At 39.6% G+C, this 288,358-nt stretch overlaps 6 protein-coding genes across 9 annotated transcripts in view; 1 reads left to right on the top strand and 5 right to left on the bottom strand.

Annotated features, from left to right (window-relative positions):
• Positions 1-4,575, bottom strand: part of LOC124286242 (zinc metalloproteinase nas-36-like) — a 13,298-nt gene extending 8,723 nt beyond the window's left edge. Inside the window, exons 1-3 of the mRNA XM_046722586.1 lie at positions 4,565-4,575; positions 3,999-4,086; positions 3,351-3,425 (exon numbers count right to left, since the gene is read on the bottom strand). Coding sequence (XP_046578542.1) covers positions 3,351-3,425; positions 3,999-4,086; positions 4,565-4,575 — 174 coding nt within the window. The remainder of the gene's footprint in view (positions 1-3,350; positions 3,426-3,998; positions 4,087-4,564) is intronic.
• A 15,010-nt stretch (positions 4,576-19,585) lies between these two features.
• On the bottom strand, positions 19,586-45,332 carry LOC124286313 (uncharacterized sodium-dependent transporter YocR-like). 2 transcript variants are annotated; one of them, XM_046722674.1, is made up of 12 exons: positions 45,276-45,332; positions 36,294-36,414; positions 34,349-34,532; positions 32,409-32,523; positions 30,991-31,192; positions 29,500-29,662; positions 28,307-28,441; positions 25,518-25,657; positions 24,558-24,649; positions 23,682-23,833; positions 23,141-23,270; positions 19,586-20,391 (listed from the first exon to the last, which is right to left on the bottom strand). In XM_046722674.1, exons 1-12 carry the CDS (start codon positions 45,303-45,305, stop codon positions 20,188-20,190), a joined length of 1,668 nt encoding a protein of 555 aa, XP_046578630.1. In that variant the 5' UTR covers positions 45,306-45,332; the 3' UTR covers positions 19,586-20,187. The 2 variants fall into 2 exon arrangements, with proteins under 2 accessions (XP_046578630.1, XP_046578631.1); XM_046722675.1 differs by lacking the exon at positions 19,586-20,391 and adding an exon at positions 21,054-21,520.
• Positions 45,333-50,115: 4,783 nt separating this feature from the next.
• Positions 50,116-89,086, bottom strand: LOC124286269 (bone morphogenetic protein 7-like). 2 transcript variants are annotated; one of them, XM_046722616.1, is made up of 7 exons: positions 88,212-89,086; positions 65,185-65,268; positions 59,907-60,096; positions 58,982-59,130; positions 57,779-57,958; positions 56,977-57,050; positions 50,116-51,326 (listed from the first exon to the last, which is right to left on the bottom strand). In XM_046722616.1, exons 1-7 carry the CDS (start codon positions 88,615-88,617, stop codon positions 51,066-51,068), a joined length of 1,344 nt encoding a protein of 447 aa, XP_046578572.1. In that variant the 5' UTR covers positions 88,618-89,086; the 3' UTR covers positions 50,116-51,065. The 2 variants fall into 2 exon arrangements, with proteins under 2 accessions (XP_046578572.1, XP_046578573.1); XM_046722617.1 differs by lacking the exon at positions 65,185-65,268.
• Positions 89,087-112,173: 23,087 nt separating this feature from the next.
• Positions 112,174-134,949, top strand: LOC124286292. Of its 2 annotated transcripts, none has more exons than XM_046722645.1 (8): positions 112,174-112,378; positions 122,774-122,924; positions 123,908-123,999; positions 126,123-126,209; positions 127,023-127,167; positions 128,286-128,377; positions 129,602-129,688; positions 130,856-134,949. In XM_046722645.1, exons 1-8 carry the CDS (start codon positions 112,327-112,329, stop codon positions 130,942-130,944), a joined length of 795 nt encoding a protein of 264 aa, XP_046578601.1. In that variant the 5' UTR covers positions 112,174-112,326; the 3' UTR covers positions 130,945-134,949. The 2 variants fall into 2 exon arrangements, with proteins under 2 accessions (XP_046578601.1, XP_046578600.1); XM_046722644.1 differs by having other exon boundaries at positions 112,177-112,378; positions 130,853-134,949.
• Positions 134,950-139,119: 4,170 nt separating this feature from the next.
• LOC124286241 (chymotrypsin-like serine proteinase) lies at positions 139,120-148,556 on the bottom strand. Its single transcript, XM_046722585.1, has 6 exons — positions 148,517-148,556; positions 147,400-147,577; positions 146,182-146,275; positions 144,331-144,502; positions 141,984-142,120; positions 139,120-139,403 (listed from the first exon to the last, which is right to left on the bottom strand). The coding sequence occupies exons 1-6, from the start codon at positions 148,554-148,556 to the stop codon at positions 139,266-139,268; spliced, it is 759 nt and encodes a 252-aa protein (XP_046578541.1). The 3' UTR covers positions 139,120-139,265.
• A 12,161-nt stretch (positions 148,557-160,717) lies between these two features.
• LOC124286311 (potassium voltage-gated channel subfamily KQT member 1-like) lies at positions 160,718-241,887 on the bottom strand. The gene is made up of 12 exons (XM_046722670.1): positions 241,577-241,887; positions 218,790-218,916; positions 217,273-217,448; positions 208,846-209,001; positions 183,674-183,784; positions 182,980-183,164; positions 181,558-181,758; positions 171,106-171,123; positions 166,855-166,958; positions 164,284-164,485; positions 163,848-163,944; positions 160,718-162,666 (listed from the first exon to the last, which is right to left on the bottom strand). The coding sequence occupies exons 1-12, from the start codon at positions 241,577-241,579 to the stop codon at positions 161,854-161,856; spliced, it is 2,193 nt and encodes a 730-aa protein (XP_046578626.1). The 5' UTR covers positions 241,580-241,887; the 3' UTR covers positions 160,718-161,853.
• Positions 241,888-288,358: the final 46,471 nt, after the last annotated feature.

The following is a 288,358-nucleotide window of genomic DNA, read 5'->3' as shown; positions in this document are numbered from 1 at the left end:
GACCGACTCTCGTATAATTGACCTGTAAGCACTTCTTCTATATTTTCATTCCGCATTTTTATATTCTGTGTATGAAATGATTAAATAAAGATTCACATTTCAGCAGCTGCAGATATCATGCAACATCATTCCTTCAAGCTAGTGATGAAAATCAGTTACTGTATTAAAGTATTCTTATCGCAATTTCGATTTAAGAGCCCAGTCGTCGTTGGAGGTCTCACTGAGTACCCCCCACCCATGCTTGTCTCCACCTGGTGGTGACTTCCAGGTGTGACTAGAATAGGAAGGCTTCAGATTCACTACATATGATTACTGAACATTAGTGAAGAAAATCCCATAAAATTGTTGTTCTTGTGAAAGGTACTTACCCTTCACATGAACAACAGTTTAATGGGATTTTAATGGGATTTCGTTCGGTTGTTGTTTTTTTTTGTGTTTTTTTATCCAACTTATTTAATTAATGTTTAGGTGTTGGGGTAAGTTATAATGTATATTTTTAAAGAAGTACATTAACAATCCATTAACGATAGTCCAGTCCACTGGAATGAACTTCCAGATCTCATACAGAACAGTACTGACTTTCAAATATCCCAGCAAAAAGTGAAAACCCTGCTGTTTCAAAGAGCCTTTGACCTGCGCCTTCGAGCAACATTTTGACTTTAGGCGCCATATGAATTTGAACTTGAATTTGAACTTTATGATTACAGTTAGAAAGTTAAACGGTGTCCTTGATAGTTCTATTTGTAGGTGATGTGAGGTGAGGTGAAATGAAACGGCGTTTTACCGCGACAACGAAACCGCTCTATCCGCAACACCATGATGGCGCCCCATGTGTATAGGGTATCGCTAACACACTTCTATGGAAAACCGTTGGGGAATCCAACAGAAGCTCAGACATGTTCAGAAATTCAGACGTTCATACATATATGTATGAGTGCCTGACATGCATTCGCAGTATACCGGATCACATATAGGAAGCTACAGATCAGTTAAATCCTATGCCGTCATTTGAATAATATAGCATGATAATTCCTTAAGCATGATTCGATTTGCGTTAATGAAGAAGATATTTTACAATAACTGACAGGTTTTAGATGTAATCTGTACGTACTCTTGATATGTACGTATATGTCTCGCGGCCACGCCTAGCACGTGCGGAGCAGGTGAAGGGATCTTGCGTGGCCTGGAGGCAGAAGGCAAGATGGCGGACATACTGGCGGGAGTTTCTGATGGCAGACGATAACAGATCAGCAATTAAAACCGATGTAGGGGCCCGGGGACAATGGATCAAATTATGACATCTTCGTTATTGTCCCATTTCGCAATCATAGTGAGGTCTATATCACGATTGTTTCTGTTTCAAAGCGAGACTACTATGCTGATTCTGGTCATATCGTCCGTATTTGGTAATTGAAGAGGTATATCTCAGATAGACAATAACCTTCTGAGATAAGGTATATCGCAGACTGAAAACACACTACTGCGATCAGGTATATCTCAGACAGACAATAATCTTCTGACAACAGGTTTGTCATAGACAGACAATAAGCTTTGAGATCAGGTTTGTCATACACAGACAATAGGCTTTGAGATCAGGTTTGTCGTAGGCTGACATTAAGCTTTTGAGATCATGTTTGTCATAGACTGACAGTACGCTTTTGAGATCAGGTATGTCATAGACTGACAATAAGTTTTTGAGATCAGGTATGTCATAGACTGACAATAAGCTTTTGAGATCAGGTATGTCATAGACTGACAATAAGCTTTTGAGATCAGGTATGTCATAGACAGACAATAAGCTTTTGAGATCAGGTATGTCATAGACTGACAATAGGCTTTTGAGATCAGGTATGTCATAGACTGACAATAAGCTTTTGAGATCAGGTTTGTCATAGACTGACAATAAGCTTTTGAGATCAGGTATGTCATAGACTGACAATAAGCTTTTGAGATCAGGTATGTCATAGACTGACAATAAGCTTTTGAGATCAGGTATGTCATAGACTGACAATAAGCTTTTGAGATCAGGTACGTCATAGACTGACAATAAGCTTTTGAGGTCAGGTTTGTCATAGACTGACAATAAGCTTTTCAGATCAGGTTTGTCATAGACTGACAATAAGCTTTTGAGATCAGGTATGTCATAGACTGACAATAAGCTTTTGAGATCAGGTATGTCATAGACTGACTATAAGCTTTTGAGATCAGGTATTTCATACACTGACAATAAAGCTTTTGAGATCAGGTTTGCCATAGAGTGTCATAGATTAAACCGATTAGCAACTGAAACTATACCATCTATATAAACTATACAGGAAATCTCAGTTGATATCATCATGAATGATTTGAAACTCGACATATTTTTCCTGACGTTAAGTCTGCCCTATTTTGATAAATACAATTGATACAAAACCTTTGTATGTGTACAGTTTAACCCATGCATTCACATAATACAAAACTGCTGATAGGTAGCTTTGACATCTTACCTTACCAAATGATTATCAATCACGTATCACATGTTATACATTGTTGGAGGGGTTAGAAGTGCTACTGCTACTACTACTACTACTACTACTACTACTACTACTACTACTACTACTACTTCTGTAATTATGTGACTACGTCACTGCATAAGCAAAACTTCAATTCGATTCCTCTGAAAATTACAATTGGATGCGATTAAAATGTACATATAATTTATGCGGTGCTTAACCCTGTTAGGTGTTGATATTAACACTGACAGCTATAAAGTGAAAGATGTTTAAAAAGCCTTTAACCTAAATCCAATTACCCATATAACTGCGATAGTCAACTGCCTCTGGCTGACATTGACATGAGAATAAACCCATGTACGCTCCATCTTGAGGCTAATTGAAACGTATTCCCAGCATGCTTTGCGCTGACACTTCTATCGTGCTGTCAATCAGATATTGACCATACCGAAGTTCTGATAATATCAACGTACTTCCGGTTTAAGAACATAGGGCCGCCCAAGGCTAACACACCTAGCGGTATGTCGGCAGAACATTGGCTGGACTACTTGTTTGTTTGCTGGTGTCACCTGTTTACCTGAGAGCGCATTCCCTCACGTACACGTTGAGAAGGAAATATACGGGCAGGTAGCCTTGTGGAAGAAGCAGTCGGTTGTCGTAACAAAGATCCGGGTTTTATTCCACGCAAGGACCGAGTGAAGCCGGATGTCCCGACGGGATTAATGTAGTGACTGTATAAATTCTATTGTCTTATGAAATGGGCAAGTTATGCCCCTATAATTACAATAGATCACCATACACCAATATTCTTCACGTGTCAGTTTGTCAGATTTGCTAACAGGAAACACTGGTACTCACAGTCGCGTTGTAAGTGTCCTGCTTCAGAAAGCCTGTTCGGAAAGTATTCAGTGTTCGGTTGACTGGACGACCGGCCTGAAAAAACAAAACAAATATTTGAAAATTTACTTCTTTTCAAAGTCAAACCCAATTCATGAATGTTGATAATAAATTAAACTCATAGACTTAGTTAAAAATATAAGGTACCTGACATTCGAAATGTTATCTGTGATGTCATTTGAAGAGAGCTGTACATTTTGTATTTGCAGCAATAGAGCTTTTTGTATCCATATATTGGACTCTTTCATTCTCATCGGATTATATTCAAGGGGATGGGGGCATCGGTGTACGAATTCCTGAACACCCGGTGTCCTCATTGTTGCAATGTTTTATATGCGTTGTTACGTTTCAATTTTCACAGCTATGTTGGGTCGCGACATTGACGTCTGTTTCTAAAGGCATCAGGTAATTTAACGACCGGAATGTACTGCAAGAAGTTCGTGTGTTGGTTAGCAAATGGCCAGATACAACTGTTAGTCAGTCTCAAAATGCGTCTGTGATAAATTGTTTCAAAGGTAAGTATAAAGGTTTGTGCACGTTGGTTATATCATAACAGTTTTTTCAAAGACCGGAATGAAGTACTGGAAGTGGGCGTATCGGTTAACAAACGGCCACATACACCGTTGTGTCCGTCAGTCGTACGGATCCGCTGATGGCGTGTTTTAAGTTCAGAATCGCCTCGATAATGATCCTTGATCTGGCAGCACCAAATCTCTACTTGATCATGACTTATCGTTACAACTGTCTACCACTTGAAGCACATCAGGGGGTTCCTTGGTTTGCCTTGATATATTGTTAACCGCGGCGTCAAGTAACCTATATGATGGAGTCGAAATTAATCTACATTTGAATACAATTTAAACAATAAGATTTTTTAAAAACCCATACCTAAAAATAACAAAACAATGCTAAATGCAGAGACAATTGCACGATTCCGATTCTATCAATAAGTACTAAATTCAAAAGTAGGAACCATTGAGGTTGAAAAGTTGTTTTGTACTTCACGATTGTGGTAAAATCTTTCGAAGGTTAGAAACAAGTGTTTTGATGTTCAGATTTCTGACATCACAATAGATGTTTTTAAAAGACATCGTTTTTGCGCATGTGATATTTGTGGAATCTAGCTATCTACTTCACATCTCATTACCCATCGAATGAGTAACACTGTAGCTCACCTGTCTGACATCCGGATTGTTCACATTGAAGTTGATCTATTCACGATAACACGACTGAGATGGGTACAAATATGTAGACTATGTAGACATATCCTAACAATATACACTTTTGTGACGTCATATGCTTTGTCTTTATAAATGAATGAAGCATTTAGGATGTAGCCTAAAGCAAAACGGGAAAATGACTTGAACTGTAAATTGTGAAAATCCAAATCACTTAAGAAACGTTACTTTCACAGAACACAGGAAAAGTCAACCCGATGACAAGATACTGAGATGGGGATATGTTTCTGGACACTCGACTCCGGTTATCTCGAATATTTCTCGATTTGAAGCATGATCCGTGTATGTTAACATGTATTCTACTTTAATCGAATCACGTGGTCTTCAATAACTGCTTTATCCGTTCGTGAATTTCGGGATAGAGAAGTGAACCTCCTTAACATCATAATAACCTAAGTTACTCTTTAATTTCTGTTTTGTCTGTGCGAGACGAAACCCTTTCGTCAGTAGGTGATGCTGTAAGGAATGTTTAGTGTTGGATGGACGAAACACCGTGTCTGTAGTCTGTAATACAAACCTTGAAACAAATATATATAAAAAAACCAATGCAAGTCTAGATTTTGTGGCAAGTCTAGATTACCACAGTTTCACGCTCTGAAAATGAAGAAAGTCTCAGGGTTCCTTTTCATTATATCTTATTTTTTAAATTATGAACTTTTTTTATGCAAAATATGTTCATTTCAGAGACTCGTTGTTAGTCAAAGGCATCTGAGGCTATTAACAGCATCAGTCATTGTTGAACTTGAACAGACATTCGTCCGTCACACATTACATATATTCTATGTGCACACTCGTCAAGTAAAGCTTTGTTGTTCAACGTTGCATATTGCACAATCCAGAAATATGACGTCTGTCAATAATCGAATAAGGTAATCACGTGATCGATATTGTGAGCACAGATACACGTCATCCGCATACGATGACAGAATTGTATCCAGGTCCTTTTAGACTCGCCCAGTCTTATAGATAGTATAGTTTAAAAGCCAACTGTAAGCAAACTCCATAACTTGGAGAAGCGAGACAGCAGAAAGGAAAACACACGGACAGCGTTAAAACAGTGGTAACATTTGTAAATTTAATAACTTGGTTTCTGAAAAAGGTGTAGAGTTGTACGACAGTTTTCAAATTACCTTTAATAATAGGTCACACACATATTATATCGATTTAATTTCAGTTGTGGACTTGTGGTGATTGACATTCATTCATGCATGTTGGAGAGACGTAGACAAATCGAGTAGTGTGGCCCAAGTCTATGGCTGTCGTGTAAAACATATACACATGCTGGGATTTCGTAGAAGTATTACCCGATAGATGAACGACGGATTGTAATATTGTGGGCAAGTAGGGACATTGTACTCAACATCTGTGTAAACACAGACATGTTGTAGATACTTTGATCTCTGTCCCTTCTTACATGTCGTTGTCGTCTTTCCAGAATATCTTCTGAGCTGGCTTGCAATACGAAATGATTGGTATTTCTTATATGGTGCTCTTTGCACAAATATGAGACCTATACAGTAAATGGAAGTGGGTAACTTTTTTGAGAATATAGAAAATGTTAGAGTGGGTGAGAGTTTAGTTTTACGCCGCTTTTAGCAATAATCCAGCAATATCACGGCGAGGGACATCACAAATGGGCTTCACATTTTACCCATGTAGGGAATCGAATCCGGGTCTTCGGCGTGACGGGCGAACGCTTTAACCACTAGGCTACCCAACCGCCCATATCATGTTAGAGGTATTAATGGTGTACAAACATTTTGATTTGATATACCCATTGGTCAATAGCCACGTACAATAAGTAAAGAATCAGCCACGTACTATAAGTTAAGAATCAGAGGACTTCAAAAATGTTTGAGCATTTAATATTCAACACTTAATTTGTTAAACATCAACACAGTATCCTTCGAAATAACAGAGAATTACATATTGCACATGAAACATGTCATACACAAGAATGTTTGAGACATTCCAACACTACCCAGTGTCTCCCCAAGGCAGTCATTACATGCTAATGGCGACATGCACCTACTCAATAGAGGATATTTCATAATCGCTATAAATAATTAAGCCAAGCCTGTTAGCGGGAAAACGGCGAAGATATCCATTGAAAATATGGTACTTGTGCATGGACTACTTTCCTTACGGCTATCCGTTATTATCCGGACAAAGTGCATCCTGTGATGACACGACGATAATAAGTTGTGATGAAGATAGTTTGAGAGATTGTCTTGAGGGTGTTAAATATCTGATGGAGTGAGTCTTGTCACTGAGACGCTGTGTTAGGTAACCCTACACTGGTATGAACTATCGTCCATTTCTTTACGTAGCCTTATACAATGACAGTACTCCAGTGGCCAGTCCCAGTCGTGCGTCTAATGGAGGTACGCCCAAAGTGCTGTTGTCTAACATTATACAGACCCTTTAAAATATTTCAGAGGTAAAGGCAAAGATGCCAACACAGACTAGGGTAGCATTATGCCATTTTAATACAGATTGTGGTCAGAGAACTATCTTTCCGGTTAAAACGCCTGCTCCTCTCGTAGGTAAAGAAAGGAACCAGACACCATTTTGCATTAAAACCCAACAAATGTTTCGTGAAATTTAAAATGTGCTTAAATGTCAATTAAAGAAACATAATCAATTTTAAGATTCAATTTTAGAACACGTTACCATTATTTCATTTAGCATATTTAAAAATATAGACAGTGACTGGTTCTCTGCTACTAAAATTCAAACTATGGATCGGAACATTGTCCATTTCCCCCTTGTTTGTCTTTTTAAGGCGAAGTATATTTGGCGAATGACAACAGATCAAATGAGCTGGGTGGAGGTTGGGGTGGGGGTGAGGGGTGGGATGGTATCGTTGGCAGGCGTCGACATGAGGAGGTGGGACATGATGGTAATGATGGATGGAACTCATCGCAAGAATTGTTTTTATTCGAAAATGGACAACGTTTCACCATGATCGAACGAACTGTCGAGATAGTAGCAGGTTCAACTCTCGAGACAATACTTTCATGTAATGTTTTCTTCCTCAAATTGCATATCACTGATGTCTGCAACTCTACACAACGACGACAGCAGAAGAACTATCTCTGGACATAATCTGGCAAATGTCAAGAAATTGATAATATAAATATCATGACTCACGTAAACGGCCCTACTATCACCACAAGCGATATGCTAATCTATATGTTTGCCTACAGTCCCTGTAGATGTGTTTATATCAGGGCTGTGCTTCCTTAAATGGATTGTACATGATGTCTTGAAGGGGGGTGCCAGCGGGTGTCCATAAAACACTCTCATGACAGTGTTCAGCGGTATATGACCGTAACATTATGTCCTATTGAAAACACATCTACATTTCGATTATAGCAAATGAGTCTTGTGGCAATATAGAATTTAAAAAGACTATATAATGGTGTTAAAATATGACATAAAGAACGCATTAGAATGAGGTAATTACATTATGTTTAACAAAGTCATTCGAAAACAATGTAATGATGGTAAAGGATTTTAGAAACTAAATCTCCGCGATGAAGAAACAACAGAGATATCTGAATCACTAAAGGAATGCGCCTTTCTTAATACATCAATGCAACTCATTTACTGTTAATAATATCTAATCAAAATTCCATGCATATTCATGGGACATGCACACGTGACAGCATCACTTTTACATGTGAAACTAGTACTGTAGGAGGGGGGAGAGAGAGAGTGGCGCCACAGATAATTTTTACGGCAACATGGAGATGGAAAGACTATGTCTAAATGACAGTCTTAAATAGATTTGACATATGGGTTTTAGGGAGTGTAGCAAAATATACCTCACAGGTAATCTTTTGTACAATTGTATATAATGCTACAGAATGTTACTTACAGTTATTTCATCACGATGAATAAGTTAAGGTACACGAGTATAAATATAAGTTACGACAAAACCATTGCAATAATCATGTGAAATGTCTGCCAAAAATCTGCCAGAGTGGATAGGTCAACTGCGATTATATCACGAGCGTGTGTTTAGTAATTACTAACAAATAGTGATGATAGCAGGTGGTCCCAAAAATGACAGCAGATCCTGCCCCGCCGATGGCACCTGTCACAAACACATGTTAAGGAAAGTCAGTTGTCGATTTGAACAAACACGGGAACGATTGGAACTAGTTAAAATAGTGAAGCGAATCTGACATCATTTGAAACAATCCTATTTGGCGCTCTTTGAATTCTTGGTAGAAAGAGCGTGCTCGATTGTACCTCAAAAGTCGTAGTGTAAACAACGATGCCAGGAGCTGCAGGAATTCTGCTCGATATATAGGGGAAGTTGCCTATTGGAAAGTTGCAGTTTTCTACAGAGTGTTTGTGACATGAGTGTTTGTAATATGAAATGGTACCATTCAAACTGCATTTGAGAGCAATGAGGTCACATTGATTACTGATGCCAACCCAGGTGCTGACCCTCGTGGAACTGTGCAAAAATATATTTCCTATTTCTGTTTCTTTACTTGTAAGCAGCGGAATCTCTGCACTTCTAGGTTCCAGTCTGTATTCAAAATTAACGGCTTGACTTGTTGGTCTATCGATCACGTGATTGTCTGATTTGTTTGAGGCCGCCGTGTCATGGCAGGAATAATGGCTGTTTGAATGGCGGGTGCGGGTGCTGCGGCTATATCTCCTTTCTGCCATTACCCCCAAACTTGTACTCTTAGATGTTATCGATGAGGAAGTCAAGAACTTCACTTATCGTTTTCTCAGTAAACTAGAGATGGTATTTTCTTCACATTATTGACAAAGTGCCCTGAACGCATTCATTGAACTAACCTAGATAATTGAGATAATTATATAAGTTTAATGAAACATATCACATCTCGATCATTAAGGTGAGGACACTCCTTCGTAATTCCTTTTGCAACTAATTGAACCATACGGATTGTTTTATTGAATCCCAATGCTCATCGTGTATATTCGTGGGACGTGACTCACGTGACAGCATCCACTGTTACGTATCAGAAGGCGTGGGCGGATTGTGTGTGGGAAAGTTGCTGACAACCTCCCAGTGAGATCACAGTGGCGCCACAGATAGCGTTTACAGCCATATGAAGATCGAGGGATAATGTGCATTCAAATCCAAAGGACCCTCATAAAAGTGGGTTAAGATCAGCTTCTGAATAAAACTTGCATGTAGACTTGTACACAATAAAATCTTGTTTTCAGGTTTGATTTTCTAACTGTATATTCATGTTCAAATTATGACGGGGCGGCGGGGTAGCCATGTGGTTAAAGCTTTCGTTTGTCACGTTGAAGACCCGGGTTCGATTCCTCACATGGGTACAATGTGTGAAGTCCATTTCTTGTGTCCCCCGACGTGATATTGCTGGAATATTGCTAAAAGCGGCGTAAAACTAAACTCACTCACTCACGCAAATAATAACTCACTCAAATGTGAATTAAAGAGACAAAACTGCTTCCATGATAATAGGACATCTCTTGTAACAATCATTCATTGAGCCATTACGACTGTATCAGAAACATGTGGTATGAACCAGTGATGTAATAGTGATGATACCAGGTGTTTGCGAAAACGTTTGTGTTACCTGCCCGATTGATGGCATCTGACTCAAACACATGCACAGGCAAGTCAAATGTTCTCGTAAGTACAAATTGTAATGCTGATGTCACGAATTTTAGGACTTTTCAATGTTGCACCTTGTTTGCATTCATTCTTATTCACAAGTAAATATTATGCAAATGAATAATACCCATTCACATCTGATCCTGACATAAACAAATGCTTGAATTACAAATATACCTCATCACGTGTTTGTAAAATCAGCTTGGCACACATATATATGTAACAACTATTTAAATCAGCTGGAGGGGTGAGCGGTTGTGGAAATATCTACTGTGTCGAGGAACTACCAGGAACAGCATGGCACCAGACTTCGGCTCTGACGTCATGCCACTTTACCTTTATAATGTATTTCGTGTTACAATAAGCAAAGTGCAGTAGCAAAAGCGTCATTGTTGAACCTAAAAGTGCTTCGTACAAACTGATAGTTATTCGCTTGTCGTGAGCTACATACATATAGATACTGAACATTTCGACAACCTCAGAACGTGTCGTTTCCATTGGAATCAGAGAGAAAACTTCTATGAATTCCAGAAAAGGTCATCTTTACGATTGGAATGTAACACGTAAAAGGACATTGTGGCATCTCCTATGATTGTGACTAATTTGTGTGCAGAGATTGTCCATGTTGTCTTTGGCACAAAACAAACATACTTAATGAACTTATATATTCATGGAAGAAATAATAATTCAAACCATTTTGAAACAGTGAGAATTAGTAATAATAGTAATAAATTTAGTAACATTATATTTAACTTTGAATAACATAAAATATACATATATACTCATGCCAATAATGGTTGTCACCCCAATCAATTTTTTTAATTGGAGAGGGGGTGTGGGGTGTGTGTGTGAGGTGTGTGTGGGGTTGGGTTGGGGAGGGGGGTGACAACCATTATTGGCATGAGTATATATTGCAAAATGTTTCCTTTCAGTTTTGCTAACCATTTGTTTCCTTTTCCCTACTTGAAACGTGTTGGAATCCATTCTTGTAGCACCCAAACCTGATGTGACCAAAACCGTATTAATTACTCCCTATTGTAAGCCTGTACGATTAACTGTTACAACCGAACCCTGACACACAGTACATTGAACTCGATCTATCTTAGGTTGGCAAACTATGACACGAGCGTCAGGTTGAGTGTGTGCATTTTGACATGAGGCGTTTCCGGATATTGCGACTACAAGCCCAGAGTTGTAGAGGACATGAAGGACATAGAAGCCAATGTCCTCCGGCGGTCCTAACACGTGCTGTGTAACATGACATGGCTAAAACTCTTCCTTCTTCATTGGAATTTACATCTCCAGAGAAGTAAGAGAGTTCACTTGTGTGACAGCACATCCTCTTCGGTGATATGTTTTTTCGCATTTGCAATTGAAACTTAAAGAATATAATTATTGTTTGTGAAATTTAATGCAAAAACTTAAATAATTATTAAGGGCCATGACTGTGTCAGTTTGACAAAGTGTTATAGATGATGTTTTGTCCTTATACAAAGAACTTTTCCTTTTGAAGTTCTGTAAAATTTTAACAACCTTTTGGATTAAGTAAGCCATTTTGCATCATCCTTAGATAAATTCCAAGGCGCTGTAACATTAGCGCAAGTACTGTTTGCAGTTAGCAGCGTCGAAGTATTTATCGAAGATCACAGAATGCCTACAGGTATAACGCTATTGAGAAGTGTGTCCATGTGGTAGTGACAAGAGCTCGTGTTCCTGGGTTCGAATCCTTCAGTATATTCTTCTCCTCGGATTCACCAAAGTCTAACATTTGTACAGTCTACCTCACTTTGGAATATTTGACAACTTACATCGCAATAAACTTCAAACTTCTGTTAAATTCTTAACCCACTAACGTACTTATTATTTGAAAATCAGTAGGTTTCAAAAAGAAGTGAAATTAAACGTTACTCGGTTCTGAATTAATTCCTACACGATGAGAGGAATTCGGAGTAATTGCAGCATCTTTTCCTGCTCAATGTTTAAAAGTATCAAAATCTACCACCGTGAGTTGAATAATGGTTTTAACTTCATAAGTCAAAAAACGCCATTGGCAAAAAACAACAGCAGAGAAGAAATATAAACCCAGATCCAACTCCAACGACTGCAACACACGTCATGGTATACTACTGCCATTCCTTGTGTTGCGGAAATCATAATACCTGGATTCGTTTACTAATTGCACAACACTTACTGTATTATCTTATGCTTAGTGAGTGAAACGCATCGGACATAGTCTTGTATTCACTGTTAGTATAGCTGGTAGGTCAGTAGAAATCGACGTCAAAATAAAATAACCTAGACATTTGTGATAACAGGCCAATTATTGCAGAATACTGTTCACTGGTGTCTATTTATCATGGGGGATCGTAGAATTTTCAATATCTGTATAGTGAAATACAAACAAATCCAATTTAATCTATGGCACTATTAAACCGACATTCGTTCTGTTTAGTTCAAGCACACAGATGTCATCTGACTATGCGCTCCAGTACACAATCCTGGTGAATACGGGGGGTTGGTAGGTACGACCTGGAATACTTTTACGGTAACTAGATACTTTCACTAAAATTGGCAAAATCAGATATTTCATTCAGTGAAACTGTGAGCCTCGGTATTCTTTTTGTGACAGTCGGATGCATCATGTTTTTTCAAGATTTCCTTTGGCATACATTTTCACATGATGTACTCCCGAGCACCCGCCATTCAAACAGCCAATATTCCTGCCATGCCACGGCGGCCTCAAACAAATCAGACAATCACGTGATCGATAGACCAACAAGTCAAGCCGTTAATTTTGAATACAGACTGGAACCTAGAAGTGCAGAGATTCAACTGCTTACAAGTAAAGAAACAGAAATAGGAAATAGATTTTTGCACAGTTCCACGAGGGTCAGCACCGTGGTCGGCATCAGTAATCAATGTGACCTCATTGGTCTCTCTCTCTGTCTCTGTCTCTGTCTCTCTCTCTCTCTCTCTCTCTCTCTCTCTCTCACTCTCTCACACACACACACACACACACACACACACACACACACAAGTCTCATACTCAACTTCATTGGTATTAACAGAATACATACAAAATACAATCGTAAGGACCAATTACATGCATTAAAATCATTTGTTTTTGTGTCCATCAATCGCCAATGGTGAAAACGACGGAGACATCATTACTTTCGAGTATACGTTTTAATGAACCCCTAAAATACACAAACCATTTTCACTAGGAGACATGCTTCAATCATGCACCAATATTGAACTATGCTTAGATCGATTATGTCAACTACAACACAGTGATAGCATCGATTTAGCAACCTAAACTGGTCGAACTAAAGACGGATTCACATTTCCGGAAGACTTCGCTGAACTTGGACTTGTGTAAGTCGCGGGCGCCACCGCTAGTACAGGACATGTTAACCTTATACCCCAACATCTGTTTCTCACCGAACCAGGTTTACAAGTCCCAAAACGATTTTCCTTTTTATGCTGAATGAAAACCGTTTCGGCATATTACTGCGACTAGTTATTATCTGGCGTTGACATTATATATATTTCGATTCAGCAATTACATTGGCCTTAGCTTCATTTAAAGCGCCTGAAATATTATTGCATAATAGTTTCAACACATAAACATTTCAACGGACTTTAAAGCAAGTTTAAACAGTTTTCGTAACACCCAGTGGTATCGAAAATATCAAGTATATACATTTTAACGTGAATATGCTGACGGGTGGTTTGGTATTGCGTTTATGGACCATTTCATGAATAATGTGAAATACCCGGAGACTGCTACCCGTGTTGCTCTCGCTTTCATCTACATAACTTGCTATTGTTCCGGAATGAAGATTTTGGAATTAGAATGAGTGCAAATGCCCCAAGTGCTCGATCACTCTAGTTATTTGCTGGAGGTAGTTCTTCTGTATATATTTACCCGTTATAGACACTTAAAGAGAAAAGCAATATACACAGAAATAGATATAAATGAAATTTGCATTTTCGATACGTGTGTTATGTAGCAATAACCTATTAAACATAGTTCAAGGACCTTATGTCATGAAATACATAAACTGAGGGGCAAAAGCTGGAATACAACCATGTTTATCAGTTTATTTTATTAATAAAATATACAAAAAAGTCGATGGTGATTGAGCATTTGCTATCATTATTGCTTTTAGGGGCTTAGATGTGCAGGGTGATATTGATAACGTTTCTAATTGTTAGGTGTAATAAAATGTTCAAAACTTCCTTTGCTCCGCATTTTACTTAGCTTGGTGGTGATCAAGAATTCTACGGATTCATTCACTGAAATTTATGCTGGAATAAACAGGTACTTTATTAACGTCCAAAGATAATTCCAACCAAATGTGTCAGTACAGCAAAACGTAATGTACTGTAATGCTTCATGTCATTATAATATGGAAACAAGATTAGACCATCCTTGGAGAAAACTGACTTGAAATGATGGCACTGTCACATGAATGACAGAGATCGCAGTGGAACTTGTGTCAAGGCGTTTTTCATTCTTCGAAGGAATTTAAATTCTTCCAAATGAAGAAGATACAGGTGACAAAGCCACTTTCACTACAAGCTCCTTTGAAAACAAATCTTTCCTTATAGAATTACGTTCCAAGTGGTATCATCCCGTACATATTCTGTTAGATACAAATATGAATTAATTACGCCCATGACATATTTGCTGACGTTACAATAATATTAATATTTAGTGGTTTTGTTTGTATTTATAAATAATGAATGTGCTTAATATCTTGAAGGGGTTAGTTTAAGAATTGCAAATGGTTTCGGAAAATCGTCACAACATACATGTAAACCTGCTTTTAGTCGTGTGTATTGTGATCGTTTCCCAAGTTAGTAAAATGCGGCCGTAGACACTATTATCGGATGTCACGGACACTATTTAAACGATATTTATGTTTGTTGTATTCCTACTTTCAATGTTATGTCCAAACTTAATATCTATTTTGACACGCCCAAACGAAATTATTTAAGGGTAAAATGTTATCAACATGTTCCAATCCGACAAAAGTTATAACGCGCCACCCGTATTACGCCAGATAATAGTGATAATTCAATTATCAACGTTGTCACCTTAAACTACAGTAAAACAAGAAACTTGGCAAAGACAAATCCTTATAAATGTCAGTTACAGAAATACCATTGTCTGCCAAAGCTCTAACACTATCTGGAATAAACTTATAGGAAAATACTCGATATCTGAAGGTTGATTTCTGACCTGGGTACGGGTCTCCGTTGAAGTCCATCCAAACATGAAATCAGGCAGCGCTGCTTGTGTCCGTGTCATCAACATCACCAACATCATCAACATCCACGACGACCATGTACATCCCTGAAAATTCATGTCTGTGTCTCTCAAGAAGCGCTTCTACTAACCAACTTGTCGTATAATGACTTTCACCAGGTTTATGCTTCTATTAAACCAAAGACACTCGGCAGCCCTCGGGCAGAGTCGGCATATTTCGTGTGCGCATCTCTGTTCGATCAGAGAAGTCGTCTCTGCCTCGGGACAAACTTTTCCCGTGAGTGACTCAGGAGGTAACCTGAAATATTTCAGTCAAGTAGGTCACAGGTGTCTTTATGTCGTATGTTCGAAAGGGACACAACTGCTACAGAAAGGAATCGTGGGTCTATACGTGTATGTAAATGGGTATGTTTACGAGCCTCGGGTTTGGTGACTGGCAATCTGGGTGGGGAAAGAATGCCAGGGTTTGTGACGTCATTTCCGGGAAACATGCCTTCCACTTGCAGTCTACTGCAGCAGCCGAATAACATATTTCTCTGTGCATTATCTACACGTGCAAAATGTAAACTGGCTGCCATTATCACGTGACTGTGCTACCGTTTCCTTAAACATGAACTAAGGGGTGCACCCTTTTCGCAAACACCTGGTGTCACCACTGATTTTCAGCGGTCCATTCATATGATTGTAGTAGCTGGGTTGCCCGTGACATCAAATGGAATCTGTTTCAGATAGTCAAGATTGGGTATCTTTTGCACTGAAGTTTAATATTTCCGTACAGCACGTTTGTTAAATGTTCGGTATACACTGAAGGATGAAACACCTTTAAAGTTCAAACCGTGAAAATCTGGGTTAGAATTGGTCCTCAGCAACCCATGCTCGTCGTAAGAGGCGACTAACGGGATCGGGTGGTCAGGCTCGCTGACTTCGTTGACTTTGATGTCATCGTATCCCAATTGCATCGATCGATGCTCATGTATTGATCACTGGATTGTCTGGTCCAGACTCGATTATTTAAAGACCGCCGCCATATAGCTGGAATATTGCTGAGTGCGGCGTTAAACAACAAACCAACCAACCTTTAAATTTCAAAGATGGTTCAAGTTAAAGAGGTTAGTTGATTCAAGGTATATTCTAAACATCTCATGACACACCGTATTCTAAAATCGGCATAAAGCCATGTTCTGTCAGTAATCGTCTTCTTGTCGGGAATTGGTTTGGGTTCAAAGCAGAAAACGTCCCTTCACCTGAACCGACTACATACCCACATCGGGTGCTTATACGGTGTAACCTGGCAGATTGTTGTCATGTCTTACCACGTCGGCGTTGAATGCTCAGGCTATCGACCACTTATTGCTGACGCTATCAACAACTTTGTCTGCTTTAACCACCTTATAGGCTGCCTCGACAGGGCTGGAAATTACTGACTTGGGCGCACAACAATATTCACACACTCACTCATAACGGTGGAACAATGGTGTACACTTGTCTCACCTAAGCACAACAGGTTTAGACAAATTAGAGATGTTTTACCGCCTGGCCCTTGTTACACGTTCTGTCACCATTGTCGCTTAATTCCTTAAGTTCGAATCTGGCACAGACATACCATGGTTCACATATATAGGCGTAACCAGTGCTGTGCTGTTCGTTAAGGCAGTTTATAGAATGCAGGGGCGTAGGAACGGTTATCAAAGGGGGTTGGGGGTGGGTTTTTTTGTTAATTTTGTTGAAAAGTATTGAAAATCAAAATGAAATTGTAGTTATGGTAATGTAGATATGGTTGCTCCCCCCCACCCCACTACCCCATCCCGTGTTCCTACGCCCCTGGGTGAGAGTGAGTTTATATTAGACAAATTTTGTCAATGAGAATAATGACGAAAATGTTTCTTCAACATTATGTCACTTTTACCAATATTCCAACAATATCATGGCGGGGGACACCAGAAATAGTCTTAACACATTGTACCCATGTGGGAACCGAACCCGGGTCCTCAGCGTTACTAGCGAAAGCATTAACCACAGGTCTACCCCACCGCCCCTTATGTCAAAGAACGTATTCAGGTTCTTAAGGCTCTTCTGAATTGACCTTACCAAAAACATCGATGTTCCTGATGTCAACGACGAGAAAAGCAAAGATGGTAGCGTGTTTGTCTTAGAGTCACGTGATGTTGGTTGACCGGAACGTGACACATGCAACTACCGTTAATCAATAGACCACATCAAGTTGCCCCAGAGGATTTAGTTCTGGACCATGCGCTATTTAAAATCTCACATGTATCTTGTGAATTTGAAAGATTTTACCGTATTCTTGTATCACGGTTGTTTGTAATACATGTTCTTGATAGCTCGTAAAAGTTCTGAAATGGTGGTGTTAGTTTCCTAACAAATAGTTCTGGTATTCCTATTTATCATACGGTCTATATACGTATGTAACCCATTGGTCTATCATTGTGACCACCCAACATACATTAGCGGTGGGTAATTATTGTTTTGCACTAGTTCAGATATCCAAATAACCGAGTCTTGGTCAACCATTGGTTGAATGCATGAGTCACTCGCTATCAGACAAGTCACTCATTGTGACCACTCGATACACGTTAGTTGACCTTTACATTAAGCAATGGATACTGTGATACTGAAGAATCGAATACGGCTTCGTCAAATCTGTTTTCGCTTTATATGAGTGAGTGAGTGAGTGAGTGAGTGAGGTAACACGCCGCTTTAGCAATATTCCAGCAATATCACGGCGGGGACACCAGAAATGGGTTTCATTGCTTTTATATGAATATTTACCAAAAATCAACTTTATGTTTTTTGGTTTTAACCTTTTATCAGTTTACGTACGTCATGCAAGGATCCAGTTTCTCAAACCACATTTATAATTGTCTATATGCTAATCTTGCTTGGTACTTCTACGTAAATGCGAGCAACAGATTTTTTTTCTGAAACTATATGTCCCATATATGTTTGCGGGTATACCATGCTGATGAATCACTGTCAAATGACGGGTCAGGTGTCAGCGAAACAACCATAGAATTAATATATTGATCGGATGATGTGACTAAGAATACAATAATTCGACGACCATTTTTCTAATAAGTGTTCAGGTCAATTTTCAGTCGTCACTTTAATTCCGATAGTAGACTGTTTATTGACATTACAGTGAAACCTGCCAACACCGGCATCTGTCTAATCCGGCATACTGTCAAAACCGGCATACAATTTTGCAACGCCATTTTACAACGATATAATGATAATTAAAACATTGTCTAATCCGGCACCTGTTTATTCAATATTCCGGCACGACTTTCCGGTCCCAACAAGCAATTATAACTATAATTAACACTGTCTTAACCGGCATGGGTATGAGCAGTCCAATCAAGGACCCGTAATACAATACACTAATTAATCCTCTTGGCACGCTAGATAATCCGGGAGTAGTGATTGTGCGGTGAATCAAACGCATATCCTTACGATATTGACGGTGTTTACTTAGCACTTGCAGTTCATACACGCCCTTAAGTGCAGGTATGACAAGGAGTGACGAGGATTGTTGATTCCGGCATATATCTCATACATTCCACGTCACAACCAGATCATTCCAGAGGGTGGGGGTGTTTTCAAAACAATGTTGATCATTACAATACACCCAATGGTCACTGTCCGGATATCTGTGTTGACAACTCAGTATTTCGTTACGCCAGTCATCAGTATCCGGGTAACCGAGTCTAGACTGACTGACTGAGTTTGGTTTTACGCCGCTTTTAGCAATATTCCAGCAACATCACGGCTGGGGACACCAGAAATTGTACCCATGTAGGGATTCGAACCCGGGTTTTCGGCGTGACGAGCCAACGCTTTAACCACTAGGCTACCCCACCGCCCCACTGAGTCTAGATCTACCAGTGGTTGAAAGCATGAGCGTCCACGGGCAAGATGACCATCAGTAAGGCCATTCAATGTGACCAACCGATACACGTTAGTCGACTGTTACATCAAGCATTGCCTGCTGAGGGCATATATGATGCAGGTGAATACTATCGCAAACAGCTTCACGAAATATGTTTATTGATAATCAGTATATACACAAAAGTAAAAACAGAGTACTTCTCCTTGAGCCAGCGTTCTTTTGCCAAGGAACGCAGGTGATTAAATACATTCACATTTCAACATGGAATGGTAAACTTGAAATAGGTTTGATGCTTGGCAAAAATTTGATGGAATTGTCAAGGGAGCTTGAGTGCATATTCGGGAGAAAATGTCACCCCCGCATAACTTTCTAGGAATGACAGTTTGTTCGAATGCTCCATAACAGGAGTTTACTACAGTGCACGTCGTTTCTTGTGGATATACCGTTATATAACGGTTTCAATAACAAAAACAATGTTCCACATATGTATCAACACGTGCAACACCCGCAACACCTGTTTATGTCCATGGGTTGTATTGCACTGCCCTGTCAAATCTATTGCACAAAGATGGGCGGGCCCCGCTCCACAAAGCGATCTTAGCTCCAAGATAACCCAAACCCGACTGTCAGACTTTCACATTAATTTACAACAATCGTAGCGTTAGGGTCTCTGTATAGACCGGGGTCCAGCACACACAATGCATGGATGCAAGTTAATTATAAAAGATTATGAAGGGCCTTCGTCACATCTTGATTTCCCGGTGAGTGGGCTGTGAGAATTGCATATCTTTCTTCCCCACGGAACCATAGTCTGGCTCAGCGGCTGTCAGCGGTTGTAGATGACTCTGCTCCTCGATGACCATGAAGGTGGAGCTTTTCGACCATCTCGATACACACACTATGGCCAACACATTGCACACAATTGTCAAAGCCATGAGGCCAAGCCACTGAAAATGAATGGAAATATTATGGTTCGTGTTAAGGATATATCGAGTATGAATTTGTGTTCATTGGGATTGTGTTATCCATACGATAAACCAATTCCATACACATTTCTATCACGATCCCATAAACTCACAAAATAAGTTTACATTTAAGGTGAAATGTCTACTACATATTATTCATTATAGATTCATACAAAACCGTAAAGGCGGTGAGTGATTTAGGAAGTTTACATACATAAAAGTGAAAAGGCCTCACAGCGGGAGATAACAGAAATGGACTTCACACATTGTACCCACGGGGAATCAAACCGGGTATTCGGCGACAAGCGAACGCTTTAACCACTAGGATACCCCACCACCCCTAAAAACAGAGTACTTCTCCTTGAGCCAGCGTTCTTTTTGCCAAGGAACGCAGGTGATTAAATACATTCACATTTCAACATGGAATGGTAAACTTGAAATAGGTTTGATGCTTGGCAAAAATTTGATGGAATTGTCAAGGGAGCTTGAGGGCATATTCGGGAGAAAATGTCACCCCCGCATAACTTTCTAGGAATGACAGTTTGTTCGAATGCTCCATAACAGGAGTTTACTACAGTGCACGTCGTTTCTTGTGGATATACCGTTATATAACGGTTTCAATAACAAAAAACAATGTACCACATATGTATCAACACGTGCAACACCCGCAACACCTGTTTATGTCCATGGGTTGTATTGCACTGCCCTGTCAAATCTATTGCACAAAGATGGGCGGGCCCCGCTCCACAAAGCGATCTTAGCTCCAAGATAACCCAAACCCGACTGTCAGACTTTCACATTAATTTACAACAATCGTAGCGTTAGGGTCTCTGTATAGACCGGGGTCCAGCACACACAATGCATGGATGCAAGTTAATTATAAAAGATTATGAAGGGCCTTCGTCACATCTTGATTTCCCGGTGAGTGGGCTGTGAGAATTGCATATCTTTCTTCCCCACGGAACCATAGTCTGGCTCAGCGGCTGTCAGCGGTTGTAGATGACTCTGCTCCTCGATGACCATGAAGGTGGAGCTTTTCGACCATCTCGATACACACACACACTATGGCCAACACATTGCACACAATTGTCAAAGCCATGAGGCCAAGCCACTGAAAATGAATGGAAATATTATGGTTCGTGTTAAGGATATATCGAGTATGAATTTGTGTTCATTGGGATTGTGTTATCCATACGATAAACCAATTCCATACACATTTCTATCACGATCCCATAAACTCACAAAATAAGTTTACATTTAAGGTGAAATGTCTACTACATATTATTCATTATAGATTCATACAAAACCGTAAAGGCGGTGAGTGATTTAGGAAGTTTACATACATATAAGTGAAAAGGCCTCACAGCGGGGGACAACAGAAACGGACTTCACACATTGTACCCACGTGGGGAATCAAACCCGGGTATTCGGCGTGACAAGCGAACGCTTTAACCACTAGGCTACCCAACCACCCCTAAAACGCCTCAGAAAAACAGTAAATTACTCAAGACCAGACTCCTTAACTTTCTGCATAATTCATCATTTGATATGGAAGTTATCCGCTCATTCAGGCGGATTATCTTTCCCCAAATCTATAAGTACTATATACCTCTTGCTAAGGTATCCAACCCAGGCATCCCTGCTAGTGGGAGCAATAGGGAGGCTAGCTACCCCCTACTTGCTTACAGCCTTCTATACAACAACTATAGTCATGTAACACTCTAATTACATGTACTCCACTTATATTACAAGAAGCCTGTCGAGCAACCCTCAAACAGGCTCTAATGCCTTGTTGGGCTCGACAGGGTTCCCTCTACGTATATGAATGTCATACTCTAAGTACATGCTATATATCCAGCAAGAGAATCCCCCACTCCAAATATATATTGTGTAACTTATGTAAATAAACTTTGTAATGCATATCTCCTCTTGTGTTGTGTGTCATTGTAAACGTAAAGGCGATGAGTGATTTAGAAAGTTTACATACATAAAAGTGAAAAGGCGTCACAGCGAGGGACACCAGAAATGGACTTCACACATTGTACCCACGTGGGGAATCAAACCCGGGTATTCGGCGTGACAAGCGAACGCTTTAACCACTAGGCTACCCAACCACCCCTAAAACGCCTCAGAAAAACAATAAATTACTCAAGACCAGGCTCCTAAACTGCTGTTTATGTGGTAGGTCTTTGTGAATAGCACACGGCACTGCCAGGGAATAACCAGGATCGATCATTTGACAAAACATTTTAAACTGGGTGTTATCGGGAAAATAGTGGTGACAGTAATATGGTCGCATAAAATCAGCGAAAAATGTACTGAAACCATCCCATAGCCTGTAGATGACTGCACATACAAGCTGCCCCATGACAGTAAGTTATCTGGTATGTTTACTTGTGGTCGACAGGCAGACCATCCCCAGTGTGCTGAAGATACCTGTTCTAACTACTGTTTGTACGCCGGACGTTCCAGAGAGTGAGGGTACGTTGTTTATAACCACATATAGCACTGTCATCAAGGCTGTCGGTACTTAACTGAACATCGACCAGAACACCAAGTCACTGATGGCATGCTATCCTCAGCTGCACGTGTTATCTCAAGTAACGCTCCAATGTTATCTTTACCAACGGCCAGTTGTTATGTCTAGAGCGATGACTACCACGATTTAATTTGAGTTTGCCTGCAACTCGCATACTCCAACAAAACCCACGTGCATTGTCCAGTTACATACCTGTACTATTGTGACCATGAAAGTCTCTCTCCCGAACTCGTACCACTTCTCGCCATCTCCACTGGTGTTGGAGATGAGGTCTATTGCCCACCACACGATCAACACAGATCCCTCCAGCGGGGCAACAACCCTGCAGACAGAATTAAAACTCTTTAGCCCTGTTTGAGAGAGTAAACATATGTTGCTTTTCTGTGATGAGCCAGTGCGCTAACCAGTCTAAACAATCTTCCAAAACAAACAAATTAAGAACAAACACACAAACAAATCTGCAGCTGAACTGATGATTATCCAGCACCAAAGACAAGGAAGTACCCTACTTCTCTAAGTTCACACAATACTATCTACTATCTACTGCTCGCTTCGCTATCCAGTCAGCGGTGAGATACAACTGAAGGTACAGGGTTGTCTCCCACTACTCCAAGTACAAACAATACTATCTACTATCTACCGCTCACTTCACTATCCAGTCCCAGAGACTACTGAATGAACAAGATAGTACCCAACTAAGTACAAACAATACTATCTACTATCTACCGCTCACTTCACTATCCAGTCCCAGAGACAAGGTAGTTTCCAGTCCCCCACGCCGAAGTTGTTGACGACCTCTTGTCGGAACCTCTTCACGCCATACACGATGACCATGACTTGAAGCATCAGGCCGTTGATGACAAGAGCAAAGCCCCACACAAAATCCTGCAAGGAAAAGACAATTTGAGAATGTGAGAACCACGGGAATGGATCCATGGGTTAGGGCAGGTTTACCAAACAGTAGTCCTGGATATATAAAGGATGGCCCCCTTCATGCTGAGCAATATTCCAGTAGATCCACACTTCACTGTTAAGGTTCCAGTTGAACTACCCTTTTCTTCGAAAACGTCAAAAAACAACAACAAAACAACACATCATTGGATTCACGCTAAAATGTTCAGAGCTTTCAGTTACAACATCTAAGGTCTCAGTAATGATACCCGAAAGCTCTAAAGTGGTAGACATGTGGAGTGCATTTAAATCTGACGCATCGTGATGTTTGATTTGATTTGACATGTGTTCGTGAACACCTGGTGTCATCACTGATAGTGCTTCAGAAACACATGTTTGGGATAAAGTCGGAATCATAAATCGAAATGGTTAGCATATATTTCCTCGGATTAAGGAAATATTCTTTGTCACCGTTATTTATTACATCTATAGCAAATTGAGGGCATGAGTGTGTGAATTTGGTTTTACGCCGCTTTTAGCAATATTCCAGCAATATAATGGTGGGGGACACCAGAAATGGGCTTCACAAATTGTACCCATGTGGGGAATCGAACCCGCGTCTTAGGCGTGACGAGCGAACACTTTAACCACTAGCCTACCCCACCGCCCCAGTTGTGGACATGAAGCTGTTGACAGTTACGAAACTCCTCGTAGTTACCTGGTTTGTTAGAATGTCCAAGTTCAGCGCAGACATCAGACCAATAAGGAACGTCACAGCCACGGTCAACGGGGTTCCGTACCGTCTTGGTACTGGAAACACACATCCAGATCAGCTAACGGTAAGATGTCGAGAGAATAACACTGCCCAAAGAACGAGCATATTTCTTGGTTGTTTTTCTTTGCTTTAAAACAGCAGAATCTCTGCACTTGTGGTTAAATGCTGGCAGGTCTACCGTTTCAGCAGGAACAGTTGAAACGCTGTTGAATTCCTACATTGTCTGGTCCACTATCACTTGACTGTCTAGTGTAGACTCGGCCGTTGTACGACAGGAACTTTCTATGTGCCGTTTGTAGTGAGTGAGTGAGTTTTAGTTTTAGTTTGAGGCCGCTTTTAGCAATATTCCAGCAAGATAACGGTTGGGGACACCAGAAATGGGCTTCACACATTTTACCCATGTGGGGAATCAAAGCCGGGCTTTCGGCGTGTCGAGCGAACGCTTTAACCACTAGGCTACCCCACCGCCCCTTGTGGCGTTTGTAACTGGCACGTCAGTGTGTACTACCGGTATGGCGGCACATACTTACTCTTGTCTAGAGCACCTAGCGTCATCATTGCTTTTCAGTGATCTATTGATACGCCTCTATTTTACATTTTATGCAGGTGAATCTGTCTCAGCAGATACTTGAAACTGTTTCTTCTCTGGCGTCGACGTAGGTGACGCCAAAGGTGTTACCAAACAACGTAAACAGTCCTGACAATTGTTCGATTGAAATGTCATTTTTGTCAAATAAATAACGCTTCTGTCGAATACGATGAAAGAAAAGTAAACATATCCAGTAAACTGCACATGATTTTGAAATGTTAGTTCCTCGTGAGATGCATTATTTCCTCCTTGTGTGTAAAAGATTATTCCAAGTATGATATACCACTCTCAATATAACTGATACTTGAACTTACATCCGAAGTCTTGCAGAGTGTGTGTAAACAGCTCGATGTTCGATATAAGCGAGGTAACTCCGGCGAAGGAGAGAGTCAGGAAGAAGAGGACGGAGAGTACCCGGCCGAACACCCCCACCGAGGAGAAGAGAACTGGGATCCTACAGATATAGGGGGTGAGAATACAACAATTCAGTATATACACAACAAGAAATAAAAACGTAACAATCATTAGGTTTACAAATACCAATTAGTGATATATTACTAGCAGTGAGTGAGTATGGTTTTACGCCGCTTGTAGCAATACACCAGAAATGGGCTTCACACATTGTACCCATGTGGGAAATCGAACCCGGGTCTTAGGCTACCCCACCGTCCCTATTACTACCAATCAGTATATCTAGTTTGATTGCCGTGGTATGGGCAGTTCAGAAAACTGAATGGGAAGCAGACGGTATATTTTAACAAACACCATTTGCCATAGTAGAGTGAGATTTTGAAACATACAAAAGAGATTAAAGTACTGTCGGAAATGCTAGAAAACTGCTTTTGACTGTTATTTAAAATTCAGAGGTATTACAGTTACTTCAATAACAAATATCACTTCAAGAAACATCTACCTAATGTAGACCGAGGGAATAAATTTTGAGACATGCTCTAAAATGTGATTTTACTGATGAAAATACCAAAACTTATAAGGGGTAGAGGGACGTTATTTGATACAAACATTAACTGCCTGTGTTACGTCATCAGCATGCGCGGTGTCGACAGGTGAAATTGACATCTGAGCACACGCTCGGGGGAGGGTCATCTCAATATATGTTTTCTGCAAAATGTTGAATATGTGTACGTATAGTATACGTATTAGTTATGTAAGGGATCATTTGTGTATGTGTATTTGTTTTGAAATAAACATACGAATTACTGTACACTGGAAAGAATCCCATCACTTGTGTTATCTTATCGATTGATTGTAGAAATGTGCAACGTTTTAATAAATGTTTTGCATGTCAACAGTATATTTCATTGAAAAAATATGGATATAATTCGGTCAGTTTCATCTAGTTGTGAACATTGGCCAAAGATTTAACGAAGTCACTGGTGTAGCTTCTTTAGAATATATATATTTTTCTTCTCATAAAGTTTGTAGACCGCCCGTCTAAGCACTCCCTTGTCAAAGTTGTCAAGGATGGTTTTACGTCCCGGTTTTGCATTTGAGACGGTCCCTCTCTTGTCTGATTTGTTTACAATATTGTAAACTTGTTGGTAAGACATGCCAACAGCTCTACAAGTTCTGTAATAAACCCTTTCTAAACTAATGAAAGGTTTACCTCTGTCTTTTTTAAGCAGAAAAAAACTATAAACCTTTACAACAATTGACTGCAAATCGTTGGCCATAGTGGACGCTGTGATAAAGATGTGCATGCATGACGGGAAACTTATTTATCAAGACTTAACATTTATATTAATATTTCTTCAATAAAGAAACGATAATTAAGTAAAGTAACACAAACATTCAACATTTATTTGTTTAGGAAAAACGTTAATTCATATTTTTACACCACCTGTATTATTAGCATAAATGTAAAGACTATTTCAGATTTCTGTTGTTGAACTCTGAAAAAATCTTAAGTTGCTGTTTTGGTACCAAATTCTCTCCTGTAAACTGCCCTTTAAATGCATGGGAATGTTAAATCGGTTGAAATAAAAATTAGGTAGACAATAGACGAGTTGATATATTGACAACATAGTAAATGTATCACCTTTATAAAGATATTAAGGCTAAAAAGCATTTTTCTAGCATTTCCGACAGTACTTTAGTCATCCCATCAAATCAGTGTTTCGTGTGAGTCGGGGCGGTGGGGTAGCCCAGTGGTTAAAGCGTTCGCTCGTCACGCCGAAGACCCGGGTTCGATTACCCACATGGGTACAATGTGTGAAGCCCAATTCTGGTGTCCCACGCCGTGATATTTCTGAAAGCTGCGCAAAACCCAACTCACTCACTCACTCACTCATGTGCGAGTCCTTGGGAACTGCAGGATGCATGGTAAGGGTGACGTCACTACAGAAACGCAAGCTATGGCAACAAATGGATCTGGTAGAGTGAGCTCGAATTTTTCTTCGCATCGTGAACATGTTAGTATGTAAAGATGACAACAAATTCATTATTATATAATACAAAGGGCAGTGAATAGTAAAACATAGGATAGTAAAACTATCACATGTTTGGGAGAAAACAAACCATGGCAAACTTACATGGGAATATCATTCTCTATATCGAGACTTATGATTGGAAACAAGTTACTGATCCGATGTAAGCAAATTTTATTGTTGGTTTTATTGTTGATCGAATAGGTCCAGGGTGTTTTCCATAACAGAAAGGTGATCTCACACACCGGATAATCGAAACTGGTAGTATGTCATACCACGTGACCTAAAATAATTTTGACAACATATTAGCAGGGTATGAACCTCCCAAAAATTTCAGCCAGACCACAGGGCTGGTTAGATGTTAAACTTGCCAGCCCTGACCAAACCTTACCTGCCAGCAAATGATTTAGGTTTGACAAGCGACGTAGTTCATCATCCAATTGGAATTCATCATTTACTTTTACGAGTGAATTAATAATGATTTATTATCCTGAAATATTATGAATATCTTATATACATGTCTAAATTTTAACCCGACCGTCGGGCAGGTGAATTTGAGAATCTGGCAGTCCGTGTTGAAAATAACCCGTCCCGGGCGGTCGGGCAGGCAGGTATTTCGTAACGCTGATATTAGCGACACAAGAAAACTGTTCACTGACCAGATAAAGGTAAGTCCAGTACTTCCAGGTCCACTGTCCTTGATGATGGCCACTATTTGGGGCTGTGTCAGGGACGGCTTAGTGACGACGATGGTGGCGAACACGGTGGAGAACACAGTGATCCCAGAGATCAGGCTGAATAAAACAGAATGAGTTTGGTTCAGCTTTGATTTGAAATGTCAGTTTCTTACACTGACATAGTACTAATTACATACCAGAGTGAGTGAGTTTAGTTTTACGTAACACTCAGCAATATTCCAGCGGTCTGTACCAGACAATCCAGTGATTGGGATTGGGATACGACACGTGTCAACCCAGTCAGCGAGCCTGACCACCCGATCCCGTTAGTCGCCTCTTACGACAAGCGTGGGTTACTGAAGATCAATTCTAATCCGGATCTTCATGGGTAACATACCAGAAAAACTGTGCAGCTTATGTTTATTATTTGCTTCCATTGGTGAGTACATGGGAGGCTCAGTGGTTTAAGGCGTTGGAAAACATCATCAAAGGACCATATGCTTTGGTCTTTAAGGTTAGGACCTGTAAAGGTCCGGGTTAGAATATTGATCTTCAATAACCCATGCTTGTCGTAAGAGGCGACTAACGGGATCGGGTGGTCAGGCTCGCTGACTTGGTTGACACACGTCATCGGTTCCCAATTGCGCACATCGATGCTCATGCTGTTGATCACTGGATTGTCTGGTCCAGACTCGATTATTTACAGACCGCCGCCATATAGCTGGAATATTGCTGAGTGCGGCGTAAAACTAAACTCACTCACTCACTTAAGGTTAGGCGCCGTGAGATATGTGAATACTGATTAAAGCAGTGTATGATTTCATTCCGACTACTTAAGTAACAATGAGACAGAACCAAGAGATAACACAAGATTTTTGTGTTTACAATCATACAAAGTACTATTTAAGAAAAACACGGGGATGCAAGAATATCGCCAAATCTCCCATTTTCGTACTTTTGCTCTTGTTTCAAAGGTCAATTGATTAATGCGAGAACGCCCCTTACATTATTCCATACATTGTATAATACGAAAATCTATCGCCCATATTTTATTCGGCCACGCCTACTGACGTGTTACACGCCGGATAACTGACTCCTGTAGATTCAGATATTGTTGACAGCGCTGAAGAGGTCAAAGGAAGTCTAACGACCAAACTCTACCATTCCTTTCATACCTGACGAGGTTGTTGCAGGAGGGGATGAGAGAGCCGTATCGGACGATGCCGTTCTCCCTGGTCATGTACGAGGAGTATGGGATCATCAGCCCCGACCCCGCTCCGGTGTCGAAGGCGTTCTGGCTAAGGGCGTCCACCCACACCCGGGGATCGCCAAAGGATTCTGACGTATGGAGAACATATACCAAGTTAATACAGTATATAGAAATATTTACCTGTGTTTGGCCTCTGGATCTGGCTGTTGGAGTGAGTGAGTGAGTTAGTATTTAACGTCACATCGGCAATATTGCAGCCATATCGTGACGATCTGGCTGTTGGAATGCTGGTCAATTTGCAATTATTCTAATATAGCTCTTCTCGGTGGATGGACAGATGCCAAAAACTCTCATAAGTTTGTATTGCTGAGGAGGCAAAACTTTTTTCAAGATTCAGTTAGGGGTAGATACTAGTGTTGGGAATTGGTTGAAATCTCACAATTGATGATTGCTTCGTCACCAACGAGCAATCATCGAAAATATTTGGTTAACGTCATTTTTTCAGATTTTCTTATTCAGGTTGTTATAGCAGATAAGTTTAACATGATGCAATTTGCTACTTGAAAGTGATGACTAATATACCATGAACATAAACTTTCAGGAGTCTTCAAGAAATATTCAGTCATGACTTTTCAGTCAGTGAAGTGAGATTTCTAAGAATTAAACACGTTTTCTGGGCCTGACAACTTCGAAGATATGTTCCATCAAGTGTTTCAAAGACTGCAACGGTAGTTCCAAAATCGTTTGTGTTCGATTATGAGAAAATGTGATCGATTGCTTGGTCGTTTGACCAATGCGACCAATCTTCGATTATTTCAATTAATCGGAACACCACTTCATCCGGCAGATGAAACAATGACTAGTTAGATAAAAAATAAAGGAGTAGTTTCTTTAAGGCAACAAACCGTTTTCTGGTTCGACCAACAAAATGGCCAGATGTACAAACGGTTCCTTCTCATGAAGGATGCAACAACTACTCCAAGGAATACACAGAAGACCGTGTTTGGCAAAAGTGACTTCACGCAAGCATAAGGATTTCCGCCAATATCTGAATATATACTACCCATCAAAAGTTTAGACTCACTTAAAGCACTCACTATATGTTAGGCATATATGTGTGGTTCTCCACTAACTTTGGGGAACCAACTGCAAACTTTATGCAGATGAATTGCACGAGGATCATGAATTAAATTGCTAAAAAGCATGTGCAAAATATCGTGCATGTGTATAGATGTGTAAAACTCGTCACTTTTAACTCAGTTTCGTCATTTTTTTAACCCATGACAATAATCTTTTCAACGTGACGAATTTGTTTTACAATACATCAGTTCATGTGTAAAGAGGGCCTTTAAACAGTATGGACAATTTTGCAAAATCTAGTTTAGTTGATTGAAGTAAGTGGCTACATTTACACTAGTGAGTCTAAACTTATGATGGGGAGTATATATGATCTTACCCCAGTTTGGTGTGAAGAGGTATTTGATACCGAGATCCGCGTACTCCCGTGTCAGTGACCACACGAACGTGAACAGCAGGATGAGCAACAACACGGGGACGAGGAACATGTTGACCTTCTCTATAGTCTTGACCCCTTTCACCACGGACAGACCAGCAATGATGATGGCCATGGCGTGTGTTAGTACCGGCCAGGCGCTGTTCTGTGTGTAGAAAGGAGTGAGTGAGTGAGTTATTGAATGAAAGAGTGACTTGGGTTCAACTCCGCTTTGAGGCATTCCAGTTACATCATGGTGTTTAGAGCAAATGTTGACAATCATAAAAGAAAAGTGGCAGTGGTGTAGCCTAGTGGTTAAAGCGTTCGCTCGTCACGCCGAAGGTCCGGGTTCGATTTCCCATATGGGTACAATGTGTGAAGCCAATTAATGGTGTTCCCAGCAGTGATACTCCTCGAATATTGCTACAAGATGCGTAAAACCATACTCAGTCATTCACAGAAAGATAATCGGACCGAACCGTGTGGGTCAAGGAAAGAATATTCCAGCTGTATGTGGGCGTTGGGGTAGCCTAATGGTTAAAGCGTTCGCTCGTCAAGACCCGGGTTCAAATCCCCACATGGGTACAATGTGTGAAGCCCATTTCTGGTGTCCCCCGCCGTGATATAGCTGGAATATTGTTAAAAGCGGCGTAAAACTGAACTCACTCACTCACTCCAGCTGTATGATGGCAACCTGTAGGTAATCGAGTCTGGACCAGACAAACCAGTGTGTGATTGATATGGTGATCAATGCTCCCTTCCGTCGAGGTACAATGTCGTGCAAAAGGCCAAGGAACTAGACTATACCTAGCCTGACAATTAGTCGTCCTTTACGTCAACAATAGTTGAGACCTATTTTCACAAACAGATTCCGGTAAAGAAATACTAGTTTCTTTAATCACAGGATGACAACAATATCCGTCCTTCAACTCATACATGCCATATGCAGAAAAGTGGAACATTTGTCATTGCAAACGGTACCGTTAAACAAACACGTCATTGTTCCTTTCACTATCGATGTAAACATTGTACATGGGTGATCACATGTAATATAAGGGCGGTGGGGTAGCCTAGTGGTTAAAGCGTTCGCTCATCACGCTGAAGACCTGGGTTTCGATTCCCCGAATGGGTACAATGTGTGAAGCCCATTTCTGGTGTCCCCCGACGTGATATTGCTGGAATATTGCTAACATCGGCGTAAAACTAAACTCACTCACATGAAATATAAACGTCTGTGCAGCAGTGAGTGTATGGGGTCTATGCTGCATTTAGCAGTACTTCTGCCATAATACATCGTTCGACACGCACAATAAAGCTTCTCGAATCTCAGGAAATGTTTTAAGAAGGAATACGGTAATAGAAGGTCGGTCGAACGCCATTACCTCCGCAAAGTCGGTGAAGATTTCCTTGGACTCGTCCTCATTGGCTGGCAGGTCGTAGGCGATGCAGTAGATGAAGTAGTAGAAGCACCACCCCAGAATCACGGAGTAGTAGCATCTGGGAATACAATTTATCATCCTCGAGGATGCAGGGTATTGTATATTATGATAACTACCTAGGAGCCGTTCGCCATCAGTGGTTTCATGCGGATGTGACGTCATCATTATAATATCTCTTATCGCTAACTAAGAATATATCGCGTTTATGAGTGTAAAATCACAACCATTTATAGCGTCTGGTAATTTAGATTGGGCCCAAAAGAAATTCTCTGGCAATGCGACAGGATCCTAGGTAATTGATTAACAGAATGGAAATATAGTGACATTGATACTCGAGAATGCCAGCAAGTCGGATGTAATTCATTTCATAAAGCACATATTATTGATTAAGGGTATTTTGCAATTCATTAAGCCATAAGAATTCGGAAGAACATTTCTGTCTTCGAGTTGCACGAATTCCTTTATGGCATGGTCAGGAAGGTTTGGTCTTAGGTCTGTGAATACCAAATGTGTTTTCAGTAAGAGATATGCCGACACCAAGCGTTAGTGCCCAATTTACAATAAACACAAAAAAATCAGTGTTTTCGTAAGATGTTCTATCTAATATATGTTATATTTGGGATTACATTTTCTTAGTAAAGTACCAATTCTAGTATTTTTTTAGTGGAACTCCCTCTGGGATTCGAACCCTAACCCTCAGAGTCAGGCACCTAATCGCCAGCACACAATCGCTTTCGGCCGTGGGAGCCGTGCCAATTAACACTTATCAGAGGGGTACACAAAGTCCGCAGTCTTGACTACCAGTTGTCCGACTTCCTTTTTTGTGGAAGTCGCGGTGGCTGAGCGTGTTAGGCGGCTGACTTTGTGTGCTGGCGATTAGGTGCCTGACTCTGAGGGTGTGGGTTCGAATACCGGATGGGGCTCAACTGGATACATGAATGTTAATCAGCATTATTTGATACATCTAAGCACTCGTATATTGCAACACTACGCTCCTTCTAATCCTTGCAAGCACGCCGTGCAACGTGACTGCTGTACAGTGTGCTCTGACAAACGGAAATATGGAAATCGTGGAAACCTCAAAACGAGGCTCCGCCGCTAGAAAGGTTTGGCGGTCTGGTACGGACTTGATATTATATCAATCACATTGTGCGTTACAAAAAATACAGTTAACAAATGCAAAAAACACATAACAGGTGTAACCAGTGAGCCAGATGAATTACGAATAATTTTACGACCTCATCAAACAGGGGCAGTCTGTGACGTCTTAGTTAAGGTCATGCTGCCTACACCTCGCCATAAAATATAGAAATACGATTTTATTAAAGTTTAAAATTGAAATTCATTTGTAAATACCATTTTCTTATGAAAAAAAGGAATTGGAATTCAGTGTCACCATAGTTGTTTGTAGTGTCTCTTTTCATTTTCACACGAGAAAATTCGGATCAGCTGAAAAGTAGGTCATTGTCTGAATTGGTTAATGAGACTCATGTTTCGGTTAAACTTTGTAATCAAACTATAGATTCTATCAAAGCATCATATCTACTTGTTGTTACTACTCAATGGCTTCATCACTAGTGTTGTTTGTTGTTCTTAGTCCCCAGCCTCTACCCATTATGTACCACTTGCTATTCACCTGCTTTTGTTGATGTTAATCTGCTGCTTGTCATAACACACCATGTTTATGCTTCTCACCATTTGGTTGCCGTCATGTTTAGGTTGATAACGATGTTAGAATCCACGTCGAAACGTCGCTTAATGCAATAAACAAGAAGTTGTTCATCCATAAAGTTGTATGTTTCATTTTTGACCCACCAACCCCTAGATCAAACAATTCTATGTTCTATCAGATAAAAAACAGGAAAAAGGATTTGTTATCTTACGAGATCATGAATGAAACCAAGGTAATCCAGGCTCCACACCAGGCCGCCTTGTCCCCAACGAACTGGCGGAACGAGCCAACGACCGCCTTCTGGGTGTATCGGCCCGAACCGTATTCGATCAGAAGCATCGGTATTGACCAGAACAAGAGGAAGAAGAACCAGACAATGAGGAACACAAGACCTCCTGGAAGACAAGACACAGCGGTTATTACAGGTTGACGCAATGACTGGCGCCATGCAGTGCTATTTCTCGGTTGAACGAAATGATCTTAGGGGTTGTCAGTTAGTTTGGTATTACACGGTTCATCAGCATGAAGGGCCGGGAAGGTTAATATGTATATAGATCTCAGACGTTTAATCCATAATGCTAGGGTTTCACTATGTCCCCGACGGCCACGGCAGCCCCGTATCCCCGAAACGTAGTCCGCCGTGGGATTTTGGCCATTTTCCCTCCAAAGTCAAGTTTTGTTAGGTCCTGCTAAGTTTTCTCACGGTATCCGTGATGGGCCGTTGGGAAAAAACGGGCTGCTGTGTCCCGGAAGCTCAAAAGCGCACTACGGTTCGGCCCGCAGTCCACTACGGATGCCATTACGTTTCCTCCCGGCCTGTCGCGTTCTGATGGGTTACATCACGTTTCTCACGTTTTGATCAAAGTTTTGACACGTTCTGCACGTTCTGTTAAGACTTTCTACGGATGAAACGTGGACGCCGGCCAGCTTTGGACCACGTTTGTGCCCACGGTGTAAAATAAGGCCTCAAGCAATAGCAGCCATTGTATCCTGAGACACTAGAGCAGTATAAAATCCCAAAGATGAAGAAGATTTTGTGTTTGTATGTTTGCTGGGGGCATACATCGAGTCCTTGCGTCAGCAAGAAGGCGATCATCAGCTGAAGAGAGGGAATGCCAGAGAACGCAGCGTGCCGTATCTCGCCTGCCCTGGATGCGTCGTGATAGAACGGGACAAATCGGCTATCATGGAACCAAGCTTGCCGTGAAAACCGGGACAAAACAGACAGCAAGGGTGAAACAACCGCGACAAAACGTCAAACAAACGTGTCCGAACGTGACAAAACTTGAAGGACCGTGAGATACCGGGAAATACACATGCACACTCCCCCACTACGGACCCAATACGGAGTTTTGTTACGGCCTATTACGTGCTGTGACGTTTTGTTGCGTTTTACAACGGCCCCAGGTTTCTCATTCGTACCGTGGCTGCCGTGGCAAATTTTTGAACAGTTTAAAAATCTGGCACTGCATCTACGGCAATCACGGACTGTCACGTTTGCTCATTCAGTCCCCCAACGTTGTTTCACGTCCATCCCGTTTTGTCCTCGTTTCGGGCTGCCGTGGCCGCCGGGAACACGTGTTAACCCTAGCATTAAGTGAGTCCGTGAGTCTGGTTTTGCGCTACCTTTAGCAATATTCCAGACATATAACACCGGCGGAGAGCAGGCCCCGTTTCACGAAGCTATCGTAGCGCTACCACTGTCGTAGCAATATTCCTATCAGTGACCAGAAACAAAGACTTACGGCAGTCGTGACGAGCGCTACGATAGCTTTGTGAAACGGGCCCTGTGAAACGGTGCGGGTGGGCGAAGTGAAGGGCAAACTTTTCACCACTTGGCTACTCCACTGCCCAGCTTCCATGAAGCAGACGATAGGGCATGGAGCTGACAAACCAGGTATCATTGATAGAAGGATTCGAAACCACGACAACTGAGTCCTATATGTCTACCGGAAGCGGAACGGAACTTTGCACAGAAAAATGCGTTGCCTAAGACCACTTGACCATCCTTTCCCTGAGATAATTTCTGTGGTATGTATTTTCACATAGTTGCCGTTGATACGTGTAAAGATGTCACTCCGGTACAAAGTTGTATTCAAGTCGTGGTTGTATGATGTAGTGTATGTATGCTGACGTACACGACATCGCCTACTCACCCTCATCTCGGCTGTTGGTGGCTACTATCCGGGGGAACCTCCAGATGTTGCCCGTACCCACCATGCACCCCAGGCATGAGCACACGAGGCCCAGCTTCGAGGAGAAGTGGGGCCGGTCACCCTGAAAATGACAACAGCGGACATAACGACAAGGGGTTGCTTGGGGTAAGCTTTGAACACATGTATCTGTGACAGGTCTTCATCATCATGCGAAATGTCTTGTCAGTAGAGGTATATTCAGGCCTACCAACAAACAAATGAAAAAAAATCCAATACCACGTTGTTCTTATTATACTAACATTTGTATAGCACCAATATTCAGCTCAGCTGCTCTAGGGCGCTTTGATTTTCTCTCGTTCATTGCATGTCAAACTCAAACGACACATCGTATCATCAATCTCAACTCCCTGGGGATCATACAACTCTTGCATGCAGCCACTAGGCGCACCACGTGTCCCAAACGGACGAGTCGGACAAACGGAAGGGATGCCAACTTATTTCATTTTCCGTGTGCCTGGTAGTGTTTTGACCGAGCGTCGAGCACCTTATTTCCAAACCGTATGAACACCATTTAACCCCAGACGTTAAGCGTCATTTCCCCCTGAGTGTTTATCGTCCTTTTTTTCGAGCGATATGTCAACACGATTTATTCACAACATCAACTATATAACTGACAACACTTAACCATGACACCGCTGACAACTGATTAATGCGTGTACCATAAAAATCTGAAGTTAAATTATCGTAAAGGAAAGAAATGCACTGACGACCATGACAGCAGATAGAAATGTGCACATTAATAGTGCACCAAATCCACTCATATTGATTCATCATTATCCCGGACCAGTGGATCACTGTAAACACGCTGTTCAGCTGCCCTTGGAACGTACACCTACAGTTGTTTGTTGAAGTCATCCTACCGGGTACCCATTCACTGCTGGGGGAACATATCCACTCATATTGATTCATCATTATCCCGGACCAGTGGATCACTGTAAACACGCTGTTCAGCTGCCCTTGGAACGTACACCTACAGTTGCTTGTTGAAGTCATCCTACCGGGTACCCATTCACTGCTGGGGGAACATATCCACTCATATTTGATTCATCATTATCCCGGACCCAGTGGATCACTGTAAACACGCTGTTCAGCTGCCCTTGGAACGTACACCTACAGTTGTTTGTTGAAGTCATCCTACCGGGTACCCATTCACTGCTGGGGGAACATATCCACTCATATTGATTCATCATTATCCCGGACCAGTGGATCACTGTAAACACGCTGTTCAGCTGCCCTTGGAACGTACACCTACAGTTGTTTGTTGAAGTCATCCTACCGGGTACCCATTCACTGCTGGGGGAACATATCCACTCATATTGATTCATCATTATCCCGGACCAGTGGATCACTGTAAACACGCTGTTCAGCTGCCCTTGGAACGTACACCTACAGTTGTTTGTTGAAGTCATCCTACCGGGTACCCATTCACTGCTGGGGGAACATATCCACTCATATTGATTCATCATTATCCCGGACCAGTGGATCACTGTAAACACGCTGTTCAGCTGCCCTTGGAACGTACACCTACAGTTGTTTATTGAAGTCATCCTACCGGGTACCCATTCACTGCTGGGGGAACATATCCACTCATATTGATTCATCATTTTCCCGGACCAGTGGATCACTGTAAACACGCTTTTCAGCTGCCCTTGGAACGTACACCTACAGTTGTTTGTTGAAGTCATCCTACCGGGTACCCATTCACTGCTGGGGGAACATATCAAACTTTCATATGGGAAACATATCAAACAAACAAGCCTAAGGAGGCACTGCGTTCTTTCGGGGCAGGACGCTCGCACTAGAAACTCAAGGAGTCAGGTTCCCACCTGAAGACGGACCTGGGGGCTATATAAAGGACCACGTGCCATGGATACATTATACATTTCATTCAACTGACAACCGATCAGCATCTGATCGCGTTCTGACGTCCAGACGTCACCTCACTCATGTGACAAGTCCTGTCAAGGACAAGCGTCATTGTTGGAACATCATGACCGATGGACCCGTGAAGATCCGGATTAGAATATTGGCATTCAGTAACCCATGTTTGTTGTAAGAGGCGACTTGCGGGATCGAGTGGTCAGGCTCACTGGCTTGGTTGACACATGTCATCGGTTCGCAATTGCGCAGATCGATGCTCATGTTGTTGATCACTGGATTATCTGGTCCAGACTCGATTATTTGCAGACCGCCGCCATAGAGCTGGAATATTGCTGAGTGCGGCGTAAAACTAAACTCACTCACTCATAACCGATGGACCGGTTTATAGAGAGCTGTCTACAGATTGTCATGAAGGATTTTATGCCCGCATCCCGGTCGACTGCCGTATGGAAGAAACATTCGACACCAAAACATAATTTCATCTGTCTAATCAAGCGAATACGTTTAATATGATGAAATAACGTGTGGTATTTGAGGTGATACAGTACGGCTGGTCGGCCATAATTCACGACCTTATGTACCACTGTGAGAATACAATGTCAGATTCAACAAATAAATCACGCGTTATAATGAATGTCATCGTGGGACAGCTGGTCGTATTGTTCAGCATGGCAGGCTTCAGTAGCGTCACATTCGCTCTATGTGTAGACATATCTCATCTATATTTGCACACAGGTACTGTCTGTACCAATTTCCGCTGATCAATGAGCTTTTTAATGTAATGGAAATAATGAAATATGATAATTGTATGATTTTATTTAAACTGATGGGCAAAAGATTCTGCATTTATTACTTGCATCTGAACAAGAACATAGTCGTAGAAACTCTGCAAATGTAAAGTGTAAACAACAGCATAAGATATCCAATACATTACTACTGAGTAACCATTTTGTTTGTTTCACTTTTAACCAGCATTAAACATGGGTGTAAAGTTTCTTTTGACCGTCAGTATATGTTTAATTACCTCGTGAAGATTGCAGGGTAGAACAGATCCCCATCAACCCATGAGGCAACTGTATGGACTGACTATAAGAACTACACGGGCCCTCTATATGTACTATATGCTATGACAGACTCGCCAAAATCGTAAAGGGTGAAATATAATTTCGGTACAGTGAAAATAATAAAACTTCTGTGGATGGAGTCCTATACTACACGCTTTTGGAGAGCATGGTGCCTGTTTGATACATCTGTGGATATGACAGTGCCTGTTTGATTGTCTCTGGAATGCATGGTGCATGTTTGACACGTTTCTGGATAACATGGTGCATGTTTGACACGTCTGTGGATGGCATGGTGCCCGTTCAACACATTGTGGACAGCATGGTGCATGTTTGACATGTCTGTGGATAGCATGGTGCCTGTTTGACACGTCTGTGGATAGCATGGTGCCTGTTTGACACGTCTGTGGATAGCACGGTGCCTGTTTGACACGTCTGTGGATAGCACGGTGCCTGTTTGACACGTTTATGGATAGCACGGTGCCTGTTTGACACGTCTGTGGATAGCACGGTGCCTGTTTGACACGTCTGTGGATAGCACGGTGCCTGTTTGACACGTCTGTGGATAGCATGGTGCCTGTTTGACACGTCTGTGGATAGCTGTTTGACATATGGATAGCACGGTGCCTGTTTGTCACGTCTGTGGATAGCACGGTGCCTGTTTGACACGTCTGTGGATAGCACGGTGCCTGTTTGACGTCCTGTGTGGATCCCATGGTGCCTGTCTGTGGATAGCACGGTGCCTGTTTGACACGTCTGTGGATAGCACGGTGCCTGTTTGACACGTCTGTGGATATGGATAGCCTGTTTGGCACGTCTGTGGATAGCACGATGCATGTTTGTCATGTCTGTGGATAGCACGGTGCCTGTTGGACACGTCTATGGATAGCACGGTGCCTGTTTGACACGTCCATGGATAGCACGGTGCCTGTGTGATAACAAAGTGTCCGTTTGGCTCGTCTGTGAATAGCATGATGCCTGCTTGACACGTCTGTGGATAGAACGGTGCCTGTTCAACACATTGTGGACAGCATAGCGCCTTTTGACATACTTTTGGATAGCACGGTACATGTTTGACACGTCTCTGGATAGCATGGTGCATGTTTGACACGTCTCTGGATAGCATGGTGCCTGTTTGACACGTTTTTGGATAGCATGGTGCTTTTTGACACGTTTTTGGATAGCATGGTGCTTTTTGACACGTTTTTGGATAGCATGTTGCCTGTTTGAAACGTCCGTTGATAGTATGGTGCCTGTTTGATTGTCTCTGGAGAGCACGGTGCCTGTTTGACACGTCTGTGGATAGTATGGTGCCTGTTTGATTGTCTCTGGAGAGCACGGTGCCTGTTTGACACGTCTGTGGATAGTATGGTGCCTGTTTGATTGTCTCTGGAGAGCATGGTGCCTGTTTGATAGTATGGCGTCTGTATGTCCTACCTTCGGTGAACAGATCCGTTATCACACTCAATGAATGATATCAGCGTAGGTAAAGTGTGACATCGTTTTAAATACCAAAATAGAAACGCGTCAGCTCCTCCGATACGAGATAATGGTGTCTGTGACGTCACGACCTTCACCTTTACTGGACAGTCGTGGACCGATTAAAAGACAACAGGTAAAACTTTCATGTTTCCACATGATATCAACGTCATTGAAGTCTCACTATGAACCATGAAGGGTAATAACATTCTGACCTAACTGTCTGCACACATTCCAACACAGATCTGATCCACCAAGTACATTCCTCTCGGACTGCTGGATTGACTGGCATCTCACACTGACAGGTAACACCATTACTAGAAGTTACTGCGGGCCCTCATACTGCCAGGTCAAGGTCCCAGTAGTCATATAACTAACGTATATAGCTGTAGATGGTCAATGACGAAATAGGCAATAGTTACCACCTGCAATATGGTCTTTTTAGCAATGAAAATTCATTAAGGTTGAAATGAAAATGAGGTACACTGAAAAAGACGGCTTCAATGGTATTCCATCTTCATCACGATTGCCAGCGCCAAGAAAGGGCTTCGTAAACCGTGTACTACGGAAACAAACCTTGGTTTTCTTCGGCGTGACAAGCGAACGCTTAAACCTTTAGGCTACCCAGTGCCTAATTTAGCAAGGCTGATCTGGATGGGGTAGGGTGTTAGTAGAGAGTTAAGTATGCAAAATCTAAAACAAAATACATTTATCAACTGTCTCAGTGCTTTGGTTTCCAGGGAGGTGTGTCTCTGGTAACTCAGTGGATTTGCAGAAAAGGGGCCACGTATTACGTATTGAACAGATCAGCGTTCCGTATTCCGTCAATCCATAGGTATGACGGCAGGATGGCCACACGGGATATGCAATATGTCACAGTTACAATACTGACTGAGTTTGGTTTTACGCCGCTTTGAGCAATATTCCAGCAACATCACGGCGGGGGACACCAGAAATGGGCTTCACACACTGTACCCATGTGGGATTCGAACCCGGGTCTTCGGCGTGACGAGCCAACGCTTTAACCATTAGGCTACCCCACCGCCCCCACAGTTACAATAGGTCACAATAGGGGTTACTGCGCTGCTACAACCTATCGAATATCTGCCTCTCCGATATATACATATTGTTACATATGGGTTATTATTTGCATTATCTACTTTATTTCCTTATTATCTACTTTATTTCAATATTCCGTCGCAGTGATGATATCACTGCTACTAGCTAATTTGCATACCACGTGATCTTACTTTTCTCTTGTTTGTAAACTAACGGGCTTAATCTGAAATCAAAAGAGACTAACCTAACACAGAGACGTGTAGGTGCTCTTCATATTGTTTTCTGGGGCGGTGGGGTAGCCTAGTTGGTAAAGCGTTCGCTCGTCACGCCGAAGACCCGGGTTCGATTCCCGACATGTGTGAAGGGTACAATGTGTGAAGCCCATTTCTGGCGTCCCACGCCGTGATATTGCTTGAATATTGCTAAAAGCGGCGTAAAGCCATACGCACTCACTCACTCATATTGTTTTCTATAGTAATATACAATACATATGCATCAAATTGACTATCTCCAGCTCTCCGCAGGGCTTTGAGGACGACTCGTGGAACCGTACAATCAAAGTAAACAAAGAAAAAAGGGAACACGTTTTAGGACAATTTTTAAGTAAAGGTAAACCTTTCTATTACTGATGTTAATTGCAAGTGATGTTAAGATCAAGTGCATGCACACGGAGTAGAACTACGAAGTGGTTTGATGTAGAGCCTGCCTTCACATCCCGTTTGTCACTTGCCGCATCTGGCCGCTGTGTAATTACCACAAGCATCCAATGTTGAAACCAATAACGTATTTTCGATCGAAAACTGACGAATACGGGGAATGATTTATTGTCCGTCTATTGTCCGATTTATCTTTGACAATAAACCAACGGCAATATTGACAATCATGAATCATTCAAACACGTACAGCATAATTCATGTTCTTACATACTGGGGGCGCTGGGGTAGCCTAATGGTTAAAGCTTTGGCTCGTCACGCCGAAGACCCGGGTTCGAATCCCCACATGGGTACAATGTGTGAAGCCCATTTCTTGTGTCCCCCGCCGTGATGTTGCTGGAATATTGCTAAAAGCGGCGTAAAACCAAACTCAGTCAGTCAGTCTTACATACTTATAGATCTGAGTGAGGTTGATATTCAATTTGTTTATGATACAAATAACCATAAACACAGAATGCCAGCAGTTTAAAAAAATACATGTACCATGAGATAAAATCTAGAACCCCATTCCCTACAACACTTCCTCGCCACCCCCCGGCACCCTACTTGACATGATATTGGAATGATGTATTAATAACGCACGCTAAATTAAATGCTGCTCTCACCAACGATCAGTTAAATAGCTAATCCATAATTAGCTGGGGTTAATCCATTCTATCAGATAGGGGAGTAAGGTGTGTTTTCTTTGCTAATTACCTACTCCACTGTCTCACAACTGGGAATCTCACAACTGGGAGTTCTCACAAATGGGAGTAGACCATCTACACGTGTCCTGCTCCTAATCTCACAGGGATTGTACGACAATCCTACAGCGGTTATCAATATGTTTAACGATGACAATGATAACATAATCAACCTCAAAAGCAAAGCATTATTTAAACGTAAGACAGAGAACTGGTACATGGATTTCTTTGCATATTTAAAATTATTCTATGTCCAGTGATAAATGTATCAATGATGGTATATACTGTCGTACAAAAGAAAGTACACATCTGATGCTTTGGTAAAATGATTTCCTGAAAACAGCGTACTATTTAGAAAAGTGTTTTGATTGCGACTCACAAGTCACAAACATTGTGTACGTGTTGCAGTAACACCATAGATATAGTACCCAATTGGAACATTGCTAGCAAACTATTTACGTTGTTTTAATAGTCTTAAAACACCAGGTGTGTACTTTCTTTTGTACATCAGTATAGATGTATTAGTAACTGTAAATGATTATTCTTACACTGATGATGTAGATTTATTGTCCAATAGATAAATCAATGTTCAGTTTACAGAACACACCAGAGTTTCGTGATGCCGTATCTTCATGTATTTTGGTAAAATGTTACATGTTGTAACTTTCAGTAGCTATTTCATTATTTTACAGTTTGGATGTAAAATCAAAATTACAATGACTTGTAACACAAAAAACCCTGTCATGAAGGTATCTATTGTCACTGCACTACACTAAAAAAATGGACCGTTTCGTTTGAGGACGAATTCAACAATGCTCACTGTGTACACATACACAACTTCAAAACAATCATTTCAAGCGAATATATTTACCTACAAAACGAGACATAGATCACAAACATCGAAGAAGTACTTAAGGAACTAGTGCCAAAATCAGAATGTGTACCGCTAACTTGCCGAATTTCTTGTTTATGTCATAGCATACACACGACATGCTTAAACACACGCTGAATCGGTGGCAACTCTCTGCACGCTAATCGTCTTTCTTTCTCAGCCACTTACATCTTACTGCCAAAATGAGTTAACGAAAATATATTCAACGCAGACAGACTTGTGTTTTGCCCGATTTTTCGAGCTTCCGAAAACCATAGCTCCTAAAGCGCTGCATCGATATATTGTTTCCCTAAATCTCACCCACTCCACGCATTCACTCACGCCTTCAAGATCCCATACACATTAAATGACAGTAAGTAAATTTATTCAGTAAATTTATTTGATCAACATAATGGTAAACGAAGGAAGACGTTTTAATATTGAACGATGCAAGAGAATGTGCCCATTGTGTAATATAGATGTGGAAAATGAAATCCATTTTTTGCTTGTATGTCCTTTGTATAAAGATTTGCGTACGAAATATATAGCTGAATATTATCTACGTAAGCCACCTACATTAGCGTTTAAACTACTTCTTTCATCAACTGACCAGCATGTAATAATAAAGCTGTCGTACTATATCAATTATGCTCTTATTAAACGTAACAATCTGATAAAATGTGTTGTAAGTCCATCGTATTTCACTACTTGTACATAATTAACTGCCTGTATCATGATTTGCTGTCTGGATCACTAATTACTACTTATTGCACCATATGTATAATGTATATGTATAACACCAATGTATATGGGCCGGAGGCCTTTTGTACAATAAACATCTTTGACTTGACAGTACCTGTTTGTGTCACATTTACTAAGATATTACACAGCACAATTGTTGTATCTTATCTCCATACGGTAAACATTCGTTTGCAACATAAGAACGAATAACAACGCATCAGTATTTGAAGATACCGCATGAAGATATTCTATACACGCATTCCACTCAGCCATTGTAATGTGGTCGGGCTGTACAGAACAGATTTCATAAACATTACGTTTTTTCGGTCAATCCAGGCGTGAAACAGTGAATGTACAGAAAGAGTAGGAGGTCACTTTCGGTAGTTGTCAAACACAGTGAACGACGATCATTGACATGATACATATTTACGTACCTGTTCCTTGTCTTTCTCACCGCCCGCCATCAGAAATGAGGTTTGTGGTCATGTGATCATCAAATTCAGTCACATGATCAGAAATGTGACCTGAACACGACACTGAACAAGATAGACAGATAACAGTGTACTGCAGCATGTTGATATTTATAAATCTAAGTCAAGTTAAGATTCATACGTGTTGACACATATTATCTGATTTTCGCTGGAAACGGTTCGGGAAAGACTGTTTCTAATTTCGTAACATGGGAGGTAACTCGTGCAGGCCTATTTACCGCATGGCGTGTTAGTAACACAAAGTGTGTAAGTTTTTATTTATCGCCTTTGAACAAAACACGTTGGTCTGAACTCACTGGGAGAGAAACCCGGAGTGGCGCAGGTCTCGGACGCCCAACACTACTGTTTAGGAGATGCATAAAACAGTACTAACTTTATAAGTGATCGATCAAATAACTAAATTCGTAGGCCCATACTGGTCGCAAGTCCGTGCTTGGGTTTATACTGTTCGCAAGATCGTGCAAGGTGTAAGTCTATGGTGGTCGCAAGTCCGTGCTAGGCGTGGGTCTGTGTCAGTCGCAACTCCGTGCTGGGCGCATTATCATGCTGGGTCTGTAGATCTGTGCTTGTCGAACGTATCAGGAATTAAAGCCTTAATGGCTGTGTATGAAATAAGGCCCGTCCGACCGCCCGAGACGGGCTAGATTTCTGACGGACGGTCTAAACAAGGGAGCTCATTGGCTATAAATAAAATATGTCCCTTCAGATCGCTGACTCTTTTCAGTGCGGGACAGTCGTCAATGGCGAACGGGCACGACAAAATTCTGTTTGCGATGAATATAGATGTACGTAAACCCATTATGACAATGAGGTGTAAGTGTCTCCGAAAGAATGGCGACTAGCGCGCTGACAGGTGCCATCAGTCCAACATGTTTTGGTGCATGTCGTTTGTGTATACTGTGAAATAAACAAGAAAATGGGCGAGTTACCGCTACAAATTCTGAGCAAGGATTTTGGCTCGGAATCGAGAAATCACGATTTTTCGAGCTTCCGAAGACCCAAGCTCCCAAAGTACTGCTTCGATTTTTTTGCTCTATGTCTTATTTTGAAGGTAAATCTATTGGCTTGAAATGTGTGCATACTTTAAATGGGATAGATACAGTGAGCATTGTCATATTCGCCCTGAAACGAACTTGGTGTGTTGACCTCGTTATATCTCTTTCCTTTTATATAGTGCCAAGACCCCGTTAGTGACAGTACATACCTTGATGGCAGTTTTTAGCGTTACAAGCCCCTGTGGTAGCAAGAAGCACCACATTAAACATCCTTTGATGTGACGCAGCCTGGGGATCGAACCACAGACGTCCCGCTCTCAGGACAGACGCTCTTTTCCAAAGATAGTGTGAAATAGAGTTTTAAAAAGGCTGACATACATTTTGGTTTGGTCCAAAATATTTTGATGGTATCCAGTTGCACTTCACAGTTCTTATGGTACTATATGTTGATGTCCTTTCATGAGATATCGCGGACCAATGAATGCCTTGTTTTGAATCGACCAATCACAGCCCAAATGATCTGCCACCGCAATTCTACTTTTTCAGGTGGGAACATAGGCGGATCCAGAGGGGGGCGGCAGGGGTGCGCACCCCCCCTTTTGTCCTGAAATTTTATTAAATGACCATTGAAACTCGGGTGAAAATGAAGCGTGCACCCTCCCTTTTCTCAATAGTGTACACCCCCCCTTTCTCAAAAAGCTGTATCCGCCCCTGGGGAAGGAGCCCAGTTTGACGTCTGATTAAAATGACGACACACAGCAAGTTTTGATTGATTTTATTCAGAATCTAGTTCAAACAGGAACGTTAAATAACACAACCATACATAAATGCTCATATGTCATAAAAAGATATGTATACATCATTTCCAAACAAATACACTACATAATTTGATCCCTTTGCTCAAGATAATACTTTTAAATTATGTTATTTAATCCTGGAAGCGTGCTTGACACGGAGAGGTAACATGTCCTGGGACAGCTTAGTCTCCCATGTGTAGGGGGTGTTGACAGAGCTGTCGGTGCCCAACCCTGAATATACCGAGTGTACAGTCAGCCAGTGTACATTGGTCCATTTGAAGTCTACACACGGACCGACCAGTGACCTGTTACTGAGAAAATCGGAAGCAGATTTAATTTTGATTTGTCAGCCATTACTCAACAATTTGCTTCTTAAGCTGTTCAGTATTCCAGTGTGTGAGTGTGTGAGTGAGTGAGTTTGGTTTAACGCCGCTTTTAGCAATATTCCAGCAATATCACGGCGGGGGACACCAGAAATTGGCTTCACACATTGTACCCATGTGGGGAATCGAACCCGGATCTTTGGCGTGATGAGCGAACGCTTTAACCACAAGGCTATCCCACCGCCCGTATCTTTGTCTCCTTATAATAATTACATCCCATAATTAATAAGTAAGCGAGAGTGGTTTAACCAATATTCCAGAGCACGTTATGGGCCTCAATCATGGTATGCACGTCGGGAATAGGACCAGGGATTTGGACGTGGCGAGCGAACCTTTAGCCACCAGTCTACCCAACTGTAGCAAAAAGAAGGGGAGGAAATGTTTCCAAATTGACTTTGAACGGCATCATCAAAGTTAAACAGTCAAAATCAAAATACCTTCGGATTCAACAAGGTAATAAACTGATCGGTCCGTTTCAATTAATAGTAAGTTGTTTTACGCCGTATTTAGCAACAATATCACAACTATCGCGATCAGGGCGGGCTATCCAGAAATGCCTTCATACAATGAGCCCGAGGGGGGATCCAACCTGATGCATTGGCGCGACGAACGAACCCTTTGACCACATGGCCACCCAAACCCTGCAGCCTGGTCATCGATCAATATTAATTCTTTCCAGAGCTGCAGTATCAGCATCATGGTGCGTCAAAGCGAGGCAGTGGCTGAGAACGACCTATGTTTCACCAAACTATCAATATTTTATATCAGCTGTAAGGAAATCCATAACATTCTCGCGAATTGTGACTCATACCGTTATGTCTTTCCAATTGAGGTCGCATGACATTTCACCAGTAAGACAGTAAAAGTATTTCAGTTAATAAATTGATTTTTTTGTGTGTTTCAGTTTGGATAAAAACCACGTTGACTGACGGTAAGCACGATTCCAACACAAACGATACCTGCAAATATTGAACAATTCACAGTTTAAACCGTACTTCATCATGCAAATGTCTTCTTTATCCACCACTTAAGCCAAGATTTCTGCAGGATAATAAATATATACAATTAGAAAAGAAATTGCACTTACTTATAATGAAACATAAAGATGCATATTCCAGAAGAATGGTTCAGCCATATAATGATCATAACACTATTTCAAGCAATATATTTACAAAAAACTGAAGTGTTCTAATTGATCGCTGAAATGATGCTGGGGGTCTGTCCATCACAATACACATATTTCCCACAGAAGACCTTGACCAAGTAAGCTGTCAGTGTCACCTGTCTATACATTCTTCCGATTCAGTTTCCATAAAATACTTGTTGAACTGAAACTAAAAGTAGACCAAAGCGCCATCAACTTTTGTTTGATGTATGGGTAATTCCAGCATTCAATAATTATGAAAATTGTATATCCGTATTAACATCTTATAGAATGACTTATTTCATGTATTACTCTTATGTGGAAATTCTCAAAGTTCCCATGTGCCTGGAAAAATAATGTCGATTAAGTTTCGGGAAATCCATTACACTATACCTCTTCTAGATTTGACATATAGATAGATATTTCCCTTCATCCAAGGAAATATGTTACTTTTATCTTTTCTTCTGTAAAACATAATTCAAAGTAGATTTACAGTTATCCTAAGATGTGTAAATTTTGTTAGAAGAGATTCAAGTAAAAAGTCACCCGTCAAACCATATAATCGAATGTACATCTCAAAGCCTTTGAGGAAATGGAAACTGAACGAATGTGTTTTTCAATAAACTAAGGTATATGCTGCTCGCTCTGTGGCAAGAATACATAAAGCATTCAGGTTGGACTGAATGGGACTAACTGCTGGGGATAGTCCCACTGGTCATATCCAAAATTGTATTTTGTTTTACGACTAATATACGTTATATTGCAATGGAACGGATACATGTTCAGATTCATCTTAAATACTCGTGGCGGTGAGCGTCCTTCATTCGTGGCATTATGTACTATAATTATGTATTCTTACCAAACGTTGAGTAGAACCGTACTAAGCAGGCGTCTAAGTATTGGACGTCTCAGTTTATTTTATCCGAGTCTGTATGCGGTGTCCATCATTCAGACGCGACAAGCGGCACGTGACATATAGTTCTACCTTTATCATATACCAACATATGAACACCTATAACGACTGTACATACATCGTGGCGTTAACGATACATTTTGTCATGATGGGATACGATACATGAACGCCCACCCTTGTTTTGGAGTTCTACAGTCACACACCATTGTGTCGAAGTTACATAAATTCTTCGAGTTATCCGAAGTTCGGTAAAACGCCAAATGGCCATCGAAGCTGGCGATTAGGTGCCTGACTCGCCGCACGCAGCAATATTCCAGCTATATGGCGGCGGTCTGTAAATAATCGAGTCTGGACCAGACAATCCTGTGATCAACAACATGAGCATCGATCCTGACTCTGAGAGTGTGGGTTAAAATCCCGGATGGGACTCAACAAAAAGTACTAAAATCTGTACTTTACTGAGAAAGAGTAATCCCAAATATAACATACGTTACATTTGACCACTTTCTAAATGGTATTGTGTATTCATAGATCACCGAAGCAGAAATACGCTGGGACCACACCTTTACTTCGATACAACCGTGACTTCGACACATCGTTGTTTGACTGTATTACATTACAAAACACTCCATACACATTATCTTCAAACTGAATCAACTAAATATACAATGCCTTGAGAGACTGAGAAAATATCATTTTACACTTATTTTCATACCTGTTAATACGCCATTCAAATCTACCCACGTGTCCATACAAAATGTCAACAATCTGTATCTTTCAATAGAAAATAGCCCCTTTTGTCGGTATGTCTCTGTTCTGCGCAACGTACAGAACATCAATGTCGAAGCAGGGTAAATGTAAGTACCATGAACGGTTGTCTCGTTGGAATATGCCATGTTCTATATTCCGAGGAATCACCGTGTTCTAGTCGACACTACACCAGCCATCATAGAACAGACGGGATCTACAGAGGATGTAGTAGCCCTCTTTGCAACGAGTCTTCAGCATGTTCTTTGGAATTCCACGACAACGGCCATTTTGTTGGACGTTTGCTTAACATGTCCAACATGTCGTTCTTTGGCTATAAAAGCAAGCCATGTTCCTCAATTGCTAGGATCAAACAAGACTGACGTTCTTATGTCATACGCCCGGTCGCAGTCTGGGCAAAGCGCTGATTGTGTTCTGTGAAACTTGGAACATGATGGTTTCCATCTACGTTCAACGGTCTCTGAAGCCGATTGTTTTTATCTTGAAACTGAAAATCTGTTACATATTGGCGTGTTTTAATAATCGGCCGTCAGCCATGGATTTGAATTATCAAATTGGCGGCAGTTTTGCTGGTGGAATTGGCTTTCTCGTATCTTCATCCACGGATCGATAGATGCTATCAAAAGGTCACGTTGTCCTCTTGAACGGCATCCGCAGACATCGAGTTTTATGCACACAGAGAAAGCTTTGAACACCATGGGGCCCATGTGAGTGTACACCAGCGTCTCGTATCTCAGTGACACCCACATGCCTTCACTATCATCCCCTTGTATTTTTTAAGCACTACGTTTGAGTTATGGTCGAAGTATAAGACGGATATTGCCGTCAGCTTGGTGGGAGCACAGCAAGGTTTCGGTGCCATGAACGGGTCCATGAGATGTACTAGAGTCTGAACAATGGCGTGGTTAGTTGCGTTCATGTGAGCTCCGAGGGGGAAGGCACATTCTCCGTCGCAGTAGAACGCGGAGTAGCCATCAGGGGCGATAATCCAGTCCTGAAAAATATCATTTAGAATCAACAACAGTGCCATGCTGCAGCTTAATAATGCGCAATACAGTGCCAATATATATATTTATCACTTACTCACTCATCCACCTTTTCTAACATTATACCGCCGTGATGTTGCTGGAATATTGCTAAAAGCGGCGTAAAACCAAACTCAGTCAGTCAGTCTGTTCTAACATTATATACTACCCATCAAAAGTTTAAACTCACTTAAAGCACTTACTATATGTTACATACATACATACATACATACATACATACATATGATTACATTGAAGATGAATTTATCCACTAGCTTGGGGAACAAACTGCAAACCTTTTGCAGATGAATAGCACGAGGATCATGCATCAAATTATTTAAAAGTATGTGCAAATATCGTGCATGTGAACAGCTGCGTTTTGGTGTAAAGTTTTGTTAAGAATTCGCCAATTTTCACTGAGTTTCATTATTTACTGAACTCATGACAATAATCTTTTCAACGTTACGAATTTGTTTTTCAATACACCAGTTCATGTATAAACAGTCCCTTTAAACAGCATGGAATACTTTGCAAAATCTAGTTTAGAACAGTTGACTGAAGAAAGTGGCTACATTTACAAAAGTGTCTAAACTTTTGATGGGGAGTATACATAACTCAATAACATGGACTATGTTCGTACGGAGAGGCTGTTGAAAATGTGTCTGTGCTAAGTATCGTGCGGTATACATACTTGTGTGAGTGAGACAGACTTGAGAATATTGGTGTGTGTGCCTGTGTGCGTGCGTTATTGCGTAGGGTGAAACACATTATGCCAATCTGGTTCGACTGTGTTGAAGCGCAAAATGAGAATTAATTTCTCACAGACCTACCTTAAACATATCACAAGTGTCCTTGCAACAGCTTGGCAAGTCTAAATTCCGTCACTATCTATTACAAGATAATTTCTAAAACTATTTACATTTCAAAAGATAGTCTAGATAATGATGCATATAGTAAACAATTCCTAATTCCTTGTCTTCTGAAGACCGAACTTCAAAGCCAAACGGTCCAAAAATATAGGTAAAGGGGTGCTATCTCAGTCAACACATCCGATCTCAATCTTTGAACTAATACATTAGCAGCAAATGATTCGTTTATCGGTTGGTATGGAGTTGCACTGAAATGACACATGCACCTGCTCGGAACACTGCGCGCGAATACACCTATTTCATGATAGCGGCGCCAGGTGCTGGGCGAATAAAGATGCCAACAGTCCTACTGGAGAGGATGTAGGAACGTTTTGCCGTAATTCAAACAAAAAGAACAAAGGGTAATATGTATATATCTTGCAGTTTCTTCTCTCACACAACTTCAACAATTTCTTGTCACCATTCTATTTCTACGACTCCATTACTTAAATATTACAATACCAATAATAATGATTAATATTATGATGCCCACAATATTGTTATTATTGCACTACTTAAATAAGACATTACTCTAATTGCTATTTTCATAATTACACATTACACATGACTATCACTACTAATCACACGTGTTATCACTACTATAATCTCAGGTTTTATCACTACTATAACGTTTTATCATAATAATCACGGTTTTATCACTACTATAATCGCGTTTTATCACTACTATAATCTCAGGTTTTATCACTACTATAATCGCAGGTTTTATCACTACTATAATCACGCATGTTTTATCACTTCTATTATCACACGTTTCATCACTACTATAATCACACGTTTTATCACTACTATAATCTCGGGTTTTATCACTACTATAATCACACGTTTATCACTACTATAATCTCAGGTTTTATCACCACTATAATCACACGTTTTATCACTACTATAATCTCAGGTTTTATCACTACTATAATCTCTGGTTCTATCACTAATCTCAGGTTTTATCACTACTATAATCTCAGGTTTTATCACTACTATAATCTCAGGTTTTATCACTACTATAATCTCAGGTTTTATCACTACTATAATCTCAGGTTTTATCACTACTATAATCACACTTTTTATCACTACTATCATCTCACGTTTTATCGGGGCGGTGGGGTAGCCTAATGGTTAAAGCGTTGGCTCGTCACGCGGAAGACCCAGGTTCGAATCCCCACATGGGTACAATGTGTGAAGCCCATTTCTGGTGTCCCCCGCCGTGATGTTGCTGGGATATTGCTAAAAGCGGCGTAAAACCAAACTCAGTCAGTCAGTCACGTTTTAGCACTACTATAATCACACGTTTTATCACTACTATCATCTCAGGTTTAATCACTACCATAATCTCAGGTTTCATCACAACTATAATCTCGGGTTTTATCACTACTATAATCTCACGTTTCATCAGTACCATCATCTCAGGTTTTATCACTACTATAATCACGCATGTTTTATCAGTACTATTATCACACGTTTCATCACTACCATAATCTCAGGTTTCATCACTACTATAATCACGCACGTTTTATAACTACTATTATCACACGTTTCATCACTACCATAATCTCAGGTTTTATCACTACTATAATCACAGGTTTCATCACTACTATAATCTCACGTTTCATCACTACTATCATCTCAGGTTTTATCACTACTATAATCTCACGTTTTATCACTACTATAATCTCAGGTTTCATCACTACTATAATCACGCATGTTTCATCACTACTATAATCACACGTTTTATCACTACTATAATCTCAGGTTTCATCACTACTATAATCTCAGGTTTTATCACTACTATAATCTCAGGTTTTATCACTACTATAATCTCACGTTTTATCACTACTATAATCTCAGGTTTTATCACTATTATAATCTCAGGTTTTATCACTACTATAATCTCTGGTTTTATCACTACTATAATCTCAGGTTTTATCACTACTATAATCTCAGGTTTTATCATCTCTGGTTTTATAACCACTATAATCTAAGGTTTTATCACTACTATAATCTCACGTTTTATCAGTACTATAATCACACGTTTTATCACTACTATCATCTCACGTTTTATCAAGGCGGTGGGGTAGCCTAATGGTTAAAGTGTTGGCTCGTCACGCAAAAGACCTGGGTTTGAATCCCCACATGGGTACAATGTGTGAAGCCCATTTCTGGTGTCCCCCGCCGTGATGTTGCTGGGATATTGATAAAAGCGGTGTAAAACCAAACTCAGTCAGTCAGTCAGTCAGTCAGTCAGTCACGTTTTATCACTACTATAATCACGCATGTTTTATCACTACTATTATCACACGTTTCATCACTACCATAATCTCAGGTTTCATCACTACTATAATCTCAGTTTTCATCACTACTATAATCACGTTTACCATAATCTCAGGTTTCATCACTACTTTCATCACTACTATAATCTCATGTTTTATCACAACTATAATCTCAGGTTTTATCACTACTATAATCTCAGGTTTTATCATCATCACTACTATCATCTCAGGTTTTATCACTACTATAATCACACGTTTCATCACTACCATAATCTCAGGTTTTATCACAACTATAATCTCAGGTTTCATCACTACTATCATCTCAGGTTTTATCACTACTATAATCTCAGGTTTCATCACTACTATAATCACACGTTTCATCTCTACTATAATCACACGTTTCATCACTACCATAATCTCAGGTTTTATCACAACTATAATCAGCCAAGTTATATCACCAGATAATCATTTTCACTGCATATGTGTAAGCATGTGTCCACATCCAATTTGCAACAAACCCACTGCGTCCACATATGTCCACGCCCTGTGGTACGACCTTGTTGCCCCAAACATTCCAGTTTTCACAATTCACATACTTCACGTCCTGTAAATGGATACCACCGGGCATGCTGTTTTCAAAGGAACCCCACTACTTCAACAAACGAAACAGCCTCACGTTAAAATCTAAACAGCGACTTTTCAAACATTCAGAGAATATTAGTTTTCTTTGAGATTAGCTCATGCTTAAAAGCACGAGACGCAGAGAGCGGCGAGGAATGACAAATTGAGCACGTTCTGACAACTGACTAAGTCTCTCCGCCATAACTCATTTCATAAGCACTTGGCGCACCCAGGTTGGAAGTTACTGGCGCTGCATAGTATTGATCCAACATGATAGATGGCCCATTAGGTTACGTCAGACTCGGTCGAAACTGCCCCAGCCAAGTCAGGAATGAAATTATTTCTTGGCGTTTCTAATATTATTTGCAAAACAGTAAAACGGCGGCAGTTTAAGTAAACACCCCGGAAGGTTGTACAGCCGAGGAATCGATAGGGGCGGCAGGCCATGGTAGATGTTAGCATAACACCTCACGACACAGCATGACATCAGCCATGTTAAATTGATAGAAGTGATTAACTGCTGTCACTCACGCTGCTGTTAAATAGCGATTCATACTAAATGCTGACTGTCTTGTTAAACCTCAGCTATTAATTGTCCCTTTTCTATCATTTTGGGATTACACAGTCACGTTGTAACATTCTAACTCAACTGGGGCAAGAGTGACACAGGGTTGCCTCCCTTGGTCACAGAAGAACGATTGGGTCGAGTCCCGAGTACGACAATTACGTTTCGAGGTTTGTCAGCATCATCTGTGTTTCATCAAAGTGGTTAACGTGACGGTCCTGTCCTACATCAAAATCGACCTGAATGCTACAATGTATGTCTGACTGGAATGCCCTTGAAACAGCCTTAAACCCAACTCACTCACTCACCCAACTTACACTCCGACATGGTCTGTGTATCGGGTGGGGATGTAGTATTGAGAATGGGACTGCATAGAGTATTACGTAAACGTTGTTGTACACAGGTTAGTAATACCGGCAGCAGGTGAAGAGAATCAGCAACAGCAAGGAACAAGTTGGTTGATGGGCAATCAGCTAAGTCCCAGAGCCTGAGCGCTTGATCAGTTGTCATGAGTGAGTGAGTGAGTTTGTTTTTACGCCGCTTTTAGCAATATTCCAGCAATATCACGGCGGGGGACACCAGAAATGAGCTTCACACATTGTATCCATGTGTGGAATCGAACCCGGGTCTTCGGCGTGACGAGCGAACGCTTTAACCATTAGGCTACCCCACTGCCCCTCAGTTGTCATGAAAATCATAAGTTACTGGTAGCCTATACTGACCAGTAATCCCTACAGGAGTGTTACTGCGATCCATGACAAACAGTTGTCCTGTTCAAACAATAACCATTCTAGCTAAAGTTTCATCGGCTCCTACACAATTGAGCGAGTGAGCGAGTTTAGTTTTACGCCGCACTCAGCAATATGGTGGCGGTCTGTAAATAATCGAGTCTGGACCAGACAATCCAGTGATGAACGGCATGAGCATCGATCTGCGCAATTGGGAACCGATGACGTGTCAACCAAGTCAGCGAGTCTGACCAGCTCCTACAAAAATGACCATCAGGTGCACAAGAATCACTACCAACGTAACAACAAGTAAAATACTCTCGATGACCTCCTAATCTGTAAAAACTCATTGAATGTCCATGGTATTCCAGGGCAATACATGAACAACGGGAGAAACAAGGCTTCGGTAATAACATTTAAAGTATCATTCTGAAATCATTACTTTTACAATCATCTTCTTTTCATCACTTTGGACTAACAAATCGGAAGAAACAAACCAAGGCCAACTAACGCACCTGCCATCCAAGGTCCCTGAAGCTCACATACAGAGTCCTGCGTTGACAGGCCTTTCGCTGGAACCTTGGGAAGTCTGAAATGTAACAATACATACCCTTTCACTTCACACTTCATCTAGAGTCAGTAAATGCAGGTTGGAATTGATAGAACTTAAATGCATTGTCAAAACATCGCGCTCTACGGAACACATAAGCTGCGACTGACTACGAACTGCACCTTGAAAACAAAATGGCTGAATTTATGTTGGTCTATGTGGCTCTCGTAACGGCCATATTGACAATTCAGCCTGTGTCAAATTCACCACGAGGTCAGGTGATCTAAAAGGCTCATGCAAACTTTATAGACGTATCTACACTCTATAAGGTAACAAGAAGTCTCGGGAGGTGATAAAATAACAACCACACAAATTCCGTCCATTTCCGTCTGTCTGACGGAACTGTTTTGAAGTGTGAACTCACCTTGCTTTGAGGCCAGTTGTGGAACAATAACTCGGGAAATATCTATTTCTATCTGTCGCTTACACATTCTGCATAGTTAATGCACTGATGCGATGCGATGTGATGCGGTGCGATGCGATGCGATGCGATACAGAGTCTGCAGGCATCAACCTCAGTAGACAGGTTTGACATTTCAATATTTTGGTCCAAATACTAGTAATTTGTCGTTAGTTCTGGTCCTACTGATAACAAGACATTGTTATTAACATTTTACGGGGCCGTGGTCTTAAACATTTATGACATCTGTTCATCTTAGAAGTCGAGTACTGAAACGGAAAAACACATAACACTTGTTACAACTTACTGCCGGGATAGGAAGGTTGATCGGCGTATGTGACGTCTTGGCGACTTCGCCGACGAGCGGATCGTCGACGTCGTTCGTGCAGTTCGGTATCCATCCGGAAATACCCGACCAGAAACGGCTGTTTGGCCGTGGAGCCCCGTCGGCCGACTATTCCAATAGGTCTTGGGTCCACATCCTGACCTGAAATATTAACATAACTCAGAACTGAATTATATATCCGTGTACAAACTTTATAAATTAGCGAAACAAATTTACACAACGTATGCACACCGATTTTACGTTTATGACTATATAAGGGCAATATTTTTATTTCTGTCTTTCTCATCACCCGACCGACTGTAATTTGGCCGCCGACTCCAAAATAGGGAAAGGTTTCTTTGTTTTTGCCGACTCAACTCAGGAACTACCAACTGCCCATTCAACTGCTTCCTTTAAGTGCTAGTGCTGAGATGAAGGGTGAAGGCAGGGGACGAGTGAAAATTCACAAGAAAACAAAGTGCTAGGTATTAACATTCTTTTTTTTTTCATATAATTTATTAATATACAACTTTGTGAGAGTAACATCTGATTCAATCTATTAGGTGTTCTCTCCTGCGTTTCGTTGTTGTTCTCTGCTGCTTTTGCTTGCAGTACAATGTGTGCTATGGATTCAAAATCTGCAAATTTGACAAAACATGTTTTGGTTGTAGAAAACAGAATATATTAGCTTTTTTTAAAACAGGTCTTTTTCTCCTTTTCAGATAGCCACACCTAAATAGCCAAAATACAGCCGAATCAAAGTTGCAGATGTTATTTTTGTCTTTTCTGATGTACATATGAAAAAAATAAAGATTTTGTAATTTACATTAAAACAATGCTGCCCTAAACGCAAACAAATAGGTACTGAAGTGAATTATAAATACGTCAATAATATTATCTTTACAGACTGATTAACGCTGACAATAACACGTAGACAAACACCACGGAATCAGGGACGTCGTTCTGCAGTTTAATGCAACACAAACTCTGCCCTTTCTATTATCAGATATTCAGGATGCAAAACTCCGCCAGAGGGCGTAGCCTGTTTGTTTACGGTTCAACTTGGTTAGCCAATCAAATGCCGCGTATCCACACCCTGGTTTTGAGATTGCTACACTGGAACAAAATGCTTCATGTATCGGATTAGTGTAGCACGAACTTGCTGTCCACATACATACAACTTACCTCTAGCTCCGGTAATCTTCATGTACAGGCCGAGGTTTGAACCAGGGTTCCGTGTCCACTTCTCAGCCGCCCCGGTCACGTTCAAACGAAGCCATCCTCGGTAATCTCCCTTTATGGTAGTATTTAGTTCTGATTCCAAAACTTTATCTCTGCAATAATAACGTTCAGAGAATGTACTTTTGGCTTAAACAAACCGACAATAAGTTCACTAGGATAGGTGCTTTTGTTTTGTTTATCCCATCTCCAATATCGGCATTTCTTATGTGATTGACCCCCAAACAGCGCAATTTGAAGAAAATTACATCTGCTTGTTTACTGGGTATCGCTGCATTTCCTTTATTCCAGGTATATGACGTCGATCTGTAAATAATCGAGTCTGCATCAGACATCCCCTTAACTGACATCGTGACCATAGATTTACACAACTGGTGAGGTGAGGTGAATTTGGGTTTAACGTCGTGCATGAGAATATTTCGCTCATATGACGACGTGCATGCGTGTGTATGTGTATGTGCGGCTGCTTGTACTAGCCCAGACTGAAGCTGGTTTTAGAGTGCTAGCCCACTGAGATACCATGCCGCAGTGAAGCATGAATACCCTACTCAGACACATTATACTGACTCCGAGCCGACCAGTCCTTGTTGTACCCATTAATGCCTAGCGCCAGGCAGGGACCACAAGTACCATATTTTAACGTCTTTTGTGACAAGAACGAATTGCTTAACACCCATTCTAGCCCGACCTTCACGGGTCCGAAACATACAAGGCAACAACAGATCTCAAAATGTGATAACAAATATTTACATTTCAAGGTATTAATTAGGGAGTGTGGCCATATATCGCATTTTATCATGGTAAACCAGGGGGTGGGGTGGTGGTGTCGAATCTCGGTGAGTCAGGTCACTAATCTGTAAGATCTACTTACTCGGGGTCACGACCCTGCTTCATTCGGAACAACTCGATGTGGAAGTCTTGGTGCCGGAAGTGCGACCTGTGTGCACGTTCTTTATAAAGCCGGAGTTCAGATCCAGACACGTGTTCGCCGACAGCCACCTCGCTGAAGTCAAAGTAGAACGTTCTGTCACGTTCATGGCGCAGGTGGGAAAATTTGTTAGCTGTGAACAGAAAATACATCAAATAATTCCATTATAAAGTGCAGTAAGGTAATTAGCCGTTTCATTTTGGGGCATGTAATAATTGTTATAAGATTGTAACTAAATCTTGCTATGATACACAAGAATGTTCTGTCAAAAATAACGTCATGAAAATGTTCTGTGAGTTCATAAATGGAAAGCTTTCTTTGAGGCAGATGAGGATTAGCGACAGAACGACTTCAAAATAAAATTTTAACTGGATAAAACAGTCTTAATAGCCTTCCCAAGCGGCACAAACGTCTATAATTGATGGTATTTGGAGTACCCTTTCATGCGAACATAACACGTTAAGCTTCCTGGCTTGTGATGTACAAGAGCGAGGATTAAAAGCCTTTAGATGTCCCACCCTGTAATAGATGTGTTACGTTGTGTTACGCCAGTTGTTAAAGTAAGAGAGCTGCATCTCTGACATTACAATAGTTAAGTGAGTGACTTAGGTTCAACGTTTCCAACAGTTTTACAGTTACACCACGACCTGCAAGCTTTGGGAGAAACGGTCATAGACCTTAAAACACATTGGTGTTTTAGTGTTATCGATGATCTGTAAATAATTGCGTCTGGAACGGACAATGCAGGGACTGACGTCACGAACATCGGTCTACGTTATCGTGATATGATGACTTGCATCAACGCAGCCTGACGCCCGATACCGTAATTTGCCTTTTACAACTAAGGGTTGCGGAAGACATTGACGGATGTTCGAAGCACATTGGTGAGGACATACCCGGAAGTGCTGACATACCCGGAAGTGCTGACAGACCCAGGGCCAACATTAATTGAAATGTTTTGCATCTTTTCTATATTTACTGTATTTTCAAAAGTGACTGAAAATATTTTCAAACTGTAAAACTATCAACATTAAAACTGAAAATGAGTGAAGAATACTTACTTCATTTAATGTTTAGATAGTACTTAAAAACACATATTACGTTTGAAATTAAAATATTCGTCATTAATCAAGCCAAAAGGTTACATCTAACGAGTCGATAATTCGACAGTTGATAATACCTTCCCCTGAGTAATACGTAAATACTCATACGTACGTAAATGTACGTATCATCTACGTACACAGGGGTTGAATTGTTTTTCAAGAGTACACTGGACACTTGACCACAATTAACAATTTGGTTTCTTTTGCAAATAATCTTTATCAATTGGTAGCAATTGCATTTTTATTTCATCATCAAAATACATAGATCAAAACATTTCACTGCTGTACCACGGTGAAGTTTAATGTGGACCGACCTGAGAATTCCACTCGACCCGGGAGTCGGGCAATGGTACTGTTCAACCCCTGGTACAAAATACTTCCATCTACGTAGTAGGGTATACTCTGGGCAGAAGTAAAGTACCACCAAGGTCGATGATAGTATCTTCTGCGGATCTTAACATATCATCTCCATGATCTCCGTAGATAATGGTTTCAGACAGTGGCACCATCCCGCCTCCAAAGGCAGGAAACATTTAGGAAACCTATGGTCCGAACATCAATTTTGAGGTAGTTAAAAACCAGTTTTACATCTTATTTTATATTGTTTATTTAACTAGCAAATCTAAATTAATTAAAGTCAGTTTTGTTGTTTTCAAGCGGATTTTATTCAGCCTTGATGCATCACAACGACAGCTTGAGACGGGACTATTCGCGAACATGGTTAGTAAGCGGCCTCTTTCGCTAACTCTGGCGCAGCGCCATCGTACATGATCAATGGTTCAAGCTCCTGGCAGCGACGTTTAACCAGCACATAGGTTTTCAGTTAGAGTCGGTAGCAGACATTTACTAGCAGACACCTGTCCCAGTCATTAGGGAGGGTGTACATGGAATTCTCAATTTGTATTCGCAGAGATCTGTAGTCCTCCTGTCATCATCTGTATTGCCCGTCGCCTATTTCTGTTGTCAGCCATAATCTGTATACTCAAGCACCCATCTCTTGTCTCAGTCGTCAATTTGGATTCTTTGTCACCCATTTCTTTTATCAATGAACCTGCTCAGACACGCATCCAATGTCACAGTCGCCTAACTGTGGTGTCAGTCACGAATCCAATGTCTCAGCCATCTGTGTTCCCAGTCACGAATCCAATGTCCCAGTCATCTAACAGTGTTCCAGGCCACCCAGCTCATTTCTCAGTCATCTAAACGTGTTCCAAGTCACCCATCTCATTTCTCAGTCATCTAACCGTGTTCTCAGTCACCAATCTCATTTCCCAGTCATCTAACCGTGTCCTCAGTCACCCATCTCATTTCTGAGTCATCTAACCGTGTTCCAAGTCACCATCTCATTTCTGAGTCATCTAACCGTGTTCCAAATCACCCATCTCATTTCTGAGTCATCTGACCGTGTTCCAAGTCACCCATCTCATTTCTGAGTCATCTAACCGTGTTCCAAGTCACCATCTCATTTCTGAGTCATCTAACCGTGTTCCAAATCACCCATCTCATTTCTGAGTCATCTAACCGTGTTCCAAGTCACCCATCTCATTTCTGAGTCATCTGACCGTGTTCCAAGTCACCCATCTCATTTCTGAGTCATCTAAACGTGTTCCAAGTCACCCAATCTCATTTCTGAGTCATCTGACCGTGTTCCAAGTCACCCATCTCATTTCTGAGTCATATAACTTTGTTCTTAGTCACCCATCTTATTTCTCAATTATCTAACTGTCGTCAGTCACCCATCTCATTTTTCAGTCATCTTTGTTCTGTCACGAATCCAATGTCTCAGTCATCGGTGTTCTGTCAACCTGTAGTGAGTGCATAACGTAATAGGTGGCAGCCTTATTAGTATATACCGGATCTTATTATTCAGCTTAGAGTTCTTCACATTCTGTTACTGCCCTTAAATATAGTACTGTTATGCATACACGGGTCACAAATTCCACCTTAGCCTTTCTCACAGTCCCTGAACCATATTATTCTCCCTACTGCCTTGAACACTCTGCAAAGCTAAAGCCCCAAATGAAGCAAGTCTAGATTTCCTCAGGTTCTGAATCTCTGGTCTCCCCGGGGCTCCTTTTCAGTTTAAATGGGTTTGTTTGTTACTGTCAAAATTATGTATACTATCCCAAAAAAGAAACGCATAGGCCAGAAATCTGTTGCGAAAATGTTGTATTTTCAAACCTGTATAACTCGTCCACAAATAGACTTTAGTGCATGAATTTTTACACCAGTTTAGAAGAAGGTAATGTCTATACAACCAAGTGGATACTTGTAGATAACAGAGACGCTGAGCGCGATGGTGACGACGTAGCACGGTCCCGACGTCGGGTCTCCTGGCTCTCAGTCCAATCTCTCTCAACCTGTTCCCTACAGTTTGACCGGATATCCTCCGAAGTCCAGGCACACTGGCTGCTGTGCTCTCACCCGTGGCAGTACGATCACGCAAATGTAGTACCCGGATGTACCGATCTTGGGCTGCAGTGGTGACTCGAGGTCTGTCAGTACGGGGACGGTCATTTGTTATACCTGTTTGGTTGTAACGAGCTGCAAGCCGTGATATCGTGCTCAGACTAACATTCAGACGCCTGGCAACAGAAGATTGGTAATCTCCAGCGTGCATTCTTTCAATGGCGATGTTCCGTGTCGCAGCGTCAAGACGTGGCGTAGTGCTTTGACCTTGAAACTCCTTCAAAACGAATGCCGATTTCCGTAAGTAATCTAGATTTTTATAGCCAGGCAGAGCATGATCTTTGCTGCACAATTTCAACTGGAAGGTGAATTTTGTTGCGTTGTTGCGATGCGTTTTTAATCCTTGTAAGAAATCTCAAATTCAACATTTTCAGGTAAAGTCGATTTCTCACTTGTGCAATTGTATAAAATCATGTAATCGACACTTTTGTTACATATTTTGACGAATGTTTGAACACAATAGGTAATTCATAGATTTTTAAAAATACAAAACGCCTATGCGTTTCTTTTTTGGGGATGGTATATATTCAGAGACTAAGCGTTAGTCTAATTCCACCTCAGTTATGTCACTGTGTTGCGCCACTCGATTTAAAATAGTGAGTGGGTGATATGCAAACATGTTTATATTTCTTTTTTGAAAGAATAAAAAACAGCAACTGTAAACTATTTATACTTTAAGCTAAATCCACCCTGGTTGTCACACATACACCAGTATGTGGAACCAAACCAGGGCGTTCTAGGTTAAGCGTCAATGCCTCAACCACTTTACTGCCCCCTTCTAGGATACATTCGACGATACCTATTGTACTCAGAAGTTCTACAGCCAGTGTTTGCCCATTCCCTGAAAAGATGTAGGCCTTAAGGACCCAGAACCATAAAAAAAAGTTCTGATCAGAATGTGTAGGCCCTATATTTTAATATGGAAATAATACTCATAATTATTAGGGATGAAAAAGCTGTCGGCCTTAAGGACCTGCAGAAAACAAAAGCTGCGGGTCCGAGTGGTTTTTAGTCGGCTTCGGACCTAAGGACCGACGTTAATTTCTAACGCTGTCTACAGCTGGATATTAATTAAAACAAACAATATAGCAATATGTAAACCCTTGGGTGTGTTTGGTTTAACACCGGTGTGTACATGATTTCATGGTGCTGACAAACCAATAATCACAATCGTGGCGAATCTGGGAAGAGAACCATCAGTTACAGGGCTCCCAGGGGACGCAACTCCGCCGAGCCACCTTTGGACGTCCGGACACCTGTTTCTACTGGACATGTTGGTGTTGGAAACATTTTAGAAGTTGCGAGGTGAAAGGTTAGAAAATAATTGCAAGCGTGTGTCAGTTTCATATCCATGCAGCAGCGTCACATATAACGTATTGGGACGTACTCCCGTACAATCATACGTCACAGTGTTAACTTAACAGTGTTAGCAGATGCAAGTGAATATACATGCGGACAGAAACGCAAATGTGGTTAGGCTAATGAAACATTTCAACAGGGACATCGCAGCAGCAAATCTAATTCCAACTTTCTAATGACGTCAAGACCTGCTGAAACAACTGACAATACATCACACGCCCTCGACTCACGAGGATGATATCTACACCAGCTAGCGTGTTGATAGGCGCACTTCACTACATGCAGAATACCTGATCTCCGACAAAGTGATGCGTATCCGTGCTCGGACCGGTTACGTTGGCGCGGGCATCTCGCAAGTTTACGAACTCTTCCTTCTGAATAAGAACAGGCACAATTTCAACTGTCACTGCCATACACTACATACATCTAACTGAGTAAGTGAGTGAGTTTAGTTTTACGCCGCTTTTAGCAATATTCCAGCAATATCACGGCGGGGGACACCAGAAATAGGCTTCACACATTGAACCCATGTGGGGAATCGAACCCGGGTCTTCGGCGTGACGAGCGAACGCTTTAACCCGTTGAAGCCGTTGCATAGCGGTACTGCATTAATCCAACGCTTTCTGTATGTGAATTGTCCTAAGAACAAGGAACTGTTTTACCTGATTGTGGTGTTCCGATTTAGCCTAGCGCATATAAAGGATATGAGCGCACCAACTATCAAATAAGAGCACGGCTAGGCAACACTTGAGCCGCAATGATAATATATGTTAAGCTGAAATGAAACATGCTGAATGAAATGTATCGATCACTTAAGCAAAAGACATGAAACAAAATATGCAAAACAGTATCTGGATCTTTCATACACATAAACAGCGCACGCGCCAGAGGAGTGGGTGAGTGAGTGAGTTTGGTTTTACGCCGCTTTTAGCAATATTCCAGCAATATCACGGCGGGGGACACCAGAAATGAGCTTCACACGTTGTACCCATGTGGGGAATCGAACCCGGGTCTTCGGCGTGACGAGCGAACGCTTTAACCACCAGGCTACCCCACCGCCCCACGCGCCAGAGGAAACGCCTTTGCAAGTAATTTCATCAAAATCATTACAAGGTAACCTGTTTAAAGGTACAACTATTTTGATGGGTCTGGGGTTTTGTGTATTTTAACCCCTATACTAACTGTCACTCCAGATTATGGTAACTGTTCCCTGTGTGGTAATGTTTACAAACATTACAGTGTTCTTCAAGGTTTCAAATATAGAGACACACCTGCTTGAGACACGACAATTGTACATGGATATCTTCTGTATAGCTTTTTTATGGGCGGTGGGGTAGCCTAATGGTTAAAGCGTCGGCTCGTCACGCTGACGACCCGGGTTCGAATCCCCACATGAGCACAATGTGTGAAGCCCATTTATGGTGTCCCCCGCCGTGATATTGCTGGAATATTGCTAAAAGAGGCGTAAAACCCAACTCACTCACTCTGTAGCTTTTAGGGGTGGTGGGGTAGCCTAGTGGTTAAAGCGATCGCTCTTCACGCCTAAGTCCCGGGTTTGATTCCCCGAATGGGTACAATGTGAGAAGCCCATTTCTTGTGTCCCCACCGTGATATTGCTGGAATAAGCGTCGAAATACTAAACTCACTCACTCATACTGTAGCTTTTCACGACAGAGCTCCAGTAACAGACAGTAGGGTGCGACGCTTTCTACTGTTTCTGGAGTATATTCTGGAGTGTACGCAAAGACCGAAAAATGCAATAAGACAAAGTGCATCAAAACACATCTCCAAAATCCAAAACGTTTCTTGGAGTTTACCGTCTAATCTGAAACCCACTTTCTCGGAGGGCCACTTTCAATTAACGAATTACGAACTGACTTTCTGCAACCCATGCTAGTTTTCAGATGGGACTTACGGAAATGATGGGTCAACTACTTAAGCATCAAGCCTCAACTCTGTAGATCGATGATCATAACGTCAATCACTAAATTGTTTTGTCCACTCGATTATTTACAGATCGACGTTAAAAAGCGTGAATAGTGTTGAGTGCGACATAAAACAATAAAGGTAACACTCCATAATGCGGAATTTCCGTACAAACGAGGTTTCACTATGTGTAGCGACATCGCGTTACATGCTCTCGCTCATCACCATTCCGCCCACGTGTTTCAGCAGTCAACACGTGCAAGCATGTATCCAACTGGCAATATACATTAGCTTCACGTGTTCGTACTTCGCTTCAACGTTATTGCGTTACCAACAGGCGGAACACAACCTTTCCGCGGGGTCGCAGTTCCCTCTCTGTAAGTCCCAGCATGCATGTGTTATTACCCTGGTGGTCCATATCGTAACTATCGCATAACAAGCGGGGTAACTCTTTCAGAGTGTAAACAGTTTAGACAAGTGCCGACATAGCGGGCTGCCTTGATGGGGTATTGATGATGGAGTCAAGTCAAGAGAATGCAACTCAGCTGTAACGAACTTGAAGGCACCACACCGTCTTCGGAAACCAGGCACGATGTGGTATAGTCTGTCTCACAGTCCCTGAACAACATTATTTTCCCTACTGCCTAACCCCCTCTGCAGTGCTAAAGCCCTAAATAAAGCAAGTCTAGATTTCCTCAGGTTCAGGAATCTCTGGTCTCCCTAGGGCTCCTTTTCAATATAAATGGGCTTGTTTGTTACTATCCAAATTATATATATTCAGAGACTAAGCCTTAGTCTAGATGTGGTACAGCGCCAACACAGAAGGCGCGTGGAATTTCACGCCAAGACTACCTCAACGTTTGTGTATCTATGTGAAATTAGTTACCTGGTCCTGTTATTGGAGCAAATATTTTGTTAGGTACAATATTCTTCATGTAGATTCTCTCAACATGATCACCACAAGAATGAAATAGTCAATTCTTTGTACGCATGCAACCATTTTAAGAAGCCCTATGTGTGCGCGTTATGAATTCGTTGCGCATAGAGTAACAACAAAAATCAAGTCCCTGGTTGTTGCTGGAATGAGGAGTGAAACATTTTCCGGAATACGTACTTGAAATTCACAGAAATAATACGGACTGACTTGTATTGAAAAACATATGTCTACAAAACCAAACCAACTAAAACCCCAATGGGTCCTGGAACAATGTTTCATTTCAAGGGCTGATCCAATCATGGTGCCGTTGTACAAAGCGATCTACGCCCTAAGGTTATCGTAACTCCCATACCTTTACGTATACTTAAGACATCGTAACCCGTGAAGATCCGGGGTAGAATGGGTCTTCAGCAACCCATGCCTGCCACAAAAGGCGACTATGCTTGTCGTAAGAGGCGACTAACGGGATCGGGTGGTCAGGCTCGCTGACTTGGTTGATTGGTCATCGGTTCCCAATTGTGCAGATCGATGCTCATGCTGTTGATCACTGGATTGTCTGGTCCAGACTCGATTATTTACAGACCGCCGCCATATAGCTGGAATATTGCTGTGTGCGGCGTAAAACTAAACTCACACACTTAAGACTTCGTAGGGCTAAGATTGTTTTGTACAACTGCATCCTGGACTTAATACACGTTCTAAACAAGAATGGGGACTGATTTTGTATTGATTCTGTAGGGTATGGTAGACAGACTTGTACATGCTCATTAAGACGTAAACGTGTGGTCGAAAGTACCATTACAGCTTCATACATGGGGGATCAACCGAAAGTCAAAACCACAAACGAATCGCATTGACTGGATAAGACACATTCAAATACATTTTCATCCCTTGATCAGGGTATTTTTCTGCAAAGTCCTGTCTCGGGGCATACGCTGTTGACTCTACGCAAACAAGCAGCAGACGGAACTGATGTTATCTGTAGATGGTATGGGCCGGCCCACACACGGGTGATGAGGCTTGCTATTACGACACAGGGACCGTATCAAAATACACATGGACCATTAACGTGTTGTGTCTCAGTGAGTGAGAGAGTGAATTTCATTTTACGCAAATAACAATATTTTAGCCGTATCATGGCGTGGGGCACCCAAACCTAACTTCGCATGCTGTAACTACTATCAATGTATGCCAACTGACAGAGTGAGTGAGTATGGTTTTACGCCAGGGTTTTCCAGCAATACCACAACGGAGGACACCAGAAATGGGCTTTACACATTATAGCCATGTGGGGAATCGAACCCAGACTTCGGCGTTACGGACGATACCGCAAATGCAAATCTTGAGGACAACTGTACTTAACATTCCCTGCACACGCATCCTTTCGTCAAAACCCGACGTCATGTTTTGGAAATATTACACCCTGCTCTTTGAGGATAAAATAATATGTCGCCTTCTACAACACTTGACACCTGGTGTCTGGGAAAAAAAGTGACCGATAGTCAGGGTCCCTTAACAGATGGCCGAGAAATATTGGTCTCATTTTGACGACGGAAGTGAGCCTGATACTGCCGGACGCATTATTCTGAATTAAAAGTGTGTTAACCAAAGTATTTCGATTGATCCAACACAGCGTTAAACGTTCCAATTTTACATCAGTACAGACAGCCTGGTCTAAGATCGATCTGGGAAACCACAAAACATGTCTTTCTTTTAGTCAAATGTGAATAACAACAAATGAAAAATGGTTTGACCTACCTACATGTATCTTCAGTAACCCATGCTTGTCGTGAGAGGCGACTAACGGGATCGGGTGGTCAGGCTCGCTGACTTGGTTGACACATGTCATCGGTTCCCATTTGCGCAGATCGATGCTCATGCTGTTGATCACTGGATTGTCTGGTCCAGAATCGATTATTATGGCGCCGCCATATAGCTGGAATATTGCTGAGTGCGGCGTAAAACTAAACTCTTTTGATTTTTGAAACCACCCCTTGATGTAACGTACACATCGGTAACAAAGAATTCCCAGGCCATTTAGCCTGCGAGAGTTTAGGGTTCTCCACTGGCCGCTGGATACGATGTTATCTTGCCAGCGAAACCCCTCAGTAGTTCATGCACAGTCCATTAAATCATTCCTGATGAGGGCCGTAGGTATTCTATGAAGGGAGGAGGGTGAGGATATGCAAGGTTTAGTAACAGAGGGGGTGGGGAGCAGGAGGGAAGGGCGTTGTGTAATAACGATGTCGACTACAGAATGGAGGTGACTGTGTGTCCCCCGTTGCGGGATGTCCACAGAGACAATTGCCGAAAACCGTCAAATGAAAATGCTGACAAGCCTCTCTCCAGATCTTACGGTCTAATATGCTGTTACATCAATAGTGTTTAGCACCTGGGGTGGAGGACAATAGGTTTCAGCCACGGAGGCTCAGCTACGACGAAATCGAGAAGACATGAAACGAGAAGGCCGAAAACGTTCATTACGGGATTTACTTTGAAGTAGGGCAGAGTAAGAAAACTGTTGGCACCGACACCGTTGAATGAATTGAATGTGCGCGTTCTGTGACTGACTGAGGGAAACCTGTGGTGTTATATTTTTTTATGGCACACGTTTCAAAACTGCAGACTTTGTGTGCATGTTACACGACATGCTTTAAGCGACGCACAAGAAACCACGTAAAGTTATTATATGGTCTCAGTCGACACGGAGTTCAAAATCAACTCTCGCGTTTGTAAATTCGTGACACGATCTGTCGTATATTCCGACAATAAAACGGCAACAATTCACCTAAATTCCTTCTTAAATGTCAGAAGAGACCAACACCTGATAGTTTAGACTACATAATTCCCCGTGTTGTATTCCGGGTTGACCCAAGTGTTTCGCGATGCTGGCCCAGAACGGCTTCGCACAAAGATATCCAGCATATAGAGCTGATTCATTACTCGTCTACTTAGTGCTTGAACGTTCTCACTCCCCGCGATCCAGGCGGATAGGGGCACACGGTGAAACCCTAGCCCATCACAGGTGTACAGAGGGCCAGGTGACACGGGGGTAAATCCCCAACACAGGGGAGGGATTATAAAAGGTGGTAGCCTAGTTCATCAACCTCACCGTATCAGCATATCAGAGAGTCGGCTGCTCACATGGCCTGTCCAGCCATTTTCCCGCCATTGCTTCATTTCCGCGAACAAACCTTCCAAACACCCATGACTCACTGTAAATGAGGTTATGAAGCCAAAAGTTCAATCCTTAGGTTTATCGAGTCGTTCTGCAATGTCTTATTGGTCCCAGCCGACCAGTCGTGCATAGTGACAGGTCCAAACTTTCATAACCTCGACACGCCTTACGCCATTTTGAAACGTCAACAGCTAAATCTGTAATGTTGCGATTGAAAGAAACAGTGTTTTTGTCCCAGCCTCTTGCTTGTGTGTATAGTTTAGTCGAAATGCGTATAACGAACTGATTTGGTTGGTAGCGTTGTTGTTTAACACCGAACCCAGCAATATTCCAAATATATGGCGGTGGTTTGTAAGACCAGGCAATCCAGTGAAAAACAGCATGTGCATCGATCTACGAAATTGGGATACGATATTATGTCCCAACCAAGTCAGCGAACCTGGCCAATTCTAACTGGGATCTTCACGGACCTATTAGCGAAGTGAATATTAGATGTTCCTGTCCTTTCAGATCAGGGGATCCCAGTACAGCACCAGAAGGGCATGGACTCGATCGCCGGAAACTACCCGCGTGCCGGAAAGTGGCAAGGTTGAACCTGTTCCACAGAAACATGACGAGATTTTTAGGTGACATTCTGTATATACACAGTACAACCAGAAATTACTGAGAATTTAAGATTGTAATTTTATATATTTTGTTCACTCATTACTCACGTATTAAATGTGAATATTAGCAGAACATAACTGCAGATTCAAAGACAGGTGAACAGTTAGTATTTTGTCAAGTCATCACGGGCAGCAATGCAGGCTTCAATGCGGCGGGGCATACTACTGATCAAAGAAGTTAGAAAGTCGTGGTCCATGCTGTCCCAATATCGGACCACCTCTTCTTTCATTTCAGCAATATTTGCCAGATTTTTCTTATTGACACTTTCCTTCATAAGTCCCCAAACATTTTCTATTGGATTTAGGTCAGGGCTATAGCTTGGCCAATCTAATAATGTCATATTTTGGGTCCGAAACCAGGCCTGTGAATGCTTTGAACGATGTTTTGGGTCGTTGTCCTGCTGGAAAATCCAAAATTTCCATATAACACGTGAGCAGATGGAAGTAAATGTCCCTCGAGAATATCTGTGTACCGCTCACTGTTCATATTCCCTTCAAATACACAGAGGGGCGTTGCCCCTAACACAGATATGCCACCCCACACGTTAAACTTCGGACTGTACTTTGGACGCTGATACAAAGGTTTTTCAGTTTGTTTGGTCAAGAATCTCAATGTATTAGGAAACAGCCACACATAACTTTCATCTGAGAAAATCACATTGTCCCAGTTAAAATTTCTATGCTGTAAGCACCAGTTCAACCTTCGCTCCTTTTGTTCAGGTTTCATGATCGGTGATGGAATTCCTCGACTTTTCTGCCAACCCATTGCATTCAGCTCAGTTCTAATTGTCTCCTTACAGAGAGCCACAGTTCCTCTATCAATCATATCCAGCCTTAAGTTTTCGTAAGTCCTTCGTTTGTTTTTAGAAACAAGAATACCATGCCGCCTCCTGTCACCGACAGTCAATTTCTCTGGGCCTACCTGTGCCTCCCTGGTGCTCAATGCCATATCCATTTGCAATATTTTCAAAACACGATAAACAGTGGACAAAGGGATGCCTGTTCTACTTGAAATCACTTAAGCTGATTTGATGTCCTTGTTATAAAACTCTAAAATCAACTTCCACTTCTCTAAATCATCCATACTGACGATCACTGAAAATGTCGTCTGCTAGCAAGTAAACAAAGGGGGATAACTCTTCACAAACTAATGAAAAAGGATTAACGGAGTTGTCTCTCTTGAATGAAACCAAGCACTTGATAGCTGGTCAAGGTTGTTTATACTAGAAATCCAATTAAACATATTCCTAAAATTCTCAATAATTTCTGGTCATACTATACTATACCGTGAAGGTCCGGGTTAGAATATTGGTCTTCTGTAACCCATGCTTTTCCTAAGAGGCGACTAACGGGATCGGGTGGTCAGGCTCGCTGACTTGGTTGCCACATGTCATCGGTTCCCAATTGCGCAGATCGATGCTCATGCTGTTGATCACTGGATTGTCCGGTCCAGACTCGATTATTTACAGACCGCCGCCATATAGCTGGAATAATGCTGAGTGCGGCGTAAAACTAGACTCACTCACTCATTCTGTATATACTAACAATAGTGTTCCCGTTTCCTAGTCTTAGCAGTGAGGCTCTTGGGTTAGAATTGCGTGCAAACATTATTCACCCAGTTGCACCTTGAAATAATCATTTAACCAAACATTCGTAATGTTTGTTTCATTAACCAACCAAACAACTCCGAGCATCACTGACATAGTCAGCTTACAAGTAAACAAACCGCCTTTGATCATTTTTGCCTGCAGACATGATTCATGGATTTCAATCAAGTCAAAACTTTCTGTCACACTTTTTGACGGATTTCTTCCAAACAGATAGATTTGTATAGGTTGAAATTTAAAGGTTTCATGTCGTACAAATATATTTTATGTAAAGTTGTTTGGTGAGTCGGTTCTTACAATAACGAATAAACCCTAACCCGATGTTTACTATTTCACCAGCCAATATTTACTTATGTAGGAGAAAAATAAATAATACGTTCTATTCATTAAATGTTTGTTGTGACAGGGGGCTCAAAATAAAGTTTATTTTAACAAATTCAAATTCAGGTTCTTTTATTTGTATATTTAACCTTTTCAAATCAATCACAGAAATACCCTTTATATGTTCTGTCAAGATTGGTGCTGACTGAATACAACTAAAACCGCCTGATGACAGACACCCTTTTATTCCTTTATGTATATCCGGGAAATCAACTGTGTGCTGAGGAATATGCAAGGGAGGATGAAACAAACTGCATATAGTACACAGTTATGAATACACAATCTCATTTATAAAGTGGTTAAATGTGACATGTTATATTTGGGATTACACTTTCTTAGTACAGTACAGATTCTAGTTCGTTTGTTAGGTTGAGTCCCATCCGGGATTCCAACCCTCACTCTCAGTCAGGCACCTAATCACCAGCACGCAAAGTCAGCGATCTAACCCACTGAGCCATCACTTATTACATATGTTACTGAAGTACACATTTACTACTTCTTGTCACGTTTTCCTTTCCATAACAAAATCTTAGCAAAACTCCCTGCAATATGTTGAAGTACTTCAACGTTGTGATGGCTTATCAAACACATATTCAAGAATTTATCTCAGGAAATATTTCATTATTTCACGAATTAAATCATTGCTCCCGAACGCGTTCGCTCTGAGGCCGAGTTAGCTGTGTGTGGAAGTGTACGGCAGCCTGGTCGTGTTATCCCGCCCAGATGCTTTGTGTGAGAGGTCAGCCCGGTCGCCCAGCTAGACAATATCAGTCATAGACATCTTCCATTACGCTGAGGATATAGCCTTTTCGTCATTCCACAAGTGCATCGCTTCACTGCCTACAACAACAGTTACCTCCCTTCCTTATTTAAATCCGAACCAAATCGTCAAACCAGTTTAGATGGTGGCAGGGTCGCCGTGCCATTAGGTGTTGTGACTCCCCATTATACCCCACGCTCTTCAACTTCGAACTCCTGATACTGAGTTGTGTGAATATATGGAATCTACTCTCATTCCGTGTAGTCACTCTACAGTATGTACACATTATACAGGCTTATTTGCAGCAATAAAAACACGCCTACTTACTGTAATCATAACACCACTGTCTTCATAGGTTTAGGGAAAGTTTGCAGTTCTTTTGTACTCATTTGTAAGTACTTGCGAACGCATATTATCACCTTAATCCTTGTAATTACTGAGTCCAATGCATTGAAGACATACAATAGGAATGAACGATCTCATATTAACGTTAAAATAATGTTATTAAAATATTCATACATATCTAGAAAAGAGTGACCTGGTACGTCTGATAACATTCACATGCATGGACAGTAAGTTTGACTGCAGCAACATTTCCTTTTTGTGAGATAATACCAATTCTGTGAATGTAAAATGTGACTAGCTTTCGAATTGCTTCCTCCGTTCCCACTGGCGAATCCAGAAAGAGTTTGAGATACCCATCACACCTGTCCTGCACCTCTTATCCCTATCCACCACCACAAACACCTTTCTCAAACACCTGTGTCGGTCTCGTGTTCTTCATAACCATTAAAACAAGTAATATCTGTGATATAACTGCATGTAGCTCCTTCTATCGGCACTGATTTTAACTTAAGCATTGTTGACTTATAGATTAGAGATGTGACCTAACCCCGACAAGTCTCGATAAAACAGGTCTCGAACAGCACAATACCCCCACCCCCACGACTCTTGATTAAACCATCAAGTACACATGTCTGCCGCTAGGGGCGCCACTGTAGTTCTGAGTTGGAGGAGGTCCAAACCATCAGTTATCTGTGTCTGTTTCGCTGCTCGATGTCGGCGCAAGCATTAGTGGGATCACTACATAGACCAGACATAATAGCTAAAGAGCGTAAGTAACGGATCCTAGTCTGGTACGCTGTTGTTTTCCACGGGTTATTGCTGCGATGGGCTCTGCAAGGTGGCGCCATCTGGGCAGCCTTGTAACGGAAATGACCCATATGCTGCTTGTTAAAATACGGGCTGAAATGAACAAGGCTTTAAAAACACATATGACGAACATGTGCCATTCAAGCGTTGATTTCTTTGAAGAAACTACATTTTCAGTCAAAAATAGTTCAACATCTTCATAACTGGCCTTGGACTGACGTATTCTGTGACAGCCTGCGTAAAAAGTTTCGTCATAACCGTTTCATTAATGCCATTGATATCACACGGGGAATAATGTCAGAATATGCATTTACATCGCAATAAACATGGACGACGGAATTATTTCATCGAAGGAAACTACAAAATCTGAATAACAGTGATCCCTCGATCAAACAAGCTAAGATCTAAGGTTGACTATAAGATGGTTGGTTCTTTTACTCTGAACTCTTAGAATCTAATCACGTCCGCAAGGCCATGGTAAACATTTCCCATGAACGTTTTACTCCGATTTTTACATTGTCTCGTGGGTGCAGCAGTGTTTGAGATAACGCACATGTGTAGACATAGCGACGAAATGGTCCACTCCGTAGAAACATATAGGTGTTTTTGTCTGTCTGGCGAAGGTCAGAGCACACCGGTCGGAATCTTATTGAGTGCATGCTCATAAAAACCAGATTCCGTGGGTTTTCGATTAAATCTGCCTTGGCTGACAAAATGTTAGTCTGTTGCCAATACCCACGAAGCCAAGTCTTGCAGGATCTCGGCGTTAATCTGTGTGCTCGTCAGGAGGCATGTACACGAGTAGACGGAACACAATGAAACATTACTTCCCTTGTCTGGTTTGTTTGTCGCATCCAAATATAATTTCGTAAGAGATGACAAACAGATTCAACACGATGTTACATGAAACGACGTCATGCTTGGTCGGTGCACCGGATTCTCGTCTTGAAATTCGCGCCATTCTACAGTAAAACTGACGCATATGTCATTATGCAAAAAACCCAGAGAGCATGCACCCGCCATAACGTGGTTTAAGTCAGACAAATCACACGAATCTGTTGATTCCAGAAAGTGAATATGCTAACCCTATCGGCTGTGGTTGACTCTAGTTCCGGAATCAAGAGATTCTCCTGATTTCATGCAATTACTCAACGTAATAATGTAACATTGTGTTTTACTCACAACGTGGAGATGATTTCGTCGAATTTAAGAACGAGTGCGATTTTGGTCTGGAGTGAAATCACGGCGTGTTAGATTAAAGTTAGAAAACAACCCAAACAGGCCCAGACGGTGACAATTGTAATGAAACCTACTTGATAATGATAATTCGTAATTAAGGTGAATCTGCAACTAGTAATAGATTAGCAGATCCTGGGACGGCTTGTGGAAGTAAATGTGACACTTGTAGTGCTTTAGATCACTAAAACCAAAACCATCGGTTCGAAAACAAAACAACCTACAGTATTATGCTGAAGAAAGAGTGAGTGAGTTTGGTTTTACGCCGCTTTTTAGCAATATCCCAGCAATATCACGGCGGGGGACACCAGAAAGGGGCTCCACATGTTGTACCCATATGGTGAATCGAAACCGGGTCTTCAGCGTGACAACCGAACGCCTAAACCACTAGGCTACCCCATCGCCCCCTAGAAAGGAAAGACTGACTGAGTTTGGTTTTACGCCGCTTTTAGCAATATTCCAGCAACATCACGGCGGGGGACACCAGAAATGGGATTCACCCATTGTACCCATGTGTGGATTCGAACCCGGGTCTTCGGCGTGACGAGTCAACGCTTTAACCACTAGGCTACCCCACCACCCCAGAAAGAAAAGAAAAGTGTTCATATGACAAATAGTTTCATTCAGATGGGAAACAGTTCGGTGGAACTGAACCATTGTGATGTCTAATCCTTTACATTCACTTCAGACAGATCCGACAAATCAAGCAATAAAAACGTATAGCTCAAGGGCTTTTATGTTACAAAACTAACACATATTTACATGTCCGTCGGCGTTTCCACACGTTATTTTGACACATTATATGGTAACTTCCCCGAATAATTTATGTTCTGCATGTTAACGACCCGGTACAAGTTCTTGCTGGCTTCTTAACACAACCATGAACTGCTCGAACTGCTTCACGTTTAGAATTGGGTCGTATGGTTTTGAGTTGAGGATGATAAACTCAGATCAGCACTGGATGTTTGACAACCGATTCGCGGACTGTGCCAATGGTGCACAATTTCAGTAGACTTGTTTTGTTTTTGTTCTGATACCTTTTCACAACGCCTACATCGATGTGAAGTTTGTCAATTCCGGGAAATATCCAATCTGAATAGATGGTACACAGTCAGTTCACAAAACAGCATGCTGCTTCAGAACACATCTATATACAAACTGTTGACCTCCGAATATATGCTACTTTTGATAAAAACAAACTATTTAAAGTGACCTGGAGCCCAATGAAATGGGGCATTCATAATTCATTCCTTCAAATCCTTCGTGTAACCCGTGAATATCCAGGTCATGAAGATCCAGGTTAGAACTGATCGTCAGTAACCCATGCTTGTCATAGAAGACGACTAACGGGATCGGGTGGTCAGGCCCGCTGATTTGTTTGACACATGTCATCGTATCCCAATTACGTAGATCGATGCTCATGCCGTTGATCACTGGATTGTCTGGTCCACACTCGATTATTTACAGACAGCAGCCATGTAGCTGGAATATTGCTGAGTGCGGCGTCAAACAAAACTCAATCACTCCTTCGTGTAGAGTCATAACATTACAGTAAGGCTAAACATCAGGAATAAATATATCAGTACGTTTTGATACTTTGCTCGTCTTTTGTGTTTCTCTTTGTCTATGGATTATTGTCTTACGTGATTTACCATCAATATAAAACGTGTGAAACAATAGGACAATCAACGTCACTCTGTACCTCGAGGCACTGATCGTCTTTCACAGGGAGGGGCGGCGGGGTAGTCTAGGGGTTAATGCGTTCGGTAGTCACACGCCGAAGTTCGATTCACAACAATGCGTACAGTGTGTGAAGTCATTTCTGGTGTCCCTCGCCGTGATATTGCTGGAATACAGCTAAATGCGGCGCAAAACTAAACTCACTCATACACTGTCACAAGGAATTCCGGGTGGCCACGAGTGCCTTGACACCCGGTACGCCAGTGAGAAGTTAGGTGTGGGGGCGGTGGGGTAGCCTAATGGTTAAAGCGTTGGCCCGTCACGCCGAAGACCCGGGTTCGAATCCCCACATGGGTACAATGTGTGAAGCCCATTTCTGGTGTCCCCCGCTGTGATGTTGCTGGAATATTGCTGAAAGCGGCGTAAAACCAAACTCAGTCAGTCAGTCAGTCTAGTGGAGTCATCCCAGCATGAGGTGCTGGTGGATCATTTCTGCCCAGGAGCCATAGTCATGGAGATCAGTTGCGCAAATGACGATCGTTGATTTTGTCCGATTCCACTGTATGCGTAAGTGTGCATGGCTTGTGAATGTGTGCATGGCTTGTGAATGTGTGCATGTTCAAGAAAGCCATTTTTTAATAGAATATAAAGTTTATTGGCATCAGCCTTATTAAAATGGATGTTCTCCAACTCATGCAATCGCTTTGGTACAGATCAACATCAAACAAAATGGGAATATGTGTGGGTAGGATGTTGTAACTTACGTGATAGAATAGAATTGAATCTCAGCCGGGAGAGCGAACAGTATCATCCACGATTATAAATGAACCAAATACACAACGATATCGTCCAAAACCTAACATCAAACGTTGTTCTTTTCATTTTGAACATATATTTCGAAAGCAAACATTTGGCATGAGTGGACACCCTTTCAGTCAAATAAGTTTATTGCATCGTGTCAGCAAATGTAAGACCAATTAATGCAGGTCTACTCGTATATTTCTCTCGTAAAACCAAATGTATTGCCGGCAAACCCAAAATCATAATCAGTATGTCCTAAGATTGAATTTCAATATTTAACTAAGGGGTGCAACTCCATCCAATGTTGATTGACTGCCCTCACTAAACCTTTAACAGGATCGCAAACTGAAATGAGATAGCTTTAAAAAACCCAAAATATACACAATGTTGAGTGCATGTCTTCTGACTTCAAAGTGGCGCCAAACAGAAGCATTGCTCCTTAACAGGCACATGCAGAGACGGTCTACGAAGCAGTCAGAGTGATAGGTGAATCTTTTTGACAATCAGATGGAGTCAAACTACTTCAGTTGAGCTTTTCCTCAATTACCGCTGATGATTTCTAAATTTTTGACATTATGACCGCAAGCTGGAGCAACACAAGTAGATTATCATAATGGGTTGATAAAGAGACAATCAGTTGTGGACTTCTCATCAAAACATGCCTTTTGCAGTTGTACACTCGTTTGAAAAGAATATTTACAAGACGTACATGGAGAGATGATATTGAAAGGAGATGCCTACAAAGATGAAACACGGTTTTTATCAGAGGAATATTTCTATAATGATGATGACAGCAGAGTAAGTTAGGAATTCACTTCCTTGAAAAAAGACCACTCCTCGACGATCCGTTTACAACTGGTCTTCAGCAAAGTAAGCTTGTCGTAAGTAAGCGACTTAAAGACCGAACCTGTGAAGATCCGGTTTAGAATTGGTCTTCAGCAACCCATGCCTGTCGCAAGAGGCGACTAATGGGATTGGGTGGTCAGGCTTGCTGACTTGGCTGACTCATCGTATCCCAATACCAATCACTGGATTGTCTGGTCCAGACTCGGATTACTTACAGACCACCGCTTAAAGCTGGAACATTGCCCAGTGCGGCGTTAAAAATGTGTCGTAAGATTAATGTTTCCAAGTAATCATAATATGCTGCAAAATGTTTTAATTGTTCCGTCCATTGTTTCAGTGTTAGTGATTGGCAGTAACTGTTTTCCTTACCTAACATGAGAGAGGATGCAAACCCCACACAGACCAAAGTACTCACTCCTAACCGACAAACCCTTGTTGTTAGCCGTTCGTATCGTCTCATCTTGTGACACACATCTGGGGATGAGCCCTCTTCCGCTCTCCGGGCAGACGCTCAATGTACTACACCACTGGCTATAAAAGTTGGAATCATGACCAGACAAACTCGTATGGCAGCATCGCCATAACGTTAACATGTAGCCAAGTAACGTTAACCCGCCGTTAAGTGACGTTAACAAGCAGCCAAGTAACATTAACACCCCGCCAAAGTAACGTTAACACGCCGTCAGGTGTCGCTAACAAGCAGCCAAGTAACGTTAACACGCCGTCAAGTGTCGTTAACAAGCAGCCAAGTAACGTTAACACGCCGTCAAGTGACGTTAACACGCCGTCAAGTAACGTTAACAAGCCGTCAAGTAACGTTAACACGCCGTCAAGGTGTCGCTAACAAGCAGCCAAGTAACGTTAACACGCCGCCAAGTATCGCTAACAAGCAGCCAAGTAACGTTAACAAGCCGTCAAGTGACGTTAACACGCCGTCAAGTAACGTTAACACGCCGTCAAGTAACGTTAACACGCCGTCAAGTGACGTTAACAAGCCGTCAAGTAACGTTAACAAGCAGCCAAGTAACGTTAACACGCCGTCAGGTGTCGCTAACAAGCAGCCAAGTAACGTTAACAAGCCGTCAAGTGACGTTAACACGCCGTCAAGTAACGTTAACACGCCGTCAAGTAACGTTAACACGCCGTCAAGTGACGTTAACAAGCCGTCAAGTAACGTTAACACGCCGTCAAGTAACGTTAACACGCCGCCAAGTGACGTTAACAAGCAGCCAAGTAACGTTAACACGCCGTCAAGTGACGTTAACAAGCCGTCAAGTAACGTTAACAAGCAGCCAAGTAACGTTAACACGCCGTGTCGCTAACAAGCAGCCAAATAACGTTAACACGCCGCCAAGTATCGCTAACAAGCAGCCAAGTAACGTTAACAAGCCGTCAAGTGACGTTAACACGCCGTCAAGTAACGTTAACAAGCCGTCAAGTAACGTTAACAAGCAGCCAAGTAACGTTTACACGCCGTCAGGTGTCGCTAACAAGCAGCCAAGTAACGTTAACAAGCCGTCAAGTGACGTTAACACGCCGTCAAGTAACGTTAACACGCCGTCAAGTGACGTTAACAAGCCGTCAAGTGACGTTAACAAGCCGTCAAGTAACGGGAACACACCACCAAGTAACGTTAACACGCCGTCAAGTGACGCTAACACCCTGTCAAGTCAGGTTCACACTCCGTCGTCTCCACCACAAACCCTGACCACCACAAAACTCTTTAGTCGCCTCTTACGTCAAGCAAGAAATAATTGTGATAACATCGGACGAACTATTTAACACGGCAATGGATATGAACGAAACATGGGAATATGTAAAAGTGAGTAACATGTCCGAACTTAGACGCACAAGAGAAATTGATACTTCCTAATCAAACTGATCATATTACACTGACTGACCTTTGTTTGTATTAACACAATACTCAGATGTGACCGACATTGAGAATATATTAGTGTGAATAACTTAATATAAGTTTGCATTTAGTATGATAAAGGTCACTGGGTTAGTATGTTCAATGTATCAGTTTGTCTTGATTTCAAGGATATATATGCCTTTACGTTTCCAAGAGACCGAGCAGGCGCGCTGGTTCAAAGGCAGGTCCTAGCTGGGACTGATGAAGCAATACTTCGGAATTTATATGAAAAAATCCCTGTAATGAACCATAAACAGCACCTGGCCCTTTAGATAGAAATATACGGACACCTTCGATAGCACCTGACACAACAATGACAATTTAAATGGAAATCTGACACTAAATTTAAAATACAAATGACACATGACACTGTAACAAAATTGTAAAGGACACCTGGCAGTATAACCAATTTTAAATAGGCTTTAATGACAAAATAGATTGCACCTGACAGTATAATCACAACTTGGCACGTGGTACTCCAATGACAACGTTGGAGACAGCAATCGCTTTAATGACAACTTGGAAGGCACATGGGTTCTATCGGTTATACATGCAACGTCTGTCATTCCTGGCAGCATTCCCAGACAGCACTATTCCTGCTATATCCAGCATGCATGAGCAGGTTTGGGCCCGGAAACCAGAGGTTGACATTATGAGCAACTTCGCTTGATCACTGTGACACTCAATTTGCCGGGATCATACTGCGACAACCATGGCCCCGGAGTCTCCACGGGAAAAACGCAACGTACCAGGAAATTTGAAATCAACGTCTGTCGTTCTGTACAAACTTTACCTTCGTCATGTGCCATATCGAGATCAGTCTCGTACATTCAGGGAAGTTTCCCATAATGCACCTTAAATGATATGTCGCTCAGCATGCACAGCTATATCGGAACATTTAATGGTTGGCGTCAGCTTTCATATCAACTAGATATAGTTGGGGGCTTTCTCAGAGGGTCGGAATACTGCGTCTGAGTAGGTCATTACTGTTAAACTCTGCCATGGCAGATCAGTAGTTCTATACAACCATTATATAGCTGGAATATTACTGAGTGAAGCATTAACGAACAAACAAACAAAAGTACTACACAACCGGCAATAGTTCTGAGTTGTACAAACACACACGCAACAGGCTTTAAAAATGCAAAGTATTGAATACTATCACCCATGTTCACCTCATGTCATGTACTCCAGTAGCAATAAGATACACGTCTATTGAGAATGTTAACAAAACCATGATCGTCTCATTAAAGCGAGCCCAATCACAAGCATCTATTCAACATCACATATCCATCAACATGTTCATCAGTCCTATCTTATCCCTAGTTCATCTTTACATCCAACTCCAGGTTCGGTACACGCTGACGAAGTACCGTTAAGTGAATCTCAAATTATCAAACCAACACAAAAACCAAACCGCATGTTTAAACCCGAAACTATTGCTGGGTCTGTGCTAAAACACTCGGCTAAATTCCTTTCATTCAGGACTTTTATTTACCAACTGCAGACTTGCTTGTTTGATGTAAGATGTCAAACGATTTAGAATTGGGCTTAGTGCACATGGAATTCCTTTCCGGGGATTATGCAATGTTCTTGTTTACAGTTGGCCGGGGACGTAGAAGCCATTGGTATGGCAAACACAAGCACGGGATTTCAGTTTCATTGGCGGAAATGTGGATGAATTCCTGTAATCCTTTAAAGTGCTGTGTGCGTTCGTCTCAATACTTTCGTGTTCTCACCTGATCTACCTGGACAAAATAACTGCAAACATTGAGCTTAATGTTGCTTCAAAGGTTCCTAAAATTAGAAAACGTTTGGTCGTTTTATCCCTGACGTTAAAGACAGGTTAGGCTGCGAAGGTCATGAGTAAACTTGAAATATCTTTACTGTGTATGTGAAAGTAATCGTTGTTCAACGCCGAATTTAGTGATAGCTTGGCTTTATCACACCGGGATATAAATTAGGGCTGCACAATATAACCGTAACGATACGTATTGCGATACGCTGATCGAAAACCGGTATTTTGACTTGCATTCGGAAAATTTCGTAACACTCGGAAATCTTCGGATATTTCCTTTATTCATTTGTGCCAAATATTATTCACATTTTTATTTTTAATCATGAATAAAAGTTGTTATTAAAGCTTTATCAAGCATAGTGATTTTGCTGTGTATTTGCTCTATAAATCAAGCATTACCTCGATTATAAGTAGTGTTTACTTCACGCAATATATTGCAATACATATCGCAATACATGCTTTTGCATCGCAATATATCGCAATATGAAAATTCTCTGCAATACCCACCCCTAATATAAATACAGCCTTGAACAGGTAAATAAGTATTAGTGAGTGAGTATGGTTTTACGCCGCTGTAAGTATCATGGCACAGGGCACACGAAATGGGCTTCAGACATTGTACACGTGGGGAGTGGAACCCAGGTCTTCGTCCGGACGAGCGAACGCTTTAACCAATCACCCATTTGACTAATGGAGGTGTGTGTGTGTGTGTGTGTGTGTGTGTGTGTGTGTGTGTGTGTGTGTGTGTGTGAACCTTTCACGTAGGCGACTGCCATCTCAGGAATGTGGGCCGTTCCTCATGATGTTAGTCACTGTTTGGATCTACATTGACTGACTGTTGCCCAGTGATAAGGCTGGACATTCAGATAGCGGTGAAAAACAACATGCAATCAATCATATGATGGAATGATAAATGAAACTACATGAATTGCAAGAAATAGACTTCGCTTAAAATGTACATAATTTCAAGCAGGAGTGAAAATATTTTACGCTTCTGTGTAAAACTTTTATATCAGTGTAACCTGTGAATGATTGTTTGCCGCACGTGCAATGAATGTCCTAGCTATGAGAAGACGACGTGTAAATGATTCAGACCAGACCAGACATTCCAGTGACTGATATCGTGAGCACAAAGTTGGGGGTACATGACATGCCATCATCCTCGTCAACGTGCCTGACAACCCGCTCCATTTGGTCGCCTCTTAGCACAAGAACACTGACATAGGGTTTAACGTCGCCTTGTTCACAACGCTGTATATGCGCGTATGGGTCTGGCTGCTTGAACCAGTCCGGGATTGTGACGGGTTTATAGTGCTAGCCCTTGGATACTATAGCGTAGTGTAATATCGATACCTCACTTAGATTAGTATACCGACTCCCAGGCAAACAGTCCTTGAGGTTCCCCCCGTTGTGATGAGTGCCAGGCAGAGTTACAAGTACCATCGTTTGGTACGAACTACCGACTCTCTGGAAGACGCTGTCGACGTAGTCTCTCATACAGACCCTGAAGCAAATATATCTAAGAAAGCCCACGCGAGTCTAGAAAATGTGGCATGTCTAGATTTCCACAGTTGAAGAAAGCCTCAGGGCTCTTTTTCATTATATATATATATATATATATATATTTACTATGAACTTTTTTTCAGTAAAATATGTTCATTTCAGAGACTGGTTGTTAGCGTACTGTCGACGAGACCGCAAGTCGTGAGGAAATCGTTGACTCAAAGCTGCATTTTCGTAGCATAACAGTAAAATGTCAGTTCAGTGGGGTGAAACAGCACATTGGCCACAGTCGAGTGAGCACATACACAACACCATATGGATCATAACTCGCGTATTACCGGCTGCACACGAATTAAATATTCTTATAGACCCAGTGAGACCGAAAATATATTATATATGAAGAGCTAGCAGATTTTCTTTATCACCTCAAGTGAAGAAGTACTCCAGTATCCGTACTCCATTACCAACACGGTAAGCCTGCTGATCCCGACCCCCAGCAAATCTCGTCTTACCTCATTAGGAAACTCTACTGGGGTCAGGGGAAATACGCATGCACCCTTATGAATATTCATAACGGACATTTCAAAAGTTTCCTTTCCGCGACGGCCCATAAAAACCCTGTCTAAAACGCCCCCTGGCGTCTAATGCACTTCCAGAGGTGGTTTAAATAATATTTACATTCAATGCGTTCTTGAAACTCAATAGAGCATGAAGTGGCTAAGATCAGAAAGGTAGTGTTCCCATTGAGCTGTGACCCGCCTCTCAGCGACGGAGAACAAGCCATGTTTAACCTACAGTTTACCGTACAAACACGCAACGTTGTAGCCACATAAAGGTTTGTAGGCGATGAAAAGGCTACAAGCCCGGCTTGAGTTTGGGGACAATTTAAACCACGTGTGTTTAATGAAGTCGGGGAGACTTCCCTTCAGGGTGTAGTCGAGTGTACATTGACTGGTACAGACGCTGATTAAGGAGCTGCAAGCTGACAACTTAAGCCACTTTTACTGTCCATAACTCACACTGTCATTGGTATCAGACATCCTTCAAAAGGTGGTAAAACCGTCATTATAATCTCACGCCCTGGGACTTGATGAGTCAAGGGGTTTTCAAACTGGGTACGCCAGTGTGTCGCGCTGTGTTAACATACGGTAGCAGTGTACACGATAACACGCGGGTCAACAAAACACATACACTAGTACATAGTCAACTGAATATAATTAATGGTTCGTTGAAAATAATTCTATTAACGAACCCTTAAGTCTCTTACAGCAGAAAAGAGGATGAACATAGACAGCTATTTGGGGACATGAGAAGGGGTATGTAAACTATGTGCGTGCGGGGTGGGATAGCGTTGCTTATTTCAAATATAGGTCAGAGTCTGTTAACCAGAGTAACAGTAACCAGTAAAGACACATTGGTGCATATTATTAAAGCCGCCAAAGACAATGTCGTTTTGTTCTGAAACACGAATCGGATATTTTTGGTTAAATCTCTAATAATTTTTAAGTGCTGCATTCATTAGCTGAATCAGCAGGTGAATTGTGACTTTCATTCAACGTGAGGTAAATATTTGACAGCTAGCAGACGACAGTTTTGTTTTTTGTTGGTAAGTTTACTATGACATGTATAAGTTCCATGGTAACATCAATTTCAATCTAACCTTAGGTCATCGTAGCTAATTACTTGGATGCCAACTTCACCAGACATTTATCAATAAACAGGACTTCATCTACCAACATGGTGGCAAGACTACCCTGTTAGTAGATGAACTAAGCATATTTGATAATGGATAGTGGACCCAGTTTGTGATAGTGGACAAATCGAAGGCAGCACAAACGTTTCCCCAAGTCTGTCTGTTCCTGGGAAGAGTAGATGCATCAGTTCTTTATCAGAATATTCAGGATGTTATTGTTGAGAAATAATACATGATCTTCGACGTCACAGTTTATAACAGATGGCAACAAAATGCAACACTCAAAACGAAATACTTATTCGAAACACATGGACAAGTGGCTGTCAAATTCAGACCCGTATGGTTTGGAAGAATCCAGCAGTCCTTCAAAGGATTATACATTCAATATATCTCCCATGAAAGTAATATTTGTGTATATAATAGATTTATATCGCTTTCTCAAAAGCGTATATAATTATATATGCAAGTAAAATGATAACATTTATAAAGGAAAGAAACAATCGCATTGGATTCACGTTCGATATGTTAGCGAGCAATTATTTCCTCAAACAACAGTACTTCGACATCTTTTCTGGATGTACACAAAGCAATTATTTGTGATGCACATTAAAACACACTATTTTCAAGAAAGTCACTGTATTATTGATTTCAAAATCCAGACTTCTACCATTCTTATCAGTGTTCAACGAAAAGACATTCATATGCCTTTAGAAGCGATTTATCCCTAAAGTGGGGAAAAAGATGCCATGTCATACGAACAGTAATTAAATATTAACTTGTATTTTCCAAGCGTTCTGAAAATAACATCCCATCCATTAACTGCTCTCCTTGATTGAAAAACCAAGAAATCACAGAGCTGATAAAAGCTGGTAAAAAATAGACATAGTTTCTGTCGATAAATGAGGAAGACACGTTTAACAGAAAGATGACAGCATATACACAATATACCGCAAGTCCATGTCCATGTAATATATTAGAAAACAAATTGATAAGAAACCTAATTAGTATAACCATATTAATAATAGTGTATAATGAGTATAAAAATCATTCCATCTTTTTCTACAACCAGACCGTATGTATTGCCATTACACAACATGCAAAATTAAGTAGTACACAAATTCAACATCCACAGATAATATAAAGTAAATTAAATAACATCGTTAAACCAACATGCAAAGAATAGAAGTAGCACACAGGTAAATATTGACAGAGAGCCTCGATTATAGATAGTACACTTACCGTGATTGACAAAACTCATTATGACGTCGGAACCATCCAATAAATCCGGGTTTAATCCGACAGAAGCGTTTCTCGGACTGCTCCGAAACACCGTATCATCATCCGTCATTTCCCCATCTTCGTTTTTAAGCTTTTCATACAGATCCATCATAAATTTAGGCGCTGAATCCCCTTTGCCGTGGGTCTTGGGCTTGGGTTTCTGGTGGAGGCCGAGGAGAGTTAAAATTTCTTGTTGCATTTCACGTTTTTCTCTGCCGGGTAGTCTTGTAACAAGCACCGTCTGTTGTAAGTCATTATCGGCGTAGAATGCAGTACTCATGGTGGAGTAGGTCCCCGTGACGTCCCCGAGTACCAGCGATATGGCGATTGTAGTTCTCACAAGCCATCTGCACCGTAGCCCTTCCATTTTGAAAGAAATATCTGATCGCTGTTATCCCTGGTGACTCGGTTTCCCCCTTCTATGCTTGCGTTGTTTTATTTCGTAGTTCGGTTAGGGTCAGTAATAATCCAGGTCATTTACAAAACTTGCCCTGGATTTAGATATCGTCTTCTATCCTCCGCCAACCACTCACTGACACATTTGTCTGTCACGCCGCATTTTACCAGGTGCAAAACACAGGTGTAATATCCCCGTGGTCAAGAGGCCGACGGTCCGTCGTTTTCTGCGCTTGATTAGGGCGAAGCCGATCCTTCAGCATAACAAGCCCAACTGCGACCGGATCGAGCTATTTCTGTGGTATTCGCTGTCTTCTGAAGCCTCCAGGCCAGCTAAACAACTGATAAAATCTCCACAAATGAAAACAAGCCAATCGGAAACTCACCAAAACAAAGGCTACTGACAACTCGCTCAAGCTGATTCTATTCCTTCCCCAGGGCGGTGGAACAGGGGCTATAAAACGTGAACCGGTTTTGTGAAACTGGTTTTATCAGCGGCGACGGTTTCGGTTTGCTGTGGGTAAGAAATATTGAGAAGCACGAGGCTCAGTTGTATATCGTGGGTTTGGCTTGCTACAGCTACTTAAGTAATAAAAGGCTTATCAAATTAAGACTTTGTCTTACTTAAATTCTATATTGATATATGGTATGTAGAAGGTATACACAAGCTCGGTCATACGTCGTCACAACGACTTTCTCCTGCAGCGACACCACTTCATCCTCTACAACTACGCTGTGTGTGGTTTGGTAAGATTGCTTAACATTTTACACGAATAATGATCACCACCAAAATCCAGATTTTATTAAACTGCAAATATATAATGAACATCTGCACATCTTGAGAGTCGAACACGGGTAGTTTACAGAATGAACCCACTATCCACTGTGCTACTCCACCATTAAGATAATTTGCAAATGACATATATTTCAGAAACGTTACATTTGTCACCAAAAGGTGGATCGAGGAGTTTTTAAGGGAAAGTGGTGTGGTTGGGCAGGTATGGGTACCCGGTGCGGATACAGCTTTTTGAGAAAGTGTGTGTGTGTTGAATTAAGGAGGCGGTATGTATGTATGTATGTGTGTGTGTGTGTGTGTGTGTGTGTGTGTGTGTGTGTGTGTGTGTGTGTGTGTTGAATTAAGAAGGAGGTATGGGTTTAATTGAGGTTTATTTCATTTCATAGGTTCCACGCACGCGCGCGCACACTTCATTTTCACACGTTTTCACGAGAGTTCCAATGGTCAATTAATTAACTTTCAGGACAAAAGGGGGATGGGGTGCACACCCTGGATCCGCCTATGAATACAGCAGGACTTGTCAAGGATTAGCGTGCGGTTCGCCTTTACACTAATCCCTGGAACGACCCCCATTACCAAACCCCAGTCAGCCCATACCACATAGTCCCTGAAGAAATGTTAATTTTTGTATAAGGTAAAATATACTACTCACACTTTGCTAAGGATCACAAAAATTCGCACCCTTACTTAAACGTAGATTTATAATTTGTATCGTATCCATTTAAAACTGGATAAATAATGATATGGTAGGTAACACATCTTTAGGAAAACAGCCACTTTAAGCTAACCGTATGCACCATGGCACCAACCAACCATTTTGCTAATCATGGCACGGGTCATTGACAAATAAACAACACCTGTCAATAGCAGGTAGGGGATCCACACGATGCAGTGATATACTGTAAACTTGGATCCATGCTTACAATGGGCTTAGATATTTAAACCAAATTTGACCCCACATCATAGTTTTCTGTTGAATCAATGATTTGATCCTTAGCAAAGCGTGAATAGTATACATACAATATATACATAAGCTCATAACATAGAGTCACTGAAACACTGTGTTTTGTAGAAGGTGTTATAGTGTTTGTGTGTGTACATATAAAGGAACATACGAGCGCGTAATAAGTACCCTTCATATGTCTGATGTCAGACCTTGATCCCATACACGGATGCTGGAGTAGTCTGTCTCACAGTCCCTGAACCACACTAATTTCCTTACTGCCAAGCCCCCTCTGCAGTGCTAAAGCCCTAAATAAAGCAAGTCTAGATTTCCTCAGGTTCTGAATCTCTGGTCTCCCTAGGGCTCCTTTTCAATATAAATGGGCTTGTTTGTTACTATCAAAATTATATATATTCAGAGACTAAGCCTTAGTCTAATGCTGGAGCTGCGAAACTGAAGAGAGAGGAATGGTGTGGGCGGGGATGGTGATGAATATTTATTTGCGTATGTATACATGTAAGCTCTGGGGGTCTGTTCGAGAAGTTACAACTCATGAATTTTTAATATATGCAGGAATGAATAGGTGGCGTGATTAGGGAGGGGCGACTGGGGATCGGTTGGTCTTGACCTGACCTGGGTGACTGTATCATGTCGTCATAGTGGAGATCGTAGGCTTTCCGTCCCCTTGTTCTGGCCACCCTCAGCCTAATTTTGTGTGAAGGCACTAGTGGTGTTCCGATTAATTGAAATAATCGAAGATTGGTCGCAGTGACCAAACAATCGATCACATTTTCTCATAATCGATATTAAACGATTTTGGAACTACTGTTTTAGTCTTTGCAACACTTGACAATGGAACATATCTTAGAAGTTGTTAGGGCCTGATGTTTAATTCTTATACTGGACAGACTCCAGGAAGTTTATGTCCATGATATATTAGTCATCACTTTAAAGTAGCAAGTTGCATCATGTTATACATATCAGCAATAACAACCTGGATAGGAAAATCTGAAAAATGACCCTAACCAATGTTTTCGATGATTGTTCGTTGGTAATGACGGACACTGGATGCGAACTGTGTTTCTTTAATTACCCGTGTAATGGAGCTACATTGAGCGGCAGGCCTGCAGAGAGGTAGAATTGAGTACATTTGGGGAGGAGCTGACTGGTGTGTTTGTTGTTTAACGCCGCACTCAGCAATATACCAGCTATCTGCGGACGTCGGTACATAATCGAGTCTGGACCAGGCAATCCAATGATTAACAACATGAGCATCGATCTACGCAGTTGGGATACGATGACATGTGTCAGTCAAGTCGGTGAGCCTGAATACACGATCTCGTTAGTCGCCTCTTACGATAAAGATGGGCTGCTGAAGATCAATTCTAATCAGGGATCTTCACGGGACTAAAACGAACAGAAGTTAGAGGTCCCATTGGGTTTGTTGGAGTCGTACCTTTCAATGCAGATCAGTGGATCCCAGCTGAAGACCAATTCTAACTCGGATCTTCACGTGTCAGGAGCTCACTGGAGCGGTATTGCGGACGAGAGAATTAGAATTAAACTGAGCGGGTGGGACGTGGTGGACTGGAGATATTGGTGCGGAGACAGTGGACAGTGGAATTAAGGAAAGGTGTGGAGTGGACAGTAGTGATTAACTGGGTGAAATGGAAGGTTAGAGCGACAGAGAAGTAAAGAGATTTAAGCGCTGGAAAAATTTGGTTGGAATCCAGCGATGGGGTTCAGCGGTGCATTTGTGAAAGGAGCTGAACAGTGGTGTAGGAACGGAATCAAACGACGCCTATGAAAAGAGAACTACATAGTTGAATGAAGTGGGACTGTTGAGGGAAACGGAGCGAAACAACTTCGTTGAGAGGAGCTGATGAAGCGGCGTGAGTGGAACGACAGTTGAGCAGAAAGCAGTAGTAGCGTTGAGTGGAACCGAGTGGTTGGGGTGGGTGGGGGTGGGGGGGGGAAATGGGGTGGAAGTCGAAAGAGCGTTGGGCGAGTAGAAAGATGGTTGTATTTAATAACAGCAATATTCCAGCTATATGTCGGGCGAGTAAAAAGAGGCTGCGGTCTTGAGGGAAGTCCAAAAGGAATATATATCCTTTGCCATTCCGGGACCTGCAATTCATTGTTTCGAATTAGTATATCGCCTACAGAAGGTAAACAGGAATGTTTTTATGCATGAATTCTTCATTGAATCACACACAGCTCGTGTAAAATATCTAATTGTGTTTGAATTCATTGAATAATTACTGACTACGAGATTATGGGAACATGAGTCTAAGTGAAAAATGGATAAACGCCATTGAAAAATACGTGAAATATGGAAGCGCTAGTAAAATCCACGAAAGCTTCCTTGTGTGTCAATTAAACTCATTTTCCAGTTCATTTACCACGGTGTCCAGTGTGGGCGATTGAGGTGAGGTGAGGTGAGGTGAGGTGAAATTGGGTTTTACGTCGTGCTTGAGAATATTTCGCTCATATGACGACGTGCATGCGAGTGTATGTGTATGTGCGGCTGCTTGTACTAGCCCAGACTTAAGCTGGTTTTATAGTGCTAGCCCACTGAGATACCATGCCGCAGTGAAGCATGAATACCCCACTCAGACACATTATACTGACTCCGAGCCGACCAGTCCTTGCTGTACCCATTAATGCCGAGCGCCAGGTAGGGACCAACAAATACCATATTTTAACGTCTTTTGGTTTGACGCGGTTGGGGATCGAACTCGCGACCTTCCGCTCTCCGGGCGGACGCTCTAACCACTACACCACGGAGGCGGTCTATGGGCGATTGAATTAGGGCTGACCTGCTGACAGTTCCGTGTGGTTAAATCCCACTAGTCACAACCTCATTTTGTGTTTAGGGACCTTGTGTTTTTTATCATACTGACAGCGACCTTGTTTTTGTGTGTACCCATGTACGGTTTCACCACGTAGCACGGTGTAGGTATTGTAGCACTTACATTCACAGGTTTTTATGTTCTCAATTTATTGTTTCTTATATTGATATAAATTAAATTGTTCTCGTCACGATATGGCTGAGATATTGCCGATGTGACGTTAAATATTAACTCACTCACTCATAGTACATTCAACCTGATTCACGTTACCTCTCTGTATTGATGTAGCTACGAAGAGATTAACAGTTTAATGTGTTGTAATCTGTTACGAAACAGAAAATGTATTGTGCATGCCTGATATACAAGGGTTGATTGATAAATGCTGAGCGTCACGAAGACAGCGTTGCGTAATATCGAAATCTGTTCTTGTGGCCATTGCGTGATGTCCTACAGGTACAAGGTATATCCACTACAGCTTGAGTCAACTTAGCAAACTGGTTCGCTGCGACAAGTCAGTAAAATATACTGGGCCTATGACCTTTGGAAAGTGTGCAGATGAACCACAAAACGTATATTACTGAAGTAATGCCGATGCGGTGTAAAATCTCAACTCACTCACTAACTCGTCCTGAAGGAGTGAGTGAGTGAGTTTAGTTTAACGCCGCACTCAGCAATATTCCAGCTATATGGCGGCGGTCTGTAAATAATCGAGTCTGGACCAGACAATCCAGTGATGACATGTGTCCCGATGACATGTGGTGTCAATCAAGTCAGCGAGCCTGACCACCCGATCCCGTTAGTCACCTCTTACGACAAGCATGGGCTACTGAAGATCAATATTCTAACCCGGACCTTCACGGGTCTCGTCCTCGTGTGTGTGTGTGTGTGTGTGTGTGTGTGTGTGTGTGTGTGTGTGTGTGTGTGTGTGTGTGTGTGTGTGTCTGTCTGTCTGTGTGTGTGTGTCTGTCTGTGTGTGTGTGTGTGTGTGTGTGTGTTTGACGCCGAAGACCCGGGTACAATTTGTGAAGCCCATTTCTGGTGTCCCCCGCCGTGATGTTGCTGGAATATTGCTTAAAGCGGCGTAAAACCAAATTCAGTCAGTCAGTCAGTCGTCCTGAAAGGCCTATGAATCCAGCAACACCAAAACTGTTTCAGGGAAGCCACAATCTGATGATTACCGACCAGCGAATGATCTGGCATCATACTAGTGTTTGCTGTTTCTGAATTTTCCCGAAAAGCCTTTTCACTGCCCTTTGGACATGAAAGGAAGTATTAGATCGTTCCAAAGCCTCTGACATCTGATGAAACGAAACCACGTATATCATGACTCGTGGCAATATAACCCTGTTTGAAGCTGATCCAGGAACCTCTGATAAACAGGAAGAAACATTTAGACGGAACTCATTTCGGCTCGTACGATGACGTCACAGCAGGTGTGGAGATCCCTTTGAACGGCCACAAGAATGGATCCTACGAAACTGCGATACAATCCTAACGTTTGGACAAAAGTGCATCGAGGTGGAAGGGGGAATATGTTGATATATATATGACTTTAATGTTGCTTAAATTTACCCACCCTCCCTAACATATTAATTAAGACACAGAAACAAACAGGATACAACTCCATCAACAATGCCATCCTAACAATAACCGATGTTTATGACGTATTTTGACTTAGTGAAGACACTATATAAACTGGGTATAAACGGTCAAATGATTTCCAACCACAGTGGCCTACAGAAACATACACACATTGGGAAACTGCTGTATAAACGCAGTGGGAACGTCAGACTCTAATTATAAAGAGTGGTTCATGCTAAGCGACTTGCATATGTATCGGATTGTGATAGAAATTTCTCGAATCGGTGTATCCCATCGATAACACTATGTGGTATATACTGCTCAAACATAGAAAGTGGTTCATCACAGTATCGGATTGTGAAGAATTGGAATCGGTGTATCCATCGTGTTGCCAACCAACACCCTGTACAACAATGTAAATGTCTGTACAACAACAACGCCGGGCGGTGGGGTAACATAATGGTTAAAGCGTTGGCTCGTCACGCCGAAGACCAGGGTTCGAATCCCCACATGGGTACAATGTGTGAAGCCCATTTCTGGTGTCCCCCGCCGTGATGTTGCTGGAATATTGCTAAAAGCGGCGTAAAACCAAACTCAGTCAGTCAGTCAGACTATCAGTACAACAACAACGCACATCCGACAGTTTGCACGTGCGTTGAGTGACATTACTGATCTTAATGCTTTCACGGAAGGTCGATTCATCTATGTGACCTTAAATTCTGTAAATTATAATGATTCTACTCATCTTTCATTTGTGCTTTACTTGATCCGTTTCAATGTCATCCTCTGTGTCTCCAGGGCCCCTGGTTCCAACCAGCGGTTCTCGCCCTCAACCCATAATACGCTGGCTTGATTCTGCGTCACTTTCCTGCAGAATTGGTCTAGACATGCGCGGATCTAGTCCCAAAAAAAAAAAAAAAGTGTTCCAAATGTACTACATGTTTTATGCCCAGGGTTCCGAGGATTGGGGTGCACCCCCCCAAACGAAAATCCTGTATCCGCACCTGCAAGACAGTCCATGTAAGTCCACAGTATATGTGGCAGATACAAATGACTGCAGTTACAATTCTCTGGTTTCGTCCTTACCATAGTTTATGAAAAATATAAAGGAACTGTTATTTTCTGTCAAATATGTTCATTTAGGAGTTTAATTAGAAGTTAAAAATATGGTGTGTTTGAACAGTATCCTTGCTTTACGACATACATATTTACACCAAATAGGAAACAATCGCCAACAAACTCAATCTCCCCTTTCGGTCATCGCTTGTTTACATCAGAGAGTGATGCCCCATTGTTTTCCATTGTTTAGAAAAAAAACCCAGGGTAAGAGTTCCTCCCGTTCCCCCATCCCAAATAATATGTATAAATATTCTAGAATTATCAAACCCAGACCAGATGTTGCTGAATGACCTGTGGGCAGTGACACTGGTAGCAGAAATCTCCCATAACTTCGTGGCAATAAAATAGTCATCAATGAGAGCGTCGTCCATTTCGCCTAGCACGATAGGGTTCACCTTTGAACTTTTCGTTTTTATTTTGCCAATTCATATATTTTTCTTTGAGAGGCATTTTAGAAGTTGTGAAGATGAAGGAAAACTGATTTGTATGGGTAGTCAACTTCTTTATTGCACTCATTGCAATAAAGAAGTTGACTATCCATACAAATCAGTTTTCCTTCAAATTCATATATTTTCGGGTATGATTATCATTTCGTTATTTATATTTATTATTCATTTCTTAATACGTTTAACATTGTATTTTATATGTAAAATCCACTTTGTGTAACATGCAACATAACATGATACATTCTGTTTTGCTTTCATTGATTTTGCTTTAAACATTTGTTGCCGTGCGGCTAGTTTACCTACTCAAGGGAGGCGACTCGTTCATTTGCTTACAATGATTTCAATGCAGCCCGCCAGTCAGTATTTTACTGCAGCTTCTGTTATGGTATGACTTCAAAAACAATAATGACGAAAACGTGTTATATTTCACTATCAGGCAACGACCCTTAGAACTCCAGACAATAGTCAAATATTCAACTAATAGTGTTCGGAAGATGTTTGCAAATATTCAACACAATGTTTACAAAGTATATCATGCACAATAACGGTCGTCAAGGGTTACTACATATATACACACATAGGCAATCCAAGAATCACCAGATTCCAAGGGCAATTTTCATTTTAGTTTTGCCCAAACAGGCATTCATAGCCTGGCATATTGGAATGCACATGTAAAACACGTGTTTCACACAGTGTCTCAAAAGCTGTCGATCGTATGATCACGTGCTGCCACGTGAAGGAGCCAATCACAATGGGAATACATTTCATAACTGGAGTATGTGCACTGCACTTTTTTCCACTGTTTTAATAGACGACGGTACTTAGAATTAACTCTTCACATGGCCAGACGTAGACTTTCAGACGACCCAATCCCAAGTTAGTGATATGTATTTACGCATGGTGTCATTCTTGCTTGACAACGGTACCAGAAACATTTTGTACCGAAACGTTGCACTCACGAAGTTGTTGTCTATAAAGGTTGTGTAAATTTTACTTCCCAATTCGAAAACCTGTTGCAATATCGGTGCAAACGTAAACATTAACCCACGGGTCATTAGTCGACTTGTGGATAGAATCACGCCAGACTGACCTGGAGTAAATTGACAGTCAAGAGTGGCATTATCCGAGAGTGAAATCACTCCCCTCTGAGGATCAAAACACTCCCTACAGGACAAAATCATCGCCAATTGTTACACGACTATTTATTTCTTTAAGACTACAATTTGTTATTACCAAATAAAAAGCATCATCATCCCAAATATCATCCTTACGTAAGTGACCAAAATCTCTTTGACATCGACTTTAAGTTTATCTAATTTGAAGTTTTCTAATATTTGGCCAAATCGTCCAATTCAGACTTTTAGAGCAAAGAGCCTTGTTCCATGGAAGGTTGGCTAAGATAAGAAACGTTCCATGGAAGGTTGGCTAAGATAAGAAACTTGTCTTCAGGAAATCATAGTGATTGTTGGCTTTACACAATGTTAGGCAATGAAATGTAAATGTAATCATTTATACAAATATTTTTCTCATATTGTATTTCGCTTCCGGGCGAACCAACGCTTTCGTTTACGTGTCGATTTCTAAGTTGATGCAATAAATAACTTGAAATTTGCACGTGAAAGAATTTGGCTTGAATATAAATGTCTGCAAAGAAATTCCAATGGCAATACAGAATAGTGGTGAGGTGAGGTGAAATTGCGTTTTACGTCGTGCTTGAGAATATTTCGCTCATTTTACGACGTACATGCGTGTGTATGTGTATGTGCGGATGCTTGTACTAGCCCAGACTTAAGCTGGTTTTATAGTGCTAGCCCACTGAGATACCATGCCGCAGTGAAGCATGAATACCCCACTCAGACACATTATACTGACTCCGAGCCGACCAGTCCTTGTTGTACCCATTAATGCCGAGCGCCAGGTAGGGACCAACAAGTACCATAGTTTAACGTCTTTTTGTATGACGCGGTCGGGGATCGAACCCGCGACCTTCCGCTCTCCGGGCGGACGCTCAAACCACTACACCACGGAGGCGGTCAGTATGAGTAAGAAACTGGCAGATGCTATCTGTGCGAGGCGCACCTACACTAGGTACTGGTGTGGTCGCCAGTGGTGGTTCATGCAATCATAGCAATCGTTGTTTGAGACCTGTGTGAATTCAGATACACGTTGTCATGGTTCAGACGCAGCTGACCCCATCAGTACCATAGAGCAGCGAATGTTGTTTTGTCCCGTTTTGAAACTATATAACATAAGGGGGGCCAGGTACAACTATTACACAGTGTACCCACGTGAAAAATCGTGATGATCCGACGTTTCCACCTCCAATCTATCCTCACTCACTCATAAAGATAATGTACAACTGGCTACATGTTTGTCTCAATAACCTGTCAGCGGGGAGCATTGCTCTAGCTATCAGCCGTTGGCTTGCGCCATAAATCTTTATTATTTTTGTTTACATGGCGTAAGCTGCTCTTCTGCATTCATCCAGGTCCTAATTTATCGGCTTCTGTTGATCTGCAGAAGAACGAACTGTTTTTTAATAAGCCAGAAAGTAAACACATGCGAGAGGTAACCGATGCTTGAAAGTAAACATTCCGCGAAGTAGCGCATGCGTGCAACGATAGAATCCAGTTCCTTCACTAAGCACCAGTCTAAGGCAGAAGAACGACTCCAGTAACGCCTCAGTGACAAGAAAACATCAGTGATGATTTAAAAAAGAGGAACGGAAGTAGCTGAAGACTTATTTACCGACTGTGGCCATGAAGCTGTGGATATAATCACTGAATGCGGTATAAGACAATCCTACCCCAACCTCTCAACCTCAGGGACAGGTGTAGCCGTGTTGCTTAGGCGTCCCAGTATATTGTGTGGGTTGCTCCCCTTTGTTGTTCCATGATCCGATTGCAGTTGTGTTCCATTCAGATTTTGCTTTTTTTGAGTTTCATAATAACGATAAACATCTCGCTTCGACATCACTTTCAGTTTTCCTCCAGCATACAGCTGACACGCTGTGACCTAACTGGAACACAGCGCAAAGCATGGACCTGAACTAATGGCGGATTATACATTTGTACATGTCTGTGGCCCATGAAGGGAAGGATGCTATGTACAACGAAGCAGTCTGGTAGCATGGATAGAATATTTATTTCTTAATGAGAAAGGAGGTGTCATATCTTAAAAATTCCCCTCTGACAATATTTCAAGGATCTGAATCGAAACTAAATGAAAGAAGTTGTTATCCATAAAGTTTGTTCAATATTGAAAGAATTAATATGCAATACGTAAAAGAATTCTGACTGGTATGCAATATGCCATCTTATCAACGCAAGGGATTTCACCACTGTAAAGATCCAGTTTCGGAGATATGTTTTGGCTCAAATGTGGAGTCTGTGTCTAGTAAATATAGGTTATCACGCGAGTGTGTTTTGGGATGGTTAATATCCTGCATTAGGAATAAACATTGTATTTAACGAGCCTTGGCGAGCTAAATACATAGTGTTAATTCATGATGCAGGATATTAACCATCCCAAAACACACGAGTGTGATAACCTTTTTATCATACAATGTCATGCGTTACGTCATCTAGTTCCTGTCAGTTGTTATGTTAAAGTACGTATTGTTGTCAACAAATCTTAGCTTACGTTTGAAAAATAACAGCAAACTCGCGTGGAACTTCAGAAACCTTGAGTTAACCTTTTGAACAACAAATACACTTTAATGTTCTCGTGACATTGTGCATCTGGATTCCTAGTGTCGTTCTCTCGCTAACACTGACAGGCGGTCGATGTTGGTATCTATCATAACCAGACATGAATTTTCTGGGATCAAAGCACTGACAGTACCGTAACCACGGCCGTCAATCCGGACACGACCGCAGACCATTGATGCCATGTTTGTTTACAATGTGAAAGTAGTCCCTAAAATGTGCATATGACCTCTCCAATTTGCATCGATATCCGTATATGACCCCAACGGATACCTTAAATATCCGTTGGCTTTATCCGGCCGAAAACACTATCCATTGTATGATAAAAATCATGATCAAGACATAACTCGCGAAAAACACTGGTGTCGCTACGGTCGAGCCCCGAAATTCGGAAAGACTGAAAGCAGAACTCTCTTCCATCGTAAAGATTGACCATATGCGAACGCATATATGGGACAAATATTCACCAGTAATAATAGTTGCCAGCACAAACATTTGATAAGAAACATGCTCCTGACAACTTGTTGTATAGATATGAAAATGTGATATCACCAAACAACGTTGTCTATGATCTCAATGTTTTTAGTATAAATAATATGTGTAAGTAGTATACTATTGAACTTCATATGATATAATATAAACATATTTCTTAATTGATTTTGATTTCATTTTGTAAAATCTGCAGTGCAACATGTTTCAGTTCATTTCGTGTATCAACTTGGATAATGGTCTGTGTACTCGGTTGCCGACGTTAGATGTTTAATATGCGCTTCCTTCAGAACAAGGATGTCCGCATCGATGTTGACGTATCTTCTTTCCTAGAATTGCATGAGTAAGCTTCACTTCCTGACCGATTTCTTGTAAACCTTTGTAGATATCTGAGTTTCTTTTCTGGACCAAGGAATGTGTAGGGGAAATATCACTGAGACCAATTTAATCTTTAAAGTTCTTTGGGAACAATTAAATCTTAATAGCTCTTAACTCACATATTTTAACTCCCTGCTGTTATGTGTGTCCACTGTAACGAGGGTCTGAAGTCAAAAGCCTCACATGGCTTATGGATTTTATGTCCCAGTCCAAAGGCATAGGGGCGGTGGAGTAGCCTAGTGGTTAAAGCGTTCGCTCGTCACGCTGAAGGCCCGGGTTCGATTCTCCACATGGGAACAATGTGTGAAGCCCACTTGTCGTATACCCGCCGTGATATTATTGGAATATTGCGGCGTAAAATCTCACTCACACACTCACTCACTCACTCCACAGCCATTATTCGATGTGGTGGTCCTATAGTTTGGGAAAGTCTGGGGGATATCCAGATCCGACATATCAAAACCTGCATTACACTTGTAACCCAGACTCACTTAATAGCGCTGTTTGCATAGGGCCATACCATATACATGATGCCTCCTGGGAGGGTTCTACATCATTCAGCGTACCTCTGCACATGCTTTAGTCTATACGTGTAAGGACATTCTGCCGGATATGACATCTGGGTACAGACATCTGAGTGGACTGCGACAATGAAGATTAATGAAGATGAGGTTTCTGCATCAGATGTTGCTGCTGTTTGAACCATCGCCAATGCCAACCATATATCGCCATTCACGAAAGACAGTGCCACCAATGTCACATACATTTCGGATGTACCTTTCGTGCGTGATGGAGAAATCCTGGTCTTTTGTACAACAGGAGCCTGACATCCATTGACCGTTCTCTCTATGCATTGTGAACTGTATAAAATGTATTGTCTGTCTGTCTGTCCGCATGTATGGATGTATGTTGAATCAAGAAAACGTGAGATGCGTATGTTGTATGGGCTTAATTATGATCTATTTCATGTCCTGCTTCCTGTTCCATGTACCAAGGGACGGTGAGGTAGTCTAGTTGTTAAAGCGTTCGCTCGTCACGCCATAGACCCGGGTTCGATTCTCCACATAGGTACAAATGTCTGAAGCCCAGTTCTGGTGTTCACTGTTGTGATATTGCTGTAATATTGCTAAAGGCGGCGTAAGCTACACTCACTCACTCACAACTCTTGTATCAAACTATTAGTCGCACAGCAATTGAAATTTATTAACGCAGCGTTTTTGAAAACTCTGCAGGCGAGAATCTTGTGATGAATATCTTCACACTGTGCTACGAACAGTGTTGTCGACTCTCCTTTCGTGTTCCCAGACAACACCATTAAATTTATTTAGTACACTAGTATACATTTGAAGTAGATATTTAACTATTTGCGTAGTACACTGTCGTGGTTTATGTCCTATGCAAGCGACATTCCAGATATATGGCTTGCAAAATGGTTGAGTCTGGGCCAGACAATCCTCTAATTGACATCATAAGCATCTATTTATTCAATCAGGATACAATGGCATGCATGTACCAAGTCAGCGAGCCAGACCACGCTATCCAGTTAGTCGTGTAATTTACGTCAGGTAGTGGCCATTTGCAGACCATATTCATTTAAACCTTGAGTAATAAATCTATACTATCCCAAAAAAAGAAACGCATAGGCCAGAAATCTGTTGCAAAAATGTTGTATACTTTTGTGCATGAATTTTTGCATCAGTTTAGAAGAAGGAAATGTCTATACAACCAAGTGGATAATTTTAGATAACGGAGACGTTGAGCGCGATGGTGACGACGTAGCACGGTCACGACGTAGGGTCTCCTGGCTCTCAGGCCAATCTCTCTCAACCTGTTCCCTACAGTTTGACCATATATCTTCCAAAGTCCAGGCACCCTGGCTGCTGTGCTCTCACCCGTGGCAGTACGATCACGCAAATGTAGTACCCGGATGTACCGATCTTGGGCTGCAGTGGTGACTCGAGGTCTGCCTGTATGGGGAAAGTCGATTTTTTTACTTGTGTAATTGTGTAAAATCATGTTATCAACACTTTTGTTGCATATTTTGATGATTGTTTGAACACAATAGGTAATTAATAGATTTTAAAAAATACAAAACACCTGTGCGTTTCTTTTTTTGGGATAGTATACATCAGATTGCATCCAGCCATCTCAGGAAAATGTTACGTTGTATTTTTGTGGAGCATTGTTTTGTTACAGAGGCTGTTTAAAACAATCATCTTGTTCTGTTCCAACCATTATAATCTGGAGTTCTTCATTTCTGTATAATGACGTAGTCCAGACTATGGATGAATTGAATGAATGTTTTCATAACGGTGTTTTGTTTGATTGTGCTGCTCACTTTTAGCAATAACTGTGACGAGTGAGGCCCATGTCTACTGTCCACTGCCGTGATATTGCTGAAATCGGTTAAAAACCGTACACCGCCAAACGCATGCACCTGCTTATTCGCTATAGTCTGTTTGCAGTGAAAACGTACCGGTGAATTTCACTTTAAACAAAAATGTGAATGGAATAAAGTGAAATTAAGATTGCGAATCCCCATAATTCTACCTTGCCAATTGAAAATTTAAATCTTAGATTTTATTCAACTTAGGAAAAAAGTTGTTTAACAAACGATCATAGTTTCAAATCGCTTATATTGGTTTGTATTACAAAGGGGTAAGCGCAGTAGTTGGAACAGTGAAACAAATGCACGTGCGGTACGTGATGAGCGTTAAATTAGACCAACCCTCCTTGTTCTCGGTGTTTCATTTAATGTGCATACCCCCTTGTAATGCAAACCAATAATACCGATTTGAAACTATGATCGTTTGTTAAACAACTTTTATCCTAAGTTGAATAAAGTTCTGAGATTTAAATTTTCAAATGGCAAGGTAAAATTATGAGGATTTGCAATCTTAATTTCACTTTATTTGATTTACTTTTTGTTTAAAGTGAAATTCATCGGTACGCCCAGAGCGGAAGGTCGCGGGTTCGATCCCCGACCGCGTCATACCAAAAGACGTTAAGTCTGGGCTAGTAGCCGCACATACACATACACACGCATGCACATCGTCATATGAGCGAAATATTCTCAAGCACGACGTAAAACCCAATTTCACCTCACCTCACCTTTGTAGAATACTAGTATATTTAAATCATCTGTGTACAATATCCCACATGTACAATTCGGCCCTTTTAATTGTCTGGTTTGATGAAGTTTTCATCTCAAAACTGAAATCACTGGTCGAAACACGTTCAGATATAATTGTATACATCTACGGTCCTTGGTTACTAAAAAATATAATTCTTTAAGATGGCCTGAACAATTAGTACCACATGCTGTTGATGTGAGTATATTAACTTGTACACATGCATGAAAATATTTTGTGACATGACATAATAAAATTGTATGCTAAATGTGTTTTTAGATTCGGCGGTATAAAAAACTCCACCTTTACTGAGATTTTTCTCACTTTCCAGATTTTTACAGTTGGCGTATCCATACACCAATATGAAAAGAATAAAACTTAAGAAATACGCGAACTGGCGAAGTTGTATGGAGCGGTGCAGTGTGTAAATGAAGACCGTAGCATATACGTTTCTTGAGTAATATATGATGTTTTACTTCAGCTACAGTAAGGGCCTGGTTTATTTTGCTACGCAGTCAGTGGAAGCCCTATTGAGGTAACACAGTCACCGTTATATCACCTTCACATCGACTCAGCGATCACTGCCAGATACGTTTTTTCCACATCAGAACTGTACCGTTTCACTAGGGGCTCGTACATATGTAGAAGTCATTGTATGCACAGCGCAACTCTCTGCATCGACGCTAACTCGGGATCATCTACACACGGAGTTCTCATACCCGACACAGAACCTCGGGACCTTCTACAAGAACCGGATACGATCTGCATATTATCAAAATTTAAACGCGTGATATCTACCTGTAGAGACGATTCTGGTCGATTGTAATAGTATCTCTTGTTTTCTGAACACAGCAGCTATGGCTAGGTATCAATCATTTCCAATATTACAACGTTTCTTTTGCCTTTCAGTATAAAAGCCATTTGTTTGTTACGTTATGTCAGTATGATATTGACCGTTCATTGGCCGTTTCATTTACTGGACCCTCAGTACACAACGGTATACGTTGTATCATATGCTTGGTATCTACCTGTAAACACGGTCTGTGTCTTTTGTGTCAGGATATAGAAACGATTTCGTTTTCATGCGTATATGAACGGTTCATCACATAACTCCTCACAATTCAAGTCAGATGCAAGGTACGTGCACGAATAATGACAATGCAAAGGTTTTGTTATGTAGCATCATTCTCGTTAACACGACATCGGTTTACACGAATCCCGTTCTGTGAATTCGAATATGTAAAGTTAACTGTTCAGGCTCCAATCAGTTGTTAAAGAGATGCTACGTTGTATGATGGTGCAGTGCTTATATTGACTTTAAGTGCGTTTTAAAATGATGATGATGATGATGATGATGTGAATTCGAATATGTAAACTGTTCAGACTCCAATCAGTTATTAAAGAGATGCTACGTTGTATGATGGTGCAGTGCTTATATTGACTTTAAGTGCGTTTTAAAATGATGATGATGATGATGATGATGTGAATTCGAATATGTAAACTGTTCAGACTCCAATCAGTTGTTAAAGAGATGCTACGTTGTATGATGGTGCAGTGCTTATATTGACTTTAAGTGCGTTTTAAAATGATGATGATGATGATGATAATGATGATGATATGCCTGTCTCTTCAATTATAGTAGCTATTGATAACTGCTCGTTGGATATGTAAAGCTAACATTGATTCTGACCTGACGTCAATCAGTCTTGCTAAGAGTGAAACTACTCTAGTCTGTTATACAGGGGGCGGTGGGGCAGTCTGGTGGTAAAAGCGTTCGCTCGTCACGCCGAAGACCCGGGTTTCGAATCCCCACATGGGTACAATGTGTGAAGCCCATTTCTGGTGTCCCCCGCCGTGGTATTGCTTGAATATTGCTGAAAGCGGCGTAAAACTAAACTCACTGTTCACTGTACGACACACACATATCCACGAACGCCCTGCAAGTCTGGAATATGTGGCAAGTCTAGATTACCGCAGTTTCAGGTAAATGAAGAGAGTCTCTGGGCTTTTTGTCATTATATGTTAAGGTTATAAATTATTAACTTTTGTTCGGCAAAATAGGTTTATCTCAGAGACTAGATGTCAGTCAAGAACTACCTCAACACTTCTTCATGTTCTGGAGGTGTGAGTCTACTCACGAAGAACGCCGACTGTCTCTCCTTTTCTCCCCTCCCAGCCCTGCCTAACACGTCACGCAGTGTGGATGGGACAGAAGCTTTAAACATCTGTCAAATCAGATTGTAATCCTATATAAATGTTAGTAACAGGCGGAAACATCACAGCGGTAGAGGCAGGCGCATGCCCAGACTGGAGGTTTGGCCTGCTTGTATAACACCTACGTTTACTGTTGTATACGATGTACAGCTCGTAGAGGAGAGGAAAAAAATTGCGAAGAAGGGAATAATGAGTGTAGGTTTGTACACATACACACACGAGAGTATATAGACAGACATTCACATACATACATACATACATACATACATACATACATACATACATACATACATACATACATACATACATACATACATACATACATACATACATACATACACATACATACATACATACATACATACATACATACATACATACATACATACATACATACATACATACATACATACATACATACATACATACATACATACATACATACATACATACATACATACATACATACATACATACATACATACATACATACATACATACATACACACACATACATACATACATACATACATACATACATACATACATACATACATACATACATACATACATACATACATACATACATACATAGGGCCCATATACACCTTACATACAAGGTGGTAATTTAGAAATGGCGCAGAAGTGCGTGCGTGCGTGCGTGCGTGCGTGCGTGCGTGTGTGTTTGTGTGTTTTAGGGATGGGTGAGTATAAATGTAATCAGTTTCAGGCCTATCACAGTAATCAGATATACTTTCATTGTCAGCTTCCAACGCTTTTATGGCCACAACACTGTTAAAGCCTCGTCGCGGTACGAATCTGTGCATCTTTGATATGTACCCCCTCCTTCTATCTCTTTAGCCTCTTTGACTTGTGGTTAAGCCCATTTCTCATGTACCCAACCGTGATATTGCTGGAATATTGCTAAAAACGGCGTAAAACTAAACTCACTCACTCACTTTGATTTGTGCTCCCTCAATCTATCTCCTTAGCCTCTTTGATTTGTGCCCCCTCAATCTATCTTCTTAGCTTCTTTGATTTGCGCTCCCTCAATCTATGTTCTTAGCCTCTTTGATTTGTGCCCCCTCAATCTATCTCCTTAGCCTCTTTGATTTGCGCTCCCTCAATCTGTCTCCTTAGCCTCTTTGATTTGTGCCCCCTCAATCTATCTCCTTATTTGCACTCCCCTTCTTTGATTTGTGCTCCCTCAATCTATGTTCTTAGCCTCTTTGATTTGTGCCCCTCAATCTAGCCTCTTTGCCCCCTCAATCTATCTCCTTAGCCTCTTTGATTTGCGCTCCCTCAATCTATGTTCTTAGCCTCTTTGATTTGTGCCCCCTCAATCTATCTCCTTAGCTTCTTTGATTTGTGCTCCCTCAATCTATGTTCTTAGCCTCTTTGATTTGTGCCCCCTCAATCTATCTCTTAGCCTCTTTGATTTGTGCCCCTCAATCTATCTCCTTAGCCTCTTTGATTTGTGCTCCCTCAATCTATCTCCTTAGCCTCTTTGATTTTGCGCTCCCTCAATCTATCTCCTTAGCCTCTTTGATTTGTGCCCCTCAATCTATCTCCTTAGCCTCTTTGATTTGTGCTCCCTCAATCTATCTTCTTAGCCTCTTTGATTTGTGCCCCCTCAATCTATCTCCTTAGCTTCTTTGATTTGTGCTCCCTCAATCTATCTTCTTAGCCTCTTTGATTTGTGCTCCCTCAATCTATCTCCTTAGCCTCTTTGATTTGTGCTCCCTCAATCTAATGCCCCCTCAATCTATCTCCTTAGCCTCTTTGATTTGTGCTCCCTCAATCTATCTCCTTAGCCTCTTTGATTTGTGCCCCTCAATCTATCTCCTTAGCCTCTTTGATTTGTGCTCCCTCAATCTATCTCCTTAGCCTCCTTTGATTTGTGCTCCCTCAATCTCTTAGCCCTTTGATTTGTGCTCCCTCAATCTATCTCCTTAGCCTCTTTGATTTGTGCCCCTCAATCCTCAATCTATCTCCTTAGCCTCTTTGATTTGTGCTCCTATCTCAATCCTCAATCTATCTCCTTAGCCTCTTTGATTTGTGCCCCTCAATCTATCTCCTTAGCCTCTTTTGATTTGTGCTCCGTCAATCTATATCTCCTTAGCCTCTTTGATTTGTGCTCCCTCAATCTATCTCCTTAGCCTCTTTGATTTGTGCTCCCTCAATCTATCTCCTTAGCCTCTTTGATTTGTGCTTTGTCCCTTAGCCTCATTTGTGCCCCTCAATCTCCTTAGCCTCTTTGATTTGTGCTCCCTCAATCTATCTTCTTAGCCTCTTTGATTTGTGCTCCCTCAATCTATCTCCTTAGCCTCTTTGATTTGTGCTCCCTCAATCTATCTCCTTAGCCTCTTTGATTTGTGCCCCTCAATCTATCTCCTTAGCCTCTTTGATTTGTGCTCCCTCAATCTATCTCCTTAGCCTCTTTGATTTGTGCTCCCTCAATCTATCTCCTTAGCCTCTTTGATTTGTGCTCCCTCAATCTATCTCCTTAGCCTCTTTGATTTGTGCCCCTCAATCTATCTCCTTAGCCTCTTTGATTTGTGCCCCTCAATCTATCTCCTTAGCCTCTTTGATTTGTGCTCCCTCAATCTATCTCCTTAGCCTCTTTGATTTGTGCCCCTCAATCTATCTCCTTAGCCTCTTTGATTTGTGCTCCGTCAATCTATCTTCTTAGCCTCTTTGATTTGTGCCCCTTAATCTATCTCCTTAGCCTCTTTGATTTGTGCTCCGTCAATCTATCTCCTTAGCCTCTTTGATTTGTGCTCCCTCAATCTATCTCCTTAGCCTCTTTGATTTGTGCTCCAGTCAATCTATCTCCTTAGCCTCTTTGATTTGTGCTCCCTCAATCTATCTCCTCTCAATCTCTCCTTAGCCTCTTTGATTTGTGCTCCCTCAATCTATCTCCTTAGCCTATCTTCTTCTTTGATTTGTGCTCCCTCAATCTATCTCCTTAGCCTCTTTGATTTGTGCTGCCCTCAATCTATCTTCTTAGCCTCTTTGATTTGTGCCCTCAATCTATCTCCTTAGCCTCTTTGATTTGTGCTCCTCAATCTATCTCCTTAGCCTCTTTGATTTGTGCTCCCTCAATCTATCTCCTTAGCTTCTTTGATTTGTGCTCCGTCAATCTATCTTCTTAGCCTCTTTGATTTGTGCCCCTTAATCTATCTCCTTAGCCTCTTTGATTTGTGCTCCCTCAATCTATCTTCTTAGCCTCTTTGATTTGTGCTCCCTCAATCTATCTTCTTAGCCTCTTTGATTTGTGCCCCTCAATCTATCTCCTTAGCCTCTTTGATTTGTGCTCCCTCAATCTATCTCCTTAGCCTCTTTGATTTGTGCTCCCTCAATCTATCTCCTTAGCCTCTTTGATTTGTGCTCCCTCAATCTATCTCCTTAGCCTCTTTGATTTGTGCTCCCTCAATCTATCTTCTTAGCCTCTTTGATTTGTGCTCCCTCAATCTATCTTCTTAGCCTCTTTGATTTGTGCTCCCTCAATCTATCTCCTTAGCCTCTTTGATTTGTGCCCCTCAATCTATCTCCTTAGCCTCTTTGATTTGTGCTCCCTCAATCTATCTCCTTAGCCTCTTTGATTTGTGCTCCCTCAATCTATCTTCTTAGCCTCTTTGATTTGTGCTCCCTCAATCTATCTCCTTAGCCTCTTTGATTTGTGCCCCCTCAATCTTTTTCCTTAGCCTCTTTGATTTGTGCCCCTCAATCTATCTCCTTAGCCTCTTTGATTTGTGACCCTCAATCTATCTCCTTAGCCTCTTTGATTTGTGGCCCTCAATCTATCTCCTTAGCCTCTTTGATTTGTGGCCCTCAATCTATCTCCTTAGCCTCTTTGATTTGTGACCCTCAATCTATCTCCTTAGCCTCTTTGATTTGTGCCCCTCAACCCATCTCCTTAGCCTCTTTGATTTGTGCTCCCTCAACCCATCTCCTTAGCCTCTTTGATTTGTGCCCCCTCAATCTATCTCCTTAGCCTCTTTGATTTGTGCCCCTCAATCTATCTCCTTAGTAGCAGAGACCTGTTGTCACAAATGTCACTTTCAAAGTCACATTTAACTTAGCTTGGTTTATTTTCTACGTGTTTATAATTTTAGTAATATTCTTACAGGTTACTGGCAAGTTCTGGTGAAATGTGGTATACAAGTCCCTGCTAATTTGACTTGAACATCCGATTTTAATATATATTATACATCTTATCCATATTTGACTTAGTGTCATACCACATTCACATTATAAAAATATGCGTAGATTATTAGCAATACCACGGCGGGAGACACTAGAAATGTGATTCACACATTGTGCCTATATGAGGATTCGAATCCGGCCTTGCGTCATGACGAGCGAACACTTGAACCGCTAGCCCTGCCCGCGGCCCAAGGTTATAGGCATGCTTTCTTTGTATCCATCCACATGGCTGCTATATGCTTGAAACCTGGGGGATGTGGTGTGTATATGCGTGTGCGTGCGTGTGTGTTTGCGTGCATGCGTATGTGTGTGTGTTGAGATAAGGGGGAGATGCCCCGACGTATGTCAATGGAGTACCACGCCCAATATTGTCCAGTCGAGAATGGTCGTTGTTGCATGCAATCGGTCGGTGTGTGTGTGTGTGTGTGTGTGTGTGTGTGTGTGTGTGTGTGTGTGTGTGTGTGTGTGTGTGTGTGTGTGTGTGTGTGTGTGTGTGTGTGTTTTCGACCTAACTGACCATCATGTTACGCCACTAATGTATTTTTATTATACATCCTGACAAATATGAATAGAGGATTTCCCAAAGGCATGATTGAATACGTCTTAAATAAGTCATTTATTGTGATTTGAACCCTCTAATTGCTACAATGATAATAAAGAAAGCATCCTCGAGAACAGCGACCTTTAGAGACTTCGTGTTAATGAAGTTCGAGTTAATGAGGTTTGACTGCAGTTGTTTTGTATTACAGAAACATGGTAATTTAGGAAAAAAGAATATAATACTGCTTCCCACGAGACTATAGTTATTGATATGCAAAATTGTGATTCGGATGGCGACGGCCTCCCTATTCCCTACCGAAACAGGACGAACTTTCTGAATAGATAACGGTCGATGAATAGCATCTAGTGTCTATATTTACTTTGTTTTTTTCTTGAACGGGATCGAATTCGGGGGTATCGTGTCAAAAGCGAATTCAACCTCATATGATAAATGTCCTCCGTATTGCAACCAGGAGTTCATTTGATTGGCTGATTTTGACATGTAAAGTTTCGGGCCAGTAAGCCATTACGATAAAAATGCATTACGGATTTTAAAGCTGAATGCCTCGCATAATTAAGGCTACAGGGTAACGATTTTGTGTGTGTTTTCAATAGGTCCTGTATCACACGGCTCTGCCTGTTTGTTTATGAATAAAACTGCACTTATGTTTCGGTAAATTTATTCAGGGGAAAACACGGGTATTATTTAACGTTTTCTAAAGTAATTGCCTTTTCACAGTTCAGCTTCAGCGCCAAAACCTGCGATAAACCGTTCTATGTTAATGGCCATTTAATGATACTGCTGCTGTTTGATTTGAGAAGTATCGATCAGAAACTAATATCGTTTGACTCATAAGCGTTAAATAGATTTTAACAAACTGAGTCATCAATGACATTTAGCATCATAAATCATATCAACTGCTGATAATTTTAAAACACACACATGTAGGACCCATGCGGGGCCCAAAAGCGGAACTCTAACATCGATCGATGTAACAGCGTCTCAGGTTTAACCCTTTCGGTTTAACCCAAAACAGCACGTCTTTGTTTAGTGAAGAAACCATCAACATTCCCGATTCACAACAATAACCTTATTGTTCAGACCACCATGTTTTTTTTGACCGGATAAAAAAGAACACAGCGGCTGCCCGTGGTGCTGGATATAGCTCCCGCAACGGAGGAATAAATCTGGCACAGTTAGCCGAGAAGGGGTGAGGTGTGTTCTAGCGAGCTCCGAGCTGCTGTCAGCCATTGTAACGAGGGCATCGGTCAACGATGGAATTAAAATGCATTCTCTGCGCCTTAGCGTTCCTGATTTTAGGAATTGGTGAGTATAATACTTTATATATCCAATATGCTTTGAGGGGTGGACTAGAGACTGTGTCATGTGCTGTTAAGGTTATTTTAGCATCTCTGTTAATTTATTGAATACATCTTATTCATTCTCGTAGCTCTGTCTTCGCATCCCCGAAAAATATCCTCATTATAAGACGCATTGTTTGTTATTGTGGTTATGATTGACTCTAACCTTTTAAACGTCTTATACATTTTATGTCACATCTGTTAAGCAATATCGGGCGGATTAGGCGAAACGAAATATCTGTGATGAAAGAATTCTCATTTGCGGTATAACGAGGTTCGAATATTTTCTAACGGTAAAAGCCAATACTATGGCACTGCAGCGTTACGCCTATTTAGTTTTTCAGGTCCTTGGGTTTAGATTTGTGGACCTTGAACAAAATTAAACCCATTTTGTTTGCAAAGTGGCATTCCGAGGCTTAATGGGAGTGAAGTTAAAGATTAAACGCAGTATTCGCGGATAGGATGTTGTGGCATGGACAATTTACCATAGGTTGTCATTGTTTCAAGTAGTTACAGATTAGAACAATCCAAAAGCGGAAATTCATAATTTACATACTGTTGAACTATTGCCTGTTATCAGCACCCTAGCGCCGGTCATTACTGCGCATGTGATATTGACCCCCGTGCTTATGTAATCTATGTAAGATGTAAGTGAGCAGTATGGCCGTAGACATCATGTACACCATAGACTCGGAGACAGATACGGAAGTTGGTGTACATTAAACGAAATATAGACGATGCAGACCAGTGTTATGTGATGCTGGGATCTGCTATGTATATCCTGTTTAACTGATAAAAGGAATTGCTATTGGACAGACTTATGTAATTTCATAGAACTGTTGTTTGAAAGGCTGGTGTGATCACATGAAGCTGTTGTTGTTTGGGGTAACTCTTATTTGAGGAATGTGTGATAACAAAGATCTGACTCATGTGATGACACAGTACTTTTTAGAGATAATTACATAATATAGGACTGGATAATACAGTAGCTTGAGAGACCACGTGATTGCATATTACTGTTGTTTTAGAGACCACGTGATTGCATATTACTGTTGTTTTAGAGACCACGTGATTGCATATTACTGTTGTTTTAGAGACCACGTGATTGCATATTACAGTCCCTTGAGAGACCAACGTGATTATATAGTACTGTTGTTTGGGAGACCCATGTGATTGTATCATTCTGCTGTTCACGAGACCCACGTGATTACATCATACTGTTGTTCGAGATATCCACGTGATTGCATAATACTGTTGTGTGAGAAACCCACGTAATTACACAGTACTTTTGCTTGAGATGCCCGCGTGATTGCATAATTCTGTTGTTCGGGAGTGACCCACGTTATTACCATACCGCTGTTCACGAAACCCACGTGATTACATAATACTGTTGTGTGAGTGACCCACGTGATTACATTATACTGTTGTGTGAGTGACCCACGTGATTACATTATACTGTTGTGTGAGTGACCCACGTGTTTATGTAATACTGTTGTGTGAGTGACCCACGTGTTTACATAATAATGTTGTGTGAGTGACCCACGTGTTACGTAATACTGCTGTGTGAGTGACCCACGTGATTACATTATACTGTTGTGTGAGTGACCCACGTGATTACATTATACTGTTGTGTGAGTGACCCACGTGTTTATGTAATACTGTTGTGTGAGTGACCCACGTGTTTACATAATACTGTTGTGTGAGTGACCCACGTGATTACATTATACTGTTGTGTGAGTGACCCACGTGATTACATTATACTGTTGTGTGAGTGACCCACGTGTTTATGTAATACTGTTGTGTGAGTGACCCGCGTGTTTACATAATAATGTTGTGTGAGTGACCCACGTGTTACGTAATACTGCTGTGTGAGTGACCCACGTGATTACATTATACTGTTGTGTGAGTGACCCACGTGATTACATTATACTGTTGTGTGGGTGACCCACGTTTATGTATAATACGTGAGTGACCCACGTGTTTACATAATAATGTTGTTTGAGTGACCCACGTGTTTACGTAATACTGCTGTGTGAGTGACCCACGTGATTGCATTATACTGTTGTGTGAGTGACCCACGTGATTACATTATACTGTTGCGTGAGTGACCCACGTGTTTATGTAATACTGTTGTGTGAGTGACCCACGTGTTTACATAATAATGTTGTGTGAGTGACCCACGTGTTACGTAATACTGCTGTGTGAGTGACCCACGTGATTACATAATACTGTTGTGTGAGTGACCCACGTGTTTACATAATACTGTTGTGTGAGTGACCCACGTGTTTACATTATACTGTTGTGTGAGTGACCCACGTTATTACATTATACTGTTCTGTGAGTGACCCACGTGTTTACATAATACTGTTGTGTGAGTGACCCACGTTTTTACATAATACTGTTGTGTGAGTGACCCACGTGTTTACATAATACTGTTGTGTGAGTGACCCACGTAATTACATAATACTGTTGTGTGAGTGACCCACGTGTTACATAATACTGCTGTGTGAGTGACCCACGTGTTTACATAATACTGTTGTGTGAGTGACCCACGTGTTTACATAATACTGTTGTGTGAGTGACCCACGTGTTTACATTATACTGTTGTGTGAGTGACCCACGTGTTTACAGTAATACTGTTGTGTGAGTGACCCACGTTTTACATAATACTGTTGTGTGAGTGACCCACGTGTTTACATAATACTGTTGTGTGAGTGACCCACGTGATTACATAATACTGTTGTGTGAGTGACCCACGTGTTGACATAATACTGCTGTGTGAGTGACCAACGTTTTTACATAATACTGTTGTGTGAGTCACCCACGTGTTAACATAATACTGTTGTGTGAGTCACCCACGTGTTTACATTATACTGTTGTGTGAGTGACCCACGTGTTTACATAATACTGTTTTGTGAGTGACCCACGTGTTTACCAAATACTGTTGTGTGAGTGACCCACGTGATTACATCATACTGTTGTTCGAGATATCCACGTAATTGCATCATGCTGTTGTGTGAGAAACCCACGTAATTACACAGTACTTTTGCTTGAGATGCCCACGTGATTGCATAATTCTGCTGTTCGGGAGACCAACGTTATTATCATACCGCTGTTCACGAAACCCACGTGATTACATAATACTGTTGTGTGAGTGACCCACGTGTTTACATAATACTGCTGTGTGAGTGACCCACGTGTTTACATTATACTGTTGTGTGAGTGACCCACGTGATTACATTATACTGTTGTGTGAGTGACCCACGTCTTTATGTAATACTGTTGTGTAAGTGACCCGCGTGTTTACATAATAATGTTGTGTGAGTGACCCACGTGTTACGTAATACTGCTGTGTGAGTGACCCACGTTATTACATTATACTGTTGTGTGAGTGACCCACGTGTTTACATAATACTGTTGTGTAAGTGACCCACGTGTTTACATAATACTGTTGTGTGAGTGACCCACGTGATTACATTATACTGTTGTGTGAGTGACCCACGTGTTTACATTATACTGTTGTGTGAGTGACCCACGTTATTACATTATACTGTTCTGTGAGTGACCCACGTGTTTACATAATACTGTTGTGTGAGTGACCCACGTGTTTATGTAATACTGTTGTGTGAGTGACCCACGTTTTTACATAATACTGTTATGTGATTGACTCACGTGTTTATATAATACTGATGTGTGAGTGACCCACGTTATTACATAGTACTGTGTGACCCACGTGATTCCATAATACTGTTGTGTGAGTGACCTACGTGTTTACATAATACTGTTGTGTAAGTGACCCACGTGATTACATTATACTGTTGTGCGAGTGACCCACGTGTTTACATAATACTGTTGTGTGAGTGACCCACGTGTTTACATGATACTGTTGTGTGATTGACCCACGTGTTTACATGATACTGTTGTGTGAGTGACCCACGTTATTACATAATACTGTTGTGTGAGTGACCCACGTGTTTACATAATACTGCTGTGTGAGTGACCCACGTGTTTACATAATAATGTTTTGTGAGTGACCCACGTGTTTACATAATACTGTTGTGTGAGTGACCCACGTGATTACATTATACTGTTGTGTGAGTGACCCACGTGTTTACATAATACATGTTACTGTTGTTGTAATGTGTGAGTGACCCACGTTATTACATAATACTGTTGTGTGAGTGACCCACGTGTTGACATAATACTGCTGTGTGAGTGACCCACGTGTTTACATAATACTGTTGTGTGAGTGACCCACGTGTTTACATAATACTGTTGTGTGAGTGACCCACGTGTTTACATAATACTGTTGTGTGAGTGACCCACGTGTTTACATAATAATGTTGTGTGAGTGACCCACGTGTTACGTAATACTGCTGTGTGAGTGACCCACGTGATTACATTATACTGTTGTGTGAGTGACCCACGTGTTTACATAAAACTGTTTTGTGAGTGACCCACGTGTTTACCAAAGACTGTTGTGTGAGTGACCCACGTGATTACATTACACTGTTGTGTGAGTGACCCACGTGTTTACATGATACTGTTGTGTGAGTGACCCACGTGTTTACCAAATACTGTTGTGTGAGTGACCCACGTTATTACATTATACTGTTGTGTGAGTGACCCACGTGTTTACATAATACTGCTGTGTGAGTGACCCTCGTTTTTACATGATACTGTTGTGTGAGTGACCCACGTGTTTACGTAATACTATTGTGTGAGTGACCTACGTGTTTACATAATAATGTTGTGTGAGTGACCCACTTGATTACATAATACTGTTGTGTGAGTGACCCACGTGATTACATAATACTGTTGTTTGAGATGCCCACGTTATTGCATAATTCTACTGTTTGCGAGACCAACGTTATTATTATACTGTTGTGTGAGGGACTCGTGGAATAACATAATACTTTTGTTTGGGAATCCCATGTTATTGCATAATAGTGCTGTTTAAGAGACCCAAGTGATTGCGTAATCTATAATTGTTATGTGATGGACCTCTGTGATAGCAGTGTACTGTTGTTAGTGAGTAAATGAGTGAGTTTAGATTTTCAGCGCTTTAAGCAACATTGCAGCAATATCTCGGCGGGGGACACTGTACTGTTGTTCCGTGATTACATAGAATTGTTGTTTTGCGAGGTCTATGTTAACTTTGGGACTTTGATCACAACGTCAACCACTTGTATGGTACAGACACGAATTTCTACGGGCCATCGTCATATAGCCGGAATGTCTGTGTGTGATGTTAAACAACAGGTACCAATACACTGCTGGCGGCAAGGTCACTCGCCTATAGTTACTCAAATACAGTTCGCATGTTTGAGTGCAGAAAACAACAACCAAACAATCAATAAATGTAGCAAGACATTGACGGTGACACCGTCCCTCAACTTTAGGTTTACAATGGAACATTGTTAACACTTTGTCAGATCGACCGTCGAGTTATCAGTACGTCAAGTAAAGGTAACCGAAATTAGACTAAAGCTTTGATCAGATTTCTGTCGGAACCAGAAAGTTTCGCTTTCGTTTGATTATACATCAAGGTTTTGATCATAACCCAAGATACTGAGTTCGCGTTAACGATGTATAGCGTTAGTCCTTCACAGCTTTTCCGTCTGTACATAAATGACGCGTATGCCTAATAGAAACGACCAAAAACAACAACAATGATATGATGAGAATATTTATGACCATGTTTACTTTTATCATTTACATTTTGTTTACATACACGGTACCACTATGATCAATGTAAGCTGTCTTTAATGACTTGTGTCTATAAAATAAATATAATTTTGTCTTCAACAGTGTAAAATTCTTGAATCCGTCGCACATCACGTTGGAAGTTTTAATTTACAGTTTTGAAATACCGTATAATCTAGGCTTGAGGCGTTTCTAATTGTCTTCAGTATATAAAGAAATAGCAGACGGATTGTTCTGGGGAACGTGACAGCAACACAAACTCGCGAGAAGCAGTTAGGCACGTTTAATGTTCATTTCCTTGAATTGGTCCGGGATTAAACATAAAACATTCCCGAGTCCGCCGATCAGCATGCCGACGTGGAGCAGTTATTTGTCTAATAAAAAGTCCCCGTCTCATATGAGCTCTCCTATTTAATTTTATTGTATCTGGTGACGTCTCGGATTTATGTTGCACTCTGTTTAGTATAAGCCCTATTTGAATGATTTTCACGCCTTTATCTCCAATAAACCTGATTCCCAGTTGAATATTAACGCCAAATATTTCCTCCAGATATGAACAATATTGATGGTGATTTTAGCCTAACTGTGCTATATCCTCACATGACGTCATCATCAGTGATATTGGCTAGACATAATGCATGGTCGTTTGATCTTCCTTTTGGAAAAATATCGGTATTCTTTGATTGAAACAGGGACATGCGTTATTGGTACTTGGGTTATCTGAATTTGGTTAGATACTACTTTATATAACCGAGGGCCAATATACATCTGCGTTTTAGCTTTAGGGCTGAACAACGGTCTGAACATCCTCTATGTTCTATTTCCGAGAAATATGTTCAACAACGGTGTCGGTACATCTTTCCACGGCCATATTGCCAGACTGCAGTATAGAACAAAAACCGGTGACGTCTCAAATGCACGTGCAGCCATTGCTGATGGGGACACAATCCCGCTGATGTAAACTCATTTTGGCGCAGATGCTGTGAATGAGGTCTTTATAGATCAGTACATTCGGCGCTCATCGGCTCTGCAGACGCACGGAAACTGACGAGTGTTCACGACAGATGCGCAAGGTGCAAAATAAATCTCTTTTGAATAACCCAGATGGATCTTCACGGCTGCCGTTTCTGTGTGTATTCAAAACACCGTCATCCTCCGTCTCATACCGGAATAAAAACTAGTCTGGCGTCCTGGTTTCTAGCTCTGCCTCGTCGTGTCACCATCAGAACATTTGCGCTCTTCACGGTGCTTTTTGAATTAATGCATTGTAATCATTTTAGCTTGCACCTATTTCTCTATGCTCAGCTTCTTGTTATTGGTAACAGACGGAGGTGTTTGACATGCGCGACTCAAACAGTGATATGTTTGACGCATGGGTTGTATTTGCACTTACTGTCCAGACGTGTTCACACCTACAGTTCTGCAGCGTTGTAAATCTAAAGGGCATGGGAAAGTGAAGTAGTAATTAGTGCTACAGAATCACGCCAGAGTTGAGAGTGCATCCTTTTCTCTGACCGGACTAACCGAAACATATATGACTTTCTTTGGTTCTATTTTGATTTGTTCCTACTCGCTCATTAAATACTTTAAAGGTCTGACCAAATCGTCACCAAACACACAACTCTCCACCAACCCATCATCCACGATCTATCATGGCGCATCGAGTCGCTCCGTCAGTCCGTTTGTTGGAAACATTGCCCACGTTACCAGAACACACATGCAGCTCACACTTACATTGATGATTCAAACACAATTGCCTTGTAAGTCCTCGGCCTAATGCTAGGAAAGTCCCTGTCTTTTAGGATCTCTCAGCAGCAGTAAAAGTATTATCCAGTAATTAGTATGACACCACCCGCCCTCCAGAAATTCATGTCTATATGGAACCAGCCACAGAATGTATCAGGTTACTAAAAACAAACTGCTTGACCCACACAAGCACTAACCCAATGGCCAACTGCATGAATATTAACTCCCAGGTCAAATGGACGTTGACAAGCACTGATGTTCAACATGGTCAAAATATGTTGTGTGGGTGATAAGACCAGGTGTATCATATTATTAGGGATATATTTTACACATTTGGCCTAAGTTAGTCTAAATGGGTCTCTTATTATGTATAATTTTGATAGTAACAAATAATCCCATTTAAATAGAAAAGGAGCCCCAGTGAGATGGGAGATCCTGAACCGGAGGAAATCTAGACTTGCTTCATTTAGGGCTTTAGCATTGCAGGGAGGGTTAGGCAATGGGGAAAATAATGTGGTTCAGGGACTGTGAGACAGACTAGGCCTAAGTATAAGTCTAACCAAGAACGACCGCTCTCATAGCTTCTTTCACATGACCAGAGTCAGGCACCGAATCGCCAGCACACAAAGTCAGCAGTCTAACCCACTCAGCCAACGCAGCTGAGAGTGTGGGTTCGAATCCCGGACCGGACTCAACCTAACAAAAGATTAGAATCTGTATTTTACTTAGAAAGTGTAATCCCAAATGCAACGTATGTTACATTTGCCCATTGTGTATTCATATCCTGTATCCTTGTGGAATTTTATATTCTTTAAGAATGTTATGTAAAATAACATTAATATGCTTTTTGCGTATTGTGAATTAATTAGACATTACAAGACCCTATCACCATACGATATGCTGTTTTCTGGTGTTGAAACTTCTGTTAATTATGTCTGTATTTTCTTGTTTATCATGACATTTAAACCGAGTGTTTAAAATTTAGCTGTATACCCTAGTGGGTATAGTCTTACCCTGGGAGGGGCGGTGGGGTAGCCTAGTGGTTAAAGAGTCCCGGGTCCGATTCCCTACATGGGTAGAATGTGTGAAGCCCATTTCTGGTGTCCCCTGCCGTGATATTGCTGGAATATTGCCCAAAGCGGCGTAAAAGCATACTCGCTCACTCACTTACCCTTGGGAGTATTGTTTTCATTTGTACTTTAGAGTTATTGTTTACGGGGTTCAAGCCAAATTTAGAGTGGACCATGTTGCCAGGGTAACAACATCTTGGTGACCAGGAAGTCCATTGATCGATGTCCACAGCAGAACCTAATACACATTTTGACATGGCGACCACGGAAACACTTTATAACATTGTTTATATTGACTCAGTGTATATAACATGCAAGCGAACACAAGTAGCAGTGGTCATGTATTGATAGATGATTCAATATTGATAGAATGTCGCCGTTTGTTGGTTGTTTTACGCCGCAGTAAGCAGTTTTCCAGTTATATCATGCAACCTGTAAATAACCTTTTAAATAATGTACACAATTCTTAGAACCATGTACACAAATGATGAATAGCAAGATCAACGTCTTCATATGATTTTGGGAAACAAAAATTCGTCAATAATGACACAAGAGGCGTGTATCTCAGCGATGAACAACGCTGAAACAGCGGGCCAGTGATGTCATTCGTATCTAAAGTCACAGCACTGCATAGCGACACGCCATACGCCATCTGCACATATTAAAAATAATATAAAGTCAGTGATTGAATTTTTTACGCCGCTTTTAGCAATATGACAGCAATATTACGGCGGGGGACACCAGAAATGGGCTTCACACACTGTACCCATATGGGGAAAACAATATAAAGAAATCATATACGATCAAGTAGTTTTCTGAATGGGGAAGTGTTTTGCAATTACATGGCTGACTGCTACTTCTGAAACAACCCCGTGATATCACTGGAATATTGCTAACAGCGGCGTAAAACTAAACTCACTCACTTAATGTCACACGATCATATCCTCAAATCAAACAACCAAGGCTAGTGTTTCCAAATATCTTGTAGAATCTTAGCCAAGATGCGATAAACTACATTGTCTCTTCAAACACAGAAGACCATCAGTGGGTCCACAACACTTTATTTGGCAGCTAAGTTTGCAATAACATGATAGTGCAGCAACGGCCAGGCAGCATCACAGAGGCGATCGTAAGCCCACCTGCCTAGCCGCTGTCCGAGGGTCTAGTCCCGTTACATTAAGAATTCATTGTCTATATACTACTGACTGTCAGGCTGCCCTGTATCGTATTACGATACATGTATGGTCAACCTGCAGTATCCAGCATGCACCTCATCCACAATGTTAAACTTCCGTGGCCAACCGGCCATACTCTAAAGTTAATTAGGGTTAATTACACGCAGGCAGCTGACCTGTACATGGCTGTGCTGATGGTCATGATAATAAGCTGCTGATATTTCATTTATATTGTCAGCACTCTGATTTAGATTTAGATAACACAACTTTAACTTAACTCAGAGAATATACAAACATGTCTATATTTCCCGATCAAACCTATACCCCATCAAAGTGCTATGTCGTAGGCACTAAACTCACTGACTTAATGTCAGAGGATAGTATCCTCAAACCAAGGTTCCTGTTTCCACATTTCTGGAAGAATCTTAGCCAAGATACGATTAACGACATTTTCATTGCTTGTGCATGTAAGCAAACACTACCATTGATTTTTGTTGTTAAACGCATAAAAGTGAAGCAGGTTTAACCACATTACACAAGCAGCTCTATGTTATTGTGAATTATTTATTTGAACAATTTTTTAGTTTCTGATGAATCTAAAATAGAATCCCTCGGAGTAGAACAACGATGGTGTTTACTTTCCTTTTTTTTTGTATCTTGCAGCTGGAGCTGCGAGCGGAGCTGAGGAAGCGTGCCGTACCTACGAATCTATCGACATCAACAACTGTCTCCTCGACTTCGTCGTTGCACACCAACATCACCGGTCTGCCCTGGTTGCGTCAAAAACATGCAAAGTGGAGTTGGTCAACTGTTCGTGAGTATTGACATGGCCTGATATAAAGAGTTGGCCACAACATTTCTGTAAGGGCAGCATTTTTTCGGGTCGGGTCTGTCGGGAGATGAGAAACACAAAAAATATAAATGCTGCCCTAAAGTATGTTTTCCAAAAATACTTATTACATCACATGACCAAACGTCAATGAGCTTATATGAAGGTCTGGGTGTCCGTCGCCCGACGTCATTGCTATGTTTGTCGTCATCGTTGGTGAACATCTCGGAAATTGTCCCAAAGCTTTACATTGCTTGTTGTCATTAATGGTGGCAGCACATATTTGTTTCATTTTCCTCTTCAATACATCCTTCAGAGAGCTGTATGAAAGACATTTCTGGACCACCTCACAACCAAGTTTGTAAAAATATCACGAGGACTTGCGAATTTACGTGTAGAAATGGGTGGGCAAGAAAAATGTGAACGGGGTTCGAATTTTGGATCAACCTGATAATGTTTCTAGGTATGTCGATAGCAACACCCCCACCAAAGTCGCCCCTCGTCAGCTTAACACGCCGTGATATGGCTGAAATGATGTTCAAACCGGCGAACACTCGATCCATCATATATACTTTTACGATGATACGCAATTAGCCGTTCATTAAGTGTAGTTATTATTGGTCTTCAGCAACCCATGCTTGTCGTAAGAGGCGACTAACGGGATCGGGTGGTCAGGCTTGCTGACTTGGTTGACATATGTCATCGTATCTGTATTGCGTAGATCGATGTTCATGCTGTTGATCACTGGATTGTCTTGTTCTGACTCACAAGAGTCTTGTGTGTTACACACTGTTAATAATCGGGGTCACGAATTGCGCAGCCGTCTAAGGCGAGCTAACTTCGGTCCCTTCTGGACGCTGGAAACCTTGAATTGTTGTTCGAAACCAGGTTGAATACTGTTACAAAAACCGTAAACCAAACTCACTCACTCACTTTTATTGCTAAGCATATGCATTGACTGTTTACAGAGTTCTTAGCGAGACCAACACATGCATCAACAAACATCGTCCCTCGGACAAGTGTATCGACTCTCTTGAAGATATGATAAATAAATACATAGGTAAGACAAAACTATATTCACAGACACGAGTTTATTAATTCAGTTTTACCCTATTACCTGGTAAGGAAGGATAACAAAATATGGATGCACAACTTCTTTATTGCTATGAGAGCGAGGTTTCGGTGTAGGTTCTGACACCGTTATGAAGCAAGTGAACCTATTTCTTCTTTAAGTGGCATTTAGAAGCTGGTATGATCAAGTGGAACACTTTTTATGGATAGACAACTTCTTTGTTGGTTCTGTTGACTAGGTTAGCTGGATAATCGTTAAGGTTTATGAAGACATGGCGTTCTAACTCGACTTCAAGGGCTTGGGTTGTGGAGCTGATGTTCATTGCTCTTCTGTCTAGGGTGGCGATTATACCTCTCTTGACTTGTAGTGGGTGATTAGATGAAAAGTGAAGATATTGGTCCGTGTGGGTTGGTTTCCTATAGACACTTGTGTGGAGTTTGTTGTTGCCTTTTTCTACTTGGACCTCTAGGAATGGTAGCTTGTTGTCGGATTCTTCTTCCATTGTGAATTTCACAAGTGTCACAAGTCAAGAGAGGTATAATCGCCACCCTAGACAGAAGAGCAAAGAACATCAGCTCCACAACCCAAGCCCTTGAAGTCGAGTTAGAACACCTTCGCCATGTCTTCATAAACCTTAACGAGTATCCAGCTAACCTAGTCAACAGAACCATCAACACCACAGTCAACCCAAAAGACAAACCACCACGTCAACAATCAGTCCCGTTCATCATCAGTATACCATACCTCGATACAATCAGCCACCATATCCGGAGACTACTTAAGAAGCAAGCCAACATAGATGTTGTGATCCAGAGAGGCACATCAACTCAGCTTATCCTACAAGCCAACGGTAAACCACCTACAAGCAACAAAGTAGACCCTTCAGGCATTGTCTACCACATTCAATGCGACTGTGGTGACTCATACATAGGAGAAACGTGCCGCCCCCTAAACCTACGAATCAAGGAACAGCAGACATCTGTAAAGAAAAAAGACTCCAAATCAGCCATTTCCGACCACACCCAAGCCCACCCGAACCATACCATACTTTGGAACAACATCAGCATCCTAGAAGCCAACCGGTCAAATTACAAGATAAGAAAACTCTTAGAGGCAATCAACATCAAACGACTCAACCCGGCAATCAACAGAGATCAAGGTTATTACATCCCCACGGCTTACGATCAACTAATCAAGCCTAATCAAGAATAACCCACCCTTTATCTACTGGCTTCAATCATTCCTATCACAACAAGTCTCATGTCAACACACCGTACATCAACCTCTTCTATTTTATAAACCAATACCCGCCATGTATATATTTCTCCTTGTGCAAATGTTGTGTATCATTTGCTTGATAACGGTGTTGGGATCTACACCGAAACGTCGCAACTACTACTGCAACAAAGAAGTTGTCTATCCATAAAAAGTGTTCCACTTCAAGTGAACCTATTACCTGGTGCTGGTATGCTGGCTTCAACATCCCCAGTACGTTAGTTGGTTGACGGTGTAGACTCATATAATTCTTTTTGTCTGACAATTTTGTGTCATACTCGGAACCATGCTCGAACGTAACAATGCTCCAGTGTATTTCAGATTCCATCTGTTAATTATGAAAACCTAATTGTGCTTCTTTGAGAGGCATTTAGAGGTAGGAGCAGTAAGGAAGGATAACACTATATGGTTGAACAACGTCTTTATTGCGGTGAGAGTGACGTCATCAAATGATGCTTGATAACGGTGTTGGAACCTACACCGTAACATATATTGTTATCCTTCCCTAATGGTACTTCTTTGGTAAGCCTAGTCATATGTATAAAGTACTCCGAGTTGTTTTCCTCTTTATTTAATTATTTCCCCCTCTTCTCCCCTAACAAGATAGGATAATATTCTACCAGAGTGACACCATTAAATTCAGAAATAAACAGGCGGTATATTTATGATATATTTATCTGAAACTGTAACTGAAAACCTCTATAGCCTTTTAAAGTCACAGAATTCTAAATAAGATTTTCAAATTTATGTCATCTTTCTTGCAAACACTTTCTATTATAATTTATAGTCACCATTATTACAGGAACCTATTGACGTCCGTCCAATATCTGTTTCAGCTAATCTTCAAATCAACTGCACCGTGCGACATTTCAATACCCACTGTCCAACGGCCACCAAAGTCTCCAAAGAAGCCAGTTCAGCCCGTAATTTCATTTTGTATATTATAGTACCAGACGAATGACAAATCTATAAAAAGTTAAAAAATATTGCAATAATATTTCAGAAGATATTGTGAGCATAGTTATACGCCGGTTTCAGCAATGTTTCAGCACCGTCATGGCGGGAGATGCCGGAAATGAGATTCCCACACTGTGCGCATGTGTTGCTGTGGTAGCAGTACCTTGGACAGTTAGTGGAAAGGAGGATGTCGCTAGACATCTTGGCCACCTTTTGGAATTATAGTCCGTTTTAGTCAACCCAATTTTTACAGCACTTTAAAGGACGATGCTGGACTGCTGTATACCATTTATCTCTGTGTGAGAAACATCTGAAAGTATTTTTGTGTTGCATCATGTAACGAGTTATACTTTATGCTTCAAAGATATTGTGACGACAGTGATTAATGCTATGCATGGAGCCAGTGACATGTTGTACTCACGTCTAGATTCCGGGTTACCAGTTGCTTGTCTTCCGAGGCGGCGACATGTATCGGTTTGTTAGGTTTGGCGACGTGGCTGATTGTTCGTCGTAACCCCGACAACCTGGAGCGGTGTTCATAGTATCAATCACCCCCACCCTCCACCTGACCCTGAACGAAACAAAATGGATGACTAATTCCCCACCCCCCTACCTTAAATTCATCATCATGCCATAAATTATGAACGGTCCCTTACTGAGTACTGCGTTGATTAACCAAGCAAATCATATGTTAACTTCATAACTCTCCTTCAGTCACGTAATGACGGAAACACTTCCGAAATCACTAAGATCCTAACTTGCGCACGCATTCTCTTCAGTTACCCGTGAGCAGGAGCAGACTTGTGTGGCGTCGGAGATTCAGAATCTCAACAAATGTCTTCTGGAGTTCGCCATGGCGCATGGCAGTAAGAAACCGGAACTGGATGCATCCAGGACGTGCAGGCTGGATCTACTGAACTGCACGTGAGTGGACGACGTATAAATGTGTTCGGTAACATACTCGTTCAGGTTTTGCAGCTGCGTAAGGGGCCTTTATTTGTGAGTGAGTTTAGTTTTACGCTGCGTTTAGCACTTTTCCAGCAATATCAAGGCTGGGGACACCAGAAGTGGGCTTCACACACTGTACCCATGTGGGGATTCGAATAGGGTCTTCGGCGTGACGAGCAAACGCTTTAATCACTAGGCTACCCCACCACCGTCCCTCCCATTGTGAAGGATGTGGGATGTGTCTGGCCCGCGGGCTCTTGTTAAAGTCTATCTGGAGTTTTAGACCACCCTGTAATGACCCTACAAACAGTGGCTATGACACTGAGACAGCAGTGAATGTACACGCAGGAGCATTCACAATGTAGTGCCAGGATCCGCTTATTAATCCCAGATATCCCCGATTATGATCACTGAGATATCATTAATTAGCATTCCTGACCAGCTCGTGTTGTTCCGGGACAAGCCGAATAGCGACTAGCGACACTCCCGAGGCCATGTAACTGACTGCAAGTGCAAACGGCCATAGCTGACAGAACTGTCAACTCGTGGGATTATTTTGGGCATTGACTCACGTTTATTTCCGTCATATTTCACATTTAGAGGACAAGCTTTTTGAACGACATCGGACGTAAGTGGACGCAAGTATGGTTGAACGCAGCTAACTGTATCTTGGTATATGTTTTCATACAGGACGTGTGTAAAAATATACAAATATATTCATGTGGGATATGTTGACCGAGGTATGTAATGTTCAGCGACAGGGGGACGAATCTTCCTGTCATAAAGCTGGAACGCCCTGATAGTACCTAACTAACGACCCGTGAAGACCCGGGTTAGAATTGATCTCCAGTAACCCATGCTTGTCGTAAGAGGCGGCTAACGGGATCGGATGGTCAGACTCGCTTACGAGGTTGACACATGTCATTGTATCCCAATTGCTCATGCTGTTGATCACTGGACTGTCTGATCCAGACTCGATTATTTACAGACCGCCGCCATATAGCTCAAATATTGCTGAGTGCGGTGTTAAACAACAACCAACCTGCCAACCAACCTGCCAACCAACCAACCTAACTCATGTTTGTTGTTCACAGGGTATTCAGTCAGACCAACAATTGTATCAACAATCACCATTTATCGCCCAAATGCATTGATTCTCTTGATGACAGAATAAATCGATACATAGGTAAGACTCCAGTTAACAGTTTGATGAACCAGTTCCATTTTATCTTAAAACCTACTCAGTACTTGTCATCTTAAGGATATTCTTTGAAGAACAAAATCATCAATTAACACGCAGACAGTTTCCAATTAACTCCAAGGTGATCCGGATAAGGATAGGTCACCAGATACGACATCGGGACGCGTCGGCTCTCTGACTTGCCAGATGTAATGTGACCGCGTCCCTATGGGGTGACTGGTTGAAATGTTCTCAGACTCTGGTTATCCAGACCAAGACTTGATCAATTCCAGACCACAATAATTCGGGCGACTATGACGCCGCGACATTATAAGACAAAGCCATTTCCACAATCGTAAAATATATCAACTAAACGCAGAGCCTGTTGTACGATTCGGACCACATCGTACGCTTGGGGTTTTCATCTACTTGCAAATGGTGATGCCACCGGCTGAGGGTATCTACCCTACTGATGTGACCTGTCACAAACACATGCAAACGCGTGTCAATTGTTCATCCGTAGATAGCAGGGGAAGACAAACATCTAATTAATTGAGGTGAGGTGAGGTGAAATTGGGTTTAACGTCGTGCTTGAGAATATTTCGCTCATATGACGACGATGCATGCGTGTGTATGTGTATGTGCGGCTGCTTGTACTAGCCCAGACTGAAGCTGGTTTTATAGTGCTAGCCCACTGAGAGACCATGCCGCAGTGAAGCATGAATACCCCACTCAGACACATTATACTGACTCCGAGCCGACCAGTCCTTGTTGTACCCATTAATGCCGAGCGCCAGGCAGGGACCAACAAGTACCATATTTTAACGTCTTTTGGTTTGACGCGGTCGGGGATCGAACCCGCGACCTTCCGCTCTACGGGCGGACGCTCTAACCACTACACCACGGAGGCGGTCTCTAATTAATTGAAGATATTAATTAAGAATATCTGTATCAGTCAGTGTCAGAAGCATAAGAGATCTTCGTGAATGGCGGAGAGAGTCCCGATCTCGCCCGTTGGTCGGAGCGTTCTGTAAATCGCGAAGGCGGCCAGTCGTTTTCGTCATACACCACGTTTCGCTGACGTTTTAAAAGTTCAGTAAAAGGTGTGAGAGGTTTGAAAATCAACACAGTGACAGGTTAAGTCAAATAAGTTTGAATTCCGTGACAGATAACGTGTTGTTCTTTGTAACATGTGGTATCAGCTGTCAAATTGTCCATTAATGGTTTCAGGTGATCTAAATATCAAGTGCACGGTGTCGCAGTTTAAAACGCACTGTCCACGTGCAACGAAGGTGTCAAAGGAGGCCAGTTCAGCACGTAAGTGATTCAGTTTGCACTTCATGACTGAAAGTCTGAAATGTCTTTAACACGAATTGGTAACAAATACTCCTTTGATGTCGGCTGACATCTAGGTGATGGTTCTAGGCACTGCCTAGATCATGGCTAAATCATTGCCCAGATCATGGCTAGATTATTGCCTAGATCATGGCTAGATCATTGCCTAGATCATGGCTTTGTATGCCATACTGCGAGAATGGCAAACAATTTTAAAACGATAATTGCAAATTGATTGTTGAATTATTCATAAGTATATATTTTATTAGCTCATGTTCCTTGTCTTCAACTTATAGTCTATAGACCCGTGAAGATCCTGGCTAGAATTGATCTTCAGTAGCCCATGCTTGTCATAAAAGGCGACTAACGGTATCGGGTGGTCAGGCTCGCTGACTTGGTTGACACATGTCGCCGTATCCCAATTGTGTAGATCAATGCTCGTGCTGTTGATCACTGGATGGTCTGGTCCAGACTCGATAATTTACAGACCGCCGCCATATAGCTGGAATATTGCTGAGTGCGGCGTAGAACTAAACTCACTCACTCACTCATTATAGTCTATTTTAACGTTACAAACAGGTTAAGTGATATTTGCTAACGTCTTTCTCAATCTTAAGGGCAGGTTTGTAATTCGGCTCCCTTCCAATACACTGTCCTCTGGGGAAATATTATATGGGTCAGGATTTAGTATTTTACAGATATATCTGTAGCAACAGCCTGCTAGAAAGACCAAAGCCGCTGGAATAATTAGTGGTCGTCCTTATTAGAGTTTAAACAAAATGTTTTGTGTGCAATATAAATGTCAGAAGCGAAGGAGTTAAAGTGACTTACTGATGTGTCCGAAATATTTTCCCTTCAAGACTCGATACAGATGTCTATGCTAAAACATTTAAAACACATCCGGAAAGTCTTGCTAATTAGCAGGCAACATACTGTTACATTGACATGGCACTCACTCCGAGAAATAGTGTAATATATTCAAGAGGTAATGTACAGAAGACGTTGCTAACAATAATATTTCGTGTATATAATTCAGTCACGAAGAACCTCTTGACGATGTTGAACGAGTACAAGACTTTCGAAAGTCATTTCAACGGTCATTATGAATTTTAATTTTTCTTATTCATCGACTTTTTTTCTTTTCAGCAGCAGGGTCTGGCACGTCGTCAAAAATGAGTTTGCACGTGACTTCGCTCGCTGGCCTGGCGTGTTCAATAATGCTATCATTGCTAGTATGAAACAACCAGAGTTAGCTCCCTTATCCCTGGATCCACGACGTCAGAATACTGTGCTTACGGAATACCGTCTTCCATCACGGGTACATGGCCCATAAGTATTTCATCCTAGTAATTGAGCTTTATCATTACACCGTAGCATTTATCTCAGCTTTAACGAAACATGAACGAATCGAGAAGAGAGCTCTTCCATTCCATTGAGATCACTGACACTGGCATTTATATAATTCTACGAGGCAATGCACAGTAACAAGAAAAGATGCTATGAAAATGACTTAATAAACTATCTACGTTATGATACGTGTACGATTTGTACGCACAAACCGGATACAGAGGTTTCCATCAGTTGTCAGATGCCAGAATCGATCCTGCCCAAATTGTCACATTGTTAGGTTTTGGCCAAGTGTTATTTTCCAGTTTCAAGTTGGATAAGCTGTGTTTCTACCCCCCTCTCTCTTTCTCTGTACGTGACCCGCCAAAAATAGTATGAATGCATACTAGCAATAATTTATTTAGTCTGGTTTGGTTAAAAGCCGATGTTTGAAACTTTTGAAATACAAAATGTGAATTTGGTTAAAAGTAATGACCTTATAAGCCATAACAAATTTAAGCTAATATAAGACAATGACCAACAGCTAGTTATACATGTGTCGTATGTCTGGATTCATGGCTTTGTGTAGATATATATTCTCCAGTGCAGAGTCCCATGTCTACCTATTAGAGATTAGCGGGTATATTGGCCTTTAGTAAATGCAATATATCTGGAATCATAGCTACGACACAAGTACTTTTAGTAAGCTGTATTTACAAGAGCTCCTTTCATGTTGGGCAATCAACGTTCTAAAATCAATGATGAAATCATCGGCCCTGAACCTGTGTTTACGTTGTGTTTTGTGTTAACTTATTGCAATTACATTCTCTGTACTTACTTCAAGGGCTTTGATTTTAGTTATTAGCCTACTTTATTAGCCAAAGTTCGTGTCTATGTCACGTATTTCTATTTGATTTGTGCTAAATGAAGTCCGAACTGCAGATGGCAGACAAAACACTTCCTTTCATCCTTATATTTTTGATACTACTCGAAACAAGTTAGAGAACAAGCACAAGCCGGTGTGTCGCTATCAAATGAAGAGATCATGTGTTCTATAACTTGTTTGAAGTGGTGTCTGTGTTCTTAGTCCTGTGTCTCGTTTTGGCTTAATTAGTTAACTCCTACCGTTGTTCTGTTCATAGGATAACATATTTACATCAAGCATTGATCTCGTAAGCAGTACATGACATACAATTTTTACTGTCACTTTTTATATATTTCGCATTCACGAAGTCATGAAATGTTACGACGTCATCTTCATGATCGTGATTGCAATTACCCCATGTAAATTATCGTTCATGCTGGTTTTATATGGTGACCCCTCGCTTTTTGTATTTGTTCCGTAAATGGCAAGACTATCCAGATCATATGATAGAATTGGTTTGGACCTATTTTCTGAATGGTGTTTCAAGCGAATGTCTTTGACAGAAATGGAGAAATTCGAAGACCAGCGATACAATATTACCCGTCAACACGAGAGAGTAACTAGTCTCGATTATCTCCAGCCAGGGATTCCAAGTCAAAAGAGGGATGGCAATTTAATGAAGGGAATCACTGAAAGTCAGTCATAACACCAGGTGTTCGTGATGATGAGCTTGCACTGCATTCCTAAGAACAAGGAATCGCTAAAACAATACTTTAGTGTTGGTAAATGCTTAGATGTGTGTACTGGGTGCGCAAAGAATACACAGTCCACGAGCATCCTTGGTGCGATATCTTGTACACAATGTATTTGTCTGATTTTCAACACAATAAATGAACGGTACGAATTTTGTCCAGGTAAAACTATGAGAGTGCTATATTCAAAAGATAAGCCATGTCTATTTTATGTAGCTTTTGGTGTTTGCTTTTTACGATTAAAATGTCAATACATATTACTACAATGTACAAATTGTAGGTGACTAGTGGTTGTGCTTTGGCAGACAAAGGTCGGTGTCAAATATTGAAACGAGAAGGCGTGTTTGTGTAACACGCCCAGGTATACCGGTTGTTGATGTTTTACCTGTCTCTAGTTAGTTATGTGTATACTGCATGGTTTCTAATAAACGCCAGAATACAACGGACACCCTTTTGGTATTAAGAGACGTCTCTTTAGGTTGAAAAGAAACGCGACCAAAACAGTTTGTAAGAGAGGGTATAACATAGGACATGCTTAGAAAATCGGTAACATCTCAGAAATCTTATTATGAATGACTCTCGTTTCCTGTGATCCAATAAATCACGGGTCTAATGTGTCGGTGATGGCTCTTCCAGCCTCCATGTCATAAGTGGTCCCTAGCTTCATGTCATGACATCAGAACCGGGTCTCCAAAACTCTAGGGATAAGAGTGTCCGACAACATACATGTTGGGGCGTCTATTAGGGGAAATGCAGTAATTTGTTTCTTAGAATGAGCCTGTGTGAATGTAATGTCTTTTTTATCTTTCATCCTGCCGACGGAACATTTACGTATTTGTTTGTCGACCCTGTTTTAATTACAGAAGACAAACCTTCTAAGATGCATTGATGGTAAATATTGAATGTAAGAATCTTCGGATTTCAGATTGGGATTACCGGAAGGCCTCGTTATGTTAGTTAAAATGACGTCATGATAGATGTGACGAAGCTTTTAGTTTTCATTTATAGCATTTGTTGAGACAGAAACAATAATTATTAAAATCGGTTAAGGGATTAAGGTTACCTTTATTTACTTTTGTATTTGTACGCTTGACAGTCGATATTGACATTAATTTTGATATTTAAACTATCTTAATTCGGTCAGAAACACGTTTATAGCTCGGATGCCTCCTTAGTATATATCTGATTAATATTCTGCCATCAACTCAAGTAATTTCTACACATTCCGTCGTGTATGTCAATTTTGTGCTGTGCAAAAGGTAACTGCATACGTATATAGTTACAACAAGGCTTTTGTACATATCTACCACTGACAACTACAATACGCTTATTTGTGAGATATTATGGGAAGTCTTTAGCTTGCTTAAAGTATTATGTCAGCCGAGCAGACATTTACTTTGCCAGTAAAATATCTTTCATGTCTTCTCGTAATTTTAATCTTCATTGCATTACATGAAATCAGAACGTCTTCAGCGCTGTCTTGGATACATATTTTAGTGGTCATTTTTATTATCTTACTTGTATAATACCCATATTAACCAAGAATCTAATACTTATTTTCAATAAAATACACAATACTCAGAACACGCGACAAATAATTATGTTATAGAGAAAGAAGATATTCAGTTGTAGTCCTTCAGTAAAGGTTTCGTTGAAATAGGAATGACTTTATTAATAATGTCCGAACATGTTCGTTTATCTGACTTGCAACAGGAATATCGCCTACTGGGGAATCAAATAGATACCAGCCTTAGGATTCTTTCTGCTTCTCTGTTCATTTTCCCAGAGTTCTATGCTTACTGTTTTCGTAATTTCAACATTTTTAATCCTTGTCCATGTTAAGACGTATGAAGCATGAAATGCTTGTTATGTCTGTGTTATTTGGACAGAAGGATAAGCCTGAAGATACATGGCTACAATCAGGCACCTCCAGTCCACAGGAGTTGTCACTCACCTAAACCTGTCTTCTTTTCTTCTGGTTTTGTACAGCTTGTTCGAGGTGACGGTGCTGGATAAGTTTACTGCTATATATTGTAGTTGTGCTATTACATGCTTTAACATGACACCGAGTAAAGAAACTAATATTTTTTATAATGCGGTTTGTCAATTTCAAGTGTGTTTCTTAAAAAGAACACCTCTGTGGTTTTATCTTTGGCATTTGTTTCATACTGTATAAACATTTTGTAAGAGCACTGAACGTTAACCATGTGATAACTAATTATTTCTAACAAAATCTATTTTGTGCTGATGTTGGCATTGTTACATAGCTCTGCGCATCACAATAAAATGTGTACCTGTAATTTGGTATTGGTTTTCTTTGATAGAATATCAAGTTTTCTTTTGTTACTCGTGTACGAGTATTACAGATACCGAGCAACAGCCTGAGGAGAAGGTAATTGTTGAGCTATGCCTCGTCGTTGCGTTGTTATATTCTGTTACAGTGAAACTCCGGTAATCTGGACGGGAACGTTACAATAATAATTATAATCAGAAAAAACACATTTCCGGATAAACGTTTGTCTCCTATTTCACTCCGTCCTCGATATTCCACCCATGTAACGTCAGTCTGTAAATAGAGTTTGAACCAGCCCGTGCAGATCCGGGTTAGAATGGTCTTCAATAACCCATGCTTGTTGTTAGAGGCGACTAACTGGATCAATATGACTGCCATGTCATTTCGTGTGTATCTTTAAAGTCATGCATTTCGTGTCATCAAAATCATTGATAACCTTCAAATATTGACACTCATAAAACATATTGTCACTTGCTACCAATAACACCTTGTAAGTCAGGGTGACCCTTGCCCAGGACCCGTGATGATCCAGGTTAGAACTGTTCTTCAGCAACCCATTCTTGTCATATGAAGCAACTAATGGGATCGGGTGGTCAAGCTCGCCAACTTGTTTGACATATGTCATCGTATCCCAATTGATCGATGCTCATGATACTGGAGGTTCATAGGCAGATATTTCGCGCTAGCAGAAATCAAACTACCTCTGTAATTGCTAAAGCTAAACGGGGTTATTGCTTGCAGTAGATAGAGAACTGTGCAGGCAAACCAGCTCGTCTTTATAAGTTTATCAGGCAGCTGCGTGAACATCCACCGAATGATGAAGTTGAAAAGGACAACAAAAATATGGCAGATTCAATAAATGAATTCTTCGTCAACAAGATTGACAAAATTCGTGAATCTGCTGAAAACCCAGTACGGAATTGATGGCATAGTACTGAACTGGATAAGCTCCTATCTCTGTGACAGACGGCAGTGTGTAATGATAGGGAAGATCTGACAGCATTACTCTCAATCATGGAGTACCACAGGGATCTGTTTTGGGCCCGTTGCTGTTCCTGCTGTATACTGGTCATGTTGCCAACATCACATCAGTCCACAACATGTCGCATCACTCTTACGCAGATGACACCCAACTCCTCAAGAAAATACCACTGCAAAATCTAAATCAGTCACTTCAAGAACTCACACACTGCACAAGGGAAATCAAGTCCTGGATGACAACTCATATGCTTAAACTCAATGACACGAAGACTGAGGCACTTCTGGTAGGAACAAGTCACCAAATTTCAAGATGTCCCATTAATAACTTAACCATCGCCGATGCAGTTGTTCCTATTACCTCATCTGTCAAAGATATAGGCATATACTTTGATACATCACTGTCAATGGAAACACAGGTGAACAACATCTGTAAGACTTGCTATTTCCATCTTCGCTCCATCAGCAACATCCGTCAATACCTTACAGCTGAAGCCACCCATGCCTTAGTCCTTGTGACTTCAAGGCTCGACTACTGCAACAGCTTGTTGTTTGGGATCAGTCAGAGGCTATTGGATAAGTTACAGAAGGTGCAGAACACGGCCGCACATATTATCAGTCGTTTTCCCAAACATGGCCACATCACACCTGTTCTTAAACAGTTGCACTGGCTCCCCATCAAGGCAAGAAGCAGCTACAAAATCCTCTGCTTGACCTACATGGCCCGTCACGGACTTGCTCCCCCATATCTCTCTGACCTGCTTACTCCTTACTCAAACAAACGCTGCCTTCGATCATCCAATCAAGAGCTTCTGTTTGTGCCAAACTTCAGGCTTAAAACTTTTGGAAACCGGACTTTTTCATATGCAGCCCCAACCTTGTGGAATTCACTCCTATACAACCTGAAAGTTTCTGAGAGTATTGCCACATTCAAGTCAGGACTCAAAACATACCTGTTTTCAATGTATTATTAGGAACTCTATTTGGACGTGTACATATTGCTGTATAAATGTGGGAGACTCTTTTAATCTGTCATTGTTGCGCCTTGAGCATATCTGCTGACGTGGAAAAGGCGCATGAAGAAATCTGCAATATAGATTATTGATAGGCCGCCGCTGTTTAGCTGGAATATTGCTGAGTGGGGCGTTAGACAAAGTGTTAGAATCTGTCACTTTAGTGAGTGACACAACGGGCAGCGGTTTACCCAACATGGACACAATGGCCTGCATAAACGAGGTTGACAGCCTGACCATCATGTTCACCTCGTGCGACCATCAAGAGTCGCTGAAGACCGATTCTTACCCAGGTCATCATTGGGGCTGGATGAACGAGTTACAGCAAATAACCCTTCTATTTCACAAGTCAGCTTATCATGCAGGAATGTGGGCCTACTTGATTAGCGAGTCACAGGTATATATATGTTACAGTCAGATTGTGAAATAAGTCATTTCGTGAAATAACTAAAAATTTCAGTCATTTCGTGAAATGAATAAGATGTCGCCAGTCTTTAGTTTTGTTATCACTCATCCACACTACCAGCATGTCTTTTATGTCGCCATTTGCCCTTTCAACTGATCCTTGCTAGTTCTGGCCAGACGTGTTGAATATCTTTAATGACATGAGACGCGAACTCTGATCCATTATCAGATTGGAGGATCACTAGGGCACCTATCGTCAAGAAAATGTCAACTAATGGAACGCTACTTCAGCAGCCCTTTTAGTTGTCAGTGGTCTTAATAGGCAAAACTTAGTTAAGTGAAACTGATATACCATTATCCAGCGAAATGGCTGACCCTCTAAGTCATGTCACGAAATGACTGATTTCACAGTCTGACTGTAACATATATACTGCCTCTATGTTCGCATGTGTGCATATCTTTGAGTGATATTTAGTTTCGTGATTAGTGAGTCATGCGTGTAAATATTGCCACAATTTTGAAACGTTTGCAAACGGGACTGTTATCGAGTCGAGTAACGAGTCCATAATAATTCATATGTATTAATGTATGTCTTATCTCAATATATGTATGAGCTCACAAGATGCACCCCTGTTTAAAAAAAAACCCGTGAAGATCCGAGTTAGAACTGATCTTCAGTGGACCATGAGTGTAAGAGGCGACTAATGGGATCGGGTGGTCAGCATCGTTGAAGTGGTTGACACATGTCATGTTATCCCAACTGCGTAGATTGATGCTCATGCTGTTGATTGTCTGGTCCATACTCGATTATGTACAGACCGCCGCCATATAGCTGGAATATTGCTGAGTGCGGCATTAAACAACAAACTAACCAACCAACCCGTTTGAAAACTGAGGTCTCCGGGCTTGGAATGAAAATACATACAGTAACGGCACAGGAGAGACATATGTGGGGTGCTTCTTTCAATTTTGTTTCAGAATTGTGTTAAAGACTGCCTGAGTTTAGTTTTACGCCGCTTTTAGCAATATTCCAGCAATATCACGGCGGGGGGACACCAGAAATGGGCTTCACACATTGTACCCATGTAGGGAATCGAACCCGGGTCTTCGGCGTGACGAGCCAACGCTTTAACCACTAGGCTACCCCACCGCCCTATTGTATTCAAGAAATGGGAAGGTGCAATCTAATTAAAATCAGATCATTTATCCTATACAATCCTTCGCAAGGTGAAGACTGGGGACAGTTGGGTACTGTCGATATGAGTGCACGATATTGTTACCTGTAAAACCTTCAGACAGATCAAAAGTAGCCTGTTATTCAACAAGCATTTTCACAGACCAGAAAAGATATTTAGATTATTATTTCATTTCAGTGCAACGAAATATATTTCAGTCACAAGGTTCTGAGGACTTGTTATCATACTTTAGTCTATTATTATGATTATTTTAATAGTATGACATGATGATTAAAACACGAGTGAGTGAAGCTTGTTGCAAATACCTCTCTGCTGCCAGAGAATAATTTGGACAGGCCAATGTAATGCCATTGGTTAACGGCGTCAGCATGGATCCAGGGTCACGTGACTATCTTGTGGTGATACAGAATGTTCGAAGCCAGGTCAGTAGATACATTTAGTATGCATTTCAAATGAATCTTTTGTCATTCATTTGTTTGAAAGGTTACTCTAGTTCTTCATGCATCTAATAAGCGAAAACATGGAAACGGTTACACGCTTTAATAAAGTAAACATGGAATACAGAGTCAAGACAATTGGTCAAGCTTAACATCAGATATTTTCATTAGAATCGTGTTGTTGAGATTTGAAACTCCTGGTTGATCAATCGAAAACCGATGTAGATATTAGGCTTATACATAAACGTTATGACAGACTTTGATCGTCACAAAACTACACGGTCAGTATGTTTTCTATTGACCTTGTATCCAGGAATTGAAGAAACTGATGCTGGTGTAGACGTTTGGAAGAACAGTGGCGGCACACGTCCCCCCAAAGGATACAAGACCAGCTAAGGCCTCCATACACACCAGTGGCCCGCCGCTGTCTCTCTGGAACAGATTATAAACACCAGTAGTGAAAGCACTGAACCAGGTCTAAATATCGGACCATGGTTTCCATAAAACAATGGGTATGACTGCCGCAGCCATTTCCTGAATCAAATCGACCAGTGAAGTCGAATACCATGAGCAAAGGAACAGTTGACTTTATATGCTTAATTTAAAAAATGCCGTTAAAGCCATTACTTTACATGGTCTCACTGTTACACGGGAAAAGGCATTTACGAGAAATAATAATATAAGAAATAAGTAATTAAGACTCTTATGATATATCTGCACTATGAATATTCTACTTCTCCCATTGTATATTTATCGATTCATCTTGTGATTCAAAGTTTAAAAATTTATTCCAAAATGTCTGTACACGTGATCAGTGTTCAAAGTTAACGTTGCTGAACACTTCTTTACGGTCGTGTTCACAGTTTAGACATTTAGACATTTTCGTAAAGTATTTTCAAACTTTGAATCACAAGATGAATCGATAAAGATACAATGGGAGAAGTAGAATATTCATAGTGCAGATATATCAAATGGGCGTGTTTTCTGAACATCATTATGGGTGCATTATTTAATTATATTTAATCATTTACCACACACAATGACATCCACCACTCCAGATCCCCAACACACGCACTTACACACATTTGTACACTCACACATAACACATATACATCATCACACACACAAGCGCGTACACACACACTGCGTCCCTTGTGACAGGTGTTAATTTGTATCTATACGAAGGGTAATAGATAATTGCGCTTTTGGGGATAACAGCTACGTACATTTAAAACGGTATTTTGGGAAATGCTAGCCATAAAACTAGTAACTACAAACATCTTCTTATCATAGCCAATATCAATTTTGAAACATATAGAACAAGAAGGATGCAGTTTGAGTGAAGTTCTAATAAGTTATAGAGTTGGTTTCACAGAGGACTGCGACTAGAACAACACGTACATGAATACATTGAATATGATCCCAGCTTTTCTAAATGCATTGAAAGACAATATTGATGTTATTTCTACACGCGTCAGGTGCAGTTGCATTAATATCAATGAATAATATTAAAATACGGCTTGTTCACATGCAAGAAGCATTATCTATTGGTAGAATATGAACTCAAATAGAAAAAGAGTAGCACGAAATAGCTAAGTCCATACAATTCTGACAGTGACATCGAAGACACATTAAAACAGGAGAAACTGAGAGAAGTAGTGGTAAAATCATTCCGCAATTCACAAACAACTACAACCTTTGTAAATATCATATTTACAAATGTATTTTTTTGTGGTAAATCATCAGTTGTTTTCGTGTGTGCTATATGCAAAGGCTGAGTACCTTAAACAAAGTTTTTAAAACATTTCAACATTAAGGCTCTCAAAGGAATTCCCATTGCTGTTAACCAAAATGGCTTTAAGACTATAAAATACTGGCTAAAACATGCATATGTTAATCCCAACCACTTATATACTTAGAGTTCGAAATGAGAAGCGTTATGGTCAAGAGGACCTCAAGTCCACTTGAACTAACTATTTGGGTATTAATGTTAAGCTTTGAGCATAATATACAATTACGTTCTTTTTACTTTCAGATATTTTCCTACACAATTTACAGCCAGCTAAACATGTTCGGTCGATCTGAAAACGAGTGATTCCGATTATAGCCTAGGCATTGGGTACATATGAGTGAGCGGGTATAATGGTTGTCATTGACGCGGCCTTATGGATCTGACGCCGCTGCAAATATTGCTACTAATAGGCATTAAGGGGAATCTGCCTACCAGACAGTTGAAGTCATACATCTTGTGGATATTTCAGTGTCACTCTGAATCAATATGTAAAAATCAAAGTAATAATTTTTAATCATGGGTCCTATGAGGACTTGGCGTTAACTTGTGTCTTTTCTAATACAGGTGGGTAAATCGGTGAGCTCACTATCTGACTGACTGACTGACTGAGTTTGGTTTTATGCCGCTTTTAGCAATATTCCAGCAACATCACGGCGGGGGACACCAGAAATGGGCTTCACACATTGTGCGCATGTGGGTCACTATTTGAACAGCATTGAATGATACAATATACCTGAAGCTTAAGGTATTTTCATGTTGCCAAACCGAGCGTAACATAACTGCATTAAAATAAAAGGAAGCGACATTACGAGATTGTAAGTCGTTATAACGAAATTATAAGTCACTATAACGAGATTTGAAGTCGTTATAACGAGGTTATAAGTCGTTATTCCGAGATTATATATTTTTGATACGCAAATGTCCGGTCTTTACTGTTATAATCAATGCTGTCATATTATATTGCTAGTGTATCTGGACAACCATTGAATGTGTACTGTCACCTACGTGTGCTCTCTCAGTGTAGGTTTTTTTTCAACTTTTAGAATACAAGAAATAATATTGTAAAATGTGCAACATTTATCGGTTTTTGGTTTCGCACCAAACTATTTGTTTTAGGGTATCGATAGAACGTGTGAGAATGAAACAATATAAGGACTATGCTGTGTAAATGCAGCCTAATGTGAATGAACTTGGTATTATTTCATTGTATCAAACATTACCTCAGAGAAGCCTTCATCTGTTGCACAGAGTGTCTCACTGTTGATGGTCACACCAAGCACTGACCAGTCCTCGTCGCAAGCTGCCTGGCTTGTAACTGTCACATTCTTACTCTGCAGGACATCAGGGAGCACCCCGTCTGAAGACAAGGGTATACGTTATATAAGCATTGTATCAGCTGACTTTGATATATTGAAGATGGATAATTATTTTTAATTTAATTATGTATGTGTGTGTGTGTGTGTGTATGTATATGTATATGTGTGTACGTATGTAGATACGTATGTATGTACAGGGGAATATGCATTCAATTTGTATCTATATGACATACGGATGACATTGACAAAATTATTCATCCCTCTCCCTATAGTGCTGGAAAAGTGTATGAAGAGATGACCAAAAGGAGAAAAATTTGTCGTCACCACAAGAGGAAGAATAAACATATCTTGTGATGTCATAATACTTAATTATCTCCCTTTTCACATGACTGATAAAGGGTACAGTTGAATTTCTGCTGTGTCTAAAGATAACTTGCTTTACAACAAGTATTATGGCATTAATTGGATTATTATTTTTTTCCTTTTATTCCAAGTAAAACATTCTGCTTTGTTAAATATAACGGAATATTCAAGTCAGTTAAGAGCCATGACTGGAGGTTTTCCAGATATCTTGAACAATTTCACAGTCCCACAATAGATGGGTAATTGATTCAATATTATATTTATAGAAACTGCAAATGGGAGAGTCTATAAATACTTGATCTTAAACAAAAACTGTTTTGTAGGTAGAATATTATGGATAATTCTGTATTGAAGATGGATAATGGTTTCATATACATCATCAGGCCCAGATTAAAGAGATACTGTTCTCGGTGCCTGTTTCCGATCAACGTGAGACATAGTATTTACCTACCCCCATATCCGTGTCTCTGTTGGTAATTGTGTGAGTGAAGGGGTGAGTGAGGGAAGACGTGAGTGAATGTGTATGAGAGAGAGAGAGTCAGAGAGTAAGTTTGTGGGATATAGATGGGTGACTGAGTGAGTATGACAGAGTGAAACGTGAATGACTTGGTAGGATGGTGAATGCATGACTGGATTTGGGTGAATGAGTGAGTGAGAGTGAGTATGATGGACATATGTATGGATGGGTGGTGGGTTTCAGTGAGTGAGTGAAAGTGAGTGTGACGGACATATGTATGGATGGGCGGTGGGTTTCAGTGAGTGAGTGAAAGTGAGTCTGACGGACATATGTATGGATGGACGGTGGGTTTCAGTGAGTGAGTGAGAGTGAGTGTGACGGACATATGTATGGATGGACGGTGGGTTTCATTGAGTTTGTGAGAGTGAGTGTGACGGACATATATATGGATGGACGGTGAGTTTCAATGAATGAGATTGAGCGTGACGGACATATGTATGGATGGGCGGTGGGTTTCAGTGAGTGAGTGAGAGTGAGTGTGACGGACATATGTATGGATGGACGGTGGGTTTCATTGAGTGAGTGAGAGTGAGTGTGACGGACATACGTATGGATGGACGGTGGGTTTCAGTGAGTGTGTGTGAGAGTGAGAGACGGACATACGTATGTGACGGACATGAGAGTGATGTAGTGTGACGGACATATGTATGGATGGGCGGTGGGTTTCAGTGAGTGAGAGTGAGTGTGACGGACATATGTATGGATGGACGGTGGGTTTCAGTGAATGAGAGTGAGTGTGACAGACACATGTATGGATGGGCGGTGGGTTTCAGTGAGTGAGAGTGAGTGTGACGGACACATGTATGGATGGGCGGTGGGTTTCAGTGAATGAGAGTGAGTGTGACGGACATATGTATGGATGGACGGTGGGTTTCAGTGAGTGAGAGTGAGTGTGACGGACACATGTATGGATGGGCGGTGGGTTTCAGTGAGTGAGAGTGAGTGTGACGGACATATGTATGGATGGACGGTGGGTTTCAGTGAGTGTGTGAGAGTGAGTGTGACGGACATACGTATGGATGGATGTGAGTGTGTGGATGAGGTGACGGACATACGTATGGATGGACGGTGGGTTTCAGTGAGTGTGTGAGAGTGAGTGTGACGGACATACGTATGGATGGACGGTGGGTTTCAGTGAGTGAGTGAGAGTGAGTGTGACGGACATATGTATGGATGGACGGTGGGTTTCAGTGAGTGAGAGTGAGTGTGACGGACATATGTATGGATGGGCGGTGGGTTTCAGTGAATGAGAGTGAGTGTGACGGACATATGTATGGATGGACGGTGGGTTTCAGTGAGTGAGAGTGAGTGTGACGGACACATGTATGGATGGGTGGTGGGTTTTCAGAAATCATATGTGATTGGGCGTACTTGACAGTGCACCCCATCCGAGGACTGTACAATTTGTGTTGGTAAGGTCATAGGGAACAGAAAACAGCGAGATAGTGCCCACGTTAGCACTTGATGTGTCGAGGGTTGTTTGAAGTCGCAAAACAGCAATGTCACTGGAAAACCCCACTGATGACGACGTGAAGGAAGGGTGCTGTAAGTAAACAAGTACACATAACAACGAAATCCACTACACATCATAGAACACATTGCAGCAGGGTGGCTTGATGCCATGATGTAACATTGTTAGGTCTATGTGGCTCTATACACTACTCTGACTTTGCACGCATTCTAGCAGGGGGGCTTGATGCTATGATGTAACATTGTTAGGACTACGTGTCTCTATACACTACTCTGACATTGAACACATTGCAGCAGGGTGGCTTGATGCCATGATGTAACATTGTTAGGACTATGTGGCTCTATACACTACTCTGACATTGAACACATTGCAGCAGGGGGGCTTGATGCCATGATGTAACATAGCTCTCTATACACTATCTGCAGCAGGGGGCTTGACATTGTTGAACGTGGCTCTATACACTACTCTGACATTGAACACATTGCAGCAGGACTAACATTGTTAGGTCTATGTGGCTCTATACACTACTCTGACATTGAACACATTGCAGCAGGGGGGCTTGATGCCATGATGTAACATTGCTAGGACTACGTGTCTCTATACACTACTCTGACATTGAACACATTGCAGCAGGGGGGCTTGATGCCATGATGTAACATTGTTAGGACTACGTGGCTCTATACACTACTCTGACATTGAACACATTGCAGCAGGGGGGCTTGATGCCATGATGTAACATTGTTAGGACTATGTGGCTCTATACACTACTCTGACATTGCAGGGTGGCTTGATGCCATGATGTAACATTGGGGGCTTGCTATGTGTAACATTGTTAGGTTGGTTCTATACACTACTCTGACATTCTGTAGCTGCCATGATACTACGTGGCTCTATACACTACTGACATTGAACACATTGATGCCATGATGTAACATGACATTGAACACATTGCAAGGGGCTTGATGCCATGATGTAACATTGTTAGGTCTATGTGGTTCTATACACTACTCTGACATGAACACATTGCAGCAGGGGGCTTGACATTGTAACATTGTTAGGTCTATGCTTGATAGGTCTATGTGGTTCTATACACTACTCTGACATTGAACACATTGCAGCAGGGGGGCTTGATGCCATGATGTAACATTGTTAGGACTATGTGGTTCTATACACTACTCTGACATTGAACACATTGCAGCAGGGGGGCTTGATTACCTTGATGTAACATTGTTAGGTCTCTGTAGCTCTATACGCTACTCTGACATTGAACACAATGCAGCAGGGTGGCTTGGTGCTATGATGTAACATTGTTAGGACTACATGGCTCTATACACTACTCTGAACACAATACATCATGGTCGCTTGATGCTGAATGGGCACAAACAAAACACTGGTAAAAATCAATCCGCTGTAGATCTAGATGTATCGCTCTGACGTGTCGCAAAACGCAACAATAATCTCAAAACGAAAAGACGTATGAAAGACCAAATATACACCGGAATGGTAACGGGAAAGAGAATGTGATCTAAAACAGAATTTGTTCAATAACAAAACAATCACTGTCGTTCGCATATGAGTCACATCGTGAACCTTTTATAAAAATAATTTATAAATTTTCCAGAAGTGTATATGTTGTTAGTTTCACGACTGAACGTTTCTCAATGACTTCTAAAGAAAATTTACTTGTTATCGAAGTCACAGAATATAGAATGGTTTCTAGCCACTTTCTATACACATTCTAAATCACATACCTTGGTAAATGAAGTCAGTGCTGAAATCTGAGCGGTCGCTTCGTTGTTCGTGATATCAATTGTTCCGAATACCAGTCTGTAGACCGATGGACTCCTTCAAAGAAAAGAACCACCATCGTACATGTAAATAGTATACTAAGAGCAAATATCAAATTATAGTGCCAAAGAGTACTCATACTCGATTATCTGCCAAAACAAAATCTGCTCGTTGCAATAGGCATGGTAGTATTGTTTGTTGTTAACACCGCACTCAGCAATATTCCAGCTCCATGGTGGCAGTCTGTAAATAATCGAGCCTGGACCAGACAATCCAGTGATCAACATAATGAGCATCGATCTAAGCAACTGGGACACAATGACATGTATCAACCAAGTCAGCGAGCCTGACCACCCGATCATGTCAGTCACCTGTTACGACAAGCATGAGTTGATGAAGACCAATTCTAACCCGGAACTTCACGGGTATCGCTGAAAGTAAATGATGAAACTAGGTGTTGGTAAACATGTCCCGCCAAGAAGTAGCACCCGCTACTCATTCAGTTTCCTATGTCATCATACTTTTGTTGAGTGGTTATTGCTGGAATATTGCCAAAAAGCGTTAAACCAAACTCACTCACTCACTAACAAATAATAACACGGAATAACACCTTGAGATGCCAAAAAAAAATATAAACGCATGTATTAAAATAGATACACCTGTGACCTGAAATAAAAACATTAATGGTTTTGGGTGAGTAAGTGAGTGAGTAAGTATGGTTTTACGCCGCTTTTAGCAATATTCCAGCAATATCACGGCGGGGGACACCAGAAATGGGCTTCACACATTGTACCCATGTGAGGAATCAAACCCGGGTCTTCGGCCTGACAAGCCAACGCTTTAACCACTAGGCTACCCCACCGCCCTTTAATGGTTTTGAACAAAAGTATAATGACATAGAGTTTTCGTGTCCAACCCTAAAAGATGTAACAGTACACTGTCTAACACTGACGATGGATAGTGATGACGTTGATGAAGTTGAGCGTGTGGTTGCTTGTGTAGTAAGATCCAGAAAACTAACTGTGATCATTATTATTTATAATCATTCCCTGCCTTTCTATTTCTGGAAATATATATATTGTAACATAATTTCTAACATCTGATGAGATTCTCGTTCAAGTATCAATGCCTATTAATAATCTTGCATTTATGTAAAAGTTCGATAGTTTATCTATACGTACGCATTGTCTAAGCAGTGTGCTGCTGTTAGTGCCTTTGTAGTGGTGTATGCCATGCAACCGCAAATGTGTTCCCATTCACCATCTATAAACTCCTGTAAACTTCCCATATATGGGAACTCGGCAGAGGTGGCGCTGGATCCCCCGATGATCCTCTTCTGTTTGTAAGCTGTGCATGGGACTGAAACGGAATAAATATTCTTCATAATGGTACCGATTGTACATAATGTCTGCGAGCTGATTTGACGGCTGTGCACAACTCGCGAGCTGGTGGGTGTTTGCCATCTCAGGTGCTGTACACTCCTATACACTTAAGAAGCCAGTCAACCTTACATACCACACCAGTTTGTGAACCAAATGACGTCAAAACTTAGATGATATTATAAGAGTTCGAGTCCACTTTCAACCAGTGTTAAAGTCATTGACAAAAAAACGGCGGCCTACCCATCATCGCATTGTCAGAAAGTAACCCTACTGAGCTAATGGCGTCATGGGAACGGGCGTTCTTCCCTCTGGAATGGGCCCTTATAAAGGCGTCAACGTGATTTGGATGAGAGAAGCGTGATTTGGACAAACATTTTAACGCAAAGATTGGTATCAGTTTATAATATCGGTCCACATTAAACTCTTTGTTACATAAATGATATCTGAGAGACACCCGTGCAATAATCGCAAGTCATTAGTTTAGATTTCGCATTGGCATGACATGTAAGTAGTCTTTGTCTGTACCACTCAAGTCCCCATTAGTACAAACACCCACAACATACTGCACGTCGCTATGTTAGTGCAATATTCTTGAAAACGACAAGCCAATTTCTCAAATCAATAATGACACTTGTTCTATGCTCATTCAGTTAAAACGATGAACAAGTATCAGTGATAATGAAAAAAGATGAGTCTTTAGACCAGATTAAAAGGTAGTCAAGGAATGAGCGCATCTGAGGTAAAGTTGAAGAGAGTTCCATGGCACAGCAGCAGAGTGTTTGAAAGATTTGGCATCAAATGTCTTCTTATGTAATATGATATATAACATGTTACATACTATTCTTCACACTCACACTCATAATGAAACACGCTGTATGGTGTTTAAACAGTTGTACACATGTCAGAAGACACTCACCTGCAACACAAGCCAGGAGAAACACGCTGACAGACCACATCCTTGTCTTACGCAGGTTGGAAGTGTTGTTAAATCAGGACTGCTTCATATATACTGCTATCGGTGTCATGGGTTGATTGGATTCTTCAGGATTGAACACCTGTTTAATCACAAGGCCGTAAAGTAATTGGTTTGACTGAATTATGATATGTCTAAACATGCCCGACACAGCAGCAGCCAATATGCTATGTTAATTATCATGCAACACCTTGTCCCTCCAGTATATCATTTGACCTGTACTTTTGTAACCATTTGCTATTTTCGTGAACATCCGGGTTAGAATTTTTACAGTAACCCATGCTTGTCTTCAGAGGTCAGTAAAGGGATTGGTGGTCAGACCCGCTGACATGCTTGTCGTCAGAGGTCAGTAAAGGGATTGGTGGTCAGACCCGCTGACATGCTTGTCGTCAGAGGTCAGTAAAGGGATTGGTGGTCAGACCCGCTGACATGCTTGTCGTCAGAGGTCAGTAAAGGGATTGGTGGTCAGACTCCCTGACATGGTTGAAGCACTTCATGGTATCCCAAAGACATAGATCGATGATCTTGACGTCAATCACTTGATTGCCTGGTCCAAACTATTTACAGATCACTGTCATTTAGCTCGATAAGTGCTGAGTGCGGCGTTAAACAACAAACAAATGTTATTTTTCTATAATTCCTACTTCTTTTGTAACGTTTTAGATATATATCCCGTCACGACAACCATGGGTTGCTGAAGACAAATGGTAGCCCGGATCTTCACCGGTAAGAAGCTATATGCGTAGAGTTGTTATAGTTGGTCAAACGTGTTTAAAAACATCAATCTAGGTAAAAGAAATAAGCGCCAGTGGTGGATAAATGTATTGATTATATTAGGATACTCTATTTGATCATTCCATATTTAAGTTTTTTGGAGAAAGTCTTCGAAAATATTCGGTGTAATTTCACCGTGTAACCAAAACACGATCTCTGATCTCAGAGGCATCGATATCAAATTTCTTCCCTTTAAGTTCCTTTGGTAGACAATCATGAGATGGCGAAGTATGTTGCTCAGAATTTCAACCACTGGTTTATCAATTGTGATGGATTCCCTCCGATGAGATATAGACTTACATCTGGCCCTAATAAGTTCAGCTGACACCGAGGAACATGTGTTTAAAGTGATTAATGTCCTAACCTTTATTTGGATTTGGACGTACCGATTGATCTTGTGACACCTGGTGCCCATTGGATAATTGCAATGGCAAATTACAAACCATGCATCCGAATTGAACCAGCTGTATTTACATGTGTAACTTGATGATACCTAACATGCTGTTCCTTTGATGGTTCGCACGTATCTTGATAATGTGAATACAGTGAAACAATGTTAACCGGACTATAAGCCACAAAGGTTGTGTCCAACTGCAGGCAAGAACATGGGGTTCAAATACTATGTTTCGCAAGAGTCATTTCTTGTATCGGACATTTGCCTCATGTACCTAAAATGTCTTTCAATAACATTGTTATCAAGATGTTTTTGTTTGTTGTTTAACGCCGCACTCAGCAGTATTCCAGCTATATGGGGGCGGTCTGTAAATAATCGAGTCTGGACCAGACAATAAAGTGATCAGCATCAGTCTATGCAATTGGGATCCGATGACATGTGTCAACTAAGTCAGCAAGCCTGACCACCCGACTCCACCAGTCGCCTCTTATGACAAGAATGGGTTACTGAACACCAAATAATTAAGAATTAATTCTAAATTCTAACCCTCATCTTCACGGGTCTTATCAAGATGTGTCAACTTCCATGAATTCCCCCCCCCCCCCCGAATATTCCGTGATTACAGTTTCATAAAAAAAATTCACACATTCAACAACAAACCTCTGCTATTTTCACATATCACTGTAGATTGGGTTTGTTGTACGTCCATGCTGGTGGTCTTGAAGTCATGATGGTGCATGATAAAAGCGCTGACACTCCTTTACCGGTCAATGCATCTAAGAATGTGTCTTCTACTGAAACGACTGTGTGTAGCAAGGCAAGGACCCACCCCACAGAAGGGTTGCAGACTTCTTTGGTATTGTGGACAAGGTGTCCGATGTCCGATGATTTGCCTGGATTGAACCCAATCACACACATTCTAAGACCCCATCAGTGAAACAGAAATACAACCAATACTTCACAAGCTATTGTGACACAGTTTTATTCATGAAAAAATCATGATAACAGAATCCAAATAAACATTCTGACAATATTAACAGTAAATTACATTCATGAAATCCTAATCCAGAGTAGACAACCCGATAAATGATTTGGTATTTACACTTGATCATAGCATTATTATTTTCATTATTATTAAATTAGATCATGTTTGAAACCTACTTATATCGTAAACATTAGAACTACTGGCAATCTATCTGCGTAAACCTACCATACATCTTTCTGATTACAACCTACCACCAATCATCAAAATCAAACCCACTGCTAATCTTTATAATTAAACCTACTGCCCAACATTCTGATTATAAAGCCACTGCGTCTTTCTGAATATGGGCAGTGGGGTAGCCTAGTTGTTAAAGCGTTCGCTCGTCACGCCGAAAACCCGGGTTCCAGTTCCCACATGGGTACAGTCCATGTGTGAAGCCCATGTCTGGTGTTCCCTGCCGTGATATTGCTGCAATATGGCGTAAAACTAAAACTCACTCATTATCTGAATATAACCAGCCAATCATTAAAATTAAACCTACCCATAATACTTCAGATTATCTTTGTTCACTCCAACTGAGATATGTCCAGATATGGAGCTGCGAGGCTCATTTGCTTAGGTGTAAATGTTGTCATCATGTAACAGCAATATTCCTCATATGTTCAATAACGCAGTGAATGACCTATTTTCTGCGTCTGGGGATATTACTCTCTTAAATGAAATGTAGCACGTGAACATAAATTATGAAATAAGATAAAGATGATAACATTATTTCAACATGTTCGGTTGAAAATACGTTTGACCATTTTCTAATGGAACACTGCTTTTCTGAAAATCAGGTGCAACCATGTACGTATTACATAAAGAAACAGCATATCTTTGTCAAGGCCAGTGACTTAACGCGGACCCTTTGACCCTTATAATTCTTGTCTTAAGAACAGTTTTTACCATGTACTTGCAACAGCCAACATTTTAGGGTACCTCGGTAATCGTACCACCAATGTGGTGTCAGTAGCTGTAGTTTGTAACTTACATTCCTTGAGCCTCACATCATCACATCAGTTAATACATGGCCAGGAACTGAAATACTTTTCTAATGACCTCACTTTCAATATGATGACTTCTCTTCTTGGGAAGCACTTGCCCTATACAGAAAGTCGAACAAAAGAAGCCTGTACTGTTGGCTACCATAATGAGAAAGTTATGGAAACTTCTGTTCCAGGAGAAACACAAAAAGACACCTCTTACAGAGAAAGTGCTGCACCTCAAACTTGGGCCATATGAGAGTTATAAGCATCTGTTTATCTGTAACTTAACTTCAAGATTGGGAAAAATTAACCAGTGCATCTTTTCAACAGTTACATGACTCTTTCTATCTGAATAAGTCTACATACTACATTCTAATGAAATGACCATGGCCAAATATTAGACACATTTTTTATTATTTCTGGCTGGAAAAAGTGCTACCTCATACTAACACACCTTACTATCAACTGTCACTTCAGCAGTAATTGAACTGCCTTATGAAACATCTTTCACACGACCTTGACCTTTAATGAAGGTTACTCAATATCTTAAATTGCATCCCTCAAAAATTACATCTGCATCTTATGGGAATAAACTGTTCTGATCAGTCATAAACATAATATAATATGGAGTTACTTTGAAAAGGAATTTGAACTTCACTACCATTTGCAAATATTTATGACATACAAGCAAAGTGCCATGTCCCTTGGTTGAAATCGGTATATTCATTATAATAAACACATAACCAATACCGATACAGGCATTTCACTGAAAAGATATCCAAGTATTGTAGTGAAACATGACAATAACAAGTGTTTGCCACTAATATGGCAATGTCCCCCGCCACTAAAGAATGAAATATTTATAACATATTTACTACTTTTTATATTTTGGTTACATACAAGATGCCTGAAATGCCTGGTGTCTGCATAATCACCCAATGTAGGTTGTCGACATAACTGAAGACATTGGGTGCAATGTTTTATGAGATATCGCGTTTAAATTAGTTTGAAAAGTGGTTCAAGTGTTGCGGTGACCTTGAAGATAAGGTCAAGGTCACCCAAATCAACTGGTGTCTGCGTTATCCCCAATGTAGGCTGGTATCCAAGCCCCCGGTTGTTTCAAAACCAAATAGTGATTCTGGCAAGGTTGGTGAAGTACTAACATTTACATTTCAGTTTGAATAGAATTGACATTATGGGGGTCAGAACTACAGGGTGTTTGCCGTCATATTGGCCGGAGTAAAGCTGAGCAGCATTGGGGAACAAACACCTTTTTTATGCAAATACTGTTTGTGTCAAAACTCAGTTTAATCAGCTTTAAAATATATTATGTGCTCCATGGTGATAATTGCTAATGCTACGGGTATATGGGAGATGTCAAGTCTGTTTTCAATACAATTTGACTGTCTGGTCATTACATGTTTGATATCATAATACTTTAAGAAGTAGTTTGGTTACAAAAATGTCACATCAGCTTAATTTGGAAGAAATACAAAGCGACACTGTATGTATACATATTTATCATCATCTTCAAATTCTTAGATATGCATATGGTACTGTCAACCACAGCTTTGAACAAAGATACAGAGAAATCTTGCATGACATAGTAGAGAACCCTTGCAGCCTATTCTAGAGAACCCACACGGTCCATTCTAGAGAACCCATGCAGCCCATTCTAGAGAACCCACAAGGTCCATTCTAGAGGACCGACACGGTCCATTCTAGAGAACCCATGCAGACAGTTTTAGAGAACCCTTGCAGCCCATTCTAGAGAACCCTGTCAGTCCATTCTAGAGAACCACACGGTCAACTCTAGAGAACGCATGCAGTCAGTTCTAGAGAACCCTTGCAGTCCAGTCCTGAGAACCATTGACTTCCACAAGACAGAATCCTTGAACCACTGGTCAAAGAACCTATGCACCCCAGACCAGACAACCCTTGCCCGAAGGTCAGATAAACCAAGCACTAAGTCCAGAGAACCTGTGCACCCAGCCAGACAACCACTGCACCTAAAGCCAGATAACCAGCCTTCTGAACAGCAAGAGTCTGTGACATACTCACCTGTGCCTACTAAAATGCATGAATAATATGTGATCCTAAAACCATATGAAAAATACAACCTCTCTTTCATAAATGAAAATAATTGTGTGTACCATGCATATTTTCTTTTGTTATACATGTATATATGTAAAATGCAAGCAGGAATAGATTTCACCGACATACAAAGTTGTATGACACACATGGTTCAGATGCTGATGGCTACTATTCTCACCACTGAGAACGATATATTTATGTGGATTCAATACTTAACAGTCAGATTGAAATATCATAACATCCAACACATAGCAAAGAAAAAATAATAAAATTGCATCATCTTTTTAAACAAAATATTTAGTAAAGGTTCACTACAGCTACACATGTAAAACATACTTCATTGAAGAAAACTAACAGTCAAAAATCTGCTTGAAGGGTCAGCATTTGCTCATCACGCCAAAGGTCCAGGTTCGATTCCCCACATGGATAAATTTCTGAAGATTGCTTCTGGTGTCCCTTGCCATGGTACTGCGTCACTATTGCTAAAAGTGACGTAAAACCAATCTCACTCACCAAATCATTGCTGACAAATTAACTTTTCAAAAAAACAATTATGTAAATCTCTACCTCTACACATCTACACCAATCTAACACTGTAGTCAAAATATAAGTCACTTAGAATAAAAATACTTGTTGAAAAGTTCTGTGCGTTTGGTAACTGTTATGAACATTATGCCTCTTCCAAGGCTATTCTACTACGTACTGAAAGGTTCAGAAAAGAAAATGCTTGTGAAAACACATCCTGTGTGAAGGAACCTGCTATGAAACTCAGGTAGGTTATGTATGAATTCCTTTGAAGCAAAGATTCACCATGAAAACAACCACTCGTTCACATAACACATAAAATGTTGTTTATGCTGATGGTCATTATGCACTTTACATAAACAAACAAGCAACCGGAGTTTGAATTAGGACTTTGAAAACACAGAGCAGGTAGAAGCCTGTATGTTGTTACCTGTAAGACATAAACAATATTGGATTCTTCATGGTTGGTTGAAGATAGCCACAAGAAACATGAGTCTCTCGTGTCAAATAATTCTCTTGATATTTGTAAGTACGCTAACTCACAATTTAGTCCTTACTACTCTTTAATCATATATGATGTTGTGTGAGCCTCTTCAGTAATGAAAGACTTGCTGTCGTTGTTTTCTTGTGCCCCTTTCTAGTATAGTAGTGGAAGAGGTCATCTCTCATATGGACACTGATGCTAAACCCATATATGATATGATCATGGAAATTAATGTTATACAAAATTCTCATTTAACTAAATTCATAATTTAAGTCTATGATGGTTTTATAGGGACAAGCTCAAAAGTTTGATGTCGGATACTGGACGTCATTCATTATATTCTTTAGTACCCCTCCATCCCACAAAAACCTAATTCTCAAACTTTCGAACTCCAGTTTAGTGGCCTCTTGTCACACATCCTTTAGCATTATCTCTTACATTTTAGAATATTTATTGACAAAAGTATTTTTATTGAGTTTGAAAATTATGGAAGAAATACAAAGCGACACTGTATGTATACATATTTATCATCATCTTCAAATTCTTAGATATGCATATGGTACTGTCAACCACAGCTTTGAACAAAGATACAGAGAAATCTTGCATGACATAGTAGAGAACCCTTGCAGCCTATTCTAGAGAACCCACACGGTCCATTCTAGAGAACCCATGCAGCCCATTCTAGAGAACCCACAAGGTCCATTCTAGAGGACCGACACGGTCCATTCTAGAGAACCCATGCAGACAGTTTTAGAGAACCCTTGCAGCCCATTCTAGAGAACCCTGTCAGTCCATTCTAGAGAACCACACGGTCAACTCTAGAGAACGCATGCAGTCAGTTCTAGAGAACCCTTGCAGTCCAGTCCTGAGAGAGCCATTGACTTCCACAAGACAGAATCCTTGAACCACTGGTCAAAGAACCTATGCACCCCAGACCAGACAACCCTTGCCCGAAGGTCAGATAAACCAAGCACTAAGTCCAGAGAACCTGTGCACCCAGCCAGACAACCACTGCACCTAAAGCCAGATAACCAGCCTTCTGAACAGCAAGAGTCTGTGACATACTCACCTGTGCCTACTAAAATGCATGAATAATATGTGATCCTAAAACCATATGAAAAATACAACCTCTCTTTCATAAATGAAAATAATTGTGTGTACCATGCATATTTTCTTTTGTTATACATGTATATATGTAAAATGCAAGCAGGAATAGATTTCACCGACATACAAAGTTGTATGACACACATGGTTCAGATGCTGATGGCTACTATTCTCACCACTGAGAACGATATATTTATGTGGATTCAATACTTAACAGTCAGATTGAAATATCATAACATCCAACACATAGCAAAGAAAAATAATAAAATTGCATCATCTTTTTAAACAAAATATTTAGTAAAGGTTCACTACAGCTACACATGTAAAAACATACTTCATTGAAGAAAACTAACAGTCAAAAATCTGCGAAGGGTCAGCATTTGCTCATCACGCCAAAGGTCCAGGTTCGATTCCCCACATGGATAAATTTCTGAAGATTGCTTCTGGTGTCCCTTGCCATGGTACTGCGTCACTATTGCTAAAAGTGACGTAAAACCAATCTCACTCACCAAATCATTGCTGACAAATTAACTTTTCAAAAAAACAATTATGTAAATCTCTACCTCTACACATCTACACCAATCTAACACTGTAGTCAAAATATAAGTCACTTAGAATAAAAATACTTGTTGAAAAGTTCTGTGCGTTTGGTAACTGTTATGAACATTATGCCTCTTCCAAGGCTATTCTACTACGTACTGAAAGGTTCAGAAAAGAAAATGCTTGTGAAAACACATCCTGTGTGAAGGAACCTGCTATGAAACTCAGGTAGGTTATGTATGAATTCCTTTGAAGCAAAGATTCACCATGAAAACAACCACTCGTTCACATAACACATAAAATGTTGTTTATGCTGATGGTCATTATGCACTTTACATAAACAAACAAGCAACCGGAGTTTGAATTAGGACTTTGAAAACACAGAGCAGGTAGAAGCCTGTATGTTGTTACCTGTAAGACATAAACAATATTGGATTCTTCATGGTTGGTTGAAGATAGCCACAAGAAACATGAGTCTCTCGTGTCAAATAATTCTCTTGATATTTGTAAGTACGCTAACTCACAATTTAGTCCTTACTACTCTTTAATCATATATGATGTTGTGTGAGCCTCTTCAGTAATGAAAGACTTGCTGTCGTTGTTTTCTTGTGCCCCTTTCTAGTATAGTAGTGGAAGAGGTCATCTCTCATATGGACACTGATGCTAAACCCATATATGATATGATCATGGAAATTAATGTTATACAAAATTCTCATTTAACTAAATTCATAATTTAAGTCTATGATGGTTTTATAGGGACAAGCTCAAAAGTTTGATGTCGGATACTGGACGTCATTCATTATATTCTTTAGTACCCCTCCATCCCACAAAAACCTAATTCTCAAACTTTCGAACTCCAGTTTAGTGGCCTCTTGTCACACATCCTTTAGCATTATCTCTTACATTTTAGAATATTTATTGACAAAAGTATTTTTATTGAGTTTGAAAATTATTTATTGCTTGTTAATTTATCAAAGCTGCCATTTTTTATTATATACAGCACCAGATGGACTTACCACTATAACTGGCAATGTTACCTGCCTTGTATAACAACTGGATGTATTTAATGATAACTGCACATGCAGGAAAATATTATCTGTTTAGTTCAGTTACTACATAACAGAAATTGGAGTCGATTTTGTCAAACAGAAAAAGTTGTAGGGCTATCTCCTTATCTCAAAACTAAGGAATTGAGCTGTTTATCTGACATAAAACTTCTGAACTGGTCCCTCAATGAGCTTCATTGCTGATAGTGTCAACTAATCTGTTAACATTACAAAATGTGACCAGAAATTTCAAGATCTTGGAAAAATGCCATCATGAACTCTTTTCTAGCCAATGTTTTTGAATTCTACAAGAGGCCAACACCAGCATATTATACCTATCATCACATAATCTTTCTACAACTATGTCAAAGAGGAAAATGTTTATAAACAGACATTGAGGAGGTTCCAGGGAAGGAGATTTCATTGATATGTGAGTATAAAACAAATTTTAAACTGTGAGCAGCAAACTATACCTGCAAGACAGAAATATCAAGTGTCTTTGATACACAGAGTCTGGGTATATAAATCTGAAGCAGTGACAGATAGACTGTTTGTATACAAGTAATTACCATAATGAAAGCATATATATCTAGTTTGCTCCATGCTGAAATTCTGTGCAGACTGGGAGTTCCATCATATACTTGATACTTATGTTCTACAGCTGGCCGTTCCACAAAGTAATCTCGATGCTAACATGATTCATATTTACTGTTATTTAACACAGACCTTTGATAACCATACTGCTAAGATCACTCTCTGTGGTGGGAACATGTATCTTAACTGTGGCTTAATGGATATCTTCAGGTTGGTTTGGTTGGTTGGTTTGTTCTTTAACACAGCACTCAGCAATATTCCAGCTATATGGCAGCGATTTTTTAAATAATCAAATCTGGACCAGGCAATCCAGTGATCAACATCATGAGCATCAATCTACTCAATTGGGATACGATAACATGTGTCAGCATGCCTGACCACCCGATCCCATTAGTCAGCTATATGACAAACATGGGTTACTTAAGATCAATTCTAACCCGGATCATCATGGGTCATCTTTAGGCATTGATTCATCAATCCATATCTACACAGAATCAACTCCTACTACACTCTCCTACCCAGAGTTCCATGCGGCAAGCCAGCATAGTACCTCTGCCACAGGCCAGAAAAATGTGACGATTCGTCACATCTTGCAATGTCCATTCAATATAATGTACAGATTTCTTTTACTCTTTTATTTTTGACGAGTCTACACATCTAACTAAACATCTTTAATAGAATGGTTTAGTTTCACTGAGAAAATATCCAAAAACATGTAACACTATTTCGATTTGCGTAGCGATTCTTTGTTTACATAGGTTGTATGGCTCCACGTGCTGTCATCGAAGCTGATGGAGAGCAAACGATGCAGCCAGTTTGATATCTAAATATGTACTGTCATAGACCTTATTGTCGCAGTTGTGGAAGAATGTATATGTAACAATGTAAAACAAGATGAAGGAGAGCGCCGAAAAGATTTCGTGAGTCCAGTCTCTTCTTATTATGAATATGCGCGTTTGTTTACAAACAAGAGAAAAGTCGGTCACGTGATATGCTAATTAGCCTGTGGCAGTGATGTTATGTTAGTCATCGCTGTGCCGGAGTGTGCTCCTACTACTCTACATTGGAAACCACCTGACTAAACATGTACAAGGCATTGCTAGACTGTTTTATAACTCAAAATACAATTAATAATTGAGACAACTCACACTTACAAATCCTTGTCTGCGATAAAATAGAGGTAGAATGTATACTTTGTTAAGGTTAAATATACACACATCTCTCTGAAAGGATACAGTATTCATATCAAGTTAATGGTATTAGTGTAGATGTTACAGTGTATAAACAGAAAGTGGAGTTTAATCCATGATGAAAATTGTTGACAATAACAATATCTCCACAGACACTGCCTCTAATTAATAATAAAATTATCCATAGAAGGGATGATTAGAAGATCAAAATAATTAACTGGGGGTGAAACGGTATACCGCGGTATTAGTAGAACTGTGGTATTTTGCCCAAAATTCTGTATTTTCGGTTTTCGTAGCGTCATTTTATTAACAGTTTTAAACCTTTTCCAAAATGTCCAGAAATGGAATCATTTTGTCAAAATCTATGTATTTCTTTGCTAGACAGCCACTATTTTCCCTGAAGTAAGTTTTCACATACTGAAATGAAACGGACCGAACCGAAGGCCCTGTACCACAATATGTACCATACTGTGGTAAGTTCCAAACAAAGTAAGTTCCAAACAAATCTGTATTTAATGCATTGAAGAATCAATCCTGGCTGACTTGATCTATCATATAGGATATTTCTCAAAATGAACCAGCTTCTGTGATACAATTCAAGATTTGACTATATCTTTGATTTTGTATATGACATGTAATTGTATATTGGCATGGCGCTTTTCCATGCTAGATATTATCATGCACAGTGCACAGAGAATACAAACCGTTGTCATCGGATAAGAATACACTTCATTTCCATTCTTAACTCACAAGAAGAAAATCCCCTGTCCAAGGAGAAACCACATGTGGTATATGTGCTTGAATGTAGAGGATTGGACCAAAGCCTTGGAACTGACACTGAGGTCAAGCTGCTGAACACGTACATCATACAAGACTCTCTGAGACCAATGCTGCTTAATCAAAATGGGTATCTGATGGCAGAACAGGTTAATCTGCTCTGAACCTATACAACAATCAGGAGATATAAACATGTACAATGTATATACACAATGTAATTATCAAGGAGACAGGAAGAAAAAGGAACATATAACATCTAAGGATAATATCACTACTGAATCAAAGACTATCATATCAACATATCTACATTATGGGGACCAGCCCTATTGAAACATTCCACCTTTAGATGATGAAATCATTGTGTGTGTAAATGGGTGAGATCAATGTGATCCAGAGTTAATGGTGTAATATGTGAGCATGAGAGGAGTGTTGGGCTGAAAGAGTTGACCAAAGTCAATGCCTACATGATGCCATCAATGCAGCTTACACATTATTATTATCATTATTATAGGATATTTATATAGCGCACATATCCATGCACTAGTGCACGCTCAAGGCGCTGGTATTTTTTCCCCGATCATTGGATGTCAATATCAACTGCACATCGTATTAGCAATCTCAACTCCCTGGGGAGTATACAACTTATTGTTATACAAGTTATTGTGTACATTACCTTACATTTGTCATGCCTGTCATTTCCAGCTAGATTTATATCCATTGTATATGAAGCATTAGCATGAATTTATAAGAGCATTACTTTATTCAAATCCAGTAGAAACCTATCCACAGAGCGTTCGTAGCGCTACGACAATCGTAAACCTATGACAAACTATAGAGTTCCGACAAGTCATAACGTCATGAACGCTTTGTAGACTGGGACTCAGAAGGTGGCATTCCCTGCTGACCATCACTATCAGGAATAACAGTGTCCAAGATAACAGTGTCATCACTAACTGCCTAACAGTGTTAGCACTAACAGGTCCTGGCTAGACTAGGAAGGTCTCACTGGACTACACAAACCTCTTTTACTGTCAATTTCTCATGACTAGCATACTAAAAATAGGACACATCATAAAAGAAATATCGTTAGTTGTAAACAAAGTACAATTCTGAGAATGAAAATGAATGTTTTAATATGGTTGCCATGGTAACCATTTAAGATTTTCAAAATAGAGCTCCTTTTGGTTTGTTGATCATGTAAGTCAATATTTTCTGACAAATGTCTTAAACCCATGAAGAAGGAACCACTCACAATTATAGTCACACGACACAACGACAAATGGAAAGTGAAAGTTACTAAATTTGGTTGGTAACTTAGGTTTAAATCCATTCTGTGACTTTATTTGATAAGTTTGGTAACAACTGATGAGTGTTTTATTCTTAAAACCAGATTAAAGGTGACGCAACATGTCATGAATAAAACAATGTCCATTTTCTGCTTAGAATTACTTCAACTGAAAGTTTTGCAAAAAGATGCATGGGTCATATAATGTTTTACATATTACTTCCTTCAAATAGACAGTCCCTTGAGGAACTTTATTTCCATTCTTGGTCATCCCCATTTTCACATTATCTGTTGCGAAGTGTACGACAACAGCTAGTTGAGGTACACTGTTTATATAGACGAAGCTCCATGAAAATGCTGAATTAGCAAACAGTGGCTGCATCCACAAGGCATATATGATGGCGAAATATCTTGATATCCTGTGAACATATCCTGTACAGAGAATCACAGTGACATATCCTCAGCAATGGTTGTATTTGGATGGGGACGTTTCACACTGTATATGAAAGTCCAGGGTGTTCTCATTAATTTCGGTGCTAACATATCCTTCATTCACAGAAGACCTTCCATCAAAGTTTCGTGACATGTTGTCATCGTCTGGTGAGGAAAACACAGCATCAATGTCTGAACTGAATGTGGAATTAGAACCAGACTTTAATCCTAGAGGTTCTGACAGGTTGGTCATGGGAATTGTCTCCGACACATTATCCTTTAAATCCCCACTTTCACCAAGTAAAGGATCTGTTTCCAAGGGAGTTGTGTCCTCTTTCCCATTGGGACTATCCTCTTTTTCAAAGAATTCCTCTTCCTGTTCATCAGAATCATCTTCATCATCACCATAGTTATCTCCCTTTGTACAAGAGTTATCTCCCTTACAGTCGATCACCAAGCCACTCTGTGCAGGTGGAGTTTGACTGGGCATCACGTTTTCTGATGCTGCAAATGGTGTCATGACATTTTTGGTGCAATTTTTTAATCTCGGAGGGGGGTCATTTAAAGACAGACAACGATACGTGACACGTTTCTTTATTCTTTGGCTTAAATCTGAAAGATTCCGCTGCATAGGTTTCACAGGATTATGACTGAGACTTGTAGGCGTGGCAGGTTCACTCGTGAATTGTTTCTCCACCAATATGGGTCTAGGCTTAGTTTGATTGGCAGGTGTTGGCTGTGTCTGATTGGACATCTGTGTTTGTAAATACTGCAAAAGAATTCGGCGATCCTCTTTGTACATGTCCACAAGAAGGTCCAGTTTGGCTTCTATATCCTCAGTCTGGAAAGTAAAACTAACAGTTAAAGAAAGCTACATATGCTTCACTGCATTCCAGGCTTTAAAGTGATAGCTTCTAGTCTTGAAGGTTTGTGAAAAGTTACATGACGGTCAAGGTATTCATTCAGCTGAATGAGCTAGAGAATTTTCTCAGGTTCTTGATGCAGACTTCTGTGACCAATATTCCACTACAGAACCATATCCACAATAAAACAAAAACAAACCCCAAGTGCAGTACTCCTAACCTTCAGCAAGCTCTTTATACACACTCTCTGGTGTGTGTGCCTGTGTGTGCATGATGACACTGGTGTTTTCTAACTTCTCAGAGATGGGTGTGCCAGTGTGTGCATGATGAGACTGATGTTTTCTAACACGTCAGAGGTGGGTGTGCCTGTGTGTGCATGATGAGACTGGTGTTTTCTAACACCTCAGAGATGGGTGTGCATGAGTGTGCTTGATGACACTGGTGTTTTCTAACACCTCAGAGATGAGTGTGCTTGATGACACTGGTGTTTTCTAACACCTCAGAGATGGGTGTGCTTGATGACACTGGTGTTTTCTAACACCTCAGAGATGGGTGTGATTGATGACACTGGTGTTTTCTAACACCTCAGAGATGGGTGTGCTTGATGACACTGGTGTTTTCTAACACCTCAGAGATGGGTGTGCCTGTGTGTACATGATGAGACTGATGTTTTCTAACACCTCAGAGATGGGTGTGCATGATGACACTGGTGTTTTCTGAAACCTCAGAGATGAGTGTGCATGAGTGTGCATGATGAGACTGATGTTTTCTAACACCTCAGAGATGAGTGTGCATGAGTGTGCATGATGACACTGGTGTTTTCTAACACCTCTGAGATGAGTGTGCATGAGTGTGCTTGATGACACTGGTGTTTTCTAACACCTCAGAGATGAGTGTGCATGAGTGTGCTTGATGACACTGGTGTTTTCTAACATCTCAGAGGTGAGTGTGCATGTGTGCTCTTGATGACACTGGTGTTTTCTAACATCTCAGAGGTGGGTGTGCCTGTGTGTGCATGCACATGTATGATCATATCTCAGCGAATCTGAGTGCACCTCTTACCTATATCAATAACTACCGCTGATATCATTGCAAAACACATCTTTTCCAACCAAACCAGGCATTGTGACTGGTTTTACGTGTCCTTAAAACTACTTACTGATCTTTCAACTTTCACCACTCGAGAAGCAAGGCTCTGCTTGGATTCATACACATCCTTGTTTTTACTGCCTGCTTTGCCAAGGATCTGGTCAAGTCTGAAAACACAGGTCAAGTCATAACTACTTGGTGACAGTGGAGGCTGAAATATAGATCAAGCCTCTAGATGTCTCCATTCAAGCACAACATTTAGTAGGATTTTATATAATTCATCACAAACAATTATAAATATCCCTATCTGAGAATATTCAATTATCTTTAAGAAATACATATAGCATTGAGTCAAAATAGTGATGAAAATTATATGAAGTATCAATCCAACAAAAAAACATATCATTCTTGTATCAAAGTTTTGTCTTCTCTTTAAATTCTATCTGATATAAAATATCCCTGTCTGAGAATAATCACTTGTTCATGTGCTTCCTGTTCCCACTCACCTTGCTTGCAGGTTTTTTATTCTACCCAGCATATCGATGTGCCCAGCAGAGTACTGTTCAATGACATCCTTCACATCATACGGTCTCAAAGCCTCTCGGAATTTCCTGCGAGCAACATAATATTTCATCTTGCGTATGGACCGTATGGCTCTCTTGTGTACATCTGTCAGCTGCTGGACACGTGGGGACAGATCTTGTTCTTCTGAAGTATGTGATAGAAACACAAGTATAATCACATCATGTTCTCAACACATTAACGAACAAAACACATACCAAAAATATATGTTCGTGCACTTCTTTCAGTTCAGAGTAATATCACATGACGATTTGTGAAAATGTCTCATGCATCCATACACTTACCTGTCTACCCATTTAAGCCATCTATACACTCATATCTACCCATCCATTCACCTACTAAGAGATCATCCACCATCTACTCATCATACAACCACCATCTACTCATCATCCATCTGCATCTACTCATCATCCATCCACCATCTACTCATCATCCATCCACATCATCTCATCATACAACCACCATCTACTCATCATACAACCACCATCTACTCATCATACAACCACCATCTACTCATCATACAACCACCATCTACTCATCATACAACCACCATCTACTCATCATACAACCACCATCTACTCATCATACAACCACCATCTACTCATCATACAACCACCATCTACTCATCATACAACCACCTATCTACTAATCAACCTCTCATCCACATCTACTCATCATCCACCACCTTCTACTCATCATCCACCACCTTCTACTCATCATACAACCACCATCTACTCATCATACAACCACCATCTACTCATCATACAACCACCGTCTACTCATCATCCATCCACCATCTACTCATCATACAACCACCTATCTACTAATCAACCTCTCATCCACATCTACTCATCATCCACCACCTTCTACTCATCATCCATCCACCTTTCTACTCATCATCATACAACCACCGTCTACTCATCATACAACCACCCATCTACTAATCAACCTCTCATCCACATCTACTCATCATCCACCACCTTCTACTCATCATCCACCACCATCTACTCATCATCCATCCATCATCTACTCATCATACAACCACCCATCTACTAATCAACCTCTCATCCACCATCTACTCATCAACCTCCCATCCACATCTACTCATCATCCACCACCCCCTTATCATACAACCACCCATCTACTAATCAACCTCTCATCCACATCTACTCATCATCCACTACCTTCTACTCATCATCCACCACCTTCTACTCATCATCCAACCATCTACTCATCATACAACCACCTATCTACTAATCAACCTCTCATCCACATCTACTCATCATCCACCACCTTCTACTCATCATCCACCACCATCTACTCATCATACAACCACCGTCTACTCATCATACAACCACCCATCTACTAATCAACCTCTCATCCACATCTACTCATCATCCACCACCTTCTACTCATCATCCACCACCATCTACTCATCATCCATCCATCATCTACTCATCATACAACCACCCATCTACTAATCAACCTCTCATCCACCATCTACTCATCAACCTCCCATCCACATCTACTCATCATCCACCACCCCCACCCCCTTATCCATACAACCACCCATCTACTAATCAACCTCTCATCCACCATCTACTCATCATCCACCACCCCCTTATCATACAACCACCCATCTACTAATCAACCCTTCATCCACATCTACTCATCATCCACCACCTTCTACTCATCATACAACCACCGTCTACTCATCATACAACCACCCATCTACTAATCAACCTCTCATCCACATCTACTCATCATCCATCCCCATCTTCTACTCATCATCCATCCCACCATCTACTAATCAACCTCTCATCCACATCATCTACTCATCATCCACCACCTTCTACTCATCATCCACCACCATCTACTCATCATCCATCCATCATCTACTCATCATACAACCACCCATCTACTAATCAACCTCTCATCCACATCTACTCATCATCCACCACCTTCTACTCATCATCCACCACCATCTACTCATCATCCATCCATCATCTACTCATCATACAACCACCCATCTACTAATCAACCTCTCATCCACATCTACTCATCATCCACCACCTTCTACTCATCATCCACCACCATCTACTAATCAACCTCTCATCCACATCTACTCATCATCCACCACCTTCTACTCATCATCCACCACCATCTACTCATCATCCATCCATCATCTACTCATCATACAACCACCCATCTACTAATCAACCTCTCATCCACCATCTACTCATCATCCATCCACATCTACTCATCATCCACCACCCCCTTATCATACAACCACCCATCTACTAATCAACCTCTCATCCACATCTACTCATCATCCATCCACATCTACTCATCATCCATCCACTCATCTACCTCCCATCCACCACCTACTCACTATCCAACACCCACCTACTCATCAGTACACTTATCCACTCAGATCTATCCATCCATCCACTGACTATCCATTCATTCATCCATCAACCCACCCACCCACTCACCCTCTGAATCTTTACATATAGATGAGATAGAGTTCTCCTTCTTGACAGGCAGATGATCCAGAGTGCGTTGCTCTGCTATGCCCGTGGCTAAGCTTAGATGACTCCTACAGAGAAGAAGAGTAGAGTCAACATTTGCATCCCACTAATCAACCGAACATGCACTTGGCTATTAATATGAAGGTGCATTAGTATGGCCAGGTGCAACATGTGCATCATCAGGTGCTGTGACTCTGTGACCCATACATTAAAACACATCGATCCACGGAATCTATTACATGTTCATTTCTTAAATCAAATGCCAAAAATGAGATCTGTCTTCTGTCGAAGTAGTGAAAGCTTTCATAAATGTAAAATAGATGTTACAATTATCCACATACCATTTTGCATATATGAAAATATGTCTTAAAGAGTTCAATGTAAAATATTTACAGATTTGATATCATACATTTGAGATTTTTGCCTAACTGTATTCTGATATGAACTGCTCTTTCAGGCCAAGGGTAGTAATTCAATAGGGTTGTGCAGAGTCACAACAGTTCCTGAGTGAAGCTGTGCCTAGCACAACAGACATGAAGCGTAGTGCAGTGTACACATAATGCCTGATCATATGTGTTTTTGGCAAAAGTAAAAAAAAAAAAAAAAAATCCTTAAGGAAACAAATGAAATTCATTGTGTTGTGACATTTTCATTAAATAATAAATTTCAAAACAAAAAAATAATCATTGACAACCCAGTATTAATGAGCTAGTGTTTAGGGAGTATGCTTGTTTGAACTGGCAGTCTTAGCAACAGAAAATACAGTCGAGCTCCGTTGTCTCGATATTCATGGGACCAAGAAAAAATATCGAGTTATCCGAACTTCGAGAGATCCGACTGGGCATATCAACATATGACTATGAAGAAAACAAAACGCTTCTCAAAATGTTTTGATTCGAAACTATAATATGTTATCAGTTGTGTTTAGTTGTAATGGTGAGTACTTCCTAATTAATTCCTTCTTAATTAATCCTAATTAAATAACTAACAAGTGACACCTTCAATTCAATTAGTTTACACTACCTCATCCCTTTGATTCATGCCACACTGTTTTTAAACGTGTGGAAACAGCCTCAGTTTAGACGGATACTTGCCCATGAAAGGTTGGTGAATAGCGAAGTTTCTTTGCAAATATTGAGTTAAAAGGGTAATTTTGCTTGTTGGGACCATGAAATTATATATCCAAAATATTGATACATTCGTATCGAGTTAAAAGAGCTTGAATAATGATAAATTATGAATGAATTTGCCTGGACCGAGATGTTATATCGAGACAACTGAGGTATTGAGTTATCAGAGTTCGACACAACGGTGCTCGACTGTATACATGACATATTTAGACTGGTCACTGGAATCTGATGTACTATGTAAATATAAACCTGTTGTGTTATTACAACATGAGTGGGAGTAGAGTAGTACAAACTAAGTAATGTAATCAGGGCTTACAAACCATAATTTTCAGATTCTGGCACAACCAAGGGAAGCAACTCCTGTGCCACACTGCACTTCCATCAATTTACATACCTATTTGGTAGCAGTCCTTGCAAAAAGTAAATGAATGTGCCAAACATCAATGTTCCAAGGTGAATGCCTCAGAACCAATTTTCAAAATTCCCATTTGGAACACCAGCTATCACAATCAGTTCTACTATCTAATCAAAACAGTTATTGCTTACAAGAAAATCATGAGTAATGTTTTAACAACACTATCATAAACTTCCTTGTCCATCAAAACATGATTCTTGCTTAAGCTGGGTTGTCAAATAACATATTAAAATTTTGTGCTTGTTGTGAGCAGAGCTTATGAAAATATTAAAAGTTTTATTTACTATCATTTTGACAAACATTACAAAATGTTAATTTTGGGTAAAGCAATTTTGTGAGACAACTTTACATAACTGGCTTAAAGCAATGATGTTTATTTAGTGATAGGATTACCATGTTCTCTAAAACTAGATAATATCCCTTTACAAATAGAGACAAAATAATGTTCTTAACACTGAGACACTGCTACAGCTAAATTACTCTATGCTTAAACTATTGTCTATCTGGCTGGCTAAAAGATTCTTTTCTATATGGGAACTGCCTAATAGTATTATACTAAACAACTAAACAAGAAAAGTATCTGTGCAACATGTACAATCCATTTTTGTATTTTGAAAAACATTTGGTTATGATTTTCATATTTTTTCAACCAGGAATAATGCCTCTTGTTATGAATATTTCTTGTTGGTTGTTCACGTCAGCTGTTAGGGTTACCTCCCTTTGACCGTGGACCAAGTTATACCCGGCAAGCATTTGCAAGAGCTTGACTTCGGAGATAGCATGTATTCAGGAAGTAAGTGATACCACCCAGAGAGATTTAAGCTATACAGGTTTAGAAGGGATGTAAGCTTTGAGAAAATCAATCTTGAAGTGAAAGAAAAGTACCTGGTGGTGTATAGAAGACTGTAAGAGAGAGAGAAGAGAGTGCAATGCTGTTATCATTACAAAAGTACACATTTCATACATTTCATGATATAAATGTTAAATTCTTGTTCATAAATATTGGTATTTCAAGCTGCAAAAAATGAACAACCTGAAATCATTTTATTCTGATTAACTGAATATCCTCAATTGTCATTCTATATACTACTCAAAGTTTGCTAAGGATCAAGGTTTGATGATGTAAACAAAATCATCCAGCAATTAAAACTGACATATCCTGGAACTCAATAATTGGATAACCCATCTAGGATCTTGGTTTCATGTTGAATAAATAGTGGCATGCAGTCGTGGGCATGAAGGAGCTCAGAATCCTTAATGCTAGTGTATTGCGACAGAGTTGTGGTACATCATTATCAGAGAGCACAAAAACATTTGCAACAGAGGATGGCAACAACTGATTACAATTTTGCCCCCTCAACATCAAAGTCATTGTCTGATGACCAAAGAATGAGGCAGGTACACAGGCATGCCAGAAACTGGGTTAAAATACTGACCTCATAGATGGTAAAGCACTACTTTATTGTACCAGGGTCATTGTACTTCAGGAGACCACTGTCCACATAGTGAGGCCATTACAGTCATCAGACCGTAACCCTATTGAACACTTGTGGAACAAGCTGCAGATTGCTGTGTCCTTCTAGCAACACTACAGAACTCTGCAATGCTCTTACTGAAGAGTGAAACAATATTGCCTTGGCAACCAGACAATTAGTGGAAGCATGAGACAATGGTGTTAGGTTGTGAACATGGTCCTGTGAACACATCTTGTAGATCACAATGAAAGTTTTGGATGAGGGCAATCGATTTGTATTTGTGCCTTTGTGGACATTTCTGTTGTGGTCCGATGCTCTCATTTTGATGGATGAACTGACTGATTGTTGGTCAAATGTTGGTTGTTGGTACATAACATGTTCCCTAAACATGTCTTTTCACAATTGATCTTTGGCTACTTCAACAGTCACTCAATTTGACACTTTATCTTTGACAGTGATCCTTAGCAAACTTTGAGTAGTATATGATTCACACTAACAGCTGCATCACTGAATCATAGAATTACAATTGAGGATCAATCTATAGTCCTTGTAAAGATTCAGCGATTCAAACATTGATCAAACCAGCATACACTGACATACAAGTTTTCATCTTAAAGCAAGGAAATATTTTCAACAATGAATCATTTCTTAATTTGATATCATTGCGATATGGAATTAGCATTATGATTCTACTCCTCTCCTGGGATTTTGAAATTAAACAAATACTATTAATCGACTCTTCTGATTACTGCAAAACATATATATCTGGCATCGTGTTTGTGTATAGAAATTTCATATTGATGTGGCCACTTTTCATTTGGAAACTGCAGCAAAATTAAACGTGTTTGCAACTGGCAAACGTGTTTGTTACTGAAAGCCACCCATGCTTTTGTATATTATTTTTAAAATTATCAAATTTATGAAGTAATAATATTCAAATACTGTTTTAAATGAAACAAAGTTTTTAAAAAAATATATAACATAATTTCAATATTTGAATGGTTGAAATGGTGAGATTTCTTTCAGAATTTGTTTAGCAACTTGAGGGTTTTGAAATGGTGCCAATGTTCTATTTCCAAACGAAAGTGACCATCATTTGTTGTAATGGTAGAGAGACAGATGGACATCTATGCCATGCATGGGGACAGATACAGAGGGGGAGAGTCACTACGGACTGATTGGTGACCCAACTTACCATGTGCGATTTACGAGACTAGCGGAAAGACGAAAACACATATTAGCTGAAGCATATTCCATTATCTCACAAGAACATTTACATACAGTTTCACACACTGACAAAGTTCAACATGAAAACAGGAAGTATGTGTGTGTTTGTTGTTAAAAATTCTACAAAATATGGCAGTGGCTTGAAGAAAACAAGTCCAGATCAATAACACACATCATCAGGGCACATGGAATTGCTGTATCAGATTTAAATAAATGATCATTATCATGAGGGTACATGGAATTGTCGTATCAGAATGATCATTATCATGAGGGTACATGGAATTGTTGTATCAGAATGATCATTATCATGAGGGTACATGGAATTGTTGTATCAGAATGATCATTATCATGAGGGTACATGGAATTGTCGTATCAGAATGATCATTATCATGAGGGTACATGGAATTGTTGTATCAGAATGATCATTATCATGAGGGTACATGGAATTGTCGTATCAGAATGATCATTATCATGAGGGTACATGGAATTGTCGTATCAGAATGATCATTATCATGAGGGTACATGGAATTGTCGTATCAGAATGATCATTATCATGAGGGTACATGGAATTGTCGATCATTATCAGAATGATCATTATCATGAGGGTACATGGAATTGTGTATCAGAATGATCATTATCATGAGGGTACATGGAATTGTCGTATCAGAATGATCATTATCATGAGGGTACATGAAATTGATCAGAATGATCATTATCATGAGGGTACATGGAATTGTTGTATCAGAATGATCATTATCATGAGGGTACATGGAATTGTCGTATCAGAATGATCATTATCATGAGGGTACATGGAATTGTTGTATCAGAATGATCATTATCATGAGGGTACATGGAATTGTTGTATCAGAATGATCATTATCATGAGGGTACATTATGTATCAGAATGATCATTATCATGGGGTACATGGAATTGTCGTATCAGAATGATCATTATTATCATGAGGAATGATCATTATCATGAGGGTACATGGAATTGTTGTATCAGAATGACCATTATCATGAGGGTACATGGAATTGTTGTATCAGAATGATCATTATCATGACCAACCCACACCTTAAATTGCCCATTGACGTTACTAATTAAAAAAAATGAATAAAACTAAGAAATGATTTCTCAACCAAATTTTGTTTCAACATTGGAAATCAACTTCTTGCACATACCATGCCCTTATAATGTGACTCATAGCCATAGTTTCCCCACTATGGCTGAAGTGTTAGCTTGAAACTGTTACAAAACAAACATTAAACAATAAGACTTCGTATTTAGGAAAACAAACACAGAACCTTAAAAGACTACAAAAACAAACAAACAAACAAACAAAACAAAACAAACAAACAAACAAACAAACAAACAAACAAACAAACAAACAAACAAACAAAACAGCAATACGAAATACATCCCAGTAAATTATTTGAAAACAATCATAAATAATAATTATCGAACATATTTAAAACAATTCATGAGTCATGCCTGAAATTGAGACTATTAAGACATAAGATATTAAGGTTAAAGTACAAATTGGTTGCCCATGTTTTACTCTATTCCTGGTAGTAAACAAAACATATACTCCTTCTTCACCACTTAGAAGTCAAATATAAAAATAAAGAGCAAAATAATTCCCTAAAAATTTTGAGTAAATGTGCCCAAGAAACATCACTTTTGATGCAGCCTTATTAGTGTAGTGGAAGTGCTGTTCACTTGAAGAGCTGCTGCTGTTGATCAAAGATTATGTGAGGATGTTGATGACTTGACAAACAGAAGATGACACAGCATGAATATCAATGTTTATAGTATGTTTGCAGTGAAAACGTACTGATGAATTTCACTTTAAACAAAAAAGTAAACCAAATAAAGTGAAATTAAGATTGCAAATCCTCATAACTTTACCTTGCCGATTGAACATTAAAATCTCACAATTATATTCAACTTAAGATAAAAACTGTTTAACAAATGATCATAGTTTCACATGGCTATTATTGGTTTGTATTGCACGGGGTATGCACATTAAATGAAACACCGAGCACAAGAAGTGTTGGTTTCTACGGTAGTCTAAGTTAACGCTCATCACGCACCACACCTGCATTTGTTTCACTGTTCCAACTACTGCGCTTACCCCCTTGTAACACAAACCAATAATAGCGATTCGAAACTATGATTTAGGAGATAAGCGTACTGTGTTTGGAAATTAGATGAATGTTAGGCCGAATTGATAGTCTCTAAATTTCATTTGAAGCCGCAGCGTGTAGCGTGAGGGTTTCAAATGATTAATTAGAGACTATCAATTCGATCTAACATTCATCTAATTCTAAACACAATACGCTTATCTCCATTCTATAACTTATTTAAAATGTAGCATTGTGCACAACATCCCGACCCATCAACACCCGAGTCAAAGAACATGGCACCTCTGTTGCTAATTCCGACACCAAATCAGCTATCTCTGACCACATCAAAGCCAACCCCAATCATCAAATAGAGTGGTCCGACATCACCATTCTAAGCCAACAACCAAAGCGGACTTCACTAAGCATAAGCTCACAGAAGCCATTCATCAAATACAAGCCTACCATCAACCGTGACCAAGGATGCTTCATTCCATCTGCTTATGATCCACTCCTCCACCAAGCCCAGTCTATTGTATAAACCCATCCATTGTATAAACATCTCATTGTAACTACATCTCTGGCTTCCATTCACTATCCTTTATGTACTTACTGGCTTCATCAGCTTACTGCTTAGCCAATCATGGCAATTATGTTGTTTCCTTTGTCTATTATGTTGTTTCATTTGTTATATACAGTATATATATGCAGCTCCTACACTTCATGTATCACTCTTGCTTGACAACGGTACAAGAATCTGTATCGAAGCGTCGCACTCCACGAAAATAAAAAGTTGTTATCCATAAAACTTGTTATATAGTTACGCGAATAACAGTTTGAAATGGCGGGACGAGCCAGTGTTTACATTTCATGAAAGGTTGAAATTCGAAGTGACAGTGGAAAATACTTGACTGACTGTCGAACCTGAACCCTGCAGAATCGAAGAATAGATCCTTTTCTGATCGACCTATGACCCGTAAGTCATCAAAGACTGTTAATTTTATGACCGGGCGTGACGTCGATCATGATTTCAACGTCGCGATGCCGCCACCCGGCATGCGAGGAAGAGTGACAGTACTGCTGCTTTGTGTACCTTCGACTAACTTGGGATTCCTTGGATCATTGTTCTCGTCATTTGGGACTGGATTGTGGCCAAGCTTTTCAAAGTGTACGAACATAGCTGCAGTAACAGCCTTCGGGGAAGGTTGAAGAGAACTAAATTCTCATGGTTACGTTTTGACATTTTGAGCGATGCAGCGGGACATGATGGAGTATGAGTGGCAAATTTGGTGTTTCGCCTGACCATTATCTTGTGAATTTCCCATTCTAAAGGGAAACAAATATACCATTTATCGGTAGGTTAATGTTTACAAAGCGTTTTGCCGCACAAATAGGGATAGATAGGGATGTATTGTTACAAAGGTTTTTCTGATTTATATGTTAGATATTGTTTGTTTATGTGTGGGGCTGTGTATTGTAATTGAGTTTGAATAGTTTTATAATAGAAGGTAATAATTATGATAGTGAGGTCCCCTAATAATTGTGGTGGAGAAATCGTATAATTGTATTTTTCGAGTTTTAATAAATGTTTCATCAGTATTTCCATCACGTCTGTTGTGTTGATGTTAGTCATGTTAGTGGCCAAGCTGAAGTAGTCGCGGCAGGGTTGTATCACGTCGCGAGTGAAGCGCCCGTGAAATCAGAGCGCATTTTCAATCAAATGATCATTACATGAGGGTACATGGAATTGTTGTATCAGAATGACCATTATCATGAGGGTACATGGAATTGTTGTATCAGAATGATCATTATCATGACCAACCCACACCTTAAATTGCCCATTGACGTTACTAATTAAAAAAAATGAATAAAACTAAGAAATGATTTCTCAACCAAATTTTGTTTCAACATTGGAAATCAACTTCTTGCACATACCATGCCCTTATAATGTGACTCATAGCCATAGGTTTCCCCCCCACTATGGCTGAAGTGTTAGCTTGAAACTGTTACAAAACAAACATTAAACAATAACACTTCGTATTTAGGAAAACAAACACAGAACCTTAAAAGACTACAAAAACAAACAAACAAAACAAAACAAACAAACAAACAAACAAACAAACAAACAAACAAACAAACAAACAAACAAACAAACAAACAAAACAGCAATACGAAATACATCCCAGTAAATTATTTGAAAACAATCATAAATAATAATTATCGAACATATTTAAAACAATTCATGAGTCATGCCTGAAATTGAGACTATTAAGACATAAGATATTAAGGTTAAAGTACAAATTGGTTGCCCATGTTTTACTCTATTCCTGGTAGTAAAAAAAACATATGCTCCTTCTTCACCACTTAGAAGTCAAATACAAAAATAAAGAGCAAAATAATTCCCTAATAATTTTGAGTAAATGTGCCCAAGAAACATCACTTTTGATGCATTAGTGTAGTGGAAGTGCTGTTCACTTGAAGAGCTGCTGCTGTTGATCAAAGATTATGTGAGGATGTTGATGACTTGACAAACAGAAGATGACACAGCATGAATATCAATGTTTATAGTATGTTTGCAGTGAAAACGTACTGATGAATTTCACTTTAAACAAAAAAGTAAACCAAATAAAGTGAAATTAAGATAGCAAATCCTCATAACTTTACCTTGCCGATTGAACATTAAAATCTTACAATTATATTCAACTTAAGATAAAAACTGTTTAACAAATGATCATAGTTTCACATGGCTATTATTGGTTTGTATTGTACGGGGTATGCACATTAAATGAAACACCGAGCACAAGAAGTGTTGGTTTCTCACGGTAGTCTAAGTTAGCAGCTCATCCGACCCAATAATAGCGATTTGATTGTTTGTTAAACAACTTTTATCCTAAGTCGTTTAACATTCTGAGATTTAAATGTTCAATTGGCAAGGTAAAATTATGAGGATTCGTAACCTTAATTTCACTTTAAAGTGAAATGCATTGGCACGTTTTCACTGCAAACAGACTATACATGTGAGTTAGTGAGGGGCATGAGTTTCGTGCCACTGTGACCTGTATTTCATTCATATAATTGTGTGTCAGTATGATGTCAGAGTAACATGGAAGTGATGTAAGGCTTAGATTTGATTTAAACATATTTTATTCAGTGACGAAAGGGATTAGGAACAAGTTATCCAACTAAGGTAAGGGCTAAGGGCTTAGATGTTAATCATTATGGCAAAACCAACAGGTATGGGTATAGAAACGACAATCGTAGCATCATAATTTCAGCAAATCTGGAATTAAAACTCTGAACAGCAGATCCTGGCACAACTGAAGGAAGCAACTCCGCAGAGGGTACTGCAGCATCACTGTCTATGATAACTTGATAGGTGTCAGTTCATGATATGAGTCACAGAAACATTTAAAAATCCATAAAAGTTTAACTTGATTTTCAAATAAACTTCAATTTCAATTTTCAATCAAAACATAAGAAACACCTACCCTAAACATTTATTAACTATTTCACTTGTAATCCACAACTTTTCATTATGGCTGTATTAAACTTTTGAGGAATGCACTATCTGATTTTCATCTAAAAAACCTGTACTGAATTCTTGCCAAATTCAAGGAACTATGGAATGATATGGGCTTGGGTCAAGTCCCAACCCTACACATACAGGCTTATGTATATAACTTGTAGTTATGTGTCCGCAGCCATGGTGGCGCTGATCATGACCTCATCAGGTCCAGGTCAGAATGCGTCCCCAGTACCTTATGCTTAATGTACGAGCTGACTGATATGGGGATTTAGTGTTCAGACAATTTGATTGGGTTGTTTGTATGTCGTCCTACCCCCTGGGGGACACTGTCCGTGCCTTCAGCTGCTGTTTTCCCCTTCCCCAGCTCAATTACTGTCTACCAAATACTGTAACATTTCACTTGTGGACACCAGCTGACAAGGAGATAAAGTCTAAAGGCTATGCCGAGGACTTAAACATGAATATATGATTCAAAATAATCTGTTTTTAATTTAATTCTAAATGGTAATTTTATACCAAGGTTTAACAAACAGACAGTTTGGGATCAGGACTGAACATTTAATGATAAGTTGCTGAACAATAACTGTTCATACACGTTATTCTAGCGCCAATTACCATATTGGCATGACCGACATGCAGCCTTGCCCATAATATTGAATACACTGACAACAACCATTTATTACATTGTCCATATTTGTATTATATTCATTTGTGAAAATCGGGTTAAAACCCCCATCCTAAATATTTGATTTTTCATGAACAAATTCCATGCATATTACCAAATTACAGTAGATAAGCTGAATTTTGAGGACATGAATAAACATTCTGTAGAAAGTGGTTGTCCTCTGTGAAGGTTATGCTTTCATCAAACTATTTTGCTGTCGATCAAAAAACATCATATCACTTCAGGTGAATGAACAATGTGAAATTTGCAGTGAAACAGAACTAGACATGATTTACCATTTCAGTTGTATATATAGAGAATCTCACCCGAGTGTCTTTTGATATCAAATATATCACCATGAGTTGTTAAAGTTACAAATATCCGAGGCTTATGGTACCTGAGGATATTTTTACTTTTATCAATGAGTGTTGATATATTTGATATCAGAAGACACAAGGGTGAGATTCTATTTATCATCAAAAATCACTCCTTAGTTTTAAATGAAAAATGTCCATCTCTGAACACGGTACTGCCTTTAGACTTGCAGTGTAGCGATGTCATAGCATTGTTCTGTCATTAAGTTCATGATGTCATAGCATTGTCAGGGCATTGTACAAAATCTACTGTCAAAATGATATCTCCTAGGAGATATAGTTTGATCTGACACAAGCAATATCTCCTGTGGAACACAGTTTTGGATAATAAATGTTTGTACTATGATTAGTTAGTTTTACATGATGGGGTAACAGCACAGTCCACTGTCAGTTTATAAGGGCCAAATATAATCCCTGTATATTTTGATTTGAGATAAATGTACAGCCAAATAAAATATCCAGAAGAGCAGGGGTTCAAAAATCTTTTTAAAAGCCACTTGCCACCGGGCAAATGACTTTAAGAAAGTAACTTGTCCTGGCTATTTTTCCACTTGCCCTGATTTTTATGACATAATCATGATGATGTAATTATGAATGAATAAATCAACATGGTATTTGATGTTAATGTTCACTGGACTATTATAGAGAAGTGATAAATGGCAAAGAAGGATAACTCTACTTAATTATCATTGCAAAATTTAATAGCTACATTTTGAGCAGATATGAAATTAAATCCAAGTTTATTTGCAGTTTGAAAACGTAAGCAGAGATGATCTAGTAGCCCACGGACAAGTAAGACACCAGTATTTGATTGCCCGAAATCAAAACTGACTTGTCCCGGGGGTAGGGCGATGGGATTTTTGAACCCCTGGAAGAGAGCCATTTCCTTTTAAAGGCCAATAAAATGTAACAATAATTTTGTACAATATAAGCCATTTGATATATGAAAGAAAATTATATGAAATATGAAAATATTGCCAGTGTTGTCGCATCAATATTTGTGTGCTTTCTTCCTTCGATAATTACTTATGCCTGTCATATGTACATGTCATATGGCCTCCAAAACAGAAATTGCAAGAACAGTTCAGATTTTGGAATGATCTTGTCTCCACTTCTTCCACACCATGTCAAAGTGAGACAATTATTTCCTATCATTGCACCTGTGTCATCCACACATAGAAGTTTGGCTGAAGAAATCAGACAGCTTAGGCCCATTTGTTAGAATGCTTTAGGCTGAATGTTAACAAAGTAACGACCGAAATATGACACCACACAAAATAACAACTAGGTCTGAATTGCATGGATTCTCATTCCCCACAGTCATTTGTTCAGACTTATGTTATTTTTATCACAACCATAACCTTCAGTCATAGCAGTAATGCTCTATTATACGAGAATATTTATAGAATGACTGTTGCGGGGATGTCTTTAATGATAAAATACAACCATGTAAAATTATTTTCTCAGAATGGGCTAATAATATTCATTCTTGCAGTTAATAGAAAAAGGGACTTCAAAAAGATCCACTTGTTTTACAATATATCAGGATCATGTGACATGCGACGATAAGACGTCAATACCAAACACATCAGCCAGAGCACAACACCGCCACAAGAACATTCCTTTTCCAGAACACTTAGGTACAATTGACACTTTGATGGATGATATCAAAGATCTCATCTCCAATTTCAATTTTATCAGTAATTAACTGGAACATTACCTTAATTGAAAACACATTGATTGTTACATACACCCTTGTTCTAGAGACAACCTTGTTAAAGAGACACCTTTGTTATAAAGACAACCTTGTTAAAGAGACAACCTTGTTATAAAGACAGCCTAGATATTGGGTAGGGAATACCTATTTCATTATATGTTATTGGCTGATTTAATATGTTTTTGTTCAATATCTCGCTTTAAGAATTAGTTGCGATAGGTTATTTCTGAACATTCATATCATGAATTTGCAAATATGTTACACATTCTCTGTGAAAATTTTGTCTATTTCTCAGGAATTGTTGCTATGCAACTTACTTGTTTTATAATCAAAACTGGAAACATGTAGTATATTTGTACAGGCACCTAAAATATTAAGACTTAGATGGTCCATGTGACAAGTTGTTCCAAAGCTTATTACATGAGATGTAGTCCTACACTCCTAGTTAATACAAGCAAAAAATACCTAAAACTTGACAATAGTGTGTATCAGGTAACTGAGTGAGTGAGTGAGTTTGGTTTTACGCCGCTTTTAGCAATATTCCAGCAATATCAAGGCTGGGGGACACCAGAAATGAGCTTCACACATTGTACCCATGTGGGGAATCGAACCCGGGTCTTCGGCGTGAGGAGCAAACGCTTTAACCATTAGGCTACCCCACCGCCCCGTATCAGGTAACTAAAACTGATGAGTAAGAATCGTGAAATATGAACTAATTAACATGATAATTATTCATGATTGTGAAATTGATGGAAGGTAAGGTGGTCTGAAGTTTTCATGTGAATTGAGCATAGGTATTCCCTACCCTGTTGACATACCCTTGAGAAGCAGCCAAGTCAAAAATAACATTCCTTTCACACATTTGTGACATGCATGTCCTATGTGTGGATAATTTCATGTCCATTATTCCATCATGGCTGTCTCTGTGGTGAGGCATGGAGCATCTGCTCCGAGAGCAAAAGGAACTTGTTGTTACAATGTCTTGTGCAAGGCAGGGTAACAAGAAGTACCATCTCTTGATGTCAAGTACGATATGACAAGGATTGGAACCAGTTACTGTCTGCTGTTCTTGTGGAGGCTCTATCCACTAGATGAGGGAGGTTTCCATCAAACTCTGGACCATTACTCCTCATTTACTAACCAACCTCTGAAATAGTTATCATCTGCAGTACAACAACGTTTATTCTCTTAACACCATTTATTATCATTAACTGACACTAAACCAACCAGGGCTTGGACACAAAACACAACCTTCTGCCTATATAAACTAAAACTTTCTTTAAGAAACCAAGATGAATTGAACTCTGCATACTCTCAAGTATTTAAAAAACATTTAACTGAAAAGATGAAGATGACACAAGCGGTAATTGCTGAAGGCTTTTAACCAATAAATTATGCAACAGATCCTTACATACAACAGCCACTGGCAAACTCTGTGACAAAACATTTGATTCTAAAGCAGAATTTCAAGAAACCTGTCATTGAAATTAAAAATTCTTTGCTAAAAAACTTAGACAACTTGTGTGGTGTTTCCTGAAACATCCATGTTGGCTACAAGTGAAGGCCAGAACATTCAAACATGAAGTGAAGAGCTAGTTTTTACTTCAATGATTTGTAGGTGTATGCCAAGATATTGCCTGATAAATTTTAGGTTGTTTTTTTTGCGAAGTGCACTTTGCTATAAGAAAGTGTGATGAAATTTTAGAAAGTTTTCAACACAGAACTTCCACAGACAGCCCCTCAAGGAAAAAAACTAAACATATCACCAATGAGATGCTACACATCTTAAATTCTATTCATTTGGATTTCTTGTGACGAAGACGTGAACATTAAAACCTGTGACGACTAAATGAAAATCCTCCAAGATATTCAATATCACCACCAAATTGCTACATCCATAATATCCTACAAATGTGACATTCCCTTTAATTAAACAAGCAGTAAGATTTCCACTAAATAATGTTAATTCACATCCTAATCTTTGCAACTCCTCCTCATGTGCAGTCATAGCGTACCTGTTGAGAGCATCTGGTACATCCTCCTCTGTGTTGGAGTGATGCATCTTCTTGCTGTTCTGTCGGGGGGTCATTGGGGACTGAATCCCACCTCTGTCCCCGCTGCTGTTTTCTCGGGATGTTGAGTTTGTACCAGACCTTTCTCTGCGCCGTGTTGAGAATCTACTCACAAATGAAGCATTGTTCTTCCAGGGCCTCTCTCTGTTGCAACCAATGAGAGACAGTTAAACATGTTAAAGGGAAGCTCCACCCAGGAAAATTTACAGACCTTGTTGTATTCAAGTTAGTGAAATAACACTCTTTGTGGGAAATAAAATATCAGGGATAGAAATACTTTTTTTCTAAGTGTGCCTTAGGGCACCAGGTAAATATTTTAGGTGTGCCTTTCAGAAATCAAGTGTGCCCAGATGTTTTAGAATAAATGACAGTAGCAAGGATGATGATCTTTTGAAATTTATTGTCAGAAAACAACAAATGTAACCAGTTTTCTGTTATCACTGATATGTCTTCTGTTTTAGATGGCTTTCTTATCTTTCATTTGTTCTGTTTTCCTAACACCTTTAATAGCTAAGAATTGTGTGAGAGGTTCACTTTTTTCAATATAGCTAACATACACAATTTCCTCTTCAATAACAGAACTATCGGTACTCCCAACACTCTAAATGAAGAAACAACCAGACTTCTTTACATGAACTGTCATAATTCCAGTGATTTCCTGGGTGATAAAGTCAATAAATGTTTTTGCCTGGTTGTCATTTGCATAAGTGTTTTGTTTGGTTATTAAGAGTCCAAAAGTGTGTTATGTCTCTAAAAAATTAGACGTGCCATAATGGCATCAAGAACATTTTTTATCCGTGCCATTTTGATATTTACCGTGCCATGGCACGTTAATATATGGGGTATTTCGAACCCTGAATATCATTGGTATATCAATCCAACATTTATGATAACCCAAATTAAGTAGAGACAATGTCTCGTGCATATGATAAATGAAGAAGTAACAAATAGTTGACTTATTTTTTTGAAATATCTCATGTGAAACATCTATATGCACATCGGATCCACCGATACAACAAATATCATCATAGAAAAAGAGTGAGCGAGTGAGTGAATGAGTTTAGTTTTACTCTGCACTCAGCAACATTCCAGCTATATGGCAGTGGTCTGTAAATAATCGAGTCTGGACCAGACAATCCAGTGATCAAAAGCATGAGCATCGATCTATGCAATTGAAGACATCATTAAAGTTACTGAAACATCACAATCTTACAAAGACCTTATAATTTACTGTTGTGTTTGTGGATAGTAATATAATGTATACAGCCCACTTCTGTGTGTATATTTATACTGAAGGTTTCCAATTTCCTTCACCACTATATACAGTAAAATACTTCTGACCTTTAACCAAGGGGAATAACTCACAAAGTTGGACTAGGGCATGGCACCATGTGGGGCTTCCATGTGGCAAGGGACATGGAGTTTTCATCTGCAGCATAACACCGCCACAGGCACTGTATGAGTTGAGCAGCGGGTACACGGCGACGGTTCAGGTGTTTCTGTCGTTGCTGTTGCTGCACTTTCAAGGCAAACCCTGAACCCAAAATACCCTGGCAAAAAGAACAAAGTATCACATTACATTACACACCCTCCTGAATCTGTTTCAAGAGATTTTAGGAGACTTTTCTTAGGGTTAGATATCAACAAACATACAGGTATCCATATGTTAATATATAATTCGTAACAATTGTCTTTGTTTTAGGAAGGCCTTAATGTTTTCTAAACTGTTTCATAAAGAACATTTGTAATGTATAATGGTCTGAAATACACACATACACAAAGCTGGTTTAGTCAAACATGTTTTTTTCTGCTACTTTGAGGCATCATTTTCAAAACTTTTTTTCGTTGGAGCTTCCTCAATATGGAGGTACTTAGGTGGTACTTAGCACTATCAATATCCACCATGACCCACTCACATATTGTTAAAGGTCTGTCAGCATTCACGGCAATCCATGGTTGTGTAACTGCTAGGTCACAATTCTCTGTAAATTTGTTGACATGCATGTTTGTCGATGTCGGGGAAACATCTATGTGATAATGTGAATAATGTTTGACTTACAGCTGGCAACGCAAAGAATGATATTCCCAGAATGGCAGAAAAGGAAGCTATCAACTTTCCTCCCCACGTTGTTGGCACCACGTCACCATAGCCAACTGTACACAGCGTCACCTGCAACACAAGGTGTACTCATTAACACAAGGTGTACACAGCATCACCTGCAATACAAGGTGTACTCATTAACACAAGGTGTACACAGCATCACCTGCAACACAAGGTGTACTCATTAACGTGAGGTGTACACCACATCACCTGCAACACAAGGTGTACTCATTAACACAAGGTGTACACAGCTTCACCTGCAACACAAGGTGTACTCATTAACACAAGGTGTACACAGCTTCACCTGCAACACAAGGTGTACTCATTAACACAAGGTGTACACAGCTTCACCTGCAACACAAGGTGTACTCATTAACACAAGGTGTACACAGCGTCACCTGCAATACAAGGTGTACTCATTAACACAAGGTGTACACAGCATCACCTGCAACACAAGGTGTACTCATTAACACAAGGTGTACACAGCGTCACCTGCAACACAAGGTGTACTCATTAACATAGTGTACACAGCTTAACATGTAACACAAGGTGTACTCATTAACACAAGGTGTACACAGTTTCACCTGCAACACTAGGTGTACTTATTAACAAGGTGTACACAGCTTCAACTGCAACACAAGATGTACTCATTAACAAGGTGTACACAGCTTCACCTGCAACACATGGTGTACTCATTAACAAAAGGTGTACACATCTTCACCTGCAACACAAGGTATACTCATTAACACAGTGTACACAGCTTAACATGTAACACAAGGTGTACATATTAATGCAAGATGCTTAGTTTCACCTGCAACACAAGGTGTATTCATTAACATAAGGTGTACCCAGTTTCACAAGGTGTACATATCAAAACAAAATGTACAGTTTCACCTGTACACAAGGTGTACCTGCAACACAAAGTGTACACAGTTCAACCTGCAACACAAGGTGTACAGTTTCACTTGTAACACCAAATGTGCACCTTAACACAAGGTGTACAGTTTCACTTGTTAGACCAAACATGCACCTTAACACAAGGTGTACAGTTTCACTTTTAACACCAAATGTGTACCTTAACACAAGGTGTACAGTTTCACTTGTAACACCAAATGTACACCTTAACACAAGGTGTACAGTTTCACTTGTAACACCAAATGTGCACCTTAACACAAGGTTTACAGTTTCACTTGTAACACCAAATGTGCACCTTAACACAAGGTGTACATCTGCAACACAAGGTGAACACGCTAACACAAGTGGATACATGACGACAATCGGTACATAGGTACAGTATGATTACATAAAAGACAGTTTGTATATGCACACTGTCTAACCTGGACAAGGTTTAATCTTCACTAATATCCAGATGATGGATTGATCAAAACTATTTGACGAAACCACCATGTAAATGTTGGTGGCAGATACATGCCAAGTTTGATCACACCATGAATGTCAGGAGTGACTGGTATCAGTGATCATGCAGATGCACCTGCATGCTAACTGTGATTACTTGATAAAAGTTAGGTGTCACTGATATCAATTATGATACAGATGTACCTGCATACCAAGTTTGATCTTCATCAGCTAAGACAGGCTAGGTGTTTGGGGTAAACAAGTCCGGGCCCTGAGAAATGAGATGCGACTTCAACATTCTGTACAGGTGATTTAACTTCTACAGTACTTTCAATTTGATACAGATCAATCACTAAGCAATAAAATCTACAACTTCAAGCAGGAGTACAAGACGCTTAGTTTCACTGGTCACCACTCCAGTCAATTTGATCAGCACTGGAGCTGTTCTGAATGATAACACATCCATAGTAGTACAGTATTTATTGAGCACTAAACAGGAATGCAAACAGGAATGATGGTTCATCTGTATTGAAACTAATCATCACTGCCTCCTCAATAAACCATCACACCTATTTACAAGATCACCTCACAAGATCAATCAAACCACCTCACAAGATCAATCAAACCACCTCACAAGATCCACCACCTCACAAGATCAATCAAACCACCTCACAAGATCCACCATCACAAGATCCATCACACCACCTCACAAGATCAATCAAACCACCTCACAAGATCAATCAAACCACCTCACAAGATCAATCAAACCACCTCACAAGATCCACCACCTCACAAATCAAACCACCTCACAAGATCAATCAAACCACCTCACAAGATCCATCAAACCACCTCACAAGATCCATCACCTCACAAGATCCACCACCTCACAAGATCAATCAAACCACCTCACAAGATCAATCAAACCACCTCACAAGATCCATCACACCACCTCACAAGATCCACCACCTCACAAGATCAATCACACCACCTCACAAGATCAATCAAACCACCTCACAAGATCCATCACACCACCTCACAAGATCCACCACCTCACAAGATCCATCACATCACAAGATCCATCAAACCACCTCACAAGAGATCAAACCACCTCACAAGATCAATCACCACCTCACAAGACCACCTCACAAGATCCACCTCACAAGATCAATCAAACCACCTCACAAGATCCATCACACCACCTCACAAGATCCACCAACCTCACAAGATCAATCAAACCACCTCACAAGATCAATCAAACCACCTCACAAGATCAATCAAACCACCTCACAAGATCAATCAAACCACCTCACAAGATCAATCATCACACCACCTCACAAGATCCACCACCTCACAAGATCCATCACACCACCTCACAAGATCAATCAAACCACCTCACAAGATCCATCACACCACCTCACAAGATCAACCACCTCACAAGATCCATCACACCACCTCACAAGATCAATCAAACCACCTCACAAGATCCATCACACCACCTCACAAGATCAATCAAACCACCTCACAAGATCCATCACACCACCTCACAAGATCCATCACATCACAAGATCCATCACACCACATCACAAGATCGATCACACTACATCACAAGATCCATCACACCACCTCACAAGATCCACCACACCACCTCACAAGATCCACCACACCACCTCACAAGATCCACCACCTCACAAGATCCATCACACCACTTCACAAGATCAATCAAACCACCTCACAAGATCAATCAAACCACCTCACAAGATCCATCACACCACCTCACAAGATCCATCACACCACCTCACAAGATCAATCAAACCACCTCACAAGACCCATCACACCACCACACAAGATCCATCACACCACCTCACAAGATCCACCACACCACCTCACAAGATCCACCACACCACCTCACAAGATCCACCACCTCACAGGATCCATCACACCATCTCACAAGATCCATCACACCACCTCACAAGATCCACCTCACAAGATCCATCACACCACCTCACAAGATCCATCACACCACCTCACAAGATCCACCACCTCACAAGATCCATCACACCACTTCACAAGATCCATCACACCACCTCACAAGATCCATCACACCACCTCACAAGATCCACCACACCACCTCACAAGATCCACCACCTCACAAGATCCATCATACCATCTCACAAGATCCACCACACCACCTCACAAGATCCACCTAACAAGATCCATCACACCACCTCACAAGATCCATCACACCACCACACAAGATCCATCACAGCCCCTCACAAGATCCACCACATCACCTAACAAGATCCATCACACCACCTCACAAGATCCATCACACCACCTCACACCACCTCACAAGATCCATCACACCACCTCACAAGATCCACCACCTCACAAGATCCATCACACCACTTCACAAGATCCATCACACCACATCACAAGAAGATCCACCACCTCACAAGATCCATCACACCACCTCACAAGATCCACCACCTCACAAGATCCATCATACCATCTCACAAGATCCATCACCACCTCACCTCACAAGATCCACCACACACAAGATCCATCACACCACCTCACAAGATCCATCACACCACCTCACAAGATCCATCACACCACCTCACAAGATCCATCACACCACCTCACAAGATCCATCACACCACCAACATCCACCACCTCACAAGATCTATCACACCACCTCACAAGATCCATCACACCACATCACAAGATCCATCACACCACCTCACAAGATCCATCACACCACCTCACAAGATCCATCACACCACCTCACAAGATCCATCACACCACCTCACAAGATCCACCACACCACCTCACAAGATTCATCACACCACCTCACAAGATCCACCACACCACCACAAGATCAATCACACCACCACACAAGATCCATCACAGCCCCTCACAAGATCCACCACATCACCTAACAAGATCCATCACCACCTCACAACATCCACCACCTCACAAGATCTATCACACCACCTCACAAGATCCATCACACCACATCACAAGATCCTTCACACCACCACACAAGATCCATCAAACCACCTCACAAGGTTCATCACACCACCTCACAAGATCTATCACACCACCTCACAAGATCCACCATACCACCTCACAAGATTCATCACACCACCTCACAAGATCCACCACACCACCTCACAAGATCCATCACACCACCACACAAGATCCATCACAGCCCCTCACAAGATCCACCACATCACCTAACAAGATCCATCACAGCCCCTCACAAGATCCATCACACCACCACACCACATCCATCACACCACCTCACAAGATCCATCACAGCTCCTCACAAGAATCCCCCATACTTGCTCACATGGAACATTAACTGTTTCCCTAAATATGACAGAAGAAACGGACAACATCCAGGCAACAGGTGATGTGATGATGCCTGATAACTACTCATTTCATCTCCATATTCAGTAGTCCACAACAAGGCCCAGGGAATTCAATACCAACTTTACCATGTCTCCATATTAAGCTTCATCCATATTCAAACATGTGTCTAGCCATGTAATGGGTGGCCAACATTCAGTGTGGTCACCTCCAGCCCCAAGAGACTGCGTAACTGTGATTAACATGCACTTCCACTTGTAGAGTCTCTGTATTGTCAACATTAGGGTGTGGGGTGTTTTGATTAAGTATTGGCTTTGTCAAAGATGGAGATACTTTTATTGACTACCAACACGACTGCATTCCATTTGAATATGTCTCCATACACTATTATACCTCTCAACACAGGCTAAGGAACACATATAAATATTACTATTTAGCTCTTAGCAAAGTGTGAGTAGTACATGTTGAGTTAGAAACTGGTTTTATAGTACTTAATGAAATAATACCCATGGATTGTTCTTGCTTTAAAAAAAATCTTTGCGAAAATTGTATTGAATGATTTTCTGTTTGTCCTCCTGCCTTTGGGAATCGGCGGAAGAAAAATCAGAAAATAATTATTGAATTGGTCTGGCTTTTATCTAATTATTTTCCCTACTTCTTTAAACCAAGACTTGAAAAATTTAAGAACAGTCTGGCCCAGCATGGGTTTGTTAACTTTGTACTAGGTCAGTCTTGATATCAACTCTAATGATGATTCGTTCCCACTGGGCTAATGGACATACCTACCAAACATGGTCAATATGTCATCGATCAAAAGATCTTACTGACAAGCTCAATCTTGTTCAGTTGAAATCAAGCTAATTCCTATATTAGTTGGAGCTGATCTGGGTAATCCTTGTCTGAGACTTAATCATTGGGATCCATATTGACACGAGGGAGGGACATGAACGCATCAGTATGACCTGATATAGTCCTGGTGATCGAGAGTCCGGCTACTGGAAGCCGATCTGTGATGAATATCCTGTGGCAGGTACATTTGTAAGCAGCTAAACCGTACCAAGATCCCTGCTATTGAACCTTATCTTGCTGAACTCACTCTCCCAACCATGATGAAGATGAGGCACAAAATTGTTTGATTGTTCACTCCCATGTTCCAGCAAATATGAAGGCAGCCTGTAAATTCAAGTAATATATGTATGATAATGGACATTTTATAAAGCGCCTGTATCCAAGCACTTGTGCATGCTCAAAGTGCCAAGACATTATTACCCTGGTTAACCCAAGCTGTCTGTGAGGCGCTAGAAGGTTAACTGTCATATTACTTATCCCACCGGGTACCCATTCACTGCTGGATGAACAGAGGCAATTTTGAACAAACTCTCTTGCCTAAGGTGAGACCACATGTGCCACGTGTGCTTTGTTGTGGGGTAGGACTGAAGTCCTAGAAACTGTCAGCAGTCAAGCTGACAAACACGGTCACCTGTCCAAGAACTGTCCGTGACCAACATTGCTTAACTTCAACTGATTTGTGACCTGGGCTATGCACATGACCACTCAGTACCACCCAGTCTGGCATAGACAATCCAGAACTAGATATTATGAATGATCACTCTGTCTAGGTTTGATGACATGCTATCCACACGTAATCCAATTGGCAACTCCATCTGTTAACTGCCCTCCAGGGACCAGCATGGGTTGTAGTTGACTGCCATGTGTATGACCCAGACTCGCTAGGAGGACATGCAATATACTGATGGGGGATTCAGAAATCACTGGGAACGTTTTCCTAATCCAGTTTCTCAAGGTAACTTGGTAAAATATTCCTGGGGAAAGTATGTTCTTCATAAAACATTCCTTAGGGGTTCAAAGATTTCCTGAGAAAGTGTTCTTAGTAAAAACTTCCTGTGGCAATACTGACTTTGTTGAAAGAATGACAGGGGACAGTTGGTTCACCAGGATTCTGCTTCACAAAGTCACTGAGCTACAGCTACTGTAATTCTCATAGTACAACTCAAGGCTTGGCAGTTGCAGCTGTACGATCAGTGATTGAAGTGAGGAAGTTCAGTTTTACGCCGCTTTGAGCAATATTCCAGCAATATCACTGTGGAGGACACCAGAAATGGGCTTCACACATTGTACCCTTGTGGGAATCGAACCCAGGCCTTCTGCATGATGTGTGAAAGCTTTTACCTCTAGGCTTCCCCACCACCAACGCCATGGACCAAAGCCTTTGGGATGATAACTGCTTCATCACCAATGTGTGCACACATGAATGTTGTAAATAAACACGTCTGCTGAGAATGTCACAACTGTTTTAGGCAATGCCATGCTCATGGGTTTAACCAAAATGGTAAAGGTCTAAGACTGGAATCAATAAAGGCTTACTTCCTCCATCAAGCTGAAAACACTAAAATCAGTTCTAAGTGGTGTCGCTCAAAACTCACTCACTCATACACAAGTACACTGGTACTTGGCGGATATATGTCAAGCAAATTTCACCATGATTTAGATTTGGGTAAATAATACAAGTTTGGGAGCATTTCTGTTCAGTTTTTAAAAGTAATTGGAACACTAGTTACTCTATTATGATTCCGCTGAAAAAAATCAAGTACATTCTGGTATATTGACCATTAGTATGTGAAGAAGTGGGCAAGTGAGTGAGTGAGTAGGTAGGTGTATTTTGGGTGGGTGAGTGAAAGAGAAAAGGAAAGCCCAAAAGGTCACAGAACATAGATACTACTCACACTTTGCTAAGGATTCACAAAAATTCACAACTTTACTTAAACGTAGATTCATAATTTGAAATTGTATCCATTTAAAACTGGGTAAATAATAATATGGTAACCCCTCTTTAGGCAAACAGTCACTTTAATCTAACATTATGCATTTGAAAGATGAGTATCCATAAAAATGGTTTTCATGGCACCAATCAACCATTTCGCAAATCATGGAACGAGTCATTGACAAGTAAACAACACCTGTCAATAGCAGGTATGGGATCCACAAGATGAAATGACATACTGCAACCTTGGATCCATACTTACAATAAGCTTAGATATCTAAATCCAATTTGTCTCCACATAATTGTTTTCTGTTGAGTCCATGATTTGATCCTTAGCAAAGAGTGAATAGTATATTTGTTACTTTTATACCACAAACCCGCAAACGCTGTTATGGTGCTGACATACCAAGCACCCTAATTTGGGCAAAACTGAATTTAATTCCAGAAACTATAGCTTTACTGCTAGCAGCTTGCTAAACGTATTTTCTTTCTTTCACAGCCAACCACTTGAAGACTTCACTCATATAAAAAAGACCAGGATCAAACAAATACAATAATTTAATTTAAAAGTAATAACTGCTTCATCAAAATCGAACATACTACAAACAGACTTTGAAAACAGATTCAGTTAGACAAAATGTATCATTTAAGTACGTTTGCAAAAGAGAATTGGCAGATTTCCTTCAAGTTGTTCATCTGACCAATTAATGATTACCAGTTTCCTTCCCTGGCATCAGACACATGTCTAGTGCATCAACCCCTAATCCCCTTCTCATTGAATTTAGTTACAATGCATTAAATTTTTTCCATGCAAAATAAATATGCATTACAAACATTAAAAGTTATGATTTTTCAAATAACAATTCTTGCAAGACAAATCAACAATTTTACACAATCAAGAAGGTCAATGCCAAAGAATTACCAACCTCAATTATCTGCCAAAACAGATTTCAAAACAGAAAATTAGAGAATGGATAATTGATTCCACCAGGTGTTCGTAAAAAGGATAACCTTGTCATCTCTTGTGTTTGTTTGCTGTCTAACATTGCTCATTTGTAGTCCTGCTAAATAAATGATGGTTGCTTGTAAACAAACCAGACAATGAAGTAATGAATTAAAAAACACATTGATGCCATAACACATTTACTGAATTTGTTCAAACTAAAACAACATACTAATTTTGAATTACATCTGCTATGTGCAGAGATTCTAAAAATATAACCACTTAGACATGTGTTTGGTTTTACAACGGTTTGTGGGAACATGTGTGGGGAACAATCCAAACATGTTTTTGGTAGTTGAGACCAATATGATTCACAATTGCTACCGAGAAACAATGAAACTGTATGTGGTGCTTCAGCTATATGGTGGCGGTGTGTAAATAATCAAGTCTGGACCAGACAATCCAGTCTTCAGCAGCATGAGCATCGATCTGCGTAATTGGGAACAGATGACATGTGTCAACCAAGTCAGCGGGCCTGACCACCCGATCCCGCAGTCCATCAGGAAAGTAGACATAAAACTCAAATATAAAGTCACAGTGCCAGAGGATAACGGAAATGTATTCATCATTCAGTGTATTAAGGCCATTTCAAATTTACCTCTGTTGACTTTCACATTAGTTCTTGTCACCGATGGGTTAAATTTAGAAACATCCTCCACATGTCTGCCCAATACTTTTTGACTGCTCTACTGAGGCAACACTCTTTCATGTGTTAGTTTAGGCATCAGCAAATATGTGACTAAAAGCAACCATCAGATAATGAATTAGTCACATGAAAAATTGTCACTTTTTAAAAATTCCTTTTTACCAGTTAATAGACAAACGCACACATTGCGAATGAAAATCTTAATAACATATGACTACAGACATATCCATATCTACAGACATTTTAATTCATCCTACCAACCGTTAACATAGGCAAAGTGTATGGAGAACCATATTTTTATGTTCTTACCAAAAATCATACTTCTAATCACTTAGCCAAAAATCTGACATAAAAGGTAAAATCTAATGTAAATGGCCTTAAAACAGGCAAGATCAAGCATATGCAACTCTTATAGCAGATCTTGACAGACAGGAATCTTGATACAGAAAAATGAATGAGCCAGTCTCCCTAAGGAATAATACGCTGTATTCACTAGCTGAACAAATTACTGATATGGAGTCTGGCACTGGTCTATAGCTGAAATGGATGGACTGTAGCAATATTCCTGTCTTCATCTGGACCTGCCATTGATAGAGGACCTCCTGAGTACACACATATTCACTATTGGAAGGCACCCTACAGCTTACAGCAGAGGTTTGGCTGGTTGTTACATTTTATTACCAATGGTATTGCTTCGCCACATGATTGAAAATTTAATACCTGGAGGATTATAGAAAAAGTCTCTTTTGAGGAAGGTTTTTAGGGTGTTTATGGCACCAATTGCCTCCATTCATTACCGAGGAGAACTTTACTTTCCTTAACGATTTCCATGAAATGTTTCATAAATATTTACAAAATGGTTGATGTATTTGGCATAAGCATCAATGGCAAGCTTGCAAATTATCTGACATGGGAAAAGCAGAAATTATGGAAGATACCTGAAGTCATGAACAAAAATAATGTTTCTCATCAGAAGCTTATTTTCAAAATGATCAGGCTATCAGTATTGTTTGAACTTTCTTACACGAAAACAGAAATCAGTTTCAATCTCATTTGCAGTCATGTCAGGAATGTTAACTCTTTCTTTATAAACTATTATGATGATGTGACATTATTGTTACTGAAGTTGATTCTTAGCCATGAATTCATTTGCAAGTTTGAAAGTGCATTTTAGGAAGAACAACAGATGCAACTGTAGGTCCTTATTTAAATTATACAGGAATTACATCGGAAATCATAAACGTAATTTTTCCACCAGTGATGTTAGCTGCATGAAGCAACTGCAAACCAGGAAACGGGATGCAACAGAGTAGTTTACTGTTGGAGGCTGTACAAGGCGATGACAACTGACATGCATTGTGACGTCGCTTACATTGTGACGTAATGCAAAATCGTTCGATTATGAGGGGGCAGACTAGAATGGCGCAGTGACGCTAATACATTGTGACGTAATGCAAAAAATGCACATTATCGTCTGATAAAGTATTGTTGGCACCTTTGATCTTTCACCGAAGCATCTTAGAACTACAGATCACAGCCAAATAGCAGGAATATCGCCGAGTGCTGCGTTAAACAACAAACAAAATGCACACAATACTAATACCTTTCGAAGGTAAACAAAAAAATTCCCTTCTTATCAACTTGGAAACATGGATAATTATGTCTTTAATATATAATGTTTATCTTAAAATAAGCAAAGTTTAAGACATACATTTCATTTACTAACTGCAGAAACTGCACAGTTATACAATAACATGAATGAAAGGCACTATTTATAATACAGTGCCAAACGATTGGCAGGCTTCTTGGTTTTTACATTAACAGACACTCAAACAGAAACCACTCTATAAACTTTTCCGCACCTGTATGAAACATAGAGCAGGAAGGCGTTGGATAGGTGCACAGACCTTAGGAAAAGTAGTCCCCACTCGATGTCCTCATTTGCATGATTTATCGGACAGTGATTTCAAGCTTATCAGATCTAATTATCACATGAATAAACCCTTATCAGATCTGACTATCACATGAATAAACCCTTATCAGATCTGACTATCATATGAATAAACCCTTATCAGATCTGACTATCACATGAATAACACTATCAATCATATGAATTTCTTTTTACATTAATGTTGCCAACATTGTCACTAACAAGCTCCACCTAATTACTTCAACTTTTAGATTAAAGTCTTTTGGTTCCTGATCTTTTTCCTATTCTGCGCATTTCCTATTGTTTAAATTCTTACTGCTGAAGATCAGGCTTGCTTTTATTCTCCAAGCTTACAGATTATTCTTGGGTTAACCTATCTATTAAAAAAAGTGCATTGCACAAGTCCTATATATTGATAGCTATCCTATAGCTACTGAATAAATGAATACATGTGACAAGTGCATCATCATCATCATCTTCATCTTCATCATTATCATCATCATCATCATCATCATCATCATCATCATCATCACATGGCACATACTCACATAGTTTCACCGTAACAGATTGTGATATCAATGCAGGCCTACCCATGTTTTGCAGATCACATAAAAAAGGCCCCAGAATCCATATGCCCATTCACAGTGAGAAATCACTGGTTGAATTACATTAGTTTTACTAATTGTTTTCCTTTAAAACAAATTTCTGTAATCGCTCAAACCTTTACAAAAAATTGAGAATATCTCGTTCAGCTTCATTGTTACAATCATGCACAAAAACATATTGCCTTAAGCGGTGGACATCAGAACTACTCAAGAAACGCAGAATACAGGCAAAGCATGTCAATCAATTTATCATGATTTATTTCAGATAAGTATTGATTGTGACTTGATGACAGACTGGCGCTTGTAGAGACCAAGCCTTGTCATTCTTCAACTCCAAGGAGTTTATAGTAATCACTGTCTTCACATTGCACTGCAGTCTAATCAGCCCTAGCTTGTTCTTTCTTCCTATTGACGAGGCATTAGATGATCAATTTAGATTATGTTTTATCTTGTATTTGCAGAATGAAGATCGATTTGGCCACACACGTTAACGATGCTTCAAGCTTTACTTTTTTGTCTTCAATCATGATCCATTTGATGCAAGTAATCTGTGACTTCACCGGCTGTTATGTGCATGGATGTGTGCTGCTTAATGTGTATGCACAGCTTCATGTACGGTGACACGCTTCAGTGGGTCTGTTTCCATTAACCAATCTTAAAACTTCAATCCTTCCAGGAGTTATGACTTTCATTTTTTGTGGATAACTGTATGTTAATGGTTTACAACGATCTTTTTCTAATATAACCACTGCTGTAACAGTAAATACATATGTTCCAAAGAATAACTGTATAAGTTATAAACTATATACAAGTATAACTCTCTCTGTGGGTTTGAAGGGTCCCAAGCATGCAAGGTGGTTACTCAAGTAACTGATAGCAGAGGGTACAGGTGGACTGGAGTCTCGTCTCAAGAGTTCACTATCTCAGGAAGGGAGATAACTCTTAATGAAACTTGTTGACAAGGGCAGATAACTCTTGTTAGTAATACACATTTCAACTGTAGACCAATGAAATGGAATAGAAACATCCAGCAATGTACACATCTACTTTGATATCTCTATAAGCAAACTGGCTCACATCCTCAGGACGTCTATCTGACAGTGAACAACAAGTTCTCCTGATCAAAGTTTAGTGGGCTGTTAGGATTTGCCACTTTCTGAGCCATTGAAACATACTTAGCAAAATGCAGATTTTGATGGACACGGACAAATATTTACCCGAGTTGCTTTCCTTCTCTACTCATCACAATCATAACACAAAGCAGGACAGACAGCCAGGAACTGAAACTGCCTTCACAGAACAGTAAATCACAACTACACAGGTTGTCAACATTAAAGTGCTTGAAATTATGCAGTCAGCTAAATAAACCACCAATAGATTGGCAACTCCCAGACACGGAATGGAGAAACTTTAAGCATAATTGTGAGTCTAAGGTTCATTGTTTACAAAGTCTGAACTGGAAAAGTTAACTTTATGTTGACTTTCATGGGCAACAAGGGAGAGAGATATATGGCACCTTCACTTGGAATCCCAAGTGAGAATGAAACACTGGAATATTTGTGTGCTAAATAGTCCCAGAATGTATGCCCTGAGAAAAATAAAATTTGCAGAGTACAATGAAAATTTTGACAGTTATGTTACTGACTTTAAAGTCTTGGTACAAGACTGGTTATGCATCAGTTTGTGGAAAGTGTCTGATTATTTATCACTGGATTCAGCCATCACTATCTCACAGAATCACTAAAGGTCTGCAAATCACTGGTTTTGTTTGCTTGTTGTTTATCACAACAATCCAGTGATCAACAGCATGAGCATCGATCTACACAAGTGGGATACAATGATGCGAATCAACCTAGTCAGCAAGCCTGAGGACAGCATCATCAACATGACAGACGCCTTTCTCAGACTCTGCAGGGGGGCTCCACTGAATGGATTGAGCAGTTAGTTTAGAGTCAAGATACTGGTCACGTGACTGACTTCAGCAAGCAACATTTCCTCCCAAACGTGGTGGCCCGCAGAAGTGACACCAGCAATAGTACTATACTATAGCTGAAAAAAGAGATTTATCATCCAAAACTGTGTTCCACAGGATATATCACTTGTGTGAGATCATATGTTATCTCCTAGGAGATATCGTTTTGACAGTAGATTTTGTACAATGCCCTGACAATGCCATGACGTCATCAAGTTGATGACATCACAATGCTATGACATTGCTGCACTGCAAGTCTAATGGTAGTACCATGTTGAGACATGTACAGTTTTCACTGAAAATTAATGAAGAATGATTTTCGATGATAAACTCGTGTTGATATAATTGTTATCAGTAGACACTTGGGTGAGATTCTCTATTCAACATACAGTGTTAACACACTGCCTTGACCTGTTTATGTCAGCTCACTAACTTGTCCTGTTATTCAATACAAAGTCACCCAAACTCATCAGTCCGCTGTTTCACCGTGATACCTTAAAATAAATAATTTTATAGAACATGTAGTGATCAAGTGGATTCTCTTAAGCCCTTTCTCTGCCAGCACTACCGCCGCAGTGGTGTAGTGGTTGGTCCCTGCCTGGCGCTCGGCATTAATGGGTACAACAAGGACTGGTCAGCTCGGAGTCAGTATAATGTGTCTGAGTTGGGTGTTCATGCTTACCTGCGGCATGGTATCTCAGTGAGCAAGAGATTAGATCAGCATCATATGGGTGCCAGCAATTTGTCAAGGCTGTGTATATGATACAGTCAGATTGTGAAATCAGTCATTTCGTGAAATGACCAAGAGGATCAGCCATTTCGCTATTGGCTATATAAATAGGTTTGGACGTTTGATGTAAATGTGCATGATAATTATTGCCAATGTTCGTGATGCATGAAACAAATCGCCAAAACGCATTTTGTGGCCCCGACTCTCAGAAACATGAAACACATGTCTTAGTCGGATACATGGGAAAGATCGTGTGAAAAATCAGTATAAATGGCCTGTCCAACACTGCAATATCACTGCACATAGTCACACAGAGAGAATGCCAAGGTTAACCCAGAAAGAGTACGAGCAGTAGGGATAGTTCAATGGCTGACCCTCTCAGTTATTTCACGAAATGACTGAAATTTTTAGTCGTTTCACGAAATGACTGATTTCACAATCTGACTGTAACATATATTCACCAGATTTCTGGAGGAAGGAAACAGCGACAAAACCTACTGCCAGGGAAACCCCTGAATAGCCATGAAGCTGCCTCCTGCTTTAGGAGAAACACATTTTAAGTGCCTGACATTGATGGCTACACCAAGAAGCTCCAAAAGGGCCTTTTCAGAAAAGTGGATTGTTACTATGGACTTTCTAGGCTATGGGAACCCTGATATTGCGATAAACAGGATGTGCGGGGCTTCACAAGAACTTAAGATTCCCGGGGAGAATAGGATAATGGTGCTGTCTGACAGGTAAGCAACTAGACAAATGAGACAGAACAGTGTTATAATCTGTGGTAGTGACTGTACCAATGGGCATATAGACTAATGCTCATTCTCTGAAAATATATAGTTTGAAAGAACCAAATAAATCCACATAAATTGAAAAGGAGCCCTTAAACCTTAAGACAATTTAAACTTACTTCATTTGGGGTTTAGCATTGCAGAAAGGGCTGAGCGAAAAGGAAAATAGTGTGGTTCAGGGATTGTGACACACATTATAGCATCTAAAGCACTTCCAGGAACTGGTAAATTCTCTCATGTACCTTGTGCCTCAGTGAAGAACATAGCCAGCAGCTATGCTGAAATAATACCTGGTAACTGCTGTTCTATCAATATCCAAGTGGGTACATTTAGTAAAATTACATTCATTTTATATCATTCTGTTTGAGGAGAATAGTGAAAATCTCATGCACACATTGGATTTGGATGTACTTTCATTTTTTACTTCAGTGTTCTCGAACAAGCGTCAAACTGTTGCTGTTGCCTTGAGAGTTATATATGTCCCAATCTACCTTCATTACCATTCCTCTAATGTAGGACCGCCTCCGTGGTGTAGTGGTTAGAGCGTCCACCCAGAGAACAGAAGGTCGCGGGTTTGATCCCCGACCGCGTCATACCAAAAGACGTTAAAATATGGTACTTGTTGGTCCCTGCCTGGCTTGGCATTAATGGGTACAACAAGGACCGGTCGACTCGGAGTCAGTATAATGTGTCTGAGTGGGGTATTCATGCATCACTGCGGCATGGTATCTCAGTGGGCTAGCACTATAAATCCAGCTTAAGTCTGGGCTAGTACAAGCAGCCGCACATACACATACACACGCATGCACGTCGTCATATGAGCGAAATATTCTCAAGCACGACGTTAAAGCCCAATTTCACCTCACCTCACCTCCTCTAATGTAAAGGAAACAGTTAAAGACTTTAGATTCTTGTCATGTGATAGAATCACATTCTATTTCTATTTCTCACACAGACAATGAATGGAAATCAGTTCATCAAATCACTTCCATTTTTATTAGAACTAAAACAGTTAGAATTTGGGATACCTAATCACACTTTGAAAAAATATTTCCATGCAATTCCACTGAATATGGTTGTCACTTACACAGCAAGAAGTTACTCTAACAAATCTTTGGCTGTGTTGTAAATTCTGCACAACACTGAATGTATTTGTGTCACAATGACTCTCAAATGATAATGGATCCAATCAGGAAAGTACATCTAGAAATGAACAAGGCCAACATTATAGTTGTTAGTGGCCTCGATACGAAACAGGCCCCGTAATGATCTGATCTGACATGAGATAGAACAATGCATCCTAACATATGCATTGCCAGGAGAGGCTAAATACTCCAGGAGCTCTGATCACAGGGCTTGGATTTCATTTCAGTGCCAAAAGGCAAACAGTTAATAACATTAAGTCTGGCTAGTTGACTTGACAATGGCTATATCTCACTCAATAATCTGCTAAGTGACTTACATAGCTTTCACATGTGACCGCGGGTCATTTCATTTAGGTTTAACAGGATAAAGAGTTTCCGTAATTGTTGGCAAATGATAAGGATGCATGTTCTTGCCAGACAGGTCTTTTTCAGTCTAGGCAGGAAATATCATGTTAAGGAAGAGGGAAAAAGGTTTTGCCTTTTTTTAATGAAAAACATTAAAACTGGTTCCATAACAATGTAGCCCACCTGGGTGTAGAGTTGACCAAAGTAGCTCACTGTATCCATATTCAAATGGTCAAACATAGCCTATGTGTTGAGTCACACAACTATGGCCATTTATTGATAATAAATAGCATTTCCAATATGGCCGTCATGGTGGCCATGTTGATGGTGCAAGGAAGTGAGTTAACACAATTTAGAAGCACAATCCGATAATGATCAAAACATCACATTTGTGAAGGTACCCCGGTATTGTACATTTTGAACTTTGCACCAGTTACTTTACAATTGCAATATGTTTTGTCACATATTTTTCAAGTATGAAATATGGCCATCCTCAAAGAAGAAAAATTTGTACTTTATCTGGCTCTGTTCTCAAAAGTTTAAAAATGAAGATAAAATTTAGAAAAGATAAAGTATAGTAACAGTCACACTTACTTTAAGAGCTCCCTTTACAGTAACAATGACTTGACCACGGGTCATACCAAACCAACTGAGACCCACCTGGATGATGCAGTTTCATAATTGTGTAAACAAGCCTCTTGAGGTGGCACATAGAGATCTTGATATGATATTACCAATTAGTCTGCAAAACACAGAACTGGAATGGAAGCAAAGTCAGATCCTTGAGATACTCCAAAACCTTGTTAAACTGCAGTGATGCAGATTTTAGAAAAACACTTTAATACCTCCGATTTGGATGTATCTAGTACTGTACATAATGTAACATTGTTTTGGTAATCGTGCACAGACTCATTAGCTGGCAGCTGCAGTGGAGAATCAAAATGATTTAAACTGATTCAGACAGCAGGCAACCCTTAGCAAAGTGCCCCCATCAACATTCAAATTTAAAACAAGTTTGTGAAATTACAGTGCATTGATCCAGTGGACAAATGATCTAACAGGGCCTTTGAACTGACAAACACAATATATCAACAAGGCTAGTTAAAGTCCTTTGCAGTTACTATAGTGGGAGCTCCAGCATCACAGGCACGCATTCTCCTTAATCCTATAGACATGTTACACTTGTGTAAGTTGTAGACGGTTCACTCAATGAGTGTTCTCAAGGTATATAGAGTTGAATCTGTTCTTATACACTTTTCACGATCGAAGAAGTGATTTAAAGCTATGACTATCTTTAGATTCAAGGAAGCTCAAAGCTAAATATTGAGCCCCAAGACATCTTACTTTGGAAAGTACAAATACCAAGGGCTAGTCATTCCCTTGAGTACATCACTGGCACACAGTCCACCAGATCAATTATCAGGACACACGCGTGAAATAATTTTGATCAAAAACACCCAAGTGACCAGCGGTCAGAATGATCGACTTAAACATGATGATCCAACACTCAGGGGAAACCTGGTCATTAAATCACTGGGCAAGATGTGGTCGGGAACCACACATATAGATCAAGGGGTGATCATTCTCATCTCAGGAGACACTTAGCCAAGATTATCTTTACAAAGAGACTCCACATTTTAATAAATTCTTTGCTTTAGTAAAGATTTAGACCCTCTGGCATGGTTTGTGATTTTGACATTCAGATGTCTGTCTGGGATCTGTGCTGATGGACGGTCAATATGAAGATTAGTGGAATGTCAGTCTGAGAGGAACAGCTTCACTAGCTTCCAGCCATCAGAGATGGGAAACAGTGTGATCAAGGTCAAGTTATTGTTTGTAGTTTCTTAGACATGATCTTCCTGTTGGTTGTGGTAAAGCTTTGGCAAATGTATGAATGCTAAAGCAGGGTTCCAGATAAGGGCCAGATCGGCGTATGTACGAATAAAAAATATGCATGATATGGCAGGAAATAATTTAGAAAACGTAGCAGATACGCACCACAGCAATGGTGTACGGTCTTAGAATCATTAACAAACATATTTATCTGAAAAATTATTGTTTTATTGTTTATTGACCTGTTTACATAAGAGTAGCAATGTTGTGGTGCTTATATGAAACGAAACTCAAGATTACTGATACTCCATTAAATTCCATTCAGTACTCTAAACATACTCTTAAGGTTTTCCAGTACTCCTGTTTTGAAAAAATAAGGAGTACGTAATCCTGATGTTGAAAAATTATCTGGAGCCCTGTAAAGATATGAAACATAATGTTCCTGTGGCAAAAAGATGTGCAGATAACCGTCCTAATTGTGAGAAATATTCCTGTTGATGCAGCTATTATCTGAATTAGAACATGAACAGACTAAACATAAGCATGTAATATGTCAAAACTTTGTGAGATATATGAAGCTTATATTAAAAGAAATTAAAGGGGTCCACAAGTGTATTTCTGTATTTTAATCTGATACACATGCACATAAAGTGACCACATCACACAGCTTCTTGACATCATCAGTATTGAGGGGGAATACTATTCACTTTCCAACAACTTCTGTACCATCCCCATAGAAGCATAGTTTTAGCATTAAACATAACTGGTAAAATCATTATAATAAATGCTTTCAAATTTTTTTGAAAATTGTTTATCTAGACAAACATGAGAAAAGCAACATATATAGATGTCAACTTCTTTATTGTTTGTATTTGTAATCTTTGTTACATGACCAAAGGAGTTGGTGTATAAATGAGGTGAGCTGAAATTGGGTTTAACGTCGTGCTTGAGAATATTACGCTCATATGACGACGTGCATGCGTGTGTATGTGTAGGTGCGGCTGCTTGTACTAGCCCAGACTTAAGCTGGTTTTATAGTGCTAGCCCACTGAGATACCATGCCGCAGTGATGCATGAATACCCCACTCAGACACATTATACTGACTCCGAACCGACCAGTCCTTGCTGTACCCATTAATGCCGAGCGCCAGGCAGGGACCAACAAGTACCATATTTTAATGTCTTTTGGTATGACGCTGTCGGGGATCGAACCCGCGACCTTCCGCTCTCCGGGCGGGCGCTCTAACCACTACACCACGGAGGCGGTTGGTGTATAAATGAAAGAGTGTGAACATTTTTCAAATTCTGTGAACTGTAGAATACTTGTCGTCAAGCAACTGAAATATATTTTGACAAATAACGCCATTTTTTAACAACTATGAACGATGTCTTAGCTTTGTTAAGAAAGGGAACAGAGGTAAGATACAATTTAGAAAGCAGACTTAAGAGTTTTTTTCAGTGATTCTGAATTCTGATATAAATTACAATAAATTGTTTGTGACAGCATTGGGGTAGAACACAACATCCCAAGGGAAACTTCAGTTTCAAATTTATGTATATTAGATCAAGGTATACTGAATATGTTTGACTGTACTTTCTTATGAAATTTCATTAGATCAACAGCTTTATAAATGTGTGTGAATGTAGCACAAGTTCTGCTGTATAACAAATAAAGTTTCAGTCATTTTATGTCATATCTATTCTGTTTTTAGAAATTGTACTGTATAGGTCTACATATCATATCGCCACCATTACATCGTGATGATAATCGTCTCGCAGGTTCCTTGTCAATGATTTCATGATATACAGTCAAACCCCGTTTTGTCGAACTCATCATGACCAAGGGGAAAGTTTGACTTTTCCGAGTGTTTGACACATCTGTCAGCATAGAAATGACCAAGTACCAACACGACCAAAGTTGCTACAACATCATTTTTCTACAGTAGGCTATACATAGGAACAATTCATCTTTGCAATGAATGTTTACTGGGTTCACTCCCAAAAAAAGACAGACCTCCCATAAGACAGACTTAATGAGTACACTAATCAGCTGAGCCATGCTGTCCACCCCTATGTAATTAATGAGCTGACCCAGAGTCACTAACAGCACATTCCTATCTCTCCTAGTTTACAAGTGAATACTGAGTAGTAGAGAACCGAGTTGTTAGAAAAGTTAAGAATGTTTTCAAGCACTTTATATATAGTTATATTACTCCGAAAACCCTTGATAATCTTGTAAAGTCATAAATTGTTAAATAATTGTTTTGTACAGACTATGTTAGTTAAGCATAGTACATGATGCACGCAAAATGTCCCTTGAGATAATGAAGAAATCTTATCTTGTGGCTTGTTCATGTGGGTGACTTGAAAGTACCTTATGCACACCATTTTATCGGCCAAGTAAATGTTTATATACAACACAACTCACTTCCTTATCCTGAATGAACACAAAATTTTTGGTTACCATCATCTTTCAATCTCAAATTTTCCGTTACCAGTGTTAAAAACTGTTACATTTCTGAAATATTATTTAGGGAAGCTGATGTTGAAATATTGGTATACATATATGACACAATTTTATGTGGAAAACTTGACATTATTTGTTGTGAATATTATTATATTATCATTATATGATATATATCTAGCGCACATATCCACTAGTGCATGCTCAAGGTGTTGGTATTTTTTCCCTCGATCATTGGATGTCAATTTCAACGGCACATCGTGTTATCAATCTCAAATCCCTGGAGAGTATACAACTCTTGCTGCCACTAGGCGCACCGAGTTATTGTGACTTTCTCATCCGTACGAGGTACCCATTCACAGCTGGGTGGACTGGGAGACATAGTCACAGTACTTTGTCCAAGTTCACTACACATTGCTGTACCTGCAACTAGGTGTTTGCACGTATTCGTGTGGCCATCATCTGGTCATATACCAACGGTGGGTTCTTTTAAGTGCACAGGGTTGTGTACTGTACACTAGGGGTTGTGACAACACGGAAAGAGTCTGCACACAAAGTTGACTCCAAGGTTTTTACACCTTGTTATAGTCTTTAATACCACAAACTATAGCTATACCATTTATCTTATCATAACACATATCATTGCAAAGACTCATAAATCATAATGTTTCTGTCGCAAAAATCACAAAGACTCCACTCTCTGTAATCAAGTTCCCTACCAGTGCCACTAAAGTTAATACCTAAAGTTGTCTGTTTTATCTGGGCACATACCATTATTATCCAGGGTACAGCTTAATGAAGCCTTATGCAACCAACCATAAAATGCGTTCATTTAAGCGGTCTGTCTTTTGGGAGGTCTGTCTTATGGGAAGATACCGTTTACTGCTGTACTGATCATTAAATTAAATATACAAGAATGTAAATCAGGGGTGGAAATAACTTTAAAATTGCTAGTGTACTCCGGTACAGTGGCACATGTAAAATCACTTGCCCTGATAATTATTCCACTATACCGGCCGTTTTCTTGTTGATTTTTTAAATAAACAACATAATTAATATTGGAAAGTCAACTGGACACCGGTACAGTGAGATATACAAATTTGCTTGCCCGACAGAAGAAAACACTGGACTCGGGCGTCGGGCAATGGGTTATTTCAACCCCTGTAAATCAATTCAATCACTTTATTGGTCATGACAAATAAATGTGCATACAAAAAGATTTACCTATTGTAAGAAGTGGATGTTTGTCAGTACCTGACATGTTGGCGCCTACTAGGACAGTGATTCTCTCCTTAATGCATTTGCTGCTGTGGCATTTCACATCCTTAAAATTGTCACGTGACAAAAACATGCGCCAATGTTTGTTTAGAGATTTCCTGTCGGTCTGTCATCAATGGTCACTGGTAACAAGTTAATTAATCACTTGGTTAGTGTCATGACAATGTGGGTATAGATGTATAGTTAAACATGCCACTTGATTAATCCTTTAATCCTCACCTTTGATCTTTAGGTAGCACGTTTGTGAGCATGACTTTTGATTGAGCAAAGTAAGTTTTCAGTTGCAAGAACCAACTTTGACAGTTCGAGCCAAAAGGGTAAATTTGTACTTATTAGGGCTTTTGGGGACTCTCTCTAAAATGAGTTCGACACAACCAGGAATTCGACACATATAGCTGGAGACATCAGGGTAAAATAATGATAAATATGAGGAAATCAGTATGGACCGAGAGATGAGTTCGACACAATTCGTCTCAACCGAGTTCGAGACATTGGGGTTTGACTCTATATTGCCTCGTCCCATTAAACTGGTATTGGGATATATCGTCTCGCCACTTAGGCCATGATACACAGCTCTACTTTACATAAGATTTTGTTCATTCCTTGTTTTATGTCACACTCAGTAATATTCCAGCTAAAACGTTTGGCCTGTAAAAACAATCAAGCTTTGACCAGACAATTTAGTGATTAATATCATGAGCATCGACTTACACAGTTAGGACATGCAGCAGTTAACAGCTGCCCACAACCAGCCGGGCTTGTTGAAGACTTATTCTTACCCGGATCTTAAAGTGTTCTTCAGTTAACAATTTGTCAGTTACTACAGACATTTGAAGCTGGATCTTCTCATGGCTAACTTACCACACACCCCATTAGCAAAGCTACAAGGCATACCAGCAAAGGCATGGCTGGGAAACATTTCTCATGGCTAACTTACCACACCCCACCACAAGGCATCAGCAAAGCTGGAGAAATAATTCCTATGGCTAACTTACCAATCCCCACAAGGCATTAGCAAAGCTGGAGAAACACTTCCTATGGCTAACTTACCACTCCCCACTACAAGGCATCAGCAAAGCTGGAGAAACACTTCTCATGGCTAACTTACCACACCCCACAATAAGGCATCAGCAAAGCTGGAGAAATAATTCCTATGGCTAACTTACCAATCCCCACAAGGCATTACCAAAGCTGGAGAAACACTTCCTATGGCTAACTTACCACTCCCCACTACAAGGCATCAGCAAAGCTGGAGAAACATTTCTCATGGCTAACTTACCAACCCACCACAAAGCATTGGCAAAGCTGGAGAAACACTTCTCATGGCTAACTTACCACACCCCACTACAAGGCATCAGCAAAGCTGGAGAAATAATTCCTATGGCTAACTTACCAATCCCCACAAGGCATTACCAAAGCTGGAGAAACACTTCCTATGGCTAACTTACCACTCCCCACTACAAGGCATCAGCAAAGCTGGATAAACATTTCTCATGGCTAACTTACCACTCCCCACTATAAGGCATCAGCAAAGCTGGATAAACATTTCTCATGGCTAACTTACCACTCCCCACCACAAGGCATCAGCAAAGCTGGAGAAACACTTCTCATGGCTAACTTACCACTCCCCACTACAAGGCATCAGCAAAGCTGGAGAAACACTTCCCATGGCTAACTTACTACTCCCCACTATAAGGCATCAGCAAAGCTGGAGAAACACTTCCCATGGCTAACTTACCACTCCCCACTACAAGGCATCAGCAAAGCTGGATAAACATTTCTCATGGCTAACTTACCACACCCCACTACAAGGCATCAGCAAAGCTGGAGAAACACTTCCCATGGCTAACTTACTTCCTATGGCTAACTTACCACTCCCCACTACAAGGCATCAGCAAAGCTGGAGAAACACTTCTCATGGCTAACTTACCACACCCACTACAAGGCATCAGCAAAGCTGGAGAAACACTTCTCATGGCTAACTTACCAATCCCACTACAAGGCATCAGCAAAGCTGGAGAAACATTCCTCATGGCTAACTTACCTACAACTCCCCACCACAAGGCATTACCAAAGCTGGAGAAACACTTCTCATGGCTAACTTACTACTCCCCACTATAAGGCATCAGCAAAGCTGGAGAAACACTTCCTATGGCTAACTTACCACTCCCCACTACAAGGCATCAGCAAAGCTGGAGAAACACTTCTCATGGCTAACTTACTACTCCCCACTATAAGGCATCAGCAAAGCTGGAGAAACACTTCTCATGGCTAACTTACCAATCCCCACCACAAGGCATCAGCAAAGCTGGAGAAACACTTCTCATGGCTAACTTACCACCACTCCCCCTACAAGGCATCAGCAAAGCTGGAGAAACACTTCTCATGGCTAACTTACCAACTCCCCACTACAAGGCATCAGCAAAGCTGGAGAAACACTTCTCATGGCTAACTTGCACTCCCCCACTATAAGGCATCAGCAAAGCTGGAGAAACACTTCTCATGGCTAACTTACCACTCCCCACCACAAGGCATCAGCAAAGCTGGACACTTCCCATGGCACTTCTCCCCACTGGCTAACTTCTCTGGCTAACACTCCCCACTAAGGCATCAGCAAAGCTGGAGAAACACTTCTCATGGCTAACTTACCACTCCCCACTATAAGGCATCAGCAAAGCTGGAGAAACACTTCTCATGGCTAACTTGCCACTCCACACAATAAGGCATCAGCAAAGCTGGAGAAACACTTCCCATGGCTAACTTGCCACTCCACACAATAAGGCATCAGCAAAGCTGGAGAAACACTTCCCATGGCTAACTTACTACTCCCCACTATAAGGCATCAGCAAAGCTGGAGAAACACTTCTCATGGCTAACTTACCACTCCCCACCACAAGGCATCAGCAAAGCTGGAGAAGCGCTTCTCATTTCCTTCCTTCCCAAGTAATCCTTTGTAAGCATCCTTCTCCGCCAGGTACACAAAGAAAGAGGAGAAGATGAGGCCAAGGACGCCAATATACAAAGTGGTCAACAGCTCCTGAAAAAAACAAAGACATAAATCACATTACCATTTTGTATAGAATGTATGATTACCAAACCAGGGATACTGTGTTCAATAAATATGAAGTCATGCTTAGATCAGAGGAATGGCACTGGAACATGGAACATACAAATAGGATTAGATGAACGATTGAATTCTTTTTGTAATATCATGAGGACAATTGTTGGGGCCTCAATGAGAGTATGGGGGATGCAATTAAATCCTCAAAGTATTGTATGTCACAATAATATGAGATTCTCTGTTGGATCATAATCTGGTGGAACCGTCCTCATAGGTTCCCAATTCCTTTTAAGTCACATGATCAAAATTTGCATAGAATTGTTTCATTTCAACATGGGAAATCTCAAATTGATAAGGTTTGTTTCAGTTTGTTGACGAAGAAAGAACATGCATCTGCCGAAATACTGCCGAAATATTTAGAAATAAGAGAAACATATTTGCCTTATTTTTTCTATAACCAACCGTCGAGACAAAAATTCTGTATGCTACTTCGCACAGAAAATATTGACTTGTTGTTTAAGGTAGCCCTTGTGTTGTACCACATACTTATGTTGACAGAAAAAATGTAAATTGTAAATGGGTGTTTATGGATTTATTGATGTTCCTATAACTCGCGCATTTACAGGTTGAGCATAAATGCACTGTTATTATTGTACACATGTACTATTGGCCTCAGGCCATATATACAAATAAATATGTCTGTCTGTCTGTCTGTCTGTCTGCAACTGCCTTCATATGGTCTGCAGCATGGCTCATGTTGCATACATATTTAATAAAAGTTATTTGTAAATTAATTTTTCAGCTAAATCAATCAGAACTGGCTTTGTTAACAATGTGCAAGTCATCCCCAAACTCTCTTCTTTCATCAATATGAAGTCCTTGCTTTGGAAATTTTCGTAAAGTTAATTTCTGTTTCATGTCATAAATTTGGTTACAAGAAATTCATGACATTCAAGTTGTCAAATTACATGAAATGGAAGCCAAATATGTAAAATATTTAGAAAATATAGGTTTCATTTATCTGGTTAATGAAGAGAATAGGGCAGTGAGGTAGCTTAATGGTTAAGCGTCCGCTCGTCATGCTGAAGACCTTGGTTCGATTCTCCACATGGGTACAATGTGTGAAGCCATTTCTGGTGTCCCCAAAAGTGATATGCTGGAATATCGCCAAAAGCGGCGTAAAACCATACTCACTCACTCATTGTTCCTATTCTGTTGAATTCCACTGTGCTACTTATGCCTAATTCTATTTGCAATAAAGAGATTTATTACTGAAGTTTGACACAGATGTTTTGTACAGAGTTCAATCTTTTTAGTACCAAGTTCAATCTCTGTTGCAAATACATCAACAACCAAATAAAACATAAACAAGTATGTATGTGGAGGCATCTGTTTCTCTCTTCAACTATATCATCAGCATTAAAGGACAAGGGCATCCTATGGTTCGCAGTGGTTTAAATCAGGAATGACATAATTCCAAGTGTGGTGCCATACCTTTATTTCATGCATATTTCACTTCTAAAACCAAAATATAACAGCTATGTAGAGCGAATCAATTGCTGTGCAGTAAGACTAGTTTTGGTTGTGAAATCAAAGTGAGGTGAAATGGGGTTTAATGTTGTACTTGAGAATATTTCGCTCATATGACGTGCATACGTGTGTATGTGTGGCTGCTTGTACTAGCCCAGACTTAAGCTGGTTTTATAGTGCTAACTCACTGAGATACCATTTCGCTGCTGATGTAAGCATGAATACCCTACTAAGACACATTATACTGACTCCGAGCCGACCGGTCCTTGTTGTACCCATTAATGCAGAGAGTAAGTGAGTGAGTGAGTTTGGTTTTACGCCGCTTTTAGCAATATTCCAGCAACATCACGGCGGGGGACACCAGGAATGGGCTTCACACATTGTACCCATGTGGGGAATAGAACCCGCGGGTCTTCAGCATGACGAGCCAACTCTCTATAATTAACCACTAGGCTACCCCACCGCCCCCTTAATGCAGGGACCAACAAGTACCATAATTTAACGTCTTTGGTATGATGCGTCCGGGGATTCAACCTGTGACCTTCCGCTCTCCAGGTGGAGAGACCTTCCGCTCTCTAACCACTACACCACGGAAGCGGTCCATGAAATCAAGAGGAAGCTTGTGTGTGTGTTTTAAGGATGAAATATAATACTTACTGCCAAATTGATTGGATTAAAGGTTTGTGTTTATCAAAGCCTAGACAGTAGCATAAACTTTGTTTGAGGCAAGTGACATAGCAGAACATTATTCTACCCAGAATTCCTTGACCTTACCTAGTACACGTACTTCTATCACATCATCATCTCACACAGTACATTCAAGATATTGCATATTTGTCATCTGTCTGCACACCCATGAAATGTTTAACATTCATTGAGAAAATATCCTAAAAGGTGAAAAACTAATCCATTTGCTCATATATCCTGTGTTTACATTGGTTTTACAGCTCCACATGGTGTCATCAGAGACTCATGGAGGGCTTTCATGTAAAAAGCTTTAGTGTCATAGTTCTATTAAGCAGCATATCTATATAATTAAACAATATGTAAAGTGCACTTAAAGGCTTGGATTAGACTTGTTAATTAGGCCAGACCAATTTTATTTCTTGTTTTACGGATTCACCTGTCACATTTTTTCAAGAATAAGAACAAAATAAAAATATATATTCCCCGCTCAAAAAATAAAATCCTAATGTTTTTTATTGGCCAAAAATGTAAACTTACTGAAAAAGTGTCTCAGATTGTTTTTTCCCCTATATACACTTCATTAATTGTCAAAAGTAAACTACTTTGAGTATTTAGAAGGAATATTACTTTGACTGGTGATTTTATTTATATTTTTTTCCCCCTCCTACCTTTAGGTTTTCTGAGAACAAAAATCCGTAAAACAAGAAATGAAATTGGTCTGGCCTCAACACAAAAACACTTTGGATATCCATGGTGTGGTATCCAAAGCAGAAACTTTCCTCACAGAATCAGATAACCAGACTACTTCAGAATGGTCAATGTACTTTTTTCAAAATATTGTAAAAACAGTCGATAATCCAGTGTCAAGATAAACAGCCTTAATTCCCTTTATATCAGTGACCTGGCAGTGGTATTAGTTCACACGATGATGATGATGATGATGATAATGATTTCTGTACGGCCAAGTTCTATCTACACTGTAAGGGCTTTATGTTAAATTACCCTAGTCAATGGATCACCAAGAACACAACTTTCATTCTAGTCTCCATGAGGAGAATACAACCCAAACCTCCTGTGTGGTCCAAGCATATATGTCACAATACCGTTCCACCCCACTGGGTACCTTTTAACTATTTAGTAAACAGAAAATATACTGAACAGTCTCTTGCCCAGGGGCGGTGGGGTAGCTAATGGTTAAAGCGTTGGCTCGTCACGCCGAAGACCCAGGTTCGAATCCCCACATGGGCACAATGTGTGAAGCCCATTTCTGGTGTCCCCCGCCATGATGTTGCTGGAATATTGCTAAAAGCGGCGTAAAAACCAAACTCAGTCAGTCAGTCAGTCTCTTGCCCAAAGAGACATTTGTTACATGTGGTTTAGTGAGGGTTAAGCTAAAAGCCATATGAACTCTCATTGAGTTGTCACCTGTGGACAATGTACAGGGAGGATGTGGCACCCCGTTCATCTATGTCATGAGTATTCTATTTCATGTTTCACATATTTCTCAGCAAGGTGAAACAAAAAAAATATAATCACTAGGCTCTGTAGCTCATCTGAGTATTTTCAACTTTAGTTCATAAACATCTATGTACAATGGCTCTGGACTGGAACAGATGAACTAGCAGACTATGCTCTATGATGTGAGTTTTCCTGAAGATGTCAAACTTATTCATAATGCATCACATGCTTGAAATAATTACATTAAGTTTTTGTAGGGTGATGATGAAAGGATATATTATTCATCTTAACAGACTATAAATTGAAGTACATAATCCTAATGTTCACTTAATATTTAATTAACATCACCTTCATCAACCTTGACCTTTGATAGAAGTTTGACCTCAACCTCCTCATCATATGTGTACATGTGTATTTTCTGTTTGGTTAAAGACAAGCAAGATAGCAAAACATATAAATGATCTGTCATGTGATATAACCTGTGAAGATCCAGATTAAACTTGATCTTCAGCAACCCATACTGGTCATGAGAGGCGACTAACATGATTGGGTGGTCAGACTCGCTGACTTGGTTGACACGTCATCATATCCCAACAGCGTAGATTTACGCTCATGCAGTTGATCACGCTATTGTTTACAGACTGCTACCATATAGTTGGAATATTGCTGAGTGCGATGTTAAAACAAACAAACAAACAAACAAAAATATAATGAAACTGTCAAAGCCATTTTTGTTGATGTCACAGTTGTAATGGTGCCACAGACTACAACAGTATTGACTTCATTAGTTCCCGTACTGGTTTGTAAGATAGAGAAATACTTCCTACTGGGCCTCAGTATGTCTATAGTTGATTTATTTTGTCAACAATTTTCAGTCTGTATAACAGACTAAAATAATAAATTATCACGTCTGGACCAGACGACCCAGACCATGTCATGAGCATGGATACACTGGGATACATTGAGATGCAATGAACTGAGTGGTGAGTCTACCAGATTCAGTTAGTTGCCTCTTGTGACAAAGGTAGATTGCTTCAGACGTATTTTCTTACAAGGAATGATCATGTAGTAAATGGCAATAGCAAAGAGTGAGTGAGTGAGGGAGTTTAGTTTTAAGCCGCACTCAGCAATATTCCAGCTATATGGCTGCGGTCTGTAAATAATCAAGTCTGGACCAGACAATCCAGTGATCAACAGCATGAGCATCGATCTGCGCAATTGGAACCCGATGAAATGTGTCAACCAAGTCAGTGAGCCTGACCACCCGATCCCGTTAGTCGCCTCTATTACGACAAGCATGGGTTGCTAAAGACCTATTCTATCCCGGATCTTCACGGGTCCAATAGCAAAGAGATTATGGAAGTACATTCATGTATGTGATATATTAACACAGGGCCCCATTCCTCAATGCAATCGTAGCACTACGACTGTCGTAGGTTTATGTTAAAGTATGGGAGTTACGATCATCGTAGCACTACGATCGCTTTGAGGAACAGGGCCCTGATCATGCACTAATTCTGTCCCTTGTTCATCAAGTATTGCTTGATGCATGTTCACTCATGAAATCATCTCCTAATGTGTCGCTTCTGATGTGAATATATTCTTATATTCAGTTCACAAGCTACAAGCTACTTGGTTCATTTCGATATCTTGAAAACATCAGCCTTGACCTTAACAGCCATTCAATTTAGGAAACAGTTCTCCCATCATCAATGTCAGCAATGGTCTCAATGAAGTAGTTTGCAACATCTGATGTGTCCATAGTCTCTACCCTCTGATGAGAAAGCGATTTCTGATGGATGTGGAAAGGGCATCTTCACTATTATTTCAATAATTAAACAGTTCATTAACAGTTCAAGTATATTAACCCCTTTGATGTAGACGGTCTGTCAGCCGTTTCAAATCTTGGCCTTGACAGGTATGAAAGCACTTGTGTGAAACTGGGACACTGTTAGAGTGTCATTAGGGTAATTACTATGTGAGGTGATACAGGGTTAACCTTGTGTTCAAGGTGAGGTGTGTGTATGTGTGTACATAGCTGTACTTTATTTGCTTTAAGGTCTTATAGTCCCAGGTTAGTGACCTACCGGTGTTCAGCACTCACACACAGTACATTGATTCTGTATCGACCATTTCTTGTTTTACCCCATTAATGCTAAGTGCCAGGCTAGGTAACAAGTGCCATCTGTCCATGTCTTTTGGTATGACATGTCCAGTAAATGATTAACTGAGAGAGAGATGTACATCAGCACAAAGTACAGTGGGGGCTCATGGTCATTACAGCACACAGGTCACAAATCAGGGGAAATGATGTTTTGTCTAGTTAAAAGTGACCAAGACTTTTCTCGGACTTAGGCCATGCCCAGTACTGAAGTATAAGTTATGTAAATGTGGCGTCTCCTTTGGAAAGACATTTTCCGTAGATACCTTTGTTCAAATATCAGTAAATGGGTACCCAGAAGGATGATATGATAATGTGGCCTTATACAACAGTTTGGATTCTAATCTCCCAAGGAAGCTGAGAATAACATTTGAGTGTGAGTTACCCAAGGGGTAGTACTAATGCAGTGCCATTATACGGTAAATCACTCATGGCATCTGGTCCATTGTAAATGGATTGGTTTTGCAAGAACTACAAACTGTCCTTGTGTCAAACAAACATTGTCACGTGGCTGACCGCATGTTTCTAAGTATTTAAGAAAAGACATCTAGTTTAACTTTGTAATGTTTTAGCAAAATGTCATAAAAGTTATGATGTTGCAGTCGTCATTTCTGCTTTTCTATTATTCCATTGTAAATGGATTAGTTTTGCAAGAACTACAAACTGTCCTTGTGTCAAACAAACATTGTCACGTGGATGACCGCATGTTTCTAAGTATTTAAGAAAAGACATCTAGTTTAACTTTGTAATGTTTCAGCAAAATGTCATAAAAGTTATGCCATAATGTTGCAATCGTCATTTCTGCTTTTCTATTATTTTCAAAAGCACACTGAAGATGTCTTGTGATTAATGATGAAGCACATGATGGTTGACATTTAAGATAGTGGCAGCTTAGAAACACGAACAAAGAAAATTACAATACCTACTGCGTTATTCCAAACTAAAAGAAATGACAAATATTTACGTAATCCATCTATGACTCATTATTTGTTTAACTTTGCTTATCAAAACTTTAACTCTTAACATCAAGTTCAGTTTCATATCTAATGTCTGAGTTATTTAAGCGATTACAGTCATTTGCTAACCATGCTGTTTACATGCTGGCATAAAGAGCCCTGTGAAGGTCCGGGCTAGAATATTGATCTTCAGTAACCCATGCTTGTCTCTACCCGTGAAGGTCCGGGTTAGAATATTGGCCTTCAGTAACCCATGCTTGTCGTAAGAAGTGACTAACAGGATCGGGTGGTCAGGCTCGCTGACTTGGTTGACACATTTCATCGGTTCCCAATTGCGCAGACCAAAGCTCATGCTGTTGATCACTGGGTTGTCTGGTCCAGACTCGATTATTTACAGACCGCAGCCATATAGCTGGAATATTATCATATCTAAATGCATGGTTTCATGACACAGACATGCTTTAGCATAGTTGTTGGGTTAATATTTACATGTGCAAAATAGAACAAGCTCTTAAAACAAGGAATACAGATAAGAATAAATGCATATAAAAAGAAATTTATAATAATCAGTCATATCTTGCATAATGAACTACTTAGAATTTACCAACTTAGGTGACAGCTGATCAATCCCTTGAGATGTTCATCTTTAATCATTCATGTTGTCTGTGAAACAACTAAGTGTTACCCCTAGAAAACATTATTACCACTTCTGTAGAATAATGCTTAGTCTCTGAATATACATAATTTTTATGGACACAGATAATTCCATTTAAATTGAAAAGGAGCCCCAGTGAAATAACAGATTCAGAACCTGAGGAAATCTCGATTAGCTTCATAAAGGAATGGGCAGAAGGGAAAATAATTTAGTTCAGGGACTGTGAAACAGACTACCACTTCCGGTTTAAATGCTATAACTTTTGCATGTTCTTACAAGTCACTTTGTGAGTGATTGTCCTTCAAATTGACTGTGGCTTGTGACACTACCATAACAAAGGACAGGTATTAAACATGGTATTTAGAATCTATGATTAGTGAATAGATAATACTTTGAATTTCATGAATCCATCAAAACCTTTTTGAAATGTAAGCCATGTGTCATCCTCTGTCTTCCAGTGACCTTGACCTTATATAGATGCGATCAAGACCCTGGGCAAGAATTTTGTACATTAAGTTTTGTCAAACGTTTTAATGCCCTGTTCATACTGAGTGACCTTTAACTACAAGTTTTGAAATGAAATGTCAGAAAACAAATCCTGGGTTGTATATGTAGTGCATTAAGTAGGAAGTCACTTACAACTATCATAAACATTTGTTGTATGACAAACAGTTACTGGGTATAAAGTGGTAAGAGGTTCCAAATTTCATCAAACACATTAAGCAGTCTCACTAAGGAGATGAAAAGAAAATCATGCTTTTTGGGCCACAGAGTAAAAGGGTTCCCCAAGGACTCCTCACCTGTCTGTGAGCCCATACTACAGACCCAAGCAGTTTCCATGTGCCTCCACGTCTGTCCATCCGGACAAGACGCAAGATCTGGAAGAACCGAAAACCTCGCAGAGAGGAAGTAGCAAACATCTCCTGGGTGCTGCCAACAATCAGAGACACCAGGCTGGCCAGCAGCAGAATCACATCTATAACCAAAGAAGAAGAGAATCAGTTTCTTTATTATATCTACACACATAGATTGACAGAAGAATATGTACAATATAACAAAAAGTGTCAGTTTCTTCTTCATACAATATTCATCACATTTACAATACAACAAACAGTCTGTCAGTTCTTTCTTCACACAGTATTCATCACATTTAAAACACAACAGCCTCTCAGTTCCTTCTTCACACAGTATTCATCACATTTACAATACAACAAACAGTCTGTCAGTTCTTCCTCTACATAGCATTCATCCCATTTACAATACAACAAACAAACAGTCTGTCAATTCTTCATTTTACAACAAACAGTCTGTCAGTTCTTCCTCTATATAACATTCATCCCATTTACAATACAACAAACAGTCTATCAGTTCTTCCTCTACATAGCATTCATTCCATTTACAATACAACAAACAGTCTATCAGTTCTTCCTCTACATAGCATTCATCCCATTTACAATACAACAAACAGTCTGTCAGTTCTTCCTCTACATAGCATTCATCCCATTTACAATACAACAAACAGTCCATCAGTTCTTCCTCTACATAGCATTCATCCCATTTACAATACAACAAACAGTCTGTCAGTTTTCCTCTACATAGCATTCATCCCATTTACAATACAACAAACAGTCTGTCAGTTCCTTCTTCATACATTATTCATCACATTTACAATTAATCTACTGAACCAGATTAGATTTTTTGCCCAGTTTTGTATAGGACACAGACAAAGAAGACCAGTGGTTGAAATCTCAAACACAGCTGTTTGATGCTGAAGTGACCACTACTCCAGCTACATGGAGGTGATCTATAAATAGATTCAGTATCAGACAATCCAGTGATTGACACCATGAGCATCATTCTACATGTCTGTGATGAAATGGCATGTATCAAGGAAGTTAGTGAGTCTGACCACCAGATCCAATCGTTTGCTGATGATCAAATTTAACTTTAATCTTCATGGGGAAAGACATTGGGAACAAGTATCAACAGTGTATGAAATAAGGCCCGTCCGACAGCCCGAGACGGTCTAGATTTCTGACGGACGGTCTAAATTTACAGCTAGCCAGCCCGATGGTCTGGTAAAACTTGTAGATGTTCCATATATCTGAGTAAATTCACCATATTTGGTCTGGTTAAATCTATTTTGGGCTGGTAACTTCAAAATGTTTTGAAGTTACCAGCCCTGATGTCTGGCTTGGTTTTTGGCTTATTTCATACACTGGTATCAACAGATCATATTTTGGAATATAAAATGTCATCATACAAATAACATCAAATAACATGACATCTGACCCACAAGTGGTCATGTTTCACCCACCTATTAAGCAGAGAGGCCTTCTCATGAACTTTAGTCTACCCATACATCCTTGGTACCGCGACCGACACCCAGAGGACCACAGACGTAGACAGAACTCCATGGCGATCCACACCAGCAACACCACTTCCTGTAATACACACATCAACACTCCATAATTACAGTCTGTCTAATCAGTTCTGTGGAACATAGTACATACTCCTGAGATATTCCAGCCATCATGGCAAAACATTCCCAATCTGTCTGAGGCATTTATTACATCCTAATTTTGGAGAATAGATGTACACCAGAAAGGATGATAGCTGTTGCTGAAATATATTAATATATATGGGGCACACAATGTCTGTTGCCTTTCAGGAGCTTCTATATCCATCTGCAACATCACATTGTATTATTCTAACGACTACTTCAAAATATTTTTTAGAAAGGCAGAACAATTTTAAAAACTTTTGCATTTTCAATTTTTTGAACAGATATTACATTAAATATTGCTTGGTTTATTTGTTTCTTAAGTTGTGGCTCACATAATATTGCCTGACAAATTCTTGGGCTGAAGGATATGGTATTTTGTCAGCTAAGCTGTTTCCTCCAAATTCATTTTGTTGTTGTTGTAAATGTATCAACAAAAAAACGAAAACACATCGCAAAACACAGAACAGATTAATTACATTTGAATATGTTTCAACAGATTTTGAAATGGTATCCTTCCCACTTCTTTGCTGGAACAATGAGAAAGACCAACAATTGTGAAAATCTCAATGTATCTTGTCAGACTTGTGTACTACTCAAAAAAAGAAACACAGCACAGATTGTTGTCAATGTTTTATATGAAAATATGAGCATCACACGACATGGTAATGGAACAAAGTTACAGTAATGATTACAGCAGACAGTGTAGACAAGGTAAACAGTAACTTGCACTGTAAATGAAGGTCAAGGTCAGATGAAATCAGTACCGATTATGGCCACCATTAGAGTCAATCACAGCCTGACACTGTCTACCCATGGACAGAATCGGATTCCGGATGACAGGCCTGGGAATGTTCTGGTACTCGTCTCGCAATGCCCAAAACAAATCTGGAAGAGTCTGTGGCTGTGGATGACGTTGACGTACACATCTATCTTCGTCCCACAAGTGTTCAACTGGGTTAAGATCTGGTGATCATGAAGGCCACGGAAGAAGAACCTGAATGTTGTTCTGTGCCGGGAACACTGTAGTCAACCTTGCCTTATGTGGTTGAGCATGATCATGTTGAAAAATGACGTTTTGTCTGTTCATGAACGGAATGACATGTGGCCTGATGACCTCATCACAAAAACGTCGAGCTGTGAGATTCCCCTGAATGTGAACAAGATCTACCACTGTATGAAATGACCGCCCACACCATAACGCCACCCCTGCCAAAACTGTCGACTTCCTGCGCCCACACCATAACACCACCCCTGCCAAAACTGTTGACTTCCTGAACACAGTTTGTAGAAAAACATTCATGACGTCATCCATACACACGTGATCTCCCCGTCTGGACATCTCAGTAGAAAGTGTGACTTGTCACTAAAAATGACAGTTCTCCATCTCTGCATAGGCCATGGCTGATGGTTGACATACCACTGCTGTCATAGCTGATGATGTTGTCATGTGAGGATGATTCCTCCTGCTGGTCTTCTGGACGAACACCGGTCTCACGTAGACAATTCCTAACTGTCTGGTCTGAGATTCTGCGGAGAAAAGGCAATGAGGTTGTGATAGAGGATGCCGAAAGGAATCTGACGTAAGTGCTATAAACGGATGAGTCGGTCTTGGGCAGGCGTGGTGACACGTGGTCTTCCGGAGCGCGGTCTATCCTGTGTGGTCCCATGCTGTTGAAAACGATGCCACAGTCTTCCTGTTGTGCTCTGGAATATGTGTAGGCGCCTTGCCACCGCTGATTGTGATTCACCAGCTTCCAAATGTCCAATCACATTATTCTGTTGAGCCTCAGTAAATCTAGGCATGACTTTACACCGCAACTACATGTTTGAAAACTGTCACTAACATGGCCAGAACCCGGGGTATTTATTGCCTATCATGTACAAAAGTGCATGTTTCTTGACAAAAACGTGAATTTCTTTTTAAACCCGTGTCTTATGTGACATTTATTCCTAAAAATAAGGTTTGGGTTGAGTTTCAGTGATCGTTTTCTGCACAAAGAGATTCAAACTCGGGAAAGGGGTCAAGGAGGTATTGGTCACCAAAATATTAAAGTAACTAATGTTTGCGTTTCATCCTAAAGAGACCAGACCTGAAAATCTGTGCTATGCCTTCCTTTTTTTTTTTGAGTAGTATATATCTGTTTGTTGTATCTTAAGAGTCAGTTACACTGACTGTAAATGTTTATTTCTTACACTATTATTCACTAATATGCCTATCATTGTAGATATTCCACAACAAAAACTTGAAGCATACACGTCGGATCAGAATACACCCTACGTCCCACCGAGGAATCTCAGATCTGCCGATCAATCACTTCTTGTTGTGCCTCTATATAAACTCAAAACTTTCAGACATAGATCCTTCAAACATTCAGCTGCTTTCTTGTGGAACTCTCTCCCTACAGACATTAAATCTGCTCCAACTCTCTCAAGTTTTAAATCTCATCTAAAGACATTTCTTTTTCTTCGCTATTGACTGTCTTGTGTTTGCGCTTAGAGCATGGCCAAGTGTTGTGGAGTCAAGCACATTACAAATGATCTATATTATTATTATTATTAATACAACTGTTCACATTTTCAACGTGTACGGTCTGTTAGGGATTTTGTTTGAGAATAAATATTTGTTATCACTGCTTCAAGACACCCTTTTAAAGAACATCCCAATCTTTCCCTGCACACCTGTGTAACAATTTCCCAAACATAAAACAAGATTATGTAAACTACACAATGCCTTAGTTCATCACATCTCTGTCCACTGGCAGTTGTCTGATAAAGATGCAAGGCCATCATTACCTTCTATCTGACTGCATGTTCAACAGTACTCAAGCCAGTAGTTATAACTGACTCAAGTTTACTAAATATGTATGGTCCCCAGTACTCTCTGTGATGACAGACTACAAGACAATAACATCAACAACTGGATTGTCTGGTCCTCCATCACTGTACTGTCTGGTTAATCTACAGGCCGCATTTGCTGTGTGGTATCGGGTAAAATATTTACATTGTTTGGCAAACAAAGTGAATTGTGGGTGCTACTCCAGGATATGACCTACTTAACCTTTTCATAAACACCTTGAAGCTGAATTTCTCCACCAACTTGGGGGAACCAACTGCAAATCTTATGCAGATGAATTGCATGAGGATCATGCATCAAATTGCTGAAAAGCATGTGCAAATATCGTGCATGTGAACAGCTGCGTTTTGGTGTAAAGTTTTGTTAAGAATTCACCACTTTTCACTAAGTTTCATCATTTATTGAACTCATGACAATAATCTTTTCAATGTTACAAATTTGTTTTACAATACATCAGTTCATGTGTAAACAGTACCTTTAAACAGCATGGAATATTTTGCAAAATCTAGTTTAGAACAGTAAGTGGCTACATTTACACTAGTGATTCTAAACTTTTGATGGGTAGTATATATTATTTGCCCTTTGTACCAAACAGAATCTGTTTCTAAGATAGTCAAGACTGGATAGTCTCTTGTCTGATTTTTGTCATTATTTCCTCTATAGATACATATTGTTTTATTCTAAATGCATCTTTACAGCCCTTGTACAACACATAAAGTTCACCCAGCAGTGAATGAGTACCTAGTGGGATGAGATGGGCATTAGATTTTAACCTTCCAGCTACTAACAGACAGTTCGTGTTGTAGTCCTCACTTTAGATCAATTGACTAGGGTAATAATGGTAGTACTTTAGCATACACCTTGTGTATGGAAGTTAGTGCAATATACACTGTGTGTAAGTACACATTATTACATAAATGTTGAAGATTGTGTATTCACTAATAAAAGAATTTTACAGTAATGCCCTGTACTCAGACTAAACCCACATCTATAGTCAAGCTCTATATATCACGCCATGGTCATAAACTGTCTGAAATAAGACTTTTATTGAGTTTTTGAATTAGGGAATTCACCTCTCCTAAACATGTGACAGACAGGGCCATTAATTAAAGATTACAAATTCTCTTGTCTGTAATACAGAATCAATCATTAAGCAATTACAAAACAGATAATACAAAACTCTTTATGAAATCAACTTTTTAAGACATTAGTTTATAACATTACTGCTTGCTTCTGCAAATTAGGTTTCAATTCAAATATGCAGAGAACACTTTTTACCACATTTCAAATTATCCTTCTCCTCTGAGACAAAGTTGAAAAACATTCTCTGCCTAGTGTTGTCAAAATCAATTTATAACTTCAGTTAGCATCAGTGCATGAACAAAAATTTGCCAGTTTAATGAACAGGAATTTCCCCCAGTCCAGGAAGTTACAACAATGACCTTGCTCTACATGCCCAAGGAAGATTCTTGGAAATACCTTGGGGACAATTTTGAAAGACAGGAAATTCAAAAGGAAATCTTACAAGTTCTTTCAATATTCATACCGTATAACTAAACTTTAGTTGCTAATTCATTCAACTAAACATGTCTTCGGTCATTTTCTTAAAATCTGAGATATATTTACCCAGTATGATTGTTTTCATGATACGCTGTTGTAAATTCCATATTAGAAATGGAATCAGAGAAGCTTGAAAATAATTAAGGTAATATTGTTAGGAATAAGCAAATTTTAAACTTTATTGTCGTCCAGTACTCAGAGTTCTGAGTGTTCATTGAGGACAATTGACAAATCAGTGTAAGAATTCAACCTCATGTCTTTAGACTGACCTGTAAAGGATGAGCACAAGAAGCTTTAAATGAAAGGCTAACACTTGTGTGTCTAGATGCATAACAGCTGAATTGTGAAGGACTTTAAAACATGTGAATCATGTAGAGATGAACATGAGAGTAGTGCTGAACTGAACACCTGATTTGTAGAAGTGAACACCTGATTTGTAGAAGTGAACACCTGAATTGTAGAAGTGAACACCTGATTTGTAGAAGTGAACACCTGATTTGTAGAAGTGAACACCTGAATTGTAGAAGTGAACACCTGATTTGTAGAAGTGAACATCTGAATTATAGAAGTGAACACCTGAATTGTAGAAGTGAACACCTGAATTGTAGAAGTGAACACCTGAATTGTAGAAGTGAACATCTGAATTGTAGAACTGTATATCTGATTTGTGGAACGGAACGTTGGAATTGTGTAGAACTGATTACTAGAATTATTTCGGGCTGAACGTCATAATTGTAAACAGCTACACATACGAATAATGTAGAGCTTGTGGTGAACACTTGAATCGTGTGGAGCTGAGCAACTGATTTGAGCAGAACTGAACATAAACAAGTTAGATAATGACTAGTAATTAATCTTCAAAGCTTGTTGGTTGTTTAATGCCACACAGCAATTTTCCAGCCATATAACAGTTGTATGTAAATAATCTTGACCACACAATACAGTGATTAACGTCGATCTACACAACTTGGATATGATGATATGCATCAACCAAGCCAGCAAGCTTTACCACCCGATCCTGTTAGCCGCCTCTTACGACAAGCAAGGCTTTCTGTTCATCTAATATTGAGTGAGTGAGTGAGTTTAGTTTAGTTTTAAGTTGCACTCAGCAATATTCCAGCTATATGGCAGCGGTCTGTAAATAATTGAGTCTGGACCAGACAATCCAGTGATCAACAGCATGGGCATCGATCTGCGCAATTGGGAACCGATGACATGTGTCAACCAAGCCAGCAAGCCTGACCACCCGATCTCGTTAGTCGCCTCTTACGACAAGCATGGGTTGATGAAGGTTCATTCTAACCCGGACCTTGCCGGGGAGACAAGCATGGGTTACTGAAGGTCAACATTCAACCTTCACGGGTGCTATGACTACAGAATATTCCAGAAACACTCATCTGATCATTTCTGAAATAAGCAAATATAATAGAAATATGATCTCATATTTATACTCTTATTTGCCTGTCTTATTTGGGTCCAATATAAGACTTTTGCACAGTCACATTTGAACTGTTTGAGAGGCATTCTAGAAGTTGTAGGCAATAGGAATGACAAGTCTTTATGGATGATGAACTTCTATACTAAAAGGCAAAAGAAATGTTATAATATTGGAAATGACATTTAAGCATCAATGCAGTATTTGAACCTTTTTTTAATATACACCGGAAGTCAAGCTTGAGGAAAACATGAATCGTGGTCGTATAGCCTGTTTTGCTCAATAAAGTATTGTTTGAGATTGAGGTTAGAAATGTTTGTGGAAAGGGAAGAGTTCGCACAAATACAACATTGAAATCGAGATGCACGTGCATCATGCATGCATTCAGGCATAAATTGTCGGTTTGAATGGCAATCATTTCACTTGTTTTCTGAACACAGCAGCTATGGATACTTTAACGAGACATCAACGACAACAAGCCATTGGACGTCAAGATGCTGGTCAACATGCTCGAGTCATTGCTTATAAATTCAATTGCAGCCTACGAACGATAGAATGTCTTAGACAGCGATACAACATCACCAACAGCACTGACAACCGCCCACGTAGTGATCAACCCCGTGTAACAACACGTCGACCGGACTGTCATATTGTCCATCAACACCTCTCTTTAACCTAGCCATAGCTGCTGTGTTCGAAAAACAAGTGAACGATTGCAATGCCAGCCGGCAATGTATGCCTGAATGCATGCACGATGCACGTGCATCTCGATTTCAATGTTGTGTTTGTGCGAACTCTTCCCTTTCCACAAACAAAAACATTTCTAACCTCAATCTCAAATAATACTTTTTTGAGCAAAACAGGCTATACGACCACGATTCATGTATTCCTCAAACTTGACTTTCGGTGTACATTAAAAAAAGGTTCAAATACTCCATTGATGCTTATATGTCATTTCCAGTATTACGACATTTCTTTTGCTTTTCAGTATATATTGTACAATGCGCCAATGTTTCAACTCATTCACAACCTCATGCTTGAAAATGGTATAAGTATCTATACCGAAATGTCACTATTGTACAATAAAGAAGTTGATCATCCATAAAGACTTGTTGTTCCTGCAGTCACATTTATCTTGCTTTTAATAATTCAGCATTTAACTGCAACCATCTGGTTCCTATCTATTGAAAAGCGTGAATTTTTCTTCACTTGAGATGTAAGTTTTTTCACTGAAAACATCTTCACACAAAAAAAATAAAATGGATCAATCTTTGGATGATAAAATTTTGGACAGGAAACAAATGACTTGACTGATGACATTTCAGCCACAGATGTATATCAGCTCTCTGACAAGCAGGCAGTTCTTGAGGAAGGACATGAGATGGGATATTTGATGAATAGTACATGCTTAAAATTCGATTACAGTACAACTCTGAGATCATCTCTTGAGGAATGGGTTGTAAATATCTGATTCAAGCCCACAAAACCATTGATGATGATAAGTCTGACTGACTGACTGAGTTTGGTTTTACGCCGCTTTTAGCAATATTCCAGCAATATCACGGCGGGGGACACCAGAAATGGGCTTCACTCATTGTACCCATGTGGGGATTCGAACCCGGGTCTTCATCGTGACGAGCCAACGCTTTAACCACTAGACTACCCCACCGCCCCTGATCATGACTAGTACCTAAATTTCATATCCAAATGTGAAATAAATTCCATTCTGACATCATACACATAATATGTTTAAATTTGAGGCATATCTTGATAGGTTTCAATACTCGGCTGTGTATTTTGCTTTAGTTTATTAAAGATTTATTGAATTCACTTAAGAAAACTGATGAATGTTGACAGGTTTTAAAAGCTGTGGAATGCTACCTGTTTCACTGATACTGCAGAAGGACACATGGGCTGCTAGTTAATTCCCTCAACCTGTACTCGGCCAGGGATTCTCTGACTTTCCTTCATGAATGCAGTTGGTTTAGCTAAGATTGTGTGTTGACAAATGCGTACGTAGGAAATTTATGCAGGCAATCAAATTGCTGGAAACTTGGTATATATACTGTGGTCTTGGAAGAAACAATGGTAACAGGATTGGGTGGTCATACATTACACAAATCAGTGCTCAAGGTGTAATCACTGTATTGCTTAGTCCAGACTTGACTACCTACGGACAGACAACATGGCGGGTAGTGATGAATACAGTGTTAAACACAATATACACCAAGGGACCAAAGAAGTGTGTAAAGCAGGGAAATATGGCTTATTGCAGAGGTACAGATAAGCTGCGTATCTGCGTAAATTACACAAATATTTATATGAAAACTCCATTACTATTAAGTCTATTGCATACAAGTATGCTTGAAGTTTTGTAAACACTCAATACATTTGACCTTACATGTGTACACACAAAAATGTAAAATCTTAGCTTCATACCGGTGGATAGTTAAAATAACTGAGGTATATTCAGAGGTTCTATTTCAACACATGAACTTGGCAACTTGCAGTCTTTCTTATCGTTTCTCATATTACAGATCAAATAAGAACAACAAACATGTGAACCAACATTTAACCTTTATCATATTTTTACAATAAAGGGAAAATAGCAAAACACCCAATTGAGTTTGAGAGAGCTGGGTACAATATATTTGGTATCTCAATGCCGAGGAAAGGAAAATTAAAATACCCAGTAGAGATGAACACAAGTGAGTACATAACTCAATGACCCAAAACTTTATCTGTAGCTCTGTTATTGGATGGAGGCAGAAACGCCTCCAATCTTATAATCAGGCTGAATATTTGCTATATACACTTGGAATATTCGAAATAACAATCAACCAATGATACTTAGTCTCTTTCTATTTTGGCAATTCCAAATGACCAATGAAATTAGCTGTAGCAAATTAGGAGGCATGTGACCATGTGGGTAATCCCAAATAATTGTCCCACTTTAATGCAGAAACTGAGTTTTCTATATATCTCTAATTTAAACACATTCTGTGTTTTTACTGATCAAAAACGTTAATAAACTAATACACTTTCAATCAAAACAATTTTACACATAATAGAGCACACCTGTACTAGCTCAGTGCATGATTTCAAATTGCAGAATCAGAAAATCCATTCCATTTTAGTAGCACCCATTAGCTTTTTCTAGATACATAGCGCCCACATACATGAGTTACATAGTGCTCATGTGTGTTACTATTTTAGGGATGGAATGCCCGCTCGTCACAGGTCACGTGATTCAAAATGATGCTGCTGACATGTGAGAGATCGAATGAGATGTTTGATGGGTTGTAAATATTTATCTCTGGATATTTTGAAAATAGGGCGCACTTGTAGGTAAACTTACAAAGAAGTCATTCATATAAAGTTTTCATGCGTAATAATCGTAACAGGTGCTTGAAAGTGTGACAAAGGATTTCTTCCATTGTGGCCTATACAGGTGCTTCATAGCATTCGTGTATATAAGTGCAATGTATCTTAGTTAAGACATGGGTAGACATGACAAAGACCTATGATATGAAATGTCATATACTGGAGATGAGAGTACCATATTTGCGATGCAAGTACTGATCTTTAATAGACGTAACTCGCCTCCAACGTTGCCTTTTTAAAAGGCTTTTCTTGTTTGTCTTAGGTTAATGATAATATACTAGGCAGAACTCTAAACTTTCAGTAAGACACAAAACTTTGATTACGCATATTTACTCATCAAACATGGAACAGATCCATCAGGACAACAATGTTGTTGATTCAGATTTAAACTTTGATGATTGTGATCAAAGTGATAAAATGTTTTAAGCATTTCAATCTTCTTAAAATGTTTAAAAAGACTGCTCTTTGGGGGAACGTGAATATTAATGTCAATGGAAATATGGATTGCCTGCATCTTTTATAGTTGTCCACATCTTTGTATCTGGCTTCACTGGCTGGTCGGATTCTCCTCAATCAGCAACAGCCATTAGAATTTGGGGACATTCGAATAAAGTAAAAAAATAAGATAAACTGCTCACATGAAAATATTATGCGTAGAATGCAAATAGCAATTCTCCTGGAAAAAATGTTACATTATCTTGGGTAAAACATTTATCAACGTACACTGCATCTTATTATTATTCATGACGTCAATCTGGCATACTGATGAAGCTATTTATCATGAAACATAGCATCTAGCTGTCTGCCTTAATTTAGTGTTTGTACATGTCAGGAATTAGCTATATTTTTTCATTTTCAAATTTATTTATTGCAATTGCAACAAACATTAGTGTTGAATATTTTTACAACTTGTACTAATGGACAGTATTGTGGATACATTGTCATTTTCTCAATACAATTGTAGCTAACCTAGATGTGTCATCAACAGTTTAAATTGTCAATCAAGACAGCCTAATAACATTTTTTAATTTTCTGGTATCACTGTTACTTAAACACTTTGACATAAACATCACAGAGTAGATGCATAAAACAAGCAACAAAATGTTCACAGTGTTTCCTTATTTTCAACAAAGCCTTTGTTTTCTCTTTTACAAAAATAAATTGCAGTTTCATCTGTAATAGACCTGTGAAGATCCAGGTTAGAATTGGTCTTCAGTAACCCATGCTTGTCGTAAGTGGTGACTAACAGGATTGGGTGGTCAGGCTTGCTGACTTGGTTGACACACGTCATGGCTTCCCCATTGCTCATGCTGTTGATCACTAGATTGTCTGGTCCAGACTCAATTATTTAAAGACTGCCATATAGCTGGAATATTTCTGAGTGCAGTGTAAAACTAAACTCACTCACTCACTCATCAGTTATATTTTAACATTTTTAACCCTGTTACAGAGGCAAACTTTACAGCAAAATTTGAGCAAATAAGATTCAAGAGTTCTAAATACAAATGTTGCTAATCATGATATCTTTATATTCTTATGCAGTTATATCATGTATACACTATACAGTGGATCATCTTTCTAAACCTTGTGGTTCCTGAGAATAAAATAGTTAAACATTTTATTATTTTTAATTATGAAATATTTAAAGATAATATCAATACATGCTACTTATTTTAAAAATCCAAATAAAAGAATGAACATACATACCATTGTGTGCCATTCTCTGGAAATTTCAGAAAGACATCTACTGTTTCAAAATTGCATTTATGAGTATTGCTCAAGTGCAAAGGTTAAATTTATCTGAAAGTGTAGAAAACGCTAAGCTCCAGTACCGAACCATATACCAAAATTCATTACTGATACAGCAGCCATATTGAAAATCATATTCAAATCTCTTGAGCAAACTGTGGTATCTTCATTATTGACGATTGAACTTCATTGATTCAGTGGTTTCTGCAGAGGAAGATGTTTACAGATTCTGTCACTGATGTACCCTAGACATCACCTGCCTTGACTTTCAGTCAAGTGAGCTAAATATTCATGCACTTGTTTCATTCATACCATCCTATTCATATATAACCACATACAGAAAAACAAACAAATTCTACTAAAGTCGGCCAAATTTATTACCCAGCCCACACACATCTTCTTCCACACGTGACATAAACCATTCACTCTCAAATGGTATAAAACCCTAAATAGAGCATCCCAAAGTGTCACCAGTGAGGTGGATCCTGTGTATAAGCCAAGAAATGAGTCAATACCAATGCCAGCCATTAATAGAACCCACAAGGAGACTGAGGAAGACCTCAAGTAGAAACTGTAACAAAGGTCAAAGAAGGCCCCACCATCTTGATTAGCTTCAGTTATTTTGATATCTCCCTGTGGGCTGGAGTTCCAATTGGAATGATATGACTTGCTCCCTACCTTGCTCAATCACAAAGAACCACGTGCCAGAAATACTTGGACTTCTTCATTTTTGTTGATGGATATAAATCTGGATTTACATGAGAAATGATGCAAGACTAATTTGAATGTGTGTCCTGGCAAACAAATCTATATCAGTTGTGCAGAAAGCAGCATCCAATCAAACTTCACTTACAGTAAATCCTTAATAACTTGAAACCTAATAACTCTATATCTTATTTGAACATGCAACTTCATGTAGAGAGAGAATTGCTCATTGCACTTTAGTCTAATATTGTCTGAAAGTATTGAAAACGTGATATGGTTCTGGTATGTTTCAAGAAAAATTGATTTTACTATTACATGTGTCTTCATATTATTAATAGAAATATTAACAATGTTTCTGGTAATGCATTCTTGACACAAACTTCTAAGGGGATCCTTGTTGCATAGACCTTCAAATACAGAACATCTCTATAAGTATATCATAAACTTGGAGTGGAAGAAAAGACTGATGAGATGCAGGAGATGAGATGCTTACCAATTTGCTGAAACGCAGAATAATGGCTATGGTGCTGACAAAGTCGGGCTAGCTATGCCTGAAAGTTACTAGTCCACAAAATAATTCACTGGCCTGAAATTTGAATGTAGAAACTAAGCAAAAGATTACAAAAAGGTAAATTACCTAATCATTAAGCTGCTAATATGATGAACATTTTCATCAGCCATAATCTTGCATGATATAAAGTGTATTATAACTTAATAAGTCTGAGAGAGTGATATATCTACAAAATGACCCCATGATTAAGTTCACACACTGAGGACAAGCCAGTACCAATTTCCAATTCATTAGACTAGAGGTGCTTATGTTTGGTGAGAGCAATCAGAGGACATCATCAAAATAAAGTTGGTCTATATATCCTGGCTCAGCAAAGGTGTGCAACTCCTCAAAGTGAATTACTCCAAGATCACTATTATACCATTATTCCCAGAAGAATTTATCGTTCTTAAGTTTTTGATGTTAACTCAAGGCATTATGATATCCTTAAGGATATGTTAACCTATAACCTACTGCTCTACAGAGAAACATTAGTTGTTTGGTTGTTGCAGCCATTTCATGTGAAGTGATAGGACTCTCTGAAAACATCAGTGTTTAATCTTCAGATGAATTAACAATTAAGAAATAAAACTGACCATCACTTATAAAACTAAAACCTGGGCTGAAATAAATTGACTCAAAAGCGTGAAAGCAAGAGTCAAATGATCTTCCAGCCTGCCAATCCCATATTCACAGAAAACACACATCAAAGAATATATTAATTTGACTTCGAAGGAAAGTTTTACAGATGAATGGACTGTAACCAATGATATTACCATGTTCTTTGAACACCAAGAAATATAAATTAGTCTGTCTCAAATCAGTTTTGTATATCAGCTCTCAGGCTTTGATGTTGAAATCTCCAAGGCAATATGTTTTGTGGAATCGTTGTTCTTTTCAAAGCAGATATTTCATTAAATTGACACATTGGACACTTGAGATTATGAAATACACATTAATGCATACTGCTAGGCATTAACCTACCGTTTTGATGAAGATAGTGTCATCTAAAAGCTTAACCAATATTGTAATTATTGACCTTGTATTATTCTTTTTTTCTAAATATTTCTAAATATTTTTAACATATGGAATGCAGTTAAATGTTTCAATGAATGATACCGTCAACCTCAAAAAACAGGGACAATTACTTTCCTACATTTTATCCAAACTGTTCAGAAACATTACTGATACTAGAGTGTAGAGAGAGTGATAAAATTGGACAGTTTGTCAGATTTAAGACGTACGGTTATCTTGCAGGTGAGAAAAACCTAAAGTGACATGTTTCAGATGGTCTCACATACTAGGTATGATTCGTATACAACAAGGAGTGAGTGAGTGAGTTTAGTTTTATGCCACTTTTAGCAATATTCCAGCAATATCACGGCATGGGACATCAGAAATGGGCCTCACACATTGTACCCATATGGGGAATCGAAACCACATGATAAATATGATTCAGCAAATAATATATTGTGGAAAACCTGGAATTTTTATTTGACCCCTATCCAGAAGTGATTAATGCCTTGAACAGTTTGTGTCAAAAAAGAAATCCAAAATATATAAACCAATGGTTCCAAATACCTATTTATAAAGATACTTCACGAAAATCTAATGAATTGTGGCCTAACAAAATTATTTTAAAAATAATCTCCTGATTGTCCTGTGACAAACAATCATGATTTAGTGACCTGAGTATTTGTCAACCAAGACAATTGTTTTAAGAAAAACATATTGATTTAAAGGGTGTTTAAGGGTTGACACAAATTGTAAACTTATAAGGTGGACGTCTATTTAGCATCCACCTTGCAACTAACAGCTGCCATGAAGTGGTCTGTAGAGGCTATTACATCAGCCACTTAAAGCTTGTGTACTGACTTATTCAATTTACCATACCACTCCAGCACTTACAGGAGGGATTGAGAATACATGTACCATCTGTAAATGTCATTGTGAACAATCACAGGTGTATCCTCAACAATCACAGGTGTATCCTCAACAATCACAGGTGTATCCTCAAGCAGTCTCTTTCAACCAACATATCTTTGATTCAAGATGTCAACATTATACTTCTATTCATGGAGTATTGCTTTCAAACCAGATGTAAATACTGCACTTCTTTTGTTCATGATTAAATTTGATTTATCTTATGTAAAAAAGTTCCTTTTCTGTATGGTTAAAGAAATATCCTCTCTACAACTTCATCTGAGTTGAAAATCTAAACTGCTGAAAGTAGGGTGTTTTGCAGTCAGTGGATGAAGCAATAAAAATACTGAGAGTCAATGGAACCCGTATAATAACTAGCAGGTAGGAATGAAGTGTGTTTTGTGTTGAATAATGCTGTATTCAGCAATATTCTAGCTTATGACAGCATTCTGTAAATAATTCAGTTGGAACCACAGTCTAGTGATTGACATAATGAGCAATGATCTGCACAAGTGGGATATGATAACATCCATCAACTGTCTATGAGCATCTAATTACAAGCAAGGGTTGCTGAAGACCAGTTCCTACCTAGACTTTCACAGTCACCAGGTATATGTATAATGGGATTTGGAATTAAACTATGGGTTAATTAATTTTTTTATCAAATCATTGATTTTAAATAAGTTCCATGTTCACTGATCAGTATAAAAGTAACAGTTTATATGTTTTCCTAAAAATCTTGATTTTAAATGACACAGCTCTAGGATAAAATGTTGCATTAAAGTCCTGTATTATTGCAATCAGTGGAAAAACAGACTTTCCATTAACTCTGCTGAGGAGGCATGTCAGTGAGTAGTCGCCTTATGGGAGTGAATGTTAATGTGTGCTGGTCTCATGGGAGTGCATTTCAATATTGTATTAGAATTCAATTAACAAATGTAGATGCTGCAGCATTTCTCAAACCGAACATTTATCTGCCACCACAAAATGTTGACAGACATTTCTCTAGCACATCAAAATGTAGACATAATATTTCTCCATCACAACAAAATGTAGACATAATATTTCTCCATCACAACAAAATGTAGACACATCATTTCTCCATCACAACAAAATGAAGACACAACATTACTCCAGCACAACAAAATGTAGACACATTTATCCTGCACAAAAAAGTAGACATAACATTTTCCAGCATAACAAAATGTAGACTCTCTTTATTCCTGCTCAACAAAAATGTATTCAAATCATTTCTTGTTAATGCGTTAAATACACTTTCTTTTCAGTTGATACTGGAAAGAATTCTGTCTGAGAAATATATTCTTGCTTTGTCATATATACCCTTAAATTCTCTTAAATACAAATACCCACAAAAGACTGCTTAAGCTTATATAAGTTTGTAACAAGTTAATCTAGCTCCAACTTCCTCCTGGAAATGTTGCCTTTCTAAATGTGTTCAATATATGACACTGTGTGCTCTACTACAGGGAATACACAGCGAACGTGAAGGTGTGACTTGTCCCTTGTCTGAATTTTCATGTAGAATTTGTGTCATCATAAATTCATGCATGTCATCATGTTTTTTCTGCTATAAAGTGTCTGGGGAATAAGCGATACCTCTTCTCTGATGAAATACAGTTCACACATAATAAGGGAAGGGATTCCAGCTCACCTTCTCCTACTGAGGGGAATCGTGAATATGACTTTATTGTTAAGATGTGGAATGCATTAGTGGACACAGGATTACTTCACAGACTGGAAGGGAAATAGCAACAAGATGATTGACACCTTACCCAGGACAGCCAATCCTATTGTTCGATATCATGCTGATCAAATGCATATTAATATAATACTTTATCCAGATTATTATTCTGTATAAACTCTAAATGGCAGTTTGTGTTTAACATATATATCACCTGAATATTGAAGACCTCATGTAAACACTGTGGAAGATTCCTAACTATTTAATTTAGCAATGTCTGTCTTCAACCATTAATTGTGAGACCACTATACATGCCATTTCCCTGGATTGGCTGTTGTTGGATTCAAATATTTCAGCTCATATTTGATGTCTGACTTGTACTACAGTATGAGTTTCTAAAAATCCACAGATCTAAACAAAAACAACAAAAGCAAATAAATTCACTGATAAGGTGATGGAGAGCGGTTCATGTGATGAATGAAAGGTTACAGCCTGGGAAAGCCACATTTAAGAAAAACAGAGTTGAAAATGGTGTGGCTCAGCCGGCAATGTACATGGCTGAGTGATCATGTGACTGTGACTCTCCCGGCAATGTGCTATTAGCTAATCCATGTTACCATAAATAATGTGAAATATTCATTACTAGTATGTAAAATCTAGAAATCAAGTTGATTTGTTCGCGGAAAAAAGTCCAGATCATGCAAACTAGCTGCCTCAAGTAGGAACTCAAACAACATTTACGAATTATTTATGATTATGCAACCAATTATTTCTTTGAAGCATTTGAACTTCTGGGAGGGTCAATTAAATGTTTTATCCTTTTCTGATAACTGTTTGAGATAAGAGCTATTGTTGCCTCAGTTATGTTTACATTCATGCTAAAAACTCAACAACAAAAAAACACTTTAGAAGAAAGACCATTATTGCACAAATATACATGTGACGCCTTACTCTTTCCATTTCATAGCTGTTTTTAAGCAAAATGTATGACTAGATTTTCCGAAATCAGTATTTTTGCCAGCGTTGAGGAAATGACATTTTGATTTAAAGTTGAAACGTCACAATACATTTGATGGAAATACTAGTCCAAACTTCTCTGCTGATGCAATATACCAATCATACAAACCAAAGTAGTTTACATGAAGACATAAAAAATACGAAAAATACAAATAAAATTTTCTTAAGAGCAAAAGCTGAAATTGCCCTTTTCCATAGAATAACCCATTAGCATGTATCATTTTATCTCAGAACATATGTTATCATATGGTAACTAAAAACTTCAACGAATAAAGAAGCCGCCCATCATATGTTAACTAAACAAACAAAGGACTAGTCACTAAAACAATTTGAATCCATTGTGATCAATGGGTGACGCTTATTTGAAAAAACGGTATTGATTCCCTTACTCATTGTGGCTTTCGTTGCGATTCGCAGCACCGAGGTTTGTACTTGAAATGTGGCTATAGCGGCAATTGGTATTTTTCAAATGTGGCTTTCCTGGGCAGACACCGAATGTAGAGTAAGGAATGAATTGTTCACATGTTAAATGCATAATGAGGTATGTATATAATAATATATTCTCTGATGAATGAATAATGCAGTAGGGATAGTTCATATGATGAATGTTTAATTAAGTAAGGACAGTTCATATGATGAATGCATAGTGAGATATAGATAGTTCATATGTTGAATGCACACTTAGGTATGGATAGTTCATATGTTGAATGCATTGTGAGGTATGGATAGTTCATATGTTGAATGCATAGTGAGATATTCATATGTGAGATATGAATGCATAGTGAGATATAGATAGTTCATATGTTGAATGCATAGTGAGATATAGATAGTTCATATGTTGAATGCACACTTAGGTATGGATAGTTCATATGTTGAATGCATTGTGAGGTATGGATAGTTCATATGTTGAATGCATTGTGAGGTATGGATAGTTCATATGTTGAATGCATTGTGAGGTATGGATAAACCATACGGGGAAATGATTGATGACATGATGGATAGATTGTGAGGTCTAACTGACGTATATTTACATGACAAATCTGTGGCACAGGTTACCAAGTCATCTGAAGCACCACAACTTCGTGGTGGCGCATGGTCCTGCGCTCAAAGCTCAGGTCACAAATCGGTGAAGTTAAGCAGCGTCGAGCGCTATGAGCATACCTAGTGTGGAGTTTGGCGCTGTATAAATGGACACATTATTTCTTGTGAAGAATAGGTATGCCAGGGACTTGTGGCTTGTCATAACTTTGATACTTCTGATCATGGGTTTCATTAGAGTAGTAGAAATCCAAACTGACTAAATGATTTATACTTTTACAAATAGCTTTTTAGACACACAAAACCTCAACTCTCTATCTATGTTTACTTAGAGAATAGTTGTTTTTGTATTTGATGTAATGTGTATACATATATTTTTTATACAGTAGTCAGTATCGATGACGTTTCATTTTGTATTATATGTTGTACAGGAGCGGTGTTAACATAAGCTGTAAAGCTTGTTCACCAATCCAATTCATTTTCATGAATAAAAATATGTTGAAACCAAACTGACAATCACTTTTTGTTTTCCATCCACATCGACCTGCCCAATTTTATGTTGAGCTATGGATTCTATAAATTTTTAATACATTTTGATATGATGTTTATTTTCATGTGATGGATGGATGGATGATGTATGTGATGACTGCATGGTGAATAATGGATTTTTCGGATGATAGATAAACAGAAGTGACAAAACCATTTCGATTATCACAAGAAGTCTCTGAGAGCTGTTTGTATGCTGCGGACCATTGTTTTAATGAATCACTGATACCAGGAGGTCACTAAAAGATTGTGTATCCCTTCCCCGCCCACTGTATAATACTTCCCATCAAAAGTTTACACTAGTGTAAGTGTAACCACTTACTTCAGGCAAATGTTCTAAAGTAAATTTTGCAAAATATTCCATGCTGTTTAAAGGTACTGTATACACATGAACTGATGTATTGTAAAACAAATTCATAACGTTGAAAATATTATTGTCTTAAGTTCAATAAATGATAAAAATCAGTAAAAATTGGCGATTTCTTAACAAAACTTTACACCAAAATGTAGCTGTTCACATACAGGATATTTGCACATGCTTTCGGCAATTTGATGCATGATCCTCCTGCAATTCATCTGGATAAGGTTTGCAGTTGGTTCCCCCAAGTTAGTGGAGAAATCAATCTCCGATGTAACCATATGTATATACATAACATATAGTGAGTATTTTAAGTGAGTTTAAACTATTGATGGGAAGTATACTTCCAGAAGATTATCCCTACATGTACTGGCTTTATTTATTCATCAGCTTAAAGTGTTTGGCTTTTACGTTAACTGTTAACGATAACCTACACAAGTGTCACAACTATGTTATCATATTTTCAGTGGTAATGAGAAAATCTTGATTCGTGTGACCTTGGCAATGTAAACATTTGTCTATAATGTGACATGGGCATGCACACCGCTCCTTATCCCAGCTGGAATCAGGCTAGGTGCTCTGATGTGCACAGAGCACACGAAGGTGAGCGTAACTAACTTACCAGTACTTTAACATAGGCTCACAATGGTCTTAGTGCTAAGATATTCACAACTCCTGTAATTTAATATAGACTTACGTAATACATGATTAGACAATGCCATTTAGAAAGTGGTCAAATGTAACATATGTTCTATTTGGGATTAAACTTTCTCAGTAAAGTACACATTCTTGTTTTTTTGTTGGGTCGAGTCCCATCCGGGATTCAAACCCACACCCTCCGAGTCAGGCACCTAATCGCCAGCACTCAAAGTCAGCCGCCTAACCCACTCAGCCACCACGGCTGAGTGCACAAAAACAGAAGTCGAACAACTGGTTGTGTACCCCTGTGATAAGTGTAAATTGGCAAGGTTCCTACAGCCAAAAGCTTTGATTACACAATGCTATTTAGGAAGTGGTCAAATGTAACATATGTCATATTTGGGATTACACTTTCTTATCATATTTGGGATTACACTTCCTGAGGGTGCGGGTTCGAATCCCGGATGGGACTCAACACAACATAAGCACAAGAATCTGTACTTAACTAAGAAAGTGTAATCCCAAATATGACATATGTTACGTCATACAGTCTCAGAACTAAGATGACCATAACTCCAATACTTTAACATAAGCTTACAATAGTTTTAGCACTAAGATTGCTTTGTGCATCTGGGCCCAGGCACATTGTTGCTAATCAGAGGGATGTTTTAGATATTCATATACATTCAGGGATAGAAATATTCTCTTTTTTCTAAGTGTGCCTTAGGGCACCAGGTAAATATTCTAGGTGTGCCTTTCAGAAATCAAGTGTGCCCAGATGTTTTTAGAATAAATGACTGTAGCAAGGATGATGATCATTTGAAATGTATTGTCAGAAAACAACAAATGTAACCAGTTTTCTGTTATCACTGACATGTCTTCTGTTTAAGATGGCTTTCTTATCTTTCATTTGTTCTGCTTTCCCAACACCTTTAATAGCTAAGAATTGTGTGAGAGGTTATCCTGTTCAACATATCTTACATACACAATTTCCAACTGAACTATTAGTACCCCCATCACTCTAAATGAGAAATAACAACAACCAGATTTCTCTATATCATCCATCATAATTCCAGTGATTTCCTGGGCGTAAAAGTCAATAAATGTTTTTGCATGTTTGTCATTTGCTTAGTGTTTCGTTTGGGGATTAAATGACTAGAGGTGAGTTATGTCTCTAAAATAATTAGGAGTGCCATAAGGGCACCGAGAACATTTTTATCCGTGCCATTTCAATATTTACCGTGCCATGGCACCCTAATATATGGGGTATTTCGAACCCTGTACATACAACTCTGCACTGTTCTATATTACTGTGTAGACGTCTGTTGTAACATGCAACATCAATGGTGATTTTTGTCCACATCAAATATGATCTAGTGGAGAGTGTGGCTTTCTATTCACCCTGGTCCCAAACTAATCCAGAGCTGCAATTAGATTAGACAGCATCAAAGGCTGATAGTCCATTATTTCACAACATACAGGAATTTTACAATGGCCTGTGCACTATGAAGTTCAGAGAAGTGAAGATGGAAGCTGCAGATCTTGCACCACAGTCAGTCAGCACTATGATCCCGAGCCAGTCATTTGTCATTTACCCTCCTCAGCTTACAGATCTTGTCAACTGCCGACACTAGTTAGCAAGAAGACTTATTTCCTCATCTTCAGTATTCCACACCAGAGATGAAAGAAGCTATGGAGAAAACGATTCAGAGAGGCATTGTTTCACTGTTGCAGGAAGTAGACACTAGGGGAATGTACTTTGAGGTTCCCACGAGGTGACGACAACATAAACCCATCGAAGATGAAGAGGACCCAGACCAATCACCTTGAGTCGTTTCTGTCAGACAATGCATCAACAAAGATTCATCACCTATACTGTTTGTCTCTTAAATCACTCTTTTTGTGAGTTGTGATGGCATGCAACACTTGAAGAAGGCAGAAACCCTATTTTGACCTCTGATTGGCACACCTGCACAATGTTGAAACTGAAGAAGCTGATGACAACATGGACAACTGCAGCTGGTTGAAGAAAGCATCAAGATGCAAGGAAATTGATTGTATGCTGACTTTCATTCACAACATTGTAACTTGTGACATTCAAAGTAAATTCAGCCAGGATGGAATCTTTTCAGCCTGGGGATCAAGCTCTCCAGATTTAAAGTATGGTACTGGTACCATTAGATCCAAACCAAGACCTATTATCCAAAACAAGACATATTTTGAAAGAGCTATGTCATCTCAACAATTAAAAATACTTCTTTATAACTTAATGGCAATTGATTATGCTGGAGATGCTAATCCCTGTAGAAACCCCACTTTTCTGACCATATCAGTGAAGTTTGTTTAACCTTTACTGCTATTGTGTTTTTAGGAATGTATCATCACTATTTGACACTTATAAACACATGCCAGAATCACACATTGGACTCTGATACACAGCATGCTTATGGTTATTAAAGGTCAGCTTTTATTCATGTTAATGATCTAATGTTGAGACAGGGACACAGAGAGTGACTAGCTTAGCATTAGACTAACAACTAGTCTCTGAAATGAACATACTTTACTAAAAAAAGTTCATAGTAAAAAAAAAAAATATAATGAAAAGGAGCCCTGAGACTTTTTTCATTTTCAGCTGAGGAAATCTAGACTTGCCACATTTTCTAGACTTGCATGGGCTTTCTTGGATATATTTACTTCAGGGTCTGTACGACAGACCAGCTTAGCTTATGCTGAATGCTCTGTGGTATCACCAACCCTCCTTGGTGTGATGACCTAGCATATTCTTGTCAACATAGTTATTTTACATGTAATGTTATAAAACACCAAGGCAAACTCCATACTGACCTATGTTGCTGTTTTCTCTCCAACTATTGAACCATATGACATTACACATTAATTATCATATGCATTAACATTTTTAATGTTAATATCATAAATTCCATATGGCATATATTTTTAAATATTTATCTGTTAATTAAATCTCCTCTATCTACTAATGACATGTAAGAACTCGTTTCCATTAATAATGTCATTACTGAATATTATGACAGAAATCAATACTACATTAGGTACATTGTTCATAACAAAGGAATACAAAACACATGTTACAGTGTTACAGTGACACCTGAAGAGACTCACCATATATTCACAGATGGGACTGAGAATGGTTTCAAAGTCTTTGATGGAAGCTAGAACACTGAGGACGAGACACAGGAGGACCACAGCAAATCTGTAATAAAAACAGGAACATATTAGGTATATGTATCACGGTTGACATCATCCACAATTTCTTGGTGCAACTGACAGTGCAATAACATGGTGCTGATGGTGGCCGAGCAGCTTAAAGGCACAATGTCACACATATTCGACAATATTTAGGCCTATATTATATCTATTGGGGCATAGGCACTCACTTTAGCTTCCTAGTGATGCAATGAAAGACTTATTATCTCATACGACTTGCCTGTAATTGATTGATAATTGAACTTCGAGGCGAACAGCTTCCAAACAGAGAACACTTGCCATATATGGAATGTAAACAATTTGTTCCATACATCAAAAACATCGGTGTTTGCCGAACTGGTTTCAATCACAAGTTGTGCATAGTATATTTGTAAAGAGCACTCCAGGGGACATAACTCTATAGGGTTCGCTTGAAATATAGTTTGGCCAGGAGAGGGCACAACAGTTGATTTAATGCAACATTGCTTAAATTCATTCGAACTTTTTAATTTAATATTGTAGTCTAAAGAAGTAATTTGTTTTGAATAAATTATGTGGTAACTTCCCTGAGGGCTGATAGTTAGTATTATTGAGAGAAATGCATTTCCGGTAGTTATTTCTAGAGAAGGTTGGTGTGATATAGTGCCCTTAAAAATCTGTAGTTTGCTGTGCAGCTGGAGAGGTTTCTGCTGACCAAGGGTTAAAGTACCAGTTTGCCCTAATATGGTGACTTATGGGGTGATATTGGATTTAATGGCACGATCAAGATTTTAGCACTTACATAATGACATTCATACATGCGTGCCAAGTTTATAGTGAAAGTATGAACAATTAATCTTTCTAACTTAAATAGTTTCCAGAAGAAAGAATAATTACATGAGAAAATATTTCAGAAACTGCCCGAGGAAATAATATAACTGGGAAAGGCTCTGCTTGAAGTTTTTAACTATGATATTACTTCCTGTAGAATGAATCCCTCAGGGGAACAGATATCTTATTTCACAAGCAGTTTGTGATATCATGCCACAGTTTGATATCAACACCCACATAGTATATGGACTACAAGTCAACCAGTGCTTGTTTTAATCCTTAAAGCTGAGCACCAGGCTTGGCAACAACAAGTAGTCAAACTATTGGCCATCTACTCCAGGCAGATACTCTATCCATTAAACCTCACTGGCTCTAAATCTTGTGGGTTTCACCAATGTGGTAACCGTCTACAAAGTGCATCACACTGGACATTTCTTCCACATTATGGTGACACATTGTGATATACTGTATTCTCCGCATTAAGCACTCCAGGCTGATCAACTTCGAGACCAATCTTCAAGTAATCTTTATTAGTGCCCGGTCCAAACATTTACATGACAGCCCATTTCTCTTACCACTAGACCATGGAGGCGGATACCAAATAATGACCCTTGTCTGTCCGCACATCATAGGATTCCACAAAATGGTCTGACTCACCATCACCTTGGGCTGTCTGCCCACACACTGTTCATCATCCAAATATTTCTTGAAAGCAATATGTCTTCCTGATAATACGATACTACTAAACATAAGGTAAAGATCACCTTATTGTTTCATGTAACAAGTTTATTCTGTCATGTCAAGACAGAATTATTTTTGTCTAAAAAACAAATCTGGCGTTCTTGAACACCATTTTATTATATGATGTATTCCAAAGATATGACAGGTTTAGTTGTAGCATCATAAAAATTATACATTGCATTCATAAGAAATCATAAAGTTTGTTATAATGATCAACAAAGTAAAACTTGTATGCACTAGAAGTTGATTTAGCTTGGCTACCAATTCTTGACTATTGTTTTCATGGACCAGACTGAGATTATGAGCTATAAAACAATATCATTTTTTTTCTGAAACCTGCCTTAACCCAACAATTAATAACTAAACACTCTCATAAAGATAAAGGCAGAGATATATCTCATTTTACCCAATCTGACAGTGAAAACCATCAAGACAAATTCTGTTTTGTCCAAATGGCTTAATAGGCTCTCTCACAGGGGACATGTGTGTGAGAATGATTGCAAAGAACAACTTCGGACTGACTTTAATCTACAAGGAATGGTTTCTATGCCACATGACTGAAAATAATGATAATAGAATATGCCAGACTCGGTCAGTGATTACTAACACTTGACTGAAAGGACAGATGTAATGAATTTTTGTATATGGGGGAGATGGTAGTAGGGGTCTCGCATCGGGAAGTGAAGAAAGAGTCTTGTGACATTTAGCGCCTCCTGTGCCGCACCTTGAGGGCCATTACAGGGTTAGTTGTGGCATCTCTCACCAGGCTCCACTTACTCAGACCAACCATTGATTTTCTGGATAGTCAAAGTGTTAATAACTCCTCGGACCAGATAGAAACCGTGCTATTAGCATGATTAATGTCACTTGTGTGCTTGGCCTAATCATAAATGTAACATCCCTGGATGGTGATTTTGATGTGTCCATCAGTTGGTACTTATATGGTTGATTATTACACACATTCTAGGAAAGTGTCAGTGGGTTAACCACTTGGCGCCTATCATCCTCGGGCTGTCGCCATAATGTAGGTTTTAGTTTCAAAAAATGAAAAGGGTCAAGTGATATTTCCTCTGTATATAAGTCAGCTCTGGTACGAATCTCTCGGATGTTGATAGGGCAAGGTCAACCCAATTGCTATAATGCCATCATCTGCTGTGCTGGGATCCATTGCAATAAGATATCTTAGCACTAAGGTGACTCCCATACTTTAACTTAGGCTTTCAATAGTCTTGGATTGCTTGGTGCAACAGGTTCAGAGATGCATGCGAAGGTCTGCTGATCATGTTCCAGCTGTGGATATTTCCTGAACCTTGAGGGGAGGTCACATGGAGCTAAACATTGTATTGAAGAATACTGCACTTACATACAGTGTCATGCATGTATGTGTCTGTGGCTGCTGTCCTTGAAACATATATACATATACTCCAAGCCAAAGAATCCTGTTTTTTCCCTTAATATGCCAGCCAGGGTTACATTTGTTATATTTGGGCTTACACTTTCTTAGTAAAGTACAGATTCTAGTACTTTTGTTTGGTTGAGTCCCATCTGGGATTTGAACCCACCCTCAGTGTCAGGCAACTGATCACCAGCACAGAAGTCAGCCATCTAACCCACTCAGCCACCGTTTTCCATCATTTGGTTATAATTGGTTTCAGTCAGCAAAATGAACAATGATTTAACAGATGTCTCATGATTGTACAGTTTTCATGTATTTCAATTTTAATGAATCAGGACTTAGAACTGAATAGTTTTCTGGTTAGGAAGGCCAATACAAAATGGTTTGAAAGATGTTCTGGCCGCTTTCTAATCAACATGGAAGCCATGGAACCAGGCATGCTGAAACCTTTGTCATGTTCAGTTCATTCCTCAGAATGTGCTTAAGTCTTGTGTGACAGTTGCCTTCTGTGTGGACAGCATGTCACATGCAGTGAGTCGTCAATCAGCCATAATCAAATCAGGTATTTCATCAACATTTTCCTTAGTGGTGGCAGCTGAAGGTCTTCCTGATCTTGAATCAACTTTGAAGCCCTTCTGTAATCTTAACACTGCCCACCTGTTAATAGTGGCAATGGATTAGAAGTATTATACCCAAAAGTGTGATGTTAGGGAAATTGTCTGAGCTGGAGATCCTTGGTGACAGAACCTTGACTAGAGAATACCTAGTCTCTGGTACCAGCAGAATTATGCTGTGTAGTTGTTTATTTGGTTCAAAGGCAGACTGTAATCAGGGAAAGTACAGAAAACACAGCACCTTTTACAAAGTGTTAAATGGTAACATGTGTTAAATGGTTACATGTTTGGGATTCTGCTCCTTCAATGCGGGTCTGAATCCCAAATGGGACACAATCCTCAATATTACTTGAATCTGTACTTAACTGCGAAAAGGTAATCACAAACAAAACACATGTTACTTCATAGTTCAGTTTAAGGCTTTTCAGCCAACCTTGTAATATGTCTTAACAGAAATGTCTGATCATAACATATATTACATTTTGTTGCTTACATATTTGTATTTCTTGTGAAGAAATGTCAAATGTGCTGTTGACAGTTTTAAAGATTCAGGGGATTTAATTTATTTGGAAAATTCATACTCCCACATACCAGCAGTGGAAATTAAAAGCTTGGAGACTAAATATGTGAGACATATACCATCTCTTCCCCAGACTGAATCAATCCCACTCTGCTAGACAGATGGATTGCACAATTGGTAGACTTTGATTTTTTTGTGACAGCATACATCTATTCCATTAATGTTAATCAATAAATCCAATCAAAAACAAAGCAGTCTCCCTCCCAAAATGTCAGTCTTAAAGACCAAATTAATTTGCCTTGATGTTATAGTGTGGATCTCCTTGCCTGGTCTTAACCCAAGCATAGGTTGACTAGTTCTGCTGATTGAGTCATTCATTTGATTAATCATGGCCTAGTCTCCAATGATTTGTGTCAAAATATTCACCATGTGACCATAAAATTCCCCCCGAGTTGCCCTGACACCGAACCTGTATAATAAAGTCTCCGGAATCAATCATGCCTGAATATACCAATGTGATCCACCTCCATCTCAGCCAATTACCAACACTGTGGATCTGCTCTGACCTTCAATCATGACAAACTAAAGCCAGGCTTTCATGTCACTTTTTTCCTCACAAAAAATCTCATTTTCCTGGATTCAAAATGAATTACGGCTTCTCATACGAGCAAAATTTCAAACCTGCAAAAATCCTTAATTAACCATGAAATGTAATTGCATTTTAGGTAGCTTTTCAGGAACTCAAGTGCAAATATTCAGTTTTCATTAAGATGAGTAAAAATATAATGAGCAGGGTTTAGTTATATCATGAACAGACCCGTGTTAATAATCTTGAGATAAATACCCTCCATATCTCATAGTTAATGACACCTTTCTCTGCCAGTGAACATGTTATAATCTGCGTGTATTACCATATGAGCAGGAGAGTTAAGGTTTCTGGAGTATGAGATTGTACAAGTCTTTGGCTGTCGTCCTTGCTTCTGCGTGTTTTTCAATTTCGGCCTTAAATTACCAACCTGTTCTAAAACATAAAAAGTTGTTTTTACTACACATTCTTCCATCTGAAGCCAAATCAGTCCAACCTGTTAAAATGTAACAATTTTTTATTTCATTTAAATCTCTCCACCTTTTCCGTCTTGAAAGCTCTCAACACAGGAAATACAGCACCAAAATCCAATACAGCAATGGTGCCAAGACCTGATGAACACATGCACTTGTGGAAAATATTCAAAATTCATTAACATTTTCATTACAAATAATGCACAATGAAATTGTCAGAGAATAATCAGCTTCAAATGTATGCCAAGACAGAGTTCCTAGTGCAAATGATGCAAAATATTTATAGTGAGTGAGTGAGTTTAGTTTTACGCCGCTTTTAGCAATATTCCAGCAATACCATGCTATGGGACACCAGAAATGGGCTTCACACATTTTGTCCATGTGGGAATCGAGTCTTCGGTGTGATGAGCGAACACTTTAACCACCAGGCTACCCTACCACCCCGCAAAGTAATTATAACATGTTTATGAACAGACTATTGAAAAACAGGGATGACACCTGGTGTTTATCGTGTGGAAAGGCATGGTCAGGTAACTCCTACCACACAATTATCAATGAAAATAGGAGTGTTTACTTGTTTACTTCATAATGCTGCACTAGCAACTCATGCCATATGACACCAACCTGTAAACAAACAGGTCTGAACCTGACCACCTGGGCCTAGATTTTCGAAGCTCTCTTAGCACTAAGATAGTTGTAAGTTAATGTTAATGTATGGCACTTACGACTATCTTAGCGTTAAGAGATCTTCGAAAATCTAGGCCCTGGTCTTTAGAGTCAGTAAGGCCTTGATTGTAAACGTTAACAGTAAGCAAAATATATGCCTTTTCATTAAATTTGAATAAATGTACTAAGTAATTGAACTGACATTACCTTGCTCGACATTAATGAGATTCGGATATTCAGACCTTGCTATACATCTTGATACAGAGGCTAAATGCCATCGTGCTGAAATTCTACACATGAAACCAGAGAGGACACTGAATATGCTTTCTCAGGTGTTTCATTGATGTTCCTAAAGACGGACAAGGAGGAGATATTCATTTCTCTTCACATTGTTCAGTCCTGCTGTACTCAAGTATATTGAAAACTAAGGTGAACTATATTAATCATGACCCTTCTTTGATTTAACTAAAGAAGATAGAATATGGGATTCCAAGAATCGAGAAACAGATCACCTGGGAAAGTTGGCACCAATTACAATACTTGCTTCTAGTCTGAAAGTTAAATGCACAGACATGACAAAGACATTGTCAATCAGGAAATTAGCCACTCACATAATTGGGTTTTCTGAATCTTTCTGAGCAGAGGTAGTGACCACATCCATTAAATGTATAATGTGATAAAACATCCTTGGGAATAAGGGATGATGATGATGATGATGATGATGATGATGATGATGATGATGATGATGACAATGATGATGATTTCTTTTTCAATGTATCATGATGGATAGAAAAGTAATGAGTGGGGAAATCAAAGTTTTTAAACTTGAATTTATACTGGTCTGTAATTCTTTTAATTTAATTTAACTTAAGTAAATCTTTCAATTCCATATGTGATTTATTCCAGATGTTTCATACATTATTCTCTGAAAATGTTTAATAAGGCCTTGCTTGATTGTTGTTATAAAGATTACCATTAGTTTTGACAAGGATTTCGTGGCGCTGATATATATCTCCTATATGGACTCGTATGAAGCTAACAAATCCAAAACAATATTGGAATGGCTTTATTCTAAATTCTCATTGGAATTCAATGCGTAATTCATGATTGTCACATATTTCCTTGTCATACAATATATTGTATATGGGCTATAGTATTGCGATGGGCTTATATGTCTCAGCAAGCAGACTAATTAATAACAAACAGTATTTGTCAGACATATTAATGGAATAGTTTTAAACTGTACATTATTACAAAACATACTGTTTGCTAAACATTGTTTTTCAGAACCATCATTGATTTGCAAACTGTTGTGAAAGTGTTTTCCTTTCATAGGACTGTCAACTCAAGCAGAATTCTCAAACAGACCATTTAACAAGTTCACATTCAAACAGCATGTCACTGCTTCATATCAAACACATCAATCTATTTGAAAAAACAGAATCTCGACTGCATTAAGGTAAAGTGAGACAGTAAATGTAAATACAATGGGAATGTTATTCTATTATATGCAGTCAACGTCACTCATGTCAATCACAATTTGACAGTAAATGAAATAACTCACAGTGGTACACATGTACACATGACGGACGACTGCACCAAATGATCAAACACTGTTATGTTTACATACCGAAATTGAAGCTTTTGTCACAGCCATACATTTGGGAACATCAAGCATTGATTTTGAGATCTGCCTTGCAATGAAGTTTTATGTAGAGACTGATCATTCACATGAAGGCCATGCGGTTAAATTGTGTTTTCAAATAGCAAGAAAACATTAGATAAAAGTTCGAATGTACTGCTCTGTGGAAATGATGAACCCATTAGGACAGCTATTTTTTTATGATATTAAGACATGTTTGCTCTGTTTAAACATGATACTGACATCATTCCTAGTACTTAGACAGACATCATTCCAAGCACTTGGACAGACATGTTGTTCCTAGCACTTAGAAAGACATTGTTCCTAGCACTTAGACAGACACTGTTCATAGCACTTGGACAGATATTGTTCCTAGCACTTACACAGACATTGCTACTAGCACTTGGACAGACATTGTTCCTAGTACTTGGACAGACACTGTTCCTAGCACTCCGACAGACATTGTTCCTAGCACTTACACAGACATTGTTCCTAGTACTTGGACAGACATTGCTACTAGCACTTGGGCAGACATTGCTATTAGCACTTACACAGACACTGTTCCTAGCACTTACACAGACATTGTTCCTAGCACTTACACAGACATTACTCCTAGTACTTGGACAGACACTGTTCCTAGTACTTGGACAGACATTGTTCCTAGCACCTACACAGACACTGTTCCTAGCACTTGGACAGACACTGTTCCTAGCACTTGGACAGACACTGTTCCTAGCACTTGGACAGACATTGTTCCTAGCACTTGGACAGACATTGTTTCTAGCACATGGAAAGACACTGTTCCTATCATATTGGACAGACACTGTTCCTAGCACTTGGACAGACATTGCTACTAGCACATGGACAGACACTGTTCCTATCATATTGGACAGACACTGTTCCTAGCACTTGGACAGACATTGCTACTAGCACATGGACAGACATTGCTACTAGCACTTGGACAGACATTGTTTCTAGTGCTTGGACAGACATTGTTCCTAGTACTTGGACAGACATTGTTCCTAGCACTTGGACAGACATTGCTACTAGCACTTGGACAGACATTGTTCCTAGTGCTTGGACAGACATTGTTCCTAGTAGTTGGACAGACATTGTTCCTAGCACTTGGACAGACATTGTTCCTAGCACTTGGACAGACACTGTTCCTAGTACTTTGACAGACATTGTTCCTAGCACTTGGACAGACATTGCTACTAGCACTTGGACAGACATTGCTACTAGCACTTGGACAGACATTGTTCCTAGTACTTGGACAGACATTGCTACTAGCACTTGGACAGACATTGCTACTAGCACTTGAACAGACATTGCTACTAGCACTTGGACAGACATTGCTACTAGCACATGGACAGACATTGCTACTAGCACTTGGACAGACATTGTTACTAGCACTTACACAGACACAGAGCACTTGTGTTCTAGCACTTGGACAGACATTGTTCCTAGCACTTGGACAGACATTGTTCCTAGCACTTGGACAGACACTGTTCCTAGCACTTGGACAGACATTGTTCCTAGCACTTGGACAGACATTGTTCCTAGCACTTGGACAGACACTGTTCCTAGCACTACTTGGACAGACACTGCTTGGACAGACTTGGACAGACACTGTTCCTAGCACTTGGACAGACACTGTTCCTAGCACTTGGACAGACACTGTTCCTAGCACTTGGACAGACACTGTTCCTAGCACTTGGACAGACACTGTTCCTAGCACTTGGACAGACACTGTTCCTAGCACTTGGACAGACACTGTTCCTAGCACATGGACAGACATTGCTACTAGCACTTACACAGACATTGTTCCTAGTACTTGGACAGACACTGTTCCTAGCACTTGGACAGACACTGTTCCTAGCACTTGGACAGACATTGTTACTAGCACATGGACAGACATTGCTACTAGCACTTGGACAGACATTGTTACTAGCACTTGGACAGACATTGCTACTAGCACTTGGACAGACATTGTTCCTAGCACTTGGACAGACATTGCTACCTACTAGCAGACACATTGTGCTAGTTCATTTGGACAGACATTGTTCCTAGCACTTACACAGGTTCTAGCACAGACATTGCTCCTACTTGAGACATTGACAGACACTGTTCCATCATATTGGACAGACACTGTTCCTAGCACTAGCACTTGGACAGACACTGTTCCTAGCACTTACTTAGCACTGTTTACACAGACACACGGACAGACACTGTTCCTAGCACTTGGACTGTGCACTTGGACAGACTGTTCCTATCACTTGGACAGACACTGCACTTGGACAGACATTGTTCCTAGCACTTGGACAGACATTGCTTCCTAGCACTTGGACAGACATTGCTACTAGCACTTGGACAGACATTGTCCTAGCACTTGGACGAACACTAGGACGAACAGCTACTAGCACATGGACGAGACATTGCTACTAGCACATGGACAGACATTGCTACTACTAGACGAGACATTGTTACTAGCACTTGGACAGACATTGCTAGCACTTTAGGACAGACATTGCACTACACAGCTATCGGACAGACATTGTTCCTAGCACTTGGACGAACATTGCTCCTAGCACTTGGACAGACACTTACTTGGACTAGCACTTGGACGAACATTGCTCCTAGCACTTGGACAGACATTGCACTTGGACAGACATTGCTTCTAGTACTTGGACAGACATTGTTACTAGCACTTGGACAGACATTGCTCCTAGCACTTGACATTGACGACAGACATTGTAGCACTGTTACTAGCACTTACATTGCTTGACAGACACATTGTTCCTAGCACTTGGACAGACATTGCTACTAGCACTTGGACAGACATTGCTACTAGCACTAGGACAGACATTGCTACTGACACTTGGACAGACATTGTTCTCAGTACTTAGACAATGTTTGTGGAACATTATTACAGGAAACAGACAGATGTTGTTGGTCTGGTTGAATTGTTACGTTTTGGATTAAAATAATTTCTGTCCCACGAATACTTATTCATTGTATTTCCTTGTGTGTGTTAACTTGTGGGAATGCATACCTGTGTTTTCTGGTTCACTGTGTCTGTGTGGATGGCAATTATAGTTGTGTGTACATTTATTGTTATGTTTTTGTCATTTTGTGACATTCAATTGTTTATTCAATGTAACAGCCTATCTTGCCTGTGTCTTCTAAAATTGGCATTTGATGCCAGTGATCCTGAAAGTGAACTTTTCAACCTGAATTTTGAAGTTTTCAAATCTCCATCTCTCTACCTGCCGTATCAAATGAACGTAGTGAATCCAAAGACAAATTACAAATACTTGTTAAACACTTTTCTTGTGGATATAACACCATCATGACAACAGCTCTACAAGGAAAACAAAACTTCTTTGACATGTCAAGAACAAGGGTCCGATTGAGCTTCCCCAGTCATCAGTGACAGATACTATCACTAAATATGTGTGAATTCTCTCAAAGGATGATGAACTTGAAGAAGCAGCAAAAAACTAATACTCTTAATAAAAACATTTCAAGTAATTGAACATCTTATCTTCTCAAAATGTGGCACCACTGATGTCTGGTAAGAACCATACGATCTCCACCAGCTGCTGTAACAAGTGGATGCTCATCGAAGCAACTGGCTGGGGTCGATACTCAAACACAGCCTTCTCCCTTTGAAGTGCAAACTCAGAAACGGAGCATGTCCTTGCCAAACAAGCAATTTCCGATCCTAAATACATGCCTCTCTCAATTCCGTCATTCTATAGCATCTGTGAAGAGAATGCGAGTTTATCAATGAAGGCCAGCAAGGACGGTGTTTTCAGAATGATTAGCAAGTAACGTGATGTACACATCTTTCAAGATTGGATCACCATCAAAGATAACCCTGCTTTTACAGCATTTCATGTCCACATCACTTGTGACAGTCTTTCGTCACTACTTGGATGAAAGTGACAAGTTATTTATGACGCTGGGACTTTCGTCCTCCTTTGTCAGTCATTGCATTAATAGCTAATTTGTGTAAAGAAACACGAGGGTTTCTAACTTAATAGCATTTTCATTCTGTCACAGTCTAAATCCAATTGTTATACTTGCCAAAAGAAAAGAGAGAAAATTCCCTGATATCAACTTTCAAATACCATGTATATTTATCAAATTTCTAGTTTGTGTTCAATATAAACAACATTTTTCACTTAATAATCTTTTCAATTTGTCACATTCTAAAAACCAGTGCATGGAATATTAAAAAATCGAAAACAGTATTTAATAGAAAAAATGGCTTGGGCCTTTTTATCTGACAGTGAACACCAAATGCATTTAGATGTCTGGAGAGGTTTTAGATTACAGCTGCAACTACCATTGAACACTATCAGTTACAAGTTGGACAAATTATTCCATCTGAATTACACAATGTCATTTGGAAAATGGTCAATTGTAACATGTTTTATTTGGGACTACACTTTTACAGAAGAGTATAGATTCTAGTGTTTTGGGGGTTGAATGCCAACCCTCACTCTCAGGTTGAGACATTTAAGCACACGAAATGATGAAACACACGCTGCCACTGTGGCTTCAACAAAAAGAGTGCTGAGCATCTGCTCATCTTGCTGAAGACCCGGATTCAATAACGGCTGGAATATTGCTAAAAGCAGCTAAAAGCATACTCACTTCAACAAAAAGTCTGACAACTGGTATGATTACTGGGAAACACACCCCCACCACATCTCTACCATTCCTGGGGGCGGTGGGGTAGCCTAATGGTTAAAGCGTTGGCTCATCACGCCGAAGACCCGGGTTCGAATCCCCACATGGGCACAATGTGTGAAGCCCATTTCTGGTGTCCCCCGCCGTGATGTTGCTGGAATATTGCTAAAAGCGGCGGAAAACCAAACTTAGTCAGTCAGTCTACCATTTCTGTGTCTGGAGAGATACGACATCACAGACAGGTGTGTGTATGGTGCTACACAAACTCAGCCAGCCAGCCAGCCATTACTTGATCCTCCCCGGTTACAGTCATCATCCATTCAGAAGAACAAATTGCTATTTTTGTTGCTGTTCACAACACATACAGGATTCTTAATGGACTTCTCCTGCCCTGAAGTGTCCTCACTGAATTAAAGAATAATGACAAGCTGTGCTATCCCTTGAGATTCTGGGCAACAAGATTGTTGTGAGAATGCCAATATTGTTGGAACCCAACCTTCTGTGGAATGCATGTCAGTATTTTGGGTCAGCGTGTCCTGAGAATCGGCAACTGTGGGTGACACATGCTTGACTCCATGTAATGAAACACATACAAAAACACACTTCCATTACATTTGAGATTCGATGAAATAACTCAGTCTGTGACATAAATTGAAAACGTCCATACACAAGGGAAGTGGAACATGAACCCTTTTTTGTCAATTTCTGCTTCTGAAACTAATAACAAAAGCCAGGAAACGGAATAATTACAGATGTAAAACCTCCAAACAAAAACACAAAGTTTCAGGAACAAACTAAATATTGTCCTACGTGCATGGTTCTGTTAGCAGCACCGTGAAACGTTTGTACTGACATTACAAAAGGAACATTTGACTCAACCTGGCACTACAGAAAAACATTGTGGACATTTGCATTATGTAAAACCTAAAAATTACTAGTGAATCTGTGAGTCAACACACAGAGTTTGGAACATAAAGGGTTTGGATAATGTTTTTTATGCTTTTCAAATTATTTTATAGAACCGAAATAATAATCTCTCAGACAGCCTGCCAAGTATACTTTTCATACAATATTTACCTCCATTCCATTCTCAATCGCTTCTCTGCTCTTGATTAGACAAAATATTTGTTTTAATACCAGTGGGTTTCCATGTAAGATTGAATTTTGTATATGTTACATGTAACTTGGGATGGTGTGACAAATATTCTAAAACAAACATGATTTTGTTTGTTTTGTTTGTTGATTAATGCTGCACTCAGCAATATTCCAGCTATATGGCCGCAGTCTGTAAATAATCGAGTCTGGACCAGACAATCCAGTGATCAACAGCATGAGCATCGATCTACGCAACTGGGATACGATGACATGTGTCAACCAAGTCAGTGAGCCTGATCCCCTGATCCTGTTAGTCGCCTCTTACGACAAGCATGGGTTACTGAAGATCAATTCTAACCCGGATATTCACAGGTACAATCTGAGTGGCCAGAATCATGAAACACTATTATGCAATTATCCCACATACACACGAAGGTATCATTCCTGATTTTGACAATTTTATGGAAGGTACATTAATCTGTCTGTTTCTGTTTATCAGAAAGGTGTGATTTACTTGAAATTATTTATTGTTTGTTCATGAGGTGAGGTGAAATTGGGTTTTACGTCGTACTTGAGAATATTTCGCTCATATGACGAGTTTGTTCATGAACTAGAAATGAGAGGTCTGCAATTCCAATCTGTGGACTATTGGCACACAATGTTTTACAGTTGGTCATTAGTAGACTAAGGAACTGGTACCTACAAACCCAAGATATTGATGACCCAATTCTGTGTTCAATGTCAACAACAAGAGTACATGATGACTTGACATCAGAACCATATGTGCGGGTTATGGTTCTGATCATTAGAAATTGTCCTCTTGCAGCTGATCTCCATGTTTGATGGCCAAGTGTTGTGACAACCATTAGAAATTGTCTTGTTAGTGGACACAGTGTCGAAACTGGGGTAATTGTCTCTGATCATGTGTCATGCCTTTAGCTAAGTCTTGATTAACTTTGCAGTTCCTTGATTGGCATGTTGATGTCTGGTGTTGGAGGTGAGGTGAGGTGAAAGTGGGTTTAACGTTGTGCTTGAGAATATTTCGCTCATATGACAACATGCATGCGTGTGCATGTGTATATGCGGCTGCTTGTACTAGCCCAGACTGAAGCTGGTTTTATAGTGCTAGCCCACTGAGATACCATGGCGAAGTGAAACATGAATACCCCACTCAGACACATTATACTGACTCCGAGCCGACCAGTCCTTGTTGTACCCATTAATGCAGAGCCAGGCTGGGACCAACAAGTACCATATTTTAACGTCTTTTGGTATGACGCGGTCGGGGATCGAACCCGCGACCTTCCGCTCTCCGGGTGGATCTGGTGATGGAACATGAAGCTAATGTGACCCTGAGACCTATGACAGATTTGATCTGCCAGCAATATTCCAGCTATGGCGGCGGTCTGTAAATAATCACTTCTGGGACAGACAATCCAGTGATCAACAGCATGAGCATCAATCTGTGCAACTGGGCTATGATGACATTTTTCAACCAAGTCAGCAAGCCTGACCACTCGATCCCATTAGTCGCCTCTTACAACAAGCATGGGTTACTGAGGATCAATTCTAACTCGGATCTTCATGGGTAACATAAGCTTTACTGATGGCTTAATCTACTGTTTGTGTATTTTTGTATGTCTGGCTAGGCAATCTTGATCAAATAATGGCTCATTTACACTTGAGGAAATGTATGGTAACAAATGAGGAAATCGGAAAAAAAATGGTACTTCTTTACAAAAAATGTTCTGGCACCATGAGCTGACAATAACATTGAGGAACCAGAAACAGAAAAACAAAATATGAAAACAAGGATCAAAGACTGGTATTACAGATATTATATACAGTACCTGGCTCATATCATACAAATATAACTGTTGGCAACCATTAGTGTATACAAATTCTTCATCAGACAGGCAGGCAAAAATTACAGTGTAGCTGTTGAGTGTCAATACTTAATCAGACAGGCTGGAAACCCTTACAACATAACTGTTTTACATACTTCATAATATATGCTGTCATGTTCATATAAACCTGCTTTTCATTTCCAAAACAATTCTCACAGCATGTGCAAGGTAAACCTATGGTGCCACCATGTGGCCACTATTAGAGCTTCATACCATTGCAAATGTACATCTAAAACTCAAAACCCTTTTCCAAAACAAAGTACTCAAGTAAACTTTCATTTGTTTGTAGCAAACTGCACCAGGCCACCTAAAAAAAGTGTTGATAATTACACAGAAACATTAAACTTCATCTGCATGCCCAAATTACATACATCCACCCATGATAGATGGCTGGCACTCCAACAGTGGCAGAACAGGACAGGTGAAAGTGCCGACAGCGAAGATAACCTTGCTAATTTCAATGTACAAATCAATACATTGCTGACTTGGTTGCAATAAAACCTGCCATCTGGAGGAACAGTACACCAGGGCTATGTCTATCAGGCATGCATTTCATCTGGGAGGAGTTACAGTTCCTAATTGTCGCACACGCAGCGTCCGTCGAGAATACATACGGATTAGCTTAAAAAGGAAAGGCTTGGAGGCTGCTCACCACTTGAATGGACATCACTGGGTTTTAGAAAAACAACAACATTTACCAAGCTTACTTTAACACATTAAATTCCAAATTTAAGCACAGTCAATATAATCTTAATGGTGTTTCCAACACTGGAAACTTGATGTGGGATTAAAAGGTCAAGTGAACAAATGTGTAAAACACTGCATAGAGACCACTCTACAGTATAAAACACTTCTAGACACTCCGCTGAGATCATGCTCTGCGTAGACACCTGTATCACTCTTCATGTAGCTAGTTTCTCTCACTACATCTCAAATAAGTGTCCTGGTCAAATGAAGGATAGAACAGTATTTCAGCTACACTGCAGGAGGAAAGTTTACAGTGACACATATCCTTCCTTTACAACGGTTCAAACCACTATATAGCAGTCTAACAAGGCTTACAGATAAGCATGATAAATGTGGGGTTAAAATTCACAGAATAGTATGCTGGCATACAGCCAAGGAACACAATCATTTACAGCAACTTCGGTGCCGGACCCTTGGGATATCAATGTAGCCGATGTCACGATATGATGCAAATGACGATGCATCAGATACATCAGCACAATTCCAGCCGTGCATTCACACGGATATGAAAACTGATGCATTGAGCTGCCGCTGTTATCTTTGGCCATTTCCCTTAATAACCTGGCAACATTGTTTCAATGAGCAGTCACTGTTATCTTTGGCTCTTTCCCTCAACAATCTGGCAACATTGTTTCAATGAGCAGTCACTGTTATCTTTGGCTCTTTCCCTCAACAACCTGGCAACATTGTTTCAATGAGCAGTCACTGTTATCTTTGGCTCTTTCCCTCAACAACCTGGCAACATTGTTTTAATGGGCAACCACTTTTGTCTTTGGCTCTTTCCCTCAACAACCTGGCAACATTGTTTTAATGGGTAAACCACTATTGTCTTTGGCTCTTTCCCTCAACAATCTGGCAACATTGTTTCAATGAGCAACCACTTTTGTCTTTGGCTCTTTCCCTCAACAATCTGGCAACATTGTTTCAATGAGCAACCACTTTTGTCTTTGGCTCTTTCCCTCAACAACCTGGCAACATTGTTTTAATGGGCAACCACTATTGTCTTTGGCCATTTTCCTTAATATTCTGGCAACATTGTTTCAATGAGCAACCACTATTGCGTTTGACTCTTTCCCTCAACAAACTGGCAACATTGTGTCAATGGGCAACCATTATTGTCTTTGGCCATTTCCCTCAACAACCTGGCAACATTGTTTCAATGGGCAACCTCTGTTGTCTTTGGACATTTCCCTTAATAACCTGGCAACATTGTTTCAATGGGCAACCACTATTGTCTTTGGCCATTTCCCTCAACAACCTGGCAACACTGTTTCAATGGGCAACCTCTGTTGTCTTTGGCTCTTTCCCTCAACAACCTGGCAACATTGTTACAATGGGCAACCACTATTGTCTTTGGCCATTCCCCTCAACAACCTGGCAACATTGTTTCAACCACTATTGTTTTTGTGTCATTTCATTCAAAAACCATGCATCATCATTTCAAAGAGCAACTACTATTGTTTCTGGCCATTTCATTAAACATCCTTGTTACCTGGCCTTCAACTAGATACTGAGTCAGAGTGGGTGGGAATCCATGTGGCATGGTGTCTCATTGGGCTTGCACCAGACTAGTATGGACTGGAAGAATCACAATCTCATGCACATCTCTGTGTAAGTGCAATAATATTGACCTCAAATTGAAATCTATTTCACCCCATCTCACCTTCTGAAGAAAACTTCCAGGTTCCATACATTGATAAATCAATAATATCTCACAAGCAATAGCTGATAATTGAAAACTGAAAAAAATGCATCCTTATATTATTTGATAAGTTTAAAGCCCCACTCAACTACTGTCAAACACAGTCCACAATCATGTCAGGTGAGTGAGTGAGTGAGTGAGTGATGTTTTACGCTGCTTTTAGCAATATTCCAGCAATGTCAAGGCAGGGGATACCAGAAATAGGCTTCACACATTGTACCCATGTGGGGAATCAAATCTGGATCTTCGGTGTGACAAGCCAACGCTTTAACCACTGTTTGGCTTTGGTCTGTTTTTTTCCATGTCATGTTAAGAATGCTAATACTGTGTTTTGCTTATAAAGTATTTTACAGACTTTTTATGATCACAATTAAGGCACAAGTATATACTCACACCAGTAGCCTGTGGTAGCTTTGTAGCAAACATGTTGGCTGTCAATGCATAGATCTGGGTTCTGAATTAACACATGGGTACAATGCGTGAAGATAATTCTAAGTCCCCTGTTGTGATATGACTGGAATATTGATAATGGCCCAACTAACTCAATGCAAGCGCAACTAACTCACTCACTCAAGCATGACCTTGTGACATCTTGAGAGTAAGTGTGTACAAATGTAAAAGGAGAGCCCTTCTTATCTGTAATAGGGAAGGAGATGAGTCACACATCCTGATTTAAAAAATACTGCAAGGAACAGTGAGACTAAGTCACGCAATTGCTTTCATATGATTATACTGTAAGCCTCATTTCTCTTCTGTCACAAGTTTTTATCTCATTAATCAAAAAGAACTTTTGCATGAAGTAAAAAAGAAATTGAATCAAGAGAAGATACATAATGGATGTTTATATATTAACTCTTTATCGTATTGTGCAGCATGGTTAGAACAGATCTGTGAGAATTTTCATATTTGTTAAAGATGATTGTACCTATAAACCTATTTCACCCCACCTCACCTTCTGAAGAAAACTTCCAGGTTAATGTAGCCTTATTTCGTAAGTTTAAAGACTGACTAAACTACTGTCAAACAGTCCACAACCATGTCTGGCGAGTGAGTGAGTGAGTGAGTGAGTGAGTGAGTGAGTGAGTGAGTATGGTCTTACATCGCTTTTAGCAATATTCCATAATTGTGAGCATAAAAAGTCTGTAAAATGCTTTGTAAACTAACCACAGCTTTACATTCTTAACATAAAATGGAAAAAACAGACCATTAAAAGAATGTGAGCTAACATCTCAGAAGGGATATATATACCTAAGAATGACAAGGCTGGTCCCATATGGAGGTGAGGTGAAATAAGGGTTAAAAGATTCTGTTCCAACATTACTGCATTTACAAACAGTCAAGCATGTGTATTTTTCTGATTGTACTAATTTAGACTAATGCTGGTTTTACAGTCATAGCCCACTCAGATTCATTTCGACATGAATGCCCACTCATACACAATCCAATGACCAAAGTCCATCCTTGTTTTATCCCCTTAAAACTGAGCACCAGGCACCAAGCATAACCTTTAAAATACTTCTCTTTTGGTGCAAAACAACCACCAATAATCTGTCCGCAAGAAGATTTTCCACCAAACGACGGAAGTAGTCCAGCACATAATCATGACATTCACCAGAACATTATGAATACACAATACCATTTAGAAAGTGGTCAAATGTAACATACATAACACCTTGGACAACACATTCTTAGTAAAAGTACTTTCGTACTCTATTAGTTTTTTGGTTGAGTCCCTTCTGGGCTTTGAGCCCACATACTCAGTGTCAGATGATACCACCAGTTGTCAGGCTTCCATTTTTGTGGACACAATGGTATCTAGGTCACTGACATTGTGTGCTGGCATCTTGGTGCCTCACTCTGAATGTGTGGGTTCAAATCCTGGATGTTACTTATCCCAAAAAAGTACAAGATTCTGAACTTTACTGAGAAAGTGTTATCCCAAATCACATATCATAATATAAGCTGATTTAAGCTGATGTTTTCTCAAACTATGTACTCATAATTTAAACTCATAAAAGAATTAAGCATTGAAGGAAAGAATATGGTAGTTCCAACTTTGAAGACTAGTTAACTAAATGCAAAAAAAGAAACAACGGCTATATTATAGTACTAAACATTTTCCTATTGTAAACAGATAGTTTTACAGTACATTTCAAATCAAACAAGATTCTAATTGGGAGATAAACATCATGTGTTGGCCAATTTCCGGTGTTACTGAGTATTCATTTGGAACCGACGGCGTCATCCGGAGGTTTCAAATGAAGTATTCCCATGCTTCAAATACTCAATAACACCCAGAAATTGGCCAACACGTGATGTTTATCGACATTGTAAACACAAAAGTAAACCAAAAGGTCCACACATGTTTTTGTGTCTGCACTCATTGACATCGAGTACGGGTACAGCAGTGAAATGTCATCAGCCGGACGTTTTGGCTGTCTCCCATGGTAGCATCTGGAACAGCTCATTTGTGACGTCATTCGGATTTTACGTCACAATATGATTTTAATGATGTCATATCAGCTGACGACGTAACAATAAAATGGTGTGAGCGATGTTTGTATGTATTAATATGCAGTGAATTTCTGGGAATCGAATACCATTTGATCACATTTTTCAAAATCAGATTAATGAACACAGTGACTTTTGGTTTACAATGTGAAGAACATCAGAAGAATGTAAGCACATGTGTACTGAAAGTAGGCCAGCCGCCATTTTTAGCCAGCAGGTCATGTTCTTGTCAACATCCAGCTTGTGACTTCCATGGAAAAGGAACTAAGCAGATGATGATGGTTGCAGATAATTGTCAATTATCAAGTGACCAGAGTCCATTAGTGAACAGCAAGTTGTCTGCTGTTGCAGTGGTGAGGCCATGACTGACCTTGAAAATGACCAGTGGCAATATTATCATACATGACAAATCATTTTTAATAAGTCTTAAGATATATGGAGAATTAGAAATATTACTTGGTCTAGACGGACCTTAAGCGAGGTCTTTTTCCTGAGGAGAGGTATATATGTGTAAGACTCAGACAGATTGCAATCAACATGATGGCAGGCCTGACAAAAATAGATACTTGGAGCATGTCATGTGTTACGGAGTCGACATGTCTAAAACAGTCACAGAAAACGTGAAAAATGGTGTACCATCACAATTTATACTATATTTATGCATCTTCCATCTTTAAAGTAGCAAATTATTAGTTCATAAATTATCATGAAGTATACTCATTTTTTAAGACATAAAATCCCAAACAAGTACCAGCCTTCCCTTAGAAGCTGAAGATTTATTCCAGAGTTTTTTACTTGGTGCCCATTGAGGGATGACTGGGGAAAAGCATACATATCCTAACCAATCCTTGGTACCAAGCATGCTCATTGCTAAAACATAACTTCATTTCTGAGCTGAATGTGACTTCTTTATGTGCAGTAAAATTCTCTATGTCAAGATAAATTAACTGAAAGTATATGCAGTATAACAAAAAGTATTAACTAAAAACTGAACATTCTAAGTGGCAACCCAAGACAGGTATATTTTACCTCAGGATTAAGCCCAGATATTTTCTTGGTATTTACCTTGAGAAATGTTTGAGCTTAGTTACAATATGCGTGACAAGGTTGTTCAAAAAAGGTTTATGATTGATGACCTCAATGAAGTACAAATTTACTGAAAGTTTCATTTGCATATTTCGACCTTGTCTTTCAGTTCCGAAAACCAATTACATTGACAAACTTTTCAGAAACTCAATAATAGGATTGTTTTTTCTTTTCCATGGAGCACTTCGTACATTACTTTTTCCTTTGGATATCTTTTTACAATTGCTTATTTAAGTCTGCCTCCTGATACAATTCACTGCTTTTTCATGTCCATCCCAGTTACCTTCTAGCTGTTTCTTCCCCTGCTAACAAGACAACACCATTTTTATAGCTGTACATTTCAATTCCCTGTTGTTTTAACGTGTTAATTAGAAACATGTGTGCCAATTTCAGCCGACCAAGACCCCCTGTCTCCAACAAATTGTCTTCTCTTCCATTTCACTTCTTTATTGACAGCGGCTACTGTTTGACCTTAGACAATTTCAGTTACTTCTTGGCGCCAGTGTCAGTACTAAATTGTGAGCCCACTGGTCAATTTCATTCCTGTCAGTTGTAGTGTCAGGGGTGATGTAAGTCAAACAGCTAATCTGAAGGCCACTCAGTGTTCCCCTAAATCTGTCTCAACCAAATGCCTAAGCAGACAGATTTACTGTTGGGAGTAAGGAGTAACTGGGTTTACTTTGCTAAAAACCAGAGCTAGCCATTGAAACCTAACGTTTCTATCAAATATAATACTAAAACCATTCAATCTGTATGACTTGAATATGATCATATACAATCTTATAATAGCCTCATGGCCTTACGTTAGAGTGTTACATAGAGACCACCAGCATACTGATTTGAGCTGAAGGGGTCGTTGTCGGCACAGGTACTACAGATACGTACCCCAGGTACGGTTCTGTATACAGATATGTACCCTAAACAAAGTCAAAATACAGAAACGTACCCGGTACCGTAAAAGGCGGACGAGTCCATATTCTGCAATCCAAAACCGAAACCGCATGTAGGTGTTCCCGTTCAACTGATTGCGATTGGTATTCATATGCATCAAGAAATATCCGTTACTGTGTATTCTCAGTACTTAGATAACGCAATCAAATGTATCTAATACAACAGCATGACAGTTCCGATCAAGAATATGACACAATGGGAATGGAATCGTCCTAAGGTACGTTTCTGTATTCCCATTATGGCCAGGGTACATATCTGTAGTACCCGTGCCGACAACGACCCCTTGATAGGCATTGAGTCATAGGCATTGGAAGATATAGGATTTTGAAATATTCTACTCAGGATGAGTAAGTGGTTTGGGACATCAGTGCAGCTATTTAAAATCATGATAGCTTTATAGGGTAGGATTTCAAACCAAGGTGACACAGGAGTCTTATGTTTACCACTCTGGTGAACCAAACAAGTCTGGACATTGTGTTGACTAATCTAGAATCATGCTGAGACAGATTTTGGACCTATCAACCAAGATTTTTTTATTTATAGAATATAACACTGCACAGTGGATTGCGGTGCCATAGAACCCCATGCCACAAGACAGTGATCCTTGTATGGTTATATAAGTGACAACACTTTCCTAGAACCAGAGTCACTGTCTGATTATGCTATATGCATCTGCTTATGAACTGATATCAAATAGTAATGATACAAGGTGTTTGCAAAAAGCATGACGATATCCTGCCCCACAATTATAGAACTGTAACAACTAACATTACACAGATATATAACATGAAGACCTATTCAAAATGTTACATTTACTCTCATAAAAAGCAAAAAATATTTCAAAAATTTAGACATTATAATAAATCATATTTTAACGTGAAAAAAACCCTAGTATGAGAGAGAGAGAGAGAGAGAGAGAGAGAGAGAGAGAGAGAGAGAGAGAGAGAGAGAGAGAGGTATACATGGCAAGAGAGAGAGATGTGTTCACACAGCAGGAGAGATCATCAATTAAGGAATCACTACATGGTATCCTACAAAATGTTTTTTGCGTGAAACATTAACATTAAAAGAATTCACACTGATTATAGAACAGTCATGTGAAGCCCCATCCAATTTGCTCAAAGCAAATTAACTGAGAAATGCAAAAGATTCTGACACGTCATTTTTAAGAAGAAAAAACATTCACAAAAAAATAAATGGTGCTAAAACTTTTTTCAGAAAAGTAATGATGTGAGAAATATCACCTCAATCTTGAACTCAGTGCAAGATGAAAGAGAATGTGGACTGTCACAGAGTAAATCATTGCTGCCATAAATCTTGTTAAGCTGAGTAATTTTATGTCTTATTTGTTGAAGAAATACTTAATAGGACTCTACATTTACCAACAGTCAAAATTGTAACAAGAGAATTAAAAAGGACTTGAAGCAGGAAATGCAGGATCAGGTTTCATTTGCACAAAGTGATCTTTGAACTATGACTACCATAAGCCTAAGTTAAAGTATGCATGTTGTGTTCGGCTCAGCTCTGAGATCGCTTTGTGCAGGTGGGCCGAGGCAAATGAGGCATTGAGGAAGAACTACAAGGTTAGTTACCAAATCTTTGGAAAGTCCATTTCTACAGGCAACAAACATGAAGGTTCTGAGAATAAGGAAACTGGCTTAATTTGGAACATTGAATAAACTTTTAACAGAACACATTTGGCACAATTAGGCTTAACCTAAATTTGAATACAATTATGCCCAATTTTGCTGCTTAAAGAAGGTGACTGATGAGCATTGTGTAAAATCTGCTCAATTTAAACTTGAAGTCAGCGTAATGAGAACTTGATGCCAAACCTGAACACCATCCATTTTGATTTCTAAAGTACCGTAATGGAAAAACAAGATGACTACTGAAATCTTGAATTTGGAGGCTAAATAAGAAGTTTCACAGATCAAGAAATGCTCAAAATACTGACATCACATTGTTTAAAATAAGAGGATCTTTCCAAATCAGCTGAATATGAGAAATTCCAAACCTCGATGTAGCATAATTTGAACATTCAAAATCCCATGTTTTAATGAAAACCCATTGCAAGCTGCTCACAACCTACTCAGAATAGAACACAATGGTATGTATGATAATGTCTTCCTACAACTGTAATTATATCATAATTGAAAGAAGTACCAAATGACATTATTCTGTTTGCCTCATTTTGGGTTTTGTATATATGTCTTCATCAAACTGTAATTATTTCATAATTGAAATAAGTACCAAATGACATTTTTCCATTTGTCTCATTTAGGGCTTTGTATATAGATAATGTCTTCCTACAACTGTAATTGTATCATAAATGAAATAAGTACCACATGACATCCTTCTGTTTGTATCATTTAGGGTTTTATCAAACTCATCAGCCCACTCGAAATAATGTTTATGATTAAGAGATGCCTTGTAGACCATTATGATCAGTTATCATCAGTTATCAATACATTGATATCAAATGGTATAATTTATCTCTCCAGCTTGCAGCTGTACAAATTACATTAGAAACATTAGCTGTTTTCGTTTAGGAATAAACAATTTGGAAAAATCATTCTGGATGATATATTTCACCTTTGAATCAGTTGATATCAAATATCTTCAATAAGTATTGTTGAAAAATGGTCACGACCTCTAATCAAGTCTGGTGCCTTTTATTGACCTATGTTGATATATGTGATGAAGTTTCAAAAGACACAAGTGTAATATGCTATATAAATATCAACCTTTCCATCAGCTGCGATTATAACATAAATGGCATTAGTAGAATATGACACCTTTCAGTTTCTATCATACTATGTGTAAGCTCATAGCTGCAATCAGCATTCTCTTGTGTTTAAGAACACTCCCGTTCTAGAATATAATTGCCTTTGATCCCTGAACATCTCAGAGGTAAGTCACAGATATCACGAGGTGAAATTGACATGTGTCTGAAAGTCATTAGCGACAGTGACAGCTTGTCATTTACCATCACTGTTTATGGCTCATCAAGGCAGTGATACTGTCCAGTAAACTACTCTTGTGTATTAACATGTTTTCTTCGTTCTACTAGCTTTGATCCAGGCTTATATCACAGCCAGGTCTCTTTGCAGCTGACATCCACAAATAAACACTGTTTTACCTTTACCAGAAGATGCTATTTTCACATTCTTTGCATGACAAGAAATGTGTTATATTATGTAGAGATATGACCATGCTGTCAAAGATGCCACAATTCACTGTGAAGAGTTCCGTCCCTTGTGCGTACATGGAACCTATCATTTGTCGGTTGAATCGGTTTATCTTGATAACATTTTGAGGTTTGCCAGTATCACACCTATGTTGATGTGTTTCACCAAGTAGTATATGCATCGCATCATCATCGTTTTTGGCTTTTCCTCTGAAGTACATTAAACCGCACATTAAACTTAAAAAGCAAAAGTTAGTGTGTATTTAAGAAAATTTATCTGTTTGTAAACAGTAATCAGTGGCTGGGTAATTTTGTGTAAAAATACACTGTTCTTATGAATAGTGAGGTAAGATACAAAGTTTGACCTTATGTAAATGTGTGATGAGAAAATGAAATTTATTGACTATCAAAGCTGTCCAATGTTCCCACCAGCAGTTGTGTCCTGAGTGAAATATATTTTTGATTGTGAAAAGTTTTTAAATCAACTTAAGTTTAAAAATCAACAACAATGTAAAAAAACAATAGCTCAAGATATTTTCAACTGTAAATATCATATACGATAAAATCAACCAAGGGGTATAGTTTCTTTAGCTCTTCAGTATATTCTAATCAATCACAACGACAGTCAGTAAAATGTTCAGGCGAGAATTCATAAGGGCGGGTCTCTGCTTGTAAATTAGCTGATCTGGTTCATCAATTTCAATATACTGGTAGAGAATCACGAGTGTCAGAGCATATTCTGCTCAGTATCATTGTGGCTGTGATTGTTATTTATTTGATTTTTCTTAAGTGAAGGGGAATTTATTCTGCACGCATTTTTTCATACGCATTCTGCAAGAAATATTATTTATAGTGTCTCCAATATATTAGGTAATAAAGCCATGTCATATTTCATTTCTATGACATTGCTGATTTTCATTTCAAAAGTTATGACTTAATCAATGGTAGCTGGCATTTATGTATGTTGGTTTTGGTGAGGATAACTGCAACAGAAATCCAAAGATAAACAAGTCACTCACGATCTTCTTAAAGCATAGTGCCATGGACAGGATGGAAATCTTAGAGCTTTAAAGAATCTAACACTGGGATTTGAACATCAACTTCCTGATGACACTGACATGTCTAATTTATCCACCACTCAATACCCTTATTAGCTTGACAGTGTAAATTCCACTTTGGAAACAAAGTCAAGCTTGTGTAGGGAGTTAGTAAGTCACAACAGTCCAATTCATTGTATGGATGGAAATCAACTTCATTCTTTCCCATAGAATGTGGATTATATGGCATAGCATCTCTATATTTTTGGCTGTTTTGAGTAAATTTGTATTACCACAAGATCAGGGTCAGAATTGGTCTTCAGCAACCCATAATGGTTGTAAAAGGTGATTGGGTGGTCAGGACAGACTCACCGACCTCGTTGACACATGTCATTGTTTCCAATTGCTTAGATCAATGCTCATGATGTTGATCACCGGATTGTCAGGTTCAGACTCGATTATTTACAGACCACCACCATATAGTTTGAATATTGTTAAGCACAACATTGAACAACAAACAAACAAACATACAAACGAGAATGGCAGAAAAGGTGTATCATAAAAGTTTGCAAATATGAATCAGGGCTCCAGATAAAGGCCATATCGGCGTATATATGGCTAAAAGATATGCACGATATGACAGGAAATAATTTATAAAACGTAGCAGATACGCACGTAATAGTGTATGGTCTTAGAATCATTTACAGACGTATTTATCTGAAAAAGTATTGTTTTATTGTTTATTGACCTGTTTACACAAGAGTAGCAATGTTGTGGTGCATATATGAAACGAAACACAAGATTACTGACACGCCATTAAAGTCCATACAGTACTCTAAATGTACTCTTAAGTTTTTCCAGTACTCCTATATTGAAAAAATAAGGAGTACGCACTCCTGATGTTGAAAAATTATCTGGAGCCCTGATGAATTCACTGACACAACTGATGTTGAAATAAGATGCTGAAATTGTTATTTACTTGAACTTAGTCCAAAATGTATAAGCTGGTTTCTTGCATTATAACACAGAGAGCTCTATTGCTCCATTTGACAGAGATACTTTACTGATTTTAACACTGAAAAGTTGCAAAAATATCAAGAGTTATAAACAGAAAGTTATAAACAGCAAGGTGACATATCAAGAGTTATAAACAGCAAGTTATAAACAACAAGGTGACATATCAAGAGTTATAAACAGCAAGTTATAAACAGCAAGGTGACCTGGGTTGTCTTTGTTTAACCCAAATGCAAATATATGAAGACAATCAGAGAGACTGAGGTAACAGTGAGTATTCAACTCCAACCAGGAAATCACTTTACATGAACATGGAAACAACCCAACTGTACTAGTTACAGGTATTGCACACTAAAGTATAGATAACTCTAAATAAAGACTAAAATCTAAAATGGGGAAAATTAGAAATCAGGAAAAAGAAGCATTCACCTCCACTGTGATGAGAAACAGTTTTTTTATATGGCCTTAAGAATGATGTCCCTTTTTTTGCTCCTCAACCAGATACGATTCAATTTGGTTAAAATTTAAATAGATTGAACTAAAGCCATTTCAATTTGAGAAAACTTGCAGGCAGCTCCATGAATATTCAAATAGTTAAGCACACACGACTTAAGATACATCGAAGAAATGAATACAGTCATCATGCAATTGGTACTGATACAACATGATGGACCTTGCCATCAAAGGAAAATATTTTTGATAGAAATTCAGATCTATAAATATTTCAGAGTGGCATGCATATTTTAGATGTCAGAATATTGGACTCAGATTCTGACTGTGTATTTTCAGTCATTTAAGCTGAAGTGTCACATGTTCCTGTAAAATGAAATGAAATTCTGCATTAAATAGATAAATGTGACCAAAAAATAATTTACTTTTCAACTCATAAGTGTATATATAAGTACCGGTATATATATGTAAAATTGCATCCGTAATTGCTACATATTAATTTTCCAGCAATCATTTGCAAGATAGATGGTGTATGACAAGCAAGAACACCTGTTTCTTGTACATCTTTCACATTTTGACTATTCTCATGATTACAGTGGGACATTAATGATTAAACATCAGTTGAAAGTGATGGAATTTGGCTTACTGCTTTCTATTCATACCCAGTGTCATCTTCCACAAAAATATATCACCATATCTGTGAACTGTCAACCCAATAATATGAGCTGAATAAAATTAACAATTTTACTGGACAATCTGAAACCTTACAGTTTCAAAACAGACATAGGTCAATTTAACAGAAGCATGAGTAATTTATCAATGAAAAACAATCAAGAACAATGGAGAAGCCAAATTGAAAGTCATGAAATTCATCTCAAACATGCTTCATATCAGTTCTCTCAAGTGATACCCGTGAAGGTCTGGGTTAGAATATTGATCTTCAGTAACCCATGCTTGTCGTAAGAGGTCACTAACGGGATCGGGTGGTCAGGCTAGCTGACTTGGTTGATACATTTCATCGGTTCCCAATTGCGCAGATCGATATATGCTCATGCTGTTCATCACTGTATTGTCTGGTCCAGACTCCATTATTTACAGACCGCCACCATATAGCTTGAATATTGCTGAGTGCGGCATAAAACTCAACTCACTCACTCACTCTCTCAAGTAGACATTTCACCTACAGTATCAAACAGAACAAGCTGAATGTTCTGCCAATATTTGGGAACTGATTCGTCTGAACCTTGAAAACAAGCTATATTTTCATCATTGTGACTGCGAATGCATCTGGACACAAGTGTTTATGCATGAAAACAACTGCTAAATGGGATCTCCTTAAATTAGTTAAAGCACTCTATAGGCATGAAAGCACTGATCACTTACACTGTCTGCTTACACAAACAACTGTCTGCACTAGAACCAGACAGGAGAGGCCTAAGTGGGGTAACCTATTTGTTTGATTGTCATTCTAGAAGTTCGTGAGTAAATAAGGAAATATACAAGTTTATGGATAACAAGATCTTGTCTGCTGCGTTTAGTGATGTTTCAATGTGGAGCTTTACACCTAATGGTTGTAATGGATCTGATGCTACAACTGTACAAACATTATCACGCAACCAAACAGTTAGGCAAATGTACAGATGTCAGATGTCCAACTACGCCAGACCATAATCAGTTGTTCGGACAGCAGCATTTGCAGCCAGACAGCTGGTAACCGTGTTTGGATGATAATGTGTAAGATTTATATGGTTTTAAAACTTATATCTATTAAGTAAATATTAATGACAATATTTTGTGTGTGTTTTTCCAAATGATAACTTAAGCTGAATATTACCACAGATATTTCCACACAGGTGACATTTGGTGCAGAATTGGACTTGTGTTAATTTATTAGCACATTAAACACATTGTGTTAAGCTTCAAGTACTTGGAAATGGAGTTGGTTAACCTTTCCTACATTTATAATGTTATTGTGGCTTTAAGGCCAGGTTGTTCATACATGCTCATGGATTGGCTAATACTAAGGTATTTCATTCAAAAAGTATGTCTTTGCACCAAGTCTGTGGGAAAACATTTGTGTGTGCTACAAATACAACCATGACTATCAAATTGGTCTTATCTCCCTTTATTGCCTCGGGAAGGCAGCTAACAAGGTGTTTTGTCAAAGCCCACAACACAAGGGAAGATAGACTGCATGAGCAAGTTTGAAAACAATCTTACGGTACTTTTCCTTAAATCATTATATGATCATCAGTGCAGTTATCAAATTAGGATTCTTACAAGTAGCAGCAAAACACCAGAACAAAGACCCAGATTTCATTTTGCTGAAATGTTTGACAAAAAACACAGATAATTTTCTTTTAGAAATTGATGGGATTTGGTCAAAAGTGTTGCAAAATGACTTAATGCGTACAAGGAGAATCACAAAAAGCATGAAGTCATGTGAGAATCCGTACCTAATCCCACTGCAATGAGGCAAAATACATCGTAATTGGAACCAAGAGACTATAACGCCAACTTCTGTAGAAAGACCAATGAAATATTGGCCAAATATCAGCATATGTAATTTTAATGACTAAGATATGTCGGAACAGCTAGTTCTTTTGTTTTATGAAAAAGGTTATCCTAAAATAAAAAAAATCAAGATAATTTGTATCAGATTGAATATATGTGATAAAGCAACTATTTGTTGAAGGATTTTTTAACACTATGCATGAAAAAAATTAACTAAAATGTACGATGTTGTTAATACTTTTTACTTTCACACCCTGCTCATTATCATATTGGGAAGAATATATGTTTACAAAAAAGTGGTCTTGCGAAAAGATAAAAATATATAACACTTAATAATAATTGGCAATCTTCAAAACAAATGTTGATGGAACAACTTTCTGTTCACAATCATGATATAAGACGAGTAGATGCATGGCAACTTCTTCTTTATTGTATAACACAATGTTTCTGGGCTTCTTCTTGCTCCTTCTTCAATCACCTGAAGAAGGGACAAGAAGTAGCCAAGAAACGTTGTGTTATACAATAAAGAAGAAGTTGTCATCCATCTACTCGTCTTATATATTCACCAGCGTCTAAATGCCTCTAAAAAATCTCACAATCACAATATATTCATATTTATCTAAATGAATTGTACACCCTGAAGATATGATCTTGGCTCTGCTTGGCAAGGTTCCACTCCATCACCGGTAACACACATATAGCTTATTGTGACCCCAAGATTGCAGGATACAATAACTATCTGTCTAAGATACGTAGAGCTCAACGGAGTGATAGAACACCTATAACTGTGATATGAACGAAGTGGGTATTCTAACTCTTGTGTTGAGTAGTATATTACAGTATGATAAACAAGGCCACACATCATTTGACAGTTGGTCTAAAATCTAAAAGATTATTGTCAGAGATATATAATTTCAATCATAATGACCCTGTTCTCAGTGTGTGGTGAGACTGTAACAGTGAGAGGTACTTCATACAAGGATATCAAATCAAAGTCACAAATCATCTGTGAATTGGCCTGGAGATGATAAAGGGATACTGTGAAAGAGATACATCTCTTCCAGTACATCATAAACAACAACATCCTCAGTATGTGGGAAGATGGTTCAACAGATTGCTTGCATCTGTGGCTGATGCCAGAGGAAATATAAAGTGTTTTTGCCTCATGTAAAGAATAGTACATTTGTGAAAAAACAGAAAATGTTATCAATCATTCATCACCTTCAATTCAACATAACAATGCTGTTAACTAACCAGCTGCTATCAGTGCGACTAATTCCAAGACCAAATTACATTTACTACATATTCTCAATTAAGGCGTACAAGATGGTCACTACAAGGCACATGCCTTATAATGAAAACTGAATTGACTGCACTCTTCAGTTAATTAACAGTCCTGAGCAAATTTGCTGTTTGTACAACAGAAGATGGTATTCTCAATTAAGGATCTTGAATTTCGATGTTTTGCTCTTGCCTATGTGACCTTCGGAGCAATTCATCACCAGAAACTTCATCAAACTCAACTGCATTTCAATCTCTCTGCAATCAACTTCGTAAATTCATAATGATGACAACCAGAGTGACTGAGGTCAACTTGAGGTCACCGGAGGGGACCAGTGGTCATCTCCTGCTGGCTGTAGAAGTCAATTGCAATTACATCTGGGTTCCAGGGATCATCCCAGCATTCCATTATTCTCTCCTGACAATAGCAGCAAGTGTTAATACAAAAAGTGGTCTGTGGTTGCACTAACAAGGTGCAGCCAGATGTGTCCTTGTGGCATCTTGGGGTGTGTTGGCTGACTGACTGATGGGTGAGGTGATATTCAAAGCGGTGACTTGTTTACATGCTTTAAAGATTTCTAATGTTCCATAAAAGATGCATCACTGACGGGAAGAAGAATATCTGGTTGAATGATTTACAAGAGGAACGACTTAAATGTTCCAAAGTCAACTTCTCCTCAATGCTGAGCAATATTCCTGCAGATTCAGTGAGTGAGTGAGTGAGTTTTATGCAACTGTTAGCAATATTCCAGCAATATCAACACCAGAAATGGGCTTCACACATTGTACCCATGTAGGCAATCAAACCTGGGTCTTCGATGTGACGAGCAAATGCTTTAACCACTAGGCCCTCCAGCAATGTCAGCCTTTAGTGTCTACAGTTAAAAACTTCTGAGGTATATATTCAAGCATGTTCCTTCTGTAAAGATTTTAAGTTTGTTTATTTGTTTGCCCCTCTCAACAACATTTCAGCTATATGGAGACATTATGTAAATAACCGAGTCTGGACAAGACAATCCAGTGATCAACATCTTGAGCATTTCTTTACACAATTGGAATTTTAAGGACTCGATTGTCATATGACTCTTGCTTAAAAGTTGCTTGATTAGAATCATAACATTCACAGACTTAGTAAACCTTTGGAAAGGTATAATGGCAGATATGAGGAGGGCATTCCCGATGTGACACATCAGTTTAAAAAAGATGTCTGGAGCAATACCCTGTTTGACATGTACCAATATTGTATTACCTCTCCATAGGTTAGTGATAATATTTGAATTAGAATCCATCTTGACTATGAAAGGTAGTCATTAATTGATTAATTTATAAAGAATATTATTGTGGGTATTATTATGTTTAAGAATAAAATCCATTCAACAAATAATTCACTTGGTTTGCACTGATACAATATTAACAAGTAACGCTCAGCTCTCCTGGTTCCGGTGTGTTCTGTGAACCAGCAGGTTGAAACGCAGAACAAAGTGTGTTGATAACAAATCTTCAAACACAATCGTCATCTCTTGTCTGCAATACATCCTTTCATACCAACTCCAAATAGGAAGCATGTAGTTTTTATTAAACTCTATCCAGGTTATGTCATGACCAACTCCAATGTTAACACTCTTCTCAATTGCTTATTCAGAATCAACACAGGTGACACAGATCAATACAAAATCAATCAATGACACCTGCTAGTCAATTCATCTTGTCATTAACTATACATGTCAGCTTTCATATCAAATACATAGAATATTCATCAACGTTCCATTGCTGTGTAATCCTATTAGAACAAGACGCGCTCCCACTGATTCCTATACTTCATCCGACAGAACCTGTTTTCTTTAAATTCAAGTACAAACATGTATTTAACATACTTATTAAAGAATGTCAAATACATGAAACTTTCACCACAATCTTATTTTAATGTATTTTTTCCAGAATGTAGCTGTATATTTCAGGTTGCTGCAGTCAATGTATCAAACAGATCCTTTCCATTTGAATAAATTAAGATATGTGAATATCATGTTATTAGACGATATATCTAACATATGAAATATGCATCATTATCTCCCTAGTGTGTATTTACCATCAGGTTATTCCTGTGAGATTCACATTCTTACACATGATTAATCAAACAGAATCTGTTTCCCTTCCCTTCAGTTAGACAAAATATGTATAAGATACATTATGTAAAGGGAAGCATACATGGTTCTACAGGCCACACAATAATACTTTGGGCACAACTAATTTACATTAGTGCATGTATGTACAACTCGGAGAAGGATATGTTATTAATACCAAATCACAACATTTTGAATCTGCAGCTCATACACTTCCTAACCTAGATATTGACAAAAACATCTGGTAAACAACATATAAATTGAATTGGCCAGACATCTTTGTACATTAAAAAACAATAATTGTTAAGGAAGTAAGACAAAAAAATGATATTCTGGGTACAACTAGTTTACATTAGTGCACGTATACAACTCTGAGAAGGATATGTTATTAAGACCAGGCCACAACATTCTGAATCTGCAGCTTATACACTTCCTAACCTAGATATTGACAAAACAGTCTGCTAAACAACAGCTCAATAACAAATAAATTGAAATTGATAGGAGATCTATATATATTGAACAATAAGTTGTGAAGTAGGACCTCAGAACAATGACTGAATGAATGTTGTTAAATGCAACATTGGCAATATATTTAAGGTATATCATGATGGCCTGTAATAATTCACCCAGTATAACCCGTCAATGACAGTATCAACAATAACCCATGTCACTGGGGAACAATGACACACAATAATCCTGGTCATGACCAGTAGTTACATGTCCTCATTTGACCGGTGTCATGACAAGTATAGGATACTGGAGACATTCTCTGCCCCCAATTCCCCTAGGGTTTTTAAACCCCCCCAGTGCACAAAGGATGTAATGAGAACAAGGTCCATAGCTATAGAAAATCACTCTTTTCTGCTAGACCGTGACTACTGCATCGTCATAATCCTGATTACAGTCCTCATAAAGTGGTATCATCTGGGGGCTGTATTCTGGACCAGGTGTAAATTCTTTTCTACCAAATGGAACTGAATGAAACTTACAGAAAATGTGAAAATAGTGAAAGAATTTGTGTTTTTATACAGAGCTACCTACTTACTGACTGACTGAGTTTGGTTTTACGCCGCTTTTAGCAATATTCCAGCAACATCACGGCGGGGGACACCAGAAATGGGCTTCACACATTGTACCCATGTGGGGATTCGAACCCGGGTCTTCGGCGTGACGAGCCAACGCTTTAACCACTAGGCTACCCCACCGCCCTGCTACCTACTTACTCTTGAGAACAATTGACATATAGTCTCTACAAGAAATCTGGACCAGTCTTGGAAACCTGATCATGCATGAGCATCATTTGCATCAAACGATGGGGGCATGAAGGGTCTTAGGTTCTGATTTGAGTTTACATAACTAAAATATTTCACAATATTTAGACAACAGCATATCGAGAAGAGACATTAGCAAAAATACTTTACTCATTAAAGCAAACAATATCTGCCAAAAGAACTGCTTGCTGATATCAAAAGGTGATACCAAACACTACCTAACTGTTTAAATCTAATTATACGTGGGAATGTTTAAGTATAGCTAGTGCAAACAGGCTTCCAAGTTGCTGCAATTCACAATTTGTTTTTTGCATTGATGGTTTCAATCACAACATGTCTGATAGAGATTCTTGATCAACATGTCTGATAGAGGTTCTAGATTCTTGGTCAGCATGTGTGATAGAGGTTCTAGATTCTTGGTCAGCATGTCTGATAGAGGTTCTAGATTCTTGGTCAGCATGTCTGATAGAGGTTCTAGATTCTTGGTCAGCATGTCTGATAGAGGTTCTAGATTCTTGGTCAGCATGTCTGATGTTCTAGATGGTCAGCATGTCTGATAGAGGTCCTAGATTCTAGATAGAGGTTCTTAGATTCAGCATGTCTGATAGAGGTTCTAGATTCTTGGTCAGCATGTCTGATAGATTCTTGGGGTTCTATAGAGGTTCTAGATTCTTGGTCAGATTCTTGGTCAGCATGTCTGATAGAGGTTCTAGATTCTGATTGGTCAGCATGTCTGATAGAGGTTCTAGATTCTTGGTCAGCATGTCTGATAGAGGTCCTAGATTCTTGGTCAGCATGTTGGTCAGCATGTCTGATGATAGAGGTTCTAGATTCTTGGTCAGCATGTCTGATAGAGGTTCCTCAGCATGTCTGATAGAGGTTCTAGATTCTTGGTCAGCATGTCTGATAGAGGTCCTAGATTCTTCATGTCTGATAGAGGTTCTAGATCAGCATGTCTGATGGTCAGCATAGAGGTTCTAGATTCTTGGTCAGCATGTCTGATAGAGGTTCTAGATTCTTGGTCAGCATGTCTGATAGAGGTTCTAGATTCTTGGTCAACATGTCTGATAGAGGTTCTAGATTCTTGGTCAGCATGTCTGATAGAGGTTCTAGATTCTTGGTCAGCATGTCTGATAGAGGTCCTAGATTCTTGGTCAGCATGTCTGATAGAGGTTCTAGATTCTTGGTCAGCATGTCTGATAGAGGTCCTAGATTCTTTTTGGTCAGCATGTCTGATAGAGGTTCTAGATTCTTGGTCAGTATGTCTGATAGAGGTTCTAGATTCTTGGTCAGCATGTCTGATAGAGAGCAGTTTGTGTAAATAAGAAACAAATATCTTCTCAAAATGAAACACCAAAATTACCATGGGACATTTAGAAGGATTGATATTTTTATTCTACCTCAGTAAACAATATGAAAAGAGAGAGTTATATGTCTGCTAATTTTACCTGAACTAAATCACACACATTTTGCCACATTCTATGAAACTAAACGAAGCCAATTATTCAATGTAACTAGTAAATCCATGACCAATGACATTATCACAAATCCAATCATAACAGACATACATTTCAACAGTCAGGTCTCTTGTTACAACAAGAAATATTCTGGCAGTAATAACTGAAAAAAGGTCAACTAAAATACCAGAAATCAATATTATTTGGGATTCTATACCGATTCACTGTCAGCAGTATTGGAAATCGTTAATTGCTCATGGCGATGAGCTTGGCAATGTAATCAATTAGGAACTGTAAACATGTCGATAGTGTAAGAGGAAAGATGAAACACCTAAATTGCGTTAAAGATGTGCGGAGAAGAATTATCCCAAGCAGCGGATTCATTGTTTGATGACAGGATGGCTGTTTCATTGAAATAGTTCTGCTTGGGTAAACATCTGAAATCCTATATTCCACATGACATATTTCAGCTAACATTAAATGGACTCAAGTCACAAATTTCCATTAGGAGTCAGAAGGCTTCATGAAGTATTGTGTGATGTCTGAAACATTGGTACTAACTGACTCCAAAATATGAAGCCTTAGAACTTGGACAGTTTGACTTGCAGCCTATCGCCTTCCAGATATTTTGACCTCAGAGCAGATTTCTGAGTTTTATAAACAAACTGGGTTAAGGACTGAAGCACAATCCTCACAAAATAACTAATCTGAACCACCAATCAGCTCTACACAGCATGCAAGAATCAGTTCCTCTGAACCCGCTGTGATATTGCTGGAATATTGCTAAGAGCGGTGTAAAACTAAATCACTCACTCACTGTTCCTCTGAACACCTAATCTGTTCTTGTACAGCATGCATGGGTCAGTTCCTGTGGACTGCCGATCAGCATGCAGTTATCACCTCTCAATATCATCATCACATGTGTGTTGACTACTGATGACAGAGGCCCTTTGACAAAACAAGTTCAACTTTCATGTCTAATTGTAGATAGATACCTATGTAGTGTACCATAAACCCCTGCATTACTTTTAATGCCAAACATATGAAGCAGGGGAGTCATGTCTCTCCTAATTGTATACCTCTGAGCAATTGTGAAGTACATTGAGCGTGCTCTTGTAACCAAGATTACAAAGAGTATCATATGACTCTTGCTCAGGAGCTGTTTGATTAAAGTTACAACATTCAAGGCCTGAGTAAAGCTTTCAAAAACGTTCATGGTAGACATGTGCAAGACATTTCATAGGTGATGTAGCAGTGACAAAAATGATGTCCAATGCAATTCCATTTTAAACCTCTTATCATGCTCTGTTGTCGTATCTCATGATGTCAATCACTGGATTGTCTGGTCCAGACTTGATTATTCACTACTGTTATACTGCTGTAATATTGCTGATTGAGGCATTAACCAAGTACAGTATTTAAACAAATATACACATAATACAGATGGAACTGTACAGTCAATGCTGCTTTTAGCAGAGATTTCTTACAGATGGGAAAAGGGTTTTGTCGCTCTTATTTACTATTTACAGTATGACCTAACAAACAACATTCCACTACTTTTCCTTCATAGATATCACATTCAAATCCTAAGTGTTTTTCTACGTTTGCTTCTTTTTTTAAAAAAAGACCATTGATAAGCAATTTCAAACTCAAAAATGCACTTTCCATTCTTCAAAAGAAATAGACAATATCTTGAAGATGTATGTGTCCATTTTCAAACAAGAAATGATAGGGTTAGGAATTGTTGATAATAGGGGTGGCTAATGAGGGGGAAACAACTACTGCGATAGCGATAGTCTACTGCAATTAACTATTGCAAAACTATTCTCCTTGAATTGTCTCATTTGAAGTCATTTCCCAAGCGAATGTTTAGTTTATATCAAATAAAATCAAGTTGAAGTAGTTTCAGTCTCTTCTAATACCTGACAAGAAACTTGAAACCCAGTTCAAGTTAACAATAAAAACATAAACTCAATGAAGCTGCAAGTCTGCACCCAAACATCCTGTATTTTGCGCAGCACATTTATCAAAGGAAGTCAATTACTAAACTATCGATAGTCACACATACTATCAATGCATCGACAGTTTTTTGTTTCTACCAACGATTAATTGCTATCGGGAGACTCAATAATTGCAATCCATCGATAGTTTGAAGCATTGTTACAGCCCTTGTTGGTAATATGTCCAACATAGCAATAGAGAAATATTGTTTTCAAGAATCTCTGCCACAAATCAAATTCAAAATTATTAATATTTCCCTAGGGAACATAACCAATTTGAAATTGATTTTTGATGGCCATGAATCCAGCTGCATACATGTCAGCATCCTCGTCATAGTGCTGGTTTCATTTCCGGCATAGCCCCCATCCTTGTCAATATCAATTCTATTTACCTTGCCATGCTACATGTGCCTCTCTGCTTTCCCCGATTCCTAATTACATAGATGAAAAGATATTCCTCAACCATTTAATATAGAAAGCTCCCTATAAGAGCTCATAACGGGTTCAGAATTTGAACTGCACAGCAGGCAATTTTATGTAGTACTCATTCACATGTCCTGTCCAATAATAATTTGACATCATTAGCTTCCGATGACACATCTGTGTATAGCCATGAAATCAGGAACTGAGTCTGGAATATATGTTCCTGTCACTGACGTATTTTTCACCATTTTTGATTCTGGAATCGTGATGACTTTGAATACAGACTGACAAATGTAGAGATGGAGAAGGATTCTGCTTACGTCATTGCAGATATCAACTCTAATCGTCTTTGTTGGTGCATGAACGCTTTGGATGTATAATAATGATGTCGTTAATAAATTGCCTAGTTTGAACAGTTGGGAGTGAATCCTATTACCTCACAAGGAAATCAGGCATGGAATATTTGAATGTGCTTAGCGGAGCTTGTGGAGAAAATGAGGTCATGACTGATAACTTCATGTAGAGAAGAGCGTCACAGACAACCTTTATCATTATAGGATTATCAGGTAATTTAACCTGTCCAAATGCCATCCCATCTATACCTCAGATTCATTAATTCAACTTTGTGACATACTGGCAGTTCAGGGATTTTAGGCAATAGCAAGAGCATTAGCTTAAGGTTCACTGATGAATAATTGCTCAAAAGACTTGTTGCAAGAGTTTCAAGTTAGTGAGTTCGGTAATATGCTACTTCCAGGAATATTCCATCCTTATCATGAATTGGGCAACAAGAATAGCTACTAGAATCTCTATGTGGAGCCATCTTGGTCTCAAATGTAAGGAGCCAAATCTTCACTACCAGCAGACTTTTATTGACTTTAGATCCATGATTTAAAGAATGAAGTCCAATTGGATGAAATTCTTTGATGAAGTTATGATAGAAACTATGCTTCATTGTTTTGTTGCCTTCTGATCAAAGAAGACTACATTAATGGCATCAGTAAAACATGCATATAGTTTTATGGCAAACACATTGAGGATGTTTCCAAATTCTCTGCTTGTTTAAAGTTGCACGACAGCAATTGTCCATGGTCTGTAAATAATTGACATCATGAGCACTGACATGGTAATTGGAACACGATGACATGCATCAACCAGTCAGTGAGCCCAAACACCCAATCCCATTAGTCACCTCTTACAACAGGTTGCGGAAGGCAACAGGTTGCAGTTGTAACCTGGATCCTTTCACGTTCCAAACTCGACACATCAGTGACAGAAATGATATCTGATGCAATTCCCTACGGCAATATATATATAGTCCCATGAAGTTTTCATTAGAACCACTGACTTGCCTTAAGATGTATTTGTGAAGGGTATGACTGGTGGGGCACAATACATTTTCACATTTACACCTTTTCAAGAACACCAGATGTCATCCCTATTTTACACTGATACATGAACAGTTGGAATTGACTGTTTCAGATTTCTTGTGGTTATGGAAAGTGTTTTGTTGCCCTTATCAATACATTAATTTGAAACAATAATAAGTTATGGCAGATATGTGTCTTATTTTAGGGTACATAATTACAAAAGACATTTTGTTTGGATTCAAACATTTAATTTCTGAAAAAAATCACTTTAAACTATATTCATGAGACATATCCGATACAACCAAAATAGGCCTAATGTCAGAGGAAAACCCTGTACCAAAATTACAAATTGTGGACTTCCTGCAATCAAATATTCAGGATTGACAATACACAGAAGATAGAAACAATAACATTAAGAGATGTCTCATCTCTGAGGAGTCTTCACTTCAGTCAGTTTTCATGAGCAAGAGATTTACTCAGTCAAGGGGCCAGGCCCAAAGGACAGGCATTTTCGATATAATATATATGGTTTTGTATTCAGATTTCCACAACATTAATACATTTTCTACCATATATATATGTATGTATTAGTTTCACAGATGTAGCAACGGATACGGTTTGAAAGCAAAGTACAAACAAATATTTAGCTAGATTCAACAACATATGAAAACATTCACAATTCATTAAACTAACAAATGATATCAGTGGGCGTATATATTGAGTCAATGAACCTGTAAATGCTTTGCATACCTGTAATAAACGGAACTAATTTTCAACAGTCAAATCCATATTTAGAGCAGTAAGTACATCATCATATTTGTTTATCAGTTCCAGACCTACATCCCAGTTAAATCATTAGGTTGTGACAACCACTTCTAAAGCTGGATAAGGCTTGTTTAAATGTTTTCAGCTTTAAAAAAGGTAAAATGCTTAACTTAAAAAGATACATATATAATGTTAGTTTTAGGTTGTTGTTAATATTTATTTGCCATTGCTGATAGCCGAAATCAGTGATGGGCTCAATTAGTAGGTTTTCATTATTTCAAAATTGTTTCCTTCTCAGCACAAAGCACTATCAGGATATATATGTGATATATATGTATACATAACAAGTCTTGAAGAAATATATAATATCCTTGATAATTCAAACAAATGGCTTAATGAAAACACTTGCACACAATGAAAACACTTTCTAACAGATTAAAGTATACAAAATACACATTTTTAGGGCAAAGACATCACTAGGGTATTAAAAGGATTTGACAAAAACTTCAAATAGATATGTAGAATGTCTCACAAATAATGTTTTGAAAATTTGGAAATTGAAAGATGCATTAAAAGCAGTATCCACCATTGTTGATAAGAACAGATAGCTATGCTGTTATACTTTAAGCTCTAATTGCACAGGTTTGGATGAATTTCATCTTCCTCCTGTTATAAATCTTCCATTGTATCATCCAATAACCTCATACTTTACAACATATCTCAACAACAGTAATATAATTATATAACAAAACATCAGATATTTTATTTTTCTTAAATCTTAAAATAACATTTGCTTATGTCAATCATAAGAGCCAAACAGTATTGCGTTAATGAGTAGGGCCGTTTGAACAGTATTCAAGTTACATTCTATATCATATCTTGTCGTGATGCCGTTCCCAGAAGTTTACCTCTTTGGTAAAACCTATGAACACAGGCATGGTGCTGAGTAAGCCAGAAACAAACTGGAATTTGAAACCCACAAATATATGTGTCTGTCATGACAAAGGGATACATCACTGTCTTCATCAACTTGGCCATCCTCATGGTAAGGAAATATACACACACCACAAGAAATCTGATTCAGCTGGGAAAACTATTACCATCACTAGAAACAAACAGTTTGATACTCTTAAGAATATATTATGATCAACTCAGAGAGTGATTAGTTCATGTATAAAAATTGTTACACATTACCTCAAAACTATAGCTGAACATTTACCGGTAATATGATTCAGTGAACACTGTTGTTCTCTCCATGGCTGAATTTCTGCATAGTTGATTCAAAATCAAAGCTTTGATGTTGCATTAAGTTATGAATGCCAAATCTAAACTTAATGTCTTAAGATTAATATGTCCCAATATTAATCATTCATTCACTCCAAAAAACTAAATCTGAAGTCATTAGTATGTGTGACTGCAGATTTAACAGAAACCTGTTTCATCCCTAAGATGCTTTTTTAAATGGAACATTCACATTTCTAACATCCAGGAATCCTAAAAGATCAAAGATTTACTCTAGCAATCTCAGAAAAAAAGTCTTTTTCATTTAGTGCCTGTAACAGCATCCTCTGTATGCAGAGGTATTCCCAGAAGCTGTTTGTAATTTTACGATTGGACCAGCATTCGGTCAATTAGTGTCAAAGCCAGTATTGATCTGTTTACACTATGGTGTCTAGTTAGTCTAGCAGCAAACACCACTAAGCCTTGTTCTGTGATAACATATCTCACCAGAAATGAATTGAACACACATGGTGAATATTAACTAGCAATCTGCCCGGCATATTTGGAGGGACTCATCAGGAAAACAGTATGGAAATGTCGTGTTTTCTTAGGCTAATGAAAGTAAAAACCAAACAAATATTTTGTCTGTCAAAAAAGATTCAAAATTACAGTATTTCAGTTTGAAATCTGATGTTTTGTTCCTTATGATTTCTTTATACCAGGTTAGAAAGTAATTACTGATCATGTGGATATTCCACACTGATGATTACATAAAAAATGTTTCAGGAAATTTTGATAATTTCAAGTGTAACATAAACACACAAAAATGAAGTAAATAAATCAGTGGTGAACAGCATGATTTAATCCTCATCATGTGATGTGGTGTGCATCATAAGGATTCTGAAAGTAAGAGGCAACCGGAAATCTCTGGCACTTCCGGAGGAAACATTGTTTCCTGAAATGCTTGCCCTACTCCAAATCTATGATGGCAGCGAGTGAGTATAGTTTTACGCCACTTTTAGCAATATTCCAGCAATATCACGGCCGGGACACCAGAAATGAGCTTCACACATTGAACATATGTTGGGAATTGAACCAGGGGCTTCTGCATCATGAGTGAACGCGTCTATCTTCTGAAAGAGATTCCATTGGGCAAAAAAAGAAGAAAATAGTGGTGGAACCAATAAGTGTTTTCTTTCAAGACAAATATATTTCTTCCACTACAAAAACTGTTTTGGGGCACTGTTCCCTTGATACTAATCCATGCCAACAAAAAAGGTTCTAGGTAGCCTCGTTCATCAAACTAAACAAACATATCTTCAAACCATAGAGGAATCTGTGGACCAAGAACAAATAAAACCATGTAGACTATCCTGAAAAAAATCTATTCACTGCATCTCAAAGTGTGACTAAAAATAATCACATAGATTTCTTCACTGTACTAAGATAAACAGTTCTTCATGTGCACAGTACATACAGCTAGGGGCATTGTTCCGGAAGATGGTATTGCTATCATACATGGTCTCAGAATTGGGTTATCTATATCCCATTTCACAACTGTTCATTTATCACCTCAATCTCAACGGTACCAAGAACAGGATGGTAGGGAAATATTCCCTGTAAATGACAGGGGAAGCTGACCAATAAAACAACAGACTGATACACTTGGGCATCCTACCGGTGCCAGTCTGAGATAAAATAAGTCTTTACATTTGCATATAAATTGTTCAATTTTGCACAATTCTGTTAAGTCTTAGTTTTCATGTACAAGAGTATAAGTTATTTATCTGAAGAAAGATGAAATATGTGACCCAGTAGTGTAGCTTACCCAGTCATGTTACAAGTGTCAACGGGGCGGTGGGGTAGCCTAGTGGTTAAGCGTTGGCTCGTCACGCCGAAGACCCAGGTTCGAATCCCCACATGGGTACAATGTGTGAAACCCATTTCTGGTGTCCCCCGCCGTGATGTTGCTGGAATATTGCTAAAAGCGGCGTAAAACCAAACTCAGTCAGTCAGTACAAGTGTCAACAAAGACAGCAACTCAAGTAGTTTCTTCTTAAACACTGATACCTTGACAAGTGCATAACAAGAAACAATTTCAACAATGTTTGTCAACTGCAGCATTTAATACATTGTTTGTCATTTTCGTAACTCATAAAGTTCTTTGGAAACTATAAATGTTTTCACTTTTAACCTGGTTTTCATTCCACTGATTGCTGTCATTCCGACATTTGTCAAGTGGCTTCCTTTCTGACAGCGATCCTGGAGTGGGTAGACTCCATCACTTGGAAAGTCTAGATGCTAACCACCTGCATAGAATTGTGTCACATTTCATGCTCTTTTATGAAAGTTATTTAGGTGTATTTTGTTAGGGGTGGATGTCAGCCTTAATGTGGGAACAGATCTCCCAAACACACCATTTCATTTATGTGCAAAACATGCATTTGGTTCTCAAAATCAGCTACATAAAGTCTTGTTAAGTTGAATTTAACACAGTTGAACTTCATACTGTCAAGGGAGAGCTAAAGAGAAGGCCTTTTTGTGAGTAGATTTATCACTTGGTGTTGAAGATAAAGAAAATATTTGTCTTTTAACATTGTTACTCGCAGACACTTTGGGTAGCATTTTTGGTGTTATTATTTTAAGAATTTTGTTGTGTTAGATGTGTTGACATGACATGTTATGGTTGTCACCACGTGGCTAGCAAGTAGGTATTTTATTATTTCAGACTTGGGGGGAATTGCTCCCACTTCTGGTTTCGTATTCAAGAGTTCGTCAAGACACATAAGGCAGTACTACACTATTCTGGATAATATAGAACAAACTTTATGGATAACAACTTCTTTTTATTCGTTGTTATCCATAAAGTTTGTTCTATATTGTACTTCCCAACTTCTAAAATGCCACTCAAAGAAACTATTCTGGATGTTGGCAACAAACAGAACTGTTACACCTCATATGCAGGATTACATCCATGGACTAGTTTGTTGTGGACATTCTGTGTTTATGGACCTTCAGTGAACTTCTGTGTACTTTTGACCATAGTTTGCCTCGCCATCTGGATGTGATTGGATTTATACTTGTAGTGATTAGTACAAGATACACTGATTACCTATATTATCTTGTGGAGAATGTCACAGTTTCATGCTACTGTTTGTGAAGTGAGGCTGTAATGTAATAAACATATTGGGCCTAAACAGGTTTTAATTTCAATTTGTAGTAATATGTACTGAATATCCATAAGGTCTACTCTTGACTTGTGACAAATTGAGTTCTCTGTTATCATGAATAATAGAAGTTTGGATAGATTGAAAAGGTTTTGAATCAAATGTTTTTGGTCCAAATGATGTTTTTTCTTTCAGCCTCTTAAAAACAATTTGAAAACATTACTTGTCCCCTTCAACATGAATAAAATCACAGTTTCACAAAACGTACATGTAATTTCAATGCACAGCTGAGATTTGATGTGTATTCAATCATGAAACCTAACTAAGTTTTCTGTATCTTGCATTATGCATTTTAAAACATACATCAATCATTGCACTCTCACTCAATTTAAAGTCAACATCCATTCGTGATCTGCATATCAAAACCCACAGCCACTGAAACAACAAACCAGAATATGATATCACGAACTCTGTACTGACAGAAACCAACATCAGGACCAACAAGTGGACTGAAATCCGTTTCTCTAATAATCTCATGCTCCTAATGACCTCGTCAATCGTACAGTGATGTGCCTTCAGATGATCTAACAGTCTTGATCTATGACCAACACCACCACAATTTATATGGATTGCTTAGCTAGAGCCTTACTAATGTGTTCTCACTGGCTGAATGGGGCTTTAGTAGGAACACGATCAGTTACTGATGTCGACTGATGCATTTCAGTAGCTCTGCTCAGTGACTAAAATCTCTGAAAACATAACCTGGGACCATTGACTGATTACATTCAAAGACATAAAAATCTTAATGGTTGAGTAGCTGAATGTGGGGAGTGAGTTTGGTTTAACACAACATTGAATCAAATTCGGTTACGTCACGGCATGACAGCTCAGGAAAACAAGATGCATGTGTCACCATGTTATTTTTTGTTTTTTTGTTTGTCATTTAATGCCGCACTCAGCATTATTCCAGCTATATGTCGGCGGTCTGTAAATAATCAAGTCTGGACCAGACAATCCAGTGATCAACAGCATAAGCATCGATCTGCGCAATTGGGAACCTAATGACATGTGTCAACCAAGTCAGCGAGCCTGACCACCCGATCCCGTTAGTCGCCTCTTACGATAAGCATGGGTTACTGAAGATCAATATTCTAACCCGGACCTTCATCTGTTCGAACAAGGCACCATAGGTTTCAGAGCAACCAAAGGACGAGAATCTGCACAGGGAATTGAGGTGCCTTAAATGCCTTTGCCGTAAGGAGATAAACAGTGT

The sequence above is a fragment of the Haliotis rubra genome, unplaced genomic scaffold (assembly GCF_003918875.1).
Source record: "Haliotis rubra isolate DU_JTF1 unplaced genomic scaffold, ASM391887v1 Scf38, whole genome shotgun sequence".
NCBI classification, from domain to species: domain Eukaryota; kingdom Metazoa; phylum Mollusca; class Gastropoda; order Lepetellida; family Haliotidae; genus Haliotis; species Haliotis rubra.
The sequence above is the reverse complement of the archived record's forward strand: the minus strand, read 5'-3'. Positions and strand labels throughout refer to the sequence as shown.

Excerpts from the sequence above, each read along its gene's own strand:
- LOC124286269 (XM_046722616.1), bottom strand. The coding sequence starts at position 88,617 with ATGGAAGGGCTACGGTGCAGATGGCTTGTGAGAACTACAATCGCCATA. Across the intron at positions 60,097-65,184 it reads ATCACTTTGTCGGAGATCAG|CTAACAAATTTTCCCACCTG; the intron begins GTATTCTGCATG and ends TTCTGTTCACAG. Across the intron at positions 57,051-57,778 it reads TCAACCTTCCTATCCCGGCA|ACTTCCCAAGGTTCCAGCGA; the intron begins GTAAGTTGTAAC and ends GTTACATTTCAG.
- LOC124286292 (XM_046722644.1), top strand. The coding sequence starts at position 112,327 with ATGGAATTAAAATGCATTCTCTGCGCCTTAGCGTTCCTGATTTTAGGA. Across the intron at positions 122,925-123,907 it reads GTGGAGTTGGTCAACTGTTC|AGTTCTTAGCGAGACCAACA; the intron begins GTGAGTATTGAC and ends GACTGTTTACAG. Across the intron at positions 128,378-129,601 it reads CAGAATAAATCGATACATAG|GTGATCTAAATATCAAGTGC; the intron begins GTAAGACTCCAG and ends TAATGGTTTCAG.
- LOC124286311 (XM_046722670.1), bottom strand. Across the intron at positions 163,945-164,283 it reads ATAAAAAACCTGCAAGCAAG|ACTTGACCAGATCCTTGGCA; the intron begins GTGAGTGGGAAC and ends CTGTGTTTTCAG. Across the intron at positions 162,667-163,847 it reads TGGTGAAAGTTGAAAGATCA|ACTGAGGATATAGAAGCCAA; the intron begins GTAAGTAGTTTT and ends TTTACTTTCCAG.
- LOC124286241 (XM_046722585.1), bottom strand. The coding sequence starts at position 148,556 with ATGTGGTCTGTCAGCGTGTTTCTCCTGGCTTGTGTTGCAG. Across the intron at positions 146,276-147,399 it reads GCACACTGCTTAGACAATGC|GAGTCCATCGGTCTACAGAC; the intron begins GTACGTATAGAT and ends TTTTCTTTGAAG. Across the intron at positions 139,404-141,983 it reads CAGATGAAGGCTTCTCTGAG|AGAGACAGCGGCGGGCCACT; the intron begins GTAATGTTTGAT and ends AATCTGTTCCAG.
- LOC124286313 (XM_046722674.1), bottom strand. The coding sequence starts at position 45,305 with ATGGCGGGCGGTGAGAAAGACAAGGAACAG. Across the intron at positions 32,524-34,348 it reads TTGGTTTCATTCATGATCTC|ATGCTACTACTCCGTGATTC; the intron begins GTAAGATAACAA and ends TTGTATTCCCAG. Across the intron at positions 24,650-25,517 it reads CACTCTGCAAGACTTCGGAT|TACCAAGACGGTACGGAACC; the intron begins GTAAGTTCAAGT and ends GTGTGTTTCCAG.